Below are 253,907 nucleotides of genomic sequence, written 5' to 3' on the forward strand. Positions count from 1 at the left end.
GTGTAAGTTTTTGTATGGATATACTTTTTTCATTTCTCTTGAGCATATAGTTAGGGGTAGAATTTCTGAGTCATACAGTAACTATATTTAACTGGAGGAATTGCCAGACTGTTTCCCAAATTGTCTGCACTACTGTACATTCCCATATTAATGTTAAAAATTTTTAAAATGTTTTTAATTAAGTTATATGGATTATAAAAAATTCAGACAGTACCAAGGACTACAAAATGAAGAGGAAACCTTATTCTCTTTATATACAGCAAACACCTGGGTGGCTGACACACTGCTCTGGACCAGCAGGTGCAGGTGCTTAGTTTGTTCTGCATACTTAATACCTTTAGGACTGAATAGAGGGGGGGAAGAGAGGGATTGAATATTTGTTTGTTTGTTTATGAGAGGGGAGAGAGACAGAGCAGGGGTGGGGCAAAGGGAGAGGGAGAGACTCTCAAGCAGGCTCTACTTCCAGAGTGGCAATGGATACTGGGGATCCCATGACCCCCGGCCACAAGATCATGACCCGAGCAAAAATCAAGGGTCTTATGCTTAACCAACTGAGCCACCCAGGCACCCCTGAATTTACATTAAAAAAAAAAATCTATGGTACCTCTTTTACTTTTTTAAGCTCTTTATTCATCTTATTTCTTTAAGTTTCATATAACTGGGATTATTGGTTTAAAGGTTGTTTTTTTGTTTTGTTTTGTTTTTTTAGAGGGGGGTTTTCAAGGCTTTAAAATATATTATCAATCTGCTCTCAAAAAAGGTTGCCCAGGGCGCCTGGGTGGCCAGTTGGTTAAGCACTGCCTTAGGCTCAGGTCATGATCCCAGGGTCCGGGAATCGAGTCTCACATTGGGCTCCCAGCTCCATGGGGAGTCTGCTTCTCCCTCTGACCTTCTCCCCACTCATGCTCTCGCTCTCTCTTCCTCAAATGAATAAATAAAATGTTTAAAAAAAAAAAAAGGTTGCCCAATTACAATCTCATCAGTAATCTCATCAGTACCCTCATCAGTAGATCAATAGTGTGTAATACAATTTCATATACATCTATTTGCTAGTTTGTTAGGCTCAAGGAGTGTTTTGACAAGTTTTCGAGTTCCTTAGGCTCCCTCTCTTCTAGAAATGAGAAGTCTTTCCTTACTCATTTTATTATTTCATCTCCTTCAACGTGATTCGGCCCGGGGAGGGCGCTCCGGTCACCGCAGAAGAGGAGACAGCCCGGCGTCCCGCCACGTGAAACCCACCTTAGCTCGGTGAATCAGGACGCACGACCTCCTTTCCTGGTGGGTCCACCTGAGTGCCGCGTGGCAGCAGAGGGCGCTGTGGAGCCAGCGCCGGACCCCGCCCCCAGGGCAGCACGCCGCGCCCCCGTGACGTATTTCCGCGTCATCTGCCGCCTAGGCGTACTCCCATTGGCTGTCGGCGAGGCAATAGGGGCGGAGCCGAGTGGGTGTGTGGAAAGCGCAGCAGCCCTGGTGGAGGGGCGAGGCTTTCCTCTTTCCCGCCCCTGCTCCGCTCTCCATTCCCTCCCTGGGACGGCTGCGCCGAGCGGCTGGAGCGCGGCGCCGGTGGCGGCGGTACTTTCCGCGCTGAAGCTGGAGCAGGGCTGTGGCGGTGTCGATCGAGCCTGAAGGACGGGTTGACTGAGGGAGAGAGGGAGGGAATCCCGGGCTGCCGAGCTGCGCCGGCGGGGAAGCCCTTCGATTCGCTGCGCGCCAAGGCGAGCCCCAGGCGAGAGGGTCGGGGGTCCCCAGAGACCGCCAGCGGCCCCTTGGCGTTGACTGGACCACGCGGGGCGCGCCTCCCGAAGGCAGCCCCGGGGCTCGCGACCCCTACTTGGCCCTGCGCGGCGGGCGTGGGGCAGCTCAGAGGGAGGAAGCAAGAGAGGGGCCGCCCTCCCCTCGGAGTTAGAAGCGCCTTCCCTGGTCCAGAATGCCCAAGAAGAAGCCGACGCCCATCCAGCTGAACCCGGCCCCCGACGGCTCCGCGGTTAACGGGACCAGCTCGGCGGAGTAAGTCTGGGGTGGGCGGCGAGCGCCGGTCCGGGCTGCAGAGGCCACTGCTGGGGTGTAGGAGCCCAGGCGGGTGTGCGCGGCGCGCCGGGCTCCTCTCGGGTTCGTCACGTACGTTTCAGGCTGGCAGGGGCGAGGAACTCCCGGCCGCCGAGGTATCGGTGACTAAGCACAGATTGTGCTCCTGACTCAGACCCGTCAGTGGACCCAGCGAGCCTCAATATTCCCCCTCTCCTGACCCTTGCAGTCATCCTTGGCCACTGGCCATTCACTTTCTCCCCCTGAAAGATAAAAACTGGTTCATCTCCCGTAACCCCACCCCCCCAACCCCGAGCTGTTTTCCCCAGATCGTCTGGGATCGTGGCCTGCGAAGGGGAGAAGGGAGCAAATGTCCTGGAAAAAATTGAGATCGCATCTGCGTCTTTTAGACCGGCTCGGGGTATGGAGAGTGGAGTTGGGACGAGCAAGCCGCGTCCTCACCTTTGTGCTTGACACCTGTGGGCCGGGAGTGCAGCCTCGTTGCCGCGGCTGGCTGGCTGGCTGGCAGGGGCGTGTGCGCACGGGTATCCCGGTGGCTTTTCTCTCGCCGACTTCGGGGCCTCCGGGTCCTTGGCCTTCTTCCTGGAAACTATCTTGTCTCCAAGGGAGCCGCTTTCCTCTTCTTCGTCTCACTCTTCATTCATTAACAAATCCCTCCTCACCAGTGACTCTCCTGGCTTTCCGTATTTTACCATGAGCCCTAAACTGACCTGAGACGTGAACACCCGTAGCCATGAAAACCAGCGCAAGGTGCTGCATCTCCGCAGCTTCCAGTGTGGCTCAGAAGCCGGCACTTTATCTCATTAAACAGGGAGGAGGGCGCTTTCGTGGGGTGTTTCCGAACTCCCACAACTCTTTTTGCGCCCTTAATAGGGAACAAGACTGTTAGGGAGAGAGATCCGGCCAGCTGGAGAATTAATCAGAAAAGATTTGGTTCGTAATCTTTATTTGCACACTGGAGATGTATGGAAGCTAGCTGATGAAATGAATGGAGTAGGCCTGAACTGTCTGCCCTTTGGTGATTTCTATAACCTTCCCTTCTCTCTTTAGATTTTAATAGCCTGGGGACCTGCTGGCTTGATGACTCTCTTCATCCCTGTAATGATCGCAAGGCCAGTGGAGGACCTGTGTTGTGAACTCAGTTTCCTCAGACCTGTTCCCAACAGATGCTCTTCAGTTACTGTCATGTCTCTTATGTGTGATATTGACTTGGACAGGTCAGATTCTATGCAGAATAGTTATTCAGGCTTACTGTACATAATTTTACCCCTTTAAAACAAATTGACATCCCCCCAGCACAGGGCAGGACAACTTTTGACCATAGTGCCTGGTTGAATGTTGTGGCCTGACCATCCTGCCCTTATTTGATTTGGAGGTAGGTACTTAGTGGAAGTACCTGTTGTCATCTCTAGTTAATTGTGGCGCCACACCTGTGTTCTTTGCAAATGGGAGGAATCTCATTAAAAAATACAGGGGCGCCTGGATGGTACAGTTAAGCGACCTACTCTTGGTTTCAGCTGGGGTCATGCGTGCTCTCGGGGTCCTAGTATCGGATCTGAGTTGAGATCAATGAAGAGTCTGCTTGGGGATTTTTCTCTCTCTCTGCTCCTCATGCTGCCTCTCTAAAATAAATAAATCTTTAAAAAAAGAAAAAATACAGGCAGAAAAAGAATACTCTGTAGTTGGTGGCAGAGAAGTTTGGTGGGACTGGGAGATTCTCAGCAGTGGTTAGGAGGTTGGTCTCTGGAATCAGGCTAAGTTTGAAGCCTGCCTCTTTTACTTTGTGGTTTTGTGATCTGGGACAAGTATCATTCTTATCTTAAAGATACAGCTTAGGTTTAGTTTTGTCATCTGTAAAAATGGAGCTAATGATAGAACCTACTTAGGGTAGTTTTGAAGGTTAAATGAGCTAATACGTAGTAAACTTCCCATAAATGTTAGCTTCTGGTGCCTTTGCCACTGGATGGATGTTGAGAAAGCTGAAGGAAACTAGAAGGTAATTTCCATTCGTGGTGGTGGATATGTGTGTTAAGGTGCCTTTGCTTCTGGATAAGCGAATCCCCACAATTGCTTAGTTTTTTGTGCCATCTGCATCTACCTCCATGACTCATTGCTGTGTTACAATAGGAGGCATCTTTGTGTAGGCTGCCTGAGACAAACAGGGACTGTTCCCCTACATTTCCTGGCACTAAAGGGAGGAAAGCTGTACACATATTCATCTTTCACCTTCGAGAGTGTTTCTCAAGTGAGGCTGCTGTACTCGTGATTTCTGTGATTAGACCAGGGCATGGTTTGAACATTATCATGTCATGTAAACTAGGAAGCAAAAAAAAAAAAAAAAATCCGTTGACATAAAGGATCTCTTGGTACTAACTTGGCAAGGTTGTTTCTCCTCTCTGGCTCCTTGGCACTTGGGATTTACCTCTAACTTAGCACTTAATGTATTCGGATGGAGCTGGGTGCATGGACCTGAAGTTTATGCAAGTTGCCAGGGTCCTTGAAAAAAAAGAGTGCAAAAGTACCTTTTTTGCAAATTTTTGCAAAAATGTCTGAGTGTACTGCATGGGTACTAAGCGTTAGTATGAAATAAATTGGAAATAAGATAATATCAGCCCCGTGTTTCAAATGTTTTCACGGTTCCATTGCAGTTAGAATGAAATCCAGACTCCTACTGGGCTGTGAGACCCAGAGATCTGCCCCCTGTGGCAGCACCCCCCATCTCTTTAACCACATTTCCTGCTGCTTCTTCCTTCCACCATTCTAGTTCTCTTTCACTTCCTCCTGGGGATGGTCTGTACCCCCTCCAGGCCCTTACACATGCTGTTCCCTTAGCCTAGAATGAATCATCCCTTCCTCTTCCCAATCTGGGAAGGAAGTAATCATCATCTCTACCTAAATGCCATTTCCTCTGAGGTGTTCACAGACCACCTTATCTCTAAGGGAGGTCACTTTCCCTGTCATCTGTTTTTTTTTTTGTTTTTTTGTTTTTTAAAGACAGGGCATTTACGAGTGCCTTTCTTTCTTTCTTTTTTTTAAAGTAGGTTCCACTTAAATTGGGCCCCCTTGTGGGGCCCAAATTCATGACTCTGTGATCAGGAGAGTTGCATGCTTCACATACTGAGCCAGCTACGACCCCATCACCTGATTTTTTTTTTTTTCATGACATTCATTCACTGTCTATAATTTTTTACTAGGATATCTTAAATATCTCTCTTTTTTGTACACCATAAACTGTAAGGTTAGTACTGCCTTTTTTTTTCTTTTTTTTTTTCAAAATTTCACTTATTTATTTGACGGAGAGATCACAAGTAGGCAGAGAGGCAGGCAGAGAGAGAGAGGGAAAGCAGGCTCCCTGCTGAGCAGAGAGCCGGGACTCTATCCCAGGACCCTGGGATCATGACCCTAGCCGAAGGCAGAGGTTTAACCTACCAAGCCACCCAGGCACCCTAGTACTGCCTTTTTCTGATTCAGTGTTCTGTAAGTAGTCCCTGGGACACAGTAGCTGGCATATAGTAAGTGCAAATATGCTTGAGTAAAACAGTGAGAGTCTTGAATTTCTAATATTTGCACAATGTGTTTAACACATCTTTTTGTACTTTTTCATTTATTTACCCCTTTGCTGTCATTTCCCTCTCCCCATTTCCTTTTCTTTCACAGGCTCTCACCCACTCTAGGGTATTTAATATTTGGTCTTACAGTTCCACCCATTTTTTGGTATGTATGTACCTTTGGGAGGTAGATGGTATTGTTTTGTGTGTTTCTGTGCAGAGAGTGCTGAATGCGATTGTGCTGTTACTCTGCCTTAAGAAGGGAGATCCTGCCATTTGTGACAACATGGATGAACCTGGAAGACATATTAAATGAAATAAGCCAGACAGAGATGAAAAAAAAAAATACTATGTGATCTCACTTACATGTGGAATCTAAAAAAAGGGGGAGAATAAGTCAAAACAGAGAGTAGATAGGTGGTTACCAGGGGTGGAGAGGTGGGGGTATTGGTCAGAGGGTACAAAGCTGTAGTTAATGTAGGATAAATAAGCCTAGGGATCTAATGTACAACATGGCGGCTATAGTTAATACCAGTGTATTAAATACTGGAGATTTGGTAACATAGTAGATTTCAGGTGCTCACATAAACCAAAAAATGTTAACTATGTAAGGAAATAAATAGTTTTGTTAATTAGCTTGACTATAGTAATTGTTTCTCTGTATGTGTATCAAAGCTCACGTTGTACGCCCTAAATATATTCAGATTTTATAAAAATTACTGTTGTGCTGTAAATACGCCTCAGTTGGGATAGATTAGGTTATACTGAGGTTACAAACAACCAGAAAATCAGTAGTTGAACACACTTGCAGGTCAGTGGGAGTCTCTGTTCATTGGATTCCATTAGGGATCTAGGCTTATGGAGGTACCATCTCTGAAATATGCTCATGTGAGAAGGGCATCTTGTGAATCACATTCTGGCTCCTAAAGTTTTTGTTGAGAAGTGACAGGTCGCTTTTGCTCCCATTTTATTGGCTGGAGCAAATCATATGGCTGTGCTGACCTTCAAAGGAGCAGGGGCTTCTTAGAAGGAGAACCAGGAATATTTAAACAGAAGCAATGACCACCCCGAGCTTTTCTTCCAGTTTGTCTTTACTTTTTTTTTTTAAACAAAATACCATGTTTCTGACCTATTCATGATGCTACATGATACTATTCATTATTTGTCTTGTTTGCAGAGCAGTCTTGGACATGTACCACATTTTACTTATTGTTCTATGTCAATTCCCCTAGAATGAGACAACTGTTTTCAGCCTTTTGCTGCATCAGACAGTACGGTCATGACCATCCTTGTGCATGGCTCCCTTTGGACCCTTGTGAGAGTTCCCTATGGGGTGTACTCAAATGGGATTGCTTGGGGTGTGTCTCCTACCATGTGTCTCCTACCTTGATGAGGCACTTGCTTTATCTCCTTGTTTCTGAAAGAACACTTTTTTGTTTAAGATTTTATTTATTTATTTATTTATTATTTATTTATTTTAAAAAAGTTTATTTATTTATTTGACAGAGAGACAGCAAGGAACACAAGCTGGGGGAGCGGGAGCGGGAGAGGGAGAAGCAGGCTTCCACTGAGCAGGGAGCCCAGTATGGGGCTCTATCCCAGAACCTGGGATGGTGACCTGAGCCAAAGGCTGTTGCCTAACGACTGAGCTGTCCAGGTGCCCCTAAGATTTTACTTTAAAGTGATCTCCACACCCAACATGGGGCTTGAACTCACAACCCTGATATCAAGAGTTGCATGCTGTACCAACTAAGCCAGTCAGGTGCCCCTTAAAGAGCACTTCTCATCTCCATGAGGAAAAGCTTGAGCCCTGAGAAGAAATCCCAGCATAGGGCATTTCCCAAAATGTCACTTTCTGGTTGACTTCAAGCAAATCCTTTGTACTTCCTGACTCTTTTGTTTCCTTATGTATTCAGTGGAAGGGGGGGCCTTACAGAATCTTGACCTTAATGGCCTATGGGGTCCCACCCTATCACCCTGCCCCCCTCACACACCTGCCATTCAGCCCCACTGTACACTGGTATCTGGTCCACGGTAGGTGGTGCACATTCCCATCTCAGAGCTCTTGCATTTGGCATTCCATCTACCTGGAAGCTCTTTAAAAAAACTTGCTTCCTCACGTCCTTCAGAACTCTGTCTGCAAAAATGTCTCTTCACGGAGGTCGTCCTTGTTCACTCTGTCTAGTCTGTAACACAGCACTTCCTGTCTCTGCCCCTTTGCTGTGCCCAGTCTTTCCTCAAGCACTTAACCACTAACTAACATGGCATGGTGTGTATTCCTCTGTGGTCCCTGCCCGGCTAATGTGGAAGCTTCACGAAGGTGGGGGCTTGGCTTTGCTCCTTGGCCAGTGAATAGAACAGTGTCTGCTCTTCAGTAGACACCTGCTGATGAAATGAAGCATTCCTACCCCGAATGAGTATTAGGAAGATTAAACAAGGTAACTCATGTAAAACTCATGTAAAAGAGCTTTGAAGGCCATGAAGTGGGGAAGAAACGGAGGGTGCGTTGCTTGGCCTTGGTGGCACCCATAGATTTTGGCTTTCGAACGGTTTCACCATAACCCTAAAACATGCAGACTGACTTCACAATTGCGCTCGGAGCATAGTTCCTAGCATCAGCACTTCCGCCAGGTTTGTCTGGGACGCACATCTGTTAGGATGTGAAGGCCCTTCAGGAAGGGGACAGCAAGGTTATGACAGGTTGATGTGCTTTTCGGGGGTCTCCGATGGCCTTTTTGGGTTGTGTACCATGATCACGAGGAGCCTTTCAAGTGGTTTTGACTCATTTTGTAGTTTTGAACTTGGATGTGTCTCCCTCTTTGTTGCTGCAGTAATGAATACTGGTGCTGTCATTTGAGAACAGCCGCAGGTGAATAGTCTGCGGTCTTGGGAGGAATGCCTGTGCTGTTGTCATAGCGGATACAGAAAGGGCACACAGATTCCTGCAGATGACTTCATCATGGCAAGGAGATGTGGGGGGTACTTGTTTGAACATAAACGCTTAGAACATTCTACTTTCATGAACTTGTTCGTCTTTGAAAGAAAGGGAGAGGATACGTCAGTAGAGTAGGCATTGGCCCTGTCTTCCCCATCTAGTTTGATTTTTCTCTCTCCCAGTTCACCTGTTGTGGTCCGCATTGACCCCTTTACTGTCTTCCCTTCACACCAGCAAATTGCTTCCTACCTCTGTCTGGTCTTGCTCACATGGTTTCTTTTGTCTGGAATGCCCTCTGCTTTTCTGTGTGATTGTATTTTTGTTTTATATTTGCCACCACACTTCAGCGTCTGTGAGGGCAGAGACCATGACTATCTTGTGTACTGATCTTTCTCCAGCATCTAGCAAGGTGCCTGGAATCAGTGAGTGCTGTCTGTCTTTCAAAACCTGGCATAAATTTCATCTCCACGTATACATCTAGGTAATCCTGTGATTAAATAGTGTTTTCTGAATAACTCCATGTTATTCTACGACTTGTCTTCAAGACTTAAACTGCTTCTTAATTGCTAATCTTGGCTCTATCATTGAACATTACTGAGCCTCAGTTTTCCTTATTAGGAAAGTAAGGATGATAATGTAACAAACCTGTGAAGAAGGCAGGCAGATAAGCATAATCTGAAATAATGTATATGAAAGCACTTTATCATTACTGGAATGCTCTTCAAGGGGGAAGTGTTGTTAGTGATGCCCCTTTGAATTCTTCCTTCTCAGAAAGCTGTTATCTTTTGCTCTTAATACCAAATTACAAATGTTGATAAAATCATGTTAATTTGGGCATTTTATATGCTGCCTGTCTTTTAAAATCTAAGCCAGATCTGCATCTAATCAAGCGTTGAGACCTAACTTCCTGTTTACAACAAATGCAGGGACAGAGGAACAAGTTAAATGACACCAGGAGGAAACCATCTGACAAATCCAGGACGTGGAACGTTCTCTATGACAACTGACTTAGTCTTTCTAGAAAGTCAGTGTCATGGGCAAAAGCAGGGGGAGTGGTGTGGTTCTAGAGTAACAGACTGGGGTGCCTGGGTGGCTCAGTGGTTTAAGCCGCTGCCTTCGGCTCAGGTCATGATCTCAGGGTGCTGGGATCGAGTCCCGCATCGGGCTCTCTGCTCAGCGGGGAGCCTGCTTCCCTCTGTCTCTCTCTGTCTGCCTCTCCATCTACTTGTGATTTCTCTCTGTCAAATAAATAAATAAATAAAATCTTAAAAAAAAAAAAATAGAGTAACAGACTGAAGACACATGCTAACCAAATGTAATGCATGAACCTCAGGTGGATGCTGAATCAAAAATGAAATAGTGACCAAATGTGTTCTTGGCACAATTTGGGAAATTTGAATAGAGAATTATTAATTTTTTAGCTGTTATGTATTATTATGTAGGAAAAAGTTCTTCATAGGTGATACATGAGACTCACTTTGAAATGGTTCAGGAAAAAATGCACATACACACATAGATAAAGCAAATGAAGCAAATTGTCTGCAGTTGTTTAGTTGGTTAGTTTATGAGTTTCCCTGTTTTATTCTTTCCATTTTTCTGTATGTTTGGAAAAATTCATAATAAATACTTGAGTTCCCAGAGAACAAAATTCATCCTGAGTCTTAAGCCCTTTTTATTTATTTTATTTTATTTTTTAAAAATTTATTTTATCTTTTTTAAAGATTTTTATTTATTTATCAGAGAGAGAGGGGGAGAGAGCGAGCACAGGCAGACAGAATGGCAGGCAGAGGGAGAAGCAGGCTCCCTGCTGAGCAAGGAGCCCAATGTGGGACTCGATCCCAGGACCTGAGCCGAAGGCAGCTGCTTAACCAACTGAGCCACCCAGGCGTCCCCCTTTTTAATGTTAACTCACATTTTCTCTTAACCCTTTTGTACTTCTGGTCTATGTTGTGTAATGAATATAACATTAAATAGTATCATTTTAAAATCATAATGCTTTCTTATTCACTAAGTGTGCCTTTTATGTCTTTTTTTTTTATTTTTATTTTTATTTTTTTTTATTTTTATTTTTTTTTTTTTTTAAAGATTTTATTTATTTATTTGTCAGAGAGAGAGTGAGTGAGAGCGAGCACAGGCAGACAGAGTGGAAGGCAGAGTCAGAGGGAGAAGCAGGCTCCCTGCGGAGCAAGGAGCCCGATGTGGGACTCGATCCCAGGACGCTGGGATCATGACCTGAGCCGAAGGCAGCTGCTTAACCAACTGAGCCACCCAGGCGCCCCGTCTTTTTTTTTTTTTAAAGATAATTAAAAAAAAATATTTTATTTATTTATTTTACAGACAGATCAGAAGGCGGCAGAGAGGCGGGCAGAGAGAGAGAGGAAGGGAAGCAGGCTCCCTGCCAAGCAGAGGGCCCGATTTGGGGCTCGATCCCAGGACCCTGGGATCATGACCTGAGCTGAAAGCAGAGGCTTTAACCCACTAAGTCACCCAGGCGCCCCCCCTTTTGTGTCTTTTTCCCTTAACTTGATTAGGGCCATACCTTTTTGGACCCCTGTGTTTATAACACTGCTGATACGGTTAATCATTTTTGGTAGATTGAACAAAACCAAAGTAGTGTTTGTGTAAATTTATTTTTAAGAATTTGTTTTATTTTTTTTAAGATTTTATTTATTTATTTGACAGAAATCACAAGTAGGCAGAGAGAGAGGAAGAGAAGCAGGCTCCCTGCTGAGCAGAGAGCCAGCTTGATCCTGGGACCCCAGAATCATGACCTGAGCCGAAGGCAGAGGCCTTAAGCCACTGAGGTGCCCCTATTTATTTTTTAAAAAGATTTATTTAGGGGGGCGCCTGGGTGGCTCAGTGGGTTAAGCTGCTGCCTTCAGCTCAGGTCATGATCTCAGGGTCCTGGGATCGAGTCCCGCATCGAGCTCTCTGCTCAGCAGGGAGCCTGCTTCCCTCTCTCTCTTTCTGCCTGCCTCTCCGACCACTTGTGATTTCTCTCTGTCAAATAAATAAATAAAATCTTAAAAAAAAAAAAAAAGATTTATTTAGGGGCAGATCCTGGGCTGTTCAGTCAGGTAAGCGTTTGCCTTCAGCTCATGTCCTGATCTCAGGGTTGTAGGATCCAGCTGCACATTAGGCTCCCTGCTCAGCAGAGAGTCTGTGTCTCCCTCTCTCTCTGACCCTCCTCCCCGCTTGCGCTCACTCGCGCGCTCGCTCGCTCGCTCTCTCTCTTGCACTCAAAAAAAAAAAAAAAAAAAAAAAAAAAAAAAAGATTTATTTATTTATTTTAGAGTGTGGGGAGCGGGAGGAAGGGAGTGTCTTAAGCATATTCCATGCTGGATGCAGAGCCTGTCGTGGGGCTGGATCCCACGGAGATCAAGACCCCAGCTGAAATCAGGAGCTATCAGATTCAAACTGATTGCAATACTCAGGGAGCCCAAAATTTCGTTTAAACAATGAAACTGGGGCACCTGGGTGGCTCATTTGGTTGAGCATCAGACTCTTGTTTTGGTTTAGTCATGATTTCAGTGTCCTGGGATTGGGCCCCATGTGGGGCTCAGTGCAGAGTCTGAGATTCTTTCCCTCTCCCTCTCCCACCCCTTCTGCTCCTCCCTCCCTTCAAATAAAGAAATAAAATCTAAAAAAAAAAAAAAAAAAAAAAAATCAAAAATAAACTGACAACCACAAAAAACCTCTTTGCTAGCTTTCCTCGGTATGAATTGGTTCTATTTCCACCATCTTCCCAGGAAGCACAGGTCAAGCAAATGGTGAATGTTTCTGACATGTGGAGAAAACAAACCCTGAGAACCCACAGGCTGGGCAGAAAATGAGGTTGAGCCCGAGAGGAAAGCTTAAAGTCCCAGTTTTGTTTCTGTTTTCTTCCAGAAGCTTCCATTTCTCAAAAATCATCTGTCTTACTGCTGCTTGATTGTTTTTACTTCGTGTCCGGTGTCCTCGTTCTGTTGCCCAAAAGCCTGTGAGATCTGTTTGGAGACTCCAGTACCTGTTTGCTGAGTTAACCCCTCCCAGGATGAATGGTGTTTTGTTTTAAAGCAGCAGGTGTTCTCTGGATTCTGGCGCGGCACAGCCTCAAAGAGCTGATCCTGCCTCTGATTTCTCAGTGTAGTTCCCAGGGGCATCCTGCTTTGATGTCAGCAAGGGAGTCAGATTAAGAAGAGGTTACAGCGTGTTAAGAAGAAGTGGAGAAGGGTAATGTGACCTCTTTCCCCCTCACCCCCTTCTTTGAATATTTGTTAACACCTTTTAAAGAAGGAAACTACAGACTTCAAACTTCCCAGTTTAACTTTTTTTTGGACATTCCATTATATATGTGGCTGTGATCAGTTGATGAAGTCTCCCTCTACTCTCCAGTCCCCCTCTCAACTTTTCATGGACATAATCCTCTTGGTTTCGTATATTTTTGGCTGAGTCTGGCTTTATAAATGATATTTTGTTGATGAGGTGGCTTCCAGATTTTGTTTTTTGAAGATTTTATTTATTTGAGAGAGAAGGTGCAGGGGGGTGGGGCGGGAGGAGCAGAGGGAGAGAGAATCTTAAGCAGATTCCCCACTGAGTGCAGAGCCTGATTTGGGGCTCCATCTTGAGACCCTGAGACCCTGAGATAATGACCTGAACTGAAACCAAGAGCTGGGCACTTAACCGACTGCGCCACCCAGGCACCCCCAGATTTTCATTATGTACTGATAGTCTGGCAAATGTTCTGAACCAATTTGTTTTGTTCTGCTTTTAAATTAATTCATACACCAAATCAGAGGCAGTGAACCATGTTGCCGCTGTTTGTTACGTATTAACAGAATATGTTCCAAAAAAAGATGGAAACAATTATATTTAACTGTTTCCTCAAGCTGCAGAAAGGTTTTTTTCCTTCTCCTTTTATTTTTTTAAAGCTCTGATTTTTTGATAGTTTGGTAGGTGGAAAGGGCTCCTTTGAAGGTCAATCTGCTTTACTTAAGGTGTTAGCCAGGCTGTGTTTTTGAAATGGGATTATTTTCTATATTTCACCAATTCGTTTGAACTAATATTTATTGAATGCTTGATGTAATTTGCTATGCTAGGAGCTGGGGGCAGTTGAGTAAGATTTTCTTTGTCTCTAGGGATTTTAAAACCTCATTAGCAGGACGGGGAGAGGTCGCAGGGGCTCAGGAAGGAAACAAACGGCTGCCGAGGAAGGAAAGTGCCCTGATGTATAAAGAAAGTACTGTCAGAGCTCAAGGAGAGGAGGAAGAAGGCACATCCAGTGGGGGAGATTAGGAAAGCCATCACGGAAGAGATGACATTTGAGCTGGGCCTTGAAGGATAGCTAGGATTTCCATGGGAATGGAGGGGGGCAGGGCATGGCAGGAAGAGAGCAGAGGATGAGTGGCTTCTCATAAGTGGGAAAGCCTGGGATGCCTGGAGGAGCTGGGAAGTAGTTGAGTGTGCTGGTGCATGGGTGCAGGTTGGAGGAGATGAAGCTAGAGAGGTAGGTGGGCTGGTTTTCTGATACCCGCTACATATTTCAAAAAAGTCACATGCAAACTTTTCTTCTCTGATGATTTTTCAAGAGGTATGTCTAAACAGTTTTTATGTGCTTTGTATTTATTTGTTCATTCATGTCTTTTGTTAATCTACCCAGTTACTTGTCTGGTGGTTTGTTGAAGTCCGTATGCTCTGTATTTTAAAGTTTTATCAATTATGTGGCTGCAACGTTGTCTCGGTGAGGTTTTCCTTTTATGTCGTGTTAAGAAAAACATTTTTTTTTTGTCTTTAAAAACATGTCTTTTGTATGAGATAGCCCTACCTTTCTTTAGTATTTAGACGTATCTCTTCACAACTTTGCTGGAGGATGTGGCTTCTTTGTCTTATAGCCATTTCTTTCTCGTATGGTTAATTCTGTCCCATCTGGAATTTATTAATGTGTTTGGTGTGAGGAATGGGTCTAGTTATTCTCCACAGTGTGTTCTAGTATCTTACAGGAATTTATTAAATATCTATCTATCTATTGTATTTTCAGGTTTACTTTTATTTGGTAGTGGTGGTATTTTGATGTATTTATAAAATTGCCTTTTAACACTTATGTAGTGTTGATACGGTTTTTTTTTCAGTTTGGTAGGGTTAATGAAAACTTAATTAAAAATTAAAAACTTATTTATTTATTTATTTGTCAGAGAGAGAGAGAGAGAGAGAACACAAGCAGGCAGAGCGGCAGGCAGAGGCTGAGAGAGAAGCAGGCTCCCCACAGAGCAAGGAGCCCGACGCGGGACTCGATCCCAGGATTCCGGGATCATGACCCGAGCCGAAGGCAGCGGCTTAACCAACTGAGCCACTCAGGCGTCCCTTTTTAAAAAATTTTTAAAAAAGATTATTTATTTGACAGAGATCACAAGTAGACAGAGAGGCAGGCAGAGGAGGTGGGGGAAGCAGGCCTCCCGTTGAGCAGATAGCCCGTCTCGGGGGTCGATTCCAGGACCCTGGGATCATGAACCAAGCCAAAGGCAGAGGCTTTAACCCAGACCCAGGCACCCCAAAGATTTTATTTTTTAGTAATCTCTAGACCCAACTTGGGGCTTGAACTCATGACTCTGAGATCAAGTGTGGCATGCTCTACCAACTGAGCCACCCAGGTGCCCCTAATGAAAACTTTAACAACTCTCATCGTGTACCTTTCCATTTATTAATGTCTCTTCTCTCTCTCCTATTATGGTGTTACAGTTTCTTCCGAGTAACTCTAGTGTGTTCTGAGTTAATATTTCAAGGCTTAACATTTTGATGTCATTTTTTTCTTAATGTCATTGTGACTGAACATTTTTCAATTTGTATTTTCTTTTCTTTTAAAAAAATTTTTTTTTAAACATTTTATTTATTTATTTGACAGACAGAGATCACAAGTAGGCAGAGAGGCAGGCAGAGAGAGAGGAGGAAGCAGGCTCTCCACGAAGCAGAGAGCCCGATGCGGGGCTCAATCCCAGGACTCTGGGATCATGACCTGAGCCGAAGGCAGAGGCCTTAACCCACTGAGCCACCCAGGCGCCCTGTAATTTGTATTTTCTATCTTGACCATGATTTGATTTGTATGAATTGTTTATGTCCTGCAGCTTTGTTAAATTCAGTCATAGCTACTAATTTTTTTGGTTGACTGTATATGCATTTGTATCTAGATTTACTGGTATCCTTTTTAAAACATAACTTATTTTTTCCTCTGAACATCTTTATATTTTATAACCATCTTGCTTTGCTCTCAGTAGCAGTTCTTGTGTCCCAGGGGAACATTATTAAGTATAATGATGCTTCCCAAGGACCTTCTGGGCAAGGAACATTTCTGCTTTTTCCAAAGAGCCATGAAAATAGGAAGCAGCTGCCTAGCTTCATAGAAGCAGAGCCTGTTTGGGCGGGATGGGACCTTACAGATCCTTTAGCCCCCCTGTCTGCTTTTGCAAGATGAAACCAGACCCAGAGAGCAGAAAGAACTTGCTGGGAGCTCACACAGCTGGAATGGAGGAGTTGGTTTTCAGACTTTGATTTTCCTATGGTGTATATATTACATGCTTTCATTTGGGATACTTGGTTGGAAGATGTTCTAACCAGGTCTGCCCACCACTAAATTTGGTAACTGTATCCGGTATTATCAAAAAAAAATTTAAAACTAATAATTGGATTTTTTTCAAGAAATCATCAAAAAATTTTCAAGTAATAATCTGAAGCTCTTGAGAAGGCAACCCTCTGTGTCACCATTCTCTTAGGTGTTTGAGTGAAAAGGGGATAAGGAAATGAGGGGAGGAAAGGGTATTTTAGTCCAGGATCCTTAGTAGGAGGGCCTATTTTTAAGCTTCATAATGTCAGTTTTAAAAGCAGTGGTTTTCAAAATAACCACAGACAAAAGTCCCCTTGAAATGAATGCCGTTCTGGAATTGACCTATTTTGAGTTTAACTGTTCCCAAGAAAGGTTCACAATCTTGAATGCTCTTACGTGCATTTACTTTTCAGACAAAGTAGAACAGTAAGTTGAGAGAATGATGTGCATGGGTTCCAGATTCAGGTTAAATCTAGGAATATGGGAGGTTGTAAGCAGACATGACTGGCCAATCATATTGTTGTACTTACAGGCTTGTCTGGATCCAGGATAATTATAGTCCCTTCTTTATTAAGTTGTAAGTTACATTTCCAAGTTAGTTTAAAAAAATTAGACCTTCACCACATTTGAGAGTCTAGAGTCAAAGTTATTTGCCCAATTTGATTTCATACCATCCTTCAGAAAACGGTCCTTCCAGAATGGCCTGTCGGGGGAGGCCTCAGAGGTTAGCAAGAATTCCAAGCCAACTGTAAACCTTTTGTCTGATGGTTTACTGGAACCCAGACTGCAATCCTACCAAAATGCCAGCCTGTATTTCATCTTCTTCCTCCCATCCCCCAACAGGAAGAAGGCAGCAGCTTAACATTCCAATAATTATTATTAGAAAATTAATCCTGCTTTTAGGCATTCATTTAGGTCCAGTATAAAACTTGGTCATTGGTGCCGTGGAAAGGTTCCATTCACTAGAGGACAGGCCAGTGGAACACTTGGACCAGGCTTTTAACACATACTAATTTAAGTAGAGACTGGGGTGCCTGACTGGCTCAGTCAGTAGAGCATTCGACCTCTCTCGAGGTTGTAGGTTTGAGCCCCATGTTGGGTATAGAAATTACTTAAAAATAAATATATATTTTTAAGATACTATTTATTTTTCAGAGAGAGAGAGAGCACAAGCAAGGGGAGTAGCAGGCAGAGCAGGCAGACGGAGAAGCAGGTTTTCTGCTGAGCAGGGAGCCCGATGTAGGACTCCATCCCAGGACTCTGGGATCATGACCTGAGCCAAAGGCAGATGCTTAACCAACTGAGCCACCCAGGCATCCCAAAAATAAAAGCTTAAAAATTTTTTTTTTTTAAGATAGGGACTGTAACATTTTTAAAAATTTTATTGGAACACTCCCTTCTAAAACATAGTCTCTTTTGCCTTGTTTTATTTTGGTAACTAAACTAATGCTGGGTTAGCCATAAATGTAGTTTGTTGCTTTTCTATTTCTGAGTATTCTGAATCACTGAGCAATTACAAAATGAAAGGTTATCCTAAAGCGTTTCCAAAGAAAGAAACCGTCAAATATTAGGGGAAGTCAAGGGGAGAGTTAAGGAGGGAAGTACCAGAACCACCAACAGGTGTTGGTTGCATTGAAAAAAGTGTCAGCTTAGTATACAATCATGGGGAAGAGTTTTGTGAATTCCTGAATGCTGGTGTGAGGTGGAGGGGCCCCAGAGTAAGCGGAAGTCAGCAGTTCCGGAGGCGCAGAGGACTTGGCTTGCTGGCTCGCCCACAGCTGAGGACCTGAATCAATTCCTAAGCAAGTGGCATTCTGGAAAGACAAGGGCTGCATCTGTCGGAGCACAGCTGTTAATCTGCGGGGTAATAATTAAGAACAGGTCGAGATAGGAAGGAACAATAGGATGAAGTCGAAAGACGTGAAACTTGTATCCTTGAAGGACACCATAACTCGAAAAAGAACTAACATTTATTGAGAGCCTGTTTCCTATCTACATGCATTATCTTGAATTTGCATTAAAATTCTGCAAGAAAGGTCCTAATATTCTGTTGTACAAATAAGGAAAATGAAGTTCAGGGGAGTTAAGTAATTTACGAAGTTCGCACATTTAGAAGGTCGCGGGACTCAGTTTAGAAGCCAGGTCTGGCCTACTCGAACATCCATGTTTCTCCCACACAGCTGTCCAAAGATCATGTAAAATGATAGAGGTCTTTAAAAAACCAGTTTTTTTTTTTTTTTTTTTTTTTCAAAGTAAACCCTATGCCTAGTGTGGGGCTTGAACTGACAACCCTGAGATCAGGAGTTACATACTCTACTGACTGGGCCAGCCAGGCACCTTTCTAGAGGTCTTTTTAGAGTTGTACTTGCCAAAACTGGAGCCACTAGCCATATGTAGCTATTGAAATTTCAATGTATTAAAATTCAGTGAAGTTTAAAAATAAAAATCAGTTTCTAAGTTGCCCAAGCCACACTTGAAGGGACTGGGGCGGCATGTGACTAGTGGCTACTGCATTGGAGATCATAGATTAGAACCCACTGTTGGCAGAAAACTAGTGCCTAGTGGTCATCCAATTTTACCCTTTTATTTATTTTTGCCTCTTATTTTGTGAAGGAGAAAATGAGGGACAAAGAAAGGAGGTAATGTGTTCAGTGTCCTTTGTCTGATTAATCTGGGCCTTTGGGCTGATTGCCTGGTGGCTTTCCTATGGTCCACACTCTCCTTTTAAAACAGTTAACAGGCCAGAGGTGTGCAAGAGGAGTGACTGCTCTACTGTCCCCAGCCTTGCCTGGCCTTCAAACTAGAGTCTTTCTCCCAGAGTGCAGCCCCTTGTTTTCCCAAGTTCAAAGGGCATATCCGGATTAGATGCCTCTAGGAAAATGAGAGAGGTTTGTTGGAAAGGAATTCCATAGTAAATGTCTGAAACAGCACTTTGATTCCCCCTGTTCGTGCTCTGCCTTCCTACCAAGCACTTTGTAGCTGAACTTGCAGCTGCTTGCCATTTGTCTTCCAATCAAGGCCAACTTCAAAATGGTTCAGATGACAGAGGTATGTATACTTTGAATAGAAGCAGCTGCTTGTTGTTTGCTGTGATTTGAATGGCTTTTATGTGAGGGTCAAATAGATTCAGATTATGACTAAAATTACAACAGTAGGTTTCATACTTCTGTGTTAAGAATATTCAGGGGCACCTGGGTGGCTCAGTCGTTAAGCGTCTCTTGTCAGCTTGGGTCATGATCCCAGGGTCCTGGGATGGAGTCCTGCATCGAGCTCCCTGCTCAGTGGGAAGCCTGCTTCTCCCTCTACCCCTGCTTGTGTTCCTGCTCTTGCTGTCTCCCTTTCTCTCTCAAATAAATATAATCTGTAAAATAAAAAAGAAGATTGAGATGTATTAACATTCATTTAACTGATACTTACTACGTATTTTATTACGTACCTGGTATAGACCAGCTACTGGGCTGAGAAGTGGATGAAATGGACTTTCGCTGAAGATGGAAAAGATGTCAGTGTTCTGGGCGAGTCTAATGCACTTTAAAAACTTGCCTGAATTTTATCATCAGCATTTGCCATCCGTCTATTTAGTCCTGAAATGCAGTGAAAGCTCCAGCTTGGATCATTGCTTTGAAGTAAAGTGAAGAATCATGTGCAAATGTCCTTTTAGTAGATGCTATTAAAGCCATTTAAATTATACACGCCAGTGTCTAAATGACAGTCTAAAGTGTATGTGTGTGTGTGGAGTCGGGGGATGGGCACGTGGGAACAATAAGGAGGCATTGTACTGTGGTAATATTTTTAGGAAACCTTAAATGTAATACTTGATTTCAGTATATCACACTCATTGGTTGGTTTAGAAAGTTGTCTTTTAGAAACAAAGTTTGGGTTTTTTACCTAAAGAAATGTTAAAGTCACATGCTTGAGTATGGACAGAAATAAAAAACAAGTTGAAGTGATGGTAAGATATTCCAGTGCCTGTCTTTTCGGAGAGTAGGAAGGCAGAGGTGGACAGGACATTAAAGATGGTGGCCACAGCATCAGAGTATCAGAGAGTCCTGATGTCCAGTCTTTCTCTAACTGCCTGAGGTGTGTGGTAGTGGTGGTGTTGGGGGGAGTGTGTGGGCAGAGCACCCAGCCGACTCCTTGTCTAGTTTTTATAGAGTATGGTCTTATTTCTAGAAGGTTGGGAATGAGCTTATGAGAGTTTTGGATTGAAGAGGCCCCAAAGGCAGGGCGGTCCGAGGAGCACATATTAGTCCCTTCTTGGAGTTATGGATGCTAGCTGTGCAGCAACGAGCCTAGCTTCCCAGTCAGGTTTTAAATAACTGTTTGTACCTCTCCAGGTGTTTCATTTGAGTCCAGAAATTAACCTCTTTTCCAGAGGGCTCTGCAAGTCTGCAGGCTTGAGAATTGTCAGGCTGCAGTACTCTTGAATAACTGTGCCTTGTGTGGAGGGAGAGTGAGAGCTCAGCTCCTTCCCTGGGAGAGCTGTTAACTTGCCATATGACCACCCTGTGCCTGCTTCTCTTCAAAGTGGGCTGATGGGAATGGCTTCCTACCTTTCAGGGTTTATATAATGAGTCCACATGACCATACAGGTCACCAGTGAGCACATTTCCAAGTTCACAGTAGGTATCAAGTGGATTAAATTTTATTATCAGCAGAAATCTTGGAGGTCTCTCCTGGCCATCCTCTTTTTTGGCAGATGAAGAATCCAGGACTGCAAAGAAGGGTTAAGGGAAGTTGGGCTTCTTACACGGTAGGTTTTACTGTGAAGGCGACTTTAGAGTAAGCATGGCCTGGAGACAATGTGACATGGGGAAAAGGCTTTGGAACCTGCAGGTGTCACTTTGAATCCTGACCCTGCCTCTTACTCTCTTGAGTGATCTTGTGAAGTTCTTTTGCATCCTTGAGTCTGTTTGCATATCTGTAAAATGGGCATAATGACACATACCCAGCAGAAAGGACTTGTAGACACTTCATGTGTGTAAACTGGTTTTTATGATTATTAGGACTGATGATAAGGGCCAGGACTAGATTCCCTGGCAGGGTGCCTTGTTCTCCATCAGGTGAGAAGGAGAATTCTCACCTCCCAAAGCCCTTCCAGTGATGGGGCTCTTCAGCTGTTCTTTATCCGTACAGGCAGAATAGAGACAATGCTGGGCATACTTGCAATTTGGAGAGAGGAAGCAAAAGAATTATTTTCAGTGAAACGGGAGGCTGCAGAAGGTGCCCAGGAAAAAACTGCCACACAGTACATCCCAGCACAGACTTCTAGCATCTCCGGGACCACCATCTGCCTGACAAGAAGCAGCTGTGCTTTCTTCTCCGAGAGTTTAAAGAGGATTTCCTGGGCCCCCTGCGCGCGCTCCTCTGTGTTGTGTGTGTGTAGGAATAGGGAGGGGTAGACACTGACAGAAAGGGAAGATAATACTCCTGTGCTTCAAGCCAGATGTTGGGGCTTCTGCTCTAGGTGGCTCTTGAGTTCTACTTTTTCAGAGTTCATCCAGATGGCTTCCCCAGTGCATCCAGGGCTCTGCTCAGACTGCCTCCTAGGGATTCCCTTCTCTACCTTTCAGTCCATGTTGCAATCTTAATTTTGTGTCAAAACTCAGTTTGTAGGTCACCTTTCATCTTATTTTTAAAAAAGATTTATTTACTTATTGTAGAGAGCGAGCACGAGTTGGGGGAGGGACAGAGGGAGAGTACCTTCAAGTAGACTCCCTGCTGAGCCTGGTGCTGAGCCTGGTGCGGGGCTCGATCCCACAATCCATGAGATCATGACCTGAGCCATCCAGGTGTGCCCATAGGTCACCTTTTGTGAAAATCTGTCACAGACCTGTCCTCCCCCTGACTCCAGGCAGTGGTCATTTTTCCACCCTCCAGGGTGCTCTATACACATCCCATCACTCTATAGTTGTGTGTGGAACTTCTGTCCAGTTGGACTGAAAGTAGGGAACCCTGGGACTCGGTCTTATTCATCTTCATTTCCAGTGCATGGCATGCTACCTGCTGTCTGGTTTGGTGAATTTTTGCCAAGCGACTAAGTCCTGACACTCATTTTGATTTGACTTAATTTGATTATTTTCAGTTTAATATTTTGGCACAAGAAGGTCACAGTGTTGGTAGTAATCATAGCATTTGTTCTATGAGGCTTTGTATAATCTTCATTTTCTTTTTTTTAAGTTATCTCTCTGTCCAACGCTCAAACTCATGACCCCAAGATCAAGTGTCCCATGCTCTACCAACTAAGCCAGCCAGGTGCCCCACTCCTCATCGTTTTTAATCCCTTTGTTTCCTCATTCAGCCACATGAGGCATGTGGATTGTGTGTTACCTTTACTCAACAGATAGGAAACTGATTCTGGTTAAGGGTATTGTCTATTTCATACCAGCAGCAAAGAGTGCGTATAGTCCTCTATACTGCCTTTTCAGCCAACAGTCCCTTCCTTGCCCAGAGGGGAGGCATTTGGGGAGCATATACTCATGGTGACATCTTTCCTATTCTCTGATGTTCCCTCACCCCGCTGCTTGGCGCAGAGGGCAGGCTCAGGGAATGTTTGGAGCCGGATGCATCAGTGAGCCTCTTTTGCCTGCTGGGCTGAACACTTATCCCCAGCAAATGTTGGGCTTCTTGATGGATATGTGACACTGGTGGCTGAATATACATGGCACCTGTGGCTTTTCACACTCTCCCCCCACGCCTCTCCAGGGACTGGGATAGGACAGATGGTCATGGACACAGGATTCTCAGCTCTGCATCTTCTCTGCAAATCACATTTGGGGAAAAGTGAAGTTTGTGCAGTAATGCAATTTCGGTAACACGGTTTCATACTGCCGGTGAGTTGTTTAACACTCTCCGGATAAATCACACTTCAGCAGAACTCATCTGGGAACATAGTTTAATTTCACTATGGGTGGCTGTGATTCCCACCCACCAGCCCTCCCACCCCCCTAATAAATCTAGGCTGATAAGGTGAATGCAGCTCTAAGCCAGCCTATTTCTGGACCCAGGATAGCATTACATTGTATTAATCATCCTTTTCACCACCAACACCTTTCATTCTTTCTCCCCCGAGGATCACTGCTTGTCTGTCCTTAAATGTTAACAGATGGAGAAGGTCTTTATAGTCGTCCTCCTGCATGTGTGATGAAGGGATTGAGGCCCAGAGAGGCCAGGCGGCTCGTGGCTACTGAGCCACAGCCTGAATGGAGATCTAGGACCCCTGACTTTTCTCTAGTGCTGGGATCCTGTTTTCAACCCGCCCTACCACCCACCCTTTGATTCTGTTTTACCTCTGGGGGAGAGTCTCTGTGTTCTGTTTAGAGTGAATAAAGGGGACCTCTTTACTGTTAAATGCCCCCAGCACAGAGTGTATTTATTTCTTCTTAACCCTTAACAGCATCTTTTGACATGTCTTTGGTAAGGGTTATGAAAGTCTTGATGATTTCTGTATGGTCACCTGTATCCTAGGGGTAACCTGGTTCAGGTTGGACTGATAGGAGTTAGCTTTTAGGAAAAAAAAAGAAAGGAATGATAAGAGTATGTGGAGAGAGAGAGAAAAATAATATTGTTAAATTCTCTCTTAACAGTATATGTTGGCTCTTCGACTCTAAAAATCACGATATATTGACGTTTCAAATACAGCAAATAAGACATATAGCCCAAGAACTGCTGAAGATTTTTAAAACGTACAAAAGGTCCAAGCCTGGAGCTTGAAAAATACTTCTCATTTCTCATAGAAGCTTCATTGTTCTATGTTCTCCTGTTACTGGAGTTGGGGCGAGCTGGAAAGGGTCAGCAACTGGTGTGCCATTGACTGCTCTCTGGTCCTCCCCTGTAGTCTTTGTCTAAGTGGAAACCTTTTGAGAGGGACACACATGCCTGGCCAGCCAGTGGGGCCCAGTCGACCTGCATGGGGGTGATGTGTGTAGCAGGAAGCCAGTTGTGATACAGATACAGCAGAAGATGATTTTCCTTTGTACAGGATCTTACATGTAGAGGTAGTTAGTGTTTATTGATTTAAAAAAATGTATCTTTTTCTTCTTGACTACAAAGATCTCAAGGCTCCTTAAGGGGAAAAGAGGAGCTTTATTATGCCCTGCTCCTCTTCTAATTCTGTGACCAGCTTCCCCACAGTTACAGATTCTGTTCTGGAACTTAGTGGGCGCTCTTGCTTTGTGTTGGAGGAGTGATCCTTAGAGGCAGACTGCCGAGGCTGGAGCCCTCCACCCCTGAACAGCACTGTCAGTTGGACTTCCGGAGGTCTGGCATCCCTTGCTTCCTCGTTAGTTAAGTGTGGGGGAGGTAATAATACCTAACTTACACTGTTGTTTTGTGGGATAAGTGTAAAGTTGTGAGCATAACATCTAAATCATAGTAGGCACTCAATAAAATGTTACCCATGACTTTGTACATTTCCTTTGGGATTTCTCTGTCAAGTTTATTGCCACTGTTAGTAAGTCTACCCCCTCCTTTAAGGTTGAAGTCCAGTATTATCCTGTCCATGAAACTGCCTGGTCTCCCTTAAAAAACTTCTGGTGGAACTGTCCATGAACTACTTGGGAGTGTGTGTGTGCTTATGTGATTTTCATGTATATCTGTTGTTTCATTATCTTCATTGTGAGCTTTTGGAGACTAATAGCTTTGTTTTGATGCCCTATCTGTAGTCCAGGTCTGGTGTGTAGTGAGTGGTCTGTAAATGTGGAATGAATGAATGTTGCTTTTAGCTTACAGAGCTTGTGTGGGATAGGGGATTTGCTTCATTGGGTTTTCCCTGATATCAAGTACAATGTTATGTGCATTAAGTTTCTTATAGCTGTTTTTGAATCCTTTCTCTCTCTTTTTTTTTAAGAAATATTTTTATTATTTTAGAGAGAAAGTAAGCAGGCACACACGTGTGGGTGGGGCAAGGGGCAAAAGGAGAGAGAGAGAGAGAGACTCCTCAAGCTGATTCCGCAATGCGGGCAGAGCCTGATGTAGGGCTTGGTCCCAGGACCCTGAGATCATGACTTTGACCGAAATCAAGAGTCAGTTGCTTTCTTCTTTTTGTCCTTTTTGACTGATTAAGCAAAGCTGGACCAATTGGAGCCCCCCCAGGTGGGACCAAGGGATGTGGCTCCTGCTGGACTCTGCTGTAGGTCAAATATTTACATTTAGTGCACAGCATGAAGGAAGTTGGGAGTATTATATGATCGTATGGATTCTAGTTACTGGACTGTAAATGACTGTGGTGGGTGAGGATGTCCTAAATATATTAGTGGCTTGGGGGCCTGAAGGAGTTAAAGCTCCTCTCAGAATAGCCCAAGCAGCTCCTAGGAAGTAGCTTCTGAGGCAGGATGTGGCAAACCAGTGTGTAAATGAGCGCGTTCTCCTTTGGAAGAAAAGGAAGTGGGTGGGGAGAAGTGAAGAGGAAGAGCTCGGTGGACAAATCTTTTTATCTGCTACTGTAAGAACAAGCTTCTCTTTTGAATGCCAGCCAGAGCCTGTAGAATTTTAACCCCAGGCGACCAAGGCCCAAAGAATGCTGAATGATGATGGTCTTGCAGTTTTCTGGTTTTTCTCCACAATACCTCAAATTTAATACACAGTGGAGTGTTGTTTTAGTAGATTTTGTTTTCTAATCTTGACCATCGGTTATTTAATGCTGTTTGAGGATTCACAGTTAATGTGAAATGTCATCACAGTCACAGTCTTCTAATTCTAACCAAGAATCATTTTATTTATCGGCTTTTATTTTTAAGTGATCTCTACACCCAACATGGGGCCCAAACTCAGGACCCTGAGATCATACGTTCCACCAACTGAGATCAAGAGTCACACGTTCTAGCCAACCACCCCTAACCTAGAGTAATTTAGAAGAAAGGTTTTTGGGGTTTTGTTTTGTTTTGTTTTGTTTTGGTCTCTTTGATGTGTTTACTTACCTGTTTTAGAACACATTGTCACCCTTTGTCTCTCCAGGTGCTCTTAACAGTCCCTCATGATACAGGGACAAGAGTGTAGTCTTATTTCAAGGTTCAGGGTTAGATGGCCTGTTACTGGCTGCAGAGCTCCTGACTTCAAGTTTAGGGTTGTTTCCATAATCTTGGTTCCACTTGGTAAAAGCAAAAGGTTTGTACATTGGAGGTAAATTACTCACAGTGTAATTTTGCGAATAAAAATAGCCTCTGGGATTCAGTAAGGCATGTAGGAAAGAAAACAGGTGAACTGAATTTGGTGAGCTTCAGGCATCCCTGGAAAAGCAGCCACCACTTGTACGTGGATTGTATAAATAGCAGTAATGCAGATCACTGTTGGGTTTAGGAATTGGATCCAGGACAATAGATCACTGTGAGAAATATTGGTAAAGGCTTCTTTGAGTCTGTCTTTGGACAAGGTAATGAGAGTTTAATTATCTGGAAGAGGATCCCTGTGGCTTCCTAGGATTTGGAAAGCTGAGCTCAGCTGCTTTTAAAGTTCAGATTTCTACATACTCTTTGTCTCAAGGAAACTTGTATGTCTTCTGAGATGCAGAGCTCTTGACTCCATTTCTGTGAAGGTTCCAAAATAGAATTTTCGCACTTATCCGCAGGTCTATTTTGCCCAAGCACAGTATACCTTATAGGTGATTTGACTCCAAAACCACACACTTAAATTGCATCCTGCTCACATTGTGATGGTTTGCATGTATTTTAGATTTTTAAAGATATAAAAAGTATTCTTATGGCATATAAATTTTTTTTTTTAATTAAAAAAAAAAGGGTGACTGGGTGACTCAGTGGGTTAAGCCTCTGCCTTCGGCTCAGGTCATGATCTCAGGGTTCTGGGATTGAGCTCCTCATTGGGCTCTCTGCTTAGCGGGGAGCTTGTCTACTCCCCCTCTCTGCCTCCCTCTCTGCCTACTTGTGATCTTTGTCAAATAAATAAAATCTTTAAAAAAAACAAAAAACAAAAAACTTGTGGCATTTTTAGAAGCTAAGATGTCAGACTGCTCTTTGCTGAACCCTGAACACCCTGAGGCGAATATTCTAATTATAGGCTGGTGTGGTGGGACCATCTCTTTTTAATTTTTTTTTTTAAACATAAGATTTTTACTTTTTTGAGGTATAATTGACATATAAGCATGCCAATTGATACATGTATTGTGATATGATTACCACCGTAGCCTTAGCTAACATATCATATCACATAATTATGTCTTTTTTGTAGTGAGAAGATTTAAGATCTAATCTCTTAGCAGCTTTGCTGTCTTAGTACAATATTGTTGACTGTGCTTTGCATGATGTCTCTAGGCTCTATTCATCTTCCACTGCAGGTTTGTACCCTTTGACCAACATCTCCCCTACATCCCTTCCTTTTCCTCAAACCTGATTATTGAGCCTGGTGTTCTGTGCCCTTCATGATCTAGCCCCAGCTTACCCTCTGGCCTCATCTGTCCACCCTTCTGGATGGATGCACCTACTCTCCAGCCACTTGGAATGGCCTGTAACTTCTGTGCTGATGCCCAAGCCTGCAGTGCTTTTTCTCTTGCTGCAAACAGTTGGATTATCCTTCAGGACTAAACCTGGGCGTTAAATTTGCTGACCTTCTCTTTCCCTTCCTCGTCTTATATGGAACGGGGAGGCTTACCTCTGTTCTCAAAGGCCCCTCTGCCCACCTCACTTTCAGCATTATGGTCTACCTTACCCTGTTGCCATTGGTATCCTTCCCTGTGTTTGGTTTGCACTGTGATCCCTTTCATCTTTACCTTTTTTTTTTTTTTTAAGGTTTTATTTATTCATTTGACAGAGAGAGAGCACGAGCAGAGGAAGCAGCAGAAGGAGAGGAAGAAACAGGCTCCCCTATGAGCAGGGAGTCTAGTGTGGGGCTTGATCCCAGGACCCTGAGATCATGACCTGAGCTGAAGACAGACACTTTGACTGAGACAGCCAGGCGCCCCATCATCTCTATATCTTTATCTCCCAGTCACCCTTTCTGTCTCTCTCTCTTTCTGTCTCTCTCTCTCTCATACACACACGCACATGCACACTCACACACAATGCCTGGTGAGGGCAGGGACCTAAGTCTTCCTCATCTGTACCCTCCTAGCCTCGAGCACAGATAGTGCCTGTTCCACAGTGGCTGCTCTGTGATAAAGCCGCCTTGCATTTTCACAGCTGTGGGTGTAAATGGGTATAAGGCAGATGTCTGTTCAGCCTCCCCTGCCCTCCTCTAGATTAGAGCAGTCCTGCAGCTTTACATTCTCATGGTCACTTTTGCTTTTCTGGGACCCATGGTTCCCATTTTTGTTTTTTGTTTTTTCTCTTCTTGTTGCTCTGTGTTGAATCAGCTTGGAATTTGGCCCTTTTTTTCCTGGTTTCCTCCAAACAACAATAAGAATGAAATAAACACAAAGCTATTTCCGTGCACAGCAGATTGGACTGAGGGTCTGGTGTAGGGAGGGTGTATTACATTCTAGTAGTACAGACAGCTTAACATCTGGTGGTGGTAACTAGCTTTGGTCTTAAATGACCTTTGCCCCTTTGCCGTGGTACCTCCTTTCCTCTTGGTTCACTTTATAGCCACTCTCCAAATAGGCTTCTCCCATCTTACTCTGCAGCATTAATCATTTCTCCAGCTCTACTCTACATGCTGTTTAGGCCTGCTTTTGCTTATGCTGTGGCTGAGGATCAGGCCCTTTTAAACTATGAGCAATCCTTCTGGTCCTCTGGCAGCCTCTGTTGTGTGGGGGTTTATTAGCACAAACATTTACCTCCCCCACTTTTAGAATACAGATGCCAGCACAGTCAGCTTTGGTTCTCTCTGGTCTGTGATGTTCCTTCTGCCAGGTAGGTTTTGACCGTGACAGGCCAACTGCTATTGATTTGAGGGCCTGACTAGTAGTTTTCTCCAAAGCGAGCACTTGTACGGACTTCTAGTCGTGGTCTTGAGACCGGCTTCTTTTGCTCATTGCCAGACAGTGATGTAGGGAGTGGGGTTTTTCGTCCAGAGATGATGTGTTCTCAGAGGTGAGGTTTGTTGACCCCTCTTGTGGGTACTTTGATTAAGGAGAAGGGCCAAGCTGTCATAAACGTGTGTTCATGTATTTAAGGAAGGAACAGGTCTGGAGAATTGATGATTTCTTTGTGTGGACTTGAATTAGAGACAGATTTTTAGTCTGTGTTACCTCTGACTGTATCTTCCTGCCTTAGCTGTGCTTCTGAGCATTGGCTCTTTCCCTTTTTGCCCTGGGGACTTGACTGATCTGATGGTTCTGGGTTATGAGGTCCAAGATGACTGTCACATTGGGTCCTGTACTTCTGTCTCTCATTGAAGAGCAGCTTTGCACTGCTGAGTCATAGAGTGGCATGGGCTATTACTACATAGGAAGTCTCCTTCCTTTCTTCCTTTCTCTCTCTCTTTTTTTTTTTTTTTAACTAGGTGCCATGCCCAACATGGGATTTGAACTCAGATCAAGAGTCACGTGCTCTCCTGGCTGAGCTAGCCAGGCATCCCTACATAGGCAGTTTTTTTTTTTTTCTTTCTTTCTATCTATCTATTTATTTATTTGACAGACAGAGATCACAAGCAGGCAGAGAAGCAGGTAGAGAGGTGGAGGGTTGGGGGAGCAGGCTCCCCGCTGAGCAGAGAGCCTCATGTGGGCCTTGATCCCAGGATCCCGGGACCATGACCCAAGCGAAAGGCAGAGGCTCTAACCCACTGAGCCACCCAGGCGCCCCTATAGGCAGTTTCAAAAAGGTCTTTATCCTAGTCATCTTAAGAGCAGGGACTGGGTGGGGTCAAATACATCGTCTAAGGCCACAGTCAACCAGCTGGTCCTTTCAGGAACACACCTATTGTGTGGCCACCACCAGACCCAAGGCTCCCCTTGTTCCTCGGATGGTGACCACATATTTCATGGACGTTTCACTTGGGTTGTCCATGGTGTTTTCTCCCTTCCAGGACTTCCTGCCCCTCCTCTCTACCCTGCCACGCTCAGTAGGCCCCTGGCTGTCTTCTGGCCACCTGAATTTTTACTCATTCTACTGGCGTGCTTCACCTGGGCCGTGTCCTTTCCTTCTCCCTCCAAATGACTCAGCCTTGGATGTTCCTCTGAAAGGAATTCCTCTCTGGGTAGATTTAATTTGTTGCCTTTCCAGGAACCTCAAGGAAATAAGTCACTAACAGGTGTGATTGGCTGATGGTTTGAAGGACCTGAACTCTTCTGCCCAAGGTGTGGATAAAAGATAACTTTTGGAGTTCCAGGCCTACCTGGTCTTAATCGCTCCTGGCCTCCATTTCCGTTTCTGTAAAATGGGAACAACATATGTAATTTTTAATGTTGTGAGATGAAGTGAGTTAATGGGAATAATATGGCTAGCATTTAAGAGTCTCTTAAATTTCGTTCTTTATCAGACAGTTAGGTCCCTCTTTTGTCCTCATCAAGTAACAGTATTATTCTTTTCACCCTCCATCTTCTGATCCCCACCGCCTCCCCCCACCCTGCTCTCCTGTCTCCAAATTTCATCACTTTTTTTTTTCTTGGTACTTCTCCGAAAGACTGATCCTTTAGAAATTAATTCATATGTGGCTAATATGAAACAAATTTTGTCCATTGGAGCTGAAGAAACCATAGTCTGTCAGTTCTTTCAAGCAACAATACGACACCCCCTCTCCGATTCAGGATGTTGTTCAATATTTGAGAAGAGTCTGTGTGAGTGGGTGGTCCTGTCACTCCAGAGGTTCCTCTGTGTGGGTGTGTGCGTGTGTTTTTCAGCGTGACTCTCTGCAGAAACACGCTATGGGAAGGCAGTTTGTATCATTTCAGAAGGCTCTTTGATTCCAGGAAGTGTTTTTGGGTTTTGTTTGCTTTTGTTTGGTTTTCTAAGGGTAGGAATATGTGATTATTTATCCTTTTTCTTTTCTTTTTTTAAGTAGGCTCCACACCCAGTGTGGGGCTTGAACTCCGAGCTGTGAGAGCAAGAGTTGCACACGCTACTGACTGAGCCAGCCAGGCACCCCTGTTTATCCCCTTATTAATTAAACCTATTTTCTTGACTTTGAAACACATTTGTTGATTGGCCTGGAAGCTACTTGGTTGAAAATGAAATGAAAGAGAAACACTTGTCCTGACCCTCAGGACCTTCTTCTTTTTTAAAAAATATTTTATTTATTTGACAGAGAGAGATCACAAGTAGGCAGAGAGAGGGGGAGAAGCAGGCTCCCCACTGAGCAGAGAGCCTGATGTGGGGCTCTGTCATGACCTGGGCCCAAGACAGAGGCTTAACCTACTGGGCTACCCAGGTGCTCACAGGACCCTCTTTTTTATGTGACATTCCTCTCACACTTTTTTTTGCTCATCACAGCCTTATTCTCCATTTTCTACAGAGCAGACCACACTAGAATACCCTTTCTCCTTTTTTTTTTTTTTTTTTTAATTTTACCTATTTATTTGACAGAGAGAGAGAGAGAGATCACAAGTAGGCAGAGAGCTAGGCACAGAGAGAGAGGGGGAAGTAGGCTCCCTGCTGGGCAGAGAACTGGATGCAGGGCTCGATCCAAGGACCCTGAGATCACGACCGGAGCCGAAGGCAGAGGCCCAATCCACTGAACCACCCAGGCGCCCCTCTCCTTTTTTTGCTATCTAAATTTTATTCATTGTTGCAAACCAGTTCAGGGCTTCCATTCCTATAAGATTTAGGCTGATGATGCCAGCATCTCCTGCACTGCAGAGCTGTGTCCCAGGCCTCTGGAGAAAATTAGGGGACCTACAAAACTGTCTTTGCCCCAGTCCTTTTTTGGGCATGGTGGTGAAACCACTGAAAGGCGGTACGGTCAGTATTTTTTTTTTTTTTAAAGTAGGCTCCACACTGGGTCTGAACTCACACGAGATCAAAGAGTTGGAGAGTCAGACACTCAACTGACGGAGCCATCCCAGCGCCCCAGGGCAGTATTCAACTACATTGTACGTTTTTGCCAGATTATTTATTACATGAAAACATGAAGATGCAGGAATTTCATCAGTAGAATGAGGCTGACAGTGGTGATCACATCATGGTGGTGTTAGATGAAAGGGCCTCATCTACCTTAGCAGAGTACTGGCCGCACAGTACTCAGTAAATCAATAGGGAGGACTAGCAAGTTAAATGTTACCCTTACTAACCAATACTATTAAATATTTGTTTAGCACCTTAAATGATTTCAGCATTTTTTACATTCCATTTTTAAGGTATCTCTGCAGCAACTGTTTTTTATATTTATTTTTTAAGGAAGCTCTATACCCATTGTGGGGCTTGAACTCCTGACCCCAAGACAAGATCTACTGACTGAGCCAGCTAGGCACCCCGTCCACAACAACCTTTTATTTCTCATCACGTCATTGGCTTGAAGTGCCCTTAGCTGTCTGTATTCCTCTCCCTGTGTCACAAAGAGCCTTCTGGTGCCGAAACACATGCATCCTCAGAGAAGACCTGCAAAGATAAAACAATCCATATCGTCTCAAAGGAAAAGGCAGTGAGGATGGAAAAACGGTCAGTGGGGTGTACATGTGGACAAGAAGAAATGACCAGGGCCTCAAGCTGTACGGCCTGGGAAGCCTGCCGCCATGTTTGCAGAGATGCATGGCCCTGGGACTTAGCTTCAAAGTTCTGTTCTTCGAAAACTGCAGGATGAATCTGGTTTTAGGATCAGAGAACTTTAGCACTGAAAAGGGCTTTAAAGACCACCTAGTTTAACTCTCCTGATTTACCTGTGAGAACAGGTGAGGATAAAGTAATGTGAATAGTTGACAGACTGCTTTCTGTGTTGAACCCAAGTCTTCTGACTCCCAAAGCCTTCACACTTAATTTCTGCAGCAAAGAGTAAATGGCAGCCACGTGCCATGTTTTTTTTCTTTATTCTTTCTAGTAGTTTTATGTCCCACTGTGAAAGGCCAGTTCTGTGCTGACCCAGAAGCAGCTGATTTCCTACATATGTCACTGGCCCTGGAGGTGGATCTGGGGGCTGCTTTCCAGAACAACTGTGAGACTTTGCTCACCTATACGTCTGTCAGCAAGCAGTGGAGAGTAGGCGGCCAAAAAACGATTTACATTAGCAGCCAGCATCAAGGAAAAGGGAAAAAATTACTTCTGCTAAATTCAGTGAAGCACATTATGAACCAGGCAGGGGAACGGCTGTTCTAAAGCTTGTCTTCCCATAGCCGCTTAAGAGTCTAAGCCCAAAGCTGGGTTCAACACCAACACAAAGTAGAGGTCTGTGGCTGGAGGTGGAGGAGGAAGCTTTCTCCTGCCCAAGATCTGCCACAGATGCAAGGTCGTTTTGGTTGCCATGGAGAGGAGGGCAATAAAAAATGCTGAAATCGCGGGGCCTGTTTAAGACTGAGGCTGGCCCAGGACTGGAGAGAACTTCCCTATCACTACCATAGGTATGGTGGCTGGCTTCCCAGGCTGTACAGCTTGAGGCCCTAGTCATTTCTTCTTGACCACATGTACACCCCACTGACCCTTTTCTCATCCTCACTGCCTTTTCCTTTGTGACGATATGGACTGTTTTGTCTTTGCAGGCCTTCTCTGAGGATGCATGCGTTTGGGCACCAGAAGGCCCTTTGTGACACAGGGAGAGGAATACAGAGAGCTAAGGTCACTTCAAATCAATGATGCGATAAGAAATAAAAGGTGGTCACAGAGATGATGTGAGGGTGTTATGTAAAATAATTGTGCTCAATCTCTGGAGGAGGGGCAGAGGAATGAGGAAAGATCTCACTCTGTGGCCAGGCATTACGGGACGGTTTAAAGCTGAGGGAGGATTAGGAACGCTGAGGGGGGAAAAAAAATCTCTGCAGCTCAGGCTCCACTCGGAGCACAAGATAAAACTCATTGCTGGAGAAATTGGCAGCCTGTGGTGCACGGAGATTACCAGTGTTCACCAGAAAACCCAAACCTAGCTCAGCTCCCAGCGAATACATGCTAACAGCACGACAGAAGAATGTGCCCATTTCTGAGCATAAAGATGATGTCCCTCAGTCCTTATTCTCCTAGTACAGTGTGTACCATTCAGTGTAATGTTAAAAGACACGGAATCGAGAGAGAGAAAAACAACTTACAAGAGATAAGACCGTTGGTAGAACTAGAATCAGAGGTGATCTACATGTTGAAATGAACAGACAGGGGCTTTAAAATAACCTGTGATTATGGACAACATGCATGAACAAATGAGGAATTTCAGAAGAGATGGAAACCAAAGATGAGTGAAAATGCTAGAAAATTTCAAAAACATGACATTGGAAGTCAAGGGGTCTGTCAGCTGACTGGAGGCAACTGAGAAAAGAATCAGTGACCCTGAAGATGGGTTAGTAGAAATAATCTAAACTGAAAAAAAAAGTGTCCAGACTGAGACACAAGAAGGAAAGGAATAAAAAATCAGACCACAGCATCCAAGATATATGCATATATATAGAGGGAGAAATAGAAATTGAGAGAGAGAGAGAGATTAGAGACAGACAGACACTGACCTGACTGCAGCTTTTTAGGAATTGGCTGTGGAACTACAGAAGCCTCTGAAGTCCACAGTTTGCAGGGTAGCCTGGCAGGCTGGAGACCCATGGTAGACTTGCACTTAAGTCCAAAGGCAGTCTGCTGGCACACTGCCTTCCTTGGAGAGGTTAGTTTTTGTTCTTTTAAGGCCTTAAACTGACTGGATGAGTCCCACTCCGCATTATGGAGAGTAATCTGCTTTACTCAAAGTTGACCAGTTTAAATGTTATTCTTACCCCTTTCCCCTCCCCACAGACCCCACTTTTGTAGAAACCTTCTGAATAAAGTTTGACCAAATACCTAGCATTGTGGCCCTGCCAAAGCTGACACATAAAATTAACCATCATATGTCCCCTTCTGGTTACTGCCCCCACCCAAAAGCGTGTTCACTTTTATGCTTTATAACTGCGTAGATTAGTTTTGCCTTTCCTTGAATTTGACATAGATGCAGAAGAACACATATTTTGTTGTTCCATCTGGCTTCTTTCTTATGTAACCCTAGAATTTTATTGTCTAGTGAGCTGAGCATTCCTTCCCAGAGCGGCCTATAGGTTTGAGGGGTAAGGGTACAGAACCCCTTCTCCACCGTGCTCTTTGGGGCTAGCCTAAACTGTACTCCCTAACACTGATGGGCTAGCCTGGGGTGGAGTCTGGAATCGGTTAGCTGTGCCATCGGCCCTCACTCCCTTCCCCCTTCAGGCCCATTCTTCCTTCCTCTCTCAGACTCTTTGTTGTTTTGTTTGTTTGTTTGTTTTTTAAAGATTTTATTTATTTGTGAGAGAGAGAGAGATACAGAGCGCAAGCACAGGCAGAGTGGCAGGCTAGAGGCAGAGGGAGAAGCAGGCTCCCTGCGAAGCAAGGAGCCCGATGTGGGACTCGATCCCAGGACGCTGGGATCATGACCTGAGCCGAAGGCAGCCGCTTAACCAACTGAGTCACCCAGGCGTCCCTGTTTGTTTGTTTTAAAATACTTTTATTTACTTATTTTGGAGAGAAAGAGAGGAGATGATCAGGGGAGGGCAGAGGGAGAGGGAGAAACAGACACCCTGCAGAGCAGGGACCCTTTGGTGGACCTCCATCCCAGGACCCTGAGATCATGACCTGAGCCAAAGGCAGACACTTAACCAACTGAGCCACCCAGGCACCTTCTTTGTAACCCCCACAGACCCGCATCCATGTTCGACTCTGTAGAGAACCCAAAGCCAGTTCATCTCTCTCTCCTCTCCCCCCCCATATCCCTTCTCTTGAAGATCTTTGGCTTTTCAACCTGAACACGCACTCAGTCTTACTCTACTTCCTCAGCTAGTTGTCAAATTGACGGGTGTGGTTGGATCCCAGAGACTGCGAACTAGACAACTCTCCTCTTCCCTTCTCTCCTCCTCCCCTTGTACTTTTATTTTAAAACTGGGTGTGGAAACTGAGTGCCAGGAAGGGTGGTAACTTGCCCAAGACCTCACAGATGGCGGTCATACAGGGTGAGGTTGGAGGGGTTGCTGTCAGTCTCTTGATACTGTTTGCTCTTGGCTTGGGTCTTCTGCCTCCTCTCTTTCTTCCCAGCCCGAGTAGCATTCCTCCCTGCCCAATGTCACAGGGAGAGAGAACTTCCCGAGTCCCCGAGCTCCCTGAGGACACCCCCTGCCCATGCTGGGACCCTTTCTTTGCTCCAGCACGGTCATTGATTGTCATCTTCTGCTCTTCCCTCTGGGCTCCTCCCTGGCAGAGCCTGCCACCCAGGCTAGAGCAAGGCTCAGGCTGGTGACAGACCGCTGGCTGGTGTTGGCATGTTGCTGTGGCCCATTTCTGTTGGGGTGTGGCAGTTTGACGACCCCTTTCCGTTGTCCAGATGTTATCTCCCTCCCCCTTAAATCATTCCTTTAGGTCAGCTTCCCATCTCAGTGACCATCAGGGTTGGCCATGGCAGTGTGGGGCCTTGAAAGGTGCTCTGTTCTAGGAATTGGGAGAGCTAGCTGCCCGTAAGGCATGTGACTTTGTCCTCTCTGGATCTCAGTTTCCTCACCTGTAGAATGGGTCCAGTAGGGTCTTAGAAGTCCCTCCCTGTGCTACGTTTTATGCTGCTTCCTGGTTTAAATGCAGGAGCCACAAATGCAAGATTCCAGTTGTGGCAGTCATTGCCCTTGGGCTTAGCAGATGGGTGGGATGAGGGAGAGGGAAGGAGATGTTCTTGCCCGTAGGATCGTCCTTTCTCCACCCACTTCATTGTGCCTCCTTGGTGTTTTCAGAACACAAATGACAACCCTTGTTTTTCTCCACATTTCTTGCTCTTCTCTGCCTTCCCATTTCAAACCTATAATCTTCTTGTATCTTGATGCACTTGTGTTTATTGTAAGACAGCCATGGTGCAGAATTCATGTTGCTGTGAGTTATTTTCTCTCTCTTATGGTGCATGGGGTGATGGGAGGCAGACATCACAGCTGATCCCTGGAGGACTGTGTATGTGTGTGTTTGTGTGAGAGAAAGAGAGAGAGAGAGAGAGAGATTTATTGTTTTGAGCTCCAGTGCCCTGTCTTTTTTTTTTTTAATATTTTATTTATTCATTGGACAGACAGAGATCACAAGTAGGCAGTGAAGCAGGCAGAGAGAGGAGGAAGCAGGCTCCCTGCTGAGCAGAGAGCCCAATTCGGGGCTCGATCCCAGGACCCTGAGGTCATGACCTGAGCTGAAGGCAGAGGCTTAACCCACTGAGCCACCCAGGTGCCCCTCCAGTGCCCTGTCTTGATCCATAGTCCTGATTTTGCTGATTTCAGTTAAAACCAAAGATTGTGCAAGAGACCGGTTCTGGTCCTCCGAGATGTGGAGACTGGTGGTGTGGTTGAGGGGTGACAGGCCCCCCTTTTCCTTTGCTGGAAGCATTTCAGCTTCAGGTAGGGCAGGGCAGGAACCATGTGGAACATCACTGACTCCCCGAACGGGAGGAAGCAGTACTAAACACAGCTACATTATTGATTGATTTCTTTTTAATGAGTACTGAAAGCCGCTGAGATGCCAGGATTTTCCTTTCACCTTCAGATAAAACCCTTTGTCTTTCATCCTCTGCAACAGTTCCTTTAAGAAACTTTTCAAGAGTTTTAAGAATTGTTAAGGAAAAAGGTAGTAACTTCTGGATTCCATTGTTGCTGCCTTGGCAGCAGCTCCTCCACCTCCAGCCTACCTGCACTTGCCCTAACACTAGTGTAGAAGCGTGCCAGAATCCCATAGTTCTTCCCGTGGTTTTCTGTTCTGGTCCTCCCCGGTGAAGGAAGCATAGAGTTGTGATTCCGTTTGACAGGAGAGAAGACAGAGAGATGTGTCAGAGTTGAATGAGCAGTCCGTGCTCGCATAGCTAGCAGTCAGGGTAGGGATCCAGGATTCCCGATTACTATTGACTTGTCAGCTTGGCAGTGCTGTTTTACCCCCGGTCATCAGGAAAGTCAGGGCAACACAGTGTGGAGTCTTTACTGTGTCCCTCTGTGGCTCAGCCTTCTGAACGCACCAGTGAGGAGCCAGCTCCTTAGCTGGTGGGGTAGGTGGTTAGACAGGTCGAGGAGGGAGGAAGGCCAGATTAAATTTTTCTTCTGGAAGGTGGGGGAATTACTTGTTTCTACAAAGTCGGGAAAATGAGCAGAGTTAGCATTTCTTCTTTTTGCCTATTGGGTGGGGTTTCTTGTGGCCAGTGTTACTTGCAAGGCAGCATTGAACTTGATGTGCATGCAGGGTAGGCAGGATTGCATCTGGAGCAAAGTGTGCTTTGTGGAGGTGCCCCATCTTTATGAGTAGTCGAGCCCTTCTGTCGCAGAGGCCCCCGCTAGGATCTTACCCCTGTCAACACGTTGCCTTCCTTGAAAGTATTGAAGTTTTTGAAGAGGTAGTCTAGCGTTATGGTTAAAATTAGAGATTCTCTCTGCCCAGGTTTCCATGCTTGCTCTGTTGCTTAGTAGCTGTGTGACCTTGGACAAGTCACTTTGCCCATCTGTGCTTGCGTTTGGCATCTGTTGAGGATTAAACACATGAGCAAGTGTAACAGTACACAGTGCTGTGAGGAGAATGACTTCCTTCCATTCAGTCCCTGCCCCCATCACTGGCCCAGCATGCATGCGTGTTTGACAGAAGCCCCTGGAGTGGACTGCTGAGCCCTATAGGCAGCCGGAACCTCAATGAAGTTTTAGCTATGGGGTCTGTCTGCGTTTGACAGGTGTCTCCACACGTTGTCATTGATGGGTTCCTGAGAGTCAGGAAACCTGAAGGTGTGCACAGTATCCTCCCAGCCATACTGGTTCTGGGCCCCTACCCCTGAGAGGCGGGGGCAGCTGTGAGACATAGTTGAACCTTTCAGCAGGATGAGAATTACCAGCTGTCTTAGTCTGTTGGGGCTGCATAACAAAATGTCATAGACTGGTTGGCTTGAATGACAGAAAGGTATTTTCTCATAGTCCTGGAGGCGTGAAGACTGAGATGAGGGTGCTGGTGTGGTTGGGTTCTGGGGAGGCCTCTCTGCCTGGCCTGCAGACAGCGCCCTTCTCTTGGTGTCCTCATAGGGCCTTCTTCAGTGTGTGCCCAGAGGCAGGGAGGCCACCTCCCTTCTTAATGACCACCCGTCCTATCTGATTATGACTCCACCCCCCCATGAACTTATTTAACCTTCATCACCTCTTAAAAGTCCTGTCTCTCAACATACTTACATTGGGGGTTAGGCCTTCAACATACGGATTTGAGGGAGACACAGTTCAGTCCATGGCACCAGCCTTCCTTCCCCAATAGCCCCCAGTGAAGACGCTTGGTGAGAACAGCCTGGTGCCCTCTGTGGCTAGTATACTGTTATTTGTAAGGTGTGTTGCATCTTCCCATAGACTGGGGTGGCAGGAGGGTTTGGATCTCCCTGCCTTCTTTTTTTTTTTTTTTTTTTTAAAGATTATTTATTTATTTATTTGACAGAGAGAGAGAGATCACAAGGAGGCAGAGAGGCAGGCAGAGAGAGAGAGAGGAGGAAGCAGGCTCCCCGCGGAGCAGAGAGCCCGATGCGGGACTCGATCCCAGGACCCTGAGATCGTGACCTGAGCCGAAGGCAGCGGCTTAACCCACTGAGCCACCCAGGCGCCCTCCCTGCCTTCTTGAGAGTTGGAAAAGAGGATGAATGAAGGGTGGAAGATGATGCTTACTCCCACCCATGAAGCTCAGAAGTGGGGCGCATATGTTGGGGGCGGGCTCCAGCCTTCTGGTGTGTAATGATGGTCTTGTTGCCGTGTTTGTTTAGGGCTAAAATCACCTGAAACACAGTGGGAGCTCTTTACCACTGACTCCTTCACGAGTTCCCTGGAGTAACGAATGCTTTTCTGAAAATCACAGTACTGAAAACTCAGTACTGCCCACCAGCATGCTGAATGCACAGTTTGCAGGCCGCTCTGCCCTGCCCACTCAACCTCTGCACCCACCGGCGAAATTATGTGCTTACCAAGAGCCGGTCTGTTCCCAGCGTCGTTTGTATGGTTGTGGCTGGCGTTGTAATTATGAAACAAACATACTTAAATATTAGATAAACTGGTGAAACACGCCTGCAGGTGAAGTGGGTCCCCCATCCTCTTTTTTTTTTTTTTAAAGATTTTATTTATTTGACAGAGAGAGATCACAAGTAGATGGAGAGGCAGGCAGAGAGAGAGAGGAGGAAGCAGGCTCCCCGCTGAGCAGAGAGCCCGATGCGGGACTCGATCCCAGGACCCTGAGATCATGACCTGAGCCAAAGGCAGAGGCTTAACCCACTGAGCCACCCAGGCGCCCCTCCCCACCCTCTTTGACCACTAATTAAAAGCCCTGGAAAGACTCAGTAAGTCCAGCTCACTAAACATTACTATACAATTAGATGAGCATTAAGATGGGGGGAAATCCTAAAACTCTAACAATTTTGTGTTGATATATATATATTTTTAAGATTTTTTAATTTCTTCATTTGACAGAGATCACAAGTAGGCAAAGAGGCAGGCAGAGAGAGAGGAAGGAAGCAGGCTTCCTGCTGAGCAGAGAGCCCAATGCGACAGGGCTGGATCCCAGGACCCTGAGATCATGACCTAAGCCTAAGGCAGAGGCTTTAACCCATTGAGCCACCCAGGCACCCCTTTTGTTGATATTCTGTGTCTATGTTTTTACTCTAAAGAATCAGGCATTGGAAATGATAGTGTATTGTTCTGGTTCATGTGAGAGGATGGTGTGGGGCTCTTACCAGTGGAATTTTATTCAAAGAGAGGGCCTTGTCCTACCTACATTAGAAGATGGGTGAATAAATGCACATTTATATATATTATGCAAAAATAAAAACTTTAGTTATATATTTTTAGGATTCCTTGCTTTGATTAACCTGGCTCCTGACCTGGTTGCATTAGAGAGGAGTTTCTGCTGTTGCCATTCAGTTTAGAGCCTGTTTTGATTATTTGGTTTAATTTCAGTTTAATGAAATAGATTTTTTTTTAGGAAATAGATTTTATTTCGTGTATGGTGTTAGCTTAATAAATCCAATACTAGAAGGACCTGTGGAAGGGGGATTTTAAAGCAGATGAAGGTGGCTCGTTCAGGATTTTAGTAGATTCTTTGGCTCCTTCTGTAGACTTGCAGCATAGTGAGAGAGATCTAATTCCCTTGTTTGACAAATGAGGAAACTGAGGCCTCGAAAGAAGGGTGTCACTGGCGAGGGGTGTCGGGTGGTATAGTGAAGGCCCCAGAACCACCGCGCATGGAACCCTTCCCCAGAACCCCTGCGTCCGCTCTCCGTCTGGCCCCAGAGCTGGAACTCTCCACCACACAGATACTTCTCTGGGGGAGACCCCTCTGATGTCGGTTCTAACTCACGCTCCCCCTTTGGGACAGGACCAACCTGGAGGCCTTACAGAAGAAGCTTGAGGAGCTGGAGCTTGATGAGCAGCAGCGGAAGCGCCTTGAGGCCTTTCTCACCCAGAAGCAGAAGGTCGGGGAATTGAAGGATGATGACTTTGAGAAGATCAGTGAGCTTGGCGCAGGCAACGGTGGTGTGGTGTTCAAGGTCTCCCACAAGCCATCAGGCCTGGTCATGGCCAGAAAGGTGAGGCCACTTAAAATAAAAAAAAAATTTTTAAAAAGGTGGGGTTGCTGAATCAGGTTGGCCTTGGTGAATAGGTAATTGGATTATCTCTTGGAAGATCTGGGGCCTGGGGCCACTGGGAGGAAGACTGACTGTTCACTCAGTACCTGTTTGTGCTGTTTAAATTTGAGCTCCTGTTATCTGTGAGTTGATAGGATAAACGCACTGGTGGTGTGTCAGTGTATTCATCCCCACCCCCAGACTGGAAAAGAATGGCTGGTGACCTTCCTTAGCCTTCTGCGTGTTCTGGAAAGAATGCAGGGGGCCTCTTTGCCATTTTCCCGTGCAGGAGAAAACACTTTCATGTAGCCAGGCAGCGATGCACTAGACACTGATTTCAAGTTGTTTGCCTGCATTCCAACCCTGTGGGCACTTCTCCTGCATCTCCCTGCGGTGTGATATCTCTGCTCCCTGCCATGGCCCCATGTAGCCTGCGGTGTTGGAGGTGGACTTCTGTCCACCCGTGGTCCTCCTCTTTCCGAATGTGGCCCCTGATATAGGAAGGCCGGGCTCTTGCGTGTTTCCTGGCCCACCAGCTTTAATCCCACCAGCAAATGTTTGCTCGGGCCACTCCTTCCTTCTTTCAAGCAGTGTCCGTCTCCACGGCCCACCTCCCGTCTGGCTTCTGCTAGCTGCTCCAGCCCACCACGATAACCACAGCTCCCACGTCCTCTGGCACTCCTTGTCTGTGACCCTTGCTGGTGGCTTAGTCTTACTCAGTACCCATTTCATATGGCGGATGTGTTTGTCAACCTGTCTCCTGGATGAAACCAGGGACAGTGTGAGGGGGTCATAAGGTGGCACCTGAGGCCCCGGCTGGCTGTCCACTACCTCAGGGTCCAGAGGTTAAGGGGCAATCTCCTGGGCAGCTGAGGTCCACATGCCCAGTTCCTTATACCCTTCCACTCCCGCAGCCCTTGGGTGTCAGCCGGTCCTCAAGGCTGCTTTTCCCCTCATCTCTCAGCTTCACAGGTCCTTTTGGAGGAGACTTTGTTCTTGGGAGGGGTAAGCTTCCCTCTTCGTCACTCTTGGCTCTAGGAACAGAGGCACAGCCACCCTCCCCTGGCTCCAGCTATTCCAGTCCAGTACTAATACCTGCCTTGATAGGTTAGCACCAAGTGCTTTGGTCAGGTGGAAACTGGTTAGTTACGCCGTGCATGTCTCCTCTCTTGGTGCCTTTAAGAGCTTAAGCATTGAAGAACGCTCCCATCCATCCATGCATTCATGCCTCTGTGTATTTTTTTTTTTTAAAGATTTTATTTATTTATTTGACAGAGAGAGATCACAAGTAGGCAGAGAGGCAGGCAGAGAGAGAGAGGAGGAAGCAGGCTCCCTGCTGAGCAGAGAGCCCGATGCGGGACTCGATCCCAGCACCCTGAGATCATGACCCGAGCCGAAGGCAGTGGCTTAACCCACTGAGCCACCCAGGCGCCCCGCCTCTGTGTATTTTTAAAGCCTCTTTTCCTCCTACCTCTCTTTCCCCAGCTCATTCACCTGGAGATCAAACCTGCAATCCGGAACCAGATCATAAGGGAGCTTCAGGTCCTACACGAGTGCAACTCCCCCTACATCGTGGGCTTCTACGGTGCATTCTACAGCGATGGCGAGATCAGCATCTGCATGGAGCACATGGTATGTGGCAGTCTTCCAGGCTCTGGGGCAGTGGTCTGGGAGTCGGATGGCTCTGGGCTCCTCTTTGGTTTGGGATGCGACCGGCTGCCTCCCTGTTCCTCCTTGCATCCATATCCCTGTTTGGACATCTGGGAAGCGTGACTGTAGAACCTGGAATGATAACCAAAGACAACAGGCCTCTTTCTGAGATACCCTTCTCTCTACAAAGATCGGTGACAGCAACCAGGTAACCCTGGTGGGAATGCCCAGAGCACATCTCCCAATTTTCTCCCATTTTTCTTGGTAAAATCTAGTTAGTGTAGTTTAAGTCCATTTATGATTTATGATGTGCAGTGTCATGTGCTAGGTACCCAGTTCTGGGGTTGTGGAGATGAGACATTCCCGTCCTCAGAGACTGTAATCTGCTTTCAGGACAGTCCGGAGGGGTTCTTTTGGCGTCCAGAGAAGTAACACCACCTGGTACACATCAGAGGGGGCAAATAAGGGGGCGCTTACAGATTAATTGTGTGGACCTGAGTTACCAGTCTTTGTTTTTTTGTTTTTTTTTTTTTAAAGATTTTATTTACTTACTTGACAGAGAGAGATCACAAGTAGGCAGAGAGGCAGGCAGAGAGAGAGGAGAAAGCAGGCTACCCGCCAAGCAGAGAGCCCGATGCAGGACTCGATCCCAGGACCCTGAGATCATGACCCGAGCTGAAGGCAGAGGCTTAACCCACTGAACCACCCAGGCGCCCAGTTATCAGTCTTTGTACCATTAGCTGCCTGGAGTCCCTTCCTGCTCTTCCCAGTGCCTAACAGTAATAGTAATCGTTAACAGTAACAGTGCACAACAATAATCATGTTAGTAGTACTAATACAGATTAATGTGTCAGGTATATATCCCATCATGTACTGCCTAACACAGATTGATACTTTACTGCATTTTCTCAACAACCTCATTGGCTGGGTAGATCATTTGTGATTTACAAATGAAGAGACTGAGGCCCAGAGAAATGAATGACTAGCCCAAGGTCCTGCAGCTAGTTAATGGAATTAGAATTTAAACCAAGGCTGTCGGACCCCAAGGCCAGTACTTTGTTGAATCCCCTGGATAGTGATTAAGGCTCTCTTTCCATCCTGGATGCCAGAATTTCAGAGATAGAAGCTGGCTTCATGATCGCTGTTTTTCCCTGTCCCCATGAGGCAACAGGGGACTTTAGAATCCGAGATGTTTTTGTTTTATTTTTTTAAATATTTCATTCATTTATTGGACAGAGTGAGAGGGAACACAAGCAGGGGGAGTGGGAGAGGGAGAAGCAGGCACCCCACTGAGTAGGCAGCCTGATGCGGGGTTGATCCCAGGCCCCTGGGATCATGACCTGAGCTGAAGGCAGACACTTAATGACTGAACCATCCAGGTGCCCTGGAATCTGAGATGTTTATTCATATCTCCCTTCTCCACAAAAATCCATGTAGACACTGTCTTGTTTGCCACTGTGTCTCCAGCACCCAGAATAGTCCTGGCACACAGCAGGTGCTCAATAATGACTTGTTTACAGACTGTCACCTTCTAGTCGGGACCTTGGGCATGTTTCTTTCTGATTCTCTTGTTTCTTGCTTTTGTACAATGGCCATTCCTCTACTTCCCTCTTAGTTGATGAGTCCTCAAGGATTAGGGAAGATAACGGAGTCAGTCCTGGGGCACTGACTTCAGGCCTGGCTTCTGTGAACAGTAGTGCCCGCTTCATTCTCACTGGAGCTGACAGCTCAGAGACAAGGGCTTGATGTGACCCAGTCTGCGCACTTCTGGCTGCCGCGCTTTCAGTTTCAGGCGGAGTGCCCTTCAGCAGCTGTACTTCCTTCCTGCCCTGACCTCTGGAAGGACAGCCCCGGGGCCTGGCCTTAATGAACTCCAGGAACACCTGCCAGGGAGGTTTGTCCCTTGCCGGAGCCCCATTACTTTGAACTTCTCTTCATGGGAACAATCGGGGAGTGCTGTGCACACTTTTGGAGGCATCTGCTGACTGGTGGGGAGCCGTGTGGAATACAGACCCTGAAACCTCTTCTGCGTGCCTGAAGGTCACTGAGAAAGCTCTCCTTCCTCTTGCTTGAAGGGGAGTGCAGCAGCCTCTGGGAAACATGTGAATATGTCTGGTTTGGTCCTCCCTCAGTCTTGGGGTGCTGATATTTTCCCCTTGGGTCTTAGCCTCCCTTTGGTGGGGTGCGGCGCAGGGGGAGGGGGCTGTCCCTTATGCTTTGGGTTTCTTGGGTGCTTTGTGCTGATGATGATTGATTTTCTAGCTCTTGCCCGGAGTTTTGGATGAAGATGGGGAACTGGGAGGGAAGGTCCTTGAGAACTAGAATGGGGAGAGGTTGGAGGTAATGGCCAGAGGAGGCTTTTCCCTCGTAAGTGTTACTGCAATAATGGAAGGTGGGTGGCGGCATGGCTAGACATAACAGTGACTAGCTCTCCCATCACTTGGCGAGTCCTTTCCATGTCGTGGAAATTATTAATCCCATCAGCCCTCTCCTGTGAGACACAGTGTGGACCACCCTCCCTAAGGTGGTAGATGCAGGGAACATGGCCTTGAGAGCTTAGTCCAAATTCTATAACCAGTAAATGTCGGTGAGCTTAGTCCTAACTAGTGTCTCTGACCAGGTCTGCTTTCTTTAAATTTTAGGCTCTCAGGATTTTCTCGTCTGTGCAGAGAAATGTTTGGAGCAGCTAGCTCTTCTCTAGGGGTCCTGCCTCCCGCTAACACCCGTGTCTCTGTGGATTTGGGCGCTTATAGCCACTCAGGGTTTACGTTAGTTAGCATGGGTTCAGCTTCACAAACACTTACTTGTGTTGCCTGTGATGTGAAGGGTGCCACAGGAGCCCTGGGGCATGGAGAGCCTGTGAGCAGCCTCTCTCTTCTCCAGAGCTGGTCGCAGGCCAGATGGCTGTGCTCTAGGACCTTCTTAGGTGAGGATTGTCCGTGTGGACAGAAGGGCTCCTGAGCACCTGCTCTGTGTCATCTCATGCTGTCTTCTGAGCCATCAGGTAACTTCCTGAATTCCCTCCACGTCTCTGCCACTCAGCGTTCTCCCTTTGTTAGAGGAACAAGGATGCTATGTGTCGGATGAGCATGTTTGAACTACGGGGTGCTTGCCTCAGAGGTTAGGATTAGGCCCCAGACATTGATAGGCAGCGGCCTTTTCCTTTATTCAGAACTTGCTGGAACCTGTTCTGTTAGCCTTATGTCGCCTCTTGCTGTGAGGAATTCAGTCTTTTTATTTGTCTTCAATGCACCTGTAGTGAGGCTTCCTCATTCTGGAATCCTTTATTCACTTTGGATTCTTGGCTGTTGATCACAACCTTTGTTCCTCTTGCTCTGCCCTTCCCACCCAACCTTTCCCTCCAGGGGGACACAAGGACTCAGGACAGGACAAGGGTCGGTTTCCCATCCTCTCAGTCCATTTCCAGTATCTTCAGGTCAGGTTTCCTCTCCTGGATTTGGCTTTGTGGGCACGGTAGGGTCCTCCCACAGAAACAGAAGATATCTCTGGAGTTACCCCAGGGAGCCTGAGCCTAGAAAGCTGGCTTTCAGAAGCTGGAGGGTCAGAACCTTTGAGGTTCAAACACAGTGTCTGGTGCCTGTTGGGTGAAATGTATCGAGTGGCTGAGTGAAGGAGGCCCAGATGCGGAGGGCACGGTCGGGCCTGGGGCATGGTGGGAGAGAGTTAGGCCTGGGGTTTTCTGTTCCTAGGTATCCCCCAGGCACTGAGCGGCTGGAACAGTATGTTAATGCTGACAGAGAGGCTCAGAGCAACCGGAGGCAGGATCGTGTGGTGAAGCTCTGTGGCCTGAGGTCTAAGTAGCCACGCTCCAGAGTAGCTTTCTGCTCTAGCCCCGGACCCACTCATGCCTTCTTCGCCCCTAAGCAGCCTTTCCTCCGAGAGTGCTCCTATCCTGGCCTCCTCTGACAGAAGAGCTCTCTGACTGCTCATTGCCACTTCTCTTTGGGGATTTCTGTTCTGTCTCAGCTTCCACATTTCAAAGGTGGTGTTGTTTAGACCCTGTGCATTAGCCACATCCCAACTTCAGAGGTTCTTGGCTTCTTTGTCACTGTCTCTGTGTGTTCTTTGTGGCTAACATTTCCCCCAACACTTCATTAATTAGGACAATTTTAAACACAGCAAGGTGTAGGATACACTGTAAACCCAGCACCCAGATTCTAAGCTTACGGTTTTGCCTTATTTGCTGGACCACATATTGCCCATCTATCCCTGGCCCACATCATTTTTTAGATGCATCTTAAAATGAATTTGTGTCCTTGGGATCCATGGGACAAATTCACCCATGTTCTAAAGCGCACAGCCTAGGGCTGACCTCTGCTAGAAAGAAGCTGTGCTTGCACTGCGCTGTCTGGATGGTTGAGACCCCGGGGGTGAATGGATGCCCCCTGATCAGGATAGGAATCTCCTGCCCTGGGGGAAGTAGATTCCTGCTCAGGTGGTAGCTGAGCAACTGGTGACCTGAGGATTCAGGGGGAATGGTTCTCAGGCAGGCGTAAAAGCTTTTGAGCTCCTTTTTTCCATAAAGCATTTGTCTCTTCTATAGAAAACCTTCACAAAAGCACCATTGATTTACTTAATAATTGGCTTCTAAAAATAAGTACAATTTCAGCAGCTTTAGTCAAGGAAGGCAAGTCCTTGGCAACAGTGAAGTGAAATTAAAAGGTTGTAAGGTGAGTTGTAGGCAGCTCTGGGTAATTCTGACTGTGGTTCATGCTTCGTAAATGTTGCTAATAATCCCATTGTTCATGCTGTAACTCTGCTCACAGCCGGGAAGGAGGTGAAAGGAAAGAGAGCCAGGGTTTCTTCCTTTTTAATAGGAATATTTATCCCAACCCCCCAGGGAAAGCGTGAGCCAGGCTGCCCTCTGTCTTAGGCTGTGGAACCTGAGAACCAAGGAGTTAGCATTTCTACCTCATTTGAGTTTGATTTTGACAGAGTTGCTTTTTTACCTAGTTTTAACTGCATAGTCCTCCCTGGTAATTAGAGGCAAAGCCTATCAGACAAAGGATCTGAAACCACATCCAACTGGAAGCAGGAGAGAAATGGCTTGGAATCTTTCTGCACTGGAGTCCCTTTTCCCACTGGTAAAGGAAATTGAGTGGTGCACTCGTGTTTCTAGAAGCCTGCTGACTTAGATGTGGTTACCTGGGCTCTGATGTCCTGATTTGGCCACCAGGGGCCTGCGGCATTGTGAAGGCGGCCTGGTCCACAGGGTGACTCGAAACTCAGCCTGGATCACAGCTTGGGTAGGACTCTTCCAAGGATTCTTAGAAAATAAGTGGTTTTACAGGGGAGCTCTGTTTGGTTCTAGATTAATGATTGCACTCTCATGTCTGGGTGGGAGTTCTGGCACATAGGAAATGTTAGGTTGAATTTCAGAATCTTCCATCATGCTCTTGGGTTGACTGACCCACCCACCATTAATTCTGAGGAGAAGACAACCTGTTTGGGGGTACTCAAGGGTATTTGGGAATTTGTACTTGTACTGCTTTCTTCTCCCTCAGCATCTGTGATTCAGAGTCGACTGTGATAGAGAGTGATTGGTCTAAATGCTCCTTTCTATAAGCCTAGGATTTTTAAGTGGATAATCTATTTTTTAGCGTTGTTTTAGGAGACATTTCTTGAGGGGTCTGTATCCCTGAATGAATCCTACTTATTTTCTCACCTTCTGTAGAAAGTGTTGTTCTATCTATCTTAGAGTGTTGTTGCACAAACTGGACATTTAGTAAGTACTGTAATTAATTGATTTGTAGATTTAACATTCCACTTTCATAAAGGAGTTCAATAATTTAAAAAGGTAAAACATTTATTCACTGTGGAAAATTTGCAAACAGAAGAAAAGCACAAAGAAGGAACTATACGCAACAGAAATCCCTCATTGTCTCAACCATCTAGACCAGAAGTAACCATTGGTAACATTTTGGATGTTCTGGTTTTGTGTGCGTATGCAAACACTTTTTTATGTGTATAAAAGTGGTACTATGGGGTGCCTGGGTGGCTCAGTCAGTTAAATGTCTGCCTTCAGGTCATGATCCTAGAGTCCTGGGATCGAGTCCCATACCAGGCACGTTGCTCAGTGGGAAGCCTGCTTCTCCCTCTGCCTGCTGCTCCCCCTGCTTGTGCTCATGCTTTCTCCTTTCTCTTTCTGACTTATATTTTAAAAAAGTGGGAACATGTTCTGTCCTTCTGTTTATCATGTGTGCCTTGTTCTGTGACCTTACGCTCCATGTGTCACCGAGGCTAGGTGGTTTTGGAGGCAGGAAGCTTACAGAGATGTCCCCCTGCTTTGCCAGGTCTTGCTGCCCCAGGTGCAGTTTCTGTGTCCCTCCTGGTGCCAGCTCTTCCCTTAGCCCCTTCCTCCTCTGAGCACCTGTAGTGATGTCTGTTCTCCTCATTCAACCGTTTGTTCCCTGCCTTGTTTCAGAGGAGGATTTGAGGTGCCCTGCCTCATTGAATGTTCTTTCTCCCCAGGCAGAGGGTGTTTGTTTCTGTATTTATAGTTTTTTCCATCCCTAGTTTTTCACATGTGCCTATGCTTTTCACAGAGTTCATTAGTAAATGACTGAGTAACTGCTCAGTGTAGATGAGATACTTTAAAAATCAGTCTAACTCTTTCTCTCTCTCTCAGATACTTAAACAACAACAAAAAATGGGGCTCTTGCATGGCGCAGTCATTGGAGCTTCGAACTCTTGATTTTGGCTCAGGTCTTGATTTCAAGGTTGTGGGATCCAGTCCAGCAGTATCTGTGCTCAGCAGGGGTCATCAACTTGGGTTTCTCTTTCCCTCTCCCTCTACCCCTTGCCCTCCATGACCCGAGCTGAAGGCAGATGCCCAACCATCGGAGCCACCCAGGCACCCCAGACTCAGACTAATTTTTAATGGTTTATTTATCTTGAGAGAGAGTGCATGCACATACGAGCAGTATGAACAGGGTGAGGGAAAGAGGGAGAGGGAGATTAAGACCTGAGCTGAAATCAAGAGTTGGACCTGTAACTGAGCCACTCAGGTGTCCCTTGAGTGCCTTTTTTTCTTTTTTTTTTTTTTTAATTTATAATTTAAACTCAGTTTAATTAACATATAGTGTATTGTTAGTTTCAGAGGTAGAATTGAGGGGTTATCAGTTGTGTATAGCACCTGGTGCTCACTGCATCACGTGCCCTCCTTAATGCCCATCACCGAGTTACCCCATCCTCCAGTCCCTTCCCCTCCAGCAGCTCTCAGTTTGTTTCCTAGGGTTAAGAATCTCTTATGGTTTGCCTCCCTCTCTGTTTTTGTCTTTTTTTTTTTTTTTTAAATTTTATTTATTTATTTGACAGAGAAAGATCACAAGTAGGCAGAGAGGCAGGCAGAGAGAGAGAGGAGGAAGCAGGCTCCCTGCTGAGCAGAGAGCCCGATGCGGGACTCGATCCAAGGACCCTGAGATCGTGACCTGAGCCGAAGGCAGCAGCTTAACCCACTGAGCCACCCAGGCGCCCTCTCTGTTTCTGTCTTAATTTATTTTTCCTTCCCTTCCTCTATGTTTCTCAGTGTTTCTTAAATTCCACATAAGTGAAATCATATGATATTTGCCTTTCTCTAATTGACTTATTTCACTTAGCATAATATCCTCTAGTTTAATCCATGTCATTGCAAATGGCATTATTATTATTATTATTATTATTATTTTTGATGGCTGCATAATGTTCCAGCATATGTGGTTGTGCACACATGGTGGGAACACAGACACATCTTTATCTATCATCTGCTGATGGACATCTTGGTTTTTTCCAAATTTTGGCTATTGTAGACATCGGTGCTATGAACAGTGTGTGGTATGAGCCCCTTCAAGATACTTTATTTGTATTCTTTGGATAAAACCTAGTAGTACAATTGCTAGGTCCTAGAGTAGCTCTATTTTTCACTTTTTGAGGAACCTCCATACTGTTTTCCAGAGTGGCTGCACCGGTTTGTATTCCCACCAACAGTGAAAGGTGGTTCCCCTTTCTCCAAATCCTTTCCAGCATCTGTTGTTTCCTGAGTTGTTAATTTTAGCCAACAAATGTCATTCTATAAAGCGAAATCAGAATTACTTCTTTCTTCTGCATGTATAACACTTTTCTTTCTTTTTTTAAAAGACTTATTTATTTATTTATTTGACAGACAGAGATCACAAGTAGGCAGAGAAGCAGGCAGAGAGAGAGGGGGGAAGCAGGCTCCCCGCTGAGCAGAGAGCCAGACATGGGGCTCGATCCCAGGACCCTGAGATCATGACCTGAGCTGAAGGCAGAGGCTTAACTCACTGAGCCACCCAGGCACCTCTGTAACACTTTTCTTAAGCACTTGTTTTATTAGGAGTTGTATATTTACTCTTCTACTGTGTACATTTTATTTTTTTAGAGATTTTACTTATTTGAGAGAGAGCGAGTGAGAGAACATGAGTGGGGAAGGGGGTTGGGGAGAAGGGGCAGAGGGAGAGGGAGAAGCAGACTCTCTGCTGAGCAGGGAGCCTGATGTGGGACTCGATCCCAGGAACCCCAGGATCATGACTTGAGCTGAAGGCAGATGGATGCTTAACCGACTGAACCACCCAGGTACCCCTGTACATGTATTGAGGATGGGAACAGGTCTTTTTTTATATCTCTGTCCTCCATAGAACTTAACACCCCTTCATGACACTTAGTAGGATTTGTGGAATGAATTATTACTCTCTGTGGCATTTTTCTTTTTATTTTATTAACTGTGATTTGTTAGGATAATATCAAATACAAGTTGTGACTTACATGCTGGTGATAAATGTGATAAAATGACTGACATTTATTGAGCATTTACTATGGGCTAGATGCTGTCCTGAGTGCTTTGCATGTATTAGCTTGTTCAATGTTTATAGTCACCCTGTGGTTATTATAGTAACCTTAAAATACCACCCCCATTTTACAAGTTGTGAGTAACATGGTCAAAGTTCCCTTGATGGTAAGTGGCAGAGTTGGTGGGATGTGAATTTAGACAGTTTGCCTCTAGAGCCTCTGGTCCTAACCATATACTGTTCCTTCAGTTCAGCACAAACCTTTTTTTTTCTCCCCAGAGATTTTATTTTTAAGTAATCTCTGCACCCAATATAGGGCTTGAACTGTTAGCTCCAAGATCAAGAGTCATGTGTTCTACTGACTGAATCAGCCAAGTGCCCCCAACACAGCTTTTTTTGATTTTTGGATTGGTAGTTCATTTAATGATTATTCATATGATTTGAGTTTTTGGTTACTTGATCCTCCCACAATGTTTTGCATTTCTGTCTTTGAGGTCTGGAACAAATCAAACATTACCCTTCAGGGGGATTTGCCACATGTGAGATATCCTTCCCTGCTGAAGTTTAACACTTGAAAGAATAGTTAGAAACACTGTCACTAAATGGGCTGGTTTTCTTTTTCTTAGGATGGGGGTTCCTTGGATCAAGTCCTGAAGAAAGCTGGAAGAATTCCTGAGCAAATTTTAGGAAAAGTTAGCATTGCTGTGAGTATATTGTGTAATTTTTCTTCCAAGCCCCCTCATCAGGAAGTTAATGAGCTGGCAGGAAATGGACATGGGAGGAAGATAGTAAGTCAGTCAAAGGGAAAGTTTGTAAGAAGAGTAGGGTCTTATTGCTAGAATTTTCCCTGTCTAGATTCTAGATATAATATCTCTCTCTCTTTCTTTTGTCAGAACCTGAAAAGTGACTTTCTTTATATTAAAATCTGTGTCTACAGAAATAGGACAGGGTGTCCAAAAGAATTCCCACTGTGGCATGAAAAATCCTCTTTTTATATTGCGGCTTTAGAAAAAAAGGGAATTCAAGCACCAGGGTTTTTAAAGTTGTCTAAACCTGAAATAATCAATGTTGCTTAAAGTAACTCTATACCATTTAAAAAGATGGTTTCTTGATAAGACAGGTTAAAAATTGAATACAAAATAAGGAAAGAAGGCAAATTTGTGATGTTAGATGAAATATTTTCTAGATCATTTTAAAATACGGAGGCTGACTAACCACCATCATTTCAATTTCCCATCTTGTGACATTGTCTTTCTTCTAGGTAATAAAAGGTCTGACATACCTGAGGGAGAAGCACAAGATTATGCACAGAGGTGAGAAGTACTTGCTAGTTACTATGTTTTGAATTTTAGTTGAAATTGAACAGTTGTTGCATTCTCTTGTGTGTGTTATTTTGGTGTGAAAGCTATTGAATAGTGTTTTTAATCTTTATAACAAGTCTTTGACTAGTTAGTTATTTAGTTTGCAGTAAGCTTTACACTGAACATGGGGCTTGAACTCATGACCCTGAGATCGAGTTGCATGTTCTACTGACCTGCAGTCTCTAGACATTCCAGTAGGTGTGGAGGGGTATCTCACTGTGATCTGAATTGACCTGCCCCTTGTGACTCACTATGTTCATTAACTTCTCATGTGCTTTTATGCCACCCAGAGATCTTCATTAGTAAGGCCTCTGTTCAAATGTTTACCCATTTTTCCAATTGGGTTATCTTTTTATTATTAAATTTTAAGAGGTCTTTATATATTCTAGACAAGACTACCTGACAGATGGATGTTTTGCCAATATCTGGTTTTAGTCTGTGGCTTGCCTTTTCGTCTCTGTGTCTTTAGAAAAGCAAATGTTTTTTATTTAGATGAAGCTCAGTTTCTTGATTTTTTTTTTTTTTCCTTTAGACTTGGTTGTGCCTTTGGTGTCCCATATTAAAAACTCTGCTGCAACAGAGGTCACCACGATAGTCTTCTGTCTTCTTTCAGAAGGCACTCTGTGCCTGTAATTCATAGAGTTAGACCTGTGATCCACCGAGAGCTCAGTTTTCTTTATGGGTTTATTTTTCTGCATAAGAATACACAACCATTGGGGCAACATTTGTTGACGAGATGATTTTTCCTCTATTGAACTGCCTCGGAATCTTTGTCAAAACTCAATGGACTACATGTGTACATGTCTGTTTCTGAATTCTTCCTTCTGTTCTATTTGATCTGTTATATTTAGCTTCACACCAACACCACACTGCTGATAATTGCAGCTTTGTAATAAATCTGGAAATCAGGTAGTCTGAGTGCCCCATCTTTGTTTTTCTTCTTCAAAGCTGTTTTGTCTGTTCTAGGCCCTTTGTGTTTCCATTTCTGTTTTGGATATAATTTGTCAATTCTACACAGAAAGGTTACTGGGATTTTCAGTGGGATGGCCTTGAATCTACAGATCAGTTAAAGCAAAACTGACACCTTAACAACCCTGACCGTGAGGGTAGTTGCATAACAACATGAATGTATTCACTGCCAGAACTGTATGCTTGAAAATGGTTAAAATGGTAAATTTTATGTTATGCATATTTTATAATTTTTGAAAAAAATGCCAATTTCAGAAGTGGCTCCTAAGCTGGCCAGTCAATTCCATCAGCCCCCCTCACTCCTCTTGAGCCCTCCCTTCTCACACCTGTCGCCATTAACACACCGTGACTGAACAGACGTGGTCTATAGCCCTATGTTCTCCATTTTTCTGGCCTCTGGCTTCTTCAGCCTTTTTTTATTTCCTGATAAACTTTATTGAGGTGTAATTTATATTGGATAAAAGACAGCCACTTTAGCGGAAGGTTTGATGTGTGATGTTTGATAAATCCTCACATGCATCTACCACCATAATTAGGATAGAACACTTCTACCACCCCAGAAGTACACTTGCGCTTCTGATGCTCATTTCTCCTTAGACCTTCGGGCAACCACTGATGTGCTTTCTATCACTGTAGACTTGTTTTTGCTTTCTCTATTTTATATAGGTGGAAATAGTTTATACTTTTTTTTTTTTTTGAGATTTTATTTGAGAGAGGGAGGGAAAGAGCACTGAGCAGGGGAGGGGCAGAGGGATGAGCAGGCTCCTGGCTGAGCAGGGAGCCCAACTCGAGGCTTTATCCTAGGACCCTGGATCATGACTGAGTCAAAAGCAGACGCTTAATGACTGAGCCTCCCAGGCGCCCCCTGTGTGATGCCATTTATGTAACTCTAGAAATTATAAACTGATCTGTAGTGATGAAATGCAGACCAATGGTCCTGTGGGGAGTGAGGGAAGGGGGAAGGGAAGAATTAGAGGGGCACAAAGAAACTTTTGGGGGTAATATGTTTATAATCTTGGTTGTGATGATTACATATATATATTCTTCAAATGATACACGTGAAACATATGGGGTTTATTGTATGAAAATTATATACTAGTAGGGGTGCCAGGATGGCGCAGTTGGTTAAGCTTCCAGTTCTTGGTTTCAGATCAGGTCATGATCTTGGTCCTGAGTGGGATCGAGCCCCGTTTCAGGCTCTGCACTTGGTAGGAAGTCTGCTTGAGATTCTCTCTCTCTCTCTCTGCCTCTCAGAGACTTGTTCACTCTCTCTCTTTCGTTCTCTCTCAAGTAAATAAATCTTTTTAAAAAAATTTACTTACTTGGGGCGCCTGGGTGGCTCAGTGGGTTGGGCCGCTGCCTTCGGCTCAGGTCATGATCTCAGGATTCTGGGATCAAGTCCCGCATTGGGCTCTCTGCTCAGCAGGGAACCTGCTTCCCTTCCTCTCTCTCTACCTGCCTCTCTGCTTACTTGTGATCTCTCTCTCTGTCAAAAAAAAAAAAAAAAATCTTTTAAAAAAAAATTACTTACTTGACGGAGTGAGAGAGATCACAAGTAGGCAGAGCAGTAGGCAGAGAGAGGGAAGCAGGCTCCCTGCTGAGCAGAGAGCCTGATGCAGGGCTCAGTCCCAGGACCCGCTCCCAGGACCCCCTCCTAGGATGCTGAGATCATGACCTGAGCCGAAGGCAGAGGCTTAACCCACTGAGCCACCCAGGCGCTCCTCAAGTAAATAAATCTTTAAAAAGTAAAATTATAGTCTCTCTCTCATTCTCTCTCAAGTAAATAAATCTTAAAAAAAATAAAATTGTAGGGGCGCCTGGGTGGCTCAGTTGGTTAGGGACTGACTTTGACTTGGGTCATGATCCCAGGGTCCTGGGATCGGGTCCCATGTTGGGCTCCCTGCTCATTGGGAAGCCTGCTTTTCCCTCTCCCTCTGTCTGCTATTCTGCCTGCTTATGCTCAATCTCTCTGTGTCAAATAAATAAAAAAATATTTTAAAAAAGAAGAAAATTGGGGTGCCTGGGTAGCTCAGTGGATTAAGGCCTCTGCTTTTGGCTCGGGTCGTGATCCCGGGGTCCTGGGATCGAGCCCCACATCGGGCTCTCTGCTTGGTGGGGAACCTGCTTCCTCCTATCTCTGCCTGCTTCTCTGCCTACTTGTGATCTCTGTCTGTCAAATAAATAAAATCTTAAAAAAAAATTATATACTAAAAAAGCTATTAACCAAGAAGCAAAAAAATAAAGAAACAAAAAACAAACAAACCACCCCTTCCCCCCAAAAACAGTGAAGTTGTTGAAAACAGTGATAAAGCAAGTTTCTTAAAAGCAGCCAGGGAAAGGGACAACCACTTTGGGAGAGAGTTTGGTAGTTTCTTCTGAAGTTAAACCATACAACCAGTCCATCAACCCCACATCTCAGCATTGACTTAAGAGAAATGAATACAGGTGCGCCTGGGTGGCTCAGTGGGTTAAAGCCTCTGCCTTTTGCTCAGGTCATGATTCCAGGGTCCTGGGATCGAGCTCCGTATCGGGCTCTCTGCTTGGCAGGGAGCCTGCTTCCTCTTGTCTCTCTGCCTGCCTCTCTGCCTACTTGTGATCTCTGTCTGTCAAATAAATAAATAATCTTTAAAAAAAAGAGAGAGAAATGAATACATTTGTCCACTACAGACTTGTGCACAAATGTTCATAGCATCTTTATTCACAGTAGCCCCAAACTAGAACAAACAAAATATTAATCACCAGACGAGTGAATAAACAAATTTTGATATATTTACACAACAGAATGCAACTCAACAATAAAAATGAACAAACTGTTGATACAACTTGGATGAATCTCAAAAACGTGCTGAGTAAAGAAGCCCTAAACAAAAGAATACAGACTGTAGGACTCCACATATGTGATTATCTAGGACAGACGTAGTTAATCCACAGTAACATAGTAATAAAATAAAGTAGATTAGTGGTTGCCTGAAGGTGTGGGGGACTGGAGTGGGGATCGACTTCAAAGGGATATGACGGAACTTTTTGGAGTAATCAAAATTTTAAATCCTGATTTTGGTGGTGGGTTCACAGGTGTATACTTCATTTGGAATGTGTCAAACTATACACTTAAAATGCAAAGTTGTAGAAGGCTTCCTACTTTTAACCACTATCTACCATTTTGTCCTTTTTAGTAGCAGTAAAGAGATACAGTGCGACTTGTGTGGGGAACAGTTTTCCAGCAGTACGTAGACCTTGATCTGGGGTGTTTTTTGTTTTTTGTTTTTTTCCCAGATCTCTGAATTCTGGGATAGAATATTCTAGTGTACTTACTTCTAGGAAATAGGAGTAGCTGAAAGGAGAGGTGAAGTGAACATTTCCTGTGCGTGGGGCTGTGTTTGAGGGCTGCAAATGACATAAATTCTCACTTAAGAGGGACCCATGCGGGACCATCAGTGTTGGAGGAGGATCTGGTAGAGGAAGGCCATTGTGTCATTTATAATACAGAATCCTCTTGCCTCCTCCTCGGCTGCTGTGAGGATTTAGGAAATCACAGAATGCAGCTAGCACAATGGTTTACAGAAAGAGGGGCCTAACAAAGGTGGATTGCCTTCCTTCTGCCTTTATGTAGTTTGTGAAGAAATGGAGACCCAGTGAGACGGAATTCCTTTTATGAGCTGGACCTTTGTGTGCTGCTCCCTTCTGCTGTTACTGCCTTTCCTGGGAATGCTTGTTTCCCAACCCCACCCCCTCCCTCATCTTTTCAAGTATAGCCCCGAGCCTTGGGACTCTGCCAGTTAAAGTTCAAATCCTAAGTCTCTTACATACAGGGTGTATAAACTCTTAGTTATTTATTCATCTGTTAAATGAGGAGAGTTCATGCTAAAGGGCAGTAATTGCAAATTACACACATATTTTGTATATTTGTGAGGCTTAAAGGGCTGCCTCACATAAATCATTAATAATGTTACTGTTTAGCTTAGTTACAGTGTTACTATAGTAATAATGTGACTGTTTGGTTCAGACATCTCTTCCAAGAAGTGTTCCCATGAACCAACCCCTTCCCAAAGCAGATGAAGGGTTTTGCGTCTGTATTCCTCGGGCAGTGTCCATCCCTTTGTTACTGTAATTAGTAATGACTGTTTATCGAGGGCCTGTTATGTACCAAGTGGTGTATCATGTGCGTTCGCTACTTTTCTCATTTATTGGTCACACCGACCTTGTGATAGGTCTCTTTTGCCTGTATTCCACATGTGGAAACCATGGTGCGGTGTTTGTTTTCCTCTCACTGGTCTGTGAGTGTCTGCAAGTCAAGGGCCATGTCTCATTCGTTTGTGTGTGCGCAGCCCCTAGTGGAACAGCATAGAGTGGCTCGCCCTTCAAGGGCTATTAAACCGGTGGAAGTGTGATTACCTTGTGCCAGAACACACAGGAATCAACAGTGGAACCGGGCCAAGAAGCCGTGTCTCCTGCTCCTAACACAGTGGTTCATCTAGGCCAGAGTTTTTCTCTTCCTGCTGCCTTCCATGTACTGTAGGCTGTGTGTTTGATGGAGAGCTCTAACTTTATGTCCATTCCAGAAAGAGGAAAGTTTCAGCTTATTCCTGGAACAACCAACTTGCTTTTCCCTTTTTGCCTGGTGCTGCCCCCACTTCTCTCTGGAATTTCTTTTCTGGCTCCACCAGTTACTTCTCCTTGGCATGAAGAGCTGCTGCTCTGTGAGCCAGACGGGTCTCTGGGCAGATACCTTTGTTGGAGAGTTCGTTCCTTGCCCAGCCAAGAAAGGGAAGTCACTGGGACTTTGGCTCCAATGAGCCGTGTGCGCAGGCAGCTTGGCCTGGCTCTCCGCGGTTTAGACTCCCACTGTCATGCGTCTTCTCCAGAAGCCCTGAAAGAATTCACTGGGAGCCCTGGGCTGTGGAATGGTATTCTTGCACAATGTGATTCCTGAGCAAGAACAATGAGTGGATGGTTCCTGGAAACCTGAGTAAGGGTGACAGTGGGACAACTCAGTCTCCCTGCCTCTGTCTTTAGGCTTCCTTGCTGCCAGTAATTTTTCCCTCTGGTCTAAATATATTCTTTTCCTGATGAAATTTTAAACTCTGTTTTTTCTCATTATGCCCTTGAGAGAAATGGGGAAGAAGTGAAGATGTTTTTTCTTTGCCTCACATTCTTTATTCCCACTTGTCGATACTGATTTACTGGTGATAACTTAGTGATTATTTCAGTGAGCTTTTGGTGTGGAATAACCAGCCCAACACTTACTGGTTTATTTATTTTTTATTTTTTTCATTTTTTAAAAAGATTTTATTTGTCGGAGAGAAAGATAGTACCAGCTAGGGGAACAACAGGCAGAGGGAGAAGCAGACTCCCCCCTGAGCAGGGAGCCCGATGTGGAACTAGATCCCAGGACCCTGGGCTTGTGACCTGAGTGGAAGGCAGGTGCTTAACCTACTGATCCACCCAGATGTCCCAGCACTTAGTACTTTAAAAATAGCAATGTATAGGGGCTTGGGGTCTCAGTCATTTGAGCATCCAACTCTTGGTTTTGGATCAGGTCATGATCTCATGGGTCGTGAGATCCAGCCCTATGTGGGGCCCTGTGCTCAGTGTGGGATCTGCTCAGGATTCTCTCTCTGCCTCTCCCCCTGCTCTCTCTCTCTCAAATATCTTTAAAAAGAGAGAGAGAGAAACAGCAGTGTCTTACTTTCTGTAATTTTGTGGGTTGGTTGGGCTTCCTCATGTTTTCACTCATCCTCTGAGATGCTAATGCCCTGGCTTCTTTCCACAATGGCCTTGGGGTTGAAATTACTACTGACGTAGAAGGAGGGCTAACCCTAGTCAAGCACGATTTAAAGCTCTGCTTCCGTCAGGTTTGGTAATGTCCTTTTGGCTGAGGCAAAAAAAAAAAAAAAAAAAAAAAGAAGTCATGTGATAAAGTCAGGGCTTAAAATGTAGAGGGACAGATTCTGTCTCGTTGCGAGCAACTACAAAATATTATGGCCACAGGTTTTTCACTCTATCCTGGTGCCAGAAGTTCAGCATTTGGGAAACCTTGGGCACGTTGTTTAACTTCTCCAAGCCTCAGGGAAATGGAGAGACTAGCCTTCCTCCAGGGCTCTGAGGATTGAGACAATGCCTACATGCACTTAAAAAGGTGCTTGACCAACATAGTTGACATATATGTTACGGCCACTTAGCAGATGAATTAGTAGGTTTTTATGATTGCCAAACACTGGCTTAAGCATCTCAAAAAACTTAAAAGTTCAGAGAAGTTTTTGAAGAGCTGGACCCACACATCTGTGGGGCAGGGACCTGGGCTGCTCTGGTTGGGAGGCGGGGTTGTGTCAGCAGAAAAGCCGCTAACTTCCATGGGTTGCTTCGGCTTTCTTAGCCTCACGGCGGGTGTGGTACTAATACCAGTTGCTTTTTCAGGGAGAGGAAGAGCCATATGCTTAGTTGGGGCGAAACTGTTTTCACATGCCATTTAGGTCCTGTTTTTACAGCTAGGTAGCAGTCTCTTGAAAGTTTTTTCTTTATCTTTAGTCGACTGGTTGAGTTGAAAGACCATTGGTGCTAGTGGGATACCCTGCCTGGGCCTGCATGTGGCTAGCTTTCCTGCCTTACTGATGTGTCCATGCTGGGTGCAAACCAAGTTCTTCCCCTCATTCCTGGAGTGATTTGTCTCTGCTGCCCCAGAGTGGGACTTTGTGGGCAGGACTGGTACAGCTGATATTCCCAGTGTTTGAAGTGATGGCCAGCTGCTCTGGACTCTTCATTTGTAGGGAATGCTCTGAAGGCAAGCTTTCCACCCCCCCGCCCCGCCCCCTGCCCCAGGAGCCAGCTGCACCAGCCTAAAGGGAGCTCATGACCCATCACTGTGCTTGTCCTACCTGCCCTTGGGTTGGTGGGTGGTGGAGAGGGGCACTAAGTCCTGGGACCAGCCCACAAATCCAGCTCCCTGCCTGACCCCTGTTCCTGCCTGCCCCCTGCCCCCTCTTCTGGGATGCTGGGTGGCCAAAAAAAAAAAAAAAAAAAAGACTGGTAGGGAACCAGTGTGCTGTGATCCTATAGCCAGGGCACAGGGGTGCAAGAGCACTGTGCTCGGGGTTCCAAACAGACCCGGTTTGACCACTGGCCACTGGCCGCTGGCAAAATCAAGGGCAGAGAGAGGATTGGTGGTGAAAAAAAGAAAGGAATTTATTACAGTGAGGCGACACCAGGAAGATGATGGACTAGCGTCTCCAAAGGGCTGGAAGCACTTTCTTTCTTCTTCTTCTTCTTCTTTTTTTTTTTTTTTTTAAGATTTTATTTATTTATTTGATACAGAGATCAGAAGTAAGCAGAGAGGCAAACAGAGGGGGAAGTAGGCTCCCCGCTTCCCCATGTGGGGAGCAGAGAGCCCCATGTGGGGCTAAAGCAGAGAGCCCCATGTGGGGCTCAAGCCCAGGACCCTGGAATCATGACCTGAGCTGAAGGCAGAGGCTTAACTGACTGAGCCACGCAGGCGCTCCACTTTCAGGTTTATGTAAGGAAAATGTGGGACAGAGGTCAGATTTGTCATTGTCTTGGGGTCAGTCACACAAGGTCTTGGCATCAGGGCAGTCCTTATTGCTTGAGGGGATAGTTCCCATGTCAGGATGCTTTTCCCTTCAGGTCTTTTTTGCCTGAGTTAGAAGAGGAGCTGGAAAGAAGAACTTCATTATTAGAAAGAACATACTTGAGGTCAGAGAGGTAGTAGCAGTCCTCTGTCAGTCTGTCCTGGCATTGGGTAGACACCCTTGGGTGTTCAAAGGGCGGAGCAGCCTGTGTGACTCAGCCTGGTGTGTGTGGTTTGTGGGCTGTTGGTTGGGGAGTGGGGGTTAGCTCTGTGAGCCCCCTGGGAGTATAAACTGTGTCTGGAATCTCTGAGTAGTGTCCCGGTGTATGGTCATGGCTAGGTACGTGTTCATGTTTTCATGTTGCTCCATGTTTATTTGCCCTTCTCCCCGTTGGCTTCCCCCATCCAAGGAAAGTAGTATCTGTATAATATTCATAGAATACCTACCAAGTTCAAGGTACTGAGTGAATCACTACAGAGGGCATAAAGATGTCTCAGAAATGAATTGTGTCCTCCAGCAGCTTGGAGTTTAACAGGGGAAAAGTGACTCTAAATACATGGTGGAACACAGCCAGTGTCATTTTTTATGCATGAATCGCTACCCTGCCAACTTTCAAATAGAATTTGATGTGATATAATTAGTCAGGATTCTTTGGTTGTGTCAGAAATCCAGTGCAAGATTACTTAATGAAAAGAGAGAATGTATTGGCGTGGGTTACCTATTAGAAGGCAGGGATGAACATGGGGTTGAAATGACAGTTTTAGGACCCTGTTACCCCTCGGCCTTAAGCCTCGTGTTGTGGGCCTCCTGTATAGTTGGAATCTTTTCACTGGGGGCAACATGGACGCCCCCAGCCCAGGGGATTAGTACTGTGTTCCCCAGAAAGAGATCTGCCTCTCCTGAGGGATTGAATCACTGATTGGCTCTGCTAGCAGTGCCCGCCCACTACTGGGCCAATCACTGTTTTCCAGGGGCTAGCGTAGTCTGGTTGGCCATCTGGGATTATAAGCCCACCCCCTGGTGAGATAGATGGGGCTTCTTGGTTGACTCCCTAGCAGAAACCCCCAAAGAAAAGAGGGGGTTGATTCCTGGAGGGCGGGGAAGAGGAACAGATGCTGAAAGCTAGCAAATTAGGAAGAAAAATTATTTATCGCTACAAATAACGATTAAGCCCTGGGTCAGAGAGACAAAAACTGTTAACAGATCAAAACAGTAATTACACATTTAAGCAGAGGTGGGCAGACTGGTGGCCCACAGGCCACATATGGTGTATTGCCTATTTTTGTAGGGCCTGCAAGCCAAGAATTGTTTTTCAGAATTTTGTGACATGTGATAATTGTGTGAAATTCAAATTTCAGTGTCCATAATGAAGTTTTGTTGGAACATAGCGTGCTTACTTAAGTGTTTTCCGTGACTTTTTGTGCTATAATGGCAAAGGTGAGTAGTTGCTTGTGAAAGAGACCGTATGGCCCCCAGAGCCTAAAAATATTTGCTCTGTGATCTTTGTCAGAAAAAGCTTCCTGACTACTGAGTTTTAAGGGGAAGATGAATTCCCCGATTGAGGACACTTTAGAATTTAAGCTCAAGACTCAGCTCTAAGGTTTTCAGCCTTGAGTGCTTGGTGAAAACATGGATGGCATAGGTAGGAGAGAGGGTTTTCCCCTGATTCTGAAGCTCAGAAAGGAATTAATCACAAAGGTTTTGAGGCAGTTTTCCCACTCCCTGTGGAAGGAGCTTCTAGAACTGGTGCATGTAAAAGCTGGCTCATGTGGTTAGGCTGAGTTCCAGGGTGGGAGGTCGGGTCCTAAGGATGTAGCTCCACTTCATGCCACTTAAAGCAGTGATTTGTGTTTCCAGCCTGTTCTTCGTAGCCTGCTCCACTAATCAAGGTCTTATTTTGATCGAGACTCTGAAGAAACATTATGTAAGTTAAAGTGATAGACAGTTCATACAGCTTAGCCCATAAATTGTTTTTCCCTTGGAGTTGCTGGCTAGTGAAGATCAATAAATGCCAAGAATAGTTTTAAATGTTGCCTCAACTCGTTTTTCTTTTCCTTCAGTCAGATGGGGCAGTGTGTGGCCTGTCTCATCATGATATGCTGTGCTGGATGAGGACCCTGGCCTGCAGCGCCCCCCGCACAGCCAGCCTTGATTTCTCAGGGGGGTGCATGGCCAATGGCTCTCTTCAGAGCTAGAGTAGTTTGTACTGGGGCCCTCCTGCTGGGAGGGCACTGGGGGCAAGTTCCTTACTGCTTGGGGAGCGGTCAGGTCTGAGTAAGAGTTAAGTCTTCTGCCAAGACTTCAAGAGTGCTTTTGGATCTCAGTCCTGGGACAGCTGGGGTCTCCAGAGCACATTGTGTTAGCAGCAGTCCCTGGAGGGTCAGGGTTTAGACCCCTGACGTCTTCCTGTCGCTGTCGGCACTGATAGGCAAGATCAGAAGTGGTCCAAATATGTTTTTGGTTGTTGTCATTTTGCAAGCTGTTTGTGGCAGACTCACCTGTGGTCAGTTTCTGAGTGTCTTCTGTGATCCTTGGCAGACACTGTCTACCTGCTGGTCCTCTTCTGGTATCCTGCCAGGCTTCCCTGAGCAGAAAGTTTCACAGTGACCCCTGAGGCTGCACACAGGGTTCTGTACTGATGACAGTCCCTGGCTGAGTGGCAAGGGTGTGTCTTGTGGCTCCATCTGTAGGCTGCCCCGGGCATCCAGGAAGTGGCGGGGCTGTGCTCCTTCCTTTGCCGGCTGTCTTATCCACCAGTCATATTGTGACAGCCTCAGGGGGACAGTGAATTTATGGGAAAAACCGATTCCTTTGAACTCTCTCTAGACTGCTCTACCTTACAGATGGAGAGAAACAGAAAGTGGCTAATTAGTAGCTAGAATCCAGTATGCTGGTCTCTTGGTGAGAAATGTGAGTCACGTTCTCTCTAGAATTACCTCAGCTGCTAGACCCAAAGCGATGGATGATGGCTCCAGATGAGTGTCTCTTAGCTCTTCAGGAGAGGCAGATGGGCTGCTGGAGGAGGGAGAGTGCTTCCTCAGTCCCCCGGGGGAAGCACTGTGGAGGGGGTGTCATGTGTGCCAAGCTCTACAGCAAGGAGATGGTACACAGGTGGCAGTATCCAGGAAAGGAATACCAGGTGGAGCGGAGCCCAGGATCATGGCACTGAGGCAGAAAACACAGGAAATAGCAAGTTGTTTGGGTTGTCTAGGGTTCCTGATGGCAAGTGGTGGGAGTCCAGTAAGGGATGCTTGAAGCACTCAAGGGGGTTCTTCACGGTTCTGCCCAGGAGCTGGATATTATCATAGGCAGCGGAGAACAAAGCAGGGGTCCTACACAGGGAAGTCAGGTGAGCTATCTTTTGAAGAGGGTCCTGGCTGTTGTGGCTAAGATGAGCTGGAGCATGGGAATGCAAGCTGGTGCAACCACTCTGGAAAACAGCATGGAGGTTCCTCAAAAAGTTGAAAATAGAGCTACCCTATGACCTAGCAATCGCACTACTGGGTATTTACCCTAAAGATACAAATGTAGTGATCAAAAGGGGCACGTGCACCCGAATGTTTATAGCAGCAATGTCCACAATAGCCAAACTATGGAAAGAACCTAGATGTCCATCAACAGATGACTGGATAAAGATGTGGTTTATATACACAATGGAATACTATGCAGCCATCAAAAGAAATGAAATCTTGCCATTTGCGATGATGTGGATGGAACTAGAGGGTATCATGCTTAGTGAAATAAGTCAGTAGGAGAAAGACAACTATCACATGATCTCCCTGATACGAGGAAGTGGAGAAGTAGGAGAAAGACAACTATCACATGATCTCCCTGATACGAGGAAGTGGAGGAGCAACATGGGGACTTAGGGGGGTAGGAGAAGAATAAATCAAACAAGATGGGATCGGGAGGGAGACAAACCATAAGTGACTCTTAACCTCACAAAACAAACTGAGGTTGGGGCGCCTGGGTAGCTCAGTGGGTTAAGCCGTTGCCTTCGGCTCAGGTCATGATCTCAGGGTCCTGGGATCAAGTCCCGCATCGGGCTCTCTGCTCAGCAGGGAGCCTGCTTCCCCCTCTCTCTCTCTCTCTGCCTGCCTCTCCATCTACTTGTGATCTCTCTCTCTCTCTCTGTCAAATAAATAAATAAATAAATCTTTAAAATAAAACAAAACAAAACTGAGGTTGCTGGGGGGAGGGGCGTCGGGAGAAGGGGGGTGGGGTTATGGACATTGGGGAGGGTATGTGCTATGGTGAGTGCCATAGCACATGAAGTGCCATGAAGTGTGTAAACCTGGTGATTCACAGACGTGTACCCCTGGGGATAAAAATACATTATATGTTTATAAAAAATAATAAATTAAAAAAAAAAAAAAGATGAGCTGGAGTGGGGAGAGGTCACTTAGGAGGCCGTTGGCATGGTCCAGTAAGAGAAAGTATGGGTCAGGAGAGTAGCCTGGTGGGGGGAGAGGGGAACAGGTGCAGGGGGAGGTGGTCAGGGTTTATTTTGGGAAGCCCCTGGAGAGCAAAGGGCAGGTGCGGTGCATTCAGATGGGGAAGGGGGAGAGGGGTTAGAAGACTTGCCCAGGGTCCAGGAAGAGCTGTGTCATGTTCTTCTCACATCACAAAGCCTCATTTCTAAGGGAAGCCTGGGGCTGGGACTGGCACTTGCCTCAGTTACAGATAACTTTTTGAGGAGGACCATGGGCCCAGGAGAGCATGCTTGAGTCAGAAGTCAGGTGATCAAGCGAAGAGCAGATGTCATTAACTGTAGCTCAGGATGGAGCCCAGCTTCTGCAGCCCCGCACCCCAGAGTGACCACGTCATCTAGTGGTACATCTCGGCGTGAGGCTGGGAGCCAGCCGAGTGGGGAACCCGATATGGCTCTTGATCCCTGGACCCCTGATCATGACGTGAGCTGAAGGCCACTGCTTAACAGCTGAGCCACCCAGGCGCCACGGTCATGCCTTACTTTGGTGGAGTTTTGGCCATCATAAATACAGTGATGTTACTAGAAATTCTCTCTCACTTGGTATTTAAAAACGAGCAGATCTCCGGCTCTCTCTACCTTTCCATTTTCCAGTGTCTTTTCTACCCCTCTCCTGCTGCTGAGCAAGTTAGCCTTCAGCAGGTCAGAACAGGTCTTTTAGCTAATTTCCCTTTCTTGAATTGTGGATGCTAAGCATCCAAGTTAGCATTGTTTTCCTGCCTGCAGGTGGGTGATTGGCTTTGTGATAGACTACAGATCATCTGGCCTCTGAATTGGCCTGCATCCTGCAAAGGGAAATGTGTGCTTGAAGGCAGTTTCTTTTCTTTCTTCTTCTTCTTTCTTTTTTTAAAAAAACGATTTTATGTATTTATTTATTTATTTGAAAGAGAGTGAGTAAGAAAGTTGGCACAAGCAAGGGGAGAAGCAGGCAGAGGGAGAAGCAGGCTCCCCACTGAGCAAGGAGCCTGATGCTATGCAGGACTCAATCCCAGGACCCCAGGATCATGACCTGAGCCGAAGGCAGACACTTAACCAGCTGAGCCACTCAGGCACCCAGAGTCATTCTCTTTTAATGGAAAAGTTACTTTGTGATTTTTGGGAAGGGACATTTCTTTAAGCCTTGATTACTCTGGGGCTGTTCTGCCAATTATTATTAAGGGCTCATTGAAAATAAGAGACTAAGAATCAGCTTTTCCCATGACTGCCTTTCCCCTTTTTCTTTTCCTTTTGCTGTCTCTTCCCCCCCACCCATCCTCTTGAGTATAACCCCCATACCTTTTGCTGTGACTTTTGTTACATCCTGTTTTAAAAATGTTGATCATTTCTGAGAATGGCATGAACTAATGAAAACCAAACTCTGAAAAAGAAAAATGGATTCAGAATGCTCCCAGTAATGTCTCGTTTAATTGTTAACATTTGCGTGCCTTTTGGGTCTGGAGATGAACACTGAATTTGCAGAAAGGGGTGCACAAAGGTAGAAAATGAAAGCACTTCGGGGCGCCTCGGTGGCTCAGTGGGTTAAAGCCTCTGCCTTCAGCTTGGGTCATGATCCCAGGGTCCTGGGATTCAGCCCCGCATCAGGCTCTCTGCTCAGCAGGGAATCTGTTTCCTCCTCTCTCTCTCTCTCTCTGCCTGCCTCTCTGCCTACTTGTGATCTCTGTCTATCAAATAAATAAATAAAATCTTAAAAAAAAAAGTAATGAAAAAACTAATGAATCTTGGGAGGGGAGAAAAAAAATTAAATTGCACTTGGTGGCCTTTCTTGTAAGAAGTGGAGAGAGGAAAGTAGCTGCATGTTAGGACCCGGACTTCGTGCTCTGAAAGTTCCCTGCTTGAACTCTGCTGTTAGGCAGAAGGAGGTAGGAAGCAGCCTCTGTTTCCCCTTTAGCAAATTTCTGCAGGCAGGACCTTCCCAGAGCGGGAGAAGGAAGCGAACTCTCCCTCACCGGGAGCAGAGAAGCCTTTTCTCTCACTGCCAGACTTAAAGGATTTGTTGATCCCAAAGTCAGATCACGTTCCCAGATAGAGCTTGTTATGTCTATAATGTGAGTGATCCCCTTTCCCAACCACAACTTTAAAAAAATTGAGATAAGATTGACATAGAACATTGTGTTTTGGGTGTGTGGTCTGCCGATGGGATGGGTGCATCTTTTGGGAAATGATCACTGCAGTAAATTTAGCTAATATTCGTCGTGACGTGATTACATTTATTTTTCTTGTGAGGAGAGCTTTTAAGATGTCCTTGGAGTGCTGCCTGGCTGGGTCAGTAGAGCACGCAAGTCTTGATCTTGGGTTTGTGAGTTTGAGCCCCAGGTTGGGTGGAGAGAAAAAAGATGTCCTGTCTTAGCAGCTTCCAAGTGTAAGGTCCTGTATTGTTAACTCTAATCACTGTGTTGTACGTTCCATCCCAGGATGATTTCTCTTAGAACTGAAAGTTTGTACCTTCTGACCACCATCCCCTGCACCTGAATAAGGACTTTTCTGAACTTTGGAGTACAGCTCAACATTTGCCCTGACATTTAGAGCTTAATTATCGAGGCTCCGGATAATGAAGAGCCTGAGTGCTACTGTAGCCTCTGCCGTTGGCTTCATGTGTCATCTTGACAGACGGCTCCCTGACTCTGGGCCTCTGGGTTTTCTCATCTGTACACGGGGGTGAATGGGACTTGCTTCTTCCCATTGTTGTGAGGATTAGAGAGGCCCATGTATTTAAAAGCCCTGGCATAGGAGGTCTTCGTGGAACCAGAGCTTTTGTGGGGTCTTCCCAGACCCGGGCTTGCCTGCCCATCCCCCACCCTAGCCTTGCAGCCGCATCCGTCCTCCTTTGCTGAGGGAAGGCAGCGAGGGGGGAAAGCTGTGCTCTTGGGAAGGTTGGGTGCCAGGTTACAGTTCATGGCTAACTGAAAGGTTTGGGATTCTCTCTGAATGTTAATATCTTTGCTGTTTAATTGGCTCCCGGAGGTCATGGATAAGGTAACTGGAGGTGGCTCTGTGGAGACCATTATTTGACATACCAGGGTCAGCCACCTTTCCCTTCTGTTTCTTTACCTTTAGAGAAGGGTTAATAGGGATCTGCTGGGGTTGCTCATTTGAGGCGAAAGGAACCATTTAAAAATCTCTTTGCCTCTGTTTCTTTAACCTTTGACTCCCTCGCTTATCCAAAGTCCTCTCCCTTTTGGTTTTAGCCTTTGTCACGGATGAGCCAGAGTGTGGCTTCCAGGGGTCACTTGGTGTGCTTCTCCAGAGCTCTTTTCTTTCCTCTTCCTCCTGTTGCTTCTGTGCTCCCCAGTCCCTCCCCTGCATCTGCCCTCTATTCCTTCGTGCGGGGTCTCCTTCCATCTTGTGTCCCCAACCCCGCCCCCATAGGGAATGCAGATTCCTATAATAGTCTTCTCTGCCAAACAAAATGAGGTTCCTCGAATATAGTACCCTTTGGCGGGCTGACCCTCTCCTTGCTCCATCTGTCTGCAAAGGACCTTGCCCACTAGTCAGGCTGGTGTTGAGCCTGGTTGGCTGGGAGAATTCACAGCACAGTCCACAGTGCCCTGAGCATCCCTCTCTCCTTGCCCTTACCATCATACCCACGGGCACACGTTCTTGTTACTTTCCATGTTCGGTCTCCCCTAGTGGTGATGGCCTTGAGGACACGGACAGGAACTGGGTCCCTTTTTACTCATAGCTCAGTTGTAAGTGTTTATAGAATAACCCACTGACACACTGAATTATTTAATCCAAACCCTTTGTTTTACAGGGGTAGAGAATGCTCAGAAATTAAGTTAAAATCATTTGCTCTTGGGGGAAGAATCAGAAGGCTTTGCACAGTAGTTATTTCTGGGGCAGAAAATAGGAGAGAAGAAAATACTTCATCCACGTAGTTTTTTCATGAAAAACTAAAAAGAGGTTTCATAAAACCTCCTTGTTTGTGTTTGAAAAAGGGCTTACCTGTTCTCATTGTTGTGGGAGCTGAGCAGGATCAGGGCCACAAACCTTCACCTCTCTTAGGTTTCCTGGGGTAGCTTGTCAGCCTGGGGGGCCTTGTGGATGCTGGATGCTTCCTTCACAATGCAGCCTAGCCCACCAGGTCCTGGGGCTCCTCCCGGCCTCGCCCTCCTGTGATTGGGGGTGAGAAAGGGCCTTGGGAAGCAGGGGGACCTGGGCCTATGATTTCAGCAGTGGTTGAGGTTGCTGCTGGGAAAGCTGTGGGGGGAAGCCAGATGAAACAAGCCTCCCAGGGCTCCAGGAGCAGGATAGGAAGGGGATGCTGAAGAACTCAGCACCCGGGAAGCTGAGGGGAGGGTGAGTGCGAAAGGTGCATGGTTCACCTGCAGGGACCAGCACAGTTAGGGGGGCAGGCCTGAGCTTGGGGGCTGGGTCACAGCCGGAAGCTGGGGAGGTAAGGCCAGAGCAGTGGCAGGCTGGGAAAGACCAGGTTAGAGGCAGGGGCTGTCTTGCCAGAGAAGGACAGTGAGCACAGGACAGAGGAGGGAGGGTGGCCATTGTGGAGAGCAAAGGGGGGATCCTGACAGGTGGAAGAAGCAATCTGTCTGGACTTGGGTGACATGGACCTCTTCTGCCCCCAGAGAAGAGCCTGATGGGGCGGGAGCCGCCAGGGGCAGCATGCATTGGCCTGGGGGCTCAGCCGCTTGCTCTGGAGTTGAGTGATTTCAAGGCCCAGGTCTGCAAGCAGCTTCTTGTCTGCCCTTCCAGGTCACCAAGCTGGGCTGTGTGCTTTGCCTGTGGCCCCAGGGTGTGGTCCAGGCAGGGAAAAGCCCTCAGGATTTCCCTCCCCTCCTCCGCCCCACCCCCCATGGTCTCTGCAACCTCCCAGGCAGTTTCCTTCCCTGGCGGTGGGGGAGGCGGGATAGAGGAAAGCCGTGTTACATAAGTTTGGAGAAAAAGAGGCTTGCTTGCCATGTGAATAGAAATCAGATCCCAGCAGTGACAGAGGCTGTGTGGCCACTCCTGAGCAGTAGCTGCGGCCTGGAGAGAACCTCTCAGCCAGCAGAGGAAGGAAAACTGGGTGGGGAGCGCTTTGGGGGCTCAGGTGGTTAAGTGGCTGCCTTCAGGTTGTGGTCCTGGGGTTCTGGGATCAAGTCCTGCATCGGGCTCCCTACTCAGCGGGGAGTCGTCTTCTCCCTCTCCCTCTGCTGCTCCCCCTGCTTGTGTTCTCTTTCTCTCAAATAAATAAATAAAATCTTAAAAAAAGAAAAAGCTTGGGTGGAGGTGGGTGGGGGCTGCTTTCTGTTGGGGAGGGAGGAAGCAGGGCTCTGGTGCTGTGAACTGCTCATCGTGCTCATTGTGGAGGGTCGCCTGTGAAAGAATCCTTTGTCCCTGTGAGGGGCAGGGGTGCTGTATGCCATGTAAATGCCCACCCCGCACCAGGTTGGTCCTGGTTACCAACGGGTAAGGTCACAAGCGCTGTGACTATTAGTGCCCAGGCGGGTGGGTGCCAGGGCTGCAAAGGGACCCGCTCAAGGCTGCAAGTAGAGTAGGGGGAGGGAGTGGGGAGGCGCAGGCAAGGCAGGGATTTGAATACAGGTCCCTTTAGCCAGGGGTGTTCTTGGACTTGAGAACAAGGCCCTACCTGCCTTGGGCACATTTGGGAGATGACGGAGGCACAGGCGTGAAGGGCTGGGGCATCCGGTGGCAAGTGTTGGAGTGTCCGGTGTGTGCTGTCCCCATAGTGCCATCTCCCAGCTAGCTGTACCCAGCTCTGTCCTGCCACTCCACGGAGCCCACTGCATCCTGAACATTAACCAGTGTGTTTGCGCAGGAGGCTACACGACAGGAAGTGGCTGAGGGGAAGAGAGTTGGGTCATGTGACAGTGGGGTGGGCGAGAAGAGGACAGGCCTAGGTATCAGAGAAGGTCTGACTTTCTGGTTCCAGCTCCACCCAGTTTCTGCTGTGGGACGTGGGCCAGGGTCCTAGACCCTTTTGGGCATTAGACTGAAGGGGAGTAGCCAGATTCCCTCTCACGTTACTTCTGATGCCTGCATTCTAGAAGTCTGTATGTAGGAGACACTGGGAGGGTGCCGGGGGTTGGGAAAGGTCTCATGTCCTGTGCCATGGTGAGGGCTGGGTCTTAGGAAGACCACACCAGTGGCTCTGAGTGCTCGTGTGTGTACACGGTGAGTTCAGAGCCATTCTGTCGCAAGGATTTTGGAGCCCCTGGTGCATGTTGGTTACAGTCCTGGCTCCTGGCCCACAGTGTGAGGCCCTCTGGTGGAGGGGGTGGTGAGCACAGAGGCGCTTGAGCGGGAATGAGGGCTGACGTGGGAGGGGCAGGGAAAGGACCTACTGGGATAGGAGAGGGTGTTTTGTTTCGTCCTTTTTTTGAAGATTTTATTTATTTATTTGACAGATAGAGATCACAAGTAGGCAGAGAGGCAGTTAGAGAAGGGGAGGCAGGCTCGCTGCTGAGCTGAGAGCCCGACCCTGAGATTATGACCTGAGCCGAAGGCAGAAGCTTAGCTCACTGAGCCACTCAGGCACCCCAGGAGAGGGTGTTTTTGTGTTTTGGTTTTTTTTTTTTTTTCCCACTTTACCCTTGGAAAGAAACCTTCAAAGACTTGTTAGAAACTATTTAAGGATAAATACAAGCATGTACCATCTCATCGTGCTTTGCAGATACTGCACTTTTTACAAAATGACGGTTTGCATCAGTCCTGTGTTGAGCAAGTCTATACCATTTTCCCAACATCGTTTGCTCCCTTCATGTCTCTTGGTCACATTTTGGTAATTCTTGAATTTTTCAAACTTTCTCATTATCATATTTGTTATGGTGATGTGTGATCAGTGATTGTGCTTTGCCGAAAGCTCAGGTTAACCATGGTTAGCACTTTAGCAATAACGTATTTTTAAATTCAAGTATTTACATCTTTTTTTTTTTAAAGATGTAATGTTGCTGTATACTTAATAGACTACCATCTAGTGTAAACATAACTTTTAAAACATGTATTTATTTGAGAGTGAGTGAGCATGGGTGGGGAGCAGAAGGAGAGGGGGAGGGAGAAGCAGATGTCTCCCTGCTGAGAAGGGATTCCCTAGCTCCCCTCACCCTATCGGGGGCTCGATCCCAGGACCCTGAGATCATGACCTGAGCTGAAGGCAGCTGCTTAACCAACTGAGCCACCCAGGTGTCCCAGCATAACCTTTATATGCACCAGGAAACCCAGACAAATTATTTGACTTCCTTTATTGTGATACTCACTTTATTGTAGTGGTCTGGAACTGAACCTGCCAGATCTCAGAAGCGTTCCTGTCAATGCATTCATCTGAGTATTGAAGGGAAAAATAATGGGGATTGGTTTTTTTCCTCTAATTTTCCAAATATTCTATAATTTCTGTAATAGTGTCTCTATTACTTCTGTCAAAGACTGTCTGGTTTATGCTTTGCTCCTGGGTATGACCTGCTTACTGTGTGGCTCCCACTGCTGATGTCTGCCCACAGAACCCTGGCCTGGGGATTTTTACCAAGTCCCAGCCTCATCTCCCCACCTGTAAATGAGAACACTGGACTCTTCTGCCCACTTGACAGGGCAGTGGTTTGAATCAGGGGAAGTGGGGGAAGAAAAACATTTGAAAGTTAACCTCCCTCTGCAAAGGGAAAGGCTGATGAACTAGTAGTCATTGGGCAGCTGGGTGGGAAGTGGGGAGGGTCTGGGTGCAGGGAAGGGGTTGGGGCTGATTCTGGGGAGCACTGCCTTGCCTGGCCCCAGTAGGGCAGCGAGGGGCTCTCCTTGACTGATAGTGGGCCTCAGCTCTGTAGGCTGTTTGGGAAATCACTTCCGAGAAAGGCAGTCATAAGGCCTCATTCCCAGCGTCTGCCATAAATATTCAGAAAATGATGCTCTGTGCTTGGTATCAAGGTCAAGCATTGAAACTCCTGCTCCCATCCCATCTCCTTTTAGTCTCTGGTCTGTAGCCTTAGCAAGCATATAGGTTTTATTAGTTGTATTTTTCTTCCCGCCTCATGATCCAGCCATAGATACTCGGTCTTGCCAGTAAGGGTGATTGAAGCAATGAAGTTTGAAATCTTGATTATTCGTGATAACTGACTACCTCCTGTGGATCATGTGTTCAAGTTCGGATTCTCAGAGTGGGAATCCGCTGCCTTTCTGTCCTGCTTGTACAACAGGTAGCTGTTTCCTCTCCTGAGAATCCTTTCTCAAACCCTGAATAAGGGGGTATAAGGGACCTTGGTGTCCAGCGTTTGCAAGCCAGGGGCTGGCTGTGTGATGGTCACAGGTGCTTGGACTTATGGGCAGGACTGGGCTGTCTGGAGAATGTTGACCCCTCTCCCTCCCCAGACCACCCGTGTCAACTCCCTCCCTTTCCGTGTTCTCTCCCCTGCAGATGTCAAGCCTTCCAACATCCTCGTGAACTCCCGTGGGGAGATCAAGCTCTGTGACTTTGGGGTCAGTGGGCAACTCATCGACTCCATGGCCAACTCCTTTGTGGGCACAAGGTCCTACATGTCGGTATGAGCAGTGGGTTCTGTTTCTCTAGCATCTTGCCTGGTTGGGGATAGGAGCCAAGCGGGTAACTTCCCTCACGGTGCCAGGGGGTGGATGATGGCGGGGAGGGGAAGGAAATGAGGGAGGAGGCATTGGTGGTGGCATCGGCATGTTCTCTTCTCACCCCCATGCCACAAGCTTCATGGAGGCAGGGATAGGACGGTGGGGGTTGGGGTCTCAGTTGTCCCTAGGGGCTGGCTTGGGGCCTGGCATGTGGTAGGTGCCCGGGGAGTGCTTGGCAAGTAGGCTAATGTTTGGTTGACTGAACAGGTGGTAGTTGGCTAGTGTGCTCCAGAGAAGGATTCAGAAAGGGGGAGATGTGACTCTGGGTGAGTGGGGATCTCCGTGGAGATCCAGGCGTGGATTAATCCGATGGGGAGGCAGAGGCTGGGGCATCCCGGCATACAGGGTGTTTTCTGAGTTCTTTTCCACATCCTTGAGTGAGCTCATCTGATCTGTGTGGTTGCCCCACGAAGAGCAGATTATCGCTCCCATTTTAGAGATGAGGAAAGGCAGATGTAGAGCCTGGACTGAAAGCCAGGTCTCCTTGCCAGTTAGTCCCCTGTGCTCAGCACGCCCTCACTTGCCCTTTGGGTCCGATTCCACACCTGCTTCCGGCCTCCACGTGTGGAAGTTGATACCCACATCCTCATTCCTTCTAGCCCACCCCTGCCCCCACCTGGGCAGCCACTGTCCGCATGACTGGCCCAGTGCTGACCCACATTTCCGCCCCCTCCACTCAAGTGACACAGTCTTTCAGAAACATGAAACAGGCCTCTTCAGGTTCTTCCCTCAGTGTCTAAGAACTGAGCAGCTAGAGTTCTGGGCCACTCACCTGCTGTTGCAAAGTTCAAAATCTGTCAACAGACCCTGGGACCCGTTGATCAGGGTTAGTGGTTTCGGTGTTTGTGGTTATGTGGTCAGTTCCAAAAGAGTTCAGTGTTTGAGTTAGTGAAAATTCCTATGGGAGATATTAATGATGTCCAAAAACATGTACAGTGGTCAGGATGAGATTTTTTTTTTGTGGAGTTCTTGAAATACATGTGCTATTTCAGTTAACGCTGGATTAAAAATAATGCTTTGTACAGTAATATGTACTTTCCCCCCTAACTCTTCCTGCCAGTAACAGCCCTTATTTGTCCAGCATTTTGTGACATCTAACATCCGTTCCCATTGGGTTTGGCCTTCTCGGTAACCCTGTGAGGAGAGCAGGTGTTTTCTGATGTCTGTATTGTCCTCACCACCACCTCCATCAGCTCCACTTTATAGATGAGGAAACTGAGGCTCAGGATCACATAATTTACAAGTCACAGAATTGGGACTTGATCTGGGGTTTCCTGACCCCAGATCCTTTGCCTTTTCTACTGTTCCATGTTGTGCAAGGACAGTCAGTGAGTCTGTGGTGATCTGGTCTTAGAGCTCAACTTTCTTGACTCTCAAGGCCACTCTCTTTCGACCCACCAGACAGTTCGTTCATGACCCATGTTCTGGAAGCATGTTCCACACCCAGGTGACAAGATGAGCCTTGCAGGCTGGGCTTTGAACCAGCAACCCTGCATGTCCAAGACAGTGACAAGGTGGGACAAAACTGGGGGTACAGTTGAAGCAGCAGCCGGGGTCCAGGCAGGCCAGAGGCTGTTAGTTGAGGGCCGGGAGGAGGCATGGGTCAGAGCCATGGGAGCCAGGTAGGATTTGAACACAGTGGTTGGAGGCAGGTCAGAGACCGGGTTCAAGCAGTTAGTGGAGGTCCCAAAGAAGATAAAATGCATCAGTAGATCCAGGGCCCGGGCCCAGACCAAGCAGGGCAGCCCACTCCCTGCAGTGCACACAAGCCTCAAAGAGGCAGGAAGGCCTAAGGCCCCCTTTTGAGCCTCCACAGGGTGGGCCTCTCCCTCAGCCACACAGGCTGGATTAGCTCACAGGTGATCAGAACTGTGTCTGTCTCTCGTGCAGCCGGAAAGACTCCAGGGGACCCACTACTCAGTGCAGTCGGACATCTGGAGCATGGGGCTGTCTCTGGTTGAGATGGCGGTGGGGAGGTATCCCATCCCTCCCCCAGACGCCAAGGAGCTGGAGCTGGTGTTTGGGTGCCCAGTGGAGGGAGATGCGGCGGAGACACCACCCAGACCCAGGACTCCTGGAAGGCCCCTCAGCTGTGAGTGGCCTGATGTGGCCCCTGCTTGGACTGGGAGCAGAGGGGTGGGGTCCCTTACTCTGGTGGGTTTCGGGAGGGCTGATTCTTTGGATATTCTCCCGAGACTGCCTGCCTGTCTCTGGATGCCGGGCTGGGGCGGGAGGCAGAGCAGGTAGAGGTCTCCAGGTGGGTGTTAGATTATTGTTACTAGCAACATCTTCTCCCCCTCTGTTGAGTGTTGGCTGTGTTCTGGCATGGCATTTAGCACTTTATAGGTGCTGTCTCATTTTTAAAAATCATGACTTTTTAGGTAGATTTTTTTTTGAGATAAAATTCATACAACATAAAATGCACATTTTGAAGTGTACATTTCAGTGGTTTTTAGTATATTCTTCATGTTGTGCACCCATCCTGTGTTATTCAAGAACATGTCCCATCACCCTAAAAGAAACCTCACCTCCATGACCAATCGCTTCCGTCTCTTCCTACCCCCAGCCCTAGTAGAACAGTAGACACTGACCTACTCTGTGTCTCCATGGATTCTGAGTATTATCTAATTTTAATAGTGAACATGTGTGAACACTATTATAACGTCTAGAGTCAAGGAAACTGAGGCACGAAGTGCCTGGCTTGTCAAGACTGCACACCATAAGTGGCAAAGCCTGAGTCCTAGGTGCTGAGCGCTGTGCAGACAGCATGCCTCTTTGATCATGCATACTGAAAATTAAACCTGGTATTTGGAAGATTCTGGCCCAGCCACCATCTTCTGATGTATTTCCTGCTGGGACGTTTGTGACCAGGAGGACCTGGTATCTGTCCCTGGGAGGCCCTCATAGGAGAGGGCCTATATGAAGGGAGAAATAGAGGAAGGCAGGGATAGCTGATGGTGATGGGTCACTGGAGGGATGGTGGCTGTGGCCTTTGAGGCTGTCCGGGACTCTGGAGGATAGAGGAAGAGACCCAAGTTCAGGGAGAACTAAAACAGTCCTTGAGTTACTTAGTTACTACCTCATTTTCTCCTCTCTCAATGTAAGGAAGGGAAGAAGGGCAGGCATGATTATCCATCTCCACTGTAGCAGAGTCCATACTCAGCAGTCAGTGGATTTGCTCGAGGTCACAGACCTGGGGGGTGGGAGAGCCCAGAATCCTACCCTGGCTGGCCAACTCTGTGGCCTCTGCTGGTCCGCTCTGTGTTTGGCCTTATCTGTGTCTCTGCTTATTATCCATGACCCTGTTCCAGTCTCCAGGACCCATGCTCCAATCCCTAGACTCATGTTGACAAATAATTGTTTTTCTGAGAAGTGTTTTCTTTTTTCTTGTAAAATACGTAGCTTATGGAATGGACAGCCGACCTCCCATGGCAATTTTTGAGCTGCTGGATTACATAGTCAATGAGGTAAGTGCTGCATAGCTTCTTTGACCTTGGTATTTGCTTCTCTTAAGCAAACAGTTAATTTGATTGGGATACCTGTGAGTTGTTCGCACAGTGGGGCTTCTTGGGCCCTGAGGGTTTCTCGTGGGGCATTGTGCTGTTGGAGTAGGGGGCAGGTGTCCCTTCCCCAGGGAACAGCCTTGGGTACCTGAGTTTGTTCCTTTCTCAGTCAGGAGCCCCCAGTGTGCCCGTGCCATGCCTGCTGCTTCATCAGGCAGTCCTTGTGCACTTACTGTTGGCTGGGCACTGCAGGCTGAAGGTAGGGATGAGGCGGGGTCCACAGGTGGAAAAACAGAAGTCCCTGGTAGTGAAGATCACTAGCTCCATTTGGGAGGCAAGGCAAATACAGGGTAGGGTAGGGTTTTCTCTGTTAAGTGCCTTTAAAAACCAGTAGGTGTAAAAAAAAAAAAAAAAAAATGACAGTGTAGAAATGGAAGATATTCACTATAGACTGTGTGAAAAATACTAGAGTACTATGTATACTATGGTCAATTCTTTAAAAAGTCTTTATGAAAAAAATCTATGCATGTATGTGCATATGAAGTCTGGAAATTAGTAGGACAGTGGTTTTCTTGGGGTGACGGAAGTTTCTTTTGGCTCATTGCTGCTGACTGACTTTAATGCAAAGAACACATTGTTTGTGTAACACCTACACCAATAGGTTTAAGTGAAAAGAGGACAGAGGATGGAAGAGAAGGACCAGCAGGCCTCCAACCTGGGTTATTACTCTTCAGGTAGCTTCTGTGACGACCGGCCTGGGCTACATCTGCACAGCCCCCCATAGCTGCTGCCGCTAGTAATTGCTGGTGTGTGTCCACACCACTCTCCAAGGTTTACAGTTGGCAGTGTCCATGGGAAAGGGTCCCAGAGACCCTGAGGCCCTCCTCATCTCACAGGAGGATGAACTAAGGCTCACAGAGAAATAGTGATTTGTTCAGGCACTAGACAAGTGAGTGGCAGAGCACTAATCGGGCCCCAATTCTGAGTGTGCTTTTTTGAGTCCAGCAGTTCACTGGGGTGACCCCACAGGCAGCCCCTGGCTCCCCAGCCCTGTCCTCCCATGGCTGGAGAAGGGCAGTGCTGCCCAGAGGTCTGCAGGGAGGGAGCTGGTGGGGAATATGGCTGGAGAAGGAAGCCAGGCCTTTCTTATGTCTTGACATGTATTTGCAGCCTCCTCCAAAACTGCCCAGTGGAGTGTTCAGTCTGGAATTTCAAGATTTTGTGAATAAATGGTAAGTCTGCTACTTGCTCTCTAGGAGAGTTATGCTGGTTTTGTCACACACACACCACGCCCACTAGCCCCCAGTTTTGGGGGAGCAGAGCTCTGCCCTTTTCCCTGCACTTCAGAGTGCCACGACTTCAGGGACTGGTCTGACTACAGCAATGGGTCAGAACTGCTGCTTTTGGCACCTGCTCTACAGGGACTGGCAGGTTGCCTTTGGGTCGTTTAATTCAGCAAGCATTTGTTAACCTGCAGGCATGCCACTCTGCTGAACAGGAAGGCCTTGGAGAAGGCTCAGGCCCTCAGAAGCTCCAGGGTGTGGGGAGGGCAGGCATGTAAATGTTAAGTAACTAGAGTGGGAACCAATGCCAGGCAGTCTCTCTCACATTATCTTTTTCTTTCAGCTTAATAAAAAACCCAGCAGAGAGAGCAGATCTGAAGCAACTCATGGTAAGGCCACTGATTTCCAATTTGTACAGAAATTATTCGTTTGTTCTGTCAGTCATCTGCCCCCTACTCCCTGAGCCCATTCCCTGCTCTGCCTTGACCCCTGTGCTCCCGCTGCCCCAGGGGCTGCAGGATCCTGAACATCAGCCTCATGTATCCCCCCAGCAGTGTAAAGGCCAAGCGGAGCCCCTTCTGGCAGCAGCTGGCCACTTGAGTGCGCCCTCACTGCTGCCCCAGGACAGGCTCCAGGGGTACCTGGACGTATCAGGGGTACTAGAGCAGCGAAGTTCTAGCCCCAGGACTCTTGATCTTTAAGGTTTTTGAACACCACTTACTCTCCGTTTCCCTGCACACAGGTTCATGCCTTTATCAAGAGATCTGATGGGGAGGAAGTGGATTTTGCAGGTTGGCTCTGCTCCACCATTGGCCTTAACCAGCCCAGCACACCGACCCACGCAGCTGGCGTTTAAGTACGTGGGAAGTGGTAGAGAGCGAGTCCCCTGCCCAGTGGTGTGCCATGTCGCTTCCGGGCCTCTTGCCCGTGCCTGTCTCTGTTCAGACGTGCATCTCACCTATGACAAGGGATGAAGAACACAGCATGTGCCAAAATTCTATTTGTGTCATTTTTAATATTATTGTCTTTATTCTTCCTGTTCTTCCCTAAGTGGATTGGCTTTGTGCTTGGGGCTATTTTTGTGTATGTCGATCAACACACGCGCAATGTGGAATTACAGTGAAACTTTGGTGACTGTGGGTAGTCATTCTTACTTACTGAAAATTGCACTGCTCTTTCCTCACCATGACTGGCTAGCTGCCTGTATTTTCAGGATTCTCTGACACTTGGTGGTACTGCATTCTTGCCAGGCAGACCTTCTATTTGAGCAGGAAGGGGCCTTGTAAGATCCTTCACAGGCAGTGCATGTGAAGCATGCTTTGCTGCTACGAAAAAGAACATCAGAAAGTATATATCATGTTATTTTATTATATTTTTGCTTTTGGTGTAGAATGAAGCAATTTCTATCAAAATCTAGCCAGAGCCCTTCACTGCCATGATAGCTAGGGCTTCACCAGTCTGTCTACTGGGATGATTTGTAGACTTCTGGTTGTATTTCTATTTATTTTTAAATATATTATGTGGGATATTTAGTGGTTTATGTCTCTTTGAGTTTGAATTAGTGTTTCTAAAATGGTGGTTACTTTGAATGTTACAAATGGATCAAGGCATTAAAATGTATGAGATTTCTTTCCCCAAATCCAAGCACTGATGCTATTGTAAACAAGTGTGTATAGTGCCTAAAAACTGTATGAAAATCCTTTTAACCATTTCAGTCCAGATGTTTAACAAATCTAATCTCTTATTCTAATAAATATACTATCAAGTTAAAAGGATGGAAAAATGTCTCCTTTTGTGGTAGGATTTTCAGTGTCTCTGGTACACAAACATACACAAAGTCAGACGATTTGGCCAAGCCTTATAGTGAGGGCACAGGTGGAAACAGGAAGGACCCTAGAAGGCAGAAATGCCACACTGAGGACAAGTTCAGTGCTCTGGACTAATGGATCTTCCTGTGATCCCAGGCTTTGGACTTTGTGCAGCCCTTTCTTCCACTTATGCGTGAATCTTCCAGCTACCTTTCCTGTGGACCTGTGGATAGATCCCATCTCTTCCTGCCATTTTGACACAGGGAAAAGCAATAGGCGAGGTGGGGTTTGCCGTGTCACCGGTGTGCTCCCAGGGGCACACTGTTCTTGGCTTGCCATGCCTGATTGGTGTGGGAGCCTCTGCCTGAGACACCCGGTCCTGTGCTTTCTTCCACTGAGCAGTACTCTCCCCTCTTTTACTAGTGACTTCTTTACACTTTCTTGGAGAGGAATGGACCTGATACTGGCTTTGTCCTGCCTGTGAGGTAGCAGTGAAGTCACAGAAAACAAAGCCATGTCCCACTGACCTTTGCTGCCCAAGTGACTTTCAGAACTTGAGATACTTGTGATGATGCCTGGTCAGCACCTCCTTCCTCATTTTCTTCAAGAGGACAGGTTACAGAAAACCAAAATAAACACATCTTTAAAAACAAAAGGCCCATTTTGTTTTTAAACTAAAACAGGATCTGAATAAATCTCCTGAGTAGGTACTTCCACTCTGGATCTCCTAGAGCTTGGAAGGCAGCCAGGACGTTAAAAAACGCTTTGTGGTATGTACACGGCAGCTTTGGCCAGTCCGTTTTCTCTTGCTAGGAGGCTAACATCTGTTCGAAGTTAATAGTCTAACCCACGTGTTTCAACATCCATTCAAACCGAGGTTTAAAACTCACACCCTATGTCTTTTGCTAATGGAGAGGATATGAACCGAGAAGGTCTCATTAAAATGTGCAAACTTCATCTTAGGAGGAAGGTGTAACCTGCAGTCTAATACCAGGATCTGAATGCTTTCGTGTTCAGTGTCTTTTGAGGGGTGTTTTAAATTCCCTATTTACACGCAAATGTGTGTTACATTTTGAGAGTCAAGAGGTTTCTTCTTAGTAATTTTTACCAAGAATGATCTTGTTCTCAAGAATGAGGTCACCTGCCTCAGTCTTGCTGTTCTGAATTCCCTTTGTCAAGTACCTCCCTTAGCCTTTCTCTTGTTGAGACACTGACAATAGTTAGATTTTTACATACTATCTCGTAGGAATATTGTCATTTTACCCACAGGACTCTGAGGGCTGCAAAGAGTTAAGAAGACAAGCAACCAGTTAGTGGTAGAGCTACAATTCAGAGCCAACTTCTCTAGCTCTCAGAATCCCACGCTCCTATTTTAAATAAAACCTCTAAGTGTATAGATTGATTGCTTTTCATCGCACAACAGTCTGCACACGGTCTTTTCCAAGAAACATGCTCATTTAAACTTCTATTTAAGAGTAGCTCAAAATAACTTTTAATGAAATGCTGATTAATAAATACACTCATGTTCTCTTCTAGAATGGTTACAGAACAAGTTCTGCTTGAGGAGGTTCTTTCTGTTTTGTTTGGCTTTTCTGTTGCTTGGGCAGGGCAAATTACTTTTATAAAATTAAGCAACTACATAACTGTATATTCACTGGAAGAGGGACGGTATGGAGAAGTGAATCTCAGCTCTAAGTAGCAAATTTTAACAACTGTTATTCTGTAACTGTCATCATTACAAAACCCCAATCTCCCAAGCACAGTGATTTAATGGCACATTCCCCAAGTCCAGAAATGGGTTTTAAACCATTCTGCTTTACTTTTTTGCCCCCGGGGAGGAACTAATCCTTTCCTCTGTTGCTATTTGGAAACCAGAAAGCTGCACGGACAGCTCTTTATTTGTACTTTCTTTTCTTTCTTTCTTTCTTTTTTTTTTAAGATTTTGTTTATTTGACAGAGATCACAAGTAGGCAGAGAGGCATGCAGGAGGGTAGGGGAAGCAGACTCCCTGCTGAGCAGAGAGCCCGATGCGGGACTCAGTCCCAGGACCCCAGGATCATGACCTGAGCTGAATTTGAAGGCAGAGGCATTAAACCACTGAGCCACCCAGGTTCCCCTATCTGTACTTTATTTCTAAGCACATTTTTCCACTGTGATGTCTCAAGCTACAGGTGATGGCAGCCCCACAAACCCCTCTAGAGTACAGAGTTCCTACCTGCTCCACCGAGGGGTGGCAGCAGCTTGTGTTCTCAAGTGGCCCTCTGGCTCCTCACTGGTCATCCTTCTCTCCTAGACCTCAGCCTTGCTCTGCTCACAATAGTTCAGTGGCATCCACAGAACCTTTAATTGGTTTTCTTAAAAGAGGTATTGCTGACTGGAAAGGCTGGCTTGTATTTAAACTCTGCCCTTTGTGCAAATGCCAGACTTTCTCAATAGCATTTTAGAGGAAACTTTGTTTTGAGCATAATTACTAAATCTGACCAGAATAGTTACAGCACCACCCTTATTGCTCAATGCTAAGACACTGCATGTCTGCTTTTCCACATGGCACTAATTTTTGTTAAAGTGTTCTGAAACTTGAGTTCTTGATGGAACCATTTTCAAGACTACACAACCTTAAAAGTTCTTGTTCCTTTTAAAGCCGACCAGAGGGCCCACGGAAAGAAAATTTTTTTTGAAGAGACAAAAGTTCCTCAGATGTAGTAACTTAGTTCCTGTAACTAAGCTTGGTTCTTCCCTAATCTGATTCTTCTTCCTCTTCCTCCTCCTCCTCTTCGGGCACATGGCTCCTTGTGCTCAACTCCAGTGCTGTTTGGTTGATTGATGCTTCATTGTCAACATGAACCAACATCTGCTTTAGGCAAGAACATTATGCTTTAGTAGAAAAGACACTGGCCTTAAACCAGCAAATTCTTAAATATGTTTTAAAATCAAATTTCAACTGCACCTCCATCCCCAATAATTATCATCAGGAGGTAAGGCGACTTCCTATTTTTCCAATTTCTACCCTGACCCTCTTACCGCACCCCCGCCCCCGCCCCCCACTGCCAAAATGGGAGGGAACTAAATTCCGTAGATTTCACAGAATGTCAAATGTCTACAACCATGGTTCATGCATTAAGAATTACGCTGGCTTAGGTATGCTTTCAAATGGCTTAAATACACCTGGGAGAAAAAGTGCTCAAATATGGGATATTTAGAAAGAAGAATATTGTACTATTTTACTTGAGGGCATTAGTAGAAGGAGATGTTGAAGATTGGAACTCACTTTTTAGCACTATGCTTTGTAGTTGAAGCTACAATCTGTTCTTAAATCCCAGGCTTACTTATTCATGAAGCAGTGGAAGTTCTGACAAATTCCTGCAAAGCTCTCTAACTCTCCCTGGGTCCACTGGAGTAACTACAGAGGTCAGATGACTAGGAGGCTGCAGGCAAATGCCACAGTACCTGACTTATAAATCAAGGTCTGACTAGCTGGTAGAAAAGTGGCTGTTCCCTGTCTAAAACAGTGATACTGAAATAGCCAGTTTATAACACTAGAACATTCTTACAAGCAATTCCCTGAGTCCTCTGGGCATGATAATGTAATTTACAAAAAGTTTTTGGCCTCCAGGCAGCATGAGCACAGAATGCACTTTGCATTCTCTCCCTAGGCCCACACCTGATTCAACTTACATCAGGTGACTGTTCGGGTGCAGGCTGAGAAGACAACATCTCCTCTCCTCTCCTAGAACTAATCATTGATTGGAGGGCTAGTTCTTCAACCTAGGAAAGAAGAGGTGAGGACACTTTGCTTACCATTTCACTGGACTACTGACATGGGTAAAATTTGCTGAGCACGTTGTCAAAAGGCTTGCAGCATGAGAAGTGAAAACTGTGGTTCTAGAGGGAAGCATGGGGCTTTTACTCTTTTCCCACATTTTAAGGAAAGGAGCCAAGAAAAATATCTAGCCCCTTACCCCTGGGGTACGGATATCTCAGCTGTGGCAAGACTTTCATTCCCCTAGATAGGTAAGATCAGCCGATGCGGGGCTCCATCCCAGGTCTGCGATCATGACCTGAGCGGAAGGCAGAGGCTTTAACCCACTGAGCCACCCAGGCTATGGAATTCTACCCAGTAATGAGAAAGGGAAGGCAGGAAGAATAAAAAGTACGTACGTGTGTACGTACGTGTGTACACACACACGAAAGTACAAGTGTCTGGAGCGTAAAGAACTGAGGCGTTAGAGATCGTCCTCATCATCACACAGGACACCCACCGGGTATTTTGTACAGGTAGTAGTGATACAAGAACATAATTAAGTGCCGCCCATTACAACTATCCTGAGGAAAGTAGTATTTAGATTATGTCGCAGCTATACGGTGCTTTTCAGCTTAAAAATGGCCTTCATAACCTGCATCTCATTTGGACTTAAGATCCTGAATTAGAGTTCTAAGCCGCCCTTATCAACGTCATCTCACTGGGACAGAGAGTGGATTAGGCACAGGTGTGGGAAATGGCCCTGGTGCACCTAAATCTCGTCCGGGCCGTGGAATCCGCAGCAGCTGCCAGAAGAAAAACTATTGGGAACGGCGCGCGACAAGTCTCCTTCCTCAGGGCCTCGCTTGCTTTCTCTGCACAACGGATCAACGAGTCTCTTCTGGGTTAACAATACTGGAGCTGTTTCAAGCGCCAAATGGAGCTAGTAAACGGTGGCTAGCACATGCTAAAGGAGCTCGGGAGGAAGCGGTCCGCACATGGCGTGCGGAGCACCTGCATTTACAGGTGTTGGGAGCGTGGCGGGGACTCTGCCGCACGTACACATCGCTGGACCTCAGCCTAGACCTGCAGGATCCAGATTCTGACACGAGTGGGCTCGCAATATCAAACACGCTGGCCAAGGGCTTGTCGACTACCAGGTGGACGCGGCCGACGCCTAGGGTTCCCGCGGGGTGGGAGAGAAGCGGGGGTCACCTTGAGCCGGTTCAACTGGTCGTGCAAGGCCGCCTTCAACCGCAGCAGCGTCTCCTCCTCCTTGCGCAGCTCCTGAAGCCGGCTAAGCATGGCGTCCCCTCCCGCCCGCCGTCCGCCTGGCGCCCGGTAGCGACGTCATAAGCCCCGCGTTTCCGGAAACCGAGTGGCGGGCTGGGCGGGGCTCGAGCCACGTGGGCCAAGGCGCTTCCGGCTCGCTGCGTCTGGGTGGGCCTGCTCTGCCCAGCCCAACTCCGGGTTTTTAACCGAAAACACTGGAGTTCAGTAATCATTAGAATCCTAAAGCACAGGGCCTGGAGCAATAAAGAACTTGAGAGGTAAAAACGGTCAAGTACCCACTTTCAAATGCTGCTTTTGAGCAGTACTCCCAGCATCGTACTTTCAGTGTTTTTGCAACAGGTGGTTCTTTGCAACTCCACAAAACCTGCGGACGCACCTGAGGGCAGAGGCGCACGAGCCCTGTTTATTTTTGCAGGCAAGGATTCCTGGTCACATAATAGTGGTTCCCAAGAGGCCGCGCAAGTTAGAACAGGAAAACAAACCATTGCTAATATTCAGTTGGGGCGCGGTCCCTTTAACTGCTAAGGGATGGAGATAGATAACCTGGATCTGGATTTTAAGGTTATCAAAAGAAACCAGATGCAAAACCACCCTGATAAGAGACAACACAAGGGTCAGGACAGGTCAACCGTTAAGGTGGTCAAGATACTGACAAAACAGGGTAAAAAAACCTCAATGTCTTTTTTTTAAGATTTTATTTTTTGACAGAAACCACATGTAGGAGAGAGGCAGGCAGAGAGAGAGAAGGAAGCGGCCTGCTGAGCAGAGAGCCTGAGGTGGGGCTCCATCCCAGGACTCTGGGATCATGACCTGAGCTGAAGGCAGAGGCTTTAACCCACTGAGCCACCCAGGAACCCCCAACAATGTCCTTTTGACACACTTCTCTGCAATATACTCAACATATCCATCCCTTCACTAAAACTGCAAAAATCCAAGTAGTTCTGGAAAATGCTTCTGACACTCTATACTATGGGTCAAAATACTGAGGGTAGCATTTCCTCTAGTAACTGTACTTATCACAGCAGCTTAATAGGAACCTTTGTGGAGGAAGCATCAATTTCTTATTGCAGTGCCTTGAAATACATAGATCCTGCCCTCTTGTGGTATTGAGAGAAAAAACCTCTTATGTAATTATACGTTTCCAAGATGAACTTTTTGGTTTTGGAGGGAGGAGTGATGTACCTTTTTACAAAGATTTTATAGAGCAAGCCTGCAAGTGAGCACATGAGGGAAGAGGGAGAGAATCCCAAGCAAACTACTCACTTAACTTGGGAGACTGACATGGGGCTTGACCCCATGACCCATAAGCTCTTGACTTGACCCAAAACCAAGAATGGATGCTCAACCAACTGAGGCAGCCAGCCAGGTGCCTGAGGAGTGCTAAATCTTCTAACAGCTTCTGCACATCTGAGAAGTCTTTTAACCACCTGCATCTCAAAACATTACAAACTGATTTTTTAATCTGGATTTATGAGCATTCTTCTTCCCATCCAATGGCATGGACTGTAAAGGCAAGGCCCTGTTTTACACCAGACTCTAAAATGGAAAACAAGAAGCCCGAATTATGAGGAAACAAACAAAATTCTAAACAAGATTCACAAACACATCCAACAAGTCTTGCTTCTCAATGGCTTTGATCATGTCTTTATTCAAAATTAGCTGTCCAAAATTATTTGACTTTTATGAATAAACGTTAAGTTTTTAGGCAGCAGGCTTCTCTGCAGTGGGTTTCTTTTCTGCAGGCTTCTTATCAGCTGCTGGTTTCTTGGTAGCTGCAGCCTTTTTCCCCACCACAGGTTTCTTCTGCTTCTTCACACTAACAGCCTTCTTTCCTTTCTTCCCTACCAGAGGCTTCTTGCCTGGAACTCCCTTCTCACCTGATTTGGCTTCTAAGGCTGCTGCCGCCTTATCCATCCGGAGTTTGTGCTGCAACAAATTAAGACAAAAACCTAAGAATCCTATCTTTCAAAAGAAGTTAACCTATCATCAAAAACCAAACTCTCACTCACATTCTTGGCCTGGCGAAGAATGGTGTTCCGGCGCATGGTCTTTGCATAGGGGTTTAGCTTCAACATGATTCTCAGGTTCTTCAGTGGATTCTTCTTCAGGACCCTGCGATGAATCTTCTTGCTGTTAAAAAGGAACATTAGTATCTTATTCACATTACCCACCATTTCTGAAATAGCCAATACTATGCATATGAGGCTTTAGCAACAGCAGGTATCACAACTTTACCGTGGTGCTCGGAGGGCTCTTTGGATCTCTGGACTTTTCAAGATTCTGCTAAGGTCTGTATTAAGCATCTTATGCATGGGAAGGCTGAAAAAAAAAATGTCGAACAGTAAAATGCTCAATTCCTATTTCTCAGAGTCCCCTCAGAATTCCATTACACTACTGCTGTTCAGAGTATCTCACCATTTCACAATACTGAATTTGAACATAAAGGTCACATTATTTAGAAAACATGCAAACCAATTCTGAATGTAAATATTCACAGCATGAACACCTGTGTTCTACATATGAAAACAAAGAACACTCACTTGTAGTTACTCTTGAGGGAGGCAGCCTTACGCCAAGTGCCATAAAGATCGTCTAACTTGCGGAAAGCACTTTCAGTCCAAATGCAGAAACGTCCCACATGCCCACCAGGAGCAAGTTTCAAAATGTTCAGTTTGCTTACATTAAGTAAAGTAATTCCTTTGGAAACAAGAAGCCAGAATTATGAGGAAACAAACAAGGGAAAACAGTTAGGGAACCTGTATTTTAAATACAAGAAATACAAATCATGTTTATGACTTATGGGTTACATAAGGTACCCAAAAATTACGTCACAAATTAGGCAGTTTCAACCATCATTGGTGTTACTTATTCAGCTGAATATCAGAAGTTCCACATAATCATGTGTTTCAGAAACACGGACCATAAAGTGGAATCTCATCATAATAAAAGCTGAGGAAGCTTCCATCATATGGGCAATTGAAGTAAGCAGAACAATTACCAGGAATGTTTCTGAAGGCCTTGATGATACCATTGTCTTCATTGTAGATGATGCAGGGTCCCCTGCGCTGGATTCGACGGCGGTTTCTCATTTTGCCCTTGCCAGCTCTCATTCGCTGAGAGGCATAGACCTAAAAAGTGAGAACATTTATTAGTTTTTCGATTAAGATACAAACCCTGCAATTGAACTTCAAAGTTAAACTCCACTTTACAGATGATGAAAAAGAGCCACAATTAACTGCTCAACATTCACACACAGCAGCAAATGGCAATCAAGATTCAAAACCCAAGTTATAAGGTTTTAGAGAGTCCTTTTCTCCTATCCACTGAAGTTACACTGTCCTCCAGACACCTTCTGAAATTTAAAAATCTGACAACAGATCTGTGTCAAGGACCACAAAGTAAAAATTTGTTCATTAAGCCTACCTTTTTGATATCATTCCAGGCTTTAAGTTTTTTAAGAAGCAAAACAGCCTCCTTGGTCTTCTTGTAGCCTTCAACTTTATCTTCCACCACCAAAGGAAGTTCAGGAACTTCCTCAATACGATGACCTGACAATGCCAAGTAACACCAACAAATATCTGATTATCCCGAACGTTTTTAAAAAAAATCAAGAAACATTTCATATACTCCACGAAAGCAAAATAGCATACAATGTGCCAAATCAGAATTTCCACAGATATCATGTGTTTCAGAAACACGGACCAATTAAGTGGAATCTCATCATTTTGACCATTTAAAACAGAATAGGGACATGATGAAGTTTGAGCGGAAAAGTTTTCTAATACATGAAATCACTACATTCCATTTAGTTCACCAGTTATTACACAGTATTCACCAAAGACTTACTATAGATTGAAGTAGTCAGAACTATTATTTAATATAGGGACTCTGGGATGAATAGAATCCATACAATTATTAGCATGAATAAAATGGGTTAGGTAGAGAGAGAGAGAGAAAAAAAAGTATTTTGTACCATTTCTATAATACAAAATATACAAACCTTTAGACATGACCAGCGCTGGTAAGGCCGAGGCAGCCAGGGCAGAGCAAATGGCGTATCGCTTCTGTGTCGTGTTCACTCTGCGATGCCAACGGCGCCAGGTTTTGGTGGGTGCAAACATGCGGCCCCCACGACACATCTATTTTCCCAGTTAAGAATCACATTTCTTAGAATTTAAGGAATTAAAAGACTTATGTCTTGCTCAGTAAGAATTTTCGTCACCCTTCTGAACCAGCTTACTGACAGCAGGCAACTGTCGCTGAGAACAGAGTAAGACGCAAATTACGACATCATTGCAAGCAGAACTTCCTCACGCCAAGCCTCTATCTGCCCAGGGCAAGGTTTAACTTGAACACTATTAATATGCTGAAAAAAAATTTCAAAAACTGCTCATATGAATTAATCAGGTCACGTCTGATAAATTCCACAAGGGCTGACCAATCCAGAGTGAAACAAAGGATACATTTCCAAAGGCACCCTGGCCAGAACGGTGAGTCCCACCACCTCGAACTCTGGGAATTCGAGCCACAGCTCTGCCAGTACCCCAAGACTCAGCACTGGTTTGATGACCTGAAATTGGGAAAAAATACAAGTTTTAGCTACTCAGCCATACCATTCTAGAACTATTACCCATGATAGCAACAGCATCAGAACATCCAGAAAAATCATGTTGATTCAGAAACACGGACCAATGGAATGGAATTTCATCATTACTGTTAAGTAGGTCTTAAAACATCAACCCTTAAAAAATCCATACCTGCTAATTCACTGACAGCATATGGCTGTCTGTTGTTTTTGCGCAAGTTGGTGTGAACAAAGTTGACAATATCCGGTCGAATGGGAGCCTTGAACACAGCAGGCAAAGTAACATTTTTGCCAGATGATTCCCCCTTTTCGGAGTACACAGATATCAATGGGCGAGCACACGCCTGGGAAAAAGAAAAACAGATTTATGTTGACAGATGATGTCAGAGACACTATTCTCTCCTATTAGCAACACCTTTAAAGACGGAGTACAGAAGAGATTTGTATTTGCGCTGGTAGACAATACTTAGAGCTGAAACCAAGGCTGTTGCTAACACATCAGGTTTATTAACTTAAATAAATTCTTACACTTAAAGGATATTTAGAACCTCAAAATCTACCACAAAATTTACCATTCATCTTTCAACCCAGACCGTACAAAATGATCAAAAGCATACTGGAAGGTTTGCAAATGCTATTTAATGCCACCCTCTGAATATTTACCACATCATCAACAAATCTAGTCTACCACAGCTCTACTTAAAATTTATGCCCCTGGCCCCCTTCATCCCCAACACATCACAAGAAACTCACCAAAAAAAATAACTGGTCGTATTACTTTTTGCTCAATCTTCCCAAAGAAGATTGAACCTACTGAAGTTCTGAGGATGGCTTATGTGATCTGCTGGACCTCATCTCCCATAATCTTTTCCAGACATCACTGTCCCTACACTCAGGGCCATACCCCTTCTGCCTCAGAAGTAGCTGTCTTCATCCTACAGAGGCTCAGCATGCTTTCTCACACTCCTTCAGGCCACCTTTTGGAAAGTTTCTCTGATCACTCTAAGGCCCAACTACTGCTCCACTCCCATTCCCCCATGTTCCCAACAATCATGACCAGCAAGTATTTAGGTGTTATCCTGTCAAAATTAGGATCCAAGCAACCCAAGTGTTTTTTGTCCCCTTTTTTCACTTAACTCTCTATGGCACAAAACACTACACATTATTTGTGGAATGTAGTGCATGTGACAGTCGTGCTATGAACTAAGAATTCCAAGATTTAGGGTGCACCAAACGGAACAATTTTTAAAAGAGGGTCAGGAAGCTTTTGTAGAGGCTATTCTTAGACGAACAGACAATTAAAAAGAAAGTGGATATGCAAGTCTTTCAAAAAATCTATCTCGAAACACCGTCATAGTCCTTACTGAACCACCCGTGAAAATTCAAGGCCCAAAATTGATTTTCACTCCGATTTAGCGTTAGGCCCCCAAAACTTCCGAACTGTCAAGAGAACCCATGCCTTCTACGATCCACGGAAAGCTAAAATCCCAAAGGTTCCTCTGCACCTGAGAGCGATCTGGAATCGTCCTGTGCTGGGACGCCCACGTTGCCTCTAAAATGGCTGCCGTAAAGCCGCCCTACTCAGCTCCGAGCCACAAGAATATACCTTTGACCCTCATCTCCTTTTCCTCGCTTTCTCTCATGAAGATTTTATGCCCCAAGCCCCCAACCCATTCCCGCCGGGACCCGAGAGCAGGGAAGAGCCCTCCAGACAGAGCTTCCACTCACCATCGCGGGGAGAGGAGAGGGCCACGCTCCTCTCTACCCGGCGGCTCCTATAGGAAAAGGAAGTACCTACTACTTCCGCTCTATATGTAAGCTTCCACTCGTCCGCCAACACGCCCCGCCTCAGAACCAATCCAGAGACACAAAATATCACTCTTCCACTCTATAAAAACAAAAAATAGAGCATTATTTCTTTATATGTATCAAATTACGGTATCTACGGACTTTCAAAGCCAAGAAAAGCGCTTAGAAACAAGGGACTTCTTTTCGCGGAATAATCCGTAAGGAGGCGTGGCAACTCTCGCGAGAAGAGGTTTCCTTTCCCTTTCGACCACTGCAACTTATTTTAACTTTTTCTTTAGGGAATGGAAAACTGCGGGGACGGAAAAGACCGCTGTGTCCTCTAGAACAAAAGATTAACTTTGTGGACAAACGGGGCCTGGCGGGCGTGGGTGGGGTGTAAACGTAGTCCCGGCGAGAGGGTCATGACCCCGGACGTCAGCGGCCGGCGCGCAGTTCAGTTTGGCGGTCTCGCATCTGCAGTCGAATTGGGGCGTGATGTGGTCCCGAATCAACAGAGCGGCGGAGGAGTTTTACTCTCGTCTCCTGCAGTGAGTTGTAGCCCGTGCTGTTGCCTAGGGTGCCAGGGCAGCACTGCTCCCTCGGCATGTTTTTCGGTCTCCGCCCCCAGCCTTCTGCCCCTGCTTTGGGAAGAAGCGCCTTGTCAGTTATCGGGGGCGCCTAAGTTACAGACTAAGGCAGCTTTCCTGGGGTCTGGGAATTGGGGAAGACCGGTTATCTGCTCCGTTGTGGGGTTGGCCCTGTGGGGGCTTGCTTGTAGTCTCCTATAGAAGAAAACAAGTCTACGTTATCAATCGGGGTGGGAGGTGACAAATTTTTCAAGAGGCGCTTTATTCATGCCCGTAGTGCACGGAACTTAGGATATGCTGACGACACCTCTCAGGAGATGGGAAAATAGATGTCAGCCTTCTTCATCTGTTTAAAGCTTTTCTGGAGTGAAACGTAGTGTCTATTCAGAATAACTGTTCGTGCTGCCGCTGTAGTGTGTTGGCTTTTTGTTTTGTTTTGTTTTGTTTTTGTTTGTTTTTTTTAAGTACCTTTATTTCACTGTGCTTTAAGAGTATTCTTAGGGGCGCCTGGGTGGCTCAGTGGGTTAAAGCCTCTGCCTTCGGCCCGGGTCATGATCTGGGGTCTTGGGATGGAGCCCCGCATCGGGCTCTCTGCTCAGTGGGGAGCCTGCTTCTTCCTTTCTCTGCCTGCCTCTCTGCCTACTTGTGATCTCTGTCTGTCAAATAAATAAATAAAATCTTAAAAAAAAAAAAAAGTATTCTTAAAGTGAATTGCTAGTACAAAAGGGGATTCCATCTAGTCTGCATCCAACTTTAAAATCGAATCCAGCAGGTCTCAAATTTGAGTTTGCATCAATCACCTGGAGGGTTGTCCAAAGGCAAGATTGCTGGGCCCCATCTCCAGGGTTTCTGATTTAGTAAATCTGGGTGGGGCCAAAGAATTCTGACAAATTCTAGGTGAAACCTCCTGCTGGCCTCACACCACATTTGAGAACCACTGATGTAATCTAAGCCTTTATTTTCTAAATGCCATAATTTTTTATTATTCTGGCCTCCAAGGTCATGCCCTCCATCTCATGATCAGAAAAGTGTTTCTCGTTTAAAACATTTTAGTGGGGTGTCTGGATGGCTCAGTCAGTTAAGTGTCTGCCTTTGGCTCAGGTCCTGATCTCAGGGTCCTGGCATCAAGCCCCATGTAGGGCTCCCTGCTGCTTCTCTCTCTGCCTCTGCCCCTCTCGCCTGCTCATGCTCACTCTCATGCTCTCTCTCAAATAAAATCTTTAAAATAAAATAAAATCTTTTAGTGAGCTCCTCTTGACTTTCAGGATGAATTTCTACTAGTATAGCAACAAGTCTTCCATTGTGCCAACACAGCACCCTCCACTCACCTCTGTTGGAGCACCCATCACCTTGTATTCTAGCTGTTGGCTCTTTGGGCTTCAGTCAAGACTAGGAACCAGGGACTATGTTTTTGTTGTATATCCTGGACACCTATAAAGAGTGCCTGCCTATAACATATATGATTGTTGAATAATTGATTGAATAACATCCCTCAGTTATACACAAAGGACAAATATCTTTAAAAATAAATCACTGTCTTGTCCAAAATGGCAAAAGTGAGTCATTCACAGGCCTAGCTCTCCTGTTTTTATTTCAGTAAGTCAGAGTAGATCAAATAACAAATGGTATCCTGAGACAATCCCATTGGGCTTCTTTAGGTCTCTAAAGATTGTGTCTCTTTCAGAGTGTAGATCAGGCTGATGTGCATTTTGGTATGTTTAATGGTTTAGTGTTCACATGCTTTGGGATGACTATTTTAGAACTTTCTGGAATGAAATGATAATTATTAATTATATCTGAGTTTTGTGCTTATCAAGTTAGTATACTAAGTTTTTAGTGACAGTCGATAAAAATAGAGGGAGAATAGATGTTTCTATTTTAACCATAGAAATCTAGGGCTGGGAACCTTAAATAACTTTTCTGTGGTTACCCACTGATTCAGTGCAGATCAGAATCCAGTGATTTTTACTTACCTTGAGTTACATGGTAAATTACATTTTAATAGTAACTGATGATGTGTTTTACAAGATAAGAGAGTACAGGTAGATAACCTGATTTCCTCCTGCCTCTGAGAAGCCACTGTGCCCAGTTGTGGGCAGCAGTTTATTAATTTCTGCCACATCTCTTTTTTCTCATACTCTTTTTTTTTTAACTTATTTGTCAGAGAGAGAGAGCGCGCACAAGCAGGGACAGTGGCAGGCAGAGGGAGAAGTAGACTCCTCGCTGAGCAGAGCCCAATGTGGGACTCAATCCCAGGACCCTGAGATCATGACCAGATCCAAAGGCAGCTTTACCGACTGAGCCACCCAGGAGTCCCTTCTCATATTCTTTTCCTGCTTTTTTCCCTCTTCCCAACCATGCCTTCGGGCTGCCATGACTACTTTGCATTTTGCTTTTCTCACATGTCATGCAAAGATAAACTGATGACTACTGAATTTAAATGTCAGAATACTGTAGCTCTGTTTTTCATATGTAGTTCTTCATTTCAGGGAGTTTGATGAAGAAAAGAAAGGAGTCCATAAAGATCCATTTGTCTATGAGGTATGAACAATTTATTTCATTTTTAAACACAACTCAGTAATTCTAACATTCTGCTTCTTTAAAAGATGGGTTCATTGAAGTTAATTTAGAGTAAATCCCACCCTTTTAGAGTACAGTTCTATGAGTTTTTAAAAATGCATTCAGTCATATAACCAGCCCTATGACCAACATCTAGAACATTTCCGGCACCTCCAAAAATATCATGTACCTTTATAACCAGCCCTCTGTCTCTGTCTTTTTCCAGGGTGTCATATAAATAAAATCACGCAGTATGTAGTCTTTTGGCTTCTATCAAGGAATGTAGTACATTTGAGATTTATCTATTTTTTGTGTGGATCAGTAGTTCATTCCTTTTTATTGTTGGATAGTATCCCATTATATGGATGTGTGATGCATATCTATTTACCAGCTGGTGGACACATGAATTGTTTTCAGTTTTTCATAGTTACAAATAAAGCTGCTATAAATATTCTTGGATTTATTAAGCATCTGATATATGCCAAGTGTTTCATAGCTAAAGTCCCTGTAAGGTTTAATTTATAAAATAACTAAACTAAAGTGAACTAAAAGTAATTATATGCTAAAAAACAAATAAGCTGTAGAGAAATAGTCATATAAGATAAAGGTTAATATCATGTATATAAAATACATAAAAAATTCTTAAAAATCAAAGAAAAGTGACAACTGTAATAGAAGAATAGACAAAAGACATAAATAAATAAATAAGCCCAGAAAGAAAATTACAAGTAGAGTTATTTCTTACTGTTGGACTTTTCACTAACCAAACATAGGAATTAAGTATATCTAGGTAAATGTATTAATCCTTCCTCATTGGAATTCTTGCTTAATACATATATTAGTTTCCTAGGGCTGCTGTAACCACAAATTGGTATGCTTAAAACATCAGAAATTTATTCTGTTGCTATTCTGGAGACTAGGACTCTGAAATGGAGGTGGCAGAAGGGCCATGCTGCTATTGGAGGCTCTAGGAAAGGATTTTTCCTCAGCTCTTCCTAGTTTCTGGTGGTTTCCTACAATCCTTGGAGTTTCTTGCTGTGTAGACACATCACTCTATTTCTGCCGCTGTTACTAGATTGCATTCCCTGTGTGTCTATGTCCGTAAATCTTTCCCTCCTTATAAGTATATAAGTACATCAGTCATTGGAAGTAGCCCCCTCCCCCGCCCCACAATCCAAGCTAATCCTTAACTTGATTATATTTGCCAAGACCCTTTTTCTAATGGTCACATTCAGAGGAACCAGGGGTTAGGACTTCACTGTATCTTTTGGGGACATATTCAATCTACAACAGTACTTGAAATTCAAGAACCTAGTAGATTAGAACAATACAGCATCCTTTGCTTTCTGAACTTGGTATCTAAATGCTTTAAAATCCAACCTGAGAAATGAAACAGATTCAAGTAATGAGAGTTATTTGTCAATGATAAGCCTTTGAGAGACTGCTCACCTTCATTAATAATGGAATAACTTTGAAAAAACAGTAACAAACAAGACACTATTTTTTGCTGTGAGATGGTAAAAATAAACAGTGAAAATACTCTGTGTTGCCATAAGTGATGGGAATGCAAATATATGGGGGCAGCATATTTGCAAGGCAATTTGACAAAGTCAGTGTGATTCTAAGTATTCATCTTAAGAAAGCAATTCAAGGATGTCTATTATTGTTTATTGCAGCAGGTAACTTAAGCACCTGGGTGGCTCAGTGGGTTAAAGACTCTGCCTTCGGCTCAGGTCATGATCCCAGGGTCCTGGGATCGAGCCCCGCCTCAGGCTCTCTGCTCGACGGGGAGCCTGCTTCTCTCTCTCTCTCTGCCTGCCTCTCTGCCTACTTGTGATCTCTTCTGTCAAGTAAATAAATAAAATCTTAAGGGAAAAAAAAATCCAAATATTGAACAAAATGAGATTAGTTATGTGATGGTAGAGCCAAAGAACACTTAATAGATGGAAAGAAGTGTATGATACAGATGTCATATTTTTATTAAGCAAAATCTTATCTAGATATCTAAATACTGAATACATTTCTACTTAAGGGGATTTATTTATGCGCCTGGGAAAAGATCTGACAAAATAGGTGCAAACCATGCTAGTGACTAGTGATTATCCTGGCTAATCGATTTATATGTGTATTTTTAAAAAATGACTTAGCTTTGTATTTTCAGACTTTTCTGCAATAAACATGTTTGCAATTGGAGGGAAAAAATATACAGTTCCTAGAGATTGATAAAAGTCCTAAGTTCCATAGTACAATCAGAAGAAAAGATCATATTTATAAACTGCTAATTACATGGTACAATATAGTAAATACACTATGAGTCACGAAAGAAGAAGTCTGTGTGATCCTAATCAAAAGAAAGCTCTACAATCGGGATGCACTTTAGGGAGGCCTTGAAGCATGTGTAGAGGTGAATAGAGCTAGGTTTGTCTAAACATGAAAAAACACAGCAAAGAATAAATGCAATCTTCTCTTTAGAATATTATGTCTTGTTCAAATTCTCTTTCTCGGCCGCTTGCGTAAAACTAGTCTTTAAGTGTTCAAATATTCGTACTGATAGGTATGTGTGCATATATAACGTTCCTTGACATTATCTATTTTTAATAGGCTGATATTCAAGTGCAGTTGATCAGCAAAGGCCAACCGAATCCTTTGAAAAATATTCTAAATGAAAATGACCTAGTATTCATCATGGAGAAATTGGTAAGTAGTGCTTGGGCTTTGCACTTGTTTAATTCTTTTTTTTTCTTTTTTATTTAAGATTTTATTTTTAAGTAATCTCTATCCTCAATGTGGGGCTCGACCCGAAGATTAAGAGTCGCATGCTCCACCAACTGAGCCAGCCAGGCACTCCTGTGTTTAATTCCTAGTAGGAAATTCAGTTTGCAAATGATCTCAAATGTGCACTTTTTTTTTTATCAGCATACTAGGAAAGTGGATTCTATTTCTTTCAGAAGTAGATACAGTGATGTCCAATAGAAATATAATAAGAACTGTATAGGTAATTTAAAATTTTAAAGTAGCCTGATTTTTAAAAAAAAGTGAAATTAATTATACAATAAAGTTGACTTTTTTCTTTTCTTGTCCACTTCTTTGAATCTTGGCACATGTATAGACTCTGGTAATCACCACCACAATCAAGGCACAAAACAGTTCCATCACTCCAAACAGCTCCGTCATGCTATCCCTTGAAAATCCCCCAGCAACCACTGATCTCTTCTCCCTTGGTGTAGTTTTTATCTTTTTAAGAAAGTCGTGAATGGACTCACACAATGTGTAACCTTTCAAGTCTGGCTTCTTTCACTCTGCATAATACCTTTGAGATAGATCCAAGTTGTATGCATATCAGTGGTTCATTTCTTGTAGTTGCTGAGTAGATTCTGTGGTATGGATGGACCATCATTTATTTATCTAGTCACCCTCTGAATGACGTTTGGGCTTTTTTCTGTCTCCAATGATTATGAATAGAGCTGCTATAATCATTTTTGTGCATTTTTTTGCATAAACATGTTTTTTCTTTACGGTAAATACCGAGGCATGGGGTTGTCTGAAATTAGGTTTAATAATGCTTTTTATTTAGTCTCATAAATGTGATAATACCATTTCAAAGCACAGTTAATGTAAAAATCATTAATGAGATATTTCAAGTTTTTTTCCCCCATGCTGCATCTTCAAAATCTGGTGCGTATTTACACTTAACATTTTCATTTGTCTGGCCCCATTTCCAGTACTCAGGAGCTGCATGTGGCCAGTGACTGTTGTATTGAACAGCACAGCATAAATAGCTATGACTCATGAAGTTCTACTTGAATTATTGTTTGTGAAATGTAACAGAAAACGTCTTATCTTTTGCATCACTTTTTAATTCCAGCTTGAAACCTTTGTGTTTTAATTATGGTGTTTTGGCAGAGGAATTATAATGATTTTTATTGAATGGTGATAATGCCGTCAGGTTACATGGTTGCTTTGGGGCCAGAACCCATTCCTTTGACTACATTGTTTCCTGAAGTAGATTGGAACAGACTCTAATAGGGGAAAGTGGAGGTGCTTTTAGAAGGAACTCTTCTGTTTGATGCTTTAGGATTCTCATGCTGTCTGGTGAAGGAGCAGGGAGCTTTTCATTTGAATGCATACAAAAGCTCCTTTTGAGGAAAAAGGGCAACTTTGTCTTTTATGTTAATGGAAGGGCATTATTACTGCTTATATATAGTGGACAGATGCTTAGGAAATAATTATGGGTGAGTTATGTGGTTGAATTTAGACTTTTTTTATGGGGAGAAGGGAAAATGTATGTAGAGTAAAGCCAAAAAAAATTAAGATGTTCAGGTGAAGATGAGTCACCTAGGAAAAGATAAGGATGAGCCAAGGGGGATGTGGGAATGTGAGTTAGGATTCTAGTGAGGATGCAGCTCACAGTTTTGGGAAGGTCCCTGCAATTCACGGGGGACCGGGCATTTTTGGATGAGGAGCAGTCAAAATGGCCATTGTCTCTGCGAAGATCAGTAGAGCTTAAAGCGCAAATTTTACGTAGATGGGTATTAAATAGAAGAAAAAAATGACATTTTGGATACCATCTGTTCTAGGCCCTCTTTGGAAAGCCAGGCTTAGAAGGGACTGAGATCTGTGATCCTGCAAAAGAAATTCAAAGTTGAGGAAATATCTGGGTCTGATACCTATTAAGTGGGCGGAGTATTTACTGCCCGAAGAGCTTAATGGATAAGATCCAGAGTTGTTTTTTTTTTTTTTAATATTTTATTTATTTATTTGATAGAAAGAGATCACAAGTAGGCAGAGAGACGGGCAGAGAGAGAGGGAAGAAGCAGGGTCCCTGCTGAGCAGAGAGCCCGATGTGGGGCTCGATCCCAGGACCCTGAGATCATGACCTGAGCCGAAGGCAGAGGCTTTAGCCCACTGAGCCACCCAGGCGCCCCAAGATCCAGAGTTTTGAAGTCAAGTCAGACTATCTAGATTCAAATGTTGCAGTTGCCACTCACTGGGTGTGATTCTAGGCAAGTTATTTAGCCATTGGCTACCTCAGTTCTTCCATCTATAAAATAGAATTGTTGGGGCGCCTGGTTGGCTCAGTGGGTTAAAGCCTCTGCCTTTGGCTCAGGTCGTGATCCCAGGGTCCTGGGATCGAGCCCTGCATTGGGCTCCCTGCTCAGTGCGGAGCCTGCTTCTCTGCCTGCCTCTCTGCCTACCTGTGATCTCTGTCTGTCAAATAAATAAATAAAATCTTTAAAAAAAAAAAAAAGAGTTGTTAATGGGGCATCTGGGTGGCTCAGTCGGTTAAGTGTTTGACTCTTAGTTTTGACTTGGGTCATGATCTTTGGGTTGTGAGAGCAAGCCCTTTGGGGTCTTGTGCTCAATAAGAGCCTGCTTGAGATTCTCTCTCTTCCTCTCCTTTGCCCCCCCCCAAATAAATAAATAAAATCTTTTAAACAAGAGTTAATAGTAGTAGCTATTTCAGGATTTTTATGAAAAGTAACAGAAAACTTAGAATAGTAGGTGTTACATAGTAATGCTCAGGAAATATGAACTCTTGGGGTTATTGTTATTATTGGCAAGGCTGAATTATGTAACTACTTAAACATGGAGATATTAGAAACACATAGGTTTAGAACTTGTAACACAAATGAGAGCTGCTAGTCCTAAAAGGAGTAGATTTAATGAGTAAGGGCTCTGGCCCTTTGAGTTCTGGGAGTGAAAAATCAGGAGTCTTCCACAGGGTTTCCCTTGGTGTTTTGCCTTTGGTTCATCATTTATACATTTTGGAGACTTCCTTTTCTTATGGCATCAGATGCTTCCTCTGTCAGTAGCAATTTAGATCATTATCTTTTTACAGGACAGTGGAAGTACTTCTGATGGCAAGATTTGGTGGTATCAGACTGGTTTGTAGCTGTGATTCTTGCCATCACACAGTCATTTGTGCTTAAGGGTTTGGAAACCAGTACGTTATGTTCTAGCATAGTGAAGAAATGGCTGTTAAGTGTTTTTTTACCTGACTAAATGATTTAAAAATATTTTTTAAGCCTTTAGACAAGGAAGAAACAAGTCATGTTGAAGAACCACAATGTGAAGAAACAGCTATTTCTGATTTCTCTACTGGGGAGAATGTTGGACCACTTGCTTTACCAGTTGGGAGAGCAAGGTAAGTTTTTCTTAGCATTGAGCTAAGTGGAGGGCTGGAAGCCAGATTTAAATGAAAGTGTTCTTAGAGGCGCCTGGGTGGCTCAGTGGGTTAAGCCTCTGCCTTCGGCTCAGGTCACGATCTCGGGATCCTGGGATTGAGCCCTGCATCGGGCTCTCTGCTCAGCAGGGAGCCTGCTTCCCCCTCTCTCTATACCTGCCTCTTTGCCAACTTGTGATCTCTCTATCTGTCAAGTAAATAAATAAAATCTTTTAAAAAAATTAAAAAAAAAAAGGTGTTCTTAGAAACATTGGGGAAAACAATATGTATGTAGTCCAGATCCTTCCCTCCTTTCTTAACCCTCTCCCTAGTCATGATACCCAAATCTTCAGGGATGGCTTTACTTGAATATCCCATAGGTGTCTGAAGCATGACCAAGAAGACTGTGTCCTGGTCCCTTTCTCCACTCCCCTATACCATTTGCTCTTGCTTCTTAATTGTGTGTGTGTGTTTAAATTTTTATTTATTTGACAGAGAGAAATCACAAGTAGGCAGAGAGGCAAGCAGATGGGGGTGGGGGAAGCACGCTCCCCGCTGAGCAGAGACCCTGATGTGGGGCTCAGTCCCAAGACTCTTAGATTATGACCTGACCCAAAGGCAGAGGCTTAAACCACTGAGCCATCCAGGTGCCCCATTGCTTTTTAATTATTTACTTTGTATTTGGTTCCCTTCTAGTCTTTCTTCCTCACTGCCACCAGAGATCTTTAGAAATCACTGAAAGCATGGTTGTGTTGCTTCCTTGCTTAAAAGTCATGATACAATCCAAATTTCTTATAAATGACACATAGGAACCTTCACTCTCTACTCCAGAGCTTCGCCACCAGGGGAGCCATAGCCTGTGGGCATTTGGAAGTACACAGGGGTACTTTTTGGTTGTTACAGTGTCTGAGGGGAGCGATTGGCCTGGGCTGTGGATAGGGAACGTCCTACAGTGTACTGGGCTCTCCTGCTCAAGGAGGAATTATCCCACCCCGATGCCAGCAGTGCCCCTGTTAGAAAGCCTGCTGCCCCGTCTACCAGCCCACCTTTGCTTCCTGCCTCCCTGCTATGTAGCTGAGTGCAGCACTCCCGAGCTGGCCCCCCTCACTTCCACAACCAAAGTTACTGCTGTCAAGGAGTTCTGGAGGATATAAGTTATATAAATAATAACAGCGGATGATAAGGACTCTAACAATAATACTCACAAAGTGACTCCCTGTGGTGGTTTTGGTTTATTTTGCCAGGTGGAAGCTTTTGACATTTTTCTGTAGTTAAATTTATCAGTCTTTTATGGCTTCTTGATTTTAAGTCATGTTTGACCTTTTTTTCCTTTTTCCCCTACAATAAACATTATTTATCGGTATTGTTTTCTCCATCCAGGGCTTGTTTGGATTTATCCCTATGCTTATCATTGCCTTGCCTTGCATTTGAGACCTTCTTTTTGGGGTTATTGTGTTTCCTTTCTGAAACACAATCCCTTAGAACTCCCTTTGTTGAACATCCATTGGTAATAAATTAAGTTTTCATCTCTATGGAAAATTTCCAGCTACATTTTTTGGTAAATTTTAGTTATGATACACTTTCAAATTTACAAAAAAGTTGAAAGAATAGCACAGGAACTTCGTATACCCTTGACCCATATTTTCCAGTTATTTACATGTTGCCAAATCTGCTTTGTCATCTTCTCTCTCATTCCTCCTCCTCCTCGTAGTCCTCCCCCACTCTGCCACCTATATAACATAACTCCTGTCACCCACACACATTTTTTAAATGAAATATTGAGAGAATGTTGGAGATACTGTGCTCCTTTACCTCTAAATACTTCACTATGCATTTTCTGAGAACAAGTATATTCTCTTATGTAACCACAGAATAATGATCAAAATCTGGAAGTTTAACAGTTACAGTACTTTTATCTCATTCACAGACTATTCAGTTTTCCTTAAGTGTTCCAGTGCCTAATGACCTCATGCATCTTTTCATGTACTTACTGGCTCCTTTTTTTTCCTTGCCCCAGCTTTATTGAGGTATAATTAATGTATCATACCTATTTCTTCTGCTTCACCTCACAGCCTACTTTAACTCCTACTGAATCTCTACCCTACCCTATTGGACTCCCTGCTTCTAGATAGCTACATTCTCGTCACTTTCTGGTGTGTGCCTGGTGTGCCCTTCTCCCACTTCATCACTGGGTGAAATATTTATGTAGTTTGCCGCTTAATTTCCAGATTTTTGTTTCTGGGATACTAGGGTATTGGAATTTATAATTAGAAACATATTTGGTCTTTGTCCAATGTTCCTGGCACAGAGTTCCTAAAACCCTTAGAGTTTCTTAAGGGAGGAAAAAAAGGAAGATGTCTTCTGTTACGTTAGTGAGGTAGCTTTGGGGGGCACCTGGGTGGCTCTGTTAGTTGAACAGTCGGCTCTTATTTTCTGCTCATGTCATAATCTCAGGGTCCTGGGATCCAGCCCTGCATCAGGCTCCCTGCTCAGCAGGGACTCTGCTTAAGGATTCTTTCTCTCTCTTCCTCTCCCTTTGCCCACCCCCCTGCCCTCCTGCTAACATGCTTTCTGTCTAAAATAAATAAATCTTTAAAAAAAAAAAAATGAGGTGGCTTTTGGAAAGCCCCTAGGTAACTTGGGGGTTGGGGGGTGGGATTGCCAGGGTACCAACCCTGTGATTAGAGGGTTAGAACATTCAGCCAAACCCCTACCTCCAGGAAGGGGAGAAGGCCTAGAGGTTGAGTTCAGTCCCTGATGTCTGGTAGTTAATCATTTCATGCCTATGTGACTAGGGCTTCTTAGGAAACCAAAAGGAGAGTGTTTAGAGAACCTCTGGGTTGGTGAACAGGTGGAGATTTGGGGAAAGTGGCTTACTAAGAGAGGGCATGGGCGCTCCACACCCTTTCCCCATACCTTGTTCCGTGCATCTCTTCATCTGGCTGTTCCTGAGTTATATCCTTTCATAATAAACCAGTGATCTAGTAAGTAAAGTGTTTTTCTGAGTTCTTTAAGTCGCCCTAGCAAATTAATTGAACCCAAGGAGGACTATAGCTGGTCAGTCAGAAGCACAGGTGACAACCTGGACCTGCATTTGTTATCGGAAGGTGGGTGGCGGGGGGGGGGGGGGGGGGGGCGTCTTATAGGACTGAGACCTTAACCTGTGGCATCTGATGCTTTCTCTGGGTAGATGATGTCAGAATTGAGTTGAATTGTAGGGCACCCAGCTGGTGTCAGAGAACTACTTGGTATGGGGAAAAAGCCCACACATTAGAGGTGGGGACAGAATCTTATTGGTGACTGAAAGTAGGATCAGTGTCAGAATCATAGGTGCCCTTCATCATATCTTTGGAAATGAAAACTTGGTTGATGGACAGTTTCTACTTACAGTTTGTTCTTCCTACTCTTGTTTTTAAGGCAGTTAATCGGACTTTACACCATGGCTCACAATCCTAATATGACCCACCTGAAGATTAATCAGCCGGTTACTCCCCTTCCTCCCCTGTGGGTAAGATGCGACAGTTCAGATCCTGAAGGGACCTGTTGGCTTGGAGCTGAGCTCGTCACCACAAATCACAGCATTACAGGAATTGTCTTATATACAGTCAGTTGTAAAGGTGAGAGCTCACTCATCTTACTTTTGTGGGGGTGTATATTTATTTATTGGTATTGTTACTGTGTTGTGGTTTTTACTGAAAACATATTGTGAAGAAAGAAGTGGAACTTGTCAGCCACCAGGAACCTACTCTGATGTGTGACTTATGGCATATAGGAAGTGTTCCCGACACAGAGCTCCAAAAATCTGAACGGAGTTTATGGCTTTGTTAGTTTTATTTGGGTCTCATTTGGTTTATATTGTGTATTTTTGGAAATTTTCATCAGAGGATTAAAAAAATGGAATATAACCATATAATTCCTATCTCATAGTAGATGTTTAATTATATTTTTGGTAGTAGCATTCTTACTAAACCCTGACATCAGATTTGTTTCCTGTGTGCAGTAAACCAAATCTCTAATGAGCCACTGGGTTTGAAGCAGAGAATGTTTTATTATCAGAAAGGCAGCCCGTAGAGAGGACAGGGAATATTCCCAAATCTGAATATTCCTGACTGAGAAAGTTTATGATCCTAGGGGGAGATTGCATTGTATACATATTGATGAAAAGGGCAGGGGAAGCTTGTGGCTGTTCATGTGGAAAGATGGAGCGTGTGCATTGGGCAAACATAGGTAACATCTATATCACTTGGGGGTGGAGACTAACACCAGAACAAGGCATGATTCTGTCTCTGACACAGGAAGTTATCTTAGGACAAGGAGCAGGAGCTGTGGGCATCCCTGAGCCCCTGGGAACTGGATGACAGGGTGTGGGCTCATTATCTCGGGTAAGGGATGCAGAACCTTGCATGCTCGTTGACCTCGAGTCCAGGCTCCGCACAGGCAGCTAATGGATTCGTTAGTGGGGTCCGAAAAGACTCAATTACTGATGAGAGAGAAACAGGTCTCTGAAAAACCAGCTTTAAATTTTCTGCTGTGTTTCAACCTTATTAACCCTGCAGGGCATGGTTCCTTTGTTCCACTTTCCTTCCTTTGTCACCAATTCATCTGGATTTAAAACTTAATTTCGCAATGACTAGTGTGAAGTTGCGCTGCCCTCAGAATTTGAGGGGTTGTCATTTTCCAACTCTAACAATATAATTTTGAATTGTACCTTTAAAGTTGTTTTTCTTTTATGTCTTATAGCTGATAAAAATTATTGTGTAAATCTTGAAGACCTGAAAAGTTCACATAAGAAAAGACATCATTTATCTACTGTAAGTATTTCTTTCTTCTGTGACATTAGTTTCTTCAAATTGTTATGGACCTGTTAACCTAGTTTAGTAGGTTTTTTCACTCATAATATGACTAGTTTTGTTTCTTTTTTTTTTTTAAAGTATCGAAATGTTTGTGTTTATTTTTACTTAAGTTAATGACTAAAAATAGGTGCTGCCTTTGCCTTGTAACCACCTTTTGTGATGAAAAAGAATTGTCTTACTTTTCCATTTGGGAGGAAAGTGTGGCACTTTTTCTTCTGCTGGGAAAAGAACCAAGGTAGTTTTGATAACGGGCCTCTGGCTGTGTCAAAGTGTAGCTAATGGTGGCTGGTGTGCTCTTTTCAGGTAACAGCCAGGGGCTTCGCCCAGTATGAGCTCTTTAAGTCTACAGCCTTGGATGACACACTTGCTGCGTCACAAACTACAATCACTTTGGATATTTCCTGGAGTCCCGTTGATGAGATTCTTCAAATCCCTCCTCTTTCTTCAACTGCAACTTTGGTAGGAGTGAACGTATTTTGTTTTGAGTTTATTCAGTGTGGATTGACTTTTAACTAGCTTGTTGCTGGTGCCGCATACTTCCAGCCCCAGCCCTGCCTGCTGGATGGTTCTGAGAGGCCCAGCTTACTCCTGAAGTCTCACAGGGGCAGCCAGTGGAGGTTTGGCTGGGCGACCTCGGCCCATGGTGGCAATTATGTAACTTAAGAATTTTCTAGTGATTAATAAAGTCTCTCTCTCTCTTTTTTTTTTTTTTTTTTTTTGGACAGAGAGAGATCACAAGTAGACAGAGAGGCAGGCAGAGAGAGAGAGAGGGAAGCAGGCTCCCCGCTGAGCAGAGAGCCCGATGCGGGCCTCGATCCCAGGACCCTGAGATCATGACCTGAGCTGAAGGCAGTGGCTTAACCCACTGAGCCACCCAGGCGCCCAAGTCTCTCTCTTTTTTAAAAAAAAGATTTTATTTATTTATTTGACAGAGAGATCACAAGTAGGCAGAGAGGGAGGCAGGCAGAGAGAGAGGAGGAAGCAGGCTCCCTGCTAAGCAGAGAGCCTGATTTGGGACTCCATCTTAGGACCCTGAGATCGTGACCTGGGCCAAAGGCAGCGGCTTACACTTAACCCACTGAGCTACCCAGGCACCCCAATAAAGTCTCTTGAGTTGGGACCCAAGTGAAGTAATCAAAGTGACTTATCTCTGCTATTCTTAAAAGATTGTAGATATTGGCAACACATCCAGAACCATTATACTATTAAGGCTTTTCATTTTATATTTACTTTTCTAGGAATCTGTCTGAAGTTAATCAGAATTGGTAGCGAAAATATATGTGCAAAGATATTCCACACTGTGATAATGACTGTGTTTCTAAAATACTAACAACAAACCCGAATGTTCAATAGGGAAGTGTTTAACATAGATTTTCCTGATGAAATATTATACATTCTTTACATATCATGATTTAAAGTGTCTTTAATGATAATAAAAATGCTTATTGTTAGGCAAACAAAAGGAAAATATACAAAATTGCAATATAGTAGAATCTCAACTATGTTTTTGAAAACTCTGTACACAGAAGCCTGATAGTGTTAATTGTGGTTCCCCCCCACACTTCTTTTAAGGTTTTAGAAAGTTCACTTTAGAAAGTGACCTCTGGCTAAGACAGCACAGCATTGGTTTAGCTAGAAGGAGTCTATTGAACATATTTACTAGGGGTGGTTATTTTGGGTATGTGGTAATGCTGAGTTTGTCATTGGGTCTTAGGATGTATTTATTTTCATTTCTCTCTCTTTCTTTTGGAAATTCAGTGGGAAAGGGCAGGAGAGGGTATGAGGAGAGCAGTCGTTTGACATAGGCACAATCATGGTATAGAGAGAGGGGCTGGTGGCATGAGTTTAGGTTACTGTCTTGGGATGGATGGGATCTATGGTGTCTCTGGGGAAGATGTTCTAAATGCAGCATTACCTTATTTATTCAGTTCATTAGTGCTTTACGAAATATATTTTTTAATGTGTGGGGAGCTTGAAATGCAAGTAACTATGACCATTATGCAGAGAAGATAGGATTACTAGTGAAAACTGACTTTGGGAACTTTTTAGAATATTAAAGTGGAATCGGGAGAGCCCAGAGGTCCTTTGAATCATCTTCAGAGAGAACTGAAATTTCTCCTTGTGAGTATCCTTCTGGAATTTGTGACTTGTATTAAATCTTGTGTTTTCATAAGAATATTTGCTAATGTCATTGTTAATTAGTTTTTCAAAATTCTGTTCCAATTGTTGTGTATTCAGTAGATACTCTTGGCAATTTGGATGATATGATTTTACTGCATGGTAGTTGTCCTTACAATCACAGGGAGCATTAGTTAAGAGCTACACTTCTTCTGCCTTTTTACTGGAGTGTTCAGTTTTTATTCAGATAGTAGGTTCCCCTCTTTACTTGGGTCGGCTGCCAGTTTATCCCAAATGCATGTATAATCTGCTTATTAATAACTGGGAATTTGACTCATGCTAAAGACTAGCATATGTTTCAAGAATTTTATGTCTCAGTGAGTTTTACTCTACTCTACAAATTGAATCTCAAGGGGTGCCTCATTTTAATGCAGTAGAAATTCAAAATGTCCTTGCCTGGGATAAAGAGCCGTTTACATTTAGTCATTTGCCCTACTTACTTTTTTTTTTTTTAACAGCTTTGAGATAAATTACATCCCATAAAATTCACTTGTTTCAAGTACATAATTCAGTGGGTTTTCATATACTTACAGAGTTGTATAACTGTGGTCACATATAATTTCAGAGCATTTTCTTCAAAAGAAACCCCATTCCCATTAGCAGTCACCTCCCAAGCCCCCCAGCCCTGCAGCTGCTGGTCTGCTTTTATAGTATTTTGTTCCATTTCATCAGTGAATAGCAGTTCATCACATAGCTATAGCATATCTCGTTCGTCCACTGGTCGGCTGATGGGTGTTTCTGTTGTTTCTACTTTTTGACTATTACAGATAATGCTGCCGTGAAGAGTCTTGTATAAGTTTTGTGGGACATACATTTTCACATCTTTTGGGTGGTGTTCCTGGGGCAGTGTGATAACTGTGTTTCTAAGCTTTGGAGGAGCTGCCGAACTATAACTGTTTTCCAAAGTGGCTATAGATTTTACATTCCTACCAGCAGTGTGTGTTCCAGTTTCTCCATATCCTTGCCAACACTTGGTATTATCTTTTTATTATGATTATTATTAATTTTTATTACCATCCTAGTGGGGATGAGGTGGTATTTGATGGTTTTGACTTGCATTTTCTGGATGGCTTACTGACTTGGAGCTTCTTTTCATGTTCTTATTAGCTCCAACTTATTTCTTTCTTTAATCTCTTGCCCTGCTTCTGCTCCCACTGATCCCCTAACCCTGGCCTGCTTATTGTACCTGGTCCTGTCATGCTCTCCCATTGTGGTCAGTGTGTCTTGCTCTGCCCGGGGTATCCCTCTCGCACCCTGTGCTCTCTGTGATGTCCTATTCTAGGGTGATTGCACTGGTCCCCCAGAGTGGCTTATGCCGCCTGTGTTTTGTGTTGTGAAAGCTCACTCCTCACACCTCTTGTCAGAGTGTTTATCAAACACAGTGATATGTTTGCTTCTCTTTCTGTCCTTCTAGATCTGAGAGCCAGGTACTCTGTGCCTGTAGCAGCTAGCACAGTACCAAGTATTTCTAATACTTTTACGTCCAATTATTATTTCCCTGTTTGTATAAAACCTGGTATTTTTTTCTCACTTTTCTTTCTGGAAAACTCCTCTTTTAGGACCCTTCCTGTGGACTTCCATCACACTTCTATCCTCATGTTTCTGCCCTTCTCTCTTCAAACCCTGTCATTCACTGATTTGGCTAATGCCTTTATGAGGGAACTCCAGACTCTTCTTTAAGCTGATACCATTCTCCTTCCTTCCCACTTCCACCGAATCATTTCCCAGTTGAGTAGAAGGCTGTTGCCTCAAACAATATTTCCAAAATGAAATTTGAGATTTTCTCCAGGCGAGATCCCCTCCGAGAAACCCCCCTCTACCACCATTTCTGTGTGTGGTTCCACTATTCCTTCAGTTTCCCAGGCTAGAAACCCTTCTACTTTAGGTTAGTAGGAACAATTGCTACCACCACACTAACATGGAAGGATTTTTTTCTTTCTGTGCCCTGGTTCTTGGTCACACCACTTAGAAGAATGAAGAGGTAGACAGAGTGGTGGGTGGCAAGGCAAAGTTTATGGTACAAAGCTCCCAAAAAGGGAGGGGACCTGAGTTTCTCGGTCAAGGGATTTTTATGGGCTTGTTAGCAGGCTTTTATTCTGACTAACCCTCCTTACGCCTGTCATAGGTTCTGGTTATTGTCCCTATCTGTCACACGGGAAAGAGTGGAGGGCTCCTTCCAAGGTAGTGTAAAATCCTTTTTAAAGTGTTTTCCTCTTAAGGCAGGGCCCCTTGTCCCTGCCCCTATCTACTTTCCAACTATCCCTTCATCAGAACTGCCACAACTAGAAGCTGCCACTCTGTGCCAGGGATGTGGTGCTGGAGGTTTCGGTTATTTTGCTGGAAGCATCAGCAGTTGCTATGTGGAAGACCTGATTCAAATACACGTCTGTCATTCAAACTCATGCCTGTCTGTCTGACTTGAAAGTCCATGTTTTGTTAAAACCTCCCTTGTAAATTCACAGAATCTTAGATGTGCCCATGGCCACAATCTCTCCCAAGGTCAGTCCCCTGTATTTTTGTAAATACCTAGGATTTTTTTAATTTTTTCCACATCTCCCTTCCTCTCTCCCTCCCTCTCTCTCTAATAAACTGTTCTTTTTTTCCTTTAAGCTTTTTCTCACTGCCCATTTAGTTAAAGCCCTTATCCCTTGCCTCCTGGACTACTGTAATGGTCATTTATTGTTTCTCAACAGGGACACTATGGGCATTTTAGGCATAACCATTCTTTGTGCTTTGGGACCATTGTACACATTGCAAGATGTTTAACATCCTTGGCCCCTACCAGACTAAATACTCAAAGTGCCCTTGTACTCCCTGTCATTGTGACACCAAAAACTATCTGCACATTTTTCCAAAGACACCCCCCCCACCAAGGGGTAGAAATTGATATCACTTCTGTTGAGAAACATTGTACTTTCTCTTTTCCTTAGAATCCATCCAGGGTATTTCTAACACAAATTCTTTTTTTTTTTTTTTAAGATTTTATTTATTTATTTGACAGGCAGAGATCACAAGTAGGCAGAGAGGCAGGCAGAGAGAGAGAGAGAGGGGAGAAAGCAGGCTCCCCGCCAAGCAGAGAGCCCGATGTGGGGCTCGATCCCAGGACCCTGGGACCATGACCTGAGCCGAAGGCAGAGGCTTTAACCCACTGAGCCACCCAGGCGCCCCTAACACAAATTCTTAAGTCCTTGATATGCCATGTTCCTGCCCAAACATCAACAGTTACTGTCTTTCATATGAAATTTAAAAAAAAACAAAACAAAACAAGAGGTTTTAAGATCTGTCTGGGCCTTCATTTCTCACTGTTCCCATAGGTGTTTTCTCCACCACGGCTGGACCTCACCCCACCCTCTCCATCTTGTTCTATGTTCCTTCTCTGCAGCTCCTGCTTCCCACATTTGAGTACTGCTGATGCTTCACATTGTTCCCCTGGCTGTTCCAGTCTCCCTTTCCTTTGGTATAGATATTAAATGTATAGACATATACATTTAAATTATTTTTATATAAACTTCCATTCGGTTTCACGTTTTTTGCTCCCTGATTATTGCACCTGGATTATTGGTCCTTTTTAACCAAAATTACAAGTATCTTCAGGGCAGGCTCATTAGTCTGGAATCCTCGGTAGCACTGATGCACATGGCACCACCCTTAGAACACTGTCTTTGGTACCAGACTGCCAGGTGTGTGTCTTGGCACGTCAGTAATGTGTGACCTTGAGCAAGTTACTTTACCTCCCTTGGCCTCAGTGAAATGGGAATGATGGTAATATCTGCCTGATAGGGTTTTTGTGAGGATTAAATACCATACTACATATAAAACACTTAGAACTGTTGCTGGTTCATGAATGTTCAAGAAATGTTATAATGACTAAAATTAGTATTAAATATATTCCTACTGATGAAGATTTTTTTTTTCCCTAAGAAAATATTGTATTTCTTTTTTTTCTTTTTTTTAAATCTCCCTTAGGTTTTGGCTGATGGTTTGCGGACTGGTGTAACTGAATGGCCTGAGCCTCTGGAAGTAAAATCTGCTGTTGAACTTGTGCAGGAATTTCTGAATGGTCTTTGTTTTTCTAACTCACCCTGTGTAAATTGTTGATTTTTCTTTGTTGAGAATTTATACTTTTCTAAATTTAAAAATAAGATGTCTTTCTAGGGTTGGTATTCTTTTTGGTTGGGAAATTTATAAAGCTATGAGGTCTCTCATGGTCAGAGGGACAGATTTGTTCTGAATTACTAATGGTAGAGGTCTAGGTAATTTTTAAGAATAGTACTGAATTTAAATTTTATATACAACAGCTGTATTTAAGACTATAGGAAAAGAGGGATGGAACAGAAACCTTTGAGCACCTACCACGGGCCCAATGTAGTGTGTCAGTGACTTTCACTGTATCTCAGTTCATAACTGCCAGTAGAGAGTCAAGTAATTTGCTAAAATCCCTGGTATACTTCTACTGTCCTCATTTACCATTTGAAAACGGGATTAGGACAGAAATTATTTAGAAAGCAGGAAAATAAAATCTAGAGTTAACAAGCTTTTGCTACTTTCTAGACTTAAATAAGCTGGATGGATTTACTGATTCTACAAAAAAAGACACAGAGGTAAGTGACTCTTACCAGTTAGAAATGTGCACTGAAATAGCTTTTAAAATTTGGTCACACTGCTGTCCTTCATGTCGTATTATTTCAAGTGGATCTGGGATAGCTAAGGCAGCATTTTGAGGGTAGTTTTTTGTTGGTCTTTAATGTCAGCACTAGTGATTGTTTTACTTAAGAACTAAGAAATGCATTTGAAGAGAACTAATGTGTATGTATTATTAATTGATCAACTGCAAAAAAGCAGAAATGACTATGTCAATATGCTATAAGATGGTATTATCATACTAATAAGTTGTGAGATGGTTTGTTAATATGCTTTTCCTGGTATCATTAAATTCATCTAAATAGGTTGTCATTTGATGAAACAGGAAAATGGAAACAAATGTCAATTCATTATTTTTGCATCAAAAAAGTCTAATGCTTGCTTTTAGGCATCACACTTGTACAACAATTTTAGGGGTCCCATTTTTCACTGTCACTTGATTTGTATCTTGTCATGAATGAATGAAGTGTAGAAAATTCATTCCCATCTGTGGATCCCCAATTTTCCCAGGGCAGCATTTGAAAGCCCACTGGCTTTAAATTATTCCTTTTCTTGTTTGATAAACTGAGTCACTCTCTGACATTGCTATTTCAGACGGTGAAGCACGACAGCGCTGCGGTTGACCGCTCCATTGAGTGTCTCTTCACAGTACGGGGGGATCTGGATTTTGCCGAGCAGCTGTGGTTCAAAATGAGTGGTAGTATGTGTCTGTCATGATTGTGAAATAAAATGTTTCCTGCATTTGTTAGGTTTACTTTTAAGTCTTTGAAGATCATATAGGACTAGTGTACTACTAGTCTTCTATGGAAGGCTGGTTCCTGTTTTCTCAAATTCACTCCTAATAATGTATTGGCACATTCTACTCAAGAATTGTATTAAGAGAAGGCAATTCATAGAGTCTATTCTTTTCTCCTGCCTTGAGTATAAGATATAGGTGGCTTTTATGTTACATTTCAAAACCTCCACCTTAGTGACATTATAATTATTAGAAAAAGGGAAAGATATTCCTTAATATTGCACTGTGTTACCTTGTGACAGTGAGCTTACTCTCTTACTTTAGAAATGTGTTTAATCTTTCTTTTTGCCTTTATTTTCTTTCCCCTTCCCCCACCTATAAAATACAGATACTTGTCTTCTATTTGTTTTTCCTTAAGATTGATGATATATTTGATCTGCAGCAGTACCATGAAAGTAATGTTGCACTGACTTGTTTTCCAAGGTGTGATTTCGTATCAAGATTTGGTGAAGTGCTTCACGTTGATCATCCAGAGTCTACAACGTGGTGATATACAGCCGTGGGTAGGTTTAGTAGTGTGTGTTAGAACACTTTTTCAGCAGCATAGCCTGAAGCTTAAGGCATAGGCTTGGGAACAGACTGCCTGAATTTGAATCCAGCCCTGTTGCTTTCTTAGCTATGTAAACTTGAGTGGGTTTCTTTACGTACCTATGCCCCAACCTATGCCTCATCTGTACAGTAGGGATAGGAAAAGTACCTGTTGTTTTAGGGCTAAAAATTTTGTTTTTTGTTGAATAGACCCTTTAAATATGATATAGTGTCCTTCCTCATCTCTTATTAGAGTCTTTGGTTTAAAATCTAATTTATCTGATATAAGGATTGCCACTCCAGCTTTTTTTTTTTATGTCCATTAGTGTGGTAAATGGTTTTCCACTCCCTCACTTTAAATCTGGAGGTGTCTTTGGGTCTAAAATGAGTCTCTTGCAGATAGCATATCGATGGGTCTTTTTTTTTTTAATCCAATCTGATGCCCTCTATCTTTTGACTGGGACTTTTACATACATTCAGGGTAACTATTGAAAGATATGACTTTAGTGCCAATGTATTGTCTGTAAGGTGACTGTTCCTGTATATTGTCTCTGTTCCTTTCTGGTCTGTGTTACTTTTAGGCTCTCTCTTTGCTTAGAGGACCCCTTTCAGTATTTCATATAGGCTGGTTTGGTGATTGCAGATTTTTTCAGTTTTTGTTTGTCCTGGAAAAAAAATTTCATTTTAAGATTTTATTTATTTATTTGAGAGAGAGAGAGCACAAGCACAGGGAAATGGCAGAGAGAGAGGGAGAAGTAGGCTCCCTGCCAAGCAGGTCCATGATCCCACGACCCTGAGATCATGACCTGAGTTGAAGGCAGACACTTAACCCATTGAGCCACCCGTGCCCCATTAGTGCTAAATAATTTAATTCATGTAATGCAACTAGCACCCAGCTCATAATTAGGTGTTCATTATGTGTAAGATACTAGTACAATCATTGTTGTTGCTGTGAATGACCATTCTCATATACTACTGATGAGAGCACAAATTGGGATGTTCTTTATGAAGCAACTGTGGATAATGCATTGAGATCCTCAAAGTGTATCATGCTCGCCCTTGGAATCATTAGTTTTTTTTTCTTAGGATCCACCCTAAGCTCATACATAGGAACATATCAAGATTTTATGTATTGGAATAGTCACCACAGCCTCATTTATAGTAGCAAAAAGTTATAAATGACCTAAATTCCCCATTAAAGGACTAAGTAAATAATGATATGGCCACATAATGGCATATGTAATGGTTGCTAAAATGATGCCGGCAGATGATGTGGAAAAATGCTTACAATCTGCAGTAAAAAGAAAGGACTATACATTATTGCATAAAGAAAGTAACTTTTGGAGAGAAAAACGTGGTAATAAATATACCAAAATGTTATAGCAGTTGCCTCTAGTGCTAGGGTTACAAATGAATTTTTCCAACTGCATTCTACATTTCTATACTTTATGGATTTTCCACAATGAACTTGTGCTTTTATAATCAAGAAAAAGCTAAGTTAAGAAAAACTAGAAACCAAAAGATTCCTCATTTCATAGGAATTCTATGAACTAGGGTAGCTGCCAGTTCATAACTGTAAAACTTGGAAACTTTTGTGGGTGAGTGCAAAGATCCACTGCACAGTGAAGGTCTACAAGCGCTGCCCCTCCCTGGGCGGTGGCGACTTTGGACAGTATGACCTCTGCTGTAGAGGTTTTCTCACGTGACTTCTGTGTTTGTGAGATGTTTGCAAGTATATCCCTGCCATGTGAAATGAGTGCAAACAGCACAGAAATCGTTTTTACTGAAACAAGGGAAATGCCAGAGATTATGATGGAGATTTGAGAAAATAGATGTCAGTGAGAAAATATCCAGTATTTCAGGTATCTTTAAAACGAAGTGTTGGGGCGCCTGGGTGGCTTAGACAGTTAAACGTCTGCCTTCAGCTCAGGTCATGACCCCAGGGTCCTGGGATCGAGTCCCACATCAGGCTCCCTGCTCATTGGAGAGCCTGCTTCTTCTGGTTGCGCTCTCTCTCGTAGACAAATAAAATCTTTAAAAACACACACACACACACACAAAACCTTTAAAACGAAGTGTTTAGTATTTGGTACCTGCTTTAGCTCTGTTCGTTCACAGCTTTTGATTTGCAGATGATCTAGTTAGTGTGTTAATATTGTAGCCAAGGAGTTCCTTCTGACACGGAGACCAACGAGGGAGGAAGTTGTCCTGAAGTAGCAGGTGTTCTGTGCAGAGGAAGATGTTCAGTGTTGGGAAGGATGCCCAGGAGCACTTAATCAGCTAGAAGAAAAGAAGTCGTAGTTACAAAGCATCAGAGGACCAACCCTGTCTTCTTGGTGGAATTGTATCTGGGGGTGATCAGTTGAACCTCTTCATAGTTGCTTTGGGCTAAAGCAAATCATATAGGAATGACCCTTCAGGAACAGACATGTTTATAACTTAGGGCTTTTTATTCAAACAGTTTATGGTATCAAGAGATGGAAAATCCTTATCATTTTCAGCTTGTAGCTAATGCAGTTTGCTTCTCTTTTGTTTATTGGATTTGTTTGTTTTTACTTGTGTTTTTATATATATATATATATATTTTAAATTTCTAGCTCCACAGCGGGAGTAACAGTTTACTAAGTAAGCTTATCCATCAGTCTTATCATGGAACCATGGACTCAGTTGCTCTCAGTGGGACTGTTCCAGTCAAGATGCTTTTGGAAATTGGTCTGGATAAACTGAAGAAAGATTATATCAGTTTTTTCATAGGTGAGTCCCTTTCCCAGCTTTTAAAAAATTAAAAAGTACTTCACAGTCTTTAGTCAGAGTCATTCTCAGATGTTCTCTTTCTACTTGGCCCTGTCATTTATAGCCCTGGCTTTCACTCTGGCTCACTGTGAAATCAGCCCTTCTGTTTTCTGGCACTTAATTTCCTTCTTGATAAAGATACTTGATTAAGGGCACGTGGGTGGCTCAGTTGGTTAAGCAACTGCCTTTGGCTCACGTCATGATTCTGGAATCCAGGATCGAATCCTACATCAGGCTCCTTGCTCGGCAGGGAATCTGCTTTCCCACTGACCTCTCTCCTCTCATGTTTTCTCTCTCTCATGCTCTCTCTCTCTCTTTCAAATAAATAAATAAAAACTTAAAAAAAAGAGATACTTGATTAAATAGCACTCTAGTTTTTGTTTGCTTGTGTTTTCAATTCAAACATTTTGAGATCCTAGAAGGTTGGTGTAGTAAATAAAAAAATCATTTTGTGGGATGCTGTTTTAATACCCAGCACTTGGTTGTTTTTTTTAGAGGCAAGCTGTGATGGTTTTAGAATAGTGTTAATATATATTTATGGTGTAACATGCCATAAAATTTGGCTATTTCTGAGGAACTATTTAACTTGAGCATCCCTTTTATATATGAACTCTGAAAAATTTTACTTAGGGGGTGCCTGTGTGGCTCAGTGGGTTAAGACACTGCCTTCGGCTCAGGTCATAATCTCAGGGTCCTGGGATCGAGCCCCACATTGGGCTCCCTGCTCAGCGGGAAGCCTGCTTCCTCCTCTCTCTCTGCCTGCCTCTCTGCCTACTTGTGGTGTCTCTCTCTCTCTGTGTCAAATAAATAAATAAATAAATAAATGAAATCTTGAAAAATTTTTTTTTTTACTCAGGTTCCTTAGCAGCTAATAGACAATATCTGAAGCTTATTTTCATTTATGTGTTTTTTCTTACTAGGTCAGGAACTTGCATCCTTGAATCACTTGGTGAGTTTTTTTTTTTTTTTTATTCTAAAGTTGGTTTTTCTTTTATTCGTTTTACCTATAGATACTAAATACCTATTCTGTGCCAGCTTCTGTCTTAGGACCTAGGAAACAGATAAGTATAAAAGTAAATAATTAACAGATAAAGTACTCTTTATTTTCATGAATACCCCCTAGCAATTTCATTTGCCTGTTTTTATTTTAATATGGTTTGACTCCAGACTTTTGACACAATAGTCCTTAAACTTGGAGAATCTTCTTTAAGACTTACTGAATTATTAATTCCTGGGCCCTAGTGTCTCCATAGACCTGGGGCTCAAGAATATGTCTTTTTAAACAAGTCCTCTCTTATTTCAAATGATTCTGATGCTTTTTCCTTACTGTATTTGTTTTCTATTACTGCATAACAAATTCCAGTAGTCCCCACCTACCTAAGGGGGACTACCATGGATAGTACTAAATACTATGTATACTGTGTCATTTCCTGTACACACTCACCTATCCTAAAGTTTAGGCACAATCAGAGATTAACAGCAATGACTAAAAATAGAACAATTATAATAATATAATGTAATAAAAGTTATGTGGTGTGGTCTCTGTCTTTCTCAAAGTATGTTACTGCACTCACCCATCTTGTGATGTGGGATGATAAAATGCTGATGAGATTGAGTGAGGTGAATGATGTAGGTGTTATGACCTAGTGTTAGACCACTATTGACCTTTCAGGAGGACTGAAACCGTGGAAAGTGAAAACTTGGATAAGGGGGGTACTCCTGGAGTACAAACTGAGAAGTGTAAATGAACACAGCTATATTAGATCACAGTTTCCCGGGGTTGGACACTGGGCACATTTTAGCTGGATCTTCTGCTTGGAGTTTCACAAAGCTGAAATCAAGGTGTCAGCCATCTCCTTGACTAGGGAAAAATATTCTTCTAAATTTTCTCATTTGTTGTTGGCAGAATTCATTTCCTTGTGGTCTGATAACGAAGGTTCCCATTTTTTTGCTAGCTGTCGACCCAGAGCCAGTCTCAGGTCTTAGAGGTTGCTCATGCGTCCTTGCCATGTGGCCTTCTCCACAACATGGTGGGCAGTTTGTTTCTTCAGAGCCAACAGGAGAGCATCTCTAATGCATCACCTTCTCTTAAAAGGCTCACCTGATTAGGTAGATCATAGTGATGACCAGGTAATAATCTCCCTGTAGATTAATTCAAAGTCAGTCATTTAGTAACCTTATCATGGATGTAACATCCCATCATATTCACAAGTTCTGGCCTCACTGTAGGGGAAGGGATTATATAAGATATGTACTTCAGGCAGTGGGAATCTTGGGGGCCGTCATAGACTTCCACTTTCCATATTTACCATGGAGTGTACTCCCTTAGGATCTTTTCTCAAAAATAGGATGAGGTCTGAGCATTTGATGATGCTTGACATATATTGCCAAGGTTTTTTTTTTTTTTAAACTGGTTGTACCAGTTTGCCAATAATAGATGAGTGGAAGCTTATCAACACACTTGATTAATCTCTTGGTACTGTTACCTATTTTTAGAGGTGGACAGTTCTGTACACCTGGCAAAGGTATTGAAGTTAAGAATTATCTTGTGGATTTGCAAGTCACTCCAACTGGAGAGTTCAGAGGGTGGTATTAGTTACCCACTCAGGCCTCTGTGGTAAGGCAGTTCTTGGATTTGATTTGACCAGAGAACGTAATGGTTTGTTGGGAACATTCTCAGTAACGACTTCACTTATGGTTTAGTCTAAAGAATAATATTGAAAGGTGGCACATTCTCTGGCTGCCTCCAGTTTTTTCCCCTAAATCAAGCATAGTTAAGGTTTAGCAAGCATAGCAATCTTTGTAAAGATTGTTCTCGTTCTTTAACTTCTTATTTTGCTTGTGCTGTTTTTTATTCCAGGAATATTTCATTACTCCATCAGTAGATATACAAGAACAGGTGTATCGTGTTCAAAAACTCCACCATATTCTAGAAATATTAGTCAGTTGCATGCTTTTCATTAAGCCCCAACATGAGCTCCTCTTTGCTTTAACACAGTAAGTATTGCTCTCTTGGTCCTGTCACATACACATGAATTCTCTTGTGAAACAGCTAGAGCCAAAATGTGTGCAGTTTTTATTATCAGTTCGGCTAGACTCTGTACAGCCTGTCTCCACAGCAGAATGGTTCTGGTCCCAGTTGGAGGAAGGGAAAGGCTCTGGATTCAGAAGGACTCGGGTTCAACACTTGGCCTAGCACTTTCTGCCTTCCTGGGGAAGTTTCCTCTTGTTGCATCTTGTTTTCTCATCTAGAAACAGGAACCAATAACCTTATGTGTTTGTTGTTGGGGTTAAATGATGGCATGTGTATAAGAACCCAGCACCTAATAGGTGCTTCATGACTACTTCCTTCTCTTTTCTTTCTGTCCTTAATACATTGCGGCCAAACTAAGCATTGCTAGATCTCCATACGGTACTTGAGTGGAACCAACTGTTATTACCAGACCTCTGTCAATAGCACTGCTGTAATTTTAGAGATTCCACTGATGAGTTTGACTATAAACAGCTTGGAATGATCCTCTTACGTGGGTTGCTGGCGTCTTATGTGTATTTGAAGCCTCAGATTGGAAATGAGTGAACCATCTGGTGGAAGGGCTGGCTTTTTCCCTGGGCCTTTCCCAAAATCAGAATTTGTCTCAGTTGTACAGGGAAAAGTTTGAAATTGTTGTTGTTTACAGACTCTAAAAGATTTATTGTCATTAAAGATGAAGAGTGTAAATGAGTTAACCCTTTAATTCTCTAGAGTTTGAAAACCATGGAGGCTATCATTGTCTTTCTTTTGCTTCTTTTTGCTTTTCTTTCTCTGATACCTTTCTTCCCCTCTCATGCCTTTACTTTGGCTCAACTTGAATATATTTTACATTGTGAGAAATATGTCTTCTTTTGATTTAAAAATTTTTTAAAAAATTGAATGAGATTTGCTTTCAGAATCAAAAACAACCCAACTTTTGTGTAAGGGGGAGGGGGCATTTTTTTTTCACTTTTGTGGCCCTGAAATTATTCTTTTGTTATTGTTTTGGTTAGTGGTCCTAGATGAAATGTTTCCCTTAAGAGCTTTAGATTATCAGAAAACCTTTATCTCCAGGGGGCACTTTTTTCCCCCAAAAGATGTCCTTTTTTGGGTTTGTTTTTGTTTGTTTGTTTTAGGTCCTGCATAAAATATTACAAACAAAATCCTCTTGATGAACAACACATTTTTCAGCTACCAGTCAGACCAACTGCTGTAAAAAGCTTATATCAAAGGTCAGCAATTTAATAATTAAATTATACTTTAAGGTGGGGGGCGGTGTGGGTGGCCATCTGCCTTCTGCTCAGGTTGTGATCTCGTGGTCCTGGGATCAAGCCCTGTGTCTGGCTCCCCACTCAGTGTGGAGTTTGCTTCTTTCTTTCCCTCTTCTTCTGCCCGCCCCCCCACTTGTGCATGCTCACTCTCTTGCTCTCTCTCTCTCTCAAATAAATAAATAAACTCTTTAAAAAAAAAAGTTACACTCTAAGCCTGGCTATAATTCTTGGTCAATTTCTGTGTCCTTTCCCTGGGGAATCTTACGACTAAGAGCTGCTTTACCTCCAAAACCTTAATCCTTTCTCTCCTGCTTTTTGACTATCATCTGAAAGGAGTTCCCCCTCTTTCTTCTCCCAGTCCTTTCTTTTGTCTTTTCTCTTCCTTCCTGTGGGCCTCTAGTCTTCATTTTTCTCTCAATCTGTAATTCCTTCACAGTATAGGGCAGAAAATGTAGCCAGAAGGGAAATGACAGATTGGGAAGGAAGTGATCAGGGTATTGATGACAAAGTCAAGGGTATGGCTGTGGGAGTGAGAGGATTTGGGATTGGGGAGGTATGGGGACCATGACACTATAAAGTTACAGACTGGCCATCCACATAGACTCTGAGGTTGCCTCCAATGATGGTCTCCCGAGCTCTTCCCTCTGCATGCAGTGTACTTAAAATTTCTCTTCTACTGAAGTCATTCTGATTATACCCTTCCTTGGTTTGGTTCCTTCTCAGCCAAACTCGGTCATTCCTTGAAACTGCTCTGACAGAGGTCTCCAGTGGCCTCCTAATTGCCAAATCCAGCGGACAATTTTCCAATGAAAGAGTGTGTTTTAGCTCCTTTTGTCATTAGCTGGCCCACCAATTCTTTTCTCCTTATAAGTAAGCACTTACAAGGCTGTTTGGCATTTAAAACTATTCCTTTCTTGGACCTATCCCCTCACTTCACTTCTGTGACATAGCTTTTGTCTTAATTTTAATTCTATCTCTCTGGCCCACCTCTAAGACTGAGAGTAGATCTCTTTTCATGTTCCTCCTCTGCCTGCTTCTCATATGGGTTTTCACCAGAACTCCACCTTCTGCCTCTTTTTCTTATTTTCCATCTTCCCTGGTTGATTGTATTCATACTTAAGGCCTTGCTTCCTCTGTGCTAATGATGATTCATAACTCATGTCTCTGTCTCCTGAGCTTCGAGTCATGTTTCTAGATGCCTGTTAGATGTGAATGCCCAACATCAATATCCTGTAGGTAATTCTTACTCAAAACCCATAATTTAGAATTGTGGCCTACCCGTTTCTTCTTCCTCCGTGCCTCTGACATCCAGGATTTCACTCATGAGTGGGGAGGGAGGGAAGGAAGGAGGGAGGAAATAACTAACTGGGCTTTTTATCCCCCTTTGATGTTTTCTTCTTTCCTTAGTGAGAAGCCACAGAAATGGAAAGTGGAAATAAGTGGTGGTCAGAAGAAGGTGAAAACAGTTTGGCAGCTGAGTGACAGCATACCGGTAGACCATCTGAGTTTCCACAAACCTGGTAAAGATGGTTTGTCATCTGTTCAGATAAATTGTTCTAATAGAAGTGAAATCGAATCTTTACTGGCATAGTATGATAGCTCTTACGCTGTTTTAAATAATTTTCCTGAACTCTAAGTGTATAACGTATTTATTCTGGAAAAAAAGCCCTGGAAGAGGTATCCTGCATAGAGGAACCTTTACTAAAAGAGGTTGAGCAGGGACGCCTGGGTGGCTCAGTTGGTTAAGCAGCTGCCTTCGGCTCAGGTCATGATCCCAGCATCCTGGGATCGAGTCCCACATCGGGCTCCTTGCTCGGCAGGGAGCCTTCTTCTCCCTCTGACTCTGCCTTCCACTCTCTCACTCTCTCTCTCTCTTACAAATAAATAAATAAAATCTTTAAAAAAAAAAAAAAAGAGGTTGAGCAGTAGGGATACAGGGCGTAAAAGTAGATTATGAGGTTGAAATGCCAGCTCATTCTTCTTTGCACTCTTTCATGATGGTATTTCTGCCCTAATCTCTTCTCTGGGGAGGCTGGAAGAGGGTTGCTATTTCTAATGTTCTATCAAAGATGGTCCACATCAGTCAGAGAATGTGTGTGAGCCCCTGGTATGATATGCCGGCTCCAAGTATTTTTACTTCAGCAAGTACCCGTAAAACTGTTATCTTCATGTGTGTGGATTGCATGGTGCTGTCCTCTCATTTTGTACATCTTAAATGGCTGCATTTCAGATATTGCAGTGATTGTTCAAAATCAAATCTGATAGTTGGTTCTTTTTTAAAAGATTTTATTTATTTATTCGAGAAAGAGGCAGTGAGAGAGCATGAGAAAGGAGAAGGTCAGAGGGAGAAGCAGACTCCTTGAGGAGCTGGGAGCCCAATGCAGGCCTCTGTCCTGGGACTCCGGGATCATGACCTGAGCCGAAGGCAGTTGCCCAACCAACTGAGCCACCCGGGTGCCCCAAATCTGATAATTTTAAGACAGAATCTGAAAAGATTTCGAAAAGCTTATAGTCAACCACTGCTGGTTGTTGAACTGCAGAACTATACAAATAGTTCGTTTTAAAGATTAATACCTTGCAAAATTATTTCCAGAAAATGTTTGTTTTTCTCCCTGAAATATGTTTTGATTCAAGCATAATGGAAACTTCTCTCAGCTAGAATGGAAACTTCTCAATTCATATGGCTGAATGGTAAAAGTCCTAAAGAAATGGAAAAATTTTCCTAAGAACCATCAGCTAAAGTCCTGCTGTCTTTTCAAAGTGTGATATGAAATCTGGAAGGTATAAAGCTTGAAAATCAACCATAGAAAACTAAAAAAATTTCTGCATGACCAAAAAATACCAGAGACAAAACAACAAGTGATAAACTAGGAAAATCAACTTGGCAGCTCATGTTCAGAAAAGGGACAAAATTGCCTAGTATATAAAGAACTTCTAAATCAGTAAGAAAAATAATTAATAACTCAGAAAAATGGTCAGGTAACTTGAACAGTTTAGCAAAGAGGATATTCAAATGTCATCTTCAAGATAAAAGGTGCTCAGCCCCACCTATAGTAAAAGAAATGCACATTTACATTCCAAGGACACCATCTTTTACCTGTCAGATTAGCAAAGATCAAAGAGTTTGGTGTCACAGTAAGGTCAGGATGTGAGCCAGGTGGCGGCCTCACACATTGCCAGTTGAAGTGTAAGGTTGCACCGCTCCTGTGGAGAGCGATATCCACCAAAATTTAAAATACATTTTGTAGGGGCATCTGGGTGGCTCAGTGGGTTAAAGCCTCTGCCTTCGGCTCAGGTCATGATCCCTGGGTCCTGGGATTGAGCCCCACATTGGGCTCTCTGCTCAGCGGGGAGCCTGCTTCCTCCTCTCTCTCTGCCTGCCCCTTTGCCTGCTTGTGATCTCTGTCTGTCAAATAAATAAATAAAATCTTTAAAAATAAATAAAAATAAAATAAAATACATTTTGTTTTATTAGTAGGGATTTTTTCCTTACATAAAACCAGACACGTGGGAAAAGACCTATGAACAAGTGCGATACTGTTTACATTAGCAAAAGCCTGGAAAAAATACGGAGAATGGGGCATAAGAGAAGATCTGGAAGGAGACAATGAAATTTTAAGCTGGAGGTGTGGCTTCTTGGGAGCAGTGATTGTTCTCAGCTTTGGGTGAAGATTAAAATCATTTAGGGAGCTTTTAGTGTCTTAATAACAAGACCAAGTAAATCAGAATCTCTGGAACTATGGGACGCCTGGGTGGCTCAGTTGGTTAAGCAGCTGCCTTCGGCTCAGGTCATGATCCCAGCATCCTGGGATCGAGTCCCACATTGGGCTCCTTGCTCCGCAGGGAGCCTGCTTCTCCCTCTGACTCTGCCTACCACTCTGTCTGCTGTCTGCCTGTGCTCGCTCTTGCTTGCTCTCTGACAAATAAATAAATAAAAATCTAAAAAAAAAAAAAAAAAACAGAATCTCTGGAGCTAGTACCTGAACATCAATGATTTTTAACGTTGTCCAGGGGATTCTTTTGGGCAACTAGTTTGAGAACCACCAATTTAAGCATTTTGTTTCTCTACATATGTTGTTTCAGGTTGGTTTGTTTTTGAAAAAGACTTCTTTTTTATGATAAAAAATAAAGTTTTAAAGCTGTGAACATATGTGAAACATTTTTGGAAAATGCTGTTTTAATATCACATAAAAATCTAACCTGTTTATGAGGAAATTCATACAAGATTAAACACCTTTTTTCAATGATGCTGAATAAGTGAAATAGATTGAACATATCTTCTAGAGTCTTTGATGCAGATTACTTCAAAAAAGAGTGAAAATTACCTTGGTTAGAGTTAAAATAATTCATTGATTCATTATGCCAATGACTCTGCCTATGAAAATAAGGAATTAAAAAAAATTAAGAATTCTTTTTTTTTTTTTAATATTTTATTTATTTTATTTGACAGACAGAGATTACAAGTAGGCAGAGAGGCAGGCAGAGAGAAAGAGAGAGAGGAGGAAGCAGGCTCCCTGCCCAGCAGAGAGCCCGATGCGGGACTCGATCCCAGGACCCTGAGATCATGACCTGAGCCGAAGGCAGCGGCCTAACCCACTGAGCCACCCAGGCGCCCCCCAAAAAATTAAGAATTCTTATGAAATCATATATTTCTGTGCTTAGAAAAGCACTCATTACTCCATTTTGGCTATAACTTTATATTATGTTCTTGGTGTTTATCTAGAAATTTATTCAGTCACCTCTAGCCCAAAGCAAGACCCACTGGTGAAGGAGGCCCTCATTTGTAAGCATCATGGGCTATGCAAAGACCCAGTTTTAAATATTAAAGCCCAGCCATGATTTATTTTTGCCAAACATACGCATTTCAGAGGTTAGACTTTCTGCCGCATTGGACTGAAGACTTAGGTCACCTACTAGCCTTTCAAGATATCTAATGTGATACTGTTTAGTAAAAGATTGAGATCAAAAACAGGAAGACTTGAGAAGCGATGTCATGGGGAAGAGAATAATGATTTGGAGCGAACAGAGGAGAACAGTATCTGGGAGAGTGCTGCTTGCCCGGGCCTTCTCCGCAAATGATTATTGAGAATAGTGAGAAATGTGGAAACCAAAATGTTGACCCACAAGAATGGGGCCATAATCTCATCTAAATCTTAATTGTACCACTTATTTTTTTAAATACTACCGTCTTCAGATGAAAAAATGCATATGTGTCTGGCCTTAAGACCAGAAATCCCAAGTAGAAATTGTTTTCTGAAACATGTGTTAAGATTGGAAAAAGAGTTTAACCACAGTGGATGAGGCAGAAAGATGAAGCAGTACATTCCCAAATCAAAATACAGGATTAAAAAAATATCTGCCTTGTATTTCCTTCAATCACGTTTTCAGTGCATCTCAAAGGGTTTGAATCATCCCTGCTGGTTTTTGTCTCATAAATTCAAAGTAGAAGACACATGTCATTCAGATTACTTCTTGATTATTGTAACATTGAGCAGTAGAAAGTAGAAAGGCCAGCAGGCTGGTAAGCAGTTCTGATTTCTGTCTGGTTACAGATGTTTCTGAATTGACATTGAACAGTAGCCTGGAAGAAAGGATGTCCTTTACTAACCTGGTTACCTGCAGCCAGGTGCATTTCAAATGAAGTCTGCTGAAGGAGTCCTCTCTAAGGTACTATGTCCGCTTTGTGTTCCCCCCAAATACTTTGTAATGTATAAGTAGCTTATGTTTCAGTTTTTTTTAATAACAGAAATGTTGATTTTGTCCATTTGGAATATGGATTATTTTTCAGTAATCCTGCAAGAGGCTTACCAGATGTTATTGAGCAACGCAAGTCTGTAATTTCCTTTCTGCTTTCTGTAGTCAACTGAATAGGTCAGGTTAATCCTAAAACCAGAGAAATAAAAACAATTTTTTGAGTGGTAATATCTTTGCATTTTAAATCTGTATATGTGGTAGAGAGTTTGATTTCAAAAATGATAGGAGAGAAAAACCCTGAACGAGCCTGTCAGTTTGACATTGAAAGCCAAGTTCTGTTAAAAATAATTTTACCCAGCACTCCCCTATTTTATGGCAGCATTATCGACTATAGCCAAAGCATGGAAAGAGCTCAAGTGTCCATCGACTGATGAATGGTTAAAGAAGATATATCTATATATAATAGATCATTACTCAGCTATCAAAAACAATGAATTCTTGGCATTTGCAATGACGTGGATGGAGCTAGATTATGTTATGCTAAGTGAAATCCATCAGTCAGAGAAAGACAAGTGCCATATGATTTTACTCCTACGTGGAATTTAAGAACAAAAACGGATGAGCATATGGGGTGGGGGAAAATAGAGAGAGGGAAGCAAACCAGGAGAGACTCTTAACATTAGAGAACAAACTGAGATTGATGGAGGGAGTTGCGTCGGGGGTGGGCTCGATGGGTGATGGGCATTAAGTAGGACACTTGTTTTGTTGAGCACAGGGTGTTATATGTAAGTGATGAGTCACCAGATTTTACCCCTGAAACCAATATTGCACTGTGTGTTAATTAAGTAGAACTTAAATAAAATTTTCAAAAGAACAAAACAGTTTTACCCCAGCCCGATTGTAGCACTAAAGCCCCAGATGTAAATACCATTTTTTAAAATGTTTGAGACAGTATTAACCAAGAGAATGAATGCAATAGCATTTTCTACTGTCTTACTGTTTTTGTGTTTTAGAAACAGTAGAATCAGGTAATGAATAAAATGCTTAATATCATTCTTTCTTAAGCCATGTTTGAACCCCAAATAAATAGGTGTTATTTAACTTCTGCATTTTAGCATAATTAAAGAATAAAATGGACGTTTATTTAAAAACCCTGAATATATAATTACAGAAAAGAGATTAAATATATTTCTTTGAGATATTTCACTGAGGTTAATTGAGTTTAGCGTAAGAAAATTTATCTCAGGAAAGTATACGTGTTCACTTACTTGGTACCCACCTAATGCATTTTCCTAGTTGCTCGATAGAATTTAGAACCTGAAGGGATTGTTATCTGTAGATGAATGACTGTGTCCATTGTGTGTAGGACAGTGCGAGGTTGACAGTTATTTTCACATTAAAGTAATGTTTCTGGAGAGATTTTTATTTTTATTTATTTTTTTAAAGATTTATTCATTTGCAAGAGAGCATGAGCAGGGCAAGGGGCAGAGGAAGAGGGAAATAAGTAGACATTGTGCTGATTAAGGAGCCTGTAGCAGGGCTTGATCCCCAGGACCCTGAGATCATGACCTGAGTCAAAATCAAGGGTTGGATGCCTAACTGACCAAGCCACCCAGGCGCCTCTGAATAGAGTTTTAGAAGGAAAAAAATACCAAGTATCAAAAACAGTTTGTGTGCTAGGATTCCTTTTTTGCAAAGTGAAAATAGATGCATAACAGCAAAATACTAACATTGACTTTGACAGATGGTCTTTATTTCATTTTTGCTTCTTTTTATTTTCTAATTTTTAAATCCCAGCACAAGACCAAAAAAAATTTTTTTATCACAAAGCCTGAAAACAGAATCGTATATAAACCTTCAAAGCAGAGAAAGGAGGAAGATCCTGAAGATTCCTGATGAAAGATGAATCTGCAGAATGGGCAACCCTCTCTCAGCTCTGTCCCCGAAGCAGGAGCAGCAGGAGAACAGCAGATATTAGTATGCACAGGGTGCAAACTGTAGGTACCACGATCTCTGTCACCATCTGCATGTGACTTAGTAGAGGCTCTGAAACAGGAGGGAGAACACAACAAATGAGCAGGTCATCATTTCAGCGAATATAGCCTCATCCTGAAAGATTCAACCATACTTGCAAAAATTTGGAAAATGGCATCATCAAGCTTTCTAATTATCCTCACTTGCTCCAAAAGAGAACATGGTGAATTAAATGTTCTTAAAAATATGTGAGGGCTTTATAAAATATTTCACAAAGTGTGGGCTAAAGAATGCCTACATTTGGTTCTTCCAGAGGTATTGGAATAAAGCCTAATGGTATGTTATACTTACCATAAATTCATGTGAAGATATTAAAAAGCATGTTCCCTGGTTTCTATGATTTTCACTGTGGAGGGTTTTTGAAAGAAAATCCTTGGGAAGCATCTCTAACCCTTCAAAGATGTCACTGTGTAACTTAAGAGGTGTAGGAGTTTCCATATTGAAAGTTTGTGTGGCAACTCTTATGTAGTTAAGTAATAATCTCGAAGAGTTGAACAATGGGCAGTGTTCATGTACATGATTATAGTAGTGGACATTTATGTAGTTTCTACTTTCAGGTTTTGTGCCTGGCACCCTGGCTACCATAATAAATAAGGCATGAGGCCCTGGTCCCACAGAATTCATAGACTCAGCAGTAGATTCCACATCATGTGTGTAGGTAATAAAATATAAGTTTATTTTGGCTTAAAGGAATATGCATCCTTGCTATTACCTGGTTATTTAGATGAGAGCAGGGCATGGTAGTGGCCTGTAAAATTGGCCTATAAAAAAAATAGCTCAGCTGGAAAAAGAAAAAAAAAATAGCTGAATTGGTAGGATTTGTTTCATCTAGCATTTTCCACCTCTGATACCACATTAAAGATTAACATACCACATTAACAAACGTGTTCCTGTTTGTTAAAACAGGAAGTACATTTCTCTGATTGCTCTTAGGGAAAGACAGAATTCAAAGAAATAAATGCTGTGTGCTGGCATTCGTTGGTGTGTAGAAGCATCTTTGTTCCTCTACATCTCTGAGCCTTGTTGATCCTGTTGCACAAGAAACCTTGCTTCTGTAAGGTCAGGAACTTTGTTTAGTTTATTGCTGAGCTTAAAACACCCCCTAGCTAATAGTGAGTGCTCAGTAATTACTTTCTGGATGAGAGAATATCGTATCTGGAGTGTTCTTTGCCTTTTCTTTATTCAAATATGGTTGCATTTTTCCCTCCTTCCACAAAGCCCACTATAACAAAAATGGGTTTATAAACTGACTGTATGATTCAGAAAGAATAAAACGAGGATGGATAAAATATTTCTCTTTTGTGGTAGATTTTTTAAATGTTGTTTGAAATGCTTATAAAACAGAAATCTGACATTGTTTCAAAGTGAGGGAATAAATTCATTTTTAATTGTATGTTTTGGAATGATCAACTTTGGATAGATCCACATTTTGAGGTTTTGGTAATATCTTTATAGGTATAATTATGTTCCTTAATTATCAGAGGGAGAAATTAAAATATACTCACCTGCAGCAAGCATCTGGTTGTTGATAGAACAAGTTTCCAAGGCTTTGAGGTACCAGCTTTCCACCTAATAAAAACCCACTAGATAAGTAATGTCATCTTAGACTAATTTTTGCTGTTCCAAATAATTTTTGAAATAAAGAATTTATTTAAAAGAATTTTGAATTTTGAATTCAAGAATTTCAAGAATTTTGAAATAAAGAATTTTATTAAAAGAGTTTAAATTGGTTAATATTTATTAAATGCCTATGTGCATCATTGTGAGGGAGTCAAAATAAACAACCAAACTGGTCTTTATTCTTGAAGAGATTAGAATATAGCCCTTTTCTAGAAGTGCCAAACTGCTGAAAGCCTATGAGTCACTGTTCATTTATGGTGCCCCTGGGCTCATCCTCAAAGGGTGTTGGTAAATAAGTGAGATTTATTTTTAGAAATTGTCTTTATTGAGACATTCTAAATTAGGCTTTTTATTCCCTACCATCAATAGCAACATAGAGAACGGATGGAAAAATTTATAGGTGACTGAAAATGTTTGGTATGTTGTAAAGGATTATTAATTCTAAGTTTGATTATTTTTAATATTATTTTGGAACTAGAGGGAAAAGAATTGAAAGTTATGGTCATTATACATTTAATTTACCTCTTCTCTTTCCATGGATGTTGAAGAGTAAGTAAGCAGTATTTGTTTGCATTAAGATATAACATTTAAAATAACATTTAACTAGAAGTGTCTAGTTAACCTGACCCTCATAACCTAAAACAAATAGGACTTATACATAACTCCAGTGTGTCCTTCATGCTCTGCAAATTAGGGATTGAATTTGAAGTGAGGACTGAAATTTAAGGAATATTTACCACATTCTAAACAAATGAGCAAAGAAGTGGCACAAGTTAGGGGAAAAGTCGTAAGGGACGTGTTCCCACAAACCCCTGTCCTCCTCCACGGAGCCGAGAGGTTTGCTACGCTGCACACCCCAAGCTGCTTAGCTCTTCAAAAATCTAGAACCAGTGAGGGGCACTGGCCTGGCTCAGACAGAAAAGGACCTGACTCTCGATCTTGGGGTCGTGAGTTCTAGCCCCCTCTAATAGGGCAGAGATTTTTTAAAAAAAATCTAGAAAAAGTAACATCAATAATTAGTCCTACCTCTCTTGGGTTGGGAAACCCATTGGCAGTGATAATCTTCTTGTAATATTGAACTGACGCCTTTGGGTAGCGTGGCTTATTTCTGTTGTTAAATTCGACATAGTAGAATCCGTATCTATCTGAGTATCCTTTCTCCCATTCAAACTTATCCAACAGAGACCAAGAAGTATACCCTTTTATATTAACACCATCTTTTATAGCTGAAAGACATTTTGTTCCATTTTTTAATATGTTTCACTTACTTGGAAAAATAACATTGTAAAGATAATTTTTAATGTACTTAGGAGATTCAGAAATAAGCTTCAGTCAATCATGGCTATTACCAAATTCTGTCCAAGTTAAGTAGAAAATATGTGAAGACAGTCTTGGTTTGCAGCTCACCTTTTAGCATTTCATTTATGTAGCCCTTAAGGTACTGAATTCTCCACTCATCACATAATTGCGTACAGTGTAACTTTTGAGACGCACCGTTTTCTGTCACATAGATGGGAGGATTGCCGTATTGAGTCTGGAAGTGAGTCATAGGAATATCTTAAAAATTCTACCCTACATGTGGGTTTCCGAGTCTGGGGCACATAGGAGAGTGGATTATTTAAGCCGCCATATTTGAATTGTGTGTATTTAGCGTTCAGTAAGTTCCAGTTCACACATTTATTTGGAGGTGAATGTAGACAGGAGCAAGTACGAAAGACTACATTTCTCATTGAATCAGCATCGTTATAGAGAAAATATACTTCAGGGCTTATTTTTTCCCACATAGCTCATTTCAAGTGAGAAGGGCAGCCAAATAACTGTGGGATGAGAATTTGTAGCTATGGTTCTACCCATTGAGGTGGTTACTCATAGCCAGCATTAGTCCCTAAAGCCTATATCTAGGAGCCTCTGAAGTGGAGGTGACTGAGTTTGACTTTAAAAGGTAAACACCTAACTGGAATTAAAAACTTTAAAAAGGGGGCACCTGGGTGACGCAGTGGGTTAAAGCCTCTTCCTTCTGCTCAGGTCGTGATCCCAGGGTCCTGGGATCGAGCCCCATATCAGGCTTTCTGCTCTGCGGGGAGCCTGCTTCCCTCTCTCTCTCTGCCTGCCTCTCTGCCTATTTGTGATCTCTGTATGTCAAATAAATAAATAAAATCTTAAAAAAAAACAACAACAACAACTTAAACGTAGGCATCTGAGCCTAAGCTCATGATTTGAGGTCAGAAATGTTCATTAGAGGCACCTGGGTGGCTCAGTCAGTTAGGGGTCCAACTCTTGATTTCAGCTGGGGTCAAGGTTTTCGGGTCTTTGGATCGTGAAATAGAACCCCATGTCAGCTCTGTAGGGAGTCTGCTTATCCCTCTCCCTCCCCTCGTGCATGCTTGCATGCGCACACGTACTCACACACACACACAATCACACACTCTCTCATTCTTTTCAGATAAAATCTTTAAAGGAAAAAAAACGTTCATTAAATAGCTTCACGTGATCATCACCTGAGCGAAGTGGAGGAGCCTCCGAAATCCCCATGGCACAGAATACAGCCACTTTGACCCCAGATCAGGCCAGTTGGGGTCAACCAGTTCTACTAAGTCACGATCATTCTGGTAGCTGGGCCCCTGGCGGGAGGGGTAGTTCCTTTCTGTGATGTACCGAGTAGTATAATGGCCTAATCCCAAGAAATCAGATGTGCCTTTAATGTAGCTCTTTTCCTGGAGTGAGAACACTGGTAACCTTGACATATCCAGGCCTTGCTCTGCACTTTTTTTCCCTATTGAGAGAGAAAAATGGAGTTTAATAGAGTTTGGCTTTCTCACAATCCTTTTGCTGTTCTGTACCACGACGATACTGGCATGTTGACGTAAGAACTCTTACCCAGATCTCGGGCTTTGGGATTGGTTTGTATGAAAAACATAACCTTAGCCTTTTTATCTGGAATTTTGACATTTGAATACTATTCACGGTGTTAAAAGCTTATGTTGCTTGAAAGTTGTATTTCCATAGAGGACTCAGTAAATGGTTTGCCTACAACTTTGGAGCTATATGGAAAAAAATGGGGTTGGATTCCTGTATTATTTCCTAGCTCTGTTTATCCTATGTTTTACTTGCATGTGTAAAAGGATGTGTGTACCAGGACCTTCACTGTAGATTAAGTAGCAAAAAATTGGAAACAACCCAAACGTCTATGAGGAGAGACTGGTTAAATAAATAGTCAGATATTCTTCCGTACAACACTGCAGTCAAGAGAAATGACTGACGCAGCCCTTTATATAACAACTTGGAAAGAAGCCAAGATCCATGTTTTCAGTGAAAGATGCAAGTACACACATGGAGCGGCAGTGTTTTTGCTCACACGTGCACAATCCTTCTTGGTAAGTGTGCTTCCTGCTGGGGAGGATGGGAGCAGTGGGAAGAGGGAGGGAGGGAAACTTGACTTTTCATCTTGTTATCTCTTGTAATTAAAAAAATTTGAAACGTGCCTAAAACCTTCCTATGATCTCTGCAAAAAGAAAAGGGGGGGGGCTTTTAAATGAGTAAAAATAGGAAACATCTGTAGGAGTTGTTCTAAAATATAACCATAAACATATTTCCAAAGAGGCTATTGGTTTAGATTAACTGAGTGAAGAGCTTGTGTTATTAGATACCTTTAAGATCCTAGCGTGTTATTACTTTACTTGAAAACCACAAGGCGTTGTCCCTGAACTAATACAGTAATCACTGGCTACATGTGGCCAGTAGCTGACGCATCCTCAGTCACACTGAAGGACTGATTTTTTAGTTCTTTGAAATTTAAATAGACGCAAGTGACTGAAGGCTAACCTACTGGACGGCACAGATAACATTTCCACCATCACTGGAAGTTCTGCTGGACAACACGGGTCTAGAATCATGTTTGTTCATATATGGCGCTTATGAGATGCCTGCAAGTAACTGGTATACAAGACTTCCAGCAGAAGAAAATATTACCTGCTCAAAGAATCCTTCTTTCCCCGTTGTACTGGGAAAAATTCAGCCCCGTTTCCATTTGAATTACCACAAAGATGGCATTGTCAGGGTCTGGAATCAATTGGCCCGAAGCCTAGGAACTCTTGTATGACAAATAATCAATTTGACTTCTTTAGTGCCATCCTGTTGTGGCTCCTGCCATGGCCTCCAGGGAGCCCGGGAGTGAATGCTGTGGGAATGATGGGCTGTGTCCCATCCTCAGGGCTTTTCCCTGGGCATCTTGATGTCATTCTCAGGACTTTGAAGCTTATGTGTATAGAGGTGTCCCAGAACTGGTTATTGCTGAGAGGTTTTTAGAGATTATTTGTCTGATTGTTCATTTTCACATGACAAGAATGACACCCAATGCAGTCAAACCCGTTGCCCAGAGTTGCTCACTGGTTAGAGCAGAGTTGGAATTAGAACCTGCTGCTTCTATTCTAGGTAAGTCTGATAAAGGGTTCTTTAGAAAGGGAATTTTTTGGAATGTTGACAGTTCTTAGTCAAACATCCAAAATAGCCTTGCTGTGTGAGTGCCACCTTTGTCTCTCTTTATAGGGGGAAGCTGACTGCTACCTCTAAGTAAACAGAGCTAATACTCTGATTCCTATGGCCAGACACTGCTGGTTGCCCACCCGATCAACAGTCACATGGCTTTCTCTCCCTCTTCTTCATCCTCTTTAGAGAGTCCTGGCTCCCCCAGCCTCTGAGGCTCTAGTCTTAGTAGTCTAGGACATTCTGGGATATGTGATAGTTCCATCCCTGGAGGACTTCCCTTGAAGGTAAGTCAGTTGTGGGTGGAGACTCTTTTCTGGGGTGATTTTCCTTGTTCTTAAAAATGGGTATGACCAAGCTATTTCCATTTTTCTGCCTCTGGGTGTTGATGTATCAAGATATGATGCTGGAGCTGCTGCAGCCATCTTGTGGCAATGGGGAGTTGTTTGATGGGCTGGCTAAAGGTGCCAGAGTGAAAGATGGAATGAGTCTTGTTTTTCAAAGACATCCCTGAAAGCTGGATTAACTGGCTCTGAATCACCCTTTTCTGGACTTGGTACCTGAGATGATAAATTCCCTACTTTTCAGGCCATTTTAGTTAGCATTTTCTGTTACATGGCACTTAAAGGCACCCAAACGGATAGAGCCCTGTAAGCTCTATGCATCTTTATTCTCTTCTCTGACAATGTGGAAACCAGAGCTCAGAAAGCATTTCTCAAGTGACAGAACCAACACTAGAACTGGCATTGCCCAAGACTGTGTCTTTGAGTTCTCTCTCCTACTTCCAAGTGTAAGGGAGGGGAGTGGTGAGAAAGAGACAGGAGAGCAGAACAGAAAAGAGAAGTCCAGAGAATGGGGTCTGAAATTTTCAATCTCCGCGTTTGGGGACTTGTCTGGGGGTCGTTCCTCCGCTCTCCCCAGTTCAAATTTGCCATTCTCAGTTCCTACGGGACTGGGCTCTCCCTTTGAGTGCCTTGCCCAGACCCCGTGTGTTCTTCCATCCCCCCGCCTCTCCATCACCTCACTTGTGCTCAGCACTGTTGTTCTGGTGCCTGGAGCTTAAAAATGCGACTTGACTCACCGATCCGGTCCTTCATGACTTGAGGGTAGTCTCCAGCATAGATGGGGTTGGCAAACCAGCCCAGACAGAACTGTAGGTATCTCTCGGCAGCTTCTATGTCCTTGGGGCTACTGATGTCCATGGGTTCCCCCCAATCACAATTTAGTGAGATCCCCACCAGACCTTAAAAGAAAGGACAGGGAGTGGCAGGTGCAAATGGCGCTGCCCCCACCCTGGGGCTGTGTCCTAGAGGTTGGGCAGTGGGGCTCACCTTGCTGCTTGCCACGCCACGTGCTGTTGTAGGAATGCCAGGCTTGGGCGTGGGCCTGAAAATGGAGGGGTGCATCAAAGGTGCCTGACTGGCACATTTCTCTCCTGCCTTTCTCTCCCTCTGTCCCTCTGTCTCTCTGACGAGAGATCAAGTTAATGGAGTCCCATCTTTTTCCTGAGTCCGGCCTTGATGATACCGATACCCTGTCTCCCTTCCTCTGACCTCCAGAGGCACCTGTTTTCTGTTTTGTAGTTCTGTTTTCTGTTCTGTAAAGAAACTTGGTCTAATTCTGGCATAAACAAAACTACCTCTTGGTGTGATTTCTTTCTTTTTTTTTTTTTTTAAGAATGCAGTTGCTTTCCTCAGACAAGGTAGCAGGCAGCATTTTATTTTATTTTTTTTTTAAGATGTATTTATTTGACAGACAGAGGTCACAAGTAGGCAGAGAGGCAGACAGAGAGAGGGGGGGAAGCAGGCTCCCTGCTGAGTAGAGAGCCCGATGCTGGGCTCGATCCCAGGACCCTGGGACCATGACCTGAGCTGAAGGCAGAGGCTTTAACCCACTGAGCCACCCAGGCGCTCCTTGGTGTGATTTCTTATTCCACAGAATTTTGCTAAAGTTTCTTGCTTTGTTCCTGTTTGTCTTCTGTAGTAACTAGGCAGTACTTTTACCATAGGTGCTCAGGAAGTTTGGAAAATACCAAACATCTGAAACAGTCTTGAGAATGGAATTCAAAATGTGCTGACCTGCCTTCTCTCCATACTTTCCATCAGTGACCCACTGAGGCCTTCAGAGCTCTACCCTTTAAATAGTCACAGTTTAGGGGGCACCTGGTGGCTCAGTCACTTGGGCATCCAACTCTTGATTTCGGCTAAGGTAATGATCTTAGGGTCTTGTGATGGAGCCCTGCATTGGGCTCCCCGCTCAGTGGGGAGTCTGCTTGAGATTCTCTCTCTCTGCCCATCCCCCTGCTCTCCCCCCGCCTCAAATAAATGAATAAATCTTAGAAACAATATTCACAGTTTAGGAACTCTTAAGCCAAATGGAGAAAGAATGAGGAGGTTCTCTCCTTGACAGGAATTTTAGAGTCTAGTATGTCACTCAGGGGCCCCTGTTCCTGCTTGATCAGATTGTTGCCCTTCTGCTGAATGTCCATTGGGACCATGCATCGTGCCTCACATCCCTGCTCCGCAGGTACCCGAATCCTCATCTGTGTCCTACACTGTGACCCAGTCCCCTCCACCTGCTCAAGCCTTCCCAGCGGCCTTGTAACTCACGAGTCACCCTGAAGCATCTTCTGTCTCCTTCCCTTCCGAGCCCTTACTGAGCTCGGCTGCCCCAAAGACCATCTCCACTGCAGCTCTTCCAAGAAGGGACTGTTTTCCCCCACATACCTCACGGTCGTGGGTAGTGTCCATCTTGTTCTTTATTACTCCTGCTTGCAAACTCTTTCTCCTTCCACAACCCCAGGGCCTTTGAAGTCCACCCTGTAGGACAAGCACTCCTAACCCCTTCTTACTGCTGTCCTTCACAACCCCAGTTACTGCTGCTCATTCACTGGAGGTTTCAGCCCCTAGTTCACTGTCATCCCGCCCCTTCCTCCTGTCCCCATTCCTCACAAGACTGCTTAGAGCTGTAGGTGACAAGTTTTCCCACGCATGCACTCCACCCACTTGACTGGACTATCAGCTCTAGAGAGCTGCCACTGTACTATCTCGGTGGAGGGGTCCAGCACTGGGTGACCGGGCACTGCCTCCATAGAGCCTCATGGAATGCAAGGGAACCATGCCAAGGTGCGATGGAATATGCCAGAACCACAGAGGACTGAACTCAGGCTCAGAGCCCTGGGACAGGCTGAACTGATGCTGGGGTCTGTCCCTCCACCCCAAACCCAGGCTTCACTCCCAGAAGGAACCCCCACTTACCTTAATGATGTGGTGTGCTGCCGTGTACAGGCCCGTGCCGTGGAGCTGCAGGCCTGGAGCATGGTGGCCTGTCTCATAGCCTTTCTCTGCCATCGTCTGCAGCAACAGAAAGTGGGGACCACAGCACCCGTGAGAAGCGGGGAGGAGCACTCTGGTCCAGGAAGGGGGCGTTTCCCACCTGGAGAAGGGCCCTGCTTACCCGAGGGTCACTGAAAGTGACCCAGTGCTTCACCCGGTCCCCAAAGGCCTCAAAGCACAGATCGGCGTAATCGCGGAAGTAGCTGATCATGCTCACGTTCTGCCAGCCGCCGCACTTGACCTGGAGCAGCTGCAGACAGAGAGTGCAGAGGGAGGTGGCTACCCCAGGGCTGTGTCTGGAGAAAAGACTTCTGGAGTTTATAGGCCCGGAGTGTGGGAGAAACAGGGCGATAGCCACCACAGAGGTTGTAGAGGGCAGTGGAGAGCCAAATGCAGGTTCTTGGGCATTACAACCTGAGGATGGTGACCAGTGAAGCCCCATGAAGCAACATCAGTGGGGTCAGGCTATGTGACATATACAATCAAGAGGGAGGGAACAGAGAAAGTTTGAGACTCTCATGCTTAGGAATGTGATAGATTGAATATTTAAGAAATGGGCCAAGGCAGAGAGGTCTGCTATTGGGAGAAGAACCTCAACTACTCATGCAGAAGAAGTAAGACATGGTGTGGGACATGGAAGCTCTGATTAGGATTTTGAGGGCCATGCAGATGGGAGACCCTAGAAGCTCTTATGAGGGTGGGTTCTGCCTTCTGTGGAGGACTCTTTTCCGACCAAAGTCATCTGCTTTGTGAAGATGGGATTTTCCCCAAATTCAGCATTCCATTGAAAATGCCTACTGAGCTCTCCCTGCTGGGTTTGAGGGCATGCGAAAGGGCCCGGTGAGTGAAAGCCATTAACTAGGGAAGAAACTGGAATGTGGTCTCCAGTTTGTCTCCCTAAAGTCGGCTCTATGCCCCAACCCCAACGTAGAGAGGTCTCTGGCAGCTCACCTCCCCACAGAATGATCCCAGTCACCTCAGCTCGGCAGTCAAGACCTCCCGGGCCTGGCCCCAAGCCACACCTCCTACCTCTACCCCTCCCACTCCTGCCTGCTCCCCAAACTCTTAATCCAGTCACTTGCCATGCCCTCTCTGCCCCCTGGTTGTGCTCCCTCCATCCAGAACACCCCATCCACCTCACACATCCCAAACCCTCAAAGCACCTGACCGGACCCCATCCTCCCCCCAGCAGCTCCCTGAGGCCTCTTCTCTACTCTCTGACCCCTTGCAGCCCGTGTCACAGAGGGTCACCTACACCACCCCTCTCCCAGTAGGCCGGGATCCCATGAGGCCTTGCTGAGTGAAGGGAAGAAGTGCTTGAATACTGATGTCTGACAGTGACCTTGAGACTTACTTGGTCTGGGGGGACTGTGCCCAGGTGATGGGGCTCAAACAGACTTGTTAATTATGCCATTTCATCACATCTTACTCAAAAGGGATTTCATCTTAGTTTGATGAATTGTTTTTAGGCCAAATGTTTTGGGAAAACATCAAAATCCACTTATCACCTATTTACAAACATCAGTGAAATCAGCACCACATCCCTCTGTGGGTGAGTCAGATTTCTTGGCTCCCTCCCATCTCTGCGTCCAGACCTCAGCCTTTGTCCCACCTTGGCAAGCCTCAGGTGCCCCCTGCTGAGCTACCCCCTCCCCATCCCCAGGCCTCACCTGCGGGAGATCCCAGTGGTGCAAGGTCACGATGGGGGTAATGTTGCTCTTCAGGAGGGCGTTGATGAAATCATTATAGAACTTGATTGCCCTCTTGTTCACCTTGTCAGCTGAAGGCGAGATAAAAGGGGCCGTGACCTTCCCAAGTGCAGTGCTCCTTGGCCCTGTGGTCTTTCTCTGGCCTAAAGGTGCCCAGTCTGCCCAATTCTGGGTCTGGGGGACGGCATGGGTGTTCGGCTGCCTGCAGAACCTGGGAGGGCTGCTGCCAAAGTAGCCATGTTCTGGGGCTGCTGTCCCTCCCCAGCACTCTGTGGTGTCCCTGCAAAGCCAACATAGCCAGAAGGGACCACGCTTGGGCCTGGTAGGGGCTGCCCCGTCTTACCTCGGACGCCGGTAGGTAGGAGCCGAGGCCAAGAGAGGGAGAATCTGTAGTGGCTCACGTGCAGCTCCCTGAGCAGGACGATGTCCTCCTGTGCAGACAGGGGTGGGAGGCAGGGCAGAGTCACCTAGGGCTCTGGGGTGGGGGTTCGTGGGTCCCACTGTGGGCCCGGGCTAATGCAGCTCCTCATCTATTCAGTAGGGGTAAAGGCACCTGCCCTGCTTTCTCCTGCCAAGGGTCAAATACATGCAGGATAGGAGGGTGCTTTGAGATGTCCATTGGGGTGTTCCTAATAAACTTGGGGGATGAATCCCCCAAGAAGTTAGCCCAGACAGGAAAAGTGGGTTCTGAGCGGAGGGACTTCCTCCACAGGGGCTGATTCACAAGGAGAGAACAAGGGTTCAGGCCACGTGGCTTATAGACCCTAGGGTCATGGGATCAGCCACTCAGGTGTCCATCACTTGGGCTAAGGCCCTCGTTCAGGTGGGGCCTTGCTTTCCTTTCCTTTTTGCACATCCTTCCCTGCACCCTCAGCCCACCCATCCCCAGGCACCAACGGCCCCTCCTGTTTTTCCTGCAGTGGGATAGGGCCTGCTTAGCAGAGTGCCAAATTGACATTGTCCCCCAGACCCCTTCCTATGTCACCATCCATTTCAGCTGGGTACACACGTGCCCCCCCAACACACACCGGTCACTCACCTGCACCTTGTAGTAACCATCACAAGCCGCGTCTGCTGTCTCATCCCCAAGCACCTTTCCCTTCCCACTGTGCGTGAAGGCATCCCAGATGCTGGGCCCTTTCCCATCCTGGTCCCAGGCTCCCTCCGTCTGGAAGGCGGAACTGCCCACACCCCAGGAGAAGCCTGCAAGTAGAGACCCCGAGCTGGGCCCTGGGCCCCCTCCTACTCCCCACCCAGTCCCTGGACTCTGGGCTGTGCCTCCTGGGCCACAGGGCAGGCCCCCTCCCCAAAGCCTGCCCCTGTCTCCCCAGGAGTGGGAGCCTGTGGGGGAGGGCGGGGCAGGACCTAACACATTTAAAGCTTTCATTCGTACAGTTTTAGCTCTCATTAACATTCACTGTGTAAGTTTAAAAAAATCCGCTAGGAACTTCTCTATTAAAACAGCTATGTGGAGTTCTTTTTCTCATTTTACCCATCAGGAAACTAAAACACCAAAGTCCTTGGCAAGCCAGCCAAGGTGGGCAAACGGACAAACAGACGGATAGACCAACAAAGGAATGGACATACCAAATGGGAAGCTTCCATAGTAGAAGGAGGCCTCTTCTGGGGCTCCCTTCCTGGTGGCCCCCAGCCTGGACACCAGCAGTAGCACCCACCAAAGTGTGACAACCCGCACTGGCTTCATGGCACCCGGCCCTCCCCCATTCCTGAAAAAGCACACCTGACAGGTGGAGGCCCACACAGCCAGGACTGGGGGGCTGGATCTCAGTTTGGGGGTGAAGGCCAGGAGGGGAGGTGGGGAGGGTTATCTAGAGCAACCTTGGCTCAGCTAGGGCCTCTGGTCCATTGCTCCCCCGGGAGCTACCCGCAGAGGCTGATGCTGGGCACTTAAGGAGGAGAAGAACATGGGGCTTGGGGTGTGGGCTCTGGGGCTGATGTGCCAGGCTCCAAACCACCTCTGCTCCCTGTCTGTGGGGGGATTCCCAGCCTGTGAGAGGCCCTGATTGGATGAGGAAACTGCTTCTGCCTTAGGGCAGCTCCCATTGATGAGGGAGGCAAGGCAACCCACAGATCCGCTGAAGCACCCCACCGGTACACTGTGGCTGGGGGTATGGGGGACAGACTTCTCCCCAAGCCGGGGATCACAAGCAGGGTTGCCATCCCAGGGCCTCCAGTCCTGAGGGTCAGGACGATGCCCTCCCACTGGGATTCCCTCTCTAATGCAGCCAAGCTGGGTTACCTGGGATCGTCCTGTGTCCCAGACACCCCAGAGCAGCGGTGGCAGCCAGAGTGCTCTCAGACTGACCCCCAGGGCCTATGCTGCCCCTGAGAGCCCAGCCCACAGTGCAGCGAAGGCTCTGGTTGGGGGGTGTGGTCACCGGCCTAACCTCCCCCTGCAAAGAGCTTCAATAGCCCCATTCAACGGGGAGGACAGGAATGCTGAGCTGGCTGGTGGCGCCTGAGTCAGCTGCAGGGACAGCTTGGCCCTGGGCCCTGGCACATCCAGTCGGCCCCCTGTGAAGGCAGAGGGGCAGGGATCCAGGCCCCCCTACCCTTTCTCGGCCTGCTGGGCCACATTCTACTCACCGTAGCCTGGGAAGCTGGAGGTGGGGGTGGCGGGGTGGGGATTAGCATTTGCAGACCCCCTCTTTGTATCCACCTCTCCGTGCTGTCAGAGACCACTCGTGGCAGAAGGTAAAGTTGGTTTTTCCACCTTATCTCCTCTGTTTGGGCCCTTCATTCATTCCTTCACTCACTCGCTTAATCCGGATTGCTTGCTGGAACACCCTCCCTGGAGGTTCAGCCCCTCTGGCTTCCCATCCTGGCTGCCCGGGTCCCCCATTGTGACTGCCTTCATCCCATTCACCTGGCTCCCCTGCCTTTAACTGAGCTTCACCGGGGCTCTGTCAACCGGGTGCCTCTTTGACCTTGGTTGATTAATCTCTTTCTTGCCAGAGAGGAATGGGGACTTGGCCTGTGCCCTCCGGGGGTTCGAGGTCTGGTGGGGGAGGAAGGCTGTGGATGGATGGAGGGAAAGTGGTTCTAAACACCGTACTGGGTTGGGGGACAAAGATAAGGACTCTAACGGAAGGAAGGACAGGACACTGTAGAGTCTCAAGGAGGTGCAACTGTCTTCACAGGGAAGGGGACATCGAACCTGACACTTGAAGGCTGCAGAGGCGTTGGTTATGTGGCATGGAGCCAGGAAGGCATGGGAACAGGCAGGGGAAACAGCCTGAGGAAAGGTCCTGAGGTATGTTTGGGGAACTGGGAACCTGGTATCTTCTCTACTCTTGTATCTGTCATGCAGTGTCCAAGCAGGCAGAGCTGTGTCCTCAGGGCGAGCAGGCCTCTGGACAGGCTACCTGAGTGTCCATCTCCCCTCTGGGTAGTCTGCTGTGGCATCCAAGGCCAGTGATGTGCTATTTGTGCCAGGACTAGTGCCTGCCTCACAGAGCTCAGGGCTCTGGGGACTCTGCTTGCTGGGCTGAGGTAGGCAGGATACATAAAACTTTAAGAGCTGATGTCATCTCTGAAAAATGCCCCCTTCCTGCAGAGCCAGGGGCTCAGTGTTTGTGTTGGAGGAGATGGTCAGCCTGGCATGGCTGGGGCTGCTTGGGGGCTCTGTCTCTACTGTCCTGTTCCTGTTCTCTCTCCTTCCACCAGCTGGGAGCCTGGCTCTGGCTGGAAGGACCTGCACCTCACCGCTGGATGACTCTCTACCTATCCCCTCCCCCTCTAGTCCCAGGCTGCTTGGGTCCAGCCTGAGGTCTGCAGCAACCAGGGCAGGACCCTGCCTTTGCGTCTGAGGTCCCTGAGGGCCGGGCCTGGCTGCAAGCAGGTGTGTTGGGAGAGACAGGTGGCCTTTGGACCCGTGTAGCTCCTCCTTTTCTCTCCCTAACGGAGACTATGGAGGTGGGAGCCCTTTGCCAACAGCCTCTGCAGGATCCAGCACGGAGCCCAAGCTCTGAGACTTGTAAGAAGGGACTTGCCCCTCTCTGGGTCTGGATATAGGAGAGGCCCAGCTCAGCCTGCCCCATAGCTCAGGACCCTTCCAAGCTAACAGAGGGGCTGGAGTGGGAAAGACACTGGAGATTCAGGAAAACAGACCCCTGCCTCCATGTAGCCAAGAAGTAGCTGTGGGATCCAGTGACAGTGACTTTCTCTGGGACCAAGGCTCCCTATCTAACAAATGAAAACAGGTCTCTCTTGGTCCTCTGGCTGGCACTGTAGGGCCTTGCAATTCTCTTCCCTGGCCATAGGGGCCAGTTTTTCCCTCTCCAAAGAGGTCTATAGACTCCATCTACCACCACCTCTGGCCCTACAGCCCAACTCAGCCTATTCAGCCCTGACCTGAGGGGACCAGTCCCAGGAATCAAGGTGCAGTGTGACATTGGGCCACCCATTGCCCCTCTCTGGGCCTTTGTTTTCCCCCCTGTAAAAACAAAGGAGTCCAGGGGCCCCGGGTGGCTCAGTGGGTTGAGCCTCTGCCTTCAGCTTGGGTCATGATCTCGGAGTCCTGGGATCGAGCCCCGAGTCAGGCTCTCTGCTCAGCAGGGAGCCTGCTTCCCCCTCTCTCTCTCTCTGCCTGCCTCTCTCTCTGCCTCCTTGTGATCTCTGTCTGTCAAATAGATAAATAAAAAATCTTAAAAGAAAACAAAAACCAAAAAACCCCACAAAGGAGTCTGGCCACTAGTTGTCTGGTCTTCCTTAGCTCTGGGGTTCTATTCAAGAGGTGATAGGCTATTTTCAGGTTGTCTTGATTCGGGCTTCAGAGGAGGCAGGGAAGCTGGTCAGAGCAGTGCTGCTGATGCCGGGACGGAGTTGGGAGGTTTGCAGGGATGACGGTGGGGCTGCTTTGCTGGAGCACGTCAGGAGGGTGTGTGTGTGTGTGTGTGTGTGTGTGCGCGCGCGCGCATACACGTGTGTGTCCAGGGACTGTTGGGGGAAAGAGCCCACCTCAGGGAGTAGATCTGTCCAGGGGGGCAGGAACACAGGGCCAGGAGTGGGATGCTTGGTTTATAAGGCGCACTCTGGGCCCAAATCGGACTTCCTTTGGAGGCTGGAGTAGAGAGGCAAGTTGTCTGTGACAGGCCTCTAGGGGAGGGGGTTGGGGAGGAGGGTGGAAGGGCTGGGGTGAGTGGCTCATGGAGCAGAGAGGGCAGCGGTTAGGCTCAGAGAATCTGGAGGCAAATCTAACTTTGCTTCTCAGCTCAGCACCGGGCAGCTGAGTGTTACACACACGTCCCAGAACATCTCTGAGCCATTTTTTCATGTATAAATGGGGATACATGCTTCCCAGCATCACTTAAATGTTAAAAGGCATGATAGACGTGTTTTCTGCGGTGCCTGGCAGGGAGAAAGGCCCCAGTAAATGGTCTTGTCCTCAACACTATCACGTTCTCAAGGCTGAACCCCACATAGGGGGGTGTTCTGGGTGAGGCACAGTGCCTGGTGGGCTGACCAGGGGTTTCCATGATCTGAGGGCTTTGTTTGTTTGGAAGATGCCCCAATCCTGCCATGCTGTGGGCTCTGCAGGGGCCAGGCCCCTCTGTCCCCGCTGCAGGGGACCTCTGCGTCCTAGAGCCCCACTCACTACCCACGGTGTGGACTTGGAGGGCGGCTGCTAGCTTGGGCCATGAGAACAAAACATAGGGCCTTTTGCCTTCGGGTATGGATGGTTAATGTCCATAGTCCACTTCACTTCTTGGAGGGCCCAACCTTTTATCATAAAAATGTCCAAACATGCAGGAAAGTTGGAGGAATTGCACATTTCCCACTGTGTGTCCGCTGAATGTCTGCTGAGGCTCTCTTTTACTTTGCTTTGCTTTATCCCGGTCTCCTCTCTGCCGGCCAGCCAGCCAGCCCCTCTGCTTCTTCCATGCCTTCCCAGTAAGGTGCCAATGCTGGGTCCCCATAGCCCTAATCACTTCATAGGCATCTCACCAACTATATTTGTTTCGGGCTCTTTTCTCTTCGAGGCAAGATCTGCTCCCAGTGAAATGCATGCATCTCACATGCACTGTCCTGTAAGTTTTGACAAAAGCGGTCACGTATTGCCAAACCACCACTTCCCGACTCTGAGTCGCTGCATCCTCTGAGGGATTTGGGGGAAATTCCTGCAGGTCTGAAGAGTGGGAATCCATGCCTTGTCCTGCTGAGCTCTGGCCGCTTGGAAATGCTGAGCTACATCTATGGCCCGCCTCAGCCTGTGCCCAGAACTTGACCTATACGTTTCCGTGTCATCTCATTCTCCCTTCCCCTGATCTCCTTGCCTGTTATTTTTAAATCCTGAGGTATCTACAGCTCTGCAAGCTGGTTCTCAGATCCTTTTTCCTGGAACAAGACCAAAGAAGTGCTACATAAATAACCATATTGGAATCTGCAGGAGCTTTCAATGGTTTGTGGTATCCGAATATGGGAAATTGAGGCTGTTCCAGTACGTTTGGAAGGAATCGCCACAGAGCATGGACCTGTGTGTATAGTGTGCATGTATGTATAAACACACACACGCGAATAGTCTTTGTGGTCCAGATGCTGGCACTCACTGTGAAACTGCCAATTCTAAACCCAAAGGGGCCAGGACCCTTGCAGAGGTCAGCACCTGCAAACAAGGCCTAATGATGATGGCTGTTCTGGAACCAGGCTGCCCGATGGGCCAGCCCTTCCCTTCTGGAGAGCTCTTTGGCTTGAGCTCATCTGCTGAGGCTCCCGGGGTCCTGCCTGGCATTTTCTCCCCCAGCTCCACTCCTGGGGCACCCTGGGGCCAGCTGTTGAAGACCCCAGCTGAGCAGGTTCTAGTTCCGCGAGGGTGGAGAGAGTGAGGACTGGAGTGGGGAGAGTGGGAGACTCTCCGCAAAAGTGGGAGAAAAGCCTCCATCCCTTTTCCTTGCTCTGAACCTTGTCGGGGTCTGTCTCCCATAACCTGCATCACCGACCTCACCTCATGTTTACTGAGAAGGCTGTTTGATCAGAGTCTGTCTGCACTAGACTCTAATCTCGTCTACTTTCATTCATGACTGGCTATGATTTGTTGAAGGAATGAAGGAATGAAGGTGTTTTGGGTTTTGCCTTCCTCCCCACACGGAGGGTGTGAGAACAAGTTCAGGGGATCGTCCCTGGGCAGGAGAAAGCCTGGGCTGGGGATGGTGTCCTTGAGGATGGACCTCAGGGCTGCTTAGAGAACCTCATTGGGGAGGCGGCACCAGCTTAGGAAAGGGGAGCCTAGGTCCTTCTACAGGGAGCATGTCAAGGAACGATGCTGGTGACTCCCTCCTGAGGAAGAAGTACCCACGAGACCCAATGATGATGATCTCAGAAAGTTTCTCGAACAGTAGCCAGGGTGCCAGTGAAAAGATTCTTCTTCTTCTTCTTCTTCTTCTTCTTCTTCTTCTTCTTCTTCTTCCTCTTCCTCTTCCTCTTCTTCTTCCTCTTCTTCCTCTTCTTCTTCTTCTTCTTCTTCCTCCTCCTCCTCCTCCTCCTCCTCCTCCTCCTTCTTCTTCTTCTTCTTTCTAAGGTTATTTATTTGAGAGAGAGAGAGAGCATAAACAGGGGGAAGAGGGAGAAGCAGGCTCCCCCATGACCTGGGAGCCTGACATGGGGCTCGACCTGGGGTTTGCTCCTAGGACCCTGGGATCATGACGCAATCCAAAGGCAGATGCCTAACCGACTGAGCCACCCAGGCAGCCCAAGACAGTGGAAGATTCTAAGACATGTGTGTGTGTGTGTGTGTATAGTATAAAAATAATATATGTGTAAAAATATATATAACTTCTAAGTTTAAAAAATTACATAGGAAATACCCCAATAGATTCACATACAAAACAATGGCAACCATCCCTGAAATAAATGGAATAAGAATGGGTTTCTCCTCGTCCCCTTCTCCCACTGTCCCTCCTGAGATGCCCATTTCCGACAACTGGCCACATCTCTCCCTGTGTTTCCTCTGTGTTTTCGTACAAATTAGGTACCTATATGTATAGGTCGCTTTGATTACTTACATCAGAGGAGATAGATAGGTAGAAGCGTTTGGCAGCCTGCGTTTTTTTCTTTTTATAGTGTATGTTGGCGATCTTTCTGGATCAATACACCCAGTGCCACCTTATTTGCTTTAATGCCTTCACAGTGTTCCATTGGGTGGATGTTCCCTAATTGATCTAACTAGTGCCCTGTGGGGGAACTTTCTTTTTTTCCTGATGCTTTGCTCTCACCAAGAGCACTGCAGTGCATGTACCTGTACATGTAATTTCATCCCTGCCTGTGCACATCTAGTCCTAAAAGTGGAATTGCTGAGTTAGTTGTGACTTTGATGGGTGTTGCCAGCTCGTCCTTCATTAGAGATAAGCCTCATTCTTTATAACCAGTTATATTCAGTGTCAACATTTAACCAGCGTAACTAGAGAGAGATGAGAACAGAATCGTGGCTCAGTAGGTGGGAGCCAAATTGGCCTGTGGCTGGTGGCTGGGGAGTGACTTGGCACACGTGGGGAGCTCAGTGGTGTATTTGCTCCAGCTAATCCCTGAAGAAACCATCACTGGTCCAGAGCCTTACAGTTTACAGAGTGTATTTCTGTGTCTAATAAGTCTCCCTTAACCCTGTTGAATGAGGAAGGACAGTATCACCTATTTTCTTTTTTTTAAAAGATTTTATTTATTTATTTGACAGACAGAGATCACAAGCAGGCAGAGAGGCAGGCAGAGAGAGAGGAGGATGCAGGCTCCCTGCTGAGCAGAGAGCCCGATGCGGGGCTCGATCCCAGGACCCTGGGACCATGACCTGAGCCGAAGGCAGAGGCATTACCCACTGAGCCACCCAGGCGCCCCAGTATCACCTATTTTCATCCCATTCTGTGGATGAGTAAACAGAGGGTTGAAAGAGTCACACTCAAGGGACCAGCACGCTCAGACTCTGAGACTCCAACTTTCTGGCATTTTTCTACCGTTTCAACTGCTTTCTCCTTTCTGTCCAGGTCACTTCCTGTGTCTCTCCACTCTTGCAACCCTCTCTACACCAAATCCTCCCCAAGTAATGCTGCTTTCAGGATGAATCCCCAAGCCACATTCTCAGACTCCAGCAGACCCCGGAATATGTAATGAGATGAGAGCTGGTAAGGACCTGCTGGAAATACACCCCCGAGCCTGTCCCTAGGGTGAGAACTGATGGATTTTTTTTTTAAATAAGATTTTATTTATTTATTTGACAGAGAGAGATCACAAGTAGGCAGAGAGAGAGGGGGAAGCCGACTTCCCACTGAGCAGAGAGCCTGATATGGGGCTCGAGATCATGACCTGAACCGAAGGCAGAGGCTTAACCCCTGAGCCACCCAGGTGCCCCAAACTGACGGATTCTTATTGCTCAGACAGGCTCAAGGACAGATGGTAGGAGCTGGGCTTCTTCTACCCAGCCTCTTCGCCCTCCAGGGCCAGAAAATTCATTATTTAAGTTTGAAGAATAAATAATTGGTTGGGGGGAGATGCATAGGTTAACACACGTGGGGAAAAGCAAAAGACCTAAGTTATAAAGGTACTTCATCATGCAGAACCCGTTTAGGTTTTTAGTGTGTGCAGTAGACCCTCGAACAATGCAGGGGTTAGGGGCACTGACCCCCGAACAGCCAAATACCCATGTATAACTTTTGACTCAATAGTTAATAATAGCGTACAGTTGATTGGAAAGCCTTAGCAATAGCATCAATAGTCAGTTACTCCACATCTTGTATGTTACATGTGTTATATACTGTATTCTTATAATACAGTATGCTAGTGAAGAAAATGTTGTTAGGAAAGTCATAAGGAAGAGAAAAGAGTGCTGTTCTGGGTTTACTGATACTGTTTACAAGATGAATAATCTGTCCATACCTACATCAGTAGTGTCTTACGTGATGCAAAGTGCTGTAAATGTTATACCAATGTGAGGCACCAAAAATGAAAAGATAATGTCTGATCTGTGCTCATGTGCATAAGGCTTGATAGATTTTAACTTTGTAATTGATGTGTACTTTACGGTAGACTAGTATCCACATCTATTTTATGCATTCATGACATACCTAACTTTCTTAATTTTTTCGATATTTCTAGGCTACTTGGTTCAACCGATGTTTCTCAAATTGCCACAAACTTCCAAAAATGTTCTCATATATTTCACTGATAAAAAGCTGTGTATAAGTGCAGCCACATTGTTCAAACCCATGTTGCTCAAGGATCAACTGTAAATGTGTTTTATATATATATATATATTTTTTTTTTAAAGATTTTATTTATTTACTTGACAGAGCTCACAAGTAGGCAGAGAGGTAGGCAGAGAGAGAGGAGGAAGCAGGCTCCCCACTGAGCAGAGATCCTGACTTGGGGCTCGATCCCAGGACCCTGGGATCATGACCTGAGACAAAGGCAGAGGCTTTAACCCACTGAGCCACCAAGGCACCTCTGTAAATGTGTTTTTAACCAATTTCTTCCCACCCTTTTCCCTGTCGTATTTTCACTCAGACGTGACCGCCCTGGGTATCCAGTTTTGAATCCTGTTGTCTTTGTTTCACTTAAGATCATCCACATGTCCCATATGCTTTATGGTAGGCAGCCTCTAAGATGGCACCGGGTGATCTGGATGGGGTTCCAGACACGCTACCCCAAAACGAGGCACCTTGCCATATTGAAGAGTTTAAGCTGAGTCTGAGAAGACAGCAGGAGCAGGAAGATCACTCTGACCTTCCCTCTGCCCCTCTCCCCTGAAACAAGTCAGAAACGCTCCTGAGAGAGATGCCCTCCCCGTCTGGGAAGAAAGGGCCACCATTATCTGCAAAGACAGAAACACCACGAAGAATCTGAACAAACAGGTCTTGCTAAGTTTCCCCCAGTTTACTACATTCTCTGACCCATCATACTCCTATGAAGGGAGGCCTGCCCACTACCTAGCATAGAAATACTCAGGTCTGTTTTTTTTGGTCTTCATTTCCTTAGGAAGGCTCCCGTGTCATATGAAACTTATATTAAATACATTTGTATGCTCTTCTCCTGATCATCTGTCCTGCTCAGTTTAATTTTCAGAGCCAGCCAAGGACACTGAGGGGGGAGGAAAGCTTTCCCCTGGTATTCACATGCTAGTGTAACCCTCTCCTCTTGAACCTGGGCTTGACCTAGTGACTCCATTCTAATGAACAGAATTAGAATTAGAGTTGAAATATTCTAATAGGATGAATAGAATATAGCAGAAATGAGGGGAGGTCTCTTTCAAGATCAAGTCACAGAGGCCTGTGTGCCTTCCAGGTTGTTCACTTGCTCTGAGGGAAGCCAGCCGCCATGTTGTGGGCTGTTCTGTGGAGAGACAGTTGAGGACCCGATGTCTCAAGAGCCAACAAGGACCTGAGCCACATGAGTGACCTGGGAGGTGGATCCTCTCCCAGCCTCGCTTTGAGGTGGACCGCAGCCTCCTGAGGAACACTGACCCACAGGCTCCCAGCTGAGCCACAGAAACTCTGAGATAGCAAATGCTTGTTAAGCCACTAAGTTTGAGGGTAATTTGTCTCTCAGAAAAATTTTCCTTTTGTGGCTGTCTGGGCTGTGTTTTACCTCTCATTAATACAAAATTAACTTTAGTATATATCTTCCTGTGCAATGAGTCTTTTCCAAATGTAGCATTATTTCCAGAGGGTGACTCCATCAGGGAGACGATGGAGGTCAAAATTAAGACATGTATAATTTTCCATCAACATCCCCAAGTTGCTGTCCTCCGAGGAAGGGGTGACCGAATGGGGTCATTAGTAGTGCCCTGGTCCCCATTTCCACACAGCTTTAGCCAGTACCTTCCTTAGTCTTCCTGATGAAAAGTGTTTCCAGCAGCGATCCGGTAGTAATCAGACCTTCCCCGCCTACCTCCCATGGTCATTGTCCAACCTGAAATCAAAATCATGTCAGTCAAGAGTCCCCTGGCTTCCACATGGTGCTCTGTAAGACTGGGAGAGGATATGGTTTTTGCTTAGAATCACAGGACTTCTTGGAGCTCTGCTTATCCCAGCCTCGTCCATTTTATAGGAGAGGAAGCAGGGGCCCAGAGATGGCTACGGGTCATCCGCTAATTCATGGCAGGGTGAGGACAAGGTAACCCAGGTCCGTTGCCTCCCTGCTTCAAGCTGTTCTTTTGGACTCAGCTTCCACCCCTCACATCGCCTGAACCAGATCGGCAGAACTGTAGGTCTCTCCTGCATTCCCTGGGGATCCAGAAAATTCGCACATTGAAGAGAAGCTCACTCCAAATCCTTTCTCCCTTTGCTGCTATCCGACAATCCCCTTCCCTCATTTCCACTCCCCCTGTGGCTCTCCCCGGCTCACGCCGGCATCTCAAGGCTGGTTGGCCCTTTGGCTCCAGCCTCCTCCTCTCTCCAAGCCCCTCTCTTAGGCCATGAACCCCAGCCCGATTGTTTCCATCCCCCTGTCCCCACAGCCAAGAAAACAGGAAGTGTCTGAGTCACCCGTTGTCCCCTGGGCTTCGGCTGTCTGGGCCCGAGTTCTGGAGTCAAGGAAGGACAAGTAGGGAAAAGGTTGGCTTCACAGATGACAATTGTCTTGTGGAGCCCCAAAATGAAAAGATAATGTCAGTTTTCCAGCACTGCCTTCCAGCCTAGGGGACCCCAAATAGCCCGTGGGCTAGGAATCTCCCCAGCTCTTCTTGGGATAAAGGTAAGAGCACTACCTCAAGGTTTGGAGTTGAAGAGTTGTCTCTCTCCCCGCAGCTGTGGACCCTTTGGCTTGTCCGGTGGCTCTCAAGCTTGGTTATTTATTAAAATCACCCAGACTGTTTTAAAAAAGACTGAACCCTGGGCTCCAGCCCCAGAGATCCAGGTTTAATTTTTAAAAGCTCCTCAGGTGATTCCAAAGTATAGTCAGGCTTGGGCGCCTGGGTGGCTCAGTGGGTTAAGCCGCTGCCTTCGGCTCGGGTCATGATCTCAGGGTCCTGGGATCGAGGCCCGCATCGGGCTCTCTGCTCAGCGGGGAGCCTGCTTCCCTCTCTCTCTCTCTCTCTGTCTGCCTCTCTGCCTACTTGTGATCTCTCTCTGTCAAATAAATAAATAAAATCTTTAAAAAAAAAAAAAAAAAAAAACAAAAACAAAGTATAGTCAGGCTTGGGAAACTGCTCTCGGAGCCTCAGTTTCTCTCCTGTCCCATAGGGCTCATGATGCCTACTTTCCACAGCTGCTGAGAAACAAGGTATCCTCGGTGTGTTCAGGCACATTGAAAGGTAAAGCACTAGTGTGAGAAGTCTTTCTGTGCCCACCTGTGGGAAGGCTTGGGTGGAAGTGGGCTACCCCGAGGGTTCCCTTGGTCTCGAGAACCCAGGTCAAGATGGTAGTGGCAAGACACCGATGAATGTGCTGAAGAGCACAAGCAAAGCCTGTTTCCTGTTCCCCAGTGGCTGCGCTCCAAAGAGCCCAGCACCTGGGCAGAGGAAATGCAGGGGACAAATAGCAGGTATCACTCCAGGCCTGGCCCCCAATGAGCTGCTGGTCCAGTGGTGGAGAAGAGCAGGCAAGCAAAGGCTCCAACAAACACAAGGCAGAAGGATAAAAGCGTTCCAAGAGCAGATAAAAGCTGACAATGAGATGCGTTCTCCCTGGAGGAAGTAAGGAAGACTTCCTGTAGGAGATGGCATCTACACCAGGGGGCTCATGCAGGGTCTGAGAACCCCAGACTGAGGGAAATGCAGGAACAAAGGCAGAAAGGTGGGAAGGAAAGTGCATTCAAGACTTCCCATGGCCACCTGGGGGCAAGAGAGAGCGGAGAGGACAGGAAAGGCAGGAGGCCAGTCATCTGGGCAGAGGCCAGCCTTCCCTTCCAGCCCTTTTCCCTCGGGAACACAAGTATATACTGTATGATTCCATTTATGAAGAAGTACATTTATTTTATGGCATGATCTGATCATATTTCAAATATCTTTTTTTTTTTCAAGTGTCTGTTTTTGATATTGATGGTTTCTGCTGGCCCTTGGCTATGTTGTCTTGTTACCTGTGTGCCTTTTTTTTTTTTTGAATTTTAAATTTAAAAATTATTTATAAATTTATTTAAGTTGTTTTCTTTTTTTAAGATTTATTTATTTATTTGAGAGAGAGAGCATGAGCAGCAGGAAGGGCAGAGGGAGAAGGAGAGAGAATCTCTAGCAGACGCCCCGCTGAGTGCAGAGACTGACACGGGGCTTGATCTCACGACCCATAAGATCATGACCTGAGCTGAAACCAAGAGTCGGACACCACCCAAGTGCTCCATTAAATTTCTTTAAGTCTTTGTACCTGGTTGTTTTTTTATTGTAGGTTGAACATTTGTTTGAAACGTCACCTTTGGATATTACTTGACACCTGAAGTGATGTCACCGTCCTTTCGTTAGGTCCTTCCGTTAGCATCTGCCAGGCACCTGGGGCACTGGCAGTCTCGGATCTCGGTAGTTCAGTTTTCCAGCCTAAGACTTCGTGCCCCTCCCCACCCCCCGTCCCTCGGGGAGTTCAAAGCCAGAGTGTAGAGCTTACAAGGGCCAGTTTGCTTCTGGGTCACCTTGACTCTGAAAGTGTAAGCCTTTGGATTTCCCTGTCCTGAATGGGGGCTAGTTTCCAGTTCTGTGCCCTGACTTCTGTTCCTTGACCCCCTCCCGGCTCTCAGAGGCTCTGCCCAGCTTCCTGGTCACCTTCTCCTGATTGGCCAACTCCACTGTGGCCTCCCGATGCTGGTCTCACTGGCCAGGCAATTTCCTGATATCTTGCTAGCTCTCTGATGCTTTTAAGATTACTTAATCTCTCGTGGCCAGTTTTTCTAAGTTGCCTTCAGTAGCAGATCTGGTCCAGACATCTGCCTTTAGTGAAAATAAAGATCCTCTTCTAATTTGATTCTACCATGATTGTGTTCCTGCTTAATTGTTTAATCCTATAATTGTACCTCTTTTTCTTTTAAATAAAAAAGATTGATAGTCAACTACATATACTTACTTGTGTTTTCTAACAATACAAAAAAATGTTCAAAACAATAATACCAAGATGAATTAAAAACAGGGCATGAGCCCCGCACCCACCTGATGTGATTTGTCCTGGGTCTGTGTGGTTCTTTGGGACCTCACTCCCTTCTATCCTCAGGCTGCTGGGGCTGTGCCCCAGGGCCACATCCTTCTGTCGAGGTGATTTCTTTCAGAGGAAATAAATCTGGGGGCACCCTTCTAGACTTTAAATTTAGTTTTCAAATCTTATTCTAGTAGCATTAAATTTTAACAATCTCCTTTGAGAAATCTTTGAATAAGATGGCCAAGGGAAGTCTTTTTTTTTTTTTTTTTTTTGGCCATGGGAAGTCTTGAATGCACTTTCCTTCCCACCTTTGGTCCAGTTTATAAACTTAATCAAACATATTAAAATATTTTATTTTATACATATATATGTGTGTATATATATATATATATATTTTCCCCCCCAACGCCCAATGTAGGGCTTGAACTCACAACCCTGAGATCAAGAGTTGCATGCTCTAGTGACTGAGCCAGCCAGGAGCCCTTTAAAATATTTTAACCTTTATTCAAAAATTAGACTTCTTATTCCAGTAGTCTAATTTCTGACTGAACCAACAAGAGCTTTTGTCCTCAGTATTAAATAATCTTTATAAAACTGTCAGTTAACCTTATAAAAAAATAAGAATTAAATAATAAAGATGAAAATATGGTGAATTTAAAGTTCTCTTACATGTTCTAATATGATGCATAAACTCATAGGATGCTCAGTTTAAATTATTCAGTTATATACGTTCAATTAATAGTTCTAAGGCTGTTGCTCTAAAAGACCATATTACCTTATCTATTACAAGCATTATAGAGTAACAAATACACATTGTTTACCTCAACATAAAAATACCAGTGGTGGGCGCCTGGGTGGCTCAGTGGGTTAAGCCGCTGCCTTCGACTCAGGTCATGATCTCAGGGTCCTGGGATCGAGGCCCGAATCGGGCTCTCTGCTCAGCAGGGAGCCTGCTTCCTCCTCTCTCTCTGCCTGCCTCTCTGCCTGCTTGTGATCTCTCTCTGTCAAATAAATAAATAAATAAATAAATAAAATCTTTAAAAAAAAAAATACCAGTGTCAGGGTCAAGTAGCCCACATCCTTGGGTCCAAATGTTATACACACTTCCCAGATCTTCTGGTGCAGTTTCCTCCCAAACAGGCAGCCTGATTGGTTTTTGTATTTGACACTTAAGCTAGGTGTGATAGGCAGGATAAGATCCTCCCTCCCCAAGGGAGCCGCAGCCTCATCTCCAGAACCTGTGAATATGTTACCTTACATGGCAAAAGGAGACTTTGCAGGTGTGATTAAGGTAAGGTCTTGAGATGGGGAGAGTAGCCTGCATTATCCAGGTGGGCCCGGTGTAATCACAAGGGTCCTTATGAGGGACAGGGAGCAAGAGAATCAGAGAAGGAGGTGATAGCCAAAGCAGAGACTCGAGTGATGTAATCGCTGGCTGAAAGGGAGCCAGGAGCCAATAAATGAGAGCCACCTCTAGAAGCTGAAAAAAGGCCAGGGAACAGATTCTCCCCTAGAGCCTCCAGCGGGAATGCAGTCCTGCCAACACCTGGTTTCAGCCCAGGGAATGTCATCTGGGACTTCTGACATCCAGAGCTGTAAGATAAGAAATCTGTGTTGTTTTAACCCACTAAGTTTGTGGTAATTTGTTACAGCAGCAGTAAGAAACTAATACAGTATATAAATATAAATCTTCACTTAACCCTAAGATTTCTGAGTTCAGTATCAGCCTAAGGTATGCAAAATCCATTCCATTGAATTTTAAGGACTTTTTAATGATGGCAGCAACAGAATTGATTATAAAGATAAAAGGAAACTACACAATTGTGTTTGCCCAGCACCCTCCACTGGAGATGGGAAGCTCTGTTCCTCACTGTCCCTCATTCCGTGTGGCTACGAAGTAAACACTTACTGAACATGATTGTTTGGTTTTGTTTCTAATCAGACAGATTCATGTTCTACAGTGGACAGTCCTAGCTTCTTGGAATGTGTTTTCTGCAGCTACTGGGGCTTTTTGACATTCAGACACCTGAAGACCATTGTAGACGCCATTTCTATCAGTGATTATATGAGACAGGTCCCCAGGACATGGGTGGTGACAGCCGCAGAGAACAATCATGATGTGGTGTGGTACGTGCAGGGACAGCTAGTCATGTGGAACCTCTTCCCATCACAGAGGAGGGATGGTGGGAAGGGTTGGTCAGGGCGACCTGGGACACAGGGGCCGAGAAGGGACAGCGCACGGACTGAAGTTGATGGCTGGGAAACATGAACAAAAGGTTGCCATGTCTTGGGGACCCTTGGTGGGGAAGTGAGGAGACCCAGGCTGGAGCTGGTGGGGATCCCTCTGGAGCCTAGCCCCTCCAACAGTGTGGATTGACGCAGGCTGGGTTTCAGACCCAGGCCTGTCTGTGCCTCAGTTTCTTCATCTAAGCAGTGTTATTCATGGTAGAACCTTCCTCTTCACTGGGAGGCTGGAGGCCCCTGGAAGGGCAGGGAGGACAGCGTATGTTTAGGGAGGTAAGTCTGACTCTAGCCAGTGGAGCCACTGGGGACCTGTGCCCCCTCACTTTCGAGGACATCCTTTGTCTGCTCTCCCCTCCTCAAGGCCTGGGCCCAGGCCTTCACTTGCACTGATGACAAACCTGGCAACCAACCTCCGGGGAGGGGTAAGTGGGGACTCCAGACTAAACTGGACGGATCAGAGTCTGAGGGGGTGACAGCTCTGGGAATCTGATTCCCAGGGACTCTGGAGCCTCGCTGGAGTTCATAACAGACTCAGAGCTTGAGTCTGGGTCTGCATAGACTGCCCCTGACACACCCCCTTTCACAGTCAAGCTCATGCTTCAGGCCCAGTGCTGGTTATAGTGTTATTCTCCAGGTCTGCTTTCCCCACGGTGTCTTTGGGGTTTAGACAGAATGCCCAGTTACATCTTAATTCCAGATGAGCAACTTTGGCTTTTTTTTTGTTTTGTTCCAAGATTTGCATGGGACATACTTACACTGAAAATATTACTTGTTGTTTATCTGAAATCTAAATGAACCAGGCATCCTATATTTTACCTGCTAACCCTACTGCCCAGGCCTGAGGCATCTTTCCTAGTTGTTGAGACACGCTCATGCCCCCGGTGGACACACTGATGTTTCTGCCTCTGCCTGGGAGGTTTCCCACCTGGGCCCAGAGCATCACTGGCGGAAGTATCCAGCGAAACCTTGCAAGGAAGGGGTGGCTGCCTTGAAGAGTGACTGGGAAGGAAGCCTGGAAGATGCCCCCATAAAGCGGGCCAGGCTGAGAGACGTGCTTCTAGGCTCTGACTCCCTCTAGGCTCCCATAGAAGGGGGAGAGGGTAGACACCACCGCTGCCCTCCCCTGCCGCCTGCCCACCCCTCTGCCCAGGTCTCCAAGATGGTGGGAGGGCTCAGAATTAGTGATGGTGATTCTGGAAGTAGTTCTGGAAACCGACAGGGCAAGACAAGGAGGGATCCAGATGGCTCTGACATTGAATCATCTAATCCAGACCGCCTTTGGGCCTGTTTCTTGGGGAGAGGGGCTGCTGGCCTGCAGAGGGCGCCCTCGCCCCACGGTGCCGGTGGTGGTGGGAGACACGCGATGAGTCTAGAGTGAAGCTCAGGCCCAGGAGGAGGACACCCACCCAGGTCAGAGGCTCATAGTCTGTCAGACCCACCACCTCCTGATATAAAATATTGTGGATGCCCTTTTTAACCATCCTGAAATGAAATTCACACATATTACCACCACCCAGAGACAAATAAAACACAAATGTATGGCTTTAATTGTAATAGAAAGGAAAAATGAAAAGACAGCAATTGAGAATAAAATGAAATGTATTTCAGTCTGTAAACATTTAGGCACGGCTACACTAGGAAGGCCTTGCCATGTGTAATTAATTACCTCTGGCTTTTAACTGTAGACAGAAGTGCTGAATGTGACAGGTCAGTTGCAGGTGCGTACAGGGTATTGGCTCAGCTGGATAAAATACCTGCCAAGATTTTCTGGAAAAGGTAACAAAAAAAAAATCAAAAGTTTATATTTTTAAGTAATCTCTACCCCCAACCCAGGGCTGGAACGCAAGACCCCAAGATCAAACGCCACACGCTTTTTCCACCGAGACAGCTAGGCACCCCTGAAAAAGGAATATTTCTTGATAAAATTCCAAACTAAACCAAGTACAGGTCTTCCCTGGATTTATTTAGTTGTCCTCCTAGAAAATCTGGTGTATGCTTTTCAAGCCATACAATACTATATTTTGTGTTTATATGTAAAATCGAGTTAGAGTCTGGGTTTAGAGATTTGTAAGTAGGGCTTTCACCGATAGGGCTCCTGAGACAGTTCTTTGTTGTGGAACCATCCTCCTGCCCACCCATGGGGCCCTGCTGCCCCACCACTACCCACAATTCTATAAAACGTGTCCTGGAGCCATACGTGCTCTGTCAGGGTCAGCATAAGGAGGCCACATGGGGAACCCGGAACCCCCAGCCTCCAGCTTGGCTCCCTGCACTGGAGCCTGGGCCCACGGCACCCCCAGTTTACAGATACTCTGAACTCCGGTGGAGCTCCTGGGGTCTGAGCCAAACACGGTGGCCCTCAGGTTGTTTGGGGTATAGGGGGAGGCAAAGGAAACAGGATGGACTCCCCTCTACGTTCCCTCCTTTCTAGGGACTCTGTCTGGAACGGATGGGGGAGGTGATAGCCTTGCGTCCAGTTGTGGTGGACAGGGTGACATGGCTCCCAGATCCTTCTCCCAGGACTCGTTGCCAGCTGGTGGGACTGCTGTCCTTCCTTCAGGGATGGTCCCAGCTGCGGAGTTGCTTCCCTAAGGTTGCCCCCTCCTCCAGGCAGCCCACATCCATGGATTTCCTAAGCAAGGAATCTAAAGGCCTGGCCATCTCAGCCCCGGCTTAGAATACCTCTGAAAGGCCCAGGGGCTCCAGGGCCTCCCAGGGGTCTGACCTGTACCACAGCTCTGCTTCTTCCCCTCCCTACTCCTGCTCTGTCCTCTCCTTTCCACAGGTGTAGATCCCAAGGCCTCCTTAATAAACTCCTGTACCTTACTCCACCTTGGAGTCTTCTTGGAGAAGCCAACCTGTGACACCCCGCAATGGGCCGTGCCGGGGGATTGTGGGACCCACCCTGGGAAGAGCAGCACAGGAAAGGGCGGGACCATTCCTGTTGCCGGCATTTGGGAGGGCCCCGTTTCAGTCAGGGGCCTCCAGAGAAGAGGACCCAATAGGATAAGTATAGATAGATAGAAAGAGATCTAATACGAGGGACCAGCTCGTGCGCTCATGGAGGCTGAGGAGTTCCACCACCTGCATTCCACAAGCTGGAGGCCCAGGGAAGCTGGTGCTGGAGTTCCAAGTCCAAAGTCAAAGGCCCGAGAACTGGGGAGCCCACGGTATAAGTCCCAGTCTGAGTCTAAAGGCCCAAGAACCAGAAGTGCTAATGTCTGAGGACAGAGAAGACAGATGTCCCAGTTCAAGGAAAGAAAATCCACCTCTCTTCTGCCTTTTGTTCCATTCCGACCCTCGGATCGGAGGGTGGCCGCCCATCTGCGTGAGGGCACCCTTCACTCCGTCTCCATGTGCCAGGCTCTTCCGGAAATGCACTCACAGTCACACCCTGAAATAATGTTTGACCAGCTGTCTGGACATCCCTGAGCCCAATCGAGTAGACACATAAAATTTAGCCATCTCAGCCCTCCTAGAGGAGGTGGGCTGCGGGCCATCTTGAAGGACGGTTAGGACTTGAAGAATCGGAGATTGGGAGGGCAGGAAGGGAATTTCAGCTGATCACTGTATGGCGTGCCCTGTGCCCTGGAGGTAGGTACTTGACTTATACATTTCACCTGAGTGGGGAGGCTGGCCTGGGGGAATGGCGAGGCGTGGAGCTCTGCTGGAAGAGAAGGCTGCGTTGAGTTGGAACGTAGGCTTTGTATGGAAGGCAATGGGGAGCCTCAGACAGGGAGAGCTGCTGCAGGATAGACATTTTCAGTAAGGTCTCTGTGGTACCAATGCATGTTGTGTTAGAAGAGTTTGAGGCTGTTGCTAATGTCTGAGATCCCATAAGTCCTGCCCGGAGCTGTGGCCATGGGGCCGCCGCACCCAGGAGATGACTGGGTGAGGCGTGGGGGGAAGGGAAGGAGGGCCCCCAGCCCAGAGCTGAGCTTGTGAAGGACGGTCACTGGGCAAGTATGCATGGCTGCAGAGGACTGTATGGTTTTTCTCGGATGGGGGTTGGGGGAAGTGAGCCTTCCTTTGCACAGGGTCCGCCTGGGGACCATCAACTGTGAGGACCCCAGTCCCCGTCATGGGTGGCTCAAGGGGAGGGCAGGGAGAACAAGGGCTGGTATATCAAGGTAACACTAGCTAATGTAACACGCAACACCCCTACCCCGACACGTGCCCCCTCATTTCAGTGCCTTAACACAAAACAATGTTCCTGTGCGTTTGCCCTAATGCACGTGTTTCTGGGTGGCCGGTGACTCTTCTCCATGGTGACCAGCACTTTTCTAACTTGTGGCTCTGTTAGCTCCAAGGTCCTCAGTGTTCCTTATGTTCAATGGGTGGATGAGGAAAGAGGGGGCACACCTTAAAGGCCTTGACCAAGAAGTGACACATATCACTTCTGCTCTTATTCTACTGGTGAGAACCGATCGTGGGGGCCATGCTAGATGCAAAGGTGCCTGGGAAATGTAGTCCATGGTGGGGCAGCCACTTCCCAGTGACAACTGTGTGTGGAAGAGGGGAGCCGTCTTGGGTCTGCAGGGAATCCTGTTGCCTCATCTGGCCGTGGGCCCAGCAGGAGGAAACGCCCCCTGTCTCCAGTAGGCTTCCAGAACAGGTTTACACGGTGAGTGTTGAGGGCACTGCGTGTATCTTGTGGGTGGGATCTGCCCACAATAGGCTGGGGGGGCTGGTAGGGTAGGTGAAGTGTGACCCTGCTATGCTCTGTTGTGCAATGTGGCAGTTGTGGGCTCTATGTCCATTGTGTTGGTTTTCTGTTTTTCTGTGCATTTCCATTGCTGCGTAACAAGTGAGCAAATACTCAGCAGCTTAAAACAACATGCACAGATTCGCTTCACAGTTCTGTAGTCTAGAAGTCCAGGTGGGGATGGTTGGGGTCTTTGCTGAGAGTCCTACAAGGCCAAAATCAAGGTGTGGCTGGGCTGGGCTTGGCTGGACTCTTCTCCAGAGGCTCCAGGGAAGATATGCTTCTAGACTCACTCAGTCTTCCTCACAGGCAGAATTCAGTTCCTGGCAATTAAAGGACTTCCTGCCTGTTTCCTTGCTGGCTGTCAGTGGGGGGTCGCTCTCCGTTTTAGAAGCCACTTCCTGGTCCTTGCGTGTGGCCCCTTCACTTCCAAAGCCAACAACCATATGTCAAGTCCTTCTAGCGCCTTGGAGCTCTCTGATGTTCCCTTCTGCCACCAGTGGAAGAAAACTTGCTTTTTTTGTTGTTTTGTTTTTTTAAATTTGTATGTATTTGAGAGAGAGGGAGAGGGAGCACAAGCAGGGGGCTGGGGAGAGGGAGAGGGAGAAGCAGGTCTCCTGCTGAGCAGAGAGCCTGATGTGGGGCTCCATCCAGGACCCTGGGATCATAACCTGGGCCAAAGACAAGTTGAGCCACCTGCCACCCAGCCCCCCAGAAAACTTGCTTTTAAAGGGCTCAGGTGAGTAGATTAAACTGCCCAGATAATCTCCGTTTTGCCATACACCATAATCATTAGAGTGATATCTCATCATATCCATAAGTACCACCCATACTTAGAGGGGAGGGGATCTGACAAGGTCAAGGGTCAGTGGGGATCATTCTTAGAATTCTCCCTCCCACAAGGGCTGGGTCCAAATGCCCTTGATCCTAGTTTCCTCCTCTGCAAAGTGCAGATAATTGTATCACATGACCATACAGTGAGAATTAAATTTATTTATCCATATATATGAACAAACATTTGCCAAGCACCTTCTCTGAGCTGGGGGCTGCTCTGGGCACTAGGCATCCAGATGCAGACATGACAGGCACAGGTGACATACGGGAAGGGCCAGCAGCACGACTCAGCCTGTGCTTGGGCAGCAGTCACAGAGTTGCTGGCTTGGGGCTGACGTTTCATCCGCCATCCCTCTCCCCCTGCCGCCTGGCACAACCTCTCACACCCTCCCCGGGCCCAAGAGCAGACATCTCCTAACTGCTGGGAGGACAGGCTGCCTCCCCTGAGCTCAAGCATGCAAAGTGGTGGCAGCCGCAGCGCCTCTGTCCATCAGCTCCTTCCAAGGATGCAGAGAATTCATCTGCAGATGTCTCCTGAAATATTCAAAGTGATTAAGACAAATACCTACTAACTGTCCACGATGGGCTGTGCTTCCTCCAGGCTGCCCTCCCAGACTACCCACAGCGAGGCATGGTCCCTCTTGGGTGACTACAGTCCAGCCTGCTTCTCTCCTGCAACATGGTGTCCCCCGCCTCACCCTGTACCACTCCACTGGGGGGTCATATCTTACCGCCATTCCTGGTCACTGGCTAAAGGGCTGCCTGGAAGAGTTGTCTGAGGGGGCAACTGATTGAAGACCTGTCAGTTTCAGCCTTGGCCCCTGCACCCCCAACCCTAGAGAAAACCGAGGCCAGTACAGAGGCTCTTGCTTTCAAGTGGTGGCTCTAAAGTCCTAAGCTCTCACCTTCCTCTCCCTGTGAGTCCGACTTAAAGGGCTCCTTTGTGCACATCTGCCTCTCCCCCCACCCATCCCGCCCCAGATGCCCTTCTCGCCTGAATATTCAGTTCCAGTCCTAATTCACTGCCCGCTGTCACCCAAACTCAAGGACCCTCACCATGTCTCCCGTCCTAGAAAATCCTCCCTCCACCCCGCCTCACAGATGTCTGAGGAGTGAATAATTGATGGCGGTTGATGAGCAGAGCAGGAAGAGGGCTAGTTTGAATCCTGGCTGTTCCTCCTGGGGTTGATGGGGAGGCTCTGTTCAATGTGGTGGGGGCCCTCAGAGTGAGCTGGGGCCCCATAGTGATCCAGACACTCTGCAATGGAAAGCTGTGGGGTGGCAGGCAGGGACTGCTGACATGGGCATCTGAGAACAGAGAAGGCTCCTGGACAGGAGTCAGATTGAGGGACATGGCCGAGATGAAGCTTGACTCTCAGAGAGGAGGGTCACCTAGGTACAATGGAGGTCCTCGGGTTGTCACTGGGAAAGGAGACTTCTTGGTTCTGATCAAGAGGGCCATGGAGGAAGAACTTTTTTAATTTTTTTAAGATTTTATTTATTTGTTTGACAGAGAGCATAAGCAGGGGGAGCAGCAGGCAGAGGGAGAGGGAAAGACAGGCTCCCCACTGAGCAGGGAGCCCAATGTGGGGCTCGATCCGAGGATCCTGGGATCATGACCTGAGCTGAAGGCAGATGCTTAACTGACTGAGTCACCCAGGCGCCCCAGGAAGAACAGTATTTAAAAGGGTGGAGAATTCACGTTTACTATTCTTTCCTGTGAGATCATGAGCTATGCTTTGGGAGCCTTAAAACCTCGGAGAACACGGCAGGGGGTCCTACAGGTGACCTTGGCTGGTGGGGACCACAGCCTAGGAAACATGGATGGGTTGCTTATACACAGATATGAGCTCTGAAGGACATGATGTCACTGGCGGGGGGCCCCCTCTTCCTCTAAGAACAGGGGCTGCTGCTAGCCCTTAGCGGACACTCACAGTTAGAGATAAAGAAGATGTGCCTACGTCCGCATGGCACTCATCACCTTTCTGGGGACTGTCTTTTCTTTTCGGCCCGGAGAGTAGAGAGCAGGCCCAGCAGAGAGGATCCCTGAGGAAGTGCGGGTTCTCTGTGACAGCCCAGCGCGAGAGGCTGCTGACCTCAGGAAGCAGGAATGCAGGCTGTCTGAAATCATGGTGATGATGGACAGAAGGGAAAAGGCTGCATTCTTTCCTCGCAGAGAGCTGCAGGCGTGAGCACACGTGTGTGTATGCAGGCGTGTGTGCATGGCAGGAACCCAGGAGAATGACATTCCAATGGCTGAGCTCCAAGTCAGCTCCCAAGAAGATGTAAAATTAAAAGGACACTTTTGGTCTTGCTTCCTGCTGGATTCCCAGTGCCCTTGAGAATGACCAGCTGGCTGCCTGGAACTCGGACTGAGACAAGGTGGGCAGCGCCACTGGCGTGCTTAGCCAGGGCTCCTGTCTGGAGTGTCTCCACCAGGTAGCCTGCCCTTTGCCCAGAGGCCTCCTGAGGGTCCTTTTATTTTGTGGCTCTGCTGTTCTCGATGTCTAGTCTCCATCCCAAGCTCTAAACGGAGTGTTGGCCACGTCCCAGTGGTGGGGCAGGTAGATGGGAGCGGAAGTGCTCCTCTTCTCTGAGGGCAGGTGAAATCCGGGCTGATCACCGGCGCTCACGCCCAGGAAGCCAGAGTACAATCCCGTGGTCCCACCTAGCGATAAGACAGGCTGATGGTGCCTGGCTCATAGACAGGGATTCTGTTATTAAAGGAAGAAAACGACAGTGGATTCTGGACAGCAGTTAGCATTTTGTCCACAAAGCAAGAGGTGGATTGGAGGCTTGTGTGGAGGCAGGGAGGCCATGTAAGAGGCTACTGTAGTAAAATCCAAGTAAGGAGCCGTGGGGGCCTGGACCAGAGGGTGGCCACTGGGGAGAGACCACAGTTGGAAGAATTCAGGAAATATTTAGGTGGTAGAACCATAGCATTGGGTATTAGTTAAATATTGAGGGGGAAGGAGTAGGAGGGCTTGGGGCAATTTCTGTAAATCCGGCATGGAAATTGGGCACATTTATTTGGCAAATGTTTATGGACTTGATCCCACACGGCAGGTACCATGCTTGGAGAAGTGTGGCACTAACTCTGTCCTCATGGGCCATTGGAGGAGAAAGATTCACCCCCAGGAAACAAGGCAGGGGAACTGTCAGATGCTTGGAAACCAGTTAGGGTGGACAGTGGGTGGACAGGATTTCAGGGGAAGCAGAATTTGCCGTTGGGCATGGGGCTATGTGGTAGGGCTGAGCTCTCCCAGAGGAGGAGGCAAGCATTCCAGGTGAAGAAGCAGAAGGACCCAAGACTTGGAGGTGGCCCACATTATCAGGAAAATCTTTCTAGGGATGGTTGTGGGCACCCTGGTGCAGAGCAAACCCTTTGGAACCAGATGGACCCAGGTTCAGATCCTGCCTCTGTACGCACGTGTTGCTGGTGGAGCCATAGTTGGGTCAGTCTCCACCACAGACTATTTGGTATTATTTATGGGAGCTATAATCACACCTATCCCTCAACCCAGCAGTCTACTTCCAGGAATTTATCCTACAGATAATACCCATGCACAGGGGAAGCAACGCACACACAGGCTGTTTATTGCAGCGCTATTTTTGGAATTGCAGTAAGATTAGAAATAACCCACATGTCCATCCATATAGGATTGAGTAAATAAATGATGTATTTATGCTGTGAAAAAGAAGGAAGTTCCTCTCTCTGTACTAATACGGAAAGATCTCTAAGATCTGTTGTGGGTGATAAAAGCAAGGCACAGCTTAGTGTGTAGGATTTACTACCATTTGGATAAAGAAAAAAGGCGGGGAGGGAAGGATATCTCTCCAAATATATCTGTGTATTTTTTTTTATATTTGCGTGTATATGCATGGATATCTGGAAGGAACACACAAGATGTACCCTGCAGGACAGAGAGTTAAAAGACTGAGCAGCGCCGTTGGCTGGCAGACTTTTTACTGCACTCTTTTGTACATTTGGAATTTCGGATTACGTGAATCTATTTTTTTTAAAAGATTTTATTTACTTATTAGTGAGCACGTGCATAAGTGTGAGTGGGGGTGGTGCAGAGGGAGAAATAGATTCCTGGTAGAGTAGGGAGCCAGATGTGGGACTCGATCCCAGGACCCTGGGATCATGAGCTGAGCCTAAGGCAGATGCTTTGCCGAATGAGCCACTCAGGCGCTGCCCCTCAGATTATGTGAATGTATTATCTATATCCTCATCCTGCTGTTCGATAGCTGTGTGGCTGTAGGCTAAGCCCTGGCTGGCTTGCCCACTGGCCAATACGAGCTGCCTACCACAGACTTAGCGGTGTTCGGGAATCAGGGTGCGGTACGTTCAACAACTCTTCCTTCCGTTTCCCCGACAAGCCAAGATGGGGAGCTCAGGAGAAGGAGCAGGTTTGGAGGTGCAGAGCGGGAAGCCAGTTCTCCCCAGTAACTTTGGGCTTGGCGAACGCTTTCTATAAAGGGCCAGAGAGTGATTATTTCAGACTTTGTGGGCCACTCGGCATCTGTCCTGTCCGCTCAAGTCTGCCGGTGTATCGTGAAAGCAGCCACAGACACGCTGTAAACTAGTGCGCCGGGCTGTGTCCCAATAATTTAGGGATGCTGAAATCCAGATGCGATACAATTTTCATGTGTTGTGACATTTTATTCCTCTTTTGATTCCCCGCCCCCAACCATTTAAAAATGTAAAACATGCTTAGCTCAGCCTGTATGAGCACTGGTGGTACTTCGTACTTGAGCTGTAGCTTGTGAACATCCCACCCACCCCTCTAATGATCTGATTACCAGAAAAGGGACCACTGGCGCTCAGGCCTTCCTCCGGCTGGGTTTTTGTCCCCCTTCCCCCCCTGACACCAGTAGCCACAAGGCTAACACCTGCCCCTCACTGTTTGGATGCTTGTCTCCAGAATAGAGGGGGGGTAAGGGCAGGACCTGGCCGTTCCCTGTTAAGTCTTGGCCCCTTCTGAAGACCTGGTTCATTCTTAATTTTTTTAAATTTATTTTTAAAGATATAATTATTTATTTTAGAAAGAGAGCGTAAGTGTGTGCCTGCATGAACGGGTGGGGGGGATTATAGAGGCAGAGGAAGCGGTTGAGAATTTCAAGCAGATCCCCACTGAGCAGGGAGCCTGATGTGGGACTCGATCCCAGGACCCTGAGATCGTGACCTGAGCCGAAAGCAGATGCTTAACCAACTGAGCCACCCAGACGCCCTGACATGGTTCATTTTTAAATAAGAAATCAGCCTTCCCAAGGGCCTGACCTTTCCAAATCTGGCCAGAAACTGGGCTCTCTCTCGAGGCAGGAAGTGGGGGCAAAGTTTGGCCTCCAAACACTGCCCTTCTTATGACCAGTTCTCCACCAGTTCCAAACCTGCCTCTGTGCCGGTCCTGCCCGGGCCAGCTCAGGTGGTGGCAGGGCGGGTAGGGGAGGAGGAGAGACCTGCCCGGGCTGCTGCAGGAGGCTGCAGTGTCATCCCCGGGGCCTGCCTTCCTCTGGGAGACAGGGGGCTGGGAGATTTTCTTTGAAACCTGCCTCCCCGTGTGGAGGGGCTCAGATGAGCGGAAATGCTTGGACTACTCTCCAGAGAAGCTTCTTTCAATGCTAGCTCCTCTTTTCTCTGTTCGCTCTTTTCGATGGGTCTCCTCTGCCCGGCCCTCTTTTCTTCCTCTTCTCCCTTGACCTCCGTTTGTTTCCTTCTCCCTGTAGCTTGTGGAGCTACACTCCCCTCAGCGTGGCCTGAGTGTTGCTGCTGAGCCCATGCTCAGACAGCTCCCTCCTCGAGGAAGCCCCGAGTCCCTTTCCCCACCTGGATGTACTTTCCTTTCAGAGAAACACCACCTGCTTCTCTCTCGCTTCTCTCTCTCGTGGTGGCCTTCTGAGAACCACGGCCTGGATTTTGTGCTCCCCAGACGGGGACTCCAGTAGTACCTTGACACAGGGGGATCGTGCCTGTTGGAAGCTCCACAAGGGACAAGCAAGTCATGTCCAGGAAGTGGCAAATGGGCTGCCCTTTTTGGTGGGCGAGTCAAAACCCAGATGTGTGCTATGGGTGCCCAGAGGAAACCAGGAGGCTGGCCGGGGCATCTTGGACTCAGGAGGACAGCACCATGGGCTCTTGCAATGCCAAGCTTTGAACCCAGCTCTGTGACCCCGTGGGGTCCCTGCTGGGAGCTGCCACCTCCTGTTAGGGGCCTTGGGGAATGTTGCTGGAGGAGGGGGCTGTGTCTGAGCTGGATCTCTCCTCTTCTCCTTTAAGCACCTTGGTCCCTCTTTTCCTCTCTTTGCCCCCCTGAGCTAATGAGCTGAATGCCCCCGCTGTAAATGTCTGTGTCTACCTGTTTCTCCCTTGAATGGCCAGGCTCCTGTTGGCTCCAGAGGAGCATCCTGGGAGAGGTGGCCAGCAGATGCTAGATACTGGCCACCTGGAGGCCTGAGTGCACCTGCAGCTGGCCCCTTCCCCACCTGGGCACTGGGACAGGGCAGGGGGCCCAGCCCACCTGCCCGTGGCTTCGGACACTAGCCCCTTCCACTCAGTCACTCACAAAATGTGTGTGAGTGTGCAGAGGGGACTGGGACTGAAGGAGGAGTGGGGCCGCCTGGGGCACAGGGCTGATGGTTGGGGTCTCCAGGACCGGTCTGGCATAAAGGGACATTCATTCCTGACAGGTGTGTGCTGGGCTTAGGCCTGGCCAGGTCCAGCCAGAGCTTTCAGCAGGACTTAATCAGGCCTGAGGTGGGCCCCTCCCTCCTGAGAGCTGGAGTTGGGCTCTGGCAGGGGTCACTGGAACAGAGCTTTCTGGGGAGCAGAAAACCAGCCCAAGGCACCTGACCGCAGAGCCAAATCACCTTGGTGACCAGGGGTTGCGTACAGGGTGCTCATGGTCCAGATAAGAAACTGAGGCCCCACGTGGCATGGAGGGTGAAGACTGATTGAGGGCCGGTCTACGCAAAGTAGCTCACTGACGTGGGCCTCTTTTACAGATGGAAAAATCAAGGTCCCAAAGCTTCATGAGCCTGACAGAGGCTCAGGGCAGGGGGGTAGCAGGGTGGGCTTTCCCACCCTAGGATATTGACGAGGCTGTGCCTTTCGATGGGGGTCCTTTTTCCCTCAGCTTCTCTACCCTTCCCTCCGGGCTTTGTCTGACCGAGTTTGGGGACAGGGAGGGGGATATCGGAGTGACCTGGTCAGTGTAACATGTGGGTATTGGGCCAAAAATTGAGGTGAGCAAGAAATTTTATTTTTCTATCCTTCTATATACTCTCCATTGCAAGCCCTCTCTGGGGAGTGGGGGAAGCAGAAGGGGTCACAGTGTGAAGGTAACTTCAGGCAGCCCTTCCCCAAGGGCTGGTTTCAACTTGGTGGGCAGCTTGCTCCTCACATCGGCTTCTGTCAGGGACCTGAGGATCCTTCTGTGTTTCTGAAGCCTTGGTGAGACCCAGAAATCTCTGAGACTCGCTTATAAAACTTTCTATAGATTTCTGGACATCTCCTCCAGTCTAGACAGGCTCCCCCAGAAATTCTCCCTTCTAAGGGAGGCTCTCCTTCATGCCTGGCTTCTCAGGTACAGCTCGAGCTTAGAGTTTCCAGGGATGTCTCAGATTTCATCAGTGGGTTCCATCATCCCTTTTCTGTGTGGCCCATGGCTTTGGTGGGCAGTGAGGGATGTGGGGAGGTTGTCCTCTGGACTGACCACCAGCATGTGCTGCTCTGCTGATGGGGGCAAGGCAGCATGTTGTGAGGGTCCCTGAGGGTCGAGGTAGTCTTCCATTCTCTTTCTCGGGGGGCATGTGCCATCATCAGTCAACTGTGAGTCCCCAGGGCCATGGGGGTTACTGTGGCCCAGCTGGGTTCCAGGAACCTTCTGGGCCTCTGGTTTCCCTGACCAAGCCTAGCCACAAGGGGCAGACTGGCTGCCCTGAAGGAGAGTGGGCAGTCTTGGTTTGCCCAGAAGTATGGGGGGTGGTTCTCAGGACGAAGGAATTTCAGTTCTAAAACTAGGATAGTATTGGGTACTGGGTAAACTGAGGCAAGCTGACACCCTGTCTTTTTCTCTCCCTCTCTCTCCTGCCTTCAGCCTGCTATGGCTGGACCAGGGAGGGAAGGAAAGGTCAAAGGATCTTCATTTCTATATTCTGTGCTTGGAATAAGGTTCTAGGTCAACCATGGGGTCTTTTTTTTTTTTTTTTTTAAGATTTCATTTATTTATTTGATAGAGTTTGAGAGCATGCGAGGGGAGAAGGGCAGAGGGAGAAGCAGACTCCCCATAGAAATGGGAGCCAGATGTGGGACTCGATCCTGGGACTCCGGGATCATGACCTGAGCTGAAGGCAGTTGCTTAACCAACTGAGCCACCCAGGCACCCCTCAACCATGAGGTCTTGACAAGACTCCTTGGAGAGTTCATCCCCAACCCTCTCCACTGCGCCCAGTCCCAATAAAGGAGTCAAGTTTGGTTTTGGTGCTCCCTGTCTTTATTCTGGGCTGCGGCCAAGCCTGGCCTCCTGTTGAAGGCAGTCCTAGGTCCATAAGTCCAATGCCCCTGGGCCCATACTGCCTCATTCTGTGACCTTGGGCAGGTCACTCCGCTTCCCTCTTGCCCCAGTCTCCTTAGCTATGAAACAGAGGGTTGGGTTTAGAAGGTCTGCTGAGGCCCCTCTCATGTTGTTTGGAGCCCACACAGATGAGAACTCTGACCCTGATCCCGCTATGTAGCCCTGGAAAGTCCAGCAGGAGGCCAGCAGCTTGAGCCGTTAGACTTTGGGAAGGGCAAGCCAAGGACAGAGTCCTGATGGTCTGGACAAAGGAAATAAATTAGTCCTGCACCAAGAGGGCAGTGGTTAGAGCTAGGGCCCCCTAGAACTTGGACTCAGCCAGTGAGTCCGACCTTACTCACTTCTGGAAGCAAACAGAAGTAGAGTGAATTGCCCAAAGGAACACAGCAAGTGTGTGACCCAAGGGGTGTTAGACTCCTGGTCCCCTGGCTTCCCCCCAGGGCTGTCTGGGCTCCTACTCAGGACCACTAATGTTAGGAAGCACTCTCCACGTGGAACGTCCCCTCCTGCCCAGCACACCCACGCCTCAGCCTCCCAAGGCTGCAGCACTTAGACCCCCAGATCTTGCAGGACCCCGTGAACAGGGGAATGGTAGGTGTGGCTCACCTCTGAGCCAGCTGCTGGAGATGCTGCCCCAAAGCATGGGGGAGGTGGGAGGCAGGGAGCCGCTGGGGGAGTTGGGAGAGGGAGTGCAGAGCCTGGGGCCCTGAGGGCTGTGCGGTTTGAATCTGGGTCTTTTTGTTGAGTGGGGGGCTTGGCTTTTGCAGAGGTTATCAGACATGAATACCTAATACTTCCAGTAATAATAGCAATGGCAGCGGTAATAATAATACAAGATTCCATTCATTGGGTGCTTACCCTGTTCCTGGCTCTGTTCTGAATGCTCGAGTTCATTTGACGCTCATGACAGCCCTGGGGGACAGGGAGTATGAATGTGACCATTTTACAGCTAAGAAGGGCGGAGCGACGTAAATGTGGTCACTTCACTGAAGATGGGAGGGTGCAGGGAGCGAGTTCGAATTCCTATTCCCAGGAGGCTGAGTGGCGCCGAAGGTCTTGTTCTGAAACTTGGGCAGAGTTTGCATTGTAACACCCAGTGGTGACAATTTTAATTTTAAAACGGTGTTTTCTTTTCTCTCTCTCTCTCTCTCTCTTTTTTTTTTTTTTAAGATTTTATTTACTTATTTGGCAGGGAAAGACTTGAGAGAGAGAACACAAGCAGGAGAAGCAGGGAGGGAGAAGCAGGCTTCCTGTGGAGCAGGAAGCTTGATGCGGGGCTCCATCCCAGGACGCTGGAATCATGACCTGAACTGAAGGCAGATGCTTAATGACTGAGCCACCCAGCCTCCCCTAAAAATGGTGTTTTAAGTGACAGCCCTTTTGGACCAAATCTTGGCATCAAATTAAATTGCCTGGCTTTGTAGTTCCTGGAACATGTGGCTGGGCTGCCCCCAGGGGGCGCCCATGTCCCATCCAGGAGGCATGCCTCGCCTGGGATCCCTCCCCTACAGCATCTGGGTGGCGAAATCTGGGAGGGGCAGGAGATACTGGAGAAGTAGGGCACCAAACATTGGGCTCCACGGTATGGCTCTTCCTTCATGAGCAGAGGCTCCCCCCAGAAAGGTGCAGTGATGGGCTTCACGGAATCTGTACAGAATGAAACGAGGGGGACTTGTAGGGTATTTCTAAGGAGAGAGCCCAAAGTTTTCATCAAGTATCACAGAAAAGGCCGGTAGACCTTCATGGTTAGGAACTCTGCTCTGGGCACCAGAATCCCAGGACAGGAGTGCTCTCTTCCCAACCATGGCTGGTCCCTTTGGCATCACCCCAGCATGGCAGGCCATTTGGGGGGCTCTAAGCACCCTGAGAAGAAGTCCACCACCCTCTTCTCCAAAAGTGGGAGACTTGCAGAAATCGCCCTACCCACCCTGCCCCAGCTTGAGGAGTGCCTGAGGGCAGGAGGAAGCCCAGTCCCCCTGTTGCTTACTTGCCTCGTGGGCCTCCGTTTCCTCACTGTAAAAGGACAGAAGTGAATGTCGGCTTTGTAGCTTACTGTCAGCATCAAAGCTAAGTCCTGTGGGCAGGGGTCTATTACCCCTGCTGAGCTGATACCTGGGAACTTCTGGGCCATTCTTGGCTGAGCCTCCTTTTCCAGAGTCCAGGCCCTCCTCCTGCAGAGCAGACACAGGAGCAGAGCGTGTTTCTGCGGGCCAGGCCTTCCCGGCTGCAGCAGGAAAGCATCTGTCCCCTGTAACAGGCAGGTGGTGGAATTAAGCTAGAATGTGAGCTTACCAGGAGGGAGCTTGTCTCTCTTGCTCTCTGCTGTGTGCTCAGGGCCCAGAACACTATGTCCCACCCAGGAGGCGCTCAGGAAATATTTGTCCAACAGCAGATGGGGCCGTGGGGAAGGGGTAGCTGGAGAAGTTGGGGGGGAGGGGCCGTGACATCATCCCATCCAAAGGCCCTGGTTCAGCTCTGTTACCAACTTTCTGGGTGACCGTGGGCGCCCTTCTCCTCTCCAGGCCCATTTTCCCATCTCTAAAACGAGGGGCTGTCCCAGAGGGGCTCCAGGCTCCATTCAGGCCCTCACGACCACACCGTCTTGAGAGCATGATTTGATAGAGGGAATCAGGGAAGGCATGAGGGACCCAGGAATTCTGAGGGGACAGGACAGGGGGGCACTCTGTGGTTAGACCTAGACCGGGACCTTGGCAGCTGGGGCCTGCGGAAAGCTGTCTGCTGCCACCCACAAGATGGGCTCCCCCAGCCCTTCACCTCCTCAGCCCGAGGAGCTCTAGGAACACTGGCTCTTCTTCCTTTTGCAAATGAGGCAAAGGCCAACACTCCCCACACTCGTCCTGCTGGGAGCTCTGAGGAAAGGGGTCTTGTCTCTAGCTGGGACCCTGCTCCAGCCTTGGCCCTGGGTTGAAATGGCCTTCACAGACACCCCCACCTCACCCCCGGACCCTGGGGATACGGGGTTGATGCGGGAGAGCCTTCGGTTAGCTTTGCGCTGGTTTGTACCACTCAGTACCAACCTCACCCCTGCTCTCCTTTCTTTGTCTTCTCTTTCTGAGTAACTTCTGGGACCATAGCCTGACAGAAAAGCCTACCTGGCATTATAATTAAACATAATTTGCTGTTTAATTTAAGCAGTGGATTTCACCAGTAATACAGCATGGATTTTATAACACCTGCGACCGACAACTATTAAAACAAAATGTCTTTCTGAGAAAGTTCTAGCACGTTGCCCACTCCCCACCCCAACCAGCATTGTCTCCAGCAACCACTGAAATAGTAGTAAATACAACCCGACTGCATTACAAATTACTTAGGACAAAAGTTGGATGTGCTTTTGGGTGAACATTGCAGAATTAGATGAGATTTTTAAAAAATGAAAACTCTCTCTTCTCCATGTCACAGGAACAGTTTGGTGTATCATGCCTGATGTTTCTGTGGACATATGAACTATGTACACATTTATGTAGTTTTTTGTACAAATAAAATAATAATATACATATGATTCTGTAACGTATATACCCTTCAATCAGAACATGCGAGTCTCCCCTGTTGTTTGTGTGACCACAGTAACGGACATTTGGGTGGTTTCCAGTTTTCCATTATTGCAAAAAGTGCTGATGTGACACTTTGTACCTAATCTTTGTGCACTTGTATGAATTTATCTGCAAGGCAGTTTTCTAGAAGAGGGATTACTAAGTCCAAGAATATATAAATTTAAAATATTCATAGAGGGTTGCCTGACTGGCTCAGTCAGTGGAATGTGCGACCCTTGATCTTGGGGTTATGAGTTCTAGCCCCAAGACTACTGAAAAAGAAAATCTTTGAAAAAAATAAATAAAATATTTATGGGTCTCACCAAACTGTCAAAATCAAACTTTTGTCAATCTGTATGTTCACAGTGTGCAATTTCTTTTTTTTTTTTTAAACTAACATATAATGTATTATTAGCCCCAGGGGTACAGGTCTGTGAATCATCAGGCTTACACCACAGTGTGCAATTTCTTAATTCACCACCAAGTGAGTTGATGACTAGGCTATCTTGCCAATCTGTATCTATCTGATAGGAGAGCCTTGTATCCCAGTGTTTTAATTTGCATTTCTTCAACTGGAAGTTGAGCACTGTTGTTTATATTTTGGGCCTTTATACTTCTGCTGATATCCATTGCCCCACTTTTAAGTTGTCCGATTCTTATTGATTATAAAAGAGCTTTACATATTAATTAATCAAATTAATTTTTGTTCTGTCCTAATTGCTGGCAAATATTTTTTCTTTTTGTGTGTGTTTTATTGATTTATGTTTTATTTCCAAAATCTACATAGTAACAGTTTCCAGAATTTTCTTTGTGGAGTCCTGGTTTCTTGTTGAGTCACATTTTTAATACTATATATCCCCAGTAACTGGGATGGTCCTCAGTCTGCACATTGAGATTTAGGGGAGGAAGTGTCTTGCCATTTGCAGGGAAGAGTAAGAGGTACAGAGAGGATCTGCAGATCTCCAGGGTAGCCAAAAGACCACACGGGGTGATGGAGAAAAGTCCAGACTTTAGTACTCTCCCTGGCTGCCCTGTCCTCCCTTGGTGTGAGTTTTTCCAAATGCACAATGAGGGGAATGAAAAATTTAGCTCCCAGGTCACTTCCTGTTTTAACATTTGATGAGTCTGTTCACACACGGTATGCCCCCGGATGGGCTTTTGGGAATTATTTCTGGACCTCCATAAAGGGGGAGGTAGAGGGGCGCCTGGGTGGCTCAGTCGGTTAAGCATCTGCTTTCTGCTCAGGTCATGATCTTAGGGTCCTGGAATCGAGTCCTTTGTTGGGCTCCCTGCTCAGCGGGGAGTCTGCTTCTCCCTCCCCTTTTGCCCCTCCTCACTCTCCACTCATGTTGTCTCTCCCTGTCTCTCAAATAAATAAGTAAAATCTTTAAAAAAAAAAAAAAAGTGGAGGTAGAACAGGGTGAAGGGTCCGGTCCTTTACAACTCTGATATGACTCTACAGCTGAGTCTCCCAACATTCCCCATGCCTCAGAGGCACCTGGGGAGCAGTCAGGAACACCAGCACCCGGGCCCCCCACCCAGGACAATTAACAGTCCCAGGGCTGCTCCTTGGAAATGCAGTCTTCAGATAAAGGGCTGGTATCCAAAATCTATAAAGAACTTATCAAACTCAATACCCAAAGAACAAATAATCCAATAAAAAAAAAATCCATGTCTTCATGGGCAGAAGACATGAACAGACATTCCTGCAAAGAAGACATCCAGATAGCCAACAGACACATGAAAAACTGCTCCACATCACTCGGCATCAGGGAAATACAAATCAAAACCACAATGAGATATTACCTTACAGCAGTCAGAATGGCTAAAATTAACAAGTCAGGAAATGACAAGTGTTGGTGAAGATGCAGAGAAAGGGGAACCCCCCTACACTGTTGGTGGGAATGCAAGCTGGTGCAGCTACTCTGGAAAACAGTGTAGAGATTCCTCAGAAAGTTGAAAATACCCAGCAATCACACTACTGGGTATTTACCGCAAAGACACAAATGTAGTGATCTGAAGGGGCACTTGCACCCCAATGTTTATAGTAGCAATGTCCACAATAGCCAAACTATGGAAAGAGCCTAGATGTCCATCAACAGATGAATGGATAAAGAAGATGTGTGTACACACACACACCACACACACACACACACATATATATTTATATACACACACACACACACACACACACACACACACACAATGGAATACTATGCAGCCATCAAAAGAAACAAACTCTTACCATTTGCAATGACATGGATAGAACTAGAGGGTATTAGCTAAGTGAAATAAGTCAGTCAGAGAAAGGCAATGATGAAACCAGAGAGGGAGACAAACCATAAGAAGCTCTTAATCTCAGGAAACAAACTAAGGGTTGCTGTGGGGTTGGGGGGTAGGAATAGGGTGGCTGGGTGGTGGACACTGAGGAGGGTATGTGCTATGGTGAGTGCTGTGAATTGTGTAAGACTAATGATTCGCAGACCTGTACTCCTGAAACAGATAATATATTTTATGTTAAAAGAAAAGAAAAGAAATGCAATCTTGGAGTGATTCCCCCAGTCGGGCTCCCACAGTGCTTCTGGGCTCCTTGGGCAAACACACTTATCTTCAAACACAGGGCTTTGGAGTTACACTGTTGTGTTTGCTTTCTGATCATTCATCAAGCTGTATACTTATGATCTTGCCAAGGAGAAAGGGACAGCTTATTCTAAACCCCAAAAAGGCTGGGGAGCCCTGATGTAAATGTACTTTGCAGTCCTGGGCATGCACATACAGACAGTATTTGGGCACCAAGGGCATGATGATGCTGATGTGTACTTTTTCTCTCTGTCTAACATGGAAGGAAGAAAGGACTGAAGGGGTCCAGCTTGGCTACCAAGGAGTTCCCTGGGCCCATGGACATTTAAAGTGGATCTTGGGTGAGCCTCAAGTCTCCTCATCTGTACAGAGGGGCCAATGATGCCTCCTTCTCCAAGCTATCTAGTTTTTGGTCAAATAACCTTCAAGCAGAGCAGCTGACCTGGCACATAGTAGGTGCTCAAGTCGAGCCAATCCAGCCCTCGGTGGGGGCCTCCTATGAAAACAGGTTGTAGCCAGATCTTGGTGCTGGGGCCATGCATTGTGCTTAGTGAGGCTGGCAGACCTGCTTTGCCCCCCACTGGGGCTCAGTTCATCTCCGCGCACCTCATTTTGCTGGTCCGTTCAGTGCACAGAGTCAAACCACTTTGGCAGGGTTGTCATAAGGATTAAATGAGGCCACGTGTGTGAAGTGTGGCGGCCAGAGCCAGGCCCAGAGCCAGCAGCTCTGTGTACCCTGGGGGGACTCCTGGCTTCAGAGAACAGAGTCCCTTTTGACTCTCCTGGCCACCGCGGTCATTACACACGATCCCTGAGCGCTGGAGAGCAAATATCTTCGCTCCACCTTTTCCTGGGCCGCAGCCCCTCTGGCCTGCCGGGTTTGGGTTGGCGGGCAGGGCGAGTGGCTCGGCTTTGATGTGAGTTGTGTTGAAGCTGGGAGATGGAGGTATGGGGCCCCCCGTTGGCCTTGGTGGCTCAGGACCAGCTTCTACTCTTCAGCCCCAGAGCCTGGCAGGGCCCTGCTGCCTTGGGCCGGTGGAGGGAGGTGGCTTGGCACCAGTAGCTCCTCACACCATCCCTAAGACATGGGCATGGCTGTTAATCCCGTTTTGTCGATAGGGAAACTAGGCTAGTTGTTCCCCGGCTCTGAGGATCATTAAGGTAGGTAGGAAGGCAGAAGTGCCTCCTGATTCGCCCTGAGTCCGAAAGTCCAACGCATTCTCTGGAAGGTGCTTCTTTACCTTCACACTCTGGTGTGAAGAAGGTGCTTCTTCACACCAGAACCTGCAAGGGCTAACACACACCCACACAGGTTTCCCAGGCATCTGATCTGTGCCTGGCCCTGCGCCCCCGCCGAGAGAGCAGGGAGGATGAATCAGACACAGTCTCTACACAGCCATGGGTTCAAATCCCAGCTCTGGCTCGGGCCAGCTGCAGGGACAGCTCTGGACCTCAGTTTTCTTATCTGTCAAATGGGGCATTAAAGGGAAAGTTAAATCAAGTACTATGTTGGAAGTGATTACTGGTTTATGCGAGGGAGGCATTACTAACATGCCCGAGCCCAACTTCCAAGTCTCTGTGACCAAAGCAGGAAAAGCCCAAGGAGAGAGCGTGTGAGGGGCTCTGGCAGCTCCCACAGGAGCAGGCATGGCATGGGAGACGGGGACATGCTTCCAGGCAGAAGACTTGTCTTTCTGCTGGTCTTGCCATTCCTGCCCATTTTTCAGAGGAGGAGAAAGTAGCCCAGAGCAGGGTTTTGCCCCCAAATTGGAGAAGAGGAGCCTGTCTCAGCTCTGGGCAGGAGTTCCCAGTGTACTCTGAGGTCCTGGGAAACTGCTTTAACCTCTCGGTGCCTCAGTTTCTCCCTCTGTCTGTCACACAGAGGGAGCTGCCGGAAGTGCCTTGCCTCTGAAGCACGAGCACCTCTCACGGAATGACCCAAGCGTCCATCAAAGTGGTCCCACTGGAACCAGGCTTAGGTTGGATCAGACTAAATGTGGAAGGGGCCAAGTTGGGGAGCCCCTCCCAGAGGGGTCCCAGAAACCTTCAAGGGAGGAGGTGGCCTTGGAGAGGACTGTGGCTTTGTCTCTGCTTGGACTCTGCTGTGGGCAAGGGGCTCCTGAGTCCTTAGAAGGTGAGGAGGGAGGCGAGAATGCCGGGGCACCCGCAGGCATTCCAATCCCAGGGTGGGACCTGATGTGAGGAGAGACGCCTGCCCTGCCGGGGATGGCGGTGGGGGCACGCCTGGGGTCACGAGGGGAGGAGGAAGAGGAGGAGGCAGGGGACCGTTGCCAGCCAGGAAATGTCTGCTGGCTGGCATCAGGCGTTCTTGAGCTAGCGTGCTTCCTGAAAGCAGTGCACACAAGCCCAGTGACCTCACCCCTCAGACATGCGGGGACAGCCCCCCATTCCAAATAGCCCGTCCCCTGGCCCCCTGGGACCGCAAACGGGTGGTAGTGTGGACCTTTCAGCGCTGAAACAACATCTTTTCACTCAACAGTGTTGACTGAGCACCCACTTCACGCGGGCACCATGCCAGGCAGCAGCTCTCAAAGAACGGCTCTTAGTGGCCGATGGACCTACCTTCTCCCAGCCAGTCCCTTGCCCCTGGAGCTGGGCAGGTCTCCTAGTGTGCTCTTTTGGTGGGGACAGTGAGGTCATCCCGGATGAGGAGGAGTCCCTAGAGTGGATAAGCCCTTGAGAGGTGGGATGGGGGGTGGCCTGCGAACTTGGGTTTGGCCCCACTCAGTCTCAGTTGCTGCACTGGGGGGTCTGTATCCCCCAATAGTCAATAGGGTGTCGTCACCCTTGCTTACAGAAACACAGTCGAGGCCTCTTGCCTCAGCCAGGGGCAGGCAATGTGGACTCCATTTTATACCCACTCAACCTTCTTAGCAGTCCTACCAACGAGACCCCGTGAACCCCATTTGATAGATGAGAAAACTGAGCCTCAGAGAGACTAAGTGGCTTAGCCCAAACCAGTAGACCAGTAGGTTGCTTCAAACTGAGGCGGGGGGCTCAGCTAACACCGGTTTCAGTACCTGAGGTCTTCATGGTCAGGAAAGACCCAGGTCTGAGTCTGCGTCCACACTCGCACGAACAGTAGGACCTGGAGCGAAGTGGCTCCCCTGAGACCATCTCCATCCTGCCTGGGCATTCTGTCTCCTGGGAGCCCTGCTCCTTCTTGGAGCCTCTTAGACTGTGCTCAGAGGGTTTCACCTCCCAGAACTCTTCTGGCCACCTAGGACCTGGAGAAGGCCTGAGCCTGTTTCTCTGCCTCTAGGTCTAACCAGGTCATCAGCAAGATTTGACAGAGTGTAGACCATTTGGCTAGGCATACTGGGCAGGGCCAGGTGAGGAGGAGGGAGAAGGGAGGAAGGTACAGCTGAAGAGCAGGACATGGCAGCCCGTCACCCTTCCTGTCTCCTTCAGGTACTGGAGGTTGTTGGGGATGAGGAAGGACCATCTTATGTGACCTAAAGAGACTGGTGCAGGCCGCCATGATGACCAGCTTTGTTCCCACTTTGCTTTGTGAAGATACCACGTGTCTTAACTCATCTTATCCCAAAGACAGCTGTGTGAATTGCTGATAGCATCCCTAGTCTGCCCATGAGCAGATGAGGAAAATGACTCTTGGACCAACTTACCCAAGGGCCCTGAGTGAATGAGTGTGTGGGGGTCTCTGACTCCCCTGGGGAGGCTTCCAGAATCAGGCAGTGGAGGCCGCAGTTTCTCCTCAGAGAAAAAGAGAAGGCCTTGTTTTTTACAGTGGTGTGGAGCTCTTGGAAAATCTTCGAGGCAGGTACAATAGAAGTCACCAGAATAAAACAGGAAGAAAGTCCTGCATCGTGTCCACCCTAAAACTCCTGGGCCGACAGGCTGCCTTCCCCATGGAATGACACCAACCTCAGACTGTCTGGATAGCTCTGGGGACCTGAGCAGGCTTCTGGCTGCCCTCATGACCACCTCATAGCTTCCAGTTTGCCATCTGCTCAGTGGGGATATTGATAACTGGACTGACAGGAAGATCGCATTGGGCACAGCCCCAAACACTGGGCACAGCAAAGCCCTTCAGCTGGCTCCATTCTCTCCTCCCTCTGAAGAAATGCAGCTTCCCCCCTGTCTGCTTGGAGATGGTATCAGAGAAAGGGGAGGCAGTTTAAGTCTGTGTCAAGATTTTGGGGCATTGGCTGCCCATAGCTGGGCTCAAAACCCGACTCTCTCTTGTACCAACCTTGATCAAGTCTGTCACTTCTGTGACCCGCAGTTCTCTCATTATAAAATAATGCCCCCCGCCAGAATGAGCTCCTCTCGCACAGCCGCAGGGGTTACCCACAGAGGGGAGAGTCAGAGTCACCACAGAGGGGGTAACATTCAACCCAGAGGAATGCCTCAAAGTTGGTGGCATCCAAGAGCAATGGGAAAGATGCATCGTGGTGAAGCTTGGGAGAGGGTTTCTAGCAGCTTCTAAAATCAAGTCACCTGCATTATTAGTTACTCAGAAAACCTGGCTCAGATCTTCCTCAAGGGAAACCAAGTTGCTCCACGGAGGAACATAGCTCTCAGGTGTCAGAATACCCAGGCAGGATGGAGACAGAGGCTTGAAAGGAGAGTAGGCCGGACTCTGGGCTCCTTCTGGTTTCCCTACCCTAGTTTAATCCAGGCCAGTGCAACAGAAACTCTCTGAGCTTTTATAATGTGCTGGTTCTATGCTAGGTACTTTGTAGGATCAGGTGAATCATGGATCAGACATTAATTCTGCCCTTAAGAAGGTTACAGTTGAGTGAAAAGAAGTAATGATAATATGAATAAGATCTCTTCACGCCCCACTGCATCATGGCTACCTAGCACATAGTAGGTGCTCAGTATATGTTGACTGAATGTGAGTTAAGAGCCGCAAAAGGCAGTAGACCTAGGGTGGGTCTTTTATGTAGGGCTTTGACGGCTGCTTAAGAGTCCTCTGCTCTTCCATTTGTCCACTGATTCTTTGTCAAGACTGATGAAGACCACAGTAGGGCAAAACCCCAGCTTCTCCTCACTCCTGCCACCAGCCCTCCTCTGAACTCTGAGGAGTCTCCGGATGTCAGGAGGAAGTGGCCAGGCTGCGGAAGGCAGGCTCATTTCCAGTGCGGGGCCGGGCCGCCAGCCCCGGGTCCTGTTTACACAGCAAGGCGGACAGGCCGGCAGGACTTGGCGGCAAATGCGCTTCTGCCTCTGAGAACAGAAGAGGCTGGCAGAGCCGGGCCAGGCCAGGCGCGGGGAGGCTTGTGCCAAGGGGAAAGTCGAATGTAAAGAGTGTTTCCTCCTGGCCAGGCGGCCCCAGACTTTTGTCTCCAGTCTGTGGGCAGTTCCTCCAGTGATTCATAATCAGCGGGAACTTAAAAATAAACCCCACCTCGGCCTCATACCACAGCCTGGCCGGGACCAGGGAGACTGTGGCGAGGCCCTGAGAATGCCCTGGGGGGCACCTGGGTGTTGCCAGCTGCTGGGCAGGGGCATCTCTGGCTGGGAAGAGCTTCGCTGGGCTGCTGCCAGCAGTCACGTTTTCTACCAGAGGACTTGGAAATTAGGCCACTGGTCTGGAGCAGGGAACTCTGCAAGGCTTGCGTTTTCATCCTCCCCTTCCGCCCCCCAGAGTGTGGTAGAAGAAGCTAGGTAGAATTTTGCAACAGCCGGGCTAGAAGACCTATTTTGGATATAATCTCGAATTTATGGAAAAGTTGCAAAAAATCAGACAGAAAACCCCTGCATAACCTGTAACCAGATTCATCAGTTGTTTATGTCTGTTCCATTATCCTTTTCCATTCTTTTTCTCATATTTTTTATTCCAAACCATCTAAAAAGAGGCTTCCAGCATCACCCCTCTGTGGCCCCTGGGCCTCCAGTGTGCCGTTTCCTGAAGCAGCCAGTGCTTGCATTCCTGATTGACCACTGACTCCTTGTATTCCAGGGCGAGCCGTTCGAATCCCGCATCCCCCTCTGTGACGTGGGACCTCGAGGGCCCCTCACTGCGGAGAGGACGAGAAGTAACTGGAAACATCTGCTGCAATAATAATAATAAGCACGGCTCATTATCATGTGCAAAGCAACTTTCACACATTATGTCATTCAGTCTGCACCCCATCTCTCCTTTCCCAACGAAGAAACGGCCTCAGAGACCGTGTGTGATTTGTCACATGCCACGCTAGGCTTTTCTGCCCAGAGTAGGCACTGAATTACGGGCCTGTCCTGTCCCTGGTAGATATATTCGCTGTTCATTGCAATCAAAGCCTGGGATTTGCTAGGGCCTCAGTCTCCCCATTGTGCTGTTCGCACAGGGATCTCTGGGGTAGGATGTGAGATGCTTCTGCAGCAACCCAGCACTCCAGGAATCTGGAGACCAGGTAGGAAGGAGCCCTTCCTGTGACAGGGCTGGAGTAGAAGCTGCTCCAGTGGCCAGATCGGCTTCCTCTGAGTTCTTCTGGCCACCTCATGATCTGGGCTCAACTCTTGCAGATTGTCTCTGGAAACTCCAGGAACTCCTGACCAGAAGACCCTGAGCCTCCGGGGTCTCTGGAGGTCCTGCAATGATGAGGACTGGCCACCAGATGGCGCTACACAGGCCACTGTGCTGTCAAGGAAGAGACTTGTCCTCTGTCCAGTGTCTGTCTTGAGAGTGGCCTCTCTCCTCTGAGTATATTCATTCTTTCACTGCAGCCAAGGAAACGGAGAGCACAAGGAGAAGAGATCCACCGAGGCCACTTGGCTCCCCCTTTGTGCTTCCCAGGGATTGTTATCTTGGTTGAGCAAGGCCACAGGACTGTGGCAGTTGCTGGGTTTCTCCAGACCTCCATTTCCAGGTGTGCAGAAAAGGGCGAGTCACTTCTGCCTGGCTTTCTTCAGGGGGTCTGTCTGGATGTCAGGTCAAACACAGGCTCTCGGTTGCCTCGACTGAGAGACCGCTATTAATGGTAGAGGCTGTTATATGTTGTCACGGATACGAACGGCTGCCCACATCCAAGGGCTATGAGGCTATTAGCCTACACACCAGAGTCCAGGCTACTGCTGTCAAGCTCTGGGCCTGCCTTCAGCTCCCGGAGTGACCTCACTTATAAACTCTAGTTTATAAATGACAGGACACCCAGGGCTCATCTTACCTGTATGTTCCATTCCTCAAATTGAGGAAAGTCCAGAGAGGGCCAGTGACTTGCCCAAGGTCTCACAGTCCCACCTGACCACACCACAGCACACATCCCCTAACCCTGGGGATGGCTATCACGAACTCTTCTCTCTGCTCGGAGACCCAGCAAAGAAACCCTTGTGGGGAAGGGCTGATACAGCTGGGGCAGAAATGGGCATGTTAGAGGGCCACCAGGCCCTGGAGGCCAGGCTGCAAGTGGGCTCAGTTTAGAGCCCAAGGAACCTCCCCTGCTCTCTCCTCTCCAGCCCTCCCTCACCCCAAGGTCTTCCATGGAAAAACCCCTCAGGGCTCACCTGCCCAGACCCTGGGGGGCGGGGGGGATATTTTAAAGTTTAAACACTCTCCACGAACATGCTACATTTCTATTCATAAAGTGTATCTATGATTTTATTTATGAAATAAGGCTTTTGTTCTCTGTTAATTAGTGGGCTCATGTAAAAACCCTCTCCCCTAGCTCAGGATGTGGGGCACAGGGGAAAAACCAATAAAAATATAAAAATATGGAATTCCAGATGCACTGGGCAGGACCAGGCTTCCTGCCTGGGGGTAGGGAGGGGTGCACATTACCCCATATTAGTAACTGTCCAGAATCCCAGGCTGATAAGGTGCATATATTGGGAAGCACATGCTAGTAACTTGAATTCATTCATACTTAGCTGTAACAGGCCAAGGGAGTAGCTTTTCCTTGAGCAAGACTGGATGGGGAAGAAGAGAGAAAGCAGGACCCTGAGAGCCTGGGAGTGGGATGGGGAGGAACAGGGCAGAGGGTTGGGGGTGTGCACAGAGACTGGAAATAGAGAGCCCCAGAGATTGCCCATATTGCTCACCTGCCAGAAGGAAATGGGAGATTTGTTTTCAGGAGAGGCCTGGCTGAGTTGCAGAGGGCACAGACAACTCAGTTTCCCTGAGTCATTTGGTAATGGGGTGGGGGAGGGGGAGGAGAAAGAAGCCTTCTTGTGAGCTAGAATTTCCCCAACAGGAGGGGTTGACCAATAGGCCCAGCCTTATCCATCTCCCTGCAGAGCCTCCCAACTGGCCTGGGAAGCAGGAACTGGCAAGTCATCTCCATTTCTCTCCTGGTAGGCTGAGGCCCAGAGAAAGAGAGGGGTTTGCCCAATAGTGGTCAACTGAGTGCCAGAATGCCTAGAAGGCAACCAGAGTGTCCTACTCTATTGCATTTTACTCACGCTCTGCCTGAATCTGAAGTTATGCCAAATCGGTTTCTGGCTCTGTGCCCCTGGACAAGTTAATGAACCTCTCTAAGCTCAGTTTTCCTCATCTGCAAAATGGGAGTGATATCTCCTATCTCTTGGGGTTGCTGACGAGATGTGATGCTGTATGAGAGAGGCTGGCACCCAGTAGGCCTGCGATAAATGGGAGCCCTATTACAGAGGAGTTGAATTTCACTTGGGGTACAGTTTTTAAAGCAGCTTAATGCAAAAAAAAAAAAATCCTTTATAAAGATACTATTAAGTTAAATCCTTATTGGGGGGTTCAGGGGGGAAGAAAGAGGAAGGGTTTAGGGCTGCCCAGGAGCCAATACCGTGAGCAAGGCATTGTGGCAGGCAGACTGTATACCGTGGAAGGTGTGCTGTGCAGGCCTGGCCAGAATAGGAGGGTGGGTGCCGGACCCGCAGGGCCTTGAATGCCAGATGAAGTCAGGACCCGCTTGCTGCTGTCTGGAGATGTGATTCTGGCAATGGGGTGTTTCAGGGAGGTTCCCTGTGTGTGTGTGTGTGTGTGTGTGTGTGTGAATTTCCATCCACTCCCAAAGTTGTTTCTCTGTCGGAGAGCCACCCGTTTATGGCTCCTGGCTGCCCCAGGGCGGCCTCTCTCAGCCCTCCTCCACCCTGGCTGTCTGGCAGCCAGCTGAATTTTATGTGGGGAATTTGAGGAATTTGAAAAGGCAGAATGCAAATTCCACTGGTGGAGATTGCCTCGTCAGCCTCCGAGGGGGAAAAGCCCCCTGTTTGTGGGGCAGTGAAAGACAAGTGTGGAGTCCAGGGGTCCGGACCCTGCCCGTGGCGCCCGGACAGGTTCCTTAAGCCCCATCCCTTGAGAAGGGGGCGATGTCACCACTGTCGAGCTGTTGGGGGGCCAGGCTCGGAACCGAGAGCCGCTGCGAGTGGAGAGGTTACTAACGATCCCGCCGTGCCCTGGTTTTACCGAGGGAGTGGAGTCCCAGGGATGACTTTTGTCTGGGGCCCTTGGGGGCAGACCTGGGCAGGGGCCAGGATCCCAGCGCCCGTGGTGACAGGGGGTGGGGGCCGGGCCGACTGAGGTCGCCCGGCCGTCCCGGACCCTGCGCCGCCCCGGACCCTCGGGGCCGCCCCGTCGCCCCCGGGCCTGTCCGCTGCGGGCGCCTGAGCCGGGAGCCGGGAGCCGCGCCCGGCCGGGGCGCCTCTATCTCCCGCGGCCGCGGCGTCTCCCAGTCTCGGCCGCCCGAGCGCCGGGCGTTATCTGCTCTCGCCCGGCCGGGCCTCTTCCCGCCTTCCCGCCGGGCCGGGGCCACCGCGGCGACTGGCCGCTCCCGCCTTATCGGCCGCCCCCGCGAGGGCGCAGAGGCCCCCCCCCCCACCCTGGGCGCCGGGGATGCGGCAGGGCCCGCTCCCCTCCCCCGCCCTCACCCCAGGACGCCTCCTCCCAGATATGCCTCCTCCCCACCAAGCCCCCCTCCCCAAGATGCCCCCTCCTCCAGCTGCTCCTCCCAAAGCCGCCCTCTCTGGGCCAAGCTGCTGGGAGTCCTGTCCCCAAGGGGCACTGCATCAGAAAAGGGTTTTTGTCAGATTTGTCCTTTCCTTAAAAGATAAGCCGAACTATGCTTAACCCCATTTTAGTCACGTTTTGAAGGATTATGCAAAGTTATGCAGAACAAAACAAAAAACAAAAGCGCCCAGCTTCTACACCCGCTGTATAGGAGGGCTGTCCCGAGAAACCAGAGTGCTTATCTACCAGATCTTTCTAAAACCGCTTCTACTCAGGGCTCCGTGTGTTAAGGGCAGCACCCCTTGGAAGCTCAGTTTCCCCACCTGAATATTGGACAGCATAGAACATGCCGGCCCCCCCACGGTGCAGAGAATGTGGGTGCAGACCTCTGTAATAATAATTTGGCAGTATAAATGGAAAGCCATAAAAGTATTCATACCCTTTGACTCAGTAATCTCTTTCTGGGAATGGATCCCAAGGAAACAGTTCAGCAGCAGCAAAAGAAACAAAACAAAACAAAAAACTACGGGTTCATCAATGTGTTATTTGTAAAGCTAGTCCGCCTATCTTTCTAAGTGCAAAGTAGGAATATACAAGTGGCTTGGGTCTGGGTTCGAACTCCCCCCCCCCCATGGTCACCCACAAACCTGAGTGATCGTCTTCACCTCACTGAATCTCCTTTTTCATTTCTGGAAAGTGGAGAATCCCACCCCTCCCAAGACTTTCGTAAGAATTTGAGGAGACAGCCTGTGACGCATCTAGTACACAGTTTGGGTAGAGGAAGAAAATAAAAAATGTTCATTTTCCTTTCTCCATCCTTACAGAAATGAAAGTTAGGGTTATTGCAAGCCATATTTGTAAATACTAAAGAACATGCATCTGGTGGCGAAGAGCTTAGAGTTTTGAGTCCTTCATTATTGGATTAGATCAGAATCCTAGCTTCAACACTTACTTCCTAACTGTGTGATCTTGAGAGAATAAAAGACGTACTAGAATTTTCCCCCTAACAGTTGTGAGAGTTAAATTAGGTAATATATACAACATGTGTGTGTCTGTGCCTGGCATGTAATAAGTACTCGATATTTGGTAGCTATTATTATCATTAAATAGTGTTTAAAACTGGAAGTAGGGGCTCCTGGGTGGCTCAGTCGGTTCAGAGTCTGCCTTTGGCTCAGGTCATGATCTCAGGGTCCTGGGATCGAGCTTCATATGGGGCTTTCTCCTTAGCAGGAGTCTGCTTCTCCTTTTCCCTCTGCTGCTCTCCTTGCTTGTAGTCTCTCTCTGTCAAATAAATAAATAAAATCTTTTAAAAAAACCACCTGGAAATAACTTCAGTACCCCAAAATACTACAAGTTAAATAAGCCAGTGACTCTTTCCGTGGGATATGATGCAGTGTTTCAAAAAAGTAAGATAATCAATATAAACTAATGAGGAAGGATGTAGAGGATAAGTGTATCCATCTGGATAAGGGATCTAAATATGAAAAATCAGAAGTAAAAGTGTAAGGTGAATGCTTTAGGAAAAGTCTTGCATAATCCTGGGGTCACGAAGGAAAAGACAGATTAGACGAAATAAGATGTTTAGATGTCTCCCCAGTAAGAAAGCCCACAAACAAGTCTAGAGACTGTAGTAGATGGGGAGAAATATTTGGTATGAATAAAATAGACAAAGTGGGGGCGCCGGGGTGGCTCAGTTGGTTAAATGTCTGCCTTTGGCTCAGGTCATGATCCCCCAGGGTTTTGGGATTGAGCCCCGAGTCAGGCTCTCTGCTCAGTGGAGAGCCTGCTTCTCCCTCTGCCATTGCCCCTCCCCACCACTCATGCTCTCTCTTGATTTCTCACTCTTGCTCCATCTCATATAAATAAATAAAATCTTAAAAAAAATAAAGGGTTCATGTCTTTCATATCCCTTTTGATCTCTCATGTGGAATTCCTATAAATTAATTGGAAAAAGTCAAACAATAGAAAAATGCACAGCATCACTTCACAGATGATGAAATACAAACATAAGAAAGGCATACAACCTTCCCAGTTGCTGGGGAAATGCAAATAAAAATATAAACTAAATACCATTTCCACCAAGCATTGTTAATGTAGAAATGAGTGTGCTCTTTGCCCCACCGGTCCCACTTTCAGAACTTTATTAATAAAATCTATCCCTTGGGCGCCTGGGTGGCTCAGTGGGTTAAGCCACTGCCTTCGGCTCAGGTCATGATCTCAGGGTCCTGGGATCGAGTCCCACATCGGGCTCTCTGCTCAGCAGGGAGCCTGCTTCCTTCTCTTACTCTCTATCTGCCTGCCTCTCTGCCTACTTGTGATCTCTGTCTGTCAAATAAATAAAATCTTAAAAAAAAAAATAAAATAAAATCTATCCCTTAAAAAAATTGTTTTTACTATAGTGTTCTTCATGGTGACAGTCTCAGTGTCTGCCTCTAAGGGCAAGGTAGATAAATTTGGTTATATCTAAACTTGGGAATACTGTGGACTGCGAAGAATGAGCTTGTTGAAGAAACATGTGTTGGAGAGGATGTGGAGAAGAAGGAACACACATGCACTGTTGGCGGGAATGCAGACTGGTGCAGCCACTGCGGAAAACAGTATGGAGGTTCCTCAAACAATTTAAGAATAGAATTAGCATATGACCCGGTAATCCCTCTACTGGGTATTTACCCAAATAATACAAAAACACTAATTCAAAAAGATATATGCACCCTTGTGTTTGCTGCAGCATTATTCACATAAGTCAAAATATGGAAGCAACCTAAGTGTCCATTGGCTGATGAACAGATAAAGAAGATGTGGTATATGTGTACAATGGAATATTACTCAGCCATAAAAAAGATTAAAATCTCACCATTTACAACAAATGGATAGATCTAGAGAGCATAATGCAAAGTGAAATAAGTCAGTCAGTGAAAGACACATACTATATGATTTCACTCATATATGGAATCTAAGAAAAAAAGAATGAACAAAGAAAAGAGAGACAAACACAGAAACACATTCTTAACTCTAGAGAACAAACTGACAGTGACCAGAGGGGAGGTGGGAGGGGAGGGGTGAAGTAGTTGAAGGGGAGTCAGCGGACACTTACCATGATGAGTGCTGAGTCATGTGTAAAATTAGTGAATCGCTATGTTATACACCTGAAAGTAATATAACACTGTGAACTATACCAGAATTAAAAAAAAAAAAAAAGGGAATGTGTTCATTCAATCCCATATGTAGTGACTTGTGGGGTTGTCTGTGATACTGATAGGCAAACCAAGGCGATTACAAGGTATGATTCCATTTTATATTTGAAAAAAGCTTATGTGTGTGTGTGTGTGTGTGTGTGTGTGTGTGTGACAGAAGCAAGCTTCTAAGCCTTCAACCAAAGTAAATATTTTGTTATGTTTGAGCCTAAGGAAAAGTGGATGCATATATAAAAGGAAGCAGTAAGTGGTTTTGCCCATCTCCCCCCCCCCATGCCAGTTTTACGGAGATGCAATTGGCATATTGTGTATGTTTCAGATGTACAACATGATGAATTGAGATATATAAAATATATCTCGTATATGTATATGATTGCACAATAAGTTTAGCTAATTTTAAGTGTCCAGTAAAACGGTGTTAACTATGTATATTTCGTTGTGTAACAGGTATCTAGAACTTTTTCATCTTGCATAACCGAAACTCTGTACCCGTTGAACAACTCCCAATGTCCCCCTTCCCTCAGCCCCTGGAAACCACATTCTACTTTGTTTCTATGAGTTTGATGACTTTGGAGACTTCATATAAAAGTAGAATCGTGCAGGAATGGTCTTTTTTTTTTTTTAAAGATTTTATTTATTTGGGAGAGTGAGAGAGAGAGAGAGAAAGCACAAAAGAGGGAAAGGGACAGAGGGAGAGAGAGAAGCAGACTCCCCGCTGAGCAGGGAGCCTGAACCGGCTGGATTGGGATCATGACCTGAGCAGCAGGCAGATATTTAACCAACTGAGCCACCCAGGGGCCCCTAGAATTTACCTTTTTTCAACTGACTTATTTCACCAAGCATAATGCCCTCAGGGTTTGTCCAGGTTGTAATGTATGACAAGATCTTCTCTTCTTTTCTTCAGGCTGAATAACATTCCACTGAAGATATTTTGTTTTGTCCTTCTATAGAAATGTAGGTTGCTTCCACCTCTTAGCTGTTATGAATAATGCAGCAATAAACATGAATATGCAAATGTCCCATTGGGATACCATTTTCAATTCTTTTGGAAATATACTGCTATGGACTGCATGTTTGTGTCCTCCCAAATTCATCTGTTGAAACCCTAATCCTACTGATGGTACTTGGAGATGGGACCTTTGGGTGGTGATCAGGCCATGACAGTGGAGCCCTCATGAATTAGTGGAATTAATGCATTAGTAGAATCAGCTCTCTTGGGGCGCCTGGGTGGCTCAGTGGGTTAAAGCCTCTGCCTTCGGCTCAGGTCATGATCCCAGGGTCCTAGGATCGAGTCCCAAGTTGGGCTCTCTGCTCGGTGGGGAGCCTGCTTCCCCCTCTCTCTCTGCCTGCAGCTCTGCCTACTTGTGATCTCTATCTGTCAAATAAATAAATAAAATCTTAAAAAAAAAAAAAAGAATTAGCTCTCTGTTCTTCCCCGTGTGAGGATCCAAGAAATTGCCAGCCCGCAGCCCAGAAGAGGGCCCTCAGCAGAACTTGACCATGCTGGCACCCTTATCTTGAACCCCCAGGCTCCAGAACTGTGAGAATACATTTCTGTTGTTTCAAAGCCACACCGTCTATGGTATTTTGTTACAGCAGTCCAAACAGAATAAGGCATATACCAAGAAGTGGAGTTGCCAGGTCATTTGATAATTCTATTTTTACATTTCTGAGGAGTTGCCATGCCATGCAATGGTGCCATTGCACCATTTTACATTTCCACCAAGAGGGCACAAAAGTTCCAATTTCTCCACATCCTCGCCAACACTTATTATTTTCTGGTGCGTGTTTTGTTGGTTTGGGTTTTTTTTTTTTTTTTTTTGGACAGTGACCATCCTAACGAGAGTGAGGCGATTTTTCATTGTGATCTTGATTTGCATTTCCCAGATGATGAGTGATGTTGAGCAAATTTTCATGGGCTTCCTGGCCAATTGTATGTTTTGTTTTTTTGTTTTTTTTTGGAGAAATGTCTATTCTAATCCTTTGCCTGTTTTTACATTGGATTATTTAGGGGATGTTTTTGCTATTGAGCTACAGGAGTTATTTATATATTCTGGATATTAACTCCTTATCACCCATATGATTTGCAAATATTTGCTCCCCATTCTATAGGTTGCCTTTTGGTTCTGTTGGTTGTTTCCACTTTGTTTTCTGTGCTGCGTGGAAGTTTTTTAGTTTGGCATAGTCCCACGTGTCTACCTTTGCCTATGCTTTTTTTGTGCCAGATCCAAGCAATCCTTGCCAAATCTGATGGTAGAAAGCTTCTCCCCTTGGTTTTCTAGTGGTAGCTCTGGAGGGTCAGGTCTTCCACTTAGGTTTTTAACCCCCTTCAAGTTGGTTTTCGCATAGAATGTAAGATAAGGATTGGGCTTCATTTTTGTGCACATGGGTGTCAGTTTTCTCCCAACACCATTTGTCAAAGAGCCTCTCCTCTCCACATCCCGTAGCCCTGGCATCCTCGTGGAAGCTCGTTTGACCAGATGCGGGAGGTTTTTTTCTGGGCTCTCCGTTCAGTCCCGTAGGTCTAGGTGTCTGCTTTTATGCCGGTGTCATATTGTTTTGAGTATCATAGCTTTGTAATATGCTTTAAGATCAGGGAGCGTGGAGGATTCCAACTGTGTTCATCCTTCTCCCCCATATTTTAATGTGGCATATTTCCATCAAGTACATTTTGAGCTCTTAGCCCTGAGAAGGCTAAGAAGGCCCAGTGAGAGGACATAGAATGGATTCCCGCCTGGGGAAGCTCTCACTGGTGCCGGCTGTCGGCTCCTGACTTGGCGACCCACCCAGCCTCCACCATTGTCTCTCTTGGTCCGCTCAGCCTGGAATAGTCCCACGTTGGCTGGCTGGTGCGGGTTATGTTACTTTCTCTCTTTCTTCTTTCATATTCTTCTTTCCTCCTGCTATCCCTTCTCTCTTCCCTCCTCCTGTCCTTCCTACTCTCCTTCCTCCTCGTTTCCCTTCCCCCTTCTAGCGCAGCTGAACTGGGTAACTTGCCTAAAGTAACCTAGGAGTGATGCAAGGCCTGGTCCTCCTGACCGTTGTCTCTCTCCTCAGGGAAGAGAGGAAGGAAGCAGGCAAGTACCATTGTCCAGGCTCTAGGCTAAGTACTTCGCTCTAAAGCTAGGGGTTTCTCAGCCTCCACTTCCTTGTCTGTAGGTCTACAGATGGGGAAACTGGTGCTTAGATGCTAGTAGGCTGTCTGAGGTTCCGCCAGCTGCAGAATACGAGGGAAGGGCCTTATGTGGATCCTGCCAACAGCACCATGAGGACCGTGATTGTGCCATTTTCCAGGTGACCAACAGCCGGCTGGCTCATCACCACACATGGCCCCAGGCCCTGGTCGGCCCTCTCCCCGCTAAACCTCTGGGCAGAAGCCCTTCAAACACATCTCCCAATGGCCATTTTATTGTGACTGAATAGGTCAAGTTTAGATCGTGTTACGTGTCACCTGTTTACAAATGATGGATGGAGGCTGTAGCTTCCAGGGCGCAGAGTGTCCCCCGATCTCAGACACACAGGGCAGGTGTGGGTCACGGAAACAGGAAAGCCTGGAGGAGTGTTGGAATTGGCCGTGGCATGGACCCCACAAACACTCCTGTGAGGTAGGCGCTTTTATTATTTTCACTGACATGAGAGGAAAGAGGCTCAGAGAGGCTCAGGACATGCTGCTGGCGTGAGGAGGGGCTGAGCCAGGGCTGAGGTCCTGGGACCCCATGTTGGAGGGCTTTTAAAATTTTTAGAGCAAAGGGTGGGTGTGGGGCCTCCTCAGTTGAAGGGATAGCTACCCAGAGCTCTTAGGCCTACAGAAGCCAGGTTGTGGGGCACCTGGGTGGCTCAGTGGGTTAAGCCTCTGCCTTTGGCTCAGGTCATGATCTCAGGATCCTGGGATTGAGCCCTGCATCAGGCTCCCTGCTTACCAGGGAACCTGCTTCCCCCTCTGTCTCTGCCTGCCTCTCTGCCTACTTGTGATCTCTCTCTCTCTCTCTCTCTGTCAAATTAGTAAGTAAAATCTTAAAAAAAAAAAAAAAGAAGAATCAGCCTAGGTTGTTCAGCTTCTGTAAATGCCCCTATAAAATGGGGCAATGATCGTGTCTCCCCACGTTCTCCTTTCCAAGTCCGCCCCCTCTGCCAACCGTCGAGAGAATTCTCAGCTTTGCAGCAAAGCTCTGGGGCATTAAGAGCGCTGTTCCTGGGAGAGCACCCCTCCCCCGACTCTGGCAATGTGGGGCTAAAGCCAGTCTCTCCTCAGGCCCTCCTGCCAACCCTGTGTCCCAATCTCTTCCAGGAGTCCTGTCCTCTACAGAACAGTGGGAGCCTGGGGGCTTCTTCCTGCCTGGCTTTCCCACTGCAGGAGCCCACACAGGTCAACTGGGAGACCCAGGAACTGTCATGTACCCACAATGTCCTGGGTAAAGACCCTTGAGTCCTGGCTCCCCCCACAACCCCTCCCCCTTGCTGTGTGACCTTGGAGCTTTCATTTGTTTCACTGGGTTGTGAAGATTAGATGGGTTTCTGTCCATGGGATGCTCTGTATACTGCCTGACCCAGAGCGATTGCTACAGGAGGGCTGCTTTTATTTTCCTAATGCAGCAAATATTTAAGGAGCTGCTAAGTGCTGGGTGCTGGGCTAGGTGCTGGGAGACTGGGATATGATGGGGCAGAACCCTCTGGGCCCTTATGGGGCTCAGTGTCTGCTAGGGGGACCAGATGTTCTGGCCTGGGCCTGAGGGCTTTCCCGGGATATAGGCTTATCAGGGCCAAACTGGGAGCATTGGTGGCAAACTGGGACAACTTAGTCATCTGACTGTCTCGTGGTGACACAGATCCTTAAACAGCCCATCCCAGGTAGGCGTGGTGAAGAAGTCAAGGGTATCTTGGAAGCACTGAGTTGGGGAGGACTAAAGCCTGGGGAGCAGGGAGAGTTTCCAGAAGGAAAGGGTTTAAACTGAGGCCTGGAGAATGAAGAAGAATGAGCGAACAAGGAAGGGAGGGTATTGAGGAGGATGGTGTGCTGGGCAGAGGAATGGCATGTGGGCAGAGCTGGGAGCCGGTAGGAATGGGGCACACGTGAACCAAGGTGTGCCCAGAAACACAGACACACGCACCCAGGACACCCTCCCGCACCCAAATGCTGGGGCCAGGGCACACAGGACAGTGTGGCAGGTGGACCGGCTTGTGTACCTACAGGTCTTACAGTTGTGGCTGCCTCTGGGGAGAGTCCTGGAGGAGGGAGTGCTGCCCTGAAGGACAGAAACCCGATGGAGCTTTAGACCTGAGAAAATGGTATGCCTACACCAAAACACGAGATCCTCTAAACCAGCCACTGTGCCTTCCTGTGCTCCCCTCCTCCCAGCAACTCTTAGCTGGGGGCCTGGAGGAAGAGACTACAAGACCCCCTCACAAAGGCCTTCCCAGCCTTGGGGGACTAATCTGGCCCAGGAAGGGGAAGAGGCCACAGCCACGTTGTCTGCAGCCTGGGCCTCCCCCCACGACCTCCACAGACAGAACTAAACAGACTGGCTTATCAGCTGTGGCCATGGTGTCCCACCCAGCCGAGCCTGCTGGGAAAGCCGCCCCCAGCCTTTTGCCAGGGGTGGCGCTGGCCCAGGGCTGGGAACCAGCGGGGGTGTTTTCCCAGGGGTCAGCCTGGGGTAGGGGTGTCTGGTGAGTTGGTTTGCTACAGGCCGAAAAGCCTGGGAGCTGGTCTGCTACGGATTCACTACGAGGTTTTACAGAATTAATTTGGGATGTTATTTTAAAATTATACAAGTGATCCTAAAATGTGTTCTCCTTATAAGATAATCGGGTACCTCTTTAGCATGTAAATGATAAGCTCCCCTCTCTGGAAGCAGGCCTCTTGGCTGCTGGATCCAGGCTGTGCTTTGTAATAGACTCACCCTCATTTAGTACTCACAGCCCCTGGGGAAGCCAGCACTGAGCCCCAGCTGGGTGAAGGTTGTCCTGGACCCCAGGGCAGGGGATCAGCAAACCTGTCTCTGAGACACCTTCCCACTCTCTCCCAGGAGGCCCTCAGCAGCTCCTTATTGAGAGGTGGGGGATGTCCGAAAAGCGTCATTTGGCCTCTCTGGGCCTCAGTGTTCTCATCGCGGCAATGGGTCAGACATTGTAGCCCTGCTTTCAGGGTAGGCACGAGGTGGGACCAGGCACTATGGGTGTCTGTGGTGCCGAGGGATGAAGGGGTGGGGAGTTCCTCCTAGGTTCACCTCTCTTTTCTCTATCTCAGCGGCCCCAGCTGGGGGCGATGCAGGTGTTGCCCCCAACCACTGCCTTTGTCACGCAAGGCCTGTCCATCCTCACTGGGTTTGGTCCCCAGATATGGCACACCTTGCTTCCCCTGGCTGGCTCCTTGTGTAGGGACACCAGACTGTGGCCTTCCTGGGGGTGAGGAGCAGAGCTGGGAGGGGGAGGGAGGGAAGGAAGGAGAAGGGACCTTCAAAGGGATGGTTCAGACAGACTGGTGGTGGCTGGAAGTAAGAAGTGGGGGGATAGAGTCAGGGCAGAGGGGAGGGCTAGGGCCGGGTCCCCAACACTGCGGGGGCTCCCATACCTGACTCACCATTTTTTCCCCAACCTGCCCCAACTTTCGAGGGGATTGGGGAGTATACCATCTACCTGGACGCAGGCTAAAATCTGTGTGTACTTTTGGTCCCTTACTCTCTGAAGACAGCCAGTCACCTGCCTCCCCTCTTGCTCCCCAGCCTGAGACTTCTCCCCATGCTCTGGGGCTCAGGCCTCTTTTCCTTCTGTCAGGATCTTGACCCTGGTTCCCCAGTAAGGCCTCCCCCGCCAGGGGCTCAATCAATGTTTGTTGCATGGGTGGACAAGAGTGAGGACAGACAGAGCTAGGTGCTGAGGACAGGGAAGTTGGGAGCATGAGGGCCCCCTCTTTAGGGAGCCCCCAGTGATCTGGGTCTGGGGGCATCCCATTCCGATAGAGAAGACAGGACTGTGTTCCCGAGAGGCCTCGGCAGCCCTCCACCCCTCGGCCCCTGAGCACCTCCCAGGCCAGGCCCAGCCAGGACCTTCTCGAGCAGGGAGGGCTCTCTTGGCCATTAAGCCCTGTCCCTGGGTGGCATCATCTTCCTGAAGCTGTTCCCAAATATTCCCACGGGGTCCCTCCCTGGCTTGTACCCTCCCCAGCTAGGTGCAGCCTGCTGTAGGACGTCGCCTCCCTGTGGCCAGCCCCCCACGCCTCTCCAAGCTCTTGTCTCAACCCTGGCTTCCTCTGCTGGCAGCCCGGGCTCTGACCACAGGCCCACTGAGGATGCTTGGCTGTTCCCTGGGAGCACCCTGCTTCACCCCAGCCTTTCTTTGTGCTATAAGTTCTGCCTCAGGGTTCTCCCCACTCCTCCTCCTGCAAAATCTTGCCCCCATCCAGGCCCCAAAAAACAGCCTCTTCCGGGCTGCTTTCTGGATCCCTTTGCTGACCACAGCTTCCTCTGTCTGGTATCGGAGTTATTCTTTTCCTTTTTAAAAAATATTTTATTTATTTATTTGACACAGAGAGATCACAAGTAGGCAGAGAGGCAGGCACAGAGAGAGGAGGAAGCAGGCTCCCCGCTGAGCAGAGAGCCTGACGAGGGACTTGATCCCAGGACTCTGAGATCATGACCAGAGCCGAAGGCAGAGGCTTAACCCACTGAGCCACCCAGGTGCCCCTAGAGTTATTATTTTCTGGTCTTATGTCTCCAGGAGCCTGGAAGGAGCTCCTCGACCCCAATCTTGGCACTTGACCTTTCTCCGCTTTTTCTGTAGACTGGACACCTAGCCCCAGGCTGCCCAGGGGGTTGTCCCATCACAGCTGCAGACACCTGTCATCCCCTCCCAGGCAGGGTAGCTTGGGCAGGTTACTTAGCCTGTTGCTTTGCATTTTCCACTTCTCTTTCCTGCAAGGATATTGTGAAGATAAGAGATGATGTGTGTAAAAGTGTTTGCCATCAAGCCTTTACACAGGAGGCATAAAGGAAGAAAACCTTCAGATCTTGGGGTAAGAATCAAAACTGGGACTCCTGCGAATTTTGTGACTTTGAAAATTATTTTTCTTGCTGTGGAACAATGTATGGTCACTATCAGAATGCTCCTGTAAGCGTGGTCCCTGACTTAGCAGGGCTGGACTCAGGATTTTTCGGCTTCATGTGGGTGTAAGTGGGGGACACATTCAGTAAAAGGCCATACTCAGCATTATGAATTTGGATCTTTTCCTGGTGTGTGGTGTGATCCTTTCTGGGGACACTGGGCAGGGACAGGGGCAGCCGCTCCAGCCACACCATCACAAGGGGAAACAACCAATACGTTTACAACCCTTCTATGCTGAGATATCCATTCTAGACTTTTCCCTTTCAGTACAGGATTCAAAAAAAAAAAAAAAAATCACAGGAGATATTCAACACTTTCTTATAAACTAGGCTTTGTGTTAGAAGATTTGGCCCAACTTGAGGCTAAGTCAAGTGTTCTGAGCACATTTCAGGGAGGTGAGGCTGATTGCTGGTAGGTGAGGCGAATTGAATACATTTTCAACTTTACCATATTTTTTAAAAAGGTTTTATTTATTTAATTTGACAGACAGAGATCACAAGTAGGCAGAGAAGCAGGCAGAGAAAGAGGGGGAAGCAGGCTCCCTGAGGAGTGGAGAGCCTGATGCAGGGCTCAATCCCAGGACCCTGAGACCATGACCTGAGCCAAAGGCAGAGGCTTAACCCACTGAGCCACCCAGGCGCCCCATATCATATATATATATTTTTAAGATTTTATTTATTTGTCAGAGAGAGAGAGAGCACAAGCAGACAGAGTGGCAGGCAGAGGCAGAGAGAGGCAGTTCCTTCCCCACTGAGCAAGGAACCCAATGTGGGACTCAACCCCAGGACCCCAGGATCATTACCTGAGCTGAAGGCAGATGCTTAACTGACTGAGCCACCCAGGCACCCCTGACTTTACTATATTTTTAACCAGTTTTTAATGAGTTTATCAGGATGTCGCCCCTTCGTAAATTGAGGAGGATCTGGATAGAGATCTTCCTTAAGGAAAAAAAAAATACATTGGTAATCTCTTAACCAATTATTATTATTTTTATTTCTTATTATTAAGTGTTAATGGTGGGATTTAGGGTATGGGAGGGGGTGCTGACGGCCTCCTATTCTCAGAGGGCTTCAAATTATTGTGCTTAGGCTGAGTGGGTGAGCTACTGCCCTCCTCTGAAGGAGGGCAGCCTGGGGTGGAGGTGGTGGCTGACCCTTGATTTGGTGATTCTGGAAGCTGGCTTTGCTCGGGGAGGACACCCAGCCTCAGCCTGCAGCAGTGGCCTGGCCAGCCCACTCTGGATAGCATTTCAGTGATGTGCGAGGGAAAAGGGCAAAGATTTAAGGGTCTGGAACCCCACAGACCTGGGTTCCAACCTGGCTTTGGCCCTAGGATACCTTATTTAAAATTTTTATTATTTTAAGGGCATCTGGGTGGTTCAGTCAGTGAAGCGTCTGCTTAACAGTCATTTAAGAGTCCTGGGCTTGAACCCCATATCAGGCTCCCCTCTGCCTGCAGCTCCCCTTGCTCTCTCTCTGTGTCAAATGAATAAATAAAGTCTTTTAAAAAAAATTAAAATTCTCGGGGCGCCTGGGTGGCTCAGTGGGTTGGGCCGCTGCCTTCGGCTTGGGTCATGATCTCGGGGTCCTGGGATCGAGCCCCGCATCGGGCTCTCTGCTCGGCAGGGAGCCTGCTTCCTCCTCTCTCTCTGCCTGCCTCTCTGTCTACTGTGATCTCTCTCTGTCAAATAAATAAAATCTTTTAAAAAAAATTAAAATTCTCTTATTTTAATAGAAATGATGCAAGTGATTATAAAATATATATATTTTTATATTATATATTTATATTTATATATTTTTATATATAAAATATATAAATTTTATATATATAAATATATACTATATATATATATATATATATATATATATATATATATATAAATATATAGGCTAGTATAAGGACAAAACTACAAACCCTAGACCCCAGGGGTAGCTGTGGTGATGAGCCCAGGGAACACCCATCCGGGACTATCTTGTGCAGAGAGATGTTCGTGTTCACTTGATTTGCATAAACAGCGTCAAGTGATGGATGCTGTGAGGGCAAAGTGTCACTTGCCTAATTTGCCCTCAGAAAGCCACTTGGAGGATGGTCAAGTGGAGACAGATGGCATCGTTGTAGTGTGGGACCATTGTGGGGGTCAACAGGGGGACGCTGCTCTGTATTTCTAACATGTGCACCCCGCCCCGCCCCCCTCCCCCACCCCCTGGCCCGTCTGTTGTATCCCAGGCAGTGTGTGCAGGGAGAGCAGGAGCTGCCTTGCTGCCAAGACAGGGCCCGAAGAGCTCATGTATCCTGGACCGTTCGGGGAGCCAGGGCAACTCAGTGGTCAGACAGAGTCAGTGCTGGTGCTGGGCTCCCTGGGTTCAAATCCCGGCTCTGGCACTTGCTAGCTACCTCACCTTGGGAATGTTACTTGATCATCCTGTGCCTCAGTTTCATCATTTGCAAACCAGGGGATAATAATAGAACCTCCCTCCTAGGCCAGCCTGAAGCTTAAATGAGTCCATTCGAATAAAGGACATACCGAGCCTGGCACCAGGGCACTAACTGATAAGGGTTGGTTGTTGTTAATGCCAGTATTATTTTTATTATTCAGGAGCCATATTGCTCAGTCTACGGAGCCAGAGGTCACGGCCATGAAAGCCAAACTGGCCTGCCCTTCCTTCCTTGAAACTTTGGCCCCTTTGGATCTTGTTCTCCAAAAGCACCCACCGTCGAGCAAGTTCTAGCAAGGTCTGGGGAGGCAGTGATCACAGTGGTATCATCCGTCAAGTCCTGGGCCCACGTAAGCCCGCTGTTATCCTTGGCTCCTGCTGGCTTTCTATCCCCCCGCCCCCCCACCCGGCCAGAAGCAGAGCCAGAGAACTGTTGATCTTGTGCTGGTTGTTTCAGAAAAACAGGCCATTTGGAGTCCTCTCAACCGCCCTGCCATTGTACATAGAGGAAACCTGAGGCCAGAGAAGTAAATACCGTCACCCACTGTTCAGTGGCAAGCCGCGCCCCAGAGTGCAGACCAAGAGCTCTCTTCCAGGCACGAGGCGGTGATCTGCCCGAACCCCAGCCTCTGTGTCAATGGGGCAGCCTCTCCCGAGGCTCTGTTAGCACAGTTCTGTGTTCCCTTCATGCTTGTTCTTCAAGGACCCTAGGAATGCATCCTCTGCCCTCTTGTTATACAGAGGAGGAAGCTGAGGCCCAGAGGGCTGGCTGGCGGCTCCTGGGCCACACCGTGAGCCAGGACACCGGGGCTGGAGCCCAAGTCTCCTGGTGCCTGGGTCCGTGCTGTGCCCGCTCTTCTCCCACTTTTCCTTCTGGTCGGTGCCCTTGCTGAGCCCCTCCACAAAGGAGCCAGGAGCCAGAGGGGAGCGTGTGGGACCAAGGAGAGCGGTGCTCTGGGCCAGGCCTGAGGCACAGGACAGAGATGGGCATGTGGCTCAGGCCCAGACCCTATTTCCGGAGGGCATCCCTCCATCAGTCCAGAGGTGGGGAGGTAAAGACCAGCCTTGGTCTTCCTGAAGTCCAGGAACTGCTGATTCTTGTGCAGTTGGGGAAACTGAGGCAGAGAGCATCAGAGCAAGATAGTGATTCATTTAGTTCCAGAAGCATCTAGACCAAAGCCTTCCACTCTCAGCCCCTGACTTCTAATTCTCTGGTACAGGCATCCCGAAGTCTCAGGGCCCCCTCACCCCAACCCAGGAGACTTGGGAAAAGCCCACTCTGCCTCTCTGTTGCTGAAGGACCAAACCATGTCAAAGTCCTTCTCTAGGCCCTGTTTTCTCCTCAGCACGAGGTGCTAAAGGCTGCCACTGGCCTTGCTCATCCCCCAACGGCTGGGAACATGGATATGACTTTTCTTTTCTTTTTTAAAGATTCTATCTATTTATTTGACAGAGAGGGACACAGCGAGAGAGGGAACAGAAGCAAGGGGAGCAGGACAGGGAGAAACAGGCTTCCTGCTGAGCAGGGAGCCCGATGTGGGTCTTGATCCTGGGGTCCTGGGATCATGACCCGAGCTGAAGGCAGACACTTAACGACTGAGCCACCCAGGTGCCCTTGGATGTGACTTTTCTTTGAGAATTATAGAGTGAAGGGCATGTGCGGGGTTCATGAAGAGAACTCAGGGCTAGAGGGCTAGGGTTGGGGGGCAGGTGACAAGCACCAGGAGAGAGGTTATTTTGGGAGGTGTCCCAACTCTGTGTCTGTGTTTAATGTTACTCTACTTCTCATATTTGCTTATAATTAGTCTTTTTATTGCTCTCAAAACAGACTTTACCACAAGTGTAAGGAAACAGGAAACAGAAAAAAAGGAAGGAAGGGAGGGAGGAAGGAAAGGCGGAAGGACAGACCCCCGTGGTGTCAACTCCCAGAGAAACCACTGTTCGTATTTTAGTGGAGCTCCTTTTTTTAATGCCTGCACATTAAAATATCTTTATGTATATACAGGTTGAAGACTGTAGAATAATATTCTGTATATTGTCACAGAAAATTTCCTCCTTTTTCCACTTACCAATCCTGCAATAACATTTCACCATGCCAACAGATGTTTATCTGTGGCACCCTTCGTCCCTCACGGCCGTGGAACATTCGAGGCTGGGTAACCGTCGCTTGGGGAGCCAGCCACAACAGGTCCAAGCAGTTTCAGTGACAGACTGTAACTTCCCAACATTCCTACCTCTACGCCTTTGCCCCAAGTGAGGTGAGGGCTGGGTGTGGAGCAGGAGGCTGAGGAGGCCTTCCCGAGGTAAGGTGAGGCCTTCCCTTGACCGCTCGGTTGGGAGGGGACAAGGGCAGTGGCTAGGGAGGGAGAAGGGCCATGGTCCCGGGACCCAGGCACAGATCTGCCTGCACCAAAGCCCCTCTTTGCCTGTTATGGGGCCTTTTGCAGAACTGGGATGGTTTCCCCAAAATAGACTTTACAACTTTGCTGAGCCAGCAAAGGACTGGTCCTTCAGCCAGGGTTCCCCCCAAATACCCCCCCCTTGCCGGGTGTGGGTAGAGCAGTGGTGCACTGTGCAAGGCCACTGTGGCCTAGGGCTTGCTTCATCCCCTGCTCTGCCCTCCAGACCCTGGATCCCTGAGAACTTTGTTCTCTCCATGGCTGTGGGAGCCAAAGACTGTTCTGGACCTGTGGAAGGCCTTAAAGAATAAAGGAAGAGGGGCCGCTTGCCTTGGACCCAAGGGTCATCTGATCTTGCTTGTCCTATGGCAGGTGGAAACACTGAGGTCCAAGGTCGCACACCAATGAGGGATGGAAGTAAGTCTGGATGACCAGCCTAGGGCTGGGTCCATGGTACCTCACCTGCAGTAAAGCATTGCTGATGAGATCACAGTCCTCTTCCTCTTCAGGGAGCCCGTCTTCCCCCTGGCACTGCCACGTAGGACAGCAGGCCAGTCACTTGATTTCTCTGGACCTGTTTCCACTTCCTTTTTTTTTTTTTTTTTTGAAGATTTGTAAATTTATTTACTTGACACACACACACAGAGAAAGAGAGAGAGCGAGCACACAAGTAGGGGGAGCAGTAGGCAGAGGGAGAGGGAGAAGCTTGGTGGGGATCCTGATATGGGGCTCCATCCCAGGATCCTGGGATCACGACCTGAACTGAAGGCAGATGTTTAATGACTGAGCCACCCAGGTGCCCCTGTTTCCCTTTTCCTGAAGTGGTTATAAGAATTGTCACATGTATCAGAGGATTGCTGTGAGGTTCAAGTAGGTTAGTACATGCAGAGTTTTAAGCAGCGCCCCCCCACCCCAACCATAAGTACTCATTACGCTAGCTGCTTTCTTCCTGGCACTCAGAAAAAGTGTAAGCCTGCGTGTACCCGCTCCAGGCCCTCCCCAGTGTCTTCAATCCCTAGGTTTTCTGAGCTGGCAGAACACAGATGTGAGGGTGGCCCCTTTAAGGTGCCCTCAGCTGAGGAACTCAACATTGTCCTCTTTATACTGTCTTCACTCGGATTCAAGGAGCCTGGAATTTATGGATCTTTTTCTTCAGTATGTCACCAGGGATAATCATATACCTACTCTTAAGAAACAGGAATTGGACTTCAGGATGGTTCTTGTTCCTTCCAGTGATGAAGCAGAGGATTCTGGGTTGGAGCCTGGAACAGGGCAGCTTGGCAGAGGGGGATTTGGTGGGCGTTACAGGCTGACTAGTGTCCCTCCAGAATTTGTATGTTGAGGTCCTAACCGTCAGTGCGGCAGAATGTGACTGTATCTGGGGATAGGGTCTTTAAAGAGGGAATTAGGCAGGGACGCGTGGGTGGCTCAGTCAGTAAGCGTCTGCCTTCAGCTCCGGTCATGATCCCAGAGTCCTGGGATGGAGCCCCGCATCAGGCTCCTTGCTCAGCGGGAAGCCTGCTTCTCCCTCTCTCACTCCCCCTGCTTGTATTCCCTCCCTCACTGTCTCTTTCTCTGTCAAGTAAATAAATAAAATCTTAAAAAAAGCAAAAAGAGGGACTTAGGCAAAAATGAAGTCATTGCGGGGTCCCCAATCCAATGGGACTGGCATACTTGTGGGCAGAGGAGATCAGCAGAGACTCACATGGAGGGAAGACCAGGCGAAGGCAGTCTGAAGTGAGGGAAGGCCATCTGCTAGCCAAAGACAGAGGCCGCGGAAGGAACCAGCCTGCTGACCCCGTGGTCCTGGACTTGCAGCCTCCAGCGTTGGGAGAACAGAAACTCCTGTTCTTGAAGTTGCGTTAGTCCGTGGTTCTTTGTTAACAGCAGCCTAGCAAACGAGGTTAGAGGTTGTCTGGTCCCATAAGGACTGTCTTTGATTTTCTAGGCTGTCAGAACCTGTTGAGGGCAAAGAACCCATGTGCCCTGATGTTTCCAAAAGAGGACAAAGTCCTTCATCATGGGACCAATGGACCTCGGCATCTCTAGGGTGATAAAAGTCGGCCCTACTGTGTGGCCCGCCCTGGCCATTCCTGCCTCCCTTAGACTTCGTGACACTTTGAAGTAGGCATCCTTAGTCCTGTTGTTCAAAGGGTGAAACAGAGCCTCAGAAAGCCACCTGGCCAAGGATGCTAGCCAGGCTTGGTCTGCCTCACCCTCCCCCATGCTCTGTGCCCACATACCCTGTGCCCTCCAGGAAGGCCTCCCATAGTGCCCCGTGCCTGTGTAGTGGCCAGAGCCCCCACACCCCAGCATCCTGGGAACAAGGGAGAGCAGGGAAGGCCCAAGGCTCTGGGCAGGAGTGCCCTCCCCCAGCTTCCTTCAGCTCTTTTTCTGTTGTTTCTTTGCTCAGCCGGGCCCTGTTATCTTCCGCTGAGTCTGACGCCTAGTTCTTCCTGTTTAAAATTCAGACTCTGGACCTTTCCTTTGGGGGTGGTTATATGTTTGTTTTGTGTTTTGGATGCCCCCCCCCACCTGCCCTTGCTACAGCCCCTGTCTCTGGCACTTAGGGCTGTCCCCAGGCTCAGTACCTCAGTGCCCCAGTGAGCAAGGGGTCCTCTGCCCAATGCCCTGCCTGGGGGCACTTTGGAGGTAGGGGAGCAGGGAGGCATCTGTTTACTTTCCCTGGTGTAATAGTCAGGCTCCCTGCTGCCTCCTTGCCACCCCGAGCCCCTCCTCTACCCCAGCCCTAGCTGAGGGTGTCCAGGCTCCGGGGAGGACTCTGCTTTGAGCCTCCAACACCCCAGGAAGGAGGTTGAGCCATAGAGCGAGAAAAAAATGGTTTGGACATGAGTCACTTTGGGGAGCTCTAGTCTCTGTCATGGGCTACCTGCGTGGGAGGACACTGAACCCAGCGCCAGGAGACCTGGGCTCCTATCTTGACTTTCCAGCCCATGCTGGGCAAGCTCAGGCACCTCACGGCCCTCTCTGGGCCTCCTCTCGGCAGCAGGAGGGTAGCTGAGGCGCTCAGCTTATTGGCTCCTGAGGGCTTCCCAGCCTGATGAGCTGTCACTTAAAATGACCTAAGGTCTTTCAGGAGATGCTCTTGGGGACTCCAGGTGGGGGTGACTGTGGGAAGACACAGGGGACAGAGCAGGCAGGGGACACATTGTGCATGGCCTCCGAGGGGCAGACCCAGCATTGCCTCTGGAAGGCCTCAGGCTGGAAGTGAGACTTCGGGCTTAACTTCTCTGGGCCTCAGTGTGTTGCTCCATCAAATGGAACTGATCTCATCTTAGGGCTGCTGACAGCGCCTTGCACATGGAAGGTGCTGGGCACACAGTGGTTCTGGTCGTCATTAGCTCCTGGGAGGGGAATGTCCGTGAGGGCTCCTCGCTTGCTGGAGGGCAGGCGTCGGATCTGACCCATCTTTAGGCACCCCTGGCCCAGGGACCATTGATTGAGAAGGGGAGCACGTCAGTGGGACCTAGTGTCAGGTGCCCCTCGCACCTCATCTCATTTCCTCTCAGCTTGCCCTTGTACCCCAGCTCTTGCTGAGGTCACTAGCTCTGCCCAGGTGGAAAGTGATGGCTCCTGGCCTCCCCACCCCACTAATGCTTGCTTTCTGCCCCAGGGTGAACAGAACCCATTGGTTATGTCTCCTTCCAACCTGCAGAGGACTGATTCTGAGACCATTCCCCACAGTTCCTCCGAGGGTCCCAGCAGGATGGAGTCCCAGTCGCCTACAGGGGTGACCGGCTCACCCATACGCCTTGCATCGGCTCTCCGTCCTCCCCCTCATTTCACTCATCCCAGTTCACTTCTGACTTTGAAGTGGAAGGTTCCCGAGGGTCAGTATGTGAGCTGCAGCCTTGTGCCTGAAAACTTCAGGCTGCTGAGCCCATGGAGAGCCTGGAGCCTCAGATGGAACCCAGCCCTGGGGTGGGGGTGGGGTGGGGTCTGTCTCTGCCTAGATTCTCCCTGCCCCCGTCATGAGTCCTGTGAGCCAGGGTTGCATTGCCCTGTCTCACGGATGGAGCAGCTGGACGTCAGTGACAGAGCTGGGCCCTGAACCCCCACCTGCGGGCTCCCAGTCCACACAAGCGTCGTTTTGTTCCACTGCGTCCCCAAGGAGGGGCCAGAGCCCAACCAGGCTTCACTCCTTTTCTCTGTCTGTAGGTTTTAGAATACCTTTCCTGGTTACTGACATTAGAAAAAAAGTCTAGCTGTTCTTCCCTATCCCTCGGCCCCTCCCCTTTGAGCCCTCAGGGGAAGACCCAGAGTTGAGCGACAGGGGCCCTGGAGCCCCCCAGTCTAGGGGGAAAGCTGACTGCCCTGCAGAGCCTTGCAGAGGCCCAGTGGTCAGGAGCTGTGTTCTGAGTGGTTCTCCGGCTCCTCAGACAATAGAACCCGGCTTTGCAGACTTGGTGAGGTATGGGGTGGACGGGAGCCTGGAATTCGGGCCCGAGAACTAGGCCCTAGCCTGGCTCTGCCACTGACTGGCTGGCAGACTTTGGCCCAGTCAGAGGCTCCAAGATACTGCTTGTGTCTGAGGATAATCGCGAGGAGGCTCCAGGGAGACGGGAGGCCGGTGTGCTGGGGCCTGTCCCCGCTGGCCTGGTCCCAGTCCCCACCCCAGCCAGCTCGGGCATCAGGACAGGCAGGCACAGTGTTCGCGGGCAGCCGGCTCCCAGCCTCCTGCCGCCAGCTCGCTAGGCCGCCGTCTGCACGTCCTGCCCTGCCCAGCCCGCCAGGGTGGCTGAGGGCTTGGAGCCGATGGAATCAGCGTGCCCTTCCCTCCTTTGTCTGCTGGTGCTTCCTTCCCTTCACAGCGTGCTTTCTTTTTTCTGGTTTATCAGGCCCTGGGGAAAGCGGGGGGCCAGCCAGACTCCCAGCCGAGCACCCCTGGGAGGCCGCCAGCCAGGAGCAGACGTCTGCATCTCTGGGGCCAGAGGCTCAGCACCCCCTCCCTCCACCTGACCCCAGAAGCTCCAGCCTGGCTGCAGAGCCCTCTCCCAGCATGGGGGTGGCCGCCCAGTGTCCCTGGGCTACAAAGCCTCCTTTCAGAGGCTCCGAAGCCTGGGGGATACTTAGGATACACTGAGGCCCTCTCCCTCATTTTAGGAGAAAAGAAACTGCCTACCTCGTCCCGTCCTCAGAGGGGCAGGTTTGTGATGATGGGCAGGCCTTCCGGCCCAGGAGCAGGAACTGCCTGGCAGGGCTGGACTCTCAGCTTAGAGCTCCTGCCCTATCAGCCCGCAGCTACCCGTTGTCTACCTTGAGGCAACTGGTGAGGCAAGGGATCTGTGTTCTTTTTTAAAGATTTTATTTATTTATTTGACAGAGAGACATCACAAGCAGATAGAGAGGCAGGCAGAGAGAGAGAGAGAGAGAGAGAGAGAGAGAGAAGCAGGCTCCCTGATGAGCAGAGAGCCCAATATGGGACTCTATCCCAGGACCCTGAGATCATGACCCGAGCCGAAGGCAGCAGCTTAACCCACTGAGCCACCCAGGCGCTCAAGGGATCTGTGTTCTGAAAGTCACCGCAGCCACGCACCCTGGCCTCATCACTTGCTAGCTGGGCGAGTTAACGCCTGTGCCTCGGTTTCCAAGTCTGTACAATGGGGACATTGGTGCCTGCTTCACAGGCTGGGGGGAAGGCTAAAGGAGATAACATGTGCGATCGCCCACCCTGGAGGGAGTATTCTTACGGGGATGATGTCTCCCACTCTTATCACCGAAGGCAGAAATTGGGTCTGAGAGGAGGGATGAGAACATCTAGATCTTCAGTCACTGGTATACATACAGCATTTAAACAGGAAGATAGTATCACCAGGCTACTAGATGTCGTAGTGGGGAGTGATTAGAAAATACTTTCCCTCGAGGTTCTTTGCTGGTTGTTGGGGGATTGTGAAATGAAGGTTGAAAATCACAACCTTTGAGCTAGAGCTCGGTTCCCCCCTCCACACAGACTTTTCCTATCGCCTCTGGCTGGTTCCGTCTGGCAAGGGCTTTAGGGTAAGATCGGGAACCAGGCTAGGCTCATCTTTTCAAGAACTCATGAGAATAGGCAGTGGACTCATCCAAGTTTTGACACGGAAAAACTCACTCGTTTGTTCATCCATATGTTTGACGTTTGCCTAATGTCCCAAAGTACATTGTTACAATCGTTCTCCACCATCTGTCCTGCTATTTATCGAGAGCTGGGACCAGGGCTGTCACTGCCCACCTTGTACCCTACTCTGAGGCATACTTGTACTTGTAAGTCCAGTCTGGAGATGAGACTGAAATCCTGTGGGCAGGTGTGCTGTGCTAGCAAGCTTGTCCAGCTCAGAGAAGAGGGGACATTTGAGATGGGCTTTGATGGATGGGTAGGAGTTTCTCAGGTGGAAAAGAGCAGAAGGAAGTGCCAGGTAGAGGAAACAGGTGGAAGGGTCATGAGAGGAACAGGAGGTGGGGCGGAAGGCTGGGGAAGCGCTACACCTAGTTAGGCTTCAGGGGCAGCCTTGTTCCTAAATCCCCTTTGGTCCTCTTTCTCCCCTGTCATGATATCCTGTTTACATACAGCTAACATGTGTTCTTTGTCGAAAAGTTGGAAGGCCTGGAGGAGTGAGGGGGAGCTCCAGTCTTTCACGTTGGAGCGGGGGGTCTTGAAGAATTTCTGTCTTTTTCCTATGTGTCTCTGTGTCTGATGAACCTGCCCTGTAGGGAGAGGGAAGGGTGCGTACACACGTCCCTTGGCTCTGTCTGCCCAGTCCTACTGCTTTATAGGGCATTAATCTATCTCCTGCCACACCCTATGGGAAGAGTGGCCTTTCCCTCCTTTTTGTGGTGGAGAAACTGAAGCCCAGAGCGACTCAGGGTCACACAGCTGGTGAACAGTGGGCCCTGCATTGCAAGGTAGACCTGTCCGTTTTCCGAGCCTCCCGTCACCACGCTGGAGGCCATGGACAGGTCTCGGGCCTTTCAAGCAGTATGTGAAAAGTTAGACACCTAGAGAGTTCTGTGGGGTGGATTTGAGCCTTCATGAGACTCCCAGATGGCTCCAGGTTCCAGACCAGAACCACTGTAGGTCTCCAGAATAGCCCCTTACGGCTGACGGCAGAGTTTGCAGCCCCTGTCACGGGAGACAAGGACACACTGCTCCTTTGGGGTACTGGGTAGGCTCCGCTGTGGCACAGGAGAGAGAGCTCTGAGTGGAGAGAGACTAGGTCTTGTGGGGTCTCTTCTTCCTATGCCTGACTTGGGGTCCACCCTCAGAAAGTTCTTCCCCACATCAATCCTAACGCTCTCCTGCAGAAGCTGAAACATCTATTTTCCCCTGCCCTCTGTGCTACCGAAAAGGAGAAACTAGCTCCAGGGAGTAGAAAAAGCTCTGGGTTTCTGCGTGCATATACTAGGAAATAGAACTAACCAAATAAAGGTGTGCCATAAACACCCATCCACTCCTACACCCCCAACGCACACAGACACACACACACTCGTGCACAGACACACACGACCCCTTGTAGGTTCCTTAGGAAGAGACAATTTTGCCCCCCCCGGAAACACCTGTCTTCTGTTGCCTCTGACTCTCAAGCCTTCAGCCCGAGAAGCCTGCTGACTCACACTACCTGTAGCAAAGTTTCCAGGTCCCCTGTGCTACAAGGCCATGCCGGGTATGCTTGGGTTCTGCCTGGGCCTTTGTCTCCCCACCTGTCACATGAGGGGGTGGGACAAGTTCATCTGTTCGGCTTGTCCAGTATTCACTCTGTGATTTCAGTGATCAGTCACCGATCACAGCTTTTGTTCATGTCCAAGTACTCTCTGCCAGGGCTCTCCTACCTCTCCTTTCCGTTGGACCTGTACTACCCACCCTTCAAGGTCTGCGGCAAAGGCCACTGCTTCTGGGCGGTCTTCCCTGATTTTGCAAACCAGAAGCAGCTCATGCTTTATTCCAGATCTCCCCTTGCAGTGTTTCATCTTGACAGCACCTCTAGAAATGACATCATTGCCAGCCCCAAGAATAACCTGAAAGCTGGGGCTGTTTTGCCCCCTCTGATTCCGCAGCACTAGCATGATGTCTGGCGTGAAGATAACGCTCTGTGAGTTTATTGAATGAATGAACCAGTGAATGAGTGAGGGAGCAAGTCAATGAGCGGGTGAATCTCTATGCACCTCCTTCCCCAGCCCCTAAGGGTCAGTGGCTTGGAAAGCCTGTCTCAACATTTTGGTGTAATTGGCATATAGCTGGTATTTCATGTGGCTCAGCTGGGAAGGCTGGGTGTAGTGTATGTACCCATGTATTTGCCTTGCCTGTGTGCTGTGTGGCTTTCTGCAGATAGCTGGCCATGGTGCACAATGCCGCCTTAGTCTGGGGAGGCTTATGGGGGCCAGGGGGAAGTGGGGTGGGAAAGGCTTGCAACGGCGTGGGGATTCTGACCACACCCAGCTGCTCAGGTCATCAGGTCTCCTGGGCCAGCCTCCTGGCCATCTGGCCTATGCCCAGGAGCTTGGGCACAGAATGGTTTGGCTGGTGCTAGAGGCTCCCAGTCCTGGTCAGCAGACAGAAATGACTCCTGAGAGCAACTGCTTCAACTCTGGGCCAAGAATACAGTCAGGGAAACTGAGGCCTGAGGCAAGAAGGTTGCCTGCCCCAGCACCCATAGCCAAGTGTGCTAGAATCATAGAAATGGAGTGGGGTGGGAACTCCACGGTTACTTGGTCCAATTCTATGAATTATTTTTCTCTACATTTGTCTTGAAAAATGGTGGGTGGCATCTGGAAGGCCACACACCAAGCGAGTGTCAGCATAACTGGCCTTGGTCTTGTGGCTGTTGCATGTCAGACAGGAGGCTAAGTGTTCCACTTCTAGAACAGTGTCCATTTATAAATGAGGAAACTGTGGCTCCGAGAAGTTACGCTATCTGCAGAAGGTCACACAGCTGCTACAAGACCCAGGCAGGACTGAACTGAGGGCTAAGTAGACACTTGGGTATGCACTCCTGACCACTTGACAGTGATGCCCCTTAGTCCGTTGGGCTGGACTATGGCTGAATTCCATTGCTTGGTGTTTGTTTAGCTGCATTCTCTCATTTTTCTTCAATGCCCATGGAATACTTGTATAATAAAATCAGCTAAATGAGAGCAGCACTTGTGTATGAGTTTCTGTGTGTGTGAGTGTGTGTTTTAGTGACTGTAAACTAGGAAAGGGAGATCTATGCAACTCCAGTGTCTCTAGACGTGCCTGTACTCCCTCCTCCGAGCTGGTAGTGTCATTCTTTTTTTTTTTAAACATTTCACTTATTTTTTTGTCAGAGAGAAGAAGAGAGAGAGAGAGAGAGAGTGCACACAAGCAGGCAGAGGGGCAGGCAGAGGCAGACAGAGAAGCAGGCTCCCCACCGAGCAAGGAGCCCATGCGGGACTCAATCCCAGGACCCTGGGATCATGACCTGAGCCGAAGGCAGTGGCTTAACCTACTGAGCCACCCAGGTGTCCCCCGTAGTGTCATTCTTTAAACAGCAGCACCCCCCCTTATTAAAGAGAGGCCCCAGCAAGTTGCCCTCCCCGCCCCCCAAAACTTAACCCTCTGCAAAGTCACTATTGCCTTTTGAAAACACATCGCCTATTTAATTCAGAATGTTCCTGGGCCCAGACGCCAAGGCCACTGGGAGACCACTGGCCCGGGGATATGGGAGCCTGAGGTCTGTCCTCGTGTCCTGCTCTACAGCCCCAAGCAGGCCCCTGCCCCACTCTAAGCCTCAGTTTCTCCATCTGTCAAGGTGGGGTTGTACCAGGTGAGCTCTCAGGAGCCTTCCTGCCCTGATGGTCCTCTTTGTGGAATGTTCTGTCCAGCAGAACCAAGGAAGAGACGAGGTGCCTTGGATTATCGTGGGTCTGTGTGACAGTCGGAATTTCAAATAGCTTTACCCCACCAAGCTATCAGCAGAGCAAAGCAGACCATCCCCTCTGGGTAACAGTCCTCCAGGTAATCCCTCTAATGTGTGTTTGTAAACACAGAGTTCACTGGGGTCCTGCTTTGTGTACACAGAGTATTGAAATGTAAATAAACACTCTCCAACAATACAACCCTAGGCTGTGGGCCAGCTTATCAGGTTTTGGTGCTACATCTTGGGGGTTGATGTCTAAGAGGGACTCTAGCAAAAGAAGTGGCTGATCCATAGCTATATCCTTTCTTGGAGAGTTGGCAAATGACCAGGGAAGGCAGTGCTTCTCAAAGAGTAGGAGGGGTCCAAGGAGGTTTTCAGGACGGAAGATGAGCTCTGTCTTCCTGAGGCCCCCCAACGGCACCTCCTTTAAAGCCAGTCCAGCTGGCATGGAGGGTTCTGGGTGGATGGGGATGTCCCCATTTTTTAAACAGGCTCTCACTGCAATCCTCCTGCTGGTCCAGCCAAGGGCCATGCTACTTATTCTCAGTCTGTCCCTGATGTCCCGCCTTTCTGTGACTTTCCATGACTCCCTGGAGCCAGGTCCCTTGGGTCAGACCTCTTCTTCTTTTTTTTCAGTACATTTTTATTTATTTATTTATTTTTTATAAACATATAATGTATTTTTATCTCCAGGGGTAGAGGTCTGTGAATCCCCAGGTTTACACACTTCACAGCACTCACCATAGCACATACCCTCCCCAATGTCCATAACCCCACCCCCCTCCCAACCCCCCTCCCCCCAGCAACCCTCAGTTTGTTTTGTGAGATTAAGAATCACTTATGGTTTGTCTCCCTCCCAATCCCTCTTGTTTCATTGATTCTTCTCCTACCCCCTTAACCCCCCATGTTGCATCGCCACTTCCTCATATCAGGGAGATCCTATGATAGTTGTCCTTCTCCAATTGACTTATTTCGCTAAACATGATACCCTCTAGTTCCATCCACGTTGTCGAAAATGGCAAGATTTCATTTCTTTTGATGGCTGCATAGTATTCCATTGTGTATATAAATAGCATCTTCTTTATCCATTCATCTGTTGATGGACATCTAGGTTCTTTCCATAGTTTGGCTATTGTGGACATTGCTGCTATAAACATTTGGGTGCACGTGCCCCTTCGGATCACTACGTTTGTATCTTTAGGGTAAATACCCAGTAGTGCAATTGCTGGGTTGTAGGGTAGTTCTATTTTCAACATTTTGAGGAACCTCCATGCTGTTTTCTAGAGTGGTTGCACCAGCTTGCATTCCCAGGGTCAGACCTCTTCTAATGATAGTCCTGACCTCTCCATCCATCACCAGCACCATCAGAGAAATACAAGGAGCAAGCAGAGCCAGCAGTCAGAGGAGGCTTCCTGGAGCAGGTGTCTCTGAGCAGAGTCTGTGGATAACCAGACAGAAGAAATAGCTGGTGCAAAATCGTGTCTAGGAGTTGCGAGGTGAGGCGGGAAGAGCTGGCAGGAGATGAGAGTGTAAATTTTGGAACTTGGATTCTGTGCCAAGGAACCTGGGCTTGTTAGGAGGCTGTTGGAAAACCAGAGAACCAGCATGGAGAGGGGAGCTGGAGAAAGATCTGTGTTTGAGAAGAGCAGTTTGTATGGGCAGGGAGAGGAGCGGATGGGTTTGAGATATGATGGGTAACCATGGGTGGGGGGATCAGATGTGGGAGAGAGAGAGAGTGGGAGGGGTCAAGGAGGACCCAAAGTTTCTGGCTGGGGAAATAGAGGAACGTAAGCATCCTTTGGAGCAGGGAGCAAAGGTGTTTGAGAGTCATTTGTGTCCAGGTGGAAGCTGACTCTAGAAGCGTGGGTGAGGTTGTCTTGAGAGAGTGGGGAGAGGGAGGTGAGCCTGGAGCCAGTGTGTCCCGACATTAGCGGTGGGGTGGGAGGACACGAACCTCTTTAGGGGGGGAGCCTGAACAGAAGCAGTTAAAAGGGGAGAGGGGCGGGGGTGGATGGCATGGGCCCCAGAATGCCATGGGCAGGGACAGTTCAGGGAGGGAGCAGCCAGCCGGGCCTAAAGCACAGAAGGTCACGTGGATTTGGCCACACGCAGAAGTCACCAACTGAACCTGTCAAAAGCTGTTCAGTGGAGGGGTGAGGCAGAAGCCCGATGGACCGAGTGAGGCCAAGCCTCCTGCGTCTCTTTGGTGGGCACCTGCCCCAGCCTCCTGTCTGGTCTTCCTGCTCTGCTCCCACCCTCGAGTCCATTCACCACACAGTGGCCAGAGGACTCTTAAAAATATCCCCATGTCAAGGTGCTCCCAGGTTCTTAGCGCTCTCTGCCTTCCCACGGCCACCCTTATCATGGACCACCTTGGCCGTTCTTGGCCCGAAGCCTTCTGCCTCTGTCTCCTCCCCATTCGTGTTTTGGGGCTCTGCTCTGAACAGCTGGCTTGCTTCAATCTTCTCCAGTCAGCAGGGCTCCCCTTTGGCTTCAGCACAAGGAGACCCCCTGGGTCCACACCCTCACCCCCCTTTCCCTAACCATCTGCCCAGCAGTCATATCTCCACCCAAACTGCCTTCCTTTGAAAGGAGACATTTCTGAACTTCCCCTTCGCACTCCAAAGTAGGGCAAACAAAGTTGTGTTTTCTGCACACCGGGTCCCTTGTGAAACACTCCCCAGGCTGTAATCAAGTTGTAACCGTGCTCCTCCTGTGTATCTCTCTTTAGAATGCAAGCTACTGTGAGAGGCTGGGGCCCGTAGGCTGTGTCCTCCGCACTTTGCAAAGCACTTTGCAACAGCAGGCTCGGTGCCCGGCCTGGAGTAAGCGCCTGGTAGAGTTGAATGAATCAATATTAATGAATGAAAACACGGAGACAAAAGGATGAAAGAAAAACACAAATACAAAAGGATTAAAGGAAGTATATTGAGCAACTGCAGGCTCCCTAGAAGTTTGAGAAGTTGTAGGAGGGAGTGAGACACTTGCTGGGGCGGGAGGTGGGGGGCATTTGTGGGCGGCCTGGCCCAGCCTCGCCCGCCAGTCTCTCCGTGTCTTCCCATTTTAAAGGGTAATAATGATCATAATTGTTGGGCACACAGTATGTGGTCACTAAGTGCTGGTAACCAGATCAGCACCGTCCCTTGGGGATGAGGAAGCCCCTAGGACAGCAGGAGCCCACCCCTTTACCCCTGCCCCCCACCCCACTGGCACCGCTCCTTGGAACCCCGCACCGCCCCCCACCAGCCCCAGGAAAGCCTGCAGGCAGGGGTGCGGCTCCGTCGCGAGCTACAGGGGTGAGACTGGGGAGGGGGGCGCAGGGAGGAGGGAGCTCCCCGCCGCCCTCCCCACGCCGGATGTTTGAGGGCGGCTTCTGTCATCCCGCCGGCCGGGGAGGGGCCGCCCGCGGGCCGCCGCCTTATCGCGCCCTGTCTCCGCGCTGTCTCCCGCCGCCCGGCCTCCCGGCTGGCCGGCCTCTCCCTCGCCACCCGCCCCCAAGCCCGGCTCCACGCTGGCGGGCTGCTCCCTGCGGGCTCCCCGGGGGCGACGCTGGGGTGGGGGCGGCCGGCCCCAGCCCTCGGGGCCTGGGAGAATGTGCAAGAGGGCGGTGGGGCAGGCGGGGCCGCTGGCGGTGGCGCCCCGACGGGCCTCACCACCCCTTTGGCAGCCGCCCTGGGAGGAACTGGCCAACTTGGAGCCGGGAGGGCCTTTTTGGGAGATTGCCCCATCACCATTTTATAGAAGAGACACTGGGGCCCAGGGAAGGACACGACTGGCCAAAGCCACCCTAACATCCCCTTGCCTTGGTCAAGTTCTTCCTCATCCTGGTCTAAGAAAGGCTTTCCTTTCCCAGTGCCTGGGTGCCAGGGACAAAGGGAAGGACCCGTTGAGCCCCAGAATGGGCCCACTTCCAGCGAGACCTGTGGGGACCCAGGCCCTGGCACAGCAAAAATGGATGGGTTCCTTTGGGGACGGAGACAGAAGGGCTGAGTCCCTTGTCCCTGCAGCGTCTCTCAGTTCTCCCTCACGGGGGCCATCTGGGCTCTGGTTGCTCCCCCTGCTTGGAAGGCCCTGTTTTCTCAACTTCTAGGAATCTTCCCTACTAAGGTGCCACCCAAATACGACTTCCAGGTCTTATGGAGTCCTGGCAGAGGAGAGAAGCCAGGGAACACCCAGGTAGGGGTGTTTGAGCTGGTCTGGGGTGGGTCAAGGCAAGAAAGTAGAGGGGAGGAAGGCAGAGAGCCTGGCACAGACAGACAGGCCTGGAGGCCCACATGAGGAATCTGGAGAGAGCCCAGGAGGGTGGAGGGGTGGCCCGGGAGCTGGAGATGATAGGGCCACATTAAGAAGGCTCTTAGACCCCAAAGGCAAGGACAGAAGGGCAGGTTTCATATTACCTGTTACTTGACCACATTATTAAATGGATAAATAATAATACTAGGTGTTATGCCCACCTTAGAGGCAAGCAAACTGTGGCTCAGGCAAAGGACTTGGCCAAGACGACTAGAATTTGCACGGAGATCATGTGCAAAAAACCAGGTGGCTGCCTCCCTGTCACAGCCGCCAAGGAATGAAATGGTGGAGAATTCCATTTGTTCCCCTTTCCTCCCACCCTGTTCTTCTGGGTGAAGGCGCCCAGGTCCCAAGAGGAGCCGGGTTTGGCCCCATTTTCCTTCTTCCCAGTTAGATGCTCCTGCCGCCCTCCGTATCCTCCCGGTGTTCCCAGGCCAGGAGCTGGTTAACAATACAGATTTCCATCCCCTTGTCCAGCCTCTTGACCTCCCATTTAGTGAGTGCCAGGCAGGGCCTGGGAATCTGTATTTTTGGCAAATGTTTTGGTGGTTCTAGGTCTGCCGCTTGCCCTCAGGCATTCGGGATGCATCAACTTTTCCTTTCAGCCTCTCCCTGAGCCTCCTATCAGGTGGGCTTCCTCCTTTCTCCTCAGCTTGCCCCCCAAGGGCACGCATTCTCCCCATTCCCCTCTACTGGTGTGCACCCCAGGCCCTTCCTCTTCAGGTTCCCCTCTCTCAGAAAAGTGAAAACACATGGTTTCCTAGGCAACCGCATCCCTCCTCCCAGCTTGCCCTGAGACCTCCCAGCGTCTCTCAACTGTTCAGAAGAATATTTTAAATACCAGCCTCACCAGGCAGGCCTGACAAAGGCTGAGTTCCCCTCAAAGCCTTCTCTCTGAGGGGCAAGAGTCCTGCTCCCCTCAAACCTGGAGGCCTGAGGTCTGAGGGGCAAAGTTCTGGGCTATCACCTTAGCTACCCTCTAGGCTCATTCTGCTTACTAGGTCTCCACGGAGAGCAGAGATCCCTTGAATGGGGAAGCCGGAGCCTAGAGAGGGAAGAGACTCACCCAGATCACTGGTCAAAACTGTGGCCTGAGTAAGGGACCGAGGAAACAGGAAGTAGGATTGGGTAAGTAGCTGCTACCTGCCAGGCCCAGTGCTGGACACTATAGAGAGGCTAACATGTTACCCTCCCCACAACCCTGTGAGGTCTGTTTCATTCCCATTTTATAGTTGAGAAGACTGAGGCTCAGAGAGATGAAGCATCTTACCCTGGTGACTCAGAAAGTGAATGGCAGAGCCACGTTTCAGGAAGCCTGATCTGTCTTCCCAATAAGGCCACCGTCTTTGCACTTAGACTCGGCTGTTCTCAAGGCTGGGCGGCGGTCCGGGGAATTATGGGGCTCGGTGAATTCCTTCCTGATTATTATTTTTACATTTCCTCATTAGAAGATTTGGCTGAAGTTCTGTAGGGGCTGGGCTCCAGATGAGTTCCTCCCTCGTGCCTTCTCTCAGCCCTGACCCCCTGGTCAGTATTTCTCATCCCAAGATGCTTTTTATTGGATGGATAAGGCTGGAGAGGAGCCACGTGCACAATTCACACCTTCTCTCTGGGCCTCAGTTTCCCACTGATAGTATGAGGGTGTTGGAATTGAAGAGTTTGAAGATCCGTCCTAGCTCAGACATTTTTGCGTTCTCACACCAAGTATGTGTGTGTGTGTGTGTGATTGTGCGTGCCATTGAGGGCAATTAGGTATGTGTGTGTGATTGGATGTGGGGGTTGGTGAGTACATAGGTGTACTTGTGTGTGTGAGAGTGCATGCGTGTGGACTGTACGTGTATGGAGAACAGGGGCTGTGAATGTGTCTGTGTGTGTTTGAGATGAGTGAGAGTGTGTGCAATTGTGCATGTGTGTGTGTGTTTGTGTGTCTGTGCATCTATGTGGGTTGCATTCTGGGGGTCTGTGTGCGGTTTGGGCTGTCGGTCTGTTGTCGTGAGATATATGTGTGTGTGTGGATGTGTGTGTACATGATTATGTGTGGGCCATTTGGAGTGACTGTGTGCGTGTCATTGCTATGTCAGAGGGCCGTGAAGCCCCCTCTGAGCCGGGTTGATCAGGACCTAGCATAGGCAGGCCGGGCAGAGGAGGGGACCCCAGCTGCCCCCCATGCCAGCAGGGCAGCAGAGCATGGCCCTTTGGTAATCAGCTCCAGACGCAGCTGGGCCGACTTCCTCTGATAGGCAGACGCTGGAAGCTCATTCTGGCCCCAGCCAGGTCTCTTTGGGGGAAAAAGTTAAAGGGGGAGGAAAAATTCCCAAAAGGCAGATCTTTATTGAAGCATTTCGTGACACGCACACCAACTAATTGATTTCCTTATTAGTAGCAGATTTTTCTCCCGGCCTTTTCTCCTGTCTGAACTTATAAAAATGAAGGGTACAGAGCCAGCTCGGTACAGACCCTGGGCCAAGTTTCTCCGGGATCCTCCCAGGGCCAGGGAGTCAGCAGAGGCACGATGTGTTTGCTTTTCCAGGTCTGATGTAGGCAGAGAGGGCCTGAGCACCTGTGGGATCAGGTTTCAAAAGCCTGGGGAAGCCCCCTTGTCTTCCCTCTGTTTTTTCTGCCACCTCTTTGGACTGAAATCCCACAGGTTCATTACTGCCCTTCCTTTGGGTCAAAATGCAAATGTGTGTGGTTTGGAGCTCTAGGCGGCCTGGCCTTCGTCATTTCTGTGTTCTTCATGCCTTGGGACTCTTGGTGCCTCCGTTTTCTCATCTGAACAATGGGAGGCTCCTGTTACTGATGTTACAGGGTGCTTGTGGAAATCAGATCAGGCTCGTGACTCCCAGAGCCCTTTGTAAAAGTCCGTTGTTCCCATTACCATGACAGTGAATGGCACAGTTCAAGGCCTTGGTGTTCATAAGAGGGGGAGGTGGGCCTTGCATTGGACAGAATAAGGAGGTGATGTTCAGCAGCTAAGTTCAGGGGGGTTTCTTGGGAGATCACCATCCTCCAACCAGAAAGCCAAGGCTACCCTTTCATCTGTGCCTGTAGCAGGGGGTGCCTGGAGCATCTGTGCCTGTAGCAGGGGTGGCTCAAGTTTTATCCAAGGGTTCATGAAAAGAGGAAAAGACAGTACCCAGATGGTTCCAACGGATGCTTCGGGCAGCCATCGTTAACCCCATTTGTGAAGGAGGAAACTGAGGCATGAGACAGTTGACAAACATCCCAAAGGGCACATAACTATGAGAGGAGAGGCATTTGAACCCAGGCCTGAGTGGTTCTGAACCTACGTGATGATTTTTATTCATTAAAAAAAAAAGTGATCTCTTTCATGGAGGTAGAGATAGAAAAGACAGCCTGAGCTCTTCTCCCCGAAATATCTCAGGGGACAGACAGATAAGGGAATGGAGATTTGTGGTGGGACAAGTGTTGTGATGGGTGTAAGCCTGGCCACTGGAAAGGGTACCAGTGTGGACTGGCGGGATCAGGGAGGGCTTTCCTGGAAGGGGTGAGTAGGCAGAGGGGCCTCATCCTGCAGGGCTGACCTTCAGCTAGCATGCATGGGTATGTCCGTACCTGTGCTTAAAATAATGATGCACTTATATATGTGCTGTAAATTACCAATGCCAATATCTCTTCCTCCCACTAATGCTCAGGCTGCCTAGCCCCGCCCCTAGGCCCCTGGACCTCTCCATATCCAGAACCTCCTTAACAACACAGCCAAGATCCTGCTAGAATAGTGAGTGAACATTCTGACTCTAAAGGCACAGAGGAGGCCCCCAAACCAGGCTGGTGTCCCTTGCTCCGATCTTGTTATCTCCCCCTGGCATAGGGGGACCCCCGGGGTGGTGGCTGGAAGCCGGTGTCTAGGCTGGGCAGACAGGCTCGCTGCTTGACACGTCCCCTTCCATTCCACGTGGACTTCCTAGGAATGACTGAGGGCCTCTGTGCAGTTCCTGTTCCCAGCGGCTCACAGTCGCCAGGCCCAGGGAGACAAAATGTCCCTGAATGTGGTGGGGCAGGGAGGGAACAATATGGGGCGGGTGGAGGAGGGCCACAGGAAGCACGGCGGGGACAGCCGGGGAGCTGGCTGCGGGGCTGGGGGTGACTCAGGAACTTGTGACTTGATAAGGTAAGATGATTCCAAAGGAACACAGCCAGAGTCCAGGGGCTGGTAAATGGCTGACCGGACGGGATTCCTGGCACCTGTTCAGACATTCGTTCTTGAGTCCTCGCACGTCTCCACACAGCAAAGGACCTTAAACCCCGTCCAGCCAAGCATGTTCTAGTCATTGACTGTGTCGGGTAGGTGCTATGATCCCAACTTCACAGAAGAAGAGACTGAGGTTCAGGGAGGTGGGATAGTGCACCCCAGGTCACACAGAAACCCCAGTGGAGCCAGAGGACCCACAGACAGCTCAAGTCCAGAGCTTATGTGCAAACCCAGCTTCTAGACAGCACTGCCCCCAGGAACCAGACACGCGCATATCTGAGCGTGGCTTCACGTCCTTGCCCACAGAGCCAGTATCCCCAGCACATCCTGAGAAGATCCCCAGCCGATAGGGCCGCTTTGCCATGAGAACACAGAGCTTAAGAAAATGTTTGCAACTGGGAAAAAGGACTTGTCTTGGCCCCCCAGGGTAGTAACAACAGTGCAAATGAAATGAATAAACACGGTAAAAATCATACTCATTATAGGATCCATGGGCTGAAAGTGCCTCCTATTGGGTGGGGAGGGGGAGCTCCAAAGTGAGAGTGGCCAGGGTTGAGAAAAGGCTGACAATGGCGCTGCCAAGCATGAGTCCTCCTGCCTGCGTAGGAACACCCCCAGAGGCCCGCTGTGGCTGGGGGTGCAGACAGCTGCGACCCTCCTGGCCACCATGGCACCTTGGTTAAGCTCCGTTTCATTCCTAGCAGAATGGGACCACGGTAGCCAGCTCGCTCTGGGGTGAAGGGAGGGTTAAGTCTGATCCTGGCCCCGTGGTTGGGGCTCTGCTATTGTTCTTGCCTCCTCGGGCCCTGCCCAATTTCAGGAAGTCTTTTTTGGCTGGAAATGTCTTCGGATGAAAGAATGTTGGAGAGGGAAGGCTGCTGGAGATAAGGCAGAGCCAGCCTCTCATGTGGGAGGGTGACTTCAGGGACTCTGAAGGCTGGAGTCTTCAGCCCCTTTCCCACCCTCGCTCTGGACCTCAACTCTGCCCTTCCAGCTTCTCCTGTCCAGCCTCAGGCTTTGATTAGGTTATAGCCCCCCACAAGGGTTCTAGAAGCCGAGTCCAGGTCAGATTGCTCTCTGTGTTTCTTTCTGTCCTGTTTGAAAACAGCTCTGTTGAGATGTGGTTGATATAGAGTAAATTGCACGTACTTACCGTGTACAACGTGATAAGTTTTGACATATGTTTACACTCATGAAACCATCACCGTAATCAAGAAAATGAACATGTCCGTCACTGCCAGAAGTTTTCTCATGCCGCTTTGTAAATCCTTCCCTCTCTCCTTCTCTCCCCACCCCCACCACAGTCCCCAGGCAACCACCGAGCTGTTCTAGGTCATTATACATTAGTTTCCATTTTCAAGAATTTTATATAAATGGACTCAGACAGTATATATATTCTTGTGTGTGAGGCTCCTTGCTCTCAGCGCGATTATTTTGAGACTCACTCATAGCCTGTATACATCAACCTTTCATTCCCTTTTGTTGTGGAGTGATATACCATCAAATGGGTATCCCACAATTTGTTTATCCATTCATCTGTTAATGGGCATTTGTGAGGTTTCCAGTTTCTTACTATTGTAAATAAAGCAGCTATGAGGATTCATATATAGCCTTTGTCTGAACATAAAGCTTTCATTACTCTTTGGTGTATACCTAGCTAGGAATGGACACCGAGTCACATGGTAGATGTACGTTTGACTTTTATAAGAAACTGCCAAACTGTTTTCTGATGTGATTGTGTTTTCCGACGTGATTGGACCTTTTCATTTTAACCATCAGCACGAGAAAATCCCAGTTGTTCCATATCAACACTTGATATAACTAGTCTTTCTGGTTTTAGACCTCTTAATAGGGGTGTAACGATATCCTACTGTGGTTTTACTTTACATTTCCCCAATTACTAATGATATGGAGCATTTTTTCGTTTGCTTGTTGGCTGTCTGTATACCTTCTTTGGCGAAGTGTCTGTTCAAATCAGTTGCCCATTTTTAAATGGGTTGTTTCTCATTACCAAGTTTTGTGGGTTCTATATACGTTTTGGGTGCAAGTCCTTCATCAAATATCTGATTTGCGAGTATTTTCTCCTAGTCTGTGCCTTATCTGTTTATCCTCTTACCACTGCCTTTCAAAGAGCAGAAGTTCTTACGTTGATTGATCAAGTCCAATTTGTCATTTTCTTCCTTGTATCAATCGTGTTTGGTGCTTATCTAAGAAATCTCTGCTTCATCCAAGGTCATGGAGATTTTTCTTCTGGGTTTTCTTCCAAGGTGTCATACTATTAGGTTTTATGTTTAAGTCTATGATCCTTTTTGAGTTATTTTTTATATTTGATGCAAAGTATGGATGAAATATTTCTGTTGTTTTGTTTAGCATATGGATATCCAATTGTCCCAGTACAATTTGTTGAGAAGACTCTTGTTCCTCTACTCAGTTATCTTGGAACATTTGTTCCAAACATTTGTTCAAAAATCAATTGACCATTTACATGTGGGTCTATTTCTGGACTCTCTTCTGTTTCCCTGATCGATTTGGCTATCTCAAGGGTGATGCCACACTGTCCTTGTGACTGTAGCCTTATAGTAAGTGTTGAAGGCAGGTAGTGGGAGTCCTCCTGCTTTTTCCCCCCTTTTTTTCCAAAATTGTTTTTAGGTCCTTTGCACTTCCCTATAGATTTTAGAATCAGTTTGTCAGTTTCAACCATTAATTGCCTGCTGGGGTTTCAGTGGGATTACATCGGATCTATATGTGAATTTGGACAGAATTGACATCTTAGCAATATTGAGTTTTCTGATACATGAAGATGGTGTAGCTTTCCAATTATTTAATCTATGCTTTTGTTTCCTCTTCACACTATTTTGTCATCTTCACTGTACAGCTCTTTCATATCTTTTGTCAGATTGATCTGGGCTTTTTTTTTTTTTTTTTTTTTTTAAGTCTAAGTCTGCTTCATGCCCAGTGTGGACCCCAACATGAGGCTTGAATTCACGACCCTGAGATCAAGACCTGAGAAACAATGTCTGTCAAGATACTGGATATTAGGCAATATAGGACAGTGATGGAAAACAAATGAGATGAGCTATGATTGTTCCAGATTACTGCCTAGAGAGCATTCCCAGGCCCCAGCAAAGGGGCAGTGGTCCAGGTAGAGCTCAGCAGTCACCTTGAGTTGGAAAGATGGATCTGGGAGTGCAGGGAAGCTAAGGTAGCTAGAGTTTACAGGGACAGGTACTAGAGAGGAGACGCCATACAGGGAAAGTCAGAGTTCCCTCTGGTAATCAGCTGCATACTGGTCAGCACATGTGTGAGAAGGCTACCTGTGACCAGGAAAGAACCCCCAAAGACTAGAAAGAACAGTACTGGGAGCTCTACAGGGCTCATATTGGTGCTGGGGCCCCCAAACCAGAGTGTAAAATATCATAGCTCATGGGGCATAGAGTACTATGAAAGCTCTGATCTCAGCATTGGGGAGAATTACCCTCCACCAAATGCTAATCTTGTCCACCTAAGGAGGCTAAAAATCAAGACCTTAAAGAAGCAGACTCTTTCCAAGTAAACTAACCATGTCCCCAGACTAATCTCAAGAATAATTTTAGGAATTCAAAAGGGTTTTACCTGACAGGGTAAAAGTCACAATACTCAGCGTCCAAGCAAAATTTCCAAAGAAGGAAAATACAACACACAGTGAGGAGAGGGTTAATGCATCCAGAAAAAAAAGGTATTGAGACACCTATTATATTATTATATTATATTGTATTCCATGAGTTCAAGTAGCTAAAGGAAAGATTGACCATGTTAAGTAAAGACCTAAAACATAAAAAAAGATCAAATCAAACTAAAGATGAAAATCAGTGTCTGAAATGAAAAACATTGTGGATAGGGTTAATGACAGATCTAATATTACAGAAGGAAAGAGAACTGAATTTGAAGACATAGTCAAAAAAACTATCCAAGATGAAACACAACAAGAAAAAAGAATTAGGGGAAAATTGACAGAACATTAATGAACTATGTGGGGCTTTGAGGGGCCAAAGAGATGTGTAACTGGAATCCTTGAAGGAAGAAGGTAGTTAGAAATTAACGATGGAAAGATCTCTGGAAAATGAGCAAATATTTGGAAACTAAGTAACATACTTTGAAATAAACCATGGGTAAGATAGGAAATCAGAGGCAAATTAAAAGTATTTTCAACTGAATATGAATGAAAACACAACATCTACAAATTTGTGCATCTAAAGCAGTATATGGAGAAAAATTATAGCTCTAAAATGCCTATATTAAAAAGAAAATGTCCACAGGGGTGCCTGGGTGGCTCAGTCAGTTGAGTGTCCGACTCTTGATTTCAGCTGGGGTTGTGATCTTGGGGGTTCTGGGACTGAGCCCCACTTGGGGCTTTGCCATCTGCAGGAGTCTGCTTTGTATTCCTCTTTCCCTGCCCTTACCCTCTCAAATAAATGAATAAATAAATCTTTAAAAAAGTTTAGTCTATAAAAAAAAGTCCCCAATCTATTATTTCAGTGTCTACCTTAAAGAACTAGATGAGCAAGTGAAACTCAAAGTAAGTAGAAGAAGGGAATAATAAAGATCAGAACCAAAGTCAATGGAATAAAAAAACCCAGAAAAACAATGGGCTAAAAATTACCAATATTCGGGGCAACTGGGTGGACCTAGAGTTTTCTTCGCAGGAAGATTTTTTTTCACTACAAATCCAATGTCTTTAGTAAATATTGGGCTATTCGACTTACATATTCCTTCCTGAGTTTTGGAAGTTCGTGTCTTTGAAAGAACATGTCCATTTCATCTACATTGTCAAGTGTATTGGCACATTTTATACATAACATTCCTTGATCCTTTTAATATCTATAGAATCTGTAGTGGTGCTAATTCCGGGGATTTTTAAGAAGAATTTATTTATTTGAGAGAGAGAAAGAATGAGGGAGAGAGCATGGTGGTGGGGGAGAGTCAGAGGGAGAAGCAAGCTCCCTACTGAGCAGGGATCCCAATTCGGGGCTCGATCCCAGGACCCTGGGATCATAACCTGAGCCAAAGGCAGCTGCTCAACACACTGAGCCACCCAGGCAGCCCCTAACCTGTGCTATTAAGCTGGCATTACTCTCACAGCCAAACCCACAACATTACAAGAAAAGTATAGACCAATATCCTTTGTAAACATAGATGTTAAAGTTAATAGAAAAATTTTAGCAAATCGAATTTAGTAATATACGAAAAAGATAATATATCAAGTGGGGTTTATCACAGGAATCCAAGTTTGGTATACTATTAAAAAATCAATGTAATTCACCATATTGGCACCCTAAAAGCGAAAACCCATACGATCATTTGTGCAGAAAAAGTGCAGAAAAAGCATTTGACAAAATCTGACGTTCGTTCCTAATGAAAACTCCGAATAAATTAGGAATAGAGGGAACTTCTCAACCTGATTAAGGACATCTGTAAAAATCCACCCCTACTGTCTTTATGATAAAAGATGGAATGCTTTCCCCCTAAGATGAGGGACAGGACAAAGCTGTCCACTCTCACCTTTTCTCTTCAACATTGTACTAGAGTTTGTAGCTAACGTCACCAGGCAAGAAAAAGAAATACAAACGCACAGACGGGAAAGGAAGAGTCGGGTTGGCTGCAGCTGGGCCGCATGCTTTTCTGGGCCTCTCAGGGGAACGACAGCACGTGTGTCCGTGTATCTGCGTGTACATACAAGTGTGTGCAGTGTTGTGCTGCGGTAGGCGGCTCCTTACTTCTCTGAAATGTCCCTCGACATTTGGGGAATGGAAAGAAGCGCCCCTGAGATTGGGCAGACCTGCTCCAGGCAACCCCTCCAGCTTCTCTCTGGTCTCAGGTCTTTTCTTAAGATTTCAGGTCGTTTTTGCACTTCCTTTCAGAATATTTGGGCGACTTTAATAAAGTAGGAGGTGTTTTAAATAGCGCATGCCCAACCAGACATTATAGTGGAGGCAAAGAGAGGCACCGAATTCCAGGACTGGCCACCTAGACTGTGCGAGTATCTTACCGTGAGACACGAGGTTGCAGAAGAAGGAGTAGGTGATTCAGGGCACGTGCACATGGGCGACATGCAAGACACTGCGCATGGGACCTCATTCCTCCAGGCCTCCCTTTCCTGCCCTTTACAATGGGGAGAAGAATCTCTTAATGGCTCAGGATTGGTGTGCTATTGATAACAGGTGAAAATGCTCAGAGCGGCCACTTTCTTCTTGCCAAGTGGATGTCTGCGAGTCCTTGGCCGGGCACCCCCCCGGCCCCCGCCCCGTGTCCTCTTCCTTGCAGGGGAAGGGGGGGCTGCTTCCAGGGAGGCCCAGCACTGGAGGCCTCGAGGACACCGGGGCCCAGGTTGTCCCACTGTCAGGTCTTTGGAGGTGCTCCGCTGATCTCCTGGATATTTAGGGATGGGGAGGTTTGAGGAACAATCTGAGAAACACCTGTGTGGTACGCAGAACCGAGCCGCCACCCCCCCCCCCGCCCCACTCCCACACGTCTTCCCCAAATGTCAACGTCCTAATCCCTACAAACCTGTGAATTGTTAGTTTACAAGGAGATGGGGAATTCAGGTTGCAGGTGGAATTCAGGTTCCTATCAGCTGATCTTAAGATGAGAAGATTATTTGCGATGATCTGGATGGGCCCAAGGTGACCCCAAGCGTCCTGAAGCGTCAAAGACAGAGGCAAGAGGAGAGAGGATGGGAGCAGAGTCGGAGGGGTGTGTCGGTCGTAAGGACTTGATCTGCGTTGTTGGCTTTGAAGGTGGAGGAAGAGGTCCTGAACCAGGGAGTGTGGGAGGCTGCTGGGAGCTAGGAAAGGCAAGGAAATGAATTTTCCCCCAGCAGGCCCAGAAGGAGCACAGCCTTGCCGACATATTGAATTTAGAGACCCATGGCAGACTTCTGAGCTCTGGAACGGAAGGTAAGACATCTGTGTTAGCAAGTCTGTGGCCATTTGTTACAGCAGCAATGGGAAACTAATATATTCCAGAAGCTGCTGCCTTGCCAGCTCTTAGCCTGTACTGGAAACCCCAGCGGACTCAGGGACATGGCCTCCATCTTTGGGCTTCAGATGCACTGATGCTTCGAGAGGGGCCCTGAGGCCTGTGTGTAGTCAGGCAAAGGTGCTGGCCAGCCTGTGAGGAGGCCAGAGCTCCAGCTGGGCCCCAGATCCAGCCAGAATCTCCGTGGAGAACAGCACTGCCAGCTGCATGGGGAAAAGGGGCCCTGGCTGGAGGGTCTGAATCTAAATCCTGCCCTTGCCTTTAATTAGGCCTATGACTATGGGTGAATTACTTAGCTTCTCTCTGCCCTGGTTTCCTTACCTGTGAAATGGGGAACAGCAGGACACACCTCACAGGATCATTGGAAAGGGTGAGTGAGTTCGTGTAGAAAGCTTGGAACAATGCCTGACACGTGATGCTCACAAAATGGGTTAGTGTTATTTGCAATAAGATGACACGGCCTAGTTGCTGTCTTTAGGTGGTGAATGGTCTAGTGGGGAGACACGTGTGTGTGGGGAGGTGGGATGGGGAACACAAAGCAGGAGGGAGGCATCTTTTCTCTTGGGGTTGGGGACTCAGGAAAGGCTAGAGAAGCTTAAGCTGAGCTTCCCCATCGCACACGCACATCCCTGTTCCTTTAGTCATTCAACAAACCTTTATTGAGTCCTTACTTTGTGCCAGGCACTATGCTGAGAGCTAGGCATGCAACAAGAGAAAGTTCTCCTGTAAACAAGAGAAAATCCTGGGGAGAGTGTGTGTGTGGGGGTAATTGGGTGACGAGCATTAAGGAGAGCACGTGATGGAATGAACAACAGAGAAATGCAAAAGATCAGGGGGCACAAATGTTCTGATGAAACCACAGGAAGTGCGGGGGTGAGGTGTGTATAGGGGACACTTTATACTGGGTGGCGAAGGGAGCAGGAAGCCATTCCAATGGGATCAGAGTGAATCCCAGAGCTTCATATCCCAGCTCTACCCCTGCCATGAGGCCTTAAACAAGTCCCTTCTCTTCTCTATGCCTTAGTTTGCTCATCTGCATGATGGGGATGACAGTATCTACAGGGCTGAGGAGAGGAGGAAATGAGTTAATATAGGTGAAGTGTTTAGACAGTGCCTTGCACATTAGAAAGTGCTAGAAGTGTCTGCTTCTTTGACTTCGACTTTTCTAGCAAAGAGAACAGCAAGGGTGAAGGCCACGAGGTAGAAAAGGGCTTAGAACGTTGTAGGAGGATCAGGAAGGAAGGTCAGGAGTAAAGAAGGGGGTGTGGCAAGGAATAAAGTTAGGGAGGCAGGGGTATGGGCCATTGACGCAGGTCAGCTTGGCCCCCTCACTGCTCAGAAGCTTGCCAGGGCTCCCCACTGCGTATCCACAGAATTCCCACCTCGTGGCTCTACATTCCAGCTTCTCTGCCCTCTAGCCTGACTTCCCCACCTCCCACCCCACCTTCTGCTCTGCTCCATTGGAGACTCTTATCTTCTTCCAGAAGTGCTTGGTGACAGCTCATCTAGGCTCTTCCTTCCATAAGGCGAGCCTGGAGCCCAGAGATGGATGTGACGAAGCCAGGGTCACACAGCGGATTAGGGACCAGTTCTGGAGCCCAGGTTTTCATGACTGATCTGCAGTTTCTAGTTTCCTAGGTGGGCCATTTTAGCAGATGTTCTGTGTATCACAGTGTGACTTGAGTTGAGGAAAGGGTGAGAGGCAGGGCATAAGGAAGGTGGAAGCCACTAATGGAAGTCAATTCTGCAAAAACAATTGTGTCTGGGCCCCTTTAATGCTAAGCATACTGTCCCTGAGAAAGAGAAGCCACTTGTGAGGCTGTGACTCAGAGGGAGTAGACAGCCTCCACCTGCCTTTGCTTGTGTCCCCCTCACTACTTCACTGGGAAAGCCAGAGATCCCTATGGGCTAACTGGCTGTTGTTCAGGCCCCAGGGTTATGTGAGCGGGGAATGGCAGAGCCTGTCACTGTGGCCCAAGGAGGAGTAAGTTCTAGAAAGGGGAAACCCCTCGGGAAAAATGCCATTCACCACTTGAAAATCTGTATTAGTCTATTGGGGTTGCCATAACAAAATATCAGACTGGGATCTTAAACAATAGGAGTTAACCTTCTCACGGTTCTGGAAATTGAAAATCTAAGGTCAGGGTGCCACAGGATAGGTTTCCTCCATAGCATCTCTCTGTGCTGCCTCTCACACAGTCTTTTTTTGTGGCCACACACCCACTGTGTCTCTCTGTGTGTCCAAATTTCCCCAACCCTATTAGATTAGGGACCACATAGACAGCCTCATTTTAAGTGAATCACTTATTTAAAAACCCTATTTTCAAATAGAGTGACATTCTGAGGTACTGGGCAGGGGTTGGGTTTCAACATACAAATTTTTGTGGGGTTGGGGAGGGTAGTGGGGGTACAATTTAGCCCATAACAAAACCAAACACCAACCAAAGCTTATCGCTGGGCAAGACTGCGAAGACAGGACTCCCAGGAGGGAGGCATCAAGAGCTAGGTATTCTGGGAGTTTCCTGAAAGAGAGAAACTTGGAGTTTTGGTCAAAAGAAAGAAAGGTAATAACAAAGGGCCAGGAAGTCCATGCTGAATGTATTCTCAGGGGCAGCCTGCGGTGTCTCGTCAGCTAAGGGTCCCACTCTTGATTTCTTGATTTCACTGCCATTTTGCATTGGATAACAGGTCCCAAAGAGCTGGGTCTCGAAATGCGTGGTGCGACAAGCAGCGGGGGGGGAGCAAGCCCCGGCAGCCCTAACAGGGGGCGGAGCTTTCTTGCAGCCCTGTGGGCAGTGTGCCTCTGCCCGCGTTGGTCCCGCTCTGCCTCAGACCCCGCCCAGTAGCCCCGCCCCACATGCTGCCTCGCCTCCCCCTGGCGTCCTTAGCTCGGTGCCCGAAGTGTGGTCGCCCGCCCGCCTGGCTCCACTGGTCTGGCTGAGTCAGGCTCTGCTGCCAGTATGGTGACCCTGGGACAGCTGAGAATGGAGACTGGCGACAAACAGAAGAGAGAGAGGAAGGGGTGTGGCCAGGTTGGGGAAGGAGGGTTGGACCTGGTGACTGGCCAACCAGGCTTCCATGGGAGCCTTATTTTGAAGGACTGTGGGATCTAAAAGAACTTGATGAACTTCTCTGGGCTGCATTCATCCAAAGAAAACTTAGGGTACATTTGGTGTGTGCCAGGTGCTGGGGATATGGTGGTGAACAGGCCCCATGGTGGCGACCAAACCTTGGTTAAGGGTGTGAACAGGGAATCCCAGTTTTATACCCTACTGACTGGGTGACCTTGGGCAAGGTAATCAACTTCTCTGTACTAAATTATCCTCATGGGTAATTTGGGAGTAACACCTACCTCGTAGGGCTGTGAGGATTAAATATATGCATACGTGTAAAATCCTAGGAATAGTGCCTATTAAGCACTATTATTAAGTGCCTGAGAACCTTCATTATTAGCTGTTGCTATCTTTACCCTCCTGGAGCTTGTATTCGCTGACTTTAGTTTTAAAATTTCTTTTCCATTATGAACTGACATATAAAAAAGAACATTAATGCTGTGTTCCCACCATCCTATTTAAGAAATAAAGCATTATAAATACATTCTCTTTGCCCTAACTTGAGTTAAGCCTTGATATTTCCTACACCAGGAGCCTCCAACCCATCCTCTACAGAGCTCACCGTGTGTGAGAGATCCAAATAAAACACAAACTGGACCCGGTCATAACTTTGCTTGAAAACTTCCACCTAGAAGATAAAGTCAGACGCACCCCCTTGACGTGCAGACCCTTCACCTCTGATCCTTGCCCACACTTCCTGTTTGGTCTCCGGCACTCATTTTGGTAAGTTCCTCTTACCATTTCTGGTCTTCGTATATGTTGGTCCCTTGGGCTGGGGTCCTGTGCATTCTCGCTCGCTCGCTGGCTTACTCATTCCAGGAGAAGTGCCATCCTTTGATTCCACCCAGCCTCCTGAGACCTTCCCACTGGTGTGAGTGAGCGTCTGTCCTCCCCTAGACTGGGAGCTCCTGGCAGCAGGCCGTGTGCTGACTCATTTTCATCTGCTCCTGGTAAAGAGAAGGCATGTACCACACTCCACGGTTGGGTTGGAGCTGTGTCTGGGGCACCCTGCTAGGGTGTGGTAAGGGTGGTCATCCAGTGACTCCAAAGCCATCCTTTTCATGGGGAATTATAGTCCCTCTGCGGTTAAAACCACTGCGGAAGAATACAGAGGTCATTAAATAGGGTCCCCATTGTAAAGCCACTCTAGCACAGTGCCATTTTCTTTCTGTGCCCACTTGCCCCTCCCAAGCCCGTGCTAACTCTTTCTCGCTTCTTGCTCCATCCCTGTCTCCTCTCTCTGAGGACACTGGGTCCCTCCTGATGAGTAGATCTTCCCCAGGGACTGAGATGTAGGCCATGCAGTGACTGTGGCATGGATCCAAGAGGCTTGTGGTTTTGGGCAAATCAAGTGGATGCCAAGTCTGGTCCCAGAGAGCCTGGGTTCTAGGAGCAGAGAAGAGATGCTTTCAGAGGAGAGGCTCCAAGTCTGTTTCTGTCCTGTCAGATGTATTTGCGAAGCAGAGCCTCATCACAGAAAGAGGGGGGCCTAAGTCCCCATTTAAGTAAATGGGGAATAAATTGGTCAGTGCCCTCAAACTTCAGGGAGGGAGCTGGGAGCTGGGCAGAGAGGGCTGGGGGAGAGGACAAAAGGGACATGTCTATGTCTCTATGGATATTTTGAATTTTGTACTGTATTCACATCCGACCTATTGTTTTAAGAAATGAAATCCTACATTGGATGGAAATCAGAAGAGCTAGCTAGCTTCCAGTATTGCAAATACCAATTACCAGTCTGCTCACCTTGGTCTCTCTGAGCCTCGCTTTAATAACCACCCAGGTCCCAGCTCAAAGGGTAGGCATAAGGGAGACCTTTGTAAACTTGGTGGGGCTGGGTGAGCTTAATTGGTATTTACCCTTCCTTCAGTTTATGTCCTAGACAATAACTGAGCCCTTCTCTATGGCTGCAGTGCATAGGTCTCTCTGTACAAGTGTGGGTGTGTATGTCTGGGTGTGTGCTCTTCTGGACATGTCAGGGTGGCCTGTGGGATGACTATGAAGTTGGCCATTATGGGGTCCCTGCCCGAAGGAGCTTCGGGCACAGTGGGACAGGTGACCAAGTAAACACTTTCCTCTAACACCCTTGAACTCTATAAAAGGCCAAGTAAATGCATGAAAAATGTGATGGATAGAGGAAGGGACATACATTGAAGCAGGGGCCTTTGCATTGGCTGTTCCTCCTGCTTGGAGTGCTTTTGCCCCAGGATCCTCAAGGCCCACCCCCCTGCCTCCTTCAATGCTTTGAGCAGATGTCCGCTTCTCAAGGAGGCCCACTTGACCTCCCCCATTGAAATAGCAACTCCTCCCTGCACACCCCAAACTCCTCTCTCTTATTTTTAGCCAAAGTCCTTATTTTCAATGGCAGCGAAGTTACCTATACTGAAAGTAACTTAAAATACTCTGCATTTTACTCATTTTAATTGTCTGTTTCATTCACGTCCTTCATTAGAATGCAAGCTCCATGAGGGAAGGGACCATGTGTGTTTTGTTTACTGCTGTGTACCACCCCATTCCACCCTGGGCCTAGAACAGTACCTGGCCTAGAGTAGGACCCTTGGTTCCTGTTTGGGAGTATGGGGGCTCGGGGGTGGGGCTCGGGGTGGATGGCAGAGCGGCCATGGCCATGCCTGGGGAGGTAGCCAGAGGCCCAAGGCTATGGCCATGGACAGAAGGAGCGCCCTGTGATGTGGGCACTGATGGAGATGTGGATGGTGGATCGGGAATTCTCTAGTGGGCATGAGGTGGAAGACGTGACCTGGAGAAAACCTGAGACACCTTGGGGACCATTCTGTATGCTCCCAATTGCAGCTCAGTGCCTATCCTTTCCCTTATCCTGAGAAATGGAGCCTGTTGCTATGAGGGAGGGGAGACTCAGGGGCCCCGCTGGTTTGTTGGGGAAGGTGATGGTGGACACATTTGTGAAAACCAAATGCCACTGGCAGGTCCCTTGCCTATGAGAGAGTACCTATGGGGGGCAGTGGGCGGTGTTGAGAAGAAAAGAGGCAGCAGAAGGCCCTGTGCTGGTGATGGCAGTGGCTGGATTGTAGACTCAGAGCAGAGATGTTTCTGTGAGTGTCAAGAGCAGAGAGCAAGGCCCAGGTAGAGGGCACTCTTGGGACCAGAGGCCAGAGAAAGAAGGAAGCAGACACTGAGGCCAGGTTGGGAAGGGCCTCGAAGGCCAGGCCAAGGAGTCAGGAGAGAACTCAGGAGGTCCAGGGATCACACGAGCATCTGGAGCTGAGAGCAGAAGGTGGCCAAGGAAGGAAGCCATGTCCAGGAAGAATTGCCATTCAGGGGTCTTTACCAGTCTTTACCGAAGAGGGGGAGGAGACATGCTCTCTAAGGCTTGGAGACTAACAAGGGGGCAGAGTGGCCATTTCACCTGGATGGCCCATTCCTTTACTGTATCAGGCACTTAATGAGTCTGCACTCTATGCTGGGGAATGGGGGTGCCATGAGGAATCCGTCCTAAACTTTGACCCCACACAAGGGAGAGGGTACCCTGGGAGAGATGTGACAGGAGGCTGTAGTTATGCTAGCTCAGAGATTAGGGAGGGCTGCCCAGATAGGAGGCATCTGAACTGGGCCTTGAATGGTGGTGAGGGGTTTGAAAGTCAGCTGATCTGTGAGAGAGGACATCTGACTCAGAAGCTACAAAACAGGGGGCTTTAAACAGGGGCCCTATTACACTGCATTCTCCTAGCAACTCTCAGAAGAGGGAGCCAAGGCAGAGGGGAGGATTTATCTTAGGGGTAAGGATATAAGGATCTTGGGACCAAATCTAGAGAGGGTAAGGGCCTAGCCCTAGGTCACTAGCCTGAAAATAGCAGTTGGTTGGAACCCAGGGCTATTGGACTCCCAGCCAAGTGCTCACCCTGTGGGTCCACAGCTGCCTCTGGCTATTTGGAGTTTGATTCACTGCGGCTTTCCAAAGTGCTGCAAAGAAGCTGTCAGCTCATCTTCCACCCCCAGGATCTTGATCTGCCTCTGCCTGACCCCAGCGAGGATCCAGGACACAGACCAGTGACCCAGTCTCGGCTCCTCAGTGGTTGGCCAAGGGCAGGCAGAGGCCAGGATGGAAAAAACTCGTCAGACTCTGAGTCTGAGGGCTTGTGGCTTGTTTCGGCAGCGTCATGTCCTGTCTATACAGCCTTCAAAGCGTGTCACCTACCTGCCCTTCCAGCCTGCTTCACCGTCAAACGGGGACACCATTAGCCCAGCATTTCCCACCTTCGGTGAGTTGAGAGACTGAGGACATGGTGGGTGTGGCCGTCCCAGAGAAGAGTTAGCTGGTATTCCTTTGAGGGACTGGGGGTTCCCTGCACCACTTGAATAATGACGAGAATGCTATCACCCTCCTTCCTGCAACCTGACTTTCTCTGAGCCCTCACCAGGTCCAGAGCTAAGGGCTTTCCCCATGGTAATTCATTGACTGGAACGTGGGTTGGAAAACACTGGAAGGAGCAGCACTACTGTCCATATGTACAGTCTATGAAGATGATGATGATGACAAAGGGGGTTCCCAAAGCACTGTGAGAAATGGATTCAGAAGTCCTTGAGGGCAATGGAGAGTTTTGCTGACAACATGGCCCGACCCCTTGGCACAGCTCTGGTCCTTTGCTTCCTCCGTCTCAGTGACTGACATGCTCCCTGCACAGGCAGCCAGCTCCCTACCCTCAGCCCCCGACCCCTTGGAGGAGGTATTTAGGCCCCGAGCCAGGCCAGCTCTAGGATTCCTATTCCCGGGCAGCCTGGCTGTAGCCCCAGGAGGACAGCCAACAAGGGGCCCAGCGGCTTATCGCACTGCGGAGAGTCTCCAGTGGGCAGACTGTCTCCGCTGCTGCTGAGCCAAGCTGATAATGAGGACAGACCCTTGTGTTTACTGTGGCTGGGAGAGTGGGGCCTCCTGGGGGCGGCCCCGGCTCCTCTGGGAACAGACTGTCTGTTTGCTGAGATACCATCGCATTCCTGCAGCCTCAGCCACCCCAGGATGGATGGGGGTGGGGGGGGCGGTGTGCAAGGGGAGGGGAGGAGGAAATAGGACAGCTGCTGGCCCTCTGTTCCCCTGGGGCCCTCACTGAGAAGGCTGCCGCCCTGGGTCCTCCAGGGGGGTCTATGGTTTTCTGGCCTGCTTGTTGAGTACTTTGGAAAGCTCCTTATTAGCCAACGTGGGTACCCCACTCTACAGTTTACAGAGCGTTTTCTCAACAATGACCTATTTTGCTCTTCCAGATAACCTTCTGTGTAGGTAGTCTGGGGTGCTGAATTTCCACAGAGGAGAGCTGCCTAGCCAACAGCGAGTATGGCCATCGTTGGAGCAGGAGCCCTTGAATGAGCCCCAGCTGACCAGTTCCAGCCACTGGGAATGCTTACCGTATGGCGGTGACTGTCAAAAGCACGTTAGATGCATTAGCTTGCTTATTCTTCACCAACAGCCCTTGGGAGGTAGGTGCTGTCAGTCTTACAGATGGGGAAACTGAGGCGGATCCAGGCAGAAAGTAGGAGAGCTGGGATTTGAACTCTAGTTAGCATGACTGGGCTACAGATGTGTCTGGCTGAAAGCCAGCTAGTGACACTGGCTTACAGAGGCAGGGGCATTTCTGACGGCAGAGGCGGCCTAGCAAAGCAAGAACAGGCTTTGGGATTAGGCCTGGGTTCCACTCCCAGCACTGACACTAGTGAACCCTGAGGCCTCCCCTCCCCTGAGTCTCCATTTCCTTCTCTGGAAAGTGGAAATAAGACCTGCCTTAGCAGTGGGTGTGAGACGTGATGGATGAGAAAGTTCTGGTACATGGCAGATCTTCGTTAAATAATTACTGTTATGACTTTGATGGCTGAGGTGGGGAGGCGGCCTGCCCAAAACTGAGACTTCAGAAGAATATCTCTTCAAAGAGAGGCCCAGTCTTCCTCAGCTATGGGAGCACCGAGGAGGGAGGATCTCTAGAAGGGACCTAGTGACTTCAGAGGAGGCAGCATGAGTGTATGTTTGGGACCCTGACTTCAGAGACTGATAGACGCAAGTTCAAGTTCTGCTATCCAGCACATGCTCTTTGGGTGGCTCCTTGGAGAGCCTTGGGGAGTTGCTTAATTTATTTGAGTCTATATCAGAACACTCATAGAACCTTCCTCATGGGAGTATGAGAATGGGTGGGATCAGTCAGGGAGAGGAGACCTGGGCACACTGGTGGGCACATAGCATGTGCTCAACAAAACATGGCCGCCATCAGCATTCATGGATGGGGGGGGTGGTAGGTGGAGGAACGGCCTCCGGGGAAGGCACTTGTGTATGGTGTATGGTGCCTGGAACCTGCGAGTACTGTTCGGTTACATGGAGAGGAGAATTGCACTTGCTGGTGGACTTGAGGTTGCTGGTCAGCCGACCTTGAGGTGGGGAGATTATCTTGGCTTGTCCGTGGGGACCCATTGTAATCACAAGGGTCCTTACGAGCAGAAGGAAGAGGGAGAGAGAGAACTCATGCCAGAGTGAGGAGGAGAAAGACCCACCAGCCATTCTTGGTGCTGAAGGTGGGTGAAGAGGACATGAGCCAAGACCTGCAGGCTGCCTCTAGAATCTGGAAAAGCTCCCTTGAGCCCCTGGAAAGGTTTACAGTCCTGCCGATGTTCTGATTTTAAACCAGTAACACTCATTTTGGACTTCAGACTTCCTGAACTGTAGGCAATAAAATCTGAGTTGCTTGAAGCCGCCAAGCTTGTGATCATTTGATATAGCAGCAAAAGGAAATTAATACAGTGTATAAGTTGGTCCTCGATGACTGACAGGATGATAACTGGTGGAGGAGGAGCTTAGATGTATGAGAAGAAGAAACTGGATCCAACAGCCTTTAGGCTAGAAAGCACAAAGCATTTTCGAGGACTGGTGGGAAAGCCTGTTTGGTTCTTTGCAAAAATGGACATTTTTCCTTGCCCATATCTTCCTTGCAATGTAACTAGGCAGCTCTTCTCAACAAGACATGGCGTGTATCTCCCCTGTGCCTTGAATCCGCACTTGGCCCTGTGGCTTGCTTTGGCCAAACACATGCATGTTATGAGCCCAGTCTTACGAGCAGTCTTACACACTTCTGCACTCACTCTTGTGGTTTGGAAACCAGTCTACGACCAAGCTCAGGTGTGAACTGCAGCCTCCAAAGTGGCTCCTTATAATCCCCACCCCCTGAGTTGAACGCCCTATGTAATCTCCTGGACTCATGCCTCCCTTCCAACGCACAGAATACAGCAGAAGAGATGAGTTGGAGCTTCTGAGATTAGCTTACCGAAAGACTGTGTGACTTCCATCTTGCTTTCCCTTTCTTGCTCTCTTGCTGGTTCAGAGGGAATCCAGATGCTCTGCGGGGAGTGCCTATTGGAGGACCCCATACCCCATCTGGCAAGGAAAGGGTGCCTCTGGCCAACAGCCAGCGGGACCGGAGACCTACCCAAATCTTTAGGAGTGAGCGAGGAAAAGCAGGTCTACCCCTGGAGCCTTGAGATGGCAGAAGCCCTAGCCAACGCCTTGACTGTAGCCCTGGGACAGTCCTTGAGCCAGAGATACCTGGCTAAGTGACACTAGGCATCCTGACCCCCAGGGCCTGGGAGAAAATACCAGTTTGTTGTTTTTAGCTGTGTAATTTGCTCTGCAGCTCTAGACAACCCTGTATCTAGTATCCCACCAGACTGGTTTGCTGGGTGATGAGTGACATATGACCCAGTCCCTTCCTTTCACCTAGACAACCGCTAGACAAGGGAGTGAGGCCATCCTAGACCAGCTAGTCCTTAGCCCACCTGTCAGCTGCTGGCAGATGCGTGAGTGAGCCAAGCCAGGATCATCTGAGTCTGGCCCAGAGCTGCCAAAGTTCCGGCTGACCTTTGACTTGGTAGCAATAATATACATTGTTATTTTAAGCAGCTGAGCCTTGGGATGACTTTGTACCCAGCAGTAGCTGACTGATAGAACCTGTCTAGCCCGGGGGTCCTGCGTGCAATAAGAAATGGGGCTGGGAACCTGTGTAGCAGCCTAAATGCATAGGGCTTTATGGCCAAGTGAGGGCATTTGGAGTGCAGTTAGCAGGCCATAAGGGCAGGTGTGGAGTAGGAGAATACGATCCTGATCAGAGCTGTGGTTGCAGACATTTCTTGGGGCAGTGGCCTGCCTCGAAGGCAGGGAGATCACCTAGGAGGCTGCTGTCACGCAGCAGATGAGCCGTGATGGAGGCCTGAAATTGGGACAAGGCGAGGAATGGGAGAGACCAGTAGAGGCAGGATCAGTGAAGACTGTTCTGGATTGGGTTGGGGGCAGGGTGACGGGAGAGTCAACACCCAGGTTTTGTTCCTGGGCACCTGAATGGTTGGTGGTGCTGCTGCCAAAGATGGGGCGGTCAGCATGGGGGACAGGGATATGCCACCTACCAGGATGGACTGAGGGTGCCGTGCAAAAGAGACCTCTGGGAAGAGGCTCAGGAGACTGTCCAGGCTTCAAAGGGAGCATTATCCTCTGCCTCGTGTACTGTTTGGTCTCAGGAAGGGTAGAGAATGCACCTTCGGATGGGCAACTGAGAGAAATGGAGAAAGGCCTAATTACAAGGGTGTGTGAAGGGTTTGGGCATTGCACAGAGCTGGTGAATGAGCCTGGGCTGGCAATGGGGAGCAGCTGTTCTTACCCCGCAGGTTGGAGAAGCCCCTGAGCATAGGAGCAGGAATGAGAAGCAGGAGAGAGTGCATGGAGAGGGCTGCCTTACAGGAGTTGTGGGCCCATGCCACCCAGCAAGGAGGACACAGAGGAGTGAGCACCCTGGCCGCTCCTTCTTCCTGCCCGGGAGCACTTTCTGATGTCGCCCACTGGCTGAGTCCAACCTGGAGGCCAAAGGCAAGGCTGCGTGTTGATGCAGCCCCTGCTCACCAGCCTCCCAGGACGCCGAGGAGGCCGGGTGGGGGGAGGGGTTAGCAGAAGGCACCTAGCCACCTAACAGAGGAAACTCCTGTAGCTAAAGTCCATTGGTGACCCTGTTCTGGCAAAGGAGATTTGGGGTGATATTCGCTAGGAGTTTCTGGGAAAAGTTTCTTGACTTTTAGGAAGGAGGATGTAGGAGAATTGTTCTTCATTGTGTCTGCTGTGCTGGCCAGAGCTGCAACAGCTCTCTTGCCGTGATGGGGGAGCCAGCCACAGTTAAAACCAACCCACTGAGGATGGAAAAGCAAAGAGACGGAAAGAACCGGGTCCTTGATGACCTTGTGGAACGCCTCTTAGAACCTAGGGTTCTTTTTTTTTATCCATGAAATAATGAAAGCATTATTATTATTCTTAGCATAAGAACCACTTTGAGTTGGATTTCCCATTACTTGCAGCTCAAAGCTTCCTAAAGGACAGAGCTGTCCCCCACCGTCTCCAGGCCCGTGTGCAAGGGCTCCAGGCTCCCGCAGTGTGCTAGCCAAGCCCTCCTATTTCCCTCTCCTGACAATGGGCTTGCAGCCACCACAGCAGATTTGATGCAGAATTGCAAATGCTTTTTCAGTCTGTTATGAAGCATCTGAAGTGCAATGGGCTCTTCTCTGTGGTGCTGGCCTGTGGCTGCAGAGGACGTCCACAGCATGTAGACCTCCACAAAGGCAGGAGGATGGGGTGGTGGGGGCCACAGGCCTTGTAGGTTGTCAGAACCAGCTTCAAGGCTGAGTCGACTGCTTTCTAACTGCGTGACTTTGGGCAAATTAGTTAACATCTCTGAGTCTGGGTTTTCTCCCTGGAGGTGGTAAGGGTTGAATCAGACAGAAGAAAGGAAAACCAGTCAACCCTGACATGAATCCTAGACCTGAGAGACCACCCTCTAAAGACTTCCTCCCCTTCTCTCCCTATTCCTTTCCACTGCTGGGTTGGATATGAAGGAGGTTGAGAAGGGTCCAAAGGGATATTGGCAAGAGAAACAACTCAGTGAGTTGACCTGCCACACAAAACAAAATGGGGCTGTTCTCCTCTCAGGGAGAGGGGTGAGCTGTGCACAAGTAGGGAGATCTGAGGTCCGCGGTCATCCCAGAGAGCTGCACAACCAGTAAAATGCCTTACCACCTCCAGGGAGAAAACCCAGACTCAGAGATGTTAACTAATTTGCCCAAAGTGCATGTGTTTGATGTATGAATGTGTGAATGAGTAAAAGTATAAATGGGGGGAGAAAGAATGAGAGGGCTAGAAAGACAGGGAAATTTCACCCACAGGAAGAAAGACTGATAGAAGACTGTAAAATTCCCCAGGATAAAATTTGCCCAGCTGAAAAGAAATCCTCATTCTGCTACTAAAGAGAAAGAGGGAGAACTGAGGTTGCCATAGGCATCTACGAGTCTCTACCAAGGGTTTGCAGTCCTGATTGCCTAGACCAGGACAACAGATACTTCGCTTACACTGGGCTCTCCAGTTTGCCACAGACCCCTCCACTCCCTAATGCCTCCCCCCAACCCTTGCCAGTGTCAGCTACTATTTACCAATGGGCTCATGCTGGCTTTATCTTTTCTTAGTGGGATTAATAGAAAAAAAGAAATATTTCCTATGTTTCTATTAGAAATCAAAAGAGCAAAAGATATACCAACAGAGACACGTATTTCAAGAAAAATGAGATTGGAAGCCTATTTCTTTGGGGAAGAGAAAAATATTCCTAGCTGTGCATCATGCAAACAAGGTGTATTTTAAAAAAAAATGTATCTTAACACTATTAAGAAACAGCTGACTTGCTTTTACTCCCCACTCTGGCCTGGCAGGCATTTTACTGGTTGTGCAGCTCTCTGGGATGACCGTGGACCTCAGATCTCCCTACTTGTGCACAGTTCACCCCTCTCCCCGAGAGAAGAACAGCCCCATTTTGTCCAACCCCTCTTACCCCTCGTTTGGAATGCTGTCGCCCTTCTTTGTGTTTGGGGCTTATTTTGAGCAAGTTCAAAACCGTCTTGTAAAGTTCAAGATCATTATGGCAGGCAAAAATGCAGTGAAATAGCACACCACTGTCAGTTAATTACTAAAAATCCTTTAATAGCTGACATTATTATAAATTATATACCCATTATGACAGGGACAATTGGGCTCTCTGTTTTTCTTGCCCTGCATTGGAACCCCACACAATGCCGGCTTGTTGGGGAGAGTGACCTGGGTGCACTTGGAGGCAAGTTGGGAGTTTACATGGGCTACCTATGCTGACCACAGCAGCCTGCGGGCCTCTGAGGATACCCTGTCCCTGGGTGGGGGTGAGACCACTGCCTGACAAGGCCCCAGAACCCACCTGTATCCATTCCTACCTGCTGCCCCCTGCTTCTGTGGCTGGCTACAAGTCCCTTCCCTGTGGGCCTCCCTACTCCCTCTGTCCTGTCCCCTGCTCCCCTCCATGTCTAGGCTTAGCTCAAAGGACTCCTCCTCTAGGCAGCCTCCCCTGATTCTCTTTCCAAAGCTCCAGACACATGGTAGGCTGGTTCTTATTTATTATTTATAATTTTTTAATGATTTTATTTATTTATTAGAAAGTGGGAGGGTTGGGGGCAGAGAGAAAGAGAGAGGGAGGAAGAGACTCTCAAGCAGACTTCCCGCCAAGCAGGGAACCTGACACTGAGCTCAATCTCACAACCCCAAGATCATGACCTGAGCCAAAAACAAAGAGCTGGACGCTTTACCGACTGAGTCAGCCAGGCGCTGCAGTATTTGTTTTATTTTTGTGAGGTGCACCTTAAGTGTCAACTTTGATGATTTTTTTTTTTAGCTGTGAACACTGCATGACCCCCACCCAAATCAAGATGTAGAACCAACCCCAAAATGTTCCTGTGCATGGATATCCCCTTTGGAGCTTGTAAAAAACGCAGCTTCTCACTGAACCCAGAGATGCTGAGTTAGTGGCCCAGGAGGGCAGGGTGACTGCACGATATCTTCAGGTGGAGGGGGCCCACAACCCCACTGGGGAAGCCCACTTAGCGCTTGGTGGGAAAGTCCTTGGGTCTTAAAGTCTTTCCCCTCCTGTTAGCTGGGAGACATGCACTGGTCCTTTCCGTCAGTGTGTCTGTCTGTCCAGCAAGTTTCCAGGCTGGGAGTGGCCCCCACAGTGGGCATTGTGGCTGGCTGCCATCTGAAGATGCTCAAGATGGGGGCGCTGTCTTTAAGAAAAGTAACATTTGCCCCACTGTCTCTGGCAGCCACTGAGCGTCCGTGGGCTTGGATGTTGTCAGGGTGAAAAGCTGTCCACTGGACGAGACAGCATTCCCCAGCTCACTCCTTCCGTGGGCAGGAATCCCACGCGATGCTCAGCCCTGCCTCCTGTTAGAATCCCCAGGGCGGGGTTGGGGGGGAAGCTCTAAACAAAAAAACAGGTCTGGTCCCACATCAGCTCCAGTGGGGGCCAGGCTCTAGTAGTTTCTAAAGCTCCCAGGTGATTCTAATGCCTAGTCAATGATCAGGACCCTACGCAGAGAGGCCTGTCTCGGAATTTTAAGCTATCTTCATCTGACTGTGGTATGTGTCCTTGATGCTCACCTACAGAGGTCTCCCTCCAACCTGGGGACAAATCATCCAATAACATCGGGCGATTATCAAGCCCCTAATCCTCATGGCAGCACTGCATGTTAGCAGTGGGGAAGTTGAACTCAGGAAACTTTAGTGATGGCCTTCAGAGCCCCAGGGGGTAAGGCAGAAGCAAGGATAGGGCCCATGTGGCTTTCCCTGGCCAGGCTTCCTCCAGCAGCAGTGCCTGCTTACTGACCACGAGCCAGGGCCAACTTTATCCTTAGGCCTAGAAAGACACAGGCCTAGGACCCCACAGTAATTTTACGGGACTGATGAAGTGTTTTCAAAATTTGCATTTTGTCTGAAATCAGAAAAAGAAATGACTAATAATGAATGTATCATAATGAGTCTAGCCTGGATTACATTTGTCTTTATACCAATACTTTTGTAAAATATACTTCCTTTTTTTTTTTTTTTTTTTTTTTTTTTTTTCAGTGGAAGGGGCCCAGGAAGATGGAAGTGTCCAAGGCCCACAGAAGTCACAGCACAGCCCTGCATATAGTCCTGGGCTCTGGAAGGCAGGCTCTGACAACTGTGTCCCTCAGTCCCTTCCCCAACAGAGCATGGCTGGTGTTAGTGGGGCCGGGGGTCAGAAATGTTTATCACACACTTGCTGGCTGCCTAGCCCTGGGGAGGAAAGTTGAGCATCGGTCGTGCCCTGGTCAGCCTAGGAGGAGAAGATGTACATACAGGGAAACCAAGGGCAAGGTAAGACAGGACACACTCTCCAACTGTGGTCAGTCTTACTTGTATCTCTTCTTGTGTTTGTCATTTTGTCTGTCACTGGGTCAGACCCTCTTTGGTTATAGCATTGTTTCATGTCTTTGATTCTTCAACCATTTTTTTTGTTGGTTTATTCCTTTCTTCAACCAATGTTTATTAAATTCATTATTCAGGTTTTTTAAAATTTTATTTTATTTATTTATTTGATAGAGAGAGACCACAAGCAGGGGGAGTGAAAGGGAGAGGGAGAAGCATGCAGAGCTTGCTCCCAGAACTGTGGAATCATGACCTGAGTAGAAGGCAGATGCTTAATTGACTGAGCCACCCAGGCGTCCCTTTATTTTTATTTATTTTTATTTAAAAAAGATTTTATTTATTTATTTGACAGGCAGGGGTCACAAGTAGGTAGGGGGTGGTGTGGGGGGGGTAGTAGGCTCCCCACTGAGCAGAGAGCCCCATGTGGGGCTCAATCCAAGGACCCTGAGATCATGATCTGAGCTGAAGGCAGAGGCTTTAACCCATTGAGCCACCCAGGTGCCCCATTTTTTAAACATTAAAAATTTTTTTTTTCCAGGCATCCCTTTAATTCAGGTTTTTAAAAAAGATTATTTATTTGAGAAGGAGAGAGAGAAAAAGAGCAGGTGCATGAGAGTGGGGGTGGGGTGCAGGGGGAGGAACAGAGGGAGAGAGAAACTCAGTCAGACTCCATGCTGAGTGTGTCAGACCTTAAATAACTGTACCACCCAGGAGTCACAATTTAGTTGTTTTTTTTTTTTAAAAAGGTATTGAGGGCACCTGAGTGGCTCAGTGGGTTAAAGCCTCTGCCTTCAGCTCAGGTCATGATCTCAGGGTCCTGGGATCGAGTCCCGCATCGGGCTCTCTGCTCAGCAGGGAGCCTGCTTCCCTTCCTCTCTCTGCCTACTTGTGATCTCTCTCTGTCAAATAAATAAAAATAAAATAATAAAAAAAAATATTGGAGGGCACTTGGGTGACTCGGTTGGTTAAGTGACTGCCCTTGGCTCAGGTCATGATCCCAGAGTCCTGGGATCAAGTCCCATATTGGGCTCCCTGCTCCTCGGGGAGTCTGCTTTTCTCTTTGACCTCTCCCTCTCATGTTCTTTCTCACTCTCTCTCTCTCTCAAATGAATAAAAAAAATCTTTTAAGATAATATTGTATTTAATTATTTTTGAGTGGGTAATTCTTCCCACAGTGCAAAGATTGAGGAGGTACCAAAGAGGGCAAACCAAGAGGGCAGGATGCAGGAGAGAGAGGGTGGCTTCTTTTGGACTGAACTTGGGTCTTGCTTAGATGTTGTACCATGTGTGATCAACACCTATTTAACAGAATGACTTAAAACAAGCAAGCAAGCAAACAAAACAACCAGTTTTGGGCTGAAAAATAATCTTCATTTCATTTAGCTGCCACCCCCAGCCAACCTCTCCAACCCCACAGACATCCACCTTGATTGGCTTATCCTGTGTCTTCCCAAAGACATTGTATGCACATGCACACTATCCTTGAAAAAGAATTTACGCAAATTGTCGCATCCCGCCTGCATTGTTGTTGGTCATTTGGTATCTTTTCATACTGAAGGCTGCCTCTTTTTAACAGCTGGATAATATGCCATCATTCATTTAACTAGCTCTCTACTGATTAACTTGTTCACAATTGCTTTCTTCTAAAGTGACCTGATAGGAGGTAACTCCCCATTCTTGAAGCAACGCAGAGGTATACATAATTTCAGTTACGAGCAAGCACATCGGGGTGCTCTCTGTAGAAAGTCAAACCCCAGGGTCAACAGCTGTGGGAGGGGAATTCGGGACAGCTGCTCTGGGGAGGCCGGTTTGGCTGTATCTATCAAAAATGAAATCCCTACCCCCCATTTCTAGCACCTCCTGGGTGCTAGGGGAGGGCTGGAGAGATGCGGGGCACTCGGCTGAGCTCCTGAGGGGCTCTCAGATGTAGACAAATCATTCCCAGTCCTGGGAAGGAGGGATGGCAAAAAGCAAGGAAAATAGCCTCAGTCCTCTCCCTGGGGAGAGAGGAAACATTTGTTCAGGGGGAAGGAAGGATGGGCATTCTGGGCAGAAGGTCCAGCATGTGTGAAGACTGGACGTCACAGAGGAAACAGGGCATTGTGGGGTGTTCCGAGGAGCAGGCCCTCTCTTGTTCAGGGTCCATGTGGGGGGAGGGGGACGTGAGGTGGGACCTGTGTGGCTCTCTCTGGCCATGGTGGTATGGCTGAATGCAGACATGGCTTTGAATAAATTCCGAGTCCTGGAGGGATATTACACAACTGTATGTATTGTCACAAATGCCTTTGGCTTCTCGCAAGTGCCCAGGAGAAATGTGTTGAAGTGTAACTAAGCCATATCCGTGGGCACTGGACTCCAGCGAGGGTCCCTGTGTTCCTCTGAAGGCTGAGGGAGTGAGCCTGGGCCAGGAGGCCCCAGGTCAGGCCTGGGGTGGTGGTCTGATGCTGCTCGTGCTGCCATTCTTTGGAAGTCTGCCTTCTCTGTCAAAAGCTCATGGGAATCTTGCATTCTATTCCTTGATATATCTGGGTTAGCTTTAATATTAAACATGGACTACATTACAGTGTAAAAATAAATTTCTCCAACATTTTGGAAAAAAAAAAGATTTTATGTATTTATTTGTCAGAGAGAGAGAGAGTGTGTGTATGTGTGCAAGCAGGGGGAGCAGCAGGCAGAAGAAGAAGTAGGCTCCCTCCTGAGCAAGTGGGACTTGATCCCAGGACCCACAAAATGTGACCTGAGCTGGAGGCAGACAGAGCCACCCAGGCGATCCTCTTCAACTTTTTTTTTTTTTTAAGTAGGCGCCACACCCAGCGTGGAGCCCAACACGGGGCTTGAGCTCATGACTCTGACATCAGTACCTAAGCTGAGATCCAGAGCTGGACGCTAACTGACTGAGTCACGCAGATGTCCTTTCTTGAACATCTCTGAGTCAAATGAACTCTTTGACTTCAAGAAGCCCTCCCAGTCGCCCAGCCTGAGAAGGATGTAGATTACCTAGGGGTGGGGTAACCCAGCTGCCTTGCTGGGTTGCAGTAAATCCACAGTCCTCACTCTGATCTCTGTGCAGCTCCCTGCAGCCCTCTTAACAATCATGAGACGTGTAGCACTTCACTCATTCATGCCTTCATTCATTCATTCTGTACTTGCAGCACTTCACTCTCACTCATTCATTCATTCATTCATTCTGTATTTCTGAAAGCTGATAATGGGCAGGGCGCTGCCTTCTCTGCTGTGTCATCCACAATGAGTTGAGTGAGAATAGCAGCTCTAAATGCTTTGCATAATCTGGGTCAATACTCAGATTTGACCCTATGAGTTAGGTCCAGTTATCAAGAATGGGAAGCTGAAATAATAAGTAAGCATAGGCAAAGGGACCAAGGCCACTCTGTAAGGGACAGAAGCAGAGTTAGAACCCAAGAAGTCTGACCCCAGAGCCTGCCATCCTGCTTTTGTCACCACATCCGCTGTGCTATTGGGTTGAGACACCTTAAGCCATGGGAAGAGGGACAGGGAATCCCGGGAGTCAGAAAAGCCTTGGCCGGATCCCTGGCTCCCTGCAACTGGCTGTGTGATCTTGGGTAAGTAAGCCTCCTTCTCTGGTACTAGGTCATCTCTCCAGGCACCTCCATCCCTGCCCCCTTCTGCTCTGCGCTGGTGAAATGCTGCTTGGAGAGTGGTGGATTTGGTGCAGCCCAAGGGGTGTGATCTTTAGCACAGGAAAGGGATGATTCTCTGGGTTCCCTTAACACAGCCGGCCTTCTTTCTCCAGGTCATGTCTCACCATGGGCTGCTGAATCCTACTCTGTGGCACAACTTAACTCCTCTCACTCCCACCTCAGGCAGGTAGGTCTGCTTTATAGATGAGGAAACTGAGCCTCCGGGGCTAGTTTTAACCACTCTGTTTACCCAAGTTTGTCCTGGTAAAGACTGACTCCATGCTCATTTCACTAATCCCAGCTACCATCATTTACTGAGCACTTACTAGGTACCAGACCCCGTGCTAAGCATTTTAATCTTGAAAACAGTCTCCCAATATTTTTATTACTGGTTACGTCTCAGGCTCCCCACCTGGAATCTACCATCTGGGCATGAGCATAGCACCTAGTTAGAGGGGTAATCCTAGGAGGTAGAGGAAGTTGCCCGAGGCCACACAGCTAAGAGGTCGCTGAACAGGATCTGAACCCTGGTCTGTTGGGCTTGACAGAGCAATGGTAAGGGACCACCACTCTGTGCTTGGTTGCCTGGAGGGGCCAAGAGTAAATCCAGCATTCAGTGCATGGGGGCTATGGGAATGGGTCCCCTAATTTTAGACAGGAGCTAATTATAGGTAGGAAAAAGAAATCATCCTTTCTGCGAGAAAGTAGTAAAAAGGCAAGCAAATAAATAAGCAAAAAATCCTGTAAGTGGGTGATTAGCAACTGGCTGAATCAGCGTCCTCAGCATTGCATGGAGCTAGGTGGTCCCCAGGCTAATTCTAGATGATGCGCAAACATATTTTATGTATTTACTTTATTATTTTAAAAAAGATTTTATTTATTTATTTGACAGACAGAGATCATAAGTAGGCAGAGAGGCAGGCAGAGGGAGGGGAAAGCAGGCTCCCTGCTGAACAGAGAGCCTGATGTGCGGCTCCATCCCAGGATCCTGAGATCATGACTTGAGCCAAAGGCAGAGGCTTCATCCACTGAGCCACCCAGGTGCCCCTATATATTTACTTTAAAGTGATAAATATAACTAGCACATTGGGACACCATGGATATTATTGCTTACGACAAGGCTAAGTAAGAGTGAATTGATTTTAAAAAATTAAGCAAATAAGAGTCAATAACATGTGTTCACCATAGAGATGTTCTTTCACACTCAGATCTGTAACAGCAAATGATGCTGGCTCCGTCTTCAAATATGCCCAGGATCCAACCCAAGCCAGCGTGGTCTCTCCAGGGACAACCCCCCACCAAGTCCCTGCTGCCGGGTCTGTCCCCTTCACGCCAGTCTTCACATGGCCACTAGAGGGAGCCAGCTAAAACAAGGCAGAGCATGTCCCTCCCCTTCTCAGAACATCCAGGGGTGCTCTAGGTGCTCAGGGGACCAGCCAAAGACCCCACAATGGCCTGTGTTACCCTTCGATCTCTCCCCCAGTATTTCTCATCTATTATCACCTCTCTGATGGTCCTGGAACACATCAGGCACATTCCCACCTCCGGAACCTTGTACTTGCTGCTTTCTGTGTCTTGAACATTCTTTTGCCGGTAGTGTCGTAGTGGTTCCCCCACCACTATCAGGACTTTGTTCAAATGTTACCTTCCCAGGAAAGCATTTCCTGACCACTTTCTCTGAACCATGCCTACCCTCTCCAGGCATTCCTCTCTCCTCTTCTCTGCCTTATTTTTAACCTCGATCCCTTTACCTTCCCAAACACCATATACCTGATTGTTTTGTTTATGGTCTGTCCTCCCACTAGACTCCTTGAGCTTAGGAATTTTGTGTTTTGTTTATTGCATGATCCCTAGCCCTTTAAGCAGTCGCCTCTTCCCACCACCAAGAAGCAAGTGCTGCCTTGTATGATTTCTGCTGTTTCATGCCTTGTGTCTTCCCAGCTAACATGGAAACTTCCCAAGGGCAAAGGACCATGTTTCCTTTTCCAGGACCACGTGTTAAGAAGATGTAGCTCCAGCATCCCTGGGTTCAGCTCTGAACCCAACTCTGCCACTTATGGGCTGGGTGACCAGGGACAAATTACTCAAGCTCTCTGTTTCCTTCTCTACAAAACAGGTCTAGTAAGAATGGTAACTTCTTCACTGTCTTATCTGGGGGGGGGGGGCTTGATGAGATAGTGCATATAAATGTTTGGCACAGGATGTTACGCACAAAGCTTGGCAAAGTGAGAGATTTGAATTCAGCCATCTCCCAGATTCTTACTAAGTGCCTGCTATGTGCCAGGTGTTGGGCTAGGGACTGGAGAGAAGGAATGGGGCTGTCTTGCATGAATGACCTTTGTTGATCGCCTAGGGTGGTCTCAAATGACCTTTGTTGATGGCACAGGGTCTGACTCCCCTCCCTCAGTGCTGCTGCGGGTGGCTTCATAGTTTCACCGTCTCTCTCCACATGGGGCTTACGTTCCAGAAACAGAGAAGAATGGACACAGAATTGTGTGGTTATGAATTGTGCTTCACTGTAAAGAGAAGCACAGGGTGCTTCCGGAAAACACTGGAATAATGGACTCTGACGGGTTAGGATTCGTTCTTTGTGATGTGCTTTCTGAGAAATATGGCTGCAGAGACCTGAGGAGTGGCAGCTGGGACCCCCCTCTCCTCCCCTCCTACAACCCCAGGTAACTAGAGCTTGTGTTCCAGAGGGCGGTCTAGGACCGTGCCCTTAGGCCCTAGTTCATAGGCCCTGCCCTACCGGGCTCTCACACACCCTCTAGTGGTTATAGTGCAGGCGGCCGCTAGAGGGGATGGGCCCTGGGATTCCAAGGACGGTGGAACTGTCACTGCCCTTCCCTTCCTGATACTCTCTCCACTAACAAGCATCTTCCTGTCATGACTATGGGTCCTCATGTCATTTAATTTTGGCAGCAGCCTCAAACATGATTCTTGTTTCCATTTTTATAGATGAGGACCCAGAGGCTCATAAAGCTGAGGGAGGTTTAGGAAGGTCAGGACTAAACTCGGGCCTCCCAGACTCTGGTTTCAGTGCTCCTCACGTGGCATCCAACAGGTGCCTAATGCCACCCCACCCCTAATGTCACAGCTCTGCCTGAGCAAGAGCAGAAGCCAAACTTTGAGTTATTGCCCAGAGAAGAAGGTAGGATGGTAACCCATCTCCAGTCTGCTGCCCCATGACCATTGCTTCCCACATACCTGCAACCCGCCCCCCAACTGGTTGAGTTCAAATCCCCCCTCTGCAACTATCTAAAAGCTTGTGCCAGTTAAAACCTCTGTGCCTTAGTGTCCTTATCTGTAAAGTAATGGTAACAACTATCTCTATCCCCAAAGTGTAAAGTGGCCTGTGTCACCCCATCATACTTTGATTCAGCAGGTCCAGTGGACCACATTTGGAAAGTCACTGCCCTGGAAGGGTGTGTTCTGGCAACACAGACCCACATACCACTTTCTAGCGGTTGAGAGTGAGCATACATACTGGTTTAGGCACTCTCAACACTATCTTCATGTCAGTGGCAAATTGAATGGCAAGT

General features: G+C 47.2%; 5 protein-coding genes and 4 non-coding genes across 15 annotated transcripts; 2 read left to right on the forward strand and 7 right to left on the reverse strand.

Annotated features, from left to right (window-relative positions):
- Nucleotides 1-1,444: 1,444 nt before the first annotated feature.
- Nucleotides 1,445-81,674, forward strand: MAP2K1 (mitogen-activated protein kinase kinase 1). 2 transcript variants are annotated; one of them, XM_004758633.3, is made up of 11 exons: nucleotides 1,445-2,007; nucleotides 41,434-41,644; nucleotides 43,169-43,315; nucleotides 52,764-52,841; nucleotides 53,399-53,450; nucleotides 74,893-75,017; nucleotides 77,007-77,208; nucleotides 78,519-78,583; nucleotides 79,790-79,851; nucleotides 80,246-80,291; nucleotides 80,645-81,674. In XM_004758633.3, exons 1-11 carry the CDS (start codon nucleotides 1,928-1,930, stop codon nucleotides 80,756-80,758), a joined length of 1,182 nt encoding a protein of 393 aa, XP_004758690.1. In that variant the 5' UTR covers nucleotides 1,445-1,927; the 3' UTR covers nucleotides 80,759-81,674. The 2 variants fall into 2 exon arrangements, with proteins under 2 accessions (XP_004758690.1, XP_004758691.1); XM_004758634.3 differs by lacking the exon at nucleotides 1,445-2,007 and adding an exon at nucleotides 13,937-14,014.
- Nucleotides 81,675-83,178: 1,504 nt separating this feature from the next.
- On the reverse strand, nucleotides 83,179-86,808 carry SNAPC5 (small nuclear RNA activating complex polypeptide 5). Of its 4 annotated transcripts, none has more exons than XM_004758631.3 (3): nucleotides 86,665-86,806; nucleotides 85,386-85,475; nucleotides 83,179-84,564 (listed from the first exon to the last, which is right to left on the reverse strand). In XM_004758631.3, exons 1-3 carry the CDS (start codon nucleotides 86,752-86,754, stop codon nucleotides 84,448-84,450), a joined length of 297 nt encoding a protein of 98 aa, XP_004758688.2. In that variant the 5' UTR covers nucleotides 86,755-86,806; the 3' UTR covers nucleotides 83,179-84,447. The 4 variants fall into 4 exon arrangements, with proteins under 4 accessions (XP_004758688.2, XP_004758689.2, XP_044923392.1 ...); XM_004758632.3 differs by having other exon boundaries at nucleotides 83,179-84,561; nucleotides 86,665-86,805; XM_045067457.1 differs by lacking the exon at nucleotides 86,665-86,806 and adding an exon at nucleotides 86,222-86,652 and having other exon boundaries at nucleotides 83,179-84,561.
- Nucleotides 86,809-88,359: 1,551 nt separating this feature from the next.
- On the reverse strand, nucleotides 88,360-93,174 carry RPL4 (ribosomal protein L4). The gene is made up of 10 exons (XM_004758630.3): nucleotides 93,056-93,174; nucleotides 91,500-91,671; nucleotides 91,206-91,312; nucleotides 90,743-90,881; nucleotides 90,166-90,290; nucleotides 89,741-89,870; nucleotides 89,283-89,439; nucleotides 88,978-89,061; nucleotides 88,752-88,872; nucleotides 88,360-88,668 (listed from the first exon to the last, which is right to left on the reverse strand). The coding sequence occupies exons 1-10, from the start codon at nucleotides 93,056-93,058 to the stop codon at nucleotides 88,444-88,446; spliced, it is 1,263 nt and encodes a 420-aa protein (XP_004758687.2). The 5' UTR covers nucleotides 93,059-93,174; the 3' UTR covers nucleotides 88,360-88,443.
- Nucleotides 89,619-89,688, reverse strand: LOC123388253. Its single transcript, XR_006602808.1, has one exon. It is a non-coding gene; the product is annotated as a small nucleolar RNA SNORD18 (small nucleolar RNA).
- Nucleotides 90,400-90,471, reverse strand: LOC123388252. Its single transcript, XR_006602807.1, has one exon. It is a non-coding gene; the product is annotated as a small nucleolar RNA SNORD18 (small nucleolar RNA).
- On the reverse strand, nucleotides 90,942-91,040 carry LOC123388255. Its single transcript, XR_006602810.1, has one exon. It is a non-coding gene; the product is annotated as a small nucleolar RNA SNORD16 (small nucleolar RNA).
- On the reverse strand, nucleotides 91,386-91,458 carry LOC123388254. The gene has a single exon (XR_006602809.1). It is a non-coding gene; the product is annotated as a small nucleolar RNA SNORD18 (small nucleolar RNA).
- A 181-nt stretch (nucleotides 93,175-93,355) lies between the features above and the next one.
- ZWILCH (zwilch kinetochore protein) lies at nucleotides 93,356-131,513 on the forward strand. 3 transcript variants are annotated; one of them, XM_004758626.3, is made up of 19 exons: nucleotides 93,356-93,663; nucleotides 96,192-96,243; nucleotides 98,863-98,958; nucleotides 102,288-102,406; nucleotides 105,842-106,041; nucleotides 107,165-107,235; nucleotides 107,581-107,736; nucleotides 109,327-109,398; nucleotides 113,422-113,515; nucleotides 114,007-114,056; nucleotides 114,691-114,796; nucleotides 115,316-115,395; nucleotides 118,018-118,174; nucleotides 119,134-119,162; nucleotides 121,074-121,210; nucleotides 122,360-122,455; nucleotides 123,902-124,014; nucleotides 128,047-128,161; nucleotides 129,986-131,513. In XM_004758626.3, exons 1-18 carry the CDS (start codon nucleotides 93,611-93,613, stop codon nucleotides 128,133-128,135), a joined length of 1,770 nt encoding a protein of 589 aa, XP_004758683.1. In that variant the 5' UTR covers nucleotides 93,356-93,610; the 3' UTR covers nucleotides 128,136-128,161; nucleotides 129,986-131,513. The 3 variants fall into 3 exon arrangements, with proteins under 3 accessions (XP_004758683.1, XP_044923389.1, XP_004758685.1); XM_045067454.1 differs by lacking the exon at nucleotides 128,047-128,161; XM_004758628.3 differs by lacking the exon at nucleotides 122,360-122,455.
- On the reverse strand, nucleotides 130,119-143,073 carry LCTL (lactase like). Its single transcript, XM_045067455.1, has 13 exons — nucleotides 142,956-143,073; nucleotides 142,408-142,571; nucleotides 141,712-141,799; nucleotides 141,330-141,439; nucleotides 139,781-139,909; nucleotides 139,582-139,677; nucleotides 137,656-137,710; nucleotides 137,406-137,567; nucleotides 134,341-134,615; nucleotides 133,250-133,376; nucleotides 132,869-133,068; nucleotides 131,728-131,791; nucleotides 130,119-130,234 (listed from the first exon to the last, which is right to left on the reverse strand). Exons 1-13 carry the CDS (start codon nucleotides 143,071-143,073, stop codon nucleotides 130,119-130,121), a joined length of 1,704 nt encoding a protein of 567 aa, XP_044923390.1.
- Nucleotides 143,074-253,907: the final 110,834 nt, after the last annotated feature.

The sequence above is a fragment of the Mustela putorius genome, unplaced genomic scaffold (genome assembly GCF_011764305.1).
Source record: "Mustela putorius furo isolate JIRA1106 unplaced genomic scaffold, ASM1176430v1.1 tig00003896_pilon_pilon_pilon, whole genome shotgun sequence".
Taxonomy (NCBI): domain Eukaryota; kingdom Metazoa; phylum Chordata; class Mammalia; order Carnivora; family Mustelidae; genus Mustela; species Mustela putorius.

Excerpts from the sequence above, each read along its gene's own strand:
- RPL4 (XM_004758630.3), bottom strand. Across the intron at positions 90,291-90,742 it reads AGCGCTGGTCATGTCTAAAG|GTCATCGTATTGAGGAAGTT; the intron begins GTTTGTATATTT and ends TGGCATTGTCAG. Across the intron at positions 88,873-88,977 it reads AGAGCCCTCCGAGCACCACG|CAAGAAGATTCATCGCAGGG; the intron begins GTAAAGTTGTGA and ends CCTTTTTAACAG.
- MAP2K1 (XM_004758633.3), top strand. The coding sequence starts at position 1,928 with ATGCCCAAGAAGAAGCCGACGCCCATCCAGCTGAACCCGGCCCCCGAC. Across the intron at positions 52,842-53,398 it reads TAGGAAAAGTTAGCATTGCT|GTAATAAAAGGTCTGACATA; the intron begins GTGAGTATATTG and ends TCTTTCTTCTAG. Across the intron at positions 80,292-80,644 it reads CAGATCTGAAGCAACTCATG|GTTCATGCCTTTATCAAGAG; the intron begins GTAAGGCCACTG and ends CCCTGCACACAG.
- ZWILCH (XM_004758626.3), top strand. The coding sequence starts at position 93,611 with ATGTGGTCCCGAATCAACAGAGCGGCGGAGGAGTTTTACTCTCGTCTC. Across the intron at positions 93,664-96,191 it reads TTTTACTCTCGTCTCCTGCA|GGAGTTTGATGAAGAAAAGA; the intron begins GTGAGTTGTAGC and ends TCTTCATTTCAG. Across the intron at positions 107,737-109,326 it reads TTTCTTCAACTGCAACTTTG|AATATTAAAGTGGAATCGGG; the intron begins GTAGGAGTGAAC and ends GGAACTTTTTAG.
- SNAPC5 (XM_004758631.3), bottom strand. The coding sequence starts at position 86,754 with ATGCTTAGCCGGCTTCAGGAGCTGCGCAAGGAGGAGGAGACGCTGCTG. Across the intron at positions 85,476-86,664 it reads ACCAGTTGAACCGGCTCAAG|GTTGAAGAACTAGCCCTCCA; the intron begins GTGACCCCCGCT and ends CTTCTTTCCTAG. Across the intron at positions 84,565-85,385 it reads CACCCGAACAGTCACCTGAT|CAGATGTTGGTTCATGTTGA; the intron begins GTAAGTTGAATC and ends TCTTGCCTAAAG.
- LCTL (XM_045067455.1), bottom strand. The coding sequence starts at position 143,073 with ATGAAGCCAGTGCGGGTTGTCACACTTTGGTGGGTGCTACTGCTGGTG. Across the intron at positions 141,440-141,711 it reads CCTACCTACCGGCGTCCGAG|CTGACAAGGTGAACAAGAGG; the intron begins GTAAGACGGGGC and ends TCTCGCCTTCAG. Across the intron at positions 137,711-139,581 it reads CAGCACACCACATCATTAAG|GCCCACGCCCAAGCCTGGCA; the intron begins GTAAGTGGGGGT and ends CTCCATTTTCAG.